The sequence below is a fragment of the Oncorhynchus kisutch genome, linkage group LG7, assembly GCF_002021735.2.
Source record: "Oncorhynchus kisutch isolate 150728-3 linkage group LG7, Okis_V2, whole genome shotgun sequence".
Taxonomy (NCBI): domain Eukaryota; kingdom Metazoa; phylum Chordata; class Actinopteri; order Salmoniformes; family Salmonidae; genus Oncorhynchus; species Oncorhynchus kisutch.
Window position 1 is genome coordinate 699,882 of NC_034180.2, and position 288,358 is coordinate 988,239.

The following is a 288,358-nucleotide window of genomic DNA, read 5'->3' on the forward strand; positions in this document are numbered from 1 at the left end:
CCAATAGACTATGTACAGCTGCAGCGATAGGTTAGCTGCTCAGATAGCTGATGTTTGAAGTTGGTGAGGGAGATAAAAGTCTCCAACTTCAGCGATTTTTGCAATTCGTTCCAGTCACAGGCAGCAGAGTACTGGAACGAAAGGCGGCCAAATGAGGTGTTGGCTTTAGGGATGATCAGTGAGATACACCTGCTGGAGCGCGTGCTACGGATGGGTGTTGCCATCGTGACCAGTGAGCTGAGATAAGGCGGAGCTTTACCTAGCATAGACTTGTAGATGACCTGGAGCCAGTGGGTCTGGCGACGAATATGTAGCGAGGGCCAGCCGACTAGAGCATACAAGTCGCAGTGGTGGGTGGTATAAGGTGCTTTAGTGACAAAACGGATGGCACTGTGATAGACTGCATCCAGTTTGTTGAGTAGAGTGTTGGGAGCCATTTTGTAGATGACATCGCCGAAGTCGAGGATCGGTAGGATAGTCAGTTTTACTAGGGTAAGCTTGGCGGCTTGAGTGAAGGAGGCTTTGTTGCGGAATAGAAAGCCGACTCTTGATTTGATTTTCGATTGGAGATGTTTGATATGAGTCTGGAAGGAGAGTTTGCAGTCTAGCCAGACACCTAGGTACTTATAGACGTCCACATATTCTAGGTCGGAACCATCCAGGGTGGTGATGCTAGTCGGGCATGCAGGTGCAGGCAGCGACCGGTTGAAAAGCATGCATTTGGTTTTACTAGCGTTTAAGAGCAGTTGGAGGCCACGGAAGGAGTGTTGTATGGCATTGAAGCTTGTTTGGAGGTTAGATAGCACAGTGTCCAAAGACGGGCCGAAAGTATATAGAATGGTGTCGTCTGCGTAGAGGTGGATCAGGGAATCGCCCGCAGCAAGAGCAACATCATTGATATACACAGAGAAAAGAGTCGGCCCGAGAATTGAACCCTGTGGCACCCCCATAGAGACTGCCAGAGGACCGGACAGCATCTCCAAACTGATATTTCAGGACTATGAATTACATTTAATTTAAGTGGATTTCAATAGAAAATTAGATAAAATTGAAAGGACTGTATAAAAATGACTATATTTATACTGTTTGTCACACTGTGTATTCACATAGGCCTACTGTATTCTTCACATAGCTCATTGTAATATATCTCGGGCTATTGCTTTACATTGATTGCATTTTGTTACACTGTTTATTATTTATACATTGGATTCTCGACATAGCTCACTGTATCTACTGCTGTCCGAGGTGACACCACAGGTCCCAAAGTAGCGTGGCAAAAATATAATACAATTCTGAGGCCCGTAGTTGTACCTGATCTGGTAACCTAATCAGGTAAAACTCCGGACCTTAAATGGTATGACGTAATTAATCTGTTGTAAAAAGGTTTCATATGGGCTATGATGGGACCAGAGTTTTCCTAATCATGTCAAATGTTTTTTTTTTTTTTTTTTACTTCTGGCCTTGACGAGGATGGAAACCCTGTCAAACTACAGCAACCTTGTATTTGTTCATATGAATTATACATCAATTACGTTTTAAAGGACTAAGGGAGGGGGGGGGGGGGGGGGGGTTCCTAGACACAGACACAGAGAAAGCAACATGATTGGACAATAAAACGCACATGGCTGAGCTTGCTTTGTGCAGGTTTGCATCGTGTTGTACTGCCCAATGGTAGGCCTAATTAAAAATGTATTTACAGTCTATAACAGCTATTGTGTTTATTCATTCCCGTTAATCATTTTGGATCGAAAAAGTATAGCTAGCCTAGTCAGCCCAGGTTTTAACCTGTCTAGGACATACATCCCGCTAGGGGAACGTTTGGCCGGAAATTGCCTGATATGTCATTATTAAAAGTAGGGGGGTAGCCTTAATGTAATCCCATTCACGTTCTCACAAACAAATGGGCTATACATATACAACGTTTAAAACCGCTTCGTTTACCCTGGCCAGAGGGACAGGGCGCATAGTAGGCTAGATATAGTATCGTTTCCATGCAATACGTCATGTCAGATTGCTAATGTTTAGCTATTAAGAATTCTACATTTATGTAACAGTTTTTGCTTGTGTCGGGGGAGTGATGTGTTATCAAGCTTGCTAAATACCAGAGGAAAACATTTGAGAGCGCGCCTTGAGCTATCGCGCGACCTGCGATTTTCGTGAATCAAGACTCGCAGCACTCGGATATGAAGGACATAAAAATGGTGTGCGAGTTGACAAATCTTTTGAATGCTAGGCGTCGATATATTTTATTAAACTAAATCAGTTGCTTCTACACTAGATTAAAAAGTGCTGTGGCAAATACCGCCTCTCCCTCGCCACAAGTTTTCCTGTGCCCCTGACTGCTGTAGGTCTCTACATATCATTCTAAGTAGTCTATATATTTTTGGTGTATATAGGCAAAGATTGCATTTGTATTACTCATACAGTGTTATTTGGGTTGTCAACTGGATTCGTTCTGACGGTCGTGATTTCTTGTTTTTTTATGATTATTTATGTAGACCTACTTGTGAGACATTTTTGCTGCACTGTTTAGGCCCTATAGTAACACAAGCATTTCCCTGCACCCTCTAACATTTGCTGCTGGGAAGCAATCACTTCAAAGCATTTCAGTAATCACACACATACTCAATTATATCTTTCATAAAGACAAAACAACATATTTCTATTCTACACTTCCTAAACAAACACATCCAGAGTATCACATACCAATATATGTCAAATATGTCTGGAACGCAGTTCTTCACAGTCAACACCATAAACTAGTAATGGCAAAGGCCCAACTATGTTGACTCAGGGTAACACCTCATACTTTGCTCAGGAATGACCACAGCTGTCTCTTTAGAGAAGAGGAAAGGTGACGGATGACAATTCATGCTAATACACATTGAGAAAACAAGCAGAGAGAGCTGGAGTCACCAGTTTGTCGGCATTATGAATCAAATCAAATGTATTTATATAGCCCTTCGTACATCAGCTGATATCTCAAAGTGCTGTACAGAAACCCAGCCTAAAACGCCAAACAGCAAGCAATGCAGGTGTAGAAGCACGGTGGCTAGGAAAAACTCCCTAGAAAGGCCAAAACCTAGGAAGAAACCTAGAGAGGAACCAGGCTATGAGGAGTGGCCAGTCCTCTTCTGGCTGTGCCAGGTGGAGATTATAACAGTGCATGGCCAAGATGTTCAAATGTTCATAAATGACCAGCATGGTCAAATAATAATAATCACAGTAGTTGTCAAGGGTGCAGCAAGTCAGCACCTCAGGAGTAAATGTCAGTTGGCTTTTCATCGCCGATCATTAAGAGTATCTCTACCACTCCTGCTGTCTCTAGAGAGTTGAAAACAGCAGGTCTGGGATAGGTAGCACATCCGGTGAACAGGTCAGGATTCCATAGCCGCAGGCAGAACAGTTGAAACTGGAGCAGCAGCACGGCCAGGTGGACTGGGGACAGCAAGGAGTCATCATGCCAGGTAGTCCTGAGGCATGGTCCGAGGGCTCAGGTCCTCCGAGAGAGAGAGAGAGAGAAAGAAAGAGAGGATTAGAGAGAGCATACTTAAATTCACACAGGACACCGGATAAGACAGGAGAAGTACTCCAGATATAACAAACTGACCCTAGCCCCCCGACTCATAAACTACTGCAGCATAAATACTGGAGGCTGAGACAGGAGGGGTCAGGAGACACTGTGGCCCCATCCGATGATATCCCCGGACAGGGCCAAACAGGAAGGATATAACTCCACCCACTTTGCCGAAGCACAGCCCCCACACCACTAGAGGGATATCTTCAATCACCAACTTACCATCCTGAGACAAGGCCGAGTATAGCCCACAAAGATTTCCGCCACGGCACAACCCAAGGGGGGGCGCCAACCCAGACAGGAAGATCACATAAGTGACTCAACCCACTCAAATGACGCACCCCTCCTAGGGACTCAGCCCCTGTAATAGGGTTAGAGGCAGAGAATCCCAGTGGAAAGAGGGGAACCGGCCAGGCAGAGACAGCAAGGGCGGTTGCTCCAGAGCCTTTCCGTTCACCTTCACACTCCTGGGCTAGACTACACTCAATCATATGACCCACTGAAGAGATGAGTCTTCAGTAAAGACTTAAAGGTTGAGACCGAGTCTGCGTCTCTCACATGGGTAGGCAGACCATTCCATAAAAATTGAGCTCTATAGGAGAAAGCTCTGCCTCCAGCTGTTTGCTTAGAAATTCTAGGGACAATTAGGAGGCCTGCGTCTTGTGACCGTAGCGTACGTGTAGGTATGTACGGCAGGACCAAATCAGAGAGATAGGTAGGAGCAAGCCCATGTAATGCTTTGTAGGTTAGCAGTAAAACCTTGAAATCAGCCCTTGCCTTGACAGGAAGCCAGTGTAGGGAGGCTAGCACTGGAGTAATATGATCAAATGTTTTGGTTCTAGTCAGGATTCTAGCAGACGTATTTAGCACTAACGGAAGTCTATTTTGTGCTTTATCCGGGTAGCCGGAAAGTAGAGCATTGCAGGAGTCTAACCTAGAAGTAACAAAAGCATGGATGAATTTTTCTGCATCATTTTTGGACAGAAAGTTTCTGATTTTTGCAATGTTACGTGGATGGAAAAAAGCTGTCCTTGAAAAAGTCTTGATATGTTCGTCAAAAGAGAGATCAGGGTACCAGAGTAACGTCGAGGTCCTTCACAGTTTTATTTGAGACGACTATTCAACCATTAAGATTAAATGTCAGATTCAACAGACAGCTCTCTCACGACATCACGTATCTCAATAGCCAAGACAAGGAGGGACCCAGGGTGCGTATTTGTACCCGTGGTGTGTGTGTTTGTGACTTATTTCTGGTTTGCTTTTTATGTGGTTGTGTAAACATGGGCCTAACTGATAAGAGAAAAGGGAGGGTATAATGTATAAGAAAGTAAATACTTCCCAGTTACAGTCAGAAATCATCAATCAAGTCATAATTAGTTTCATAACGCCAGATTATGAAAATTATGAAACAGTGCATCAGCATTTCATAACATTTTGAAAAAAGACAAATAAAATAAATCTGTTTCCCCATCAAATTGTTGTTGATATTTAAATTCGGAACAAGTAAATATATATATTTTACTAGAGACTATGATGATTGTATCAAAATCAAATCAAATCAAAGTTTATTGGATACAGGTGTAAACAGTAGTGAAACACTTACTCGCTAACTCTCCTCAACAATTAGGTACAATATCAATATCAATCAAGAATCAAAGGCCAAATAAAAAGTGTTTTATATACAGTAGGATTTATAAAATATGCTATGTCAAATTATGATGACTGGTATACAAGAGTAAAGTGAGACATGACTTGGGTTTCTCTGTATACATCAATGATGTTGATCTTGCTGCTGGTGATTCTCTGATCCACCTCTACGCAGACGACACCATTCTGTATACTTCTGGCCCCTCTTTGGACACTGTGTTAACTAACCTGCAGATGAGCTTCAATGCCATACAACACTCCTTCCGTGGCCTCCAACTGCTCTTAAATGCAAGCAAAACTAAATTTATGCCTTTCAACCGATCGCTGCCCGCACCCGCCCGCCCGTCCAGCATCACTACTCTGGACGGTTCTGACTTAGAATATGTGGACAACTACAAATACCTAGGTCTCTGGTTAGACTGTAAACACTCCTTCCAGACTCACATTAAGCATCTACAATCCAAAATGATATCTAGAATCGGCTTCTTATTTCGCAACAAAGCATCCTTCAATCACGCTGCCAAAAATACCCTCGTAAAACTGACTATCCTAGTGATCCTTGACTTCGGCGATGTAATTTACAACACTCACACATTTACAACACTCATAACACTCTACTCAGCAAATTGGATGTAGTCTATCACAGTGCATCCGTTTTGTCACCAAAGCCCCATATACTACCCACCACTGTGACCTGTATGCTCTCGTTGGCTGGCCCTCGCTTCATATTCGTCGCCAAACCCACTGGCTCCAGGTCATCTATAAGTCTGCTAGGTAAAGCCCTGCCTTATCTCAGCTCATCGGTCACCATAGCAGCACCCACCCGTACCACGTGCTCCAGCAGGGGTATATTTCACTGGTCACCCCCAAAGCCAACTCCTACTTTGGCCGCCTTTCCTTCCAGTTCTCTGCTACCAATGACTGGAATGAATTGCAAAAATCACTGAAGCTGGAGACATATCTCCCTCACTAACTCTAAGCATCAGCTGTCAGAGCAGCTTACCGATCACTATACCTGTACATAGCCCATCTGTAAATAGCCCACCCAACTATCTTATCCCCATGTTATTTTTCGTTGTTGTTGCTCCTTTGCACCCCAGTGTCTCTACTTGCACATTTATCTTCTGCACATCTATCACTCCAGTGTTTAATTGCTAAATTGTAATTATTTCACCACTATGACCTATTTTTTGCATTACCTCCCTAATCTTACTACATTTGCACACACTGTATAGACTTTTCTATTGTGTTATTGACTGTACATTTGTTTATCCCATGTGTAACTCTGTGTTGTTTGTGTCACACTGCTTTGCTTTATCTTGGTCAGGTCGCAGATGTAAATGAGAACTTGTTCTCAACTGGCCAACCTGCTTAAATAAAGGTGTTCTCAACTGGCCAACCTGGTTAAATAAAGGTGTTCTCAACTGGCCAACCTGGTTAAATAAAGGTGTTCTCAACTGGCCAACCTGGTTAAATAAAGGTGAAAAAAAGAAAAAGTAGCTTACATAAAGTTATGATAATAATAATAATGCAAGGTAACACAACAAACAGCAAGAGGGGTGATACAATCTATTTAATTGACAAAAGGATACAGCAAGTGTAGAAAACAGTTGTTTAGTGGAGATATTCTATATTTGGTCCAAAGTGCAAGGGATATGCAAGAGGCACTCCCTGACAAAACAAACCAGAATTTCCATGAGCATTCGTGAGACTGACTGATGCATGCGTGCATACATGAGGCGAGCCTGCACGCCAATGTACACCATACCTAGAAGCGTTCCCACCCACATCAACTTTGATACACATCTGAAGACTGCATGAGGGCACAGGTGAATGTGAACTTCCATAACCTACAGATGTAGGATCTTAATGTGAACTATATTGGTCAGAGCAAAAAATTATCTGTAGTTATTAGCTGGCCAAAAGTAGGCTACATGAAAAGTGCAATACTGTTAATATAACAGTGTGTTAGTGATTTACATAAATTCACTGAAAATACACACTAAGTTCATCTGCATTTCCTAAGGTGTAGGAAAATTCTCAGCAACAAAAGTGATCAAATTAAGATACACTTGTAGGATGAGATTACGTAATACAATTTCAGACAACTCCTACTGAGAAACTGATGGTTGAGGTTGTCCGATTCCTTTTTCCAGGTACAGCAGCTGCTCTTGACTATAGATTTCAACCTGCTCGTTTCTACTACCGCCCATAGTCTCGTCAAGAGATTCCTACCTCCAATGGTTCCAATCGACACTCATGTCACTTGCTACAATAGTGCCATCTACTGGACAATAACGTTGGAAAATGTACACAAATGAAGATTTTTTATTTTTGTATTTAATTATTCATTTGGATAAATATTCAACTGTCGACCACATGGACATCAACGGCATGCGAGAATAGGAGTGACAGTCCATTAAGTCAGTGTTGACAGTACAACATGTACTAGAGCTAGACAGTCAGAAGAGTTGATAGGAATAGGCACACAGAGGTTCAGCTGAATATGGTTTCATACACTACAGCAGGGTTATTGTCATTGTTGAACATAGACTGTACAAACACCATGAAAACAGCTCCAAGTGATTTTAATTTAAGAAAGGTTTGCAATCATGTTTTAGTCAAACATATTCTTGCGGTCAATTTGCAGACTACAAATTATTTGTAATTATGTCCCCCCCCCAATACGCTCACGATAACAATCAGCACCCAGCTGAATCTAGTTGATGATCCCTGCACTACAGTATACAACATGAACAATCTGAAGTAAAATACAGACATAATAAAACCAACAAACATGTAGGAAGGCTGGTGAGATACTTAGTATGCAAGATTTTAGTTATGAGAACTCAGAGGAAACTAATACTCATTACAAACGGAGGATAAATAAATGTTCACATCGTGAGAGAACGAACAAACAAACAAACTGTCTACGAGGAAAACCTAAAATGGTGGATAGGTACATTCATGGATTGTAGATGATCACATTAACGGTAATATTTAACAGTATAGCTGTTACATGGACATAAGTATTCCTGACTTGGATAGACAGCAAAAAAATACAACTGTGGCTTTAATGCACATCAACGCAGCGTTACATTATTTATAACAACCTGGAAGCATCATAGGTGAGATATCCATGCGAATTACAGTCAAGTTGTGGTTAGCTTGGATCCCTGTTTGTGCTCTATTTTTACATCAAGTTGTTCTACAAATTCTTGCATTTGAGTCACTGACGGCATTTTAATACAGACATTCACATTTCACATATTTGTTGGTTAGCTGTCTCCTTTGTTAATTGTTGCATATAAAGGTTCCCCATGAAAAAGCATATTTGATTACAAGTGCAATACAAGTGATATTTTAGCCAATTCATTTCAACAACTAGAGGACAAGGGACAAACTATAAAATAGTAAGTGAGCCATTTTAGATTTCTTTCTAAAAAATATAATATATTTGAACTGTAACACCTAACAATAGTACACTGATGGTTTTCCTGCAATCAAAACATATACATAAATATAACTATGTACAAAACTCACAAAATACAAATGACTTCTGTACCCAAGTTGAGAACATCTTAAATGACTGTATGGTTATCAGATATGCACCATTTTACACTTTTTCCCTGTTGTTCCAAGTCCCTATCACCAAAATAAACAAAGGCTCTCCCGGGGTAAGTTGTTCGACCTGTTTGTTGTCAATAAAGATAATCTTTTGGAATGCTATGGGTTGAAGTCGTTTTCGAGCCAAACGACCATGAACTGTGTTTACACTAAACTACTAAGTACCATTAGAACACAGCTCAATAGATATTCTCTATAGCTTTACCTTCAAAGTGATGCTCCAAAGCCTTTGCATAATTTCACCCAGTAGTTTTGAAAGAAGTGATCACGAGCCAAAACGGGTCACTGAAGATTGTACACAATTGTGAACAAAGTCATCGTACAATATGTTACGAATTTCTAAGTGCTTAAGATCTAGGACTGCATCTTTAAGGCTTGTGCAACTGGGGCATCAATGCATTCTGTGGCTCCCGAGGGCCCAATATGATTGTAGAACAGGGAGAACTAACACATTACATTCCATACTGCATGTGCCCATCTATTACAAGACTTTGGGCTTTTGCCATCATTTGGCTGGCTCTCTTTCTCTGTGTATTACAGTATCTACACACAGCTTTTCCTTCTACCATGCTGAAATTATAGAAACGCAGAGATTCAAATAGTGGTCCTTTAACACGTCTTGACTGCAGTGCGTGTGAGTGTTTTCCTATTAGACGGATATGAATTTGTACATATTGGTCAATGATAACCTTGTACTATAAGCAGCGCCTTACTGTACCCAAAATCCCCATTCTGAGAAGTTTGTCCTGAACTCAATACTGACAAGTGCTTCACGCGAAGAGACGACAGACTAAAACTGTTGTTCAGAACTAAACAAAGCAGCACCACAGCACAGTGATATCCACTAACAAGTATAGCGGATGAACTAGACGCATTTGAAACAAATTACTTCAACATCATCTGGAAATTTAAAAAAGTGCGTTGTTGATTTCTCAGAATAACTTCCTACCAAAAACATTCTCCATGACATGCAAGTAAGAAGCACTTTCCCCCAAGTTCACAGACAAAGCTAATTAACATCTGGTTTGCCTTACTTGGCACAATGCAAACTCACTTACACACAATGAAGAATAAGGTAAGTTCTTAGGCTTCAAGCTCCCACCAAGTCGATGGCTTTCTACTGCAACCTTGTTTGAGTCCAAAATGGCACCTAATTCCCTATGTAGGGCACTATGTTTGGCGGTCAAAAGTAGTGCACTACATAGGGAATAGGCAGCGATTTTGGAGGAAGTGAAAAGGACGTGTTCCTTGTTAAGTGCACATAATGAGTCAAAAGCCTTTCTGTAGAACAGGCTCAAAACTACAGGATTATTATCTGTAAAATGGCATGTCATTGTTCCTAAGGCATCGGTTCTTGGTTAGCTGTGCTTTTCCCCTGCATGTCTTGAACTGGCCGCGCTGTGTGGAGACTATTGCACATCGATAAGGTCCACAGGAATCTCCCTCCCCATTCCCCTTCCCTTTAAGTCTGCTTTGATCAAAGTTATCCATAACCACAGAGCTCAGATCAGATTACGCTCCCCCAGCCCTAACCTTCACCAGTAGGGGTGGGAAACATAAACTGACACTAGATTAGTGTCTAGGGGTAACTTCGTACTAATGACTACCCAGGTCCACCTGTTTAGGCCCAGCGGCCGCTGGACACGAAGCTGCGGCTGAAGGAGTAGCTGGTCTCTGAGTTCTTCTGTTTCCCCCAGGCTCCGAAGGGAACCACGATAATGGTGCTGTTGTCCTCTGAGCCATACTGGAGCGCCTAGGAGAGGAGAGACACCGCCACCAATAATGAACATTTGTCTCAATGTTTAACTGATTCTTTAAATAACCAGGAGACATATTTATTTGACAATCCATTGAGGTTATTATACAGTTCCATATAGTTCCTTTGAACTCATTAATTTGCTCAACTTACATTACATATCTCTGCTTCAACAATTTCAAAAATCACTGCTGCTCTTTGGGATAGATGTTACCCCTGCACCCTTAGTCAGTGTTTCCTAAACTCAGTCCTTGGTGACAGCAAAGGGGTGCACGTTTTGGTTTCTGCCCTAGCACTACACAGCTTATTCAAATAACCAACTAATCATCGAGTTTTGATCATTTCAATTAGCTGTGGGAAAGAAAGAAAAAACGTGCACCCCTTGGGGTCCGGAGGACTGAGTTTGGGAAAAGCTGCCCTAGGGGCTGTGGTGGCTCAAAGTGACCACTCTACCTGCTCTGAGATCCTCTGGGCGGCCTCTTTGGGGTCGTGGCACTGGTTGATGACATCACAGATCTCCTGGCTGTTCATGATGAAGTTTATGCCATCTGTGGTCAGCGCCAGGAATGAGTCGTGGACGTGATGCAGCTAGAAACAAATTAAGTTAATACCTTATTGTCAGACGTCTACAGACAGACCATGACACAAGCCGGAGACTAAGCCAGACAGTCTCCAGTGATAAAGAGGAAACACATTTGCCCTTCGGAGCTTAATATGTCACTGTTCTGAGCACCCGCAGGCTAAAGACGTGATCAACCCTGACAAGATGACCCAAACACCTCAGGGGCAAAAATGACCCAAACACCTCGGGGGCAAAAATGACCCAAACTGAGTGACAGACACTGGCTAATTCCAACCTATTCCTCATACAGTGGACTAATTTTGTCCAGCCCTGTGTGGATCTGGTCAAAATGAATGCACTAAATTAGGTTCTGGTAGAGCTGGGCGATATGGACAAAAATCCATATGAATGCACTGAATTTTCACAATAACAATAAATTGAATGATAAGTTTATAACAATGTGCACCAGGTACTTTTTTTTTTTTTTTACATTACCCTTAAAACTACTACTTTCAATGTTGTGGCCATCACTGTCCCGTTAGCAATAGCCCATATTAGCAGAGTTATTTTATTTCAAACGTCATATTCCTCTAGTAACGGCAACTTATCGTTATTATCAATATCAGTAACATGTCAGAAATGGTCGGTATCGATAATTGTCAGTTTTTCTTCCCAGCTCTAGGTCCAGGTCAAAAGTAGTGCACTTCATAGGGAATAGAGTGTAATTTGAGATGTATACACTCTGATATTGCACAGTAGATCATTTCTCCGAGGTGGTAACAGCAGACACTCACTGATATTCTCTTGGTCTCTGGCTCAGCGATCACCCCGGTGCTCTTGAGGTCAAAGTCCCCGATGGCGCGTGTCATGGCTAACCTGCCGTTGACATGGGGCTGCCCCAGACTGTTCCAGGTCACCCAGCCACCGCTCTTCTTTATTCTGGAGGTAGAGACAGACAGACAAGTGGTTTTAAAGCACGGGAGAGGGCTCTTAAATGACTTACATAGAATTGTTCAAACATATAGTAAAATCTTAATCCATAGTAGTTAACACATTTCTATTAGTGTCCAATGTGATGGATAAAACATGCCTCCTGTGACTCCCAACCTCACAGCTACCAACAAATGAATATCAGATCAAGTCTTTCTCGAGCCTGGATATCTGCCGTACCTCTCCTTCTCGTCCTTCCTCTCGGGGGTGTGGTCCGAGGTGAGTTTGAGGGCCTTGGCCTTGCGGCAGAGCATGGCGCGGCTGTCCCCCACGCTGCCCACCACCAGCTCTATACCGTCCCTCAGCAGGGCCACTGTGGCCGTGGAGCCAGCGCTCACCACTACAACACCAGGAAGTAGAGGGAAACAAGTCAAGGGGGTAAACACATCTGAAGACCACACACACACTCTACACAACTGTAAGGCCAGACACACACAGCTAACAAGAAACACACAGAGCTGATTATGGTCAACTTGTTTCTCAAAACACACAATGAATTATTCAGATACATGCTCAAAATGTATTCTCACACATTCACAGCATAGGTGGCACGTGACACACACTCACGAGTCATACTGCACAACATGAGAACAGAATGGAGGGGGAGGTTACTAGTCTAACAAAAGGGATGGCTGAAGAGAGACAGAGTCAGACAGACATGCATGTCACACTGTTTTAGGGTTACAGAAACAGAATGAGAGCAACTACAATACAGTCAGTGGAACTTTGGATCTCTGACCAGTGGTGTCATACAAAAATGTCAGAGTTACAATGAGTGACCTAATATACAGTCCTATATACAGTGTACTGGCCCATGGCAGAATACAGGAAGCAGAAGTGACAGATAGCGCTTATCAGGACTATCATCATGGTGATCAAATCTATAGGTGAGAGCTCTAGCTAATGCCTCTTTCAATAATTAAGTGTATAACACCTCAAATTTCACAACTAAGTTTCTATGTGTCATGTTTTGTACACACGGTGATTTGTGTTTTGTTCCCTCTTGGGTGTCCTTAGCAACCATTTGCATGGTAACATCCTACAGTTTCTGACTTTACAATGACCCTTATACAGCTGTTCAAATCAACTTGTGTGAGAGAAATAGAAAAGAAGAGAGGAGAGAGAAAGATGAGGAACCTTCCAGTAGTCCAGGATAGGACCCGCTGGACTCTCCATTATCTAGCCCCCCTTCTCCTTCCAAAAAGGTGCCTGGTGCCTCCAGCTCTTAGCTGGCTCCGCTGCTGTCGTAAATAACATGCACACACACACACACAGGGCATATTGGGACATTTCACGCCGTCTGTGGCCGACATTTTGGCCACACACTCAAGCTAAACTGATTGACTGTCACCATCTTGGCAATTAAACTAGGCCTTTCTCAGAGAAAACGGTCAACATTCTATGATTGCTAACATCTGGGTCTCCAGGCGACCTTCACAAAAGAAAATGGCTGCCAAAGGAACTGAAGGTAAACTTGATCCAGTATCTTGGAAGGGTGCATGCACTACAAGAGGACAACCCTGATTCTTATCTGCAGGGCATCCAGTGGAGGGGTTTGTTTAGAATGCTTGTCTGCCACATACATGTCCTAACCTGTGCTTTGCAGTCTGAGAATGGTGACCCTGGGTATTAATGTTTAGCTTTCACAGCACTGGAGGCAGCGACTGAAAATACACGTTAGCTCCATTTAGGATCGGTTAAGTCCTCATAGCTCTTGGCAGAGCAGCCACATTGATAAGTTAGGCTATTCGTTAATATTTCAACACAAGCTAATCTAAAGACTTTAGCTTCAAAACTAGGTTAAGTTTAACATAAAAACTCAGTGCGGTCTACATACATTGTCAGTACAGAGACAGTCTATATACATTGTCAGTACAGAGACAGTCTATCTACATTCCCTGACGTGTAACATCACAGACGGAACCTACCATGAGGGAAGAAGTGGAGGTGTCTTGCCAAGGCTTTGTCCAGTTCAAGGAATGCTTTAGTAAGAACAACTTCCAGATTGTCCTCCTCTGCTACAAGATCCCTGAAATAACACCAAAACACATTCAATCAATCAGATTCATTTCCTGCCATCTCAATGGTCTCAGCCTGACCTCTTATGAGATTTTGAAAGTATAAAAAGGATAAAAACTAAATTGAAGTGCATTTTTTTCTCCAGTCCATTCAATACACATTAGGCCATAAACTGATCCTGCAGGCCAATGCCCTGACTAAACACAGATCATATAACCCAGCCACTTACTTAATGTACTTCTCCATGTACTTGTCGCAGAAGTCTGCCGCCTCAGGCCCTCCGTGGCCGTCGAACACGGCAAAGTAGAGGATATTGTCTGTCATCTGGGAGACCTGGAAGCGGTCCTCGTTCTCCCGCCGGTGGCCGATGAGCGAGGCGCAGCCCACCTTGGACAGGCTGACCTTGGGGATGGGCTTGCCGTACTTGATGGAGGGTGACAGGTTGATGGGCTCATCTATGCGGTTGTCCCAGATGCCGAACGAGTCCCAGGTGGTGGGCTTGCCGCTGCTGTCCGGGTCGAAGCGCGTGTTGCTGGCCCGCAGCAGGCCCAGGTGGAGAGGCCGTTGGAGGGGGAGGTCATCCTGCAGGGGTAGGACACTCACTAGGGCTGTCTGGAGGAAACCCCTCTGTCGCATGGCCTGAGTCCCCCCCGACCGGGCCAGGTGGATGAGAGCGGAGGCTGACATGGTCACCAACCCAGCAACAGCAGCAGACTCCTCCTCACGGGGAGAGAGATCCTCTGGCCAACAACACAGGTTACACTAGAGCAGAGTCTTCTGGATAGCAAATAGGCTAACAATTGGGGAAGAATGATAGACAGCTATTAGATTGAATGTCAAGGCTACAGAGTGGCTGAGTTCCAATAGATGTCACAGGAATGGATGGTGGCTGGATTGATATTTCTGTGTTTGTTGATGCAGGATACTCTCTCTCTCTCTGTGTCTCTTGACTCCATACAACAGAAAATGCATGTGAAATAGCCTACTTAATTAAATCAAATGTTCTTCTCTACTCCATATGTAGGCCTAGCCACATCTTAAGATAGGTTATGTGGAACTTTATAGTGCAGTTTTAAGGCCTCGGTCATCATTGGTCTAACATGATGGCCCTTCCCTGGACACTGTGCTATCTAACCTCCAAACGAGCTTCAATGCCATACAACACTCCTTCCGTGGCCTCCAACTGCTCTTAAACGCTAGTAAAACCAAATGCATGCTTTTCAACCGTTTGCTGCCTGCACCCGCACGCCCTGACTAGCATCACCACCCTGGATGGTTCCGACCTAGAATATGTGGACATCTATAAGTACCTAGGTGTCTGGCTAGACTGTAAACTCTCCTTCCAGACTCATATCAAACATCTCCAATCTAAAATCAAATCTAGAGTCGGCTTTCTATTTCGCAACAAAGCCTCCTTCACTCATGCTGCCAAACATACCCTCGTAAAACTGACTATCCTACCGATCCTCAACTTCGGCGATGTCATCTACAAAATAGCTTCCAATACTCTACTCAGCAAACTGGATGCAGTTTATCACAGTGCCATCCGTTTTGTTACTAAAGCACCTTATACCACCCACCATTGCGACCTGTATGCTCTAGTCGGCTGGCCCTCGCTACATATTCGTCACCAGACCCACTGGCTCCAGGTCATCTACAAGTCCATGCTAGGTAAAGCTCCGCCTTATCTCAGTTCACTGGTGACGATGGCAACACCCACCCGTAGCACGCGCTCCAGCAGGTGTATCTCACTGATCATCCCTAAAGCCAACACCTCATTTGGCCGCCTTTCCTTCCAGTTCTCTGCTGCCTGTGACTGGAACGAATTGCAAAATGTTTTGAAGTTGGAGACTTTTATCCTCCCTCACCAACTTTAAACATCTGCTACCTGAGCAGCTAACCGATCGCTGCAGCTGTACATAGTCCATCGGTAAATAGCCCAACCAATTTACCTACCTCATCCCCATACTGTTTTTATTTATTTACTTTTCTGCTCTTTTGCACACCTGTATCTCTACCTGCACATGACCATCTGATCATTCATCACTCCAGTGTTAATCTGCTAAATTGTAATTATTCCCTCCTACGGCCTATTTATTGCCTACCTCCTCGTGCCTTTTGCACACAATGTATATAGACTATTTTTTTCTACTGTGTTATTGACTTGTTTATTGTTTACTCCATGTGTAACTCTGTGTTGTTGTCTGTTCACACTGCTATGCTTTATCTTGGCCAGGTCGCATTGTAAATGGGAACTTGTTCTCAACCTAGCCTACCTGGTTAAATAAAGGTGAAATAAATACAATTAAATACAATTGTAAGTGTCAGGATGCTTCACTTGCTGTGTTGCCTATATTTCTTCTTTGTCACACCTGTCCTGAAGCATTCTGAACATTTGTCAGAATCAGTTGATAAAATAATGCAGTTATCACTTATCGTTAACTGGTGCAGCTAAAGAGCATGAACACTAGACATGAGTCAACAGCACTTGTTATTTTACTACAGCTGAATAAATATCTAATTATTCCAAATATTTCAGAAGGCTCATTAACAGGCATGCACAAAAGTATAAATAGATTGAAAAAATATATAATAATTATTGACAATGTTAACGTTAGTCCATTGCTGAAGTGTATTTTTCTAATGTAAACACAAACTTGACAAACCCGCATGACGCAACACCATATCCCATAATCAACAAGCTAGCTTGCTAACTAGCAACCAAACAAGCTACTGCTCGGCTAGTTAGATAGCTGTAGTGCTGTGCATAATGTTAACTAATTGTTTCGCCAACGAACCTTGTTTATTTAATCACACTAACGTTAAATAGTAAGGATAAACGATAAAGTGTTCCTAATTTGACACTATTTTTAGCTCATTTGCTAGGTAGAGCTATGCTAACAGTAGCTAGCAAAATAATCAATGATTTGTGCAGCCTATCTCCCGCACTTTGACAACAATCACATTTCTTCGGTATCTCTCTGCAGAAAACGTATTTTTACCTTTACAACTCTTTACAACGTCTTCGTATATGTTGCAAAAGCTGCACAGCGTACATTTAAATTAATCAAAAGTGTCCGTGTGTTGAGTGCGGAACGCTATCAAACAAGAAGAGGAACTGCGCCTGTCACCCGCGCAGCACGAATCAGCATGCTGGAAACATTTACGCCTCCCTCCCACCCAGTTGTCACTAGTTACCACAGCCACAAAATCATTGGCTAAAATGAATGAAAACAGAAAATAGCTTTTTGGTCTTAATTTAAGGTTATGGTTAGGTATGAGGTCAGCAGTGAGGTTAAGGTTAGGGTAAGGCTTAAAGTCAGATCTTAAGAAGATAAATTGTAGAAATAGTTGGGGTTTAGACATAATTACGACTTTATGGATGTGGTAACTAGGAGCTCTCTCTCTCACACACACACACACACACACACACACACGTAGAGCCCAATACAGCCAACCTATGTGGACCACACTTTAGTCATCAGTCAATCATCACATCATCATGTTCTGCTGGGGAGACGGTTCGAGTGGACAGTTTGGTCTAAACTTTGAGAATGTGTCTGTTCCTATAGCAGGGAATATATTCTCTGATAAAGTCACAGAAATTGCTTGTGGGGAGCAACACACTTTATTTCTCACCGTAGATGGCAGGATCCTATCATGTGGGCGCAACTCAAAGGGACAACTTGGTAGACAGAAGAAAAGAGATTCAAAACTACCAGGTAATACATCATTTAATTATATCGGACTATTTGGGTGTAAGGATCGCTATGTAGACTATTTCGAATTAAAGCGCTGCTAAAAGGATGCTTGCTTCTGAATTATTTTATTCTTTATCATTATGCTAACATTTCTGTTCACTATATTTTTAATAATTACAGATTATATTAAAATGTGTAGTAGCCGATATTTAGCCTAGTGAACTTTACCACAACTTTCAGAAATTGGAACACTATCCCTCAATAAAACTACAACATCGGCTCAGTTTCAGTTTCGTTTCTCCATCCAAATCAGAAGAACGAAGGTGAACTGTTGCTATGTTCACAGACATCATAAACAAATTATTAAAGTCAATCAAAACAATTGCACACCTCGGTGAACTCATTTATCATCAGGGTGTTAAACTGCCCTAGTGGCACCAGGGAATCCAAATGTAAGGAATTATGTAGGTGATTTTAAAAATGTGAAGCGTTAAAAAAAATACAAGCGAATTTACAGTTGAAGTCGGAAGTTTACATACACCTTAGCCAAATAAATTTAAACTCAGTTTTTCACAATTCCTGACATTTAATCCTAGTAAAAAATCCCTGTTTTAGGTCAGTTAGGATCACTAATTATTTTAAGAATGTGAAATGTCAGAATAATAAGTTGAGATAATTATTTATTTCAGCTTGTATTTATTTCGTCTCATTCCAAGTGGGTCAGAACTTTACATACACTCAATTAGTATTTGGTAGCATTTCCTTTAAATTGTTTAACTTGGGTCAAACGTTTCAGGTAGCCTTCCACAAGCTTCCCGCAATAAGTTGGGTGAATTTTGGCCCATTCCTCCAGACAGAGCTGGTGTAACTGAGTCTGGTTTTTAGGCCTCCTTGCTTTCACATGCTTTTTCAGTTCTGCCCACACATTTTCTATAGGATTGCCACAACGTTGGAAGTATGCTTGGGGTCATTGTCCATTTGGAAGACCCATTTGCAACCAAGCTTTAACTTTCTGACTGATGTCTTGAGATGTTGCTTCAATATATCCACATAATTTTCCTGCCTCATGATGCCATCTATTTTGTTAAGTGCACCAGTCCCTCCTGCAGCAAAGCAACCCCACAACATGATTCTGCCGCCCCCGTGCTTCACGGTTTGGATGTTGTTCTTCGGCTTGCAAGCCTCCCCCTTTTTTCCTCCAAACATAACGATGGTCATTATGGCCAAACAGTTCTATTTTTGTTTCATCAGACCAGAGGACATTTCTCCAAAAGTACGATCTTTATCCCCATGTGCAGTTGCAAACCGTAGTCTGGCTTTTTTTATGTCGGTTTTGGAGCAGTGGCTTCTTCCTTGCTGAGTGGCCTTTCAGGTTATGTCAATATAGGACTCGTTTTACTGTGGATATAGATACTTTTGTACCGGTTTATACCAGCATATTCACAAGGTCCTTTGCTGTTGTTCTGGGACTGATTTGCACTTTTCACACCAAGGTACGTTCATCTCTAGGAGACAGAATGAACATGGTACCTTCAGGCGTTTGGAAATTGCTCCCAAGGATGAACCAGAATTGTGGAGGTCTACAATTTTTTTTCTGAGGTCATTGGCTGATTTCTTTTGATTTTCCTATGATGTCAAACAAAGATGCACTGAGTTTGAAGATAGGCCTTGAAATACATCCACAGTTACACCTCCAATTGACTCAAATTATGTACATTTTCTGGAATTTTCCAAGCTGTTTATAGGCACAGTCAACTTAGTGTATGTACACTTCTGATCCCACTGGAATTGTGAAACAGTGAATTGTAAGTGAAATAATCTGTCTTTAAACAATTGTTGGAAAAATGACTTGTGTCATGCACAAAGTTGATGTCTTAACCGACTTGCATAAACTATAGTTTGTCAACAAGAAATTTGTGGAGTGGTTGAAAAACAAGTTTTAATGACTCCAACCTAAGTGTATGTAAACTTCCGACTTCAACCGTACCTAGTTTGGTGGGGACCCGAGGAAACTCAACCAACCCTGTGAAAGGGTTTGGGATCTCATGTTTTTATACTTTTACAACGAAATTAAGTAAGTCAGAAGCTTGTGTAGTAGGGCTTTATTAACAAAAAGGGAACAATGAAGTGACTGGACTCAGATCAATTGTTGATTAACTCCTTCATGCATTAAATTACATGGCATTTCTGGCATTTAACCCTTTCTAAGACATAGGACTTCCAAATAAAACTGTGTGTTCTACCCGTTTCAGCCCCAGTGGAGGGTCTGGGGGCAGTGGTCTCTGTGGCTTGTGGTCAGGACCACTCTGTTGCTGTGTGCGCATCAGGACAGGTCTACTCCTGGGGGGCAGGGGGTGAGGGACAGCTGGGCATCACCCTTACTACTGTCTCCAAAGTCCCCAGTCCAAGGCAAGGAAACCTCAACTTAAACATGAAATAGATATTGATAGTTAAATATCATCCATGATTTACATTGTCAAGTAATGAGAGCCCTCTTGGATTCCACTGATCACTAACAAAGACAATATGTACTAGATGTCTCCTTTTTTTTCACAGACCAGTTCCAATACCTTCGCCCTTGCCGATAACAGTGATACAGGTTGCTTGTGGAAATTCCCATTCTTTGGCCCTGACTAAAGGTATAACGTACTGTACCTACTGATGTCTCTCACACAGACTACATTCCATCTAAACTATGACAACCACATGCATCAGTTAGACTACACTTAGAAAAAAAGGTGCTGTCTTAAACCTAAAAGGGTTATTCAGCAGTCCCCATACGAGAACCCGTTGGAGAACCCTTTTTGGTTCCAGGTAGAACCCTTTTGTGTTCCATGTAGAACCCTTTTTTCAGAGGGTTCTACATGAAAACCAAAAGGATTCTACCTGGAGCCAAAAAGGGCTCTATCTGGAACCTAAAAGGGTTATTCTATGAGGACAGCCAAATAACTATTTTGGAACAATTTTTTCTAAGAGTGAAAATCAAAAGGACTGTGAGATGATATTTATTAGGAAAGAATGTAACTCTGGAATTGTTGTGATGTAATTGTAATGTAATATGTAATTTCTTTGTCTTCTACAGGAGGACAGGTGTTCTCATGGGGTCTGAACAGCCATGGACAGCTGGGCCTGGGGAAGGGAGTCCCTCTGCAGCCCATACCTGCCCTGGTGTGCTCCCTCACTGGAGTCCCAGTGACCCAGGTAGCAGCCGGAGGGACCCACACTCTGGCCCTCACCCTCCCAGGCCTGGTCTACTGCTGTGGGGCGAACAGGGCTGGGCAGCTGGGACTCAACCGTGTGGATGAGAAAGGTACTACGGCACTCTACCTCTCTTTGTACGCTACTTGTATAAAAAGTTCAATTGAACTTGGATTCCTTTTTTTATAACCACTAAGTCATTTTCCAGATGTATTATAATGAGTGGGAATATTGTATGATGCTTGTATGATGCTTGTTCCCCCTGCCAGGCCGGTTCAACATCTGTTCTGTGCCTGCTCTCAGAGTCTTGGGGGTTTCCTTCATCAGCTGTGGAGAGGCACATTCTGCTGTTCTCACCAAGGTATCATACTATTACTGTGGAAAGGCACATTCTGCTGTTCTCACCAAGGTATCATACTATTACTGTGGAAAGGCACATTCTGCTGTTCTCACCAAGGTATCATACTATTACTGTGGAGAGGGACACTGTTGTTCTCACCAAGGTATCATACTATTACTGTGGAGAGGGACACTGTAGTTCTCACTAAGGTATCATACTATTACTGTGGAGAGGGACACTGTAGTTCTCACTAAGGTATCATACTATTACTGTGGAGAGGCACATTCTGCTGTTCTCACCAAGGTATCAAACTATTACTGTGGAGAGGGACACTGTTGTTCTCACCAAGGTATCAAACTATTACTGTGGAGAGGCACATTCTGCTGTTCTCACCAAGGTATCATACTATTACTGTGGAGAGGGACACTGTTGTTCTCACCAAGGTATCATACTATTACTGTGGAGAGGGACACTGTTGTTCTCACCAAGGTATCATACTATTACTGTGGAGAGGGACACTGTTGTTCTCACCAAGGTATCATACTATTACTGTATTTTTACTGAAGGCCCCAAGGGAGATGTTGGTGTGAAAGGAGACAAATACTACGGCAGTTCATTAGTTCATAAAAATGATTTAATGTCCTAAACAGTGGGCCCACTGGGAGATAGTTCTGCACACAAAGTCAGCAGCCTCTCGAAGATACAATTCATCACATATTGGTAAATAAAGCCAGTTATATAAAATCACCTTGAACAGAGGTGAAAAACAAATGATCAAGTGTCTGGTGGGTGTCTGGAAGAGATTGGCTACACAATGAACCATACAAGTTGTTATCATACTAAAGGAAAAGTTACAGTTTATTACAGAATAGAAAGTCACAGGTTATACAGAATATGTCCTGATTATGGCTGTTATTACAGATCAAGCCTCAGGGCCACCAGAGTAAAGGTTGACCCTTCAATACTATTATACTGTCTCTTTAAGAAGTGATTAGGGCCCTGACTTGACCAGACCAGGAACAATTCTGGGCCTTGACATGTCAACAACTGGTTCTGGTTCTTTGTGGTCTTTAGGGTGGACAGGTGTTCACCTTTGGAGAGGGAAGCCGAGGCCAGCTTGGGCACAACGCATCAGCTAACGAACTCCTACCCAAACTGGTAGAGGGTATGGATGGACTGGCCTCACAGATAGCATGTGGCAGGTAATGACCAATAGCATAATGCTACTTATACACATATAATAAACAGATAGGAAACCAATCTTGAACATTCTCAGTCTGACTGTGTTTTTGTCTTACTGTAACTCTTCCAGCCATCACACCCTGGTGCTGGGGTCCTCAGGTCAACTCTGGGCCTTTGGCAGTGGGGTCAAAGGTCAGCTAGGGACTGGCATTACGGAGGGCTGCTTGCGACCCACCTCAGTGCTGCTGGAAAGGGCTTCTGGTGGGGCAGCAACAGTTATACACAACGGTACCGGATACAATATGTATTCTATTCTCTTCTATTCTATTTTGTATTTGATTCTATTCAATTATATAATGCAGCTACATACTGACTATTACGTTTTTGGGTGACTGAATTAGAACACATACTGTTTAACGAGACTTGATGTCCCTACAACCTCTTTTCTTTTTTTTACCAGACATGAAGATATCAGTGGGCTGGAATTCAAACTTCATTTACACCACTGAGGTAATGTTTCTGACCTTTTATACCTCAATAATAGGGAGACTGGAACATTCTAAATGTCTCAAGCAGCTAATTCATGTTTGAGATATTTGAATTTCTTATATTGCTTTATCTTCCTTTGTAGAGTTCTGAAAGAGAACAGCCAATCGGGAGGTTAGATAAAGCCAAGCTGCAAAAATGGCTGACGATGGAGCAAGGAAATGCAGAGGCGCAAAGGTTAATTTATTATTATATTTATTTACGTTGAATATTAAAACATACAATCCACCATAGACAAAGGTTCTTTGATAGTTAAAAAAAAAAAAAAAGCAAACTCAAACAAACATTTATTTTACAGTATATTTCTTATAGTATAATTGTACTGAAAGATCAAATATGTCCACATTTGTTCCAACAGAGAAATATCCTTGATGTTCTCAACAAGTTCAAGTCTGGTGGCCAGTTTCACCAAAGCCAGGTAAGCTATTTTAAAATGGAAGGTTTGGATAGTTTATAATGAACACTGTGTGTGTACAGTATGTTGTGTCAATGATAATGCTATACCCATGCTACACCCTCTACCAGTGAGTCTCCATCAACTAAAGCTGCAGGAGCTTTGAGAGTGGACCTAGAGGCTGCTAGCCAGGCTTTTGATCAGCTCTTCAACATCCCATGGATCAGGAAATCAGCTAAGACTAACTCACTCTTCAAAGACTTAAACAAATATCAACAATCTATTAAATATCAATATATATTTTGAATGGAGTATCATGATAGCATAATGTAACTCTCTTCATGTCTATATATATTCTCCATATAGGTACATATATTGCCACTGGTGGAAACTCTTTGCAGTTCAGCAGCTGTCATCAAGTCACCAGAGATCTTTATGCTACTACCCACAATCCCTCTTCTCCACGATGACCAGAATGTCATGAACATGGTCATGACTTTAGCAATAGTTATCGCTGAGGATCTGAATGAAACGGCCATGAACATTTTAAGTAAATAACATCTGACCCTTTCAGTTTATCTGCAAATTTGGCATCAGTATCATTTTGAAGAATTGTATTATTATAGAAGCATAGCTGACACTGTGACACATTACCATATATTATAAGCTAATCTTTTTTTTGCACAGGCAATATAATTAACATATTTTGGACTTGTATTCATGTATCATGTTATAGAAGACTGGTGGTCGTCACTGGAGCCTTCCATCATGACTAAGCACATTCTGATGTGGACGAATGCCCTGTCATTCATGCTGAGGAACGGTCTTCTGGCTACCCACAACCCCGGAGTCAAATTCCTGCTGGAAGCCCTCAAGTACCTCCACAGAGTCAGTGTTTGTGTCAATCATTTTTATAATCCTCCTGACCATTTCTGTCGTCTCTGTCATTATTGTTGATCATGCCCTAACATACTTCATATTGTGAACTGTTTACTTCCTCATGTGCAAGGGACATGTGTAAATGTATTTTGATGCTGACATTATGTTATTTCAAAGGCAAACAAGAGGTCCAGAAGAACCCAGGAAGTTCCCACCAGTACCTTTTATGTGGAAGAGATCATTGATAGGGTAATTCCTATGGATGATGTGAAGCTTTGGCGCTTTTGGTCAAGAAGGGAGGTAATAAAATAACCAAATCATCTGTAAATTACTAAAATGTTAGAATGATAATGTGGTGGAATCTGGTTTCACTTGTCCAGTTCTTTCAGTGCAGATTGATGGAATGAGACAGAGATGGAACCCATGTAGACTATTGAGATGCACTTTCATTTTTCTTTTGTGTCACTTCTAGGACACAGAGGTCACACCAGTCATCTTTTGCCGTTACCCATTTGTGTTGAGCCTGATCTACAAGATGGCAATTTTCAACAGTAATGCACTTTTTACTAAGGTATACTGTGTTATTCCACTGGCTGTTTTATATCCTTTTATTGAATCTTTGTTTTCAAGTATACCACAGCCTACCCAGTGGTTTCCAATGACCAGTCTGTATATCACTCTAAATAGACCCTGGAGCTGACCCTGTATATAGCTTACTTACTTTCTCGTGTTCTTATTTCTATTTCTTGTGTTTATGTTCTACTTAACAGTAAAAATATATAGATGTGTATATATAGTACTACTGATATGGAATACTGCATTGTTGGGAAAATGCAAGCAGGAAAGTTATTTCACTGTACTTGTGCAAGTGACATAATAAAAATTTTTACGAGTGTATATTCATATATTGCAGGTGGTTCACCATCTCACCCACCGGCTAACAGTGATGTATCCTTCTGGAACGTTCCGAGACAACCCAGAATCTCCCCCTGCTCCAGTCTTCCAGTTGACCTTAAGGCGCCCGTCACTCATCGAAGACACCTTCAGACAACTGGGTGCTGCAGATCATGACTACTTCCAGAGAGAACTTGTGGTAAAATTATGACAACCTGAATTAAGAAAAGCTTTTCGTAAGACTACAAGACAATGTCAGAACTCAACCTAAACATTCCTCTGATGCTTTATCACTCAGGTGCAGTTTATGGAGGACATGAAGCTGTCGCTCGTCAACATTAGGGACTTTTTCCTCCATGTGTTTGAAGAGCTGTTGGCACCAGAGTCTGAGATGTTCATGTACAATGACACCAAGACACTGATCTGGTTCCCTGCCAAGGTAAGAACTAGAATTAGGGAATTACGATGTCATTACTGTATAATAAATCACTGCACTCTCAAGCAAATTAAAATTGGTGAGTAAAAACAATCTAAATACATTTAGTCAGTTAATAGCAACAAAAAGAGATTCAACCACTACAGCAGTGCCACTATCTACACTGTATCAATCAATACAGAATTGTTTACAAGTATAATCACCATCACTCCCTGCTCTCCTCCTGATGTACCAAGGTTTTATAGTTGTACACATTCACAGCTAAAAGCTGAATTGCAGTATACAGACAACATAATACAACAAAGGAGATACAAGTTATTTGAAGAAGAATGGTGCCTGTTCTTGTTTATTCTTGATCTCTGCCTTGACTCATGTGCCACCTACCCTTACTACCAGCCCAGAGTGGAGGAAAAGAGCTACTTCCTGTTTGGTGTCTTGTGTGGCATGGCCCTGTACAACCACAACATTGTACACCTGCCCTTCCCTCTGGCCCTGTTCAAGAAGATGGTGGGGGTCAAGCCCTCACTGGAGGACCTGAGAGAGTTTGACCCTGTTGTGGGAGGGTACGTTTGTATTTTAGAATGTACATTTTAGCATTGAATTAGTATCCCTTAGAAACGGATGAAAATGTTTCAACAATAATTTATTTTCGCTGTAATTGAAGGAGTTTGCGGTACCTCTTGGAGGACTACACTGATGATGATGTTGAAGAAAACCTGGACATGACCTTCACCGTATGTATAATATTGAAACTGATTGAGCAATGAAATATCCCTAGATACAGTATGTGAATAGTGGTAAAACGGTTTATTTTCATCAGGTGATCTGGGATGACCAGAAGGTGGAGCTGGATCCCAAAGAAACAGGAAAACCAGTCACAAGTTTTAACAAGTAAGGCTTCAGCAGCTTTTACTCCTACAGATGTAAGCTCTTAATTTGATCACTCTGTTGCAGGAGAACTTTCCTGCAATGCAGGACATTTTAAAAGCGTAGAATATATTTGAGGTTTAAAAAGGCTTCAGACTTGATTTTCCCTTACAAAAAAATGTATCAACCCCTACAAAAATGTCCAATAATCAACATAATAATTCACATTTCCTGTTGCTGCAGGGTTATTTTCCTGCTCTAGCAAACTGGCTCACATTACAGTCTATTGTCTGTAATGCATAATACAAGGTTGCAATTTTAGAAGTTAAAATTTCAACAATAAAATACAATTCATTATTTTGACAGGAAGCAGTTTGTTGATGCCTATGTGAAACTCGCCTTCAACCAATCAGCGGAGAAGGTGTTTGAAGAGTTCAGGAGAGGCTTCTTCAAGGTGTGTGACAGGGACGTGGTGGAGTTGTTCCAGCCTGAGGAGCTCAGGGGAGTCATGGTGGGGAAAGAGGACTACGACTGGGACACGCTCAAACAGGTCTATATACAACCATCATTCATTACTCAGTGTGGGGCTGGGTGCTGACTTGAGAAATTAGGGCATAAATCAGTCAGTGTTGATGCATTTATATCAATGGGGATTTCCTTCGATGTCAAGTTATGGATATGTTTCTCAAGATAGGACTGGGACTAGGAGATAATGTGCTATACATGGTGCTTTGTGACATACTGTGTGACTTTGAGTGGTGAATCGTTTAAATGGCGTGCAAGTTTAATATTGTTTAATTATTGCTGCCATTTGTTTGGTTTGTATATCCAGAACACTGTGTATGATGGAGAGTACCATGCCAGACATCCCAACATCATCACATTCTGGGAGGCTTTTGAGGAACTGACAGATGACCAAAAGAAAGCTTTCCTCCGTAAGTATGGCACTAAATTGCTCTCGGTTGAGTAAAACTGGAGGAACCATACAGTCTTTCATAATGCTGGTTCAGGGTTTTGTCTGCATATTTGAACTTTCTGTTCCACAAGAGCTTTTACAAAAAAAATGTGTCTGAACACATTTGACATTTTAGTAATTTAGCAGACGCTCTTATCCAGAGCGACTTACAGGAGCAATTAGGGTTAAGTGGCTTACTCAAAAGCACAACAACATATTTTTCATCTAGTCGTTCAGGGATTCAAACCAGCTACCTTTCGATTACTGGCACAACACTCTTAATGGCTAGGCTACCTGCAACACAAAGAAATTCACATGTTTCTTCCCATTCTGTCTACCTTTCACGATCTCTCCCCTCCTTCTCAGTGTTCCTGACGGGCTGTGATCGCGTTCCCATCCTGGGCATGGACAAGATACAGATGACTGTGGCAGTCCTGCAGAACTCTACTGAACTACATTTCCCAGAATCCCATACATGCTACTTCCTACTCTTTCTGCCCATCTACCCCTCCAAGGAGATGCTGCTGGCCAGGCTCAAAGAGGCATGTGCCCACAACAGAGGCTTCTGGAAGGAGTAATGGACACTATATATAGGCTACTGCTGTGTTAATTATTTAATTCAATGTGTTTCTTACATGTCAATATATCTCTTCAGTTTAGCATAGGATTTTGGTTGTGTTGATATAGCCTTCATCTAGGTTCAGATTTTACACTTTAAAAAAAAAACTTTAAACCTTGGCTTTTTCAAGTGAACATTTTAAATTTGCAAATGTTTAGGCTATGTATAGGCTTACCGTGTTATTGGAAAAAACGATCCTTGACTTAAAGTCCCCTAATTTTGAATGTGAGTTATGAAAAAACATTGATTTATTTTGTAATTCTGCATGGGAACATCCTTTTTTCTGGACTGCATTATATTTTGACATTCGTGTCTGTATCTTGTTCTTTTAACATAATAATTATGTATGTATCTAAATAATACAGATATTAGTTTCACCTTACGTCGACCCGAGACGCAATCGCCCCATCTAGCCATCAGCAAATGCAAATGCGCTACGCCAAATGCTAATAGCACTCGTTAAAACTCAAACGTTCATTAAAACACACATGCAGTGTAGTGAATTAAAGCTACACTCGTTGTGAATCTAGCCAACAAGTCAGATTATTAAAATGCTTTTCGGCAAAAGCATGAGAAGCTATTATCTGATAGCATGCAACACCCCGAAATACCTGAATGCGACGTAAACAAAAGATTTCGCGTAGCCGGCGCTACACAAATAGCACAAATTACCTTTGACGAGCTTCTTTGTTGGCACTCCTATATGTCCCATAAACATCACTATTGGGTCTTTTTTTCGATTAAATCGGTCCATATATACCCAAAATAGCCATCTATGGAAACTGTGTGATTCAGAAAAAAACACCGTTTGAAAACGCTACGTCATTTTTTTAATAAAAAAAATTCGACGATAAACTTTCACAAAACACTTCGAAATACTTTTGTAATCCAACTTTAGGTATTAGTAAACGTTAATAATCTATCAAATTGATCACGGGGCGATGTGTATTCAATAGCTCCACGATTTCAAATCATCTTCCAAAATCTCTCTTCCAAAACTTCCTGTCGGAGACCGGATGGAAAGTGATCTTCCTCCCTCGTTTGACCAAGAAACAACGAAAAGGCAATTGACAAGACTGGCGACATCGTGTGGAAGCTGTAGGACTTGCAATCTCAGCCCCATTTAATTTCGTGCCCCTTAAACAATACATGCAAGTGGCGCATGGATATTTTTTCCAGTTTTCAGTGATCAGTTTTTCTTGTGCTTTTCGATGAAACAGACGCTCTGTTATAGTCACAGCCGTGATTTAACCATTTTAGAAACGTGAGAGTGTTTTCTATCCACACATACTAATCATATGCATATACTATATTCCTGGCATGAGTAGCAGGACGCCGAAATGTTGCGCGATTTTTAACAGAATGTTCGAAAAAGTAGGGGGTAGGAACAAGAGTATTTTCTTTCATAATTGAGTATTCCCTCAAATGCTGAGCAGTGGTGTGGTTTCTCCAACAACCTGCATAACCTTCCCAGCTAGCACATAACGTTCTGAGAACTATATGTTTCTTCTTCGTTTTGCATACAACCTTCCCTTAACATTTCCTACAGGATTCCTTATGGTTCTATTTAAAGTAAATTGTTCAGAGATCGTTAAGAAACAATGTTCTTCTATGGGAATTTCCATACTTCAGCATAATGTTTTCTGCAGCTTTCCTCATTGTTCTATTTAAATAAGGGATGGGCAACTTTGATGGGGTGGGGGCCACAAAAAAACAGAACTCATCATGAGGGGTGGCAATTCTGTACATTTTGCCATTGGGCATACAGAAAATGTTGCCGTTTTAACGCAAGTTTATTGCAATCCTACACAGTTTGACATGGGGCGGAGAGAAGATACATTTTTTGATCAATGGGCCCCATCCCAATCGGTAATTCAACCCTACAGCTGAAGTCAGAAGTTTACATACACCTTAGCAAAATACATTTAAACTCAGTTTTCCACAATTCCTGACATTTAATCCTAGTAACAATTCCCTGTCGTAGGTCAGTTAGGATCACCACTTTATTTTAAGAATGTGAAATGTCAGAATAATAGTAGAGAGAATGATTTATTTCAGCTTTTATTTCTTTCATCACATTCCAAGTGGGTCAGAAGTTTACATACACTCAATTAGTATTTGGTAGAATTGCCTTTAAATTGTTTAACTTGGGTCAAAGTTTGGGGTAGCCTTCCACAAGCTTCCCACAATAAGTTGGGTGAATTTTGGCCCATTCCTCCTGACAGAGCAGGTGTAACTGAGTCAGATTTGTAGGCCTCCTTGCTCTCACATGCTTTTTCACTTCTGCCCACAAATGTTCTATCGGATTGAGGTCAGGGCTTTGTGATGGCCACTCCAATACTTTGACTTTGTTGTCCTTCAGCCATTTTGCCACAACTTTGGAAGTATGCTTGGGGTCATTGTCCATTTGGAAGACCCATTTGCGACCAAGCTTTAACATTCCTGACTGATGTATTGAGATGTTACTTCAATATATCCACATAATTTTCCTGCCTCATGAAGCCATCTATTTTGTGAAGTGCACCAGTCCCTCCTGCAGCAAAGCACCCCCTGCAACATGATGCTGCCACCCCCGTGCTTCACGGTTGGGATGTTGTTCTTCGGCTTGCAAGCCTCCCCCTTTTTCCTCCAAACATAATGATGGTCATTATGGCCAAACAGTTATATTTTTGTTTCATCAGACCAGAGGATATTTCTCCAAAAAGTACGATCTTTGTCCCCATGTGCAGTTGCAGTCTGGCTTTTTAATGGCGGTTTTGGAGCAGTGGCTTCTTCCTTGCTGAGTGGCCTTTCAGGTTATGTCAATATAGGACTCGTTTTACTGTGGATATAGATACTTTTGTACCTGTTTCCTCCAGCATTTTCACAAGGTCCTTTGCTGTTGTTCTGGGATTGATTTGCACTTTTCACACCAAAGTACGTTCATCTCTAAGAGACAGAATGAACGTGGTACCTTCAGGCGTTTGGAAATTGCTCCCAAGGATGACCCAGACTTGTGGAGGTCCACAATTTTTTTTATGGTGGTTTTGGAGCAGTGGCTCTTCCTTGATGAGCGGCCTTTCAGATTATGTCAATATAGGACTCGTTTTACTGTGGATATAGATACTTTTGTACCTTTTTCCTCCAGCATCTTCACAACGTCCTTTGCTGTTGTTCTGGGATTGATTTGCACTTTTCGTACCATAGTACGTTCATCTCTAGGAGATGTTGCTGATATGGGCTAAGTGCATGACTGCTGATGCGAAACCAAATTTTAAAGTTGCGCTTTGTGTATTCTATTATTCTAACTCCCAACAGTAAGTTGAGACTGAGTGAGCTCATGTATTTTTTATATATACACTACCGTTCAAAAGTTTGGGGTCACTTAGAAATGTCCCATTTTTTTGATCAGAAATACAGTGCAGACATCGTTAATGTTGTAAATTACTATTGTAGCTGGAAACGGCAGATTTTTTAATGGAATATCTACATAGGCGTACAGAGGCCCATTATCAGCAACCATTACTCCTGTGTTCAAATGGCACGTTGTGTTAGCTAATCCAAGTTTATCATTTTAAAAGGCTAATTGGTTATTAGAAAACCCTTTTGCAATTGTGTTAGCACAGCTGAAAACTGTTGTCCTAATTAAAGAGGCAATAAAAGTGGCCTTCTTTAGACTAGTTGAGTATCTGGAGCATCAGCATTTGTGATTTCAATTACAGGCTCAAAATGGGTAAGCAAAAATGTACGTTCCCTCAACTGCCAAGGAACCAAATGTGCTATCTGGTGTGTTTGTTTGTTTAAAATACTTTATTTACCTGGCCCGTGTCCCTCTGCATATGTGTCAGCCTGATATTTTTGTTAACTCAGGCTATGCCCATTGTGGCATAAGTTTCTGTTTGGAGGAAATGTCAACTGAAGTTTCGTTTTCATATCATACTGTGTTGCTTTTACAGTTGTGTCCAATGGCATAAAGTACTTAAGTAAAAATACTTTGAAGTACTACTTAAGTATTTTTTGGGGGGGTTATTCTGTACTTTACTTTACTATTTATATTTGGACTTTACTTTACTTCACTACATTCCTAAAGAAAAGAATGTACTTTTTACTCCATACATTTACACTAGCACCCAAAATAGAAAAGATTCACCACTCTACATTTTGAATGCTTAGCAGGACAGGAAAATGGGTCAAATTCTGTATACAACTGTATACACAAAGATTTTCATGTTAATGTGTTTGGTTATCTATGTCATTAATAGTTTATCTTTTAAAGGAAAGTAGTACATTTGATATGTTTGAAGCAGACAGTATGAGTAGATCTAATTATTTAATGTCAAATCATTATTTAGTCAAAGATTTAAAAAATAAAAGAAATCAGTGAAATCTATTTTCTAGAGACAGACCTGCTCCTATTGATTGCCTGAATCTAAAGAAGACCATTGCTGTATCCTGTGGAGTGGAGCATACTGCTGTTCTGACATTTTTTACACAACAATATTTTAAAACCATTTTTTAGGTTTTAAATTGTATCGAAATGCAGTAAATGAGCTTCAGCTTCCGACCTCACTGTGACCCTTAACTACCATAGCAGGCTGTAAGACAAAAAAACACACACTTTAGCTTTGGGGAAGAGGGTTTCAGGTGGGCGGAATGGGGTAGGCTATGGGGGGTGATAAGTGCCAGAATTAAGCCTCGTGAAGCTACTGATACCTCTCACGAAGTCACCTAACGTCTTCCTAGTGCCATAAAATACCAGCATGAATTGACATGGACTGTCAACGGAGACCACAAGGTGTCAAACTGCCAGCACGTACGTACACGTCACGTGACACGTACACGTCATGTATACGTAGTGTTCCTTGTAAGTTTATTATGAACGATCTTACCACGAATGCCTTAAAAATGTCTACATGTGTTAAGCGTCAGTTTAAGTGACTAGTTTATTTTTAAAGATCTCAACATGAACGCCTTACAAACGTCTACATCTACATGATTTTGTAAAAAACATTTTTCATTGCCAGAGTAAGCTAATCAATTGAATTGGTTGATTTAGCTAAAATAGGCATATCACCTCTTCCGACTTCAGTGCATTCAAGACAACTGGGAACTCTGGGAAAAATAGTTTTGAACGGTCATCCAACTCGGAATTCCAATTCAGGCATCTTTCTCTGAACTGAAAATCACTGGTGTCATGATTTGACTTCGATTTTTCAGCAGAGTTCCCAGTTTAACGGTTTAATAGACACAATCACTGACACCATGCAATCCTTAGGCTATACATTTCTGTGGGGATGTCTTATGGTTAAAAGCAGGGCTCGAAATGGGGGGGGTATGTGAGGATATAGGCTTAACCCTTGTTATAGAGACAGGTAAAAAAAGCGTATGCTACCCCTTGTTTAATTAGCCTTAGAAAAACAACCGTCCAGATTATGTAAAGTGATCTAGGGTATAACTCTTAATTGATGATTATTTCCACATAGGCTAGTAGACTATCGACGGTCTTGAACAGCCTCAACATCATTTCTTGGTAGACCTAGAGGCTTATGAAAACATTCACTTTTAAATTAAAGCAAGTGTCACTATCACAGGACAATATGGTTGTTTTATTAAACGCTCCGCAATGTAGAATATTAGTGGTAGGCTATACTTACAGAAAAAGACGAACATCTTAAAATCGGTGTGGGTCTATCCATACACCTAACAGATAAACACAACAATAGATTGACTAGGATCGTTTGACTTTCCCCCGCGTTATATTTGTTCCCAATTAGGCTAAATGTAGTCCTATTAATTTGCTTGGAATGTTTTCCTATGAATATGCATAGACGAACCATTGGGATTAATGATATTTACTATCATCTGCTTTTTTTATGAATAAACCGGCATCGGGGTAAAACAAAAAATATATAATTTCGATGTCCTCCCCACACATGAATGTTACTTACCTTAGATCACAGTCAGCTAATTTCTACTTCACTCATATGCAAATACATTTGATTATTACATTTACACATTTTAGTAATTTAGCAGATTGCCTTATCCAGAGTGACTTACCGGAGCAATTAGTGTTTGCAATGTTAATGTGAGATACACAGATGAACTAAAAACACTATGTGCCCAGTATGATAGAGCAAGACAATTTCTTAGCAGATAATGATAACATGACAATAACAGTAGCTGTAGATGATGTAATGAAAAGTTGGAGGGTGGTTGGTAATGGACGACATCAGGTGGATCCATGCCTGGGTGTTGGGCAGAGCCCCTAGGTCCTGGAGAACAGGTAATGGAGGACATCAGGTGGATCCATGTCTGGGTGTTGGGCAGAGCCCCTAGGTCCTGGAGAACAGGTAATGGAGGACATCAGGTGGATCCATGTCTGGGTGTTGGGCAGAGCCCCTAGGTCCTGGAGAACAGGTAATGGAGGACATCAGGTGGATCCATGTCTGGGTGTTGGGCAGAGCCCCTAGGTCCTGGAGAACAGGTAATGGAGGACATCAGGTGGATCCATGTCTGGGTGTTGGGCAGAGCCCCTAGGTCCTGGAGAACAGGTAATGGAGGACATCAGGTGGATCCATGTCTGGGTGTTGGGCAGAGCCCCTAGGTCCTGGAGGACAGGTAATGGAGGACATCAGGTGGATCCATGTCTGGGTGTTGGGCAGAGCCCCTAGGTCCTGGAGAACAGGTAATGGAGGACATCAGGTGGATCCATGTATGGGTGTTGGGCAGACATGGTCCTGGAGAACAGGGAACAGGGTAGGAGACAGAGACATAAACAAGCAAACACACAGGTTACAGGCTGATCAGGTATTTAAAAATACAGTTAATCAATAGTTTAATTTAAATGTTTGAGTAGACATCCAATATTGTTAACTGCAGACAGAAAGAAAGGATACCCTGTCTGTAATTTGTTATGTCAGTGGGGTTGATGAGGGAGGTAAGGGATGGTCCCTGGAAAAGATGATAGAGGTGAGTTGACAGAGAAACTCTGGGGAGGTGTCATAACCACTGGAGTCATACACCTTAACAGTACCTACCTGGCAGCGGAGGTTACTTACTGTGTCCCAGTGGTTAGCCTTAAGAGTGACTATTTGGAAAAACCTCCGGCCCAGTGTTGGTACTGCAGACAGCATGTCGATGTCGCCCACTATGAGGAGGCAAATGCAAATAGTTATCATCTGAGATTTTTATATTCAGCTTAACGGATGGTGAACCCAGCTAGGAGAGAAAGAGCAGCAAGGTTTTCCAGGTCTCGCCTTCCTTTCGTCCTTCTTCCAAACCAAGTCATTCGCCCGGATGTAGAAGCTCTTGGTCCCATCCTTGATTATCCTCCGGTAGCTCTCCTTCTGTTACTCCTGTGCCTTGTCAATGTTCAATGTCACCTTGATTGATAATATAAATAAATTAAATGTATATTTCATATTATTCCAAATACACTTACATATCTCTTGGAGGGACAGAAAATAAATGAACAGCGGACAATACATTTTTACCTGGTCAAAAACCTCCACATCCTTCTCAGTCCGTGCCTGGAGGGGGTCCTCGAAGGCCTTCTGATCTGGTTCGACAACTTCCACCAGATCAGGTGGAGTTTCAGTGATCTGAAAGTATGTTATACAAAAATAGCAATTGACTTAGTATTGTTTGTCTATCACAAATTTGAAATACTACAGTATTTCCAATAATTGTATATACAATTGCATTGTTTACCACAGTCAATAGCTACAGCTCCAGTCCATATAGCTTCAGCTTCAGTCCATACAGCTCCAGTCCATACAGCTCCAGTCCATACATCTGCAGCTTCAGTCCATACAGCTGCAGCTTCAGTCCATACAGCTGCAGCTTCAGTCCATACAGCAGCAGCTCCAGTCCATACAGCAGCAGCTCCAGTCCGTACAGCAGCAGCTCCAGTCCATACAGCAGCAGCTCCAGTCCATACAGCAGCAGCTCCAGTCCATACAGCAGCAGCTCCAGTCCATACAGCAGCAGCTCCAGTCCATACAGCAGCAGCTCCAGTCCGTACAGCAGCAGCTCCAGTCCATACAGCAGCAGCTCCAGTCCATACAGCAGCAGCTCCAGTCCATACAGCAGCAGCTCCAGTCCATACAGCAGCAGCTCCAGTCCATACAGCAGCAGCTCCAGTCCATACAGCAGCAGCTCCAGTCCATACAGCAGCAGCTCCAGTCCATACAGCAGCAGCTCCAGTCCATACAGCAGCAGCTCCAGTCCATACAGCAGCAGCTCCAGTCCATACAGCAGCAGCTCCAGTCCATACAGCAGCAGCTCCAGTCCATACAGCAGCAGCTCCAGTCCATACAGCAGCAGCTCCAGTCCATACAGCAGCAGCTCCAGTCCGTACAGCAGCAGCTCCAGTCCATACAGCAGCAGCTCCAGTCCGTACAGCAGCAGCTCCAGTCCATACAGCAGCAGCTCCAGTCCATACAGCAGCAGCTCCAGTCCATACAGCAGCAGCTCCAGTCCATACAAGCCAGTCACAGCTGCAGCTCCAGTCCATACAGCAGCAGCTCCAGTCCGTACAGCAGCAGCTCCAGTCCATACAGCAGCAGCTCCAGTCCATACAGAAGCAGCTCCAGTCCATACAGCAGCAGCTCCAGTCCATACAGCAGCAGCTCCAGTCCATACAGCAGCAGCTCCAGTCCATACAGCAGCAGCTCCAGTCCATACAGCAGCAGCTCCAGTCCGTACAGCAGGCTATAGGGTGAGTGCTCTGGAGGCCTGGACACTGTTGTTGTGTGCAAAGAGAATGACCTTCAGGTTGTCCTCCCACCATTCCCGGAACCCGTCAAGGGACTTGCCCATGGCAGTCTTGAGGGTGTGGTTGGTTCGTTCATCCAAACCTGGAGGAGGGGGTAGGAAAGGGATATCTATTGACAATGGAAGATATTAAAATGTTGGATTATGTCAAATCAAATCAAATTGTATTTGTCACATGCTCCAAATCCAACAGGTAGACCTTTCTGTAAAATGCTTACTTACAAAAGCCCTTAACCAACAATGCAGTTCAAGAAACAGTTAAGAAAATATTTACTAAATAAACTAAAGTAAAAATAGTCTAATAAAAAGTAACACAATAAAAATAACAATAACGAGGCTATATACAGGAGGTACCGGTACCGAGTGGAGGTACAGGTTAGTAACCCCATGGAAGGTCACTGATGCCAGGAGAAGTGTGAAGACGGATGAAAACGTAAATCAACAAAATTAATGTTACTGTGTGAATGAAATTGTCATGTTTGGATTGTTCAAGAGTTCGTAAAGAGCTATGAATTTGGATATATTTCATTGTACTGCAGATGCTATTGATTTATAGTTACAGGGAAACTGTGGATAGTTCAGAGGAAGCAACACAAGGGTGTGCTCCTATCATTTAAATATAGTTGATTAGATTAGAATCTGGTTGTGTTTTCCTTTCTTACATTTTCCCCTGAGCCATATGTGTACCCAATTCAGCTAAATGTAATCCTATTGATAAGCTTGAAATGTTTTCCTATTTAATTTGCATAAGTTAACCATTGTGATGAATGATATTTACTATCTTCTGCTTTTTATGAATAAACGGGCATCGGTAAAAACAACCACAACAAAAGGTTTCGATGCTCTGCATAGGCCCTTTGATTTTTCATTTGTTTTCCAGGAACGACGACTGTAGTGGAAGAATGAGAGAAGGTGATGTACTGGTGACTGGCTGGTGTGTGAGGCCCAGCATGATGACTCAATCACCATTTATTGCATTGTCTGGGTGGAAGACCATCTGTGGCCTTTTACAAGGTTCAAACATACCTTTAATTCAATTTAAGGGGCTTTATTGTCATGGGAAACATATGTTTACATTGCCAATGCAAGTGAAATAGATAATTAACACAAGTGAAATAAACGATCAAAAGTTAACAGTAAACATTACACTCACAAAAGTTCCAGAAGAATAAAGACATTTCAAATGTCTATATACAAATCAAATCAAATATCAAATCAAATCAAATTTTATTTGTCACATACACATGGTTAGCAGATGTTAGTGCGAGTGTAGCGAAATCCTTGTGCTTCTAGTTCCGACAATGCAGTAATAACCAACAAGTAATCTAGCTAACAATTCCAAAACTACTACCTTATAGACACAAGTGTAAGGGGATAAAGAATATGTACATAAAGATATATGAATGAGTGATGGTACAGAGCGGCATAGGCAAGATACAGTAGATGGTATTGAGTGCAGCATATACATATGAGATGAGTATGTAAACAAAGTGGCATAGTTAAAGTGGCTAGTGATACATGTATTACATAAGGATGCAGTAGGTGATATAGAGTACAGTATATACGTATACATATGAGATGAATAATGTAGGGTATGTAAACATTATATTAGGTAGCATTGTTTAAAGTGGCTAGTGATATATTTTACATTTCCCATCAATTCCCATTATTAAAGTGGCTGGAGTTGAGTCAGTGTGTTGGCAGCAGCCACTCAATGTTAGTGGTGGCTGTTTAACAGTCTGATGGCCTTGAGATAGAAGCTGTTTTTCAGTCTCTCGGTCCCAGCTTTGATGCACCTGTACTGACCTCGCCTTCTGGATGATAGCGGGGTGAACAGGCAGTGGCTCGGGTGGTTGTTGTCCTTGATGATCTTTATGGCCTTCCTGTGACATCGGGTGGTGTAGGTGTCCTGGAGGGCAGGTAGTTTGCCCCCGGTGATGCGTTGTGCAGACCTCACTACCCTCTGGAGAGCCTTACAGTTGTGGGCGGAGCAGTTGCCGTACCAGGCGGTGATACAGCCTGACAGGATGCGAGGATCTTGTGAGGATCTTAAAACATCTAAGGTTAAAAAGATGCATTCAGTATCAGTTGATAAAGATTGATAACATTCATATAATTGTGTTAAAGTTCAAATCTGTCAAAGGGTACGAATTGTGAGAGTAATGTGTAAATGTTATATTGATTACTTGATTTTGTAGTGCCTAAAAGTGTTAATCTGTGATCTACGAAATGCTCTTAATCTATGAGCCGGAGATCGATTGCTCTGGTCTCCACCCATATTCCTGGGGAAAATCGCAGTCTTTTTCTCATTCAACTAAACGTTAAATTGAGAATACAACACCGTATCACTCTCGTGATTATTTCTCCCCTGTTTTCAGGTACTTTATTGATGATAAAAATAGTAATTTAAATGTTATAACTCACTAACATGTCAAGAGTGTTTAAGGTGTGTCTTAGTAACGTTTTGAGGAAGTTAGAGTTAAGTTTGAAGAGAGTAATATTAGCCCTGCTTGGTTGAAGTGAAGAATAGCATCGTACTGAGAGTAGCTGCCATTTTATGTCGATTGTGAATGAACATGTACGTTGTTAATAAGATATTTTGCTGTGTTATTTGTATAATGGTTTTTCTGTTGTTTTGTGAAATTGATTCAACTAAACGTTAAATTGAGAATACAACACCGTATCACTCTCGTGATTATTTCTCCCCTGTTTTCAGGGGCGTAACATTTTTGGAGGCACCGCTGAGATTTCTGCCCAGTTTCCACACCCTGGTCGCTGAATTCCGAGCCAGCTAAATCTCCACATAACAACTCAGGCAGGCTGCAGTGAGGAAAGTGTTGCTGTTCGAGGGAAGTTGGAAGTTAGTGGTTAAGTACGTGTCAACTGAGGCCATTGATCGACCATCAGAGACAGGAAGGACCATCTAATTCAGAGTCAACTCCTGCACAGTAAAAGTTCCTCCTGTTCTGTCAACATGACAAGCGCCTTGGAAGAACTACAGGAAGAGGTAGTAGGAGAATTGCACACCCTGACTAAAGACAAATTACTAGAGATATGTGATTTCCTTGAAATATCAGGCGAACAGAGAAGAGATGTTAAAGACAAATCCCGCATAGCATTAATGACTCGCATTATGATGTTCCTTGAAAGAGAGGAAGTTGCAGAGTTAGAAGATGGCGGCATGTCGGAATTGTTGCTACTTAGAGACGAAATGACAGAGATGATCAGTGGCATAGATAACAAAACAGGGCAAATTGACCATGATATTGAACCAGCCGGAACACATCACAGAATAGAGGAATTGAGAACTGTAACTCCACAACAAGGGGTGGGAACTGAGCAGATTATTGCAGCCAAAGCCAGTGATTCTCTGCGTCAGCCCCAACAACATGCCAATCTTCAGGGGAGCGTGCCGCTCTCACCCAATGCACAGCCCAGCTCATACTGGCGCAAAGAGTTTAAAATTTCTGGTCAGATAGGTGAACCGGGCCAGAAAGAAAAACTTATTTTTTCCAGCCTTGTCCATCAGATTGAAAATGGACTTAACAGAGGATATCCTGAGGTAGAAATAGTAGACGCAGTAGTCAGGGCTATTTCTCCAGGCTCACAGCTACGCAGCTACTTGGAAGGTAAACCCCAGCTAACTCTTCCCACACTTAGATGTATCCTGCGTTCCCACTTCCAAGAGAAGAGTGCAACAGAGCTTTACAAACAGCTAGCTTCAGAAGCACAGCATAGCAAGGAGACCCCTCAAAGTTTCCTGATGCGCGTTTTAGATTTGAGGCAAAAAGTACTGTTTGCATCCCAGGAGTCAGAATCAGGGCTTAAGTATGACCCTGCTCTAGTCCAGAGCATGTGTTTTCACACAGTCCTTACGGGTCTCCAGAGTGACAGTATCAGGATTGACATGCAGCCTCTCCTGCTAGAGAGCAAAACATCAGATGAGGTTTTGCTAGAGAAGCTTAACATTGCTTGTGCTAATGAGATAGAAAGACGAAACAAAAAGCGGTTTAATGCCCCACAGCCTGCTACAACTGTAAGTGTAGTCCAGTTAGAAGATACGCCATCTGCAAAGTGTCCTGTGAAGGAAGCCAAAACTACGATACCCGCAGGACTGTTAACAGAGTTAGCTGAACTTAAGACAGGTGTAGCTTCTCTAAAAGGTCTCAGTGCAGAGATTGCTCAGATTAAAGAGACATTACAGCAGCCTATGTTTCAGTCACCGCCTTGTGCCTATGCCCCACCCCCAGTTAGGAGGCCAAATAGGGACCCCCAGCCACCTGTTTCCCAGCAGCAGTATTACAGCAACTACAGTCGGTCCCAAGCACCTGACCCTGCGCAGCATCAATATGCACCTAACCGGTATACCAACCACTCTGCTCAAGCTCCAAGGAGGTGTTTTGTCTGCCAGCAGGCCAGAACAGATGCACGCTGCACACACTGCTTCCGATGTGGGAGTGGAGAACATTTTCAAGCTGGATGTAAAATCCGGGGAGCCAGACCATCAAGGGAGGCCCCTTTTAAACGGAAACGGGTTACCGCTGAGGGACGAGTGTTAACCGTAGCTACCAAAAAGTCCCAGGAATGTGCAAATTGTGCCAGAGAAGATTTATTTGGAACCTGAAACAATGTTCATCATGTAAAGAGACACTGTACTGTTCCAAAGTATGTCAAAACCAACATTGGATTAAACATAAGGAAAAATGCACTCACCTGAAAATTGATTCTAATAGTGAAAGGTTTTCCTGTACAGAGGAAAATGCCCACTCCTTACCATCCCTAGCTCAAGGTTGCCACCCCCGTAAGGTCACCTCGCTAGTAGGCAGACAGTGCCTTATTGAGTGTCACCTGAATCGCCACCACCTCCAAGCTCTATGGGACACAGGCTCTCAGGTATCGGTCATTGATGAATGATGGAAAGAGGAATCTCTCCCAAACGCAAGGCTGAGAGATGTTTCAGAAATTCTGGACTCACCTGATGATCTAAGGTTGACTGCAGCAAATGGGACTGAAATGCCGTACCTGGGATGGATTGAAACAACTTTTCGGCTAGCCTCTGAAACTGACCAAACAAAGGAACTGATCATCCCGGTGCTGGTAATGAAAGGCTGTCACCTATCACATCCCATCATAGGTTTCAATGTTATCGAGCACATCCTGACAATGACCGAAAAGACTAAACGATACAGTACAGTAAAAACAGCTTTCCCAAGCCTCAATAGAAACTAGGTGAGAGCTTTTATACAGGCTGTTAGCGCAGAACAGACAGATGAATACGCAGTGAAAACCAAGAAAGAGAAGGTTGCTGTACCAAAACACAGTAGCATTCAGATTGAGTGCCGTGTAGCTTCCCAGCCTTTCAAAGATGACATGACAATGCTTTTCCAGCCAGACCTGAACCCGCAGTGGCCAGACGACCTTGAGTTCTTTGACACACTAGTCAGAGTCAGGAAAGGTGTTTTTCCAGTTATCCTGCTTGATGTCTCTAACCCCACTGACCACGCCATTGCCCTGCTAGGACGCACAATAATCGGTACAGTACAAACCATTATGACTGTGTTACCTGCCCAAGTCTTTGAAAAAACTGTCACCCCAGCCACAGTGAATCACACCAGCGTTCGAACCCCATGTACTGCTACTGAACAGTGGGATCCACCAGTAGATTTAACTCACCTAACCGAAGAACAGAGAGAGGTTGTTAGGCAAATGCTTAGAGAAGAGTGTCACTCCTTCTCCAGATCAGACAATGACATTGGCTGCATTGAACGATTGAAAATGACTATTTCTCTAAAGGACTCTGAACCAGTAAAGCGCACATACATGTCAGTGCCCAGGCCACTGTATCAGGAGATGAAGGGTTACATTTATGACCTCATAGTCCAGGGCTGGGTTAGGAAGTCAAACTCTTCATATTCTTCACCTGTCGTGTGCGTTCGTAAGAAGGACGGGACCCTCCGGTTGTGTATAGATTACAGAGACCTGAACAGAAAGACACATCCCGACCGCCAGCCCATCCCTCGGGTCCAAGACATCATGGACAGTTTAGGTGGTAATTCCTGGTTCTCCCTCTTAGATCAGGGGAAAGCGTATCACCAGGGGTTCATCTCTGAAGAGAGCAGACCACTGACAGCATTTGTGACCCCATGGGGACTCTATGAGTGGATACGTATGCCATTCGGCCTCATGAACGCTCCTGCAGCTTTTCAGCGGTGTATGGAGGAGTGTTTGGAAGGGCTCCGGGATAACATCTGCATTCCTTATCTGGACGACACGCTAGTTTTCAGTAAAACATTCGACAGCCATGTGAATGATGTGCGAAAAGTTTTGCAGCGTCTCAGAGAGTATGGCATTAAACTCAAGCCAAGTAAGTGTGATCTCTTTAAACCCCAGGTCCGTTATTTGGGCAGAATAGTGTCTGCAGAGGGCAGCCGAGTTGACCCAGCCGATTTTGAAGCAGTAAGAGCATTGAAAGAAATCAGACCAGAGACTGTGGGCCAGCTCAGAAAAATGCTTGGTTTACTCACTTACTACAGACAGTACATCAAAGACTTTTCTAGGAGTGCCTGCTGCCTGTATGACCTCCTGAAAGCAGATTCAGAGAAATTACCTGACCACCCACGGAAAACAAAAACAAAGAAAGTAAGTCATGTGGTGCCCTCAAACAAGCCAATCCTGTGGACTGACCAGCATCAACAGGCACTTGAACAGCTGATTGAGTGTTTGCTTCACCCACCAGTTTTAGGTTACCCTGATTTCACTCAGCCATTTGTTGTACACACTGATGCGTCACACCAAGGCTTGGGAGCAGTTCTTTATCAAAAGCAAGAGGGGAAGCTTAGGGTCATTACTTATGGCTCTCGAACCTTAACAGCAGCTGAGAAGAACTATCACTACCACTCGAGCAAGCTAGAATTTCTAGCTCTAAAATGGGCAATCACTGATAAGTTCCATGACTATTTGTACTATGCTCCGACCTTCACTGTATACAGCGATAACAACCCGCTCTGCTACATTCTGTCTACTGCAAAACTGAACGCAACCACTTCCAGGTGGGTTGCAGACTTTGCTGATTTCCACTTTACAATAAAGTACAGGCCAGGCAGAGAGAACGGTGATGCAGATGCTTTGTCAAGGATGCCACTGGATGTAGAGTCACTGATGAGAGAATGTTCTGAGGAGCTTCCACCAGACACCATCGCCGCCACGATACAAGCAGTTGAGGTACAGAAAGAGGCTGTTGTACCTTGGTCATTTTCAGCTGCATCTATGGCAGTATCAGCTGAAGGTGAGACAACCACTGCAACAACCAGCTCGATCCCAAAAGATGGGATAAGAGAAGCACAAGAATCTGATCCGGTCATCCGTCCTGTGCTCAATTTCAAACTGTCTGGTTCCAAACCGCCAGTTAAAGAGCAAAAGAAATTCAGTCCAAAGACAAAATGCCTATTCAGAGAATGGGACAAATTGACAATAGACAGTGATGGCATTCTGTACAGAATCACTACAGCCCGCAAGCAGTTAGTTCTACCAGAGCAGTACAAAGGTAAAGTGATGGAAGAGTTGCACAATAACATGGGACACCAAGGTACTGACCGCACTGTATCACTAGTACGTGACCGCTTCTTCTGGCCATATATGCAATCTGACATCGAGCACTATGTGACTAAAACTTGTAGCTGTGTCAAGCAGAAAAAGCCAGCCCATGCAACAAGAGCTCCTCTGACAAACATTGTGACAACACAGCCATTTGAACTGGTATGTATTGACTTCCTTCATCTCGACAGATGCAAAGGGGGATATGAGTACATCCCCGTGATTGTTGATCATTTTACACGGTTCACTCAAGCCTACGCCACCACATCAAAGTCAGGTAAAACTGCTGCAAATCTCATCTTCAATGACTTTGCCCTGAAGTTTGGGTTCCCGTCCCGCATCCACCATGACCAAGGGGGAGAATTTGAAAATCAGTTGTTCCATCAGTTAAAGAAACTCAGTGGCATGGCGGGGTCCAGGACAACACCCTATCACCCGATGGGAAACGGTCAAGCGGAACGCATGAACAGAACATTGTTGCAAATGTTAAAGACACTAACTGAGACACAAAAGTCAAATTGGAAGGAGTCTCTGAACAAACTGGTTTATGCCTATAACTGCACCCGTTGCGAAGTGACTGGCTATTCACCATTTTATCTTCTGTTTGGGAGATCACCCAGGCTTCCAGTTGATATGCTCTTTGGATTGTGCACAGAGGCAGGTTCCAGTAACCAGCGAGAATACGTGGAGAACTGGAAACGAGGGATGGAAGAAGCATACGCCATTGCAAATGAAAATGCTCAGAAAGCCGCTGAAAGAAGTAAGAAGTACTATGACACTAAAGTTAGGAGTTCAGTGCTACAGCCTGGCGAGCGAGTTCTGATTAAAAACCTGACACCAAGAGGAGGACCAGGAAAACTCCGTAACTATTGGGAAAATACAATTCACACAGTGGTGAGACAAATGGGTTCAGACCTGCCGATTTATGAATTGAGACCAGAAAAGGGTAGGGGACGCTCCAGGGTCCTGCACAGAAATCTGCTCATGTCCTGTGACCACTTACCTTTTGAGACACAACCAGAAATGACCAAAGTGGACAGAAGTCAGAAAACGAGGAGACACCAGCCTGCATCACAGACTCTAGATTCTGATGAAGATAGTGGGGATGAATATGACCTTCATCATGAGCCGCTACAGGTTCCCACATCTCCTACAGTACCTGAGGAGAGGAATGCTGAACCAGCGGGAGAGTGGGAACACAGGCCCCCAACAGTGAAACAGACAGTTGCAGTGCCAGTCCCTGATACGCTACCAGCACAGCTTCTTGTTGAAAAGCGGCGGGAGGAGACAACAACAGTTAAAGACCTGCCTGCTGAGGAGAGTAACTTGCCTGCTGAAAATTTGCCTGATGATCGTCCACCAAGTGCCTTTCCTTCATATACTGATGCTGCTGAACCTGAGGAACCAGCCTACCCACTGCCACAAAGAGAGAGACACCCTCCAAGACGTATCACCTATGATCAGCTTGGTATCCCTTCCTGCTACAGTATACAGCCACAGCCACAGTTGTTCCCTGTCTACTCTGCACCAGGACTGGTTCCATGGCTGCCATCACTACAGCAATGTTACTTTCAGCCACCTTACATGTATGGGCTTCAGCAAACATGAGACTACAGAGTTGACATGTTTGACCATGGACTACTGTCTGATTTCACAGACTGTCAAAAGAGACAATTTGCAGACTATGCATATAGATCATTAAAATTGATGGACTGTTGATCAATAGTATGAGAAAATACTGCTTATGTTATATAGCTGGTCAACAGATATGGACTGTGAATATAACTTGTTAGTTATATTTGAACTGTGACCCTTGACCTTACAGAAGAGGATTTTCTAGGTCCAGTGCATACGGACTGTTGAAGAAGACAATGTTGGTAATGTTGGGACAACATTTATTGTGTCGGGGAGAGTGTGACAGGTTAAAGGAAATAGTCATAGCCTGTTATACATTAAAAAGTATTAGTAAGTTCATAGTATGTGAGGATCTTAAAACATCTAAGGTTAAAAAGATGCATTCAGTATCAGTTGATAAAGATTGATAACATTCATATAATTGTGTTAAAGTTCAAATCTGTCAAAGGGTACGAATTGTGAGAGTAATGTGTAAATGTTATATTGATTACTTGATTTTGTAGTGCCTAAAAGTGTTAATCTGTGATCTACGAAATGCTCTTAATCTATGAGCCGGAGATCGATTGCTCTGGTCTCCACCCATATTCCTGGGGAAAATCGCGGTCTTTTTCTCATTCAACTAAACGTTAAATTGAGAATACAACACCGTATCACTCTCGTGATTATTTCTCCCCTGTTTTCAGGTACTTTATTGATGATAAAAATAGTAATTTAAATGTTATAACTCACTAACATGTCAAGAGTGTTTAAGGTGTGTCTTAGTAACGTTTTGAGGAAGTTAGAGTTAAGTTTGAAGAGAGTAATATTAGCCCTGCTTGGTTGAAGTGAAGAATAGCATCGTACTGAGAGTAGCTGCCATTTTATGTCGATTGTGAATGAACATGTACGTTGTTAATAAGATATTTTGCTGTGTTATTTGTATAATGGTTTTTCTGTTGTTTTGTGAAATTGATTCAACTAAACTTTAAATTGAGAATACAACACCGTATCACTCTCGTGATTATTTCTCCCCTGTTTTCAGGGGCGTAACACATACCCATCCACATTTACAATGTAATTTATCAATTAGATAAATAATACTAACACATCAAATTACATTATTATTGTACACTAGCCTACTCGACACAGTAAATAATATTGCCTATGTGCTTTCAACTCGTTATCAACAAAAATAAATTATTTTCAAATAAACCAAATTTGCCTTATTCACACAGTAGGCCTAAATATTTGCCAACAATATCACAACTTAAATATAGTGTACTTACAATCGGATCAAAGACATCTTGGTAATTATTTTCATCATCTCTAAGGAAACTATCTAGGGTATACACTCTGGAAAATCACTTCTGCCGCTTGTAAAAAAACAAGCAAATGAATGTCTGTGTCGCCACCGAGCTCTCAAATACCGTGCCCGTCTCTCACTTTATGAACAGTCACTGCTATCTGGATTCCTTGGGATGTCCCTACCCTGAACCCTAAACCCTAAACTATAACCCTAACTATAACTATAACACTAAACTGAACCATTTTACTTTTATACTTGATTGAGGGAGGGACATCCCAAGGAATCCGAATAGCACGGACCCTCTGGGAAAGCCTATTAACTCCTCTATTCAATTGAAAGCCATGGACTCAACTCCTATTGGTTGTTTGATGCTGGGATCTGGTAACATCTACAAGTCTCTGCTAGGTAAAGCCCCGCCTTATCTCAGCTCACTGGTCACCATAGCAGCACCCACCAGTAGCACGGGCTCCAGCAGGTATATCTCACTGGTCACCCCCAAAGCCAATTCTTCCTTTGGCTGCCTCTCCTTCCAGTTCTCTGCTGCCAATGACTGGAACGAACTGCAAAAATCTCTGAAGCTGGAGACTCTTACCTCCCTCACTAGCTTTAAGCACAAATCACTGCACCTGTACATAGCTCAACTGTAAATAGCCCATCCAATCTACCTCATCCCCACACTGTATTTATTTATTTATCTTGCTCCTTTGTACCCCAGTATCTCAACTTGCACATTCATCTTCTGCACATCCTACCATTCCAGTGTTTAATTACTATATTGTAATTAATTTGTCACCATAGCCTATTTTTTGCTTTACCTCTCTTATCCTACCTCATTTGCACATGCTGTATATAGATGTTTCTACTGTATTATTGATTGTATGTTTGTTTATTCCATGTGTAACTCTGTGTTGTTGTATGTGTCAAACTGCTTTGCATTATTTTGGCCAGGTCACAGTTGCAAATGAAAATGTGTTCTTAACTAGCCTACCTGGTTAAATAAAGGGGAAATAAAAATAAATAAATAAAAAACACCATCTGTGATTGGCTAACAACATTTAGATCTGTATACAGCGAGATAAGATAACATACCATCGCATGAGGTGTTGAGGCAAAGGCAGATTACCTATAGATTGGACGCAATTTGTTCTAGGCCATTATTGATAACAAGGTGGCTATATCGGAATGTCGGCTTGCACGGGGAAAACTGTACATTTCTAACAGTTATGGTTGAGATTGAATCAATATAAATATAAACTATGCACCTTTTGACATTCATTAACACGCAGATGTCATGCAGAGGTTGGTATCTGGTCATGTCAGTCAGACGTTCAATAGCAGTCAACAGCCAAACAGTGGTACGGATGCCTAGGCTTAATTCTGGCACACATCACCCCCCATATCTGTCAACAGCCAAACAGTGGTACGGTGCCTAGGCTTAATTCTGGCACACATCACCCCCCATATCTGTCAACAGCCAAACAGTGGTACGGGTGCCTAGGCTTAATTCTGGCACACATCACCCCCCATATCTGTCAATGCAGCTTTTGAGTCAACATGTTGAAATGTACCTTACTTAAATCTGGCTTAGTGTGAGGTCAATAACTCTGAACAACATCATCATGGGCTAACAAAATGTGCAATAGCAAGCTAACAAAGTTTTACACCGGGTCTCCTTCTAATCTTTGCACCACAGATAGAACAATGAGACAGATATTTCACTGGATTTTTAAATGTGAAGAATCCGCTTGGCGTTTTTACTCTCAAATATGGTAGTGAGAGGAAGCCCACTGGCGAGCATTGGGAGAAGAAGGAACGAGATGGATTTTGGCCTACATTCTGCACATTATTTCATCGATGAAACATTTGATCTCAATACAGTTTTCTGTTTCCAAAATTAGAGTATGTTATGAACCGAGTGGACTAAGGTTTGTAGACTTTAACCTTTCCAAAGATTTTAAAAATCGCGTTGTTTAGGAGTGCAAAGGCGAATTGAGTTATTGCACACGCGCACTTTAGAGTAGTTGTTCCCTAACGGAAAAATGCAGATGATGCTAGAACGCACTAATAGGATCTCGCTAGCTCGTGCTTGGCCCCCTCATTGCTTGTTCTGGGTCATTTGTTACCATTGGAAACGGCAGGCTGTGGTCTATCTTGGTTTAGATAGACAAATCTTTGTTTGCGCTCTCTCCCTCGGAGAAGGAACAGTCGCCAGCGCGCCGAAATATACTTTTTAGGTACGACTCCAAAATGACTTTGGCTAACCACTTTGACTCCGCCTCCTAAAAGTGCCACCGTACACATAACTGCTGGTTTTAGGCAACACTAAAAAGGCAGGGCTGGCCAGGGCTCATGTTTGGAGTATTCATTGCAGCAGGTCAAAAGACTCTGGGCTGAGATAAAATCACGGGTTTGGTGACGTCATTGGTTTCGACATAATTCTGACTTTATGAATGTGGTTACTAGTGACGACCCTCTGAGGCTCGAACCCCTCGTTCTGTTCTGCTGATTGGCCAAAGAATGATAAACGAAATTAATGAAAGCCAATTATACTTTATCGATCAGATAGCTGAGCGTTCCTCAGATAAGGTAATTGGGGCCAATCAACGCAAACTGTTTACATTTTCATTATGGGGGTCCAATCAATTATGCAGTGCATACAATCTGGAAAATCAGTGATCATTGATAACTACTTGCAAATTGGATTTAATGCCTTCTGATATTTTACTAAAAGTAGCTCACACACAGGCACATGCGCGCGCACATGTACACAGGTAGTGCCCTATACAGTCTTCCTAGGTGGACCACACTTTAGTCATTCATCAGTCAGTCATCATGTTCTGCTGGGGAGACGGTTCGAGTGGACAGTTTGGTGTAAACTTTGAGAATGTGTCTGTTCCGATAGCAGGGACTATATGCTCTGATAAAGTCACATAAATTGTTTGTGGGGAACAACACACTTTATTTCTCACCGTAGATGGCAGGATCCTATCATGCGGGCGCAACTCAAAGGGACAACTTGGCAGACAGAGGAACAGAGATTCAAAACTACCGGGTAATACATAATTGAATGATATCTGAATATTTGGGTGCAAGGTTCGCTATGTAGGCTATGTACAGAATATGTGCAATGATCGCTAGGTAGGTTATTTCAGATTAAAGTGCGGCTAAAATGATGCTTGCGTTATAATCATTTTATTCTTTATCATTATGCTAACATTTTCTTTTCACAATATTGTTCATAATTACAGATTATATTAAAATGTGTAGTAGCCTATATTTAGCCTAGTGAACTTTACCACAACTTTCAGAAATTGGTACACTATCCCTCAATAAAACTACAACATCGGCTCAATTTCAGTTTCGTTTCTCCATCCAAATCAGAAGAACGAAGGTGAACTGTTGCTATGTAATTTACGTCATCCTCAAGAATATGAACTTTCATTTAGTCAATGGTGCCCTGAGGACATAACATCTAAAACTACAAGATACGATAACAAGTACATTACATTAGAACATTTATCATCACAGGCATCATGAACAAATTATTTAAGTCGATCAAAACAATTGCACACCTCGGTGAACTCATTTATCATCAGGGTGTTAAACTGCCCTAGTGGCACCAGGGAATCCAAATGTAATAGTATTTAACCCTTTCCAAGACATAGGACTTCCAAATAAAACTGTGTGTTCTACCCGTTTCAGCCCCAGTGGAGGGTCTGGGGGTAGTGGTCTCTGTGGCTTGTGGTCAGGACCACTCTGTAGCTGTGTGCGCATCAGGACAGGTCTACTCCTGGGGGGCAGGGGGTGAGGGACAGCTGGGCATCGCACCTACTACTGTCTCCAAAGTCCCCAGGCCAAGGCAAGGAAACCTCCACTTCAACTTGAAATAGATCTTGATAGTGAAATATCATCTATGATTTACATTGTCAAGTAATGAGAGCCCTCTTGGATTCCACTGATCGCTAACAAAGACAATATGTACTAGATGTCTCCTTTTTTTTTCACAGACCAGTTCCAATACCTTCGCCCTTGCCGATAACAGTGATACAGGTTGCTTGTGGAAATTCCCATTCTTTGGCCCTGACTAAAGGTATAACGTACTGTACCTACTGATGTCTCTCACACAGACTACATTCCATCTAAACTATGATAACCACATGCCTCAGTTAGACTACACTTAGAAAAAAAGGTGCTGTCTTAAACCTAAAAGGGTTATTCAGCAGTCCCCATATGAGAACCCAGTTCTACATGGAACCCAAAAGTGTTCTACCTGGAGCCAAAAAGGCTTTTATTAGAGGACAGCTGAAGAACTATTTGTTCTAAGAGTGAACATCAAAAGGACAGTGAGATGATATTTATTAGGAAAGAATGTAACTCTGGAATTGTTGTGATGTAATTGTAATGTAATATGTCATTTCTTTGTCTTCCACAGGAGGACAGGTGTTCTCATGGGGTCTGAACAGCCATGGACAGCTGGGCCTGGGGAAGGGAGTCCCTCTGCAGCCCATACCTGCCCTGGTGCGCTCCCTCATAGGGGTCCCAGTGACCCAGGTAGCAGCCGGAGGAACCCACACTCTGGCCCTCACCCTCCCAGGCCTGGTCTACTGCTGTGGGGCGAACAGGGCTGGGCAGCTGGGACTCAACCGTGTGGATGAGAAAGGTACTACGACACTCTCTCTCTTCGTACGCTACTTGTATAAAAAGCTAATCAGGCTTATCCACCAGCATTTTCTCATTTGAACTTGGATTCCTTTGTTATAACCACTAAGTCATTTTCCAGATGTATTATAATGAGTGGGAATATTGTATGATGCTTGTATGATGCTTGTTCCCCCTGCCAGGCCGGTTCAACATCTGTTCTGTGCCTGCTCTCAGAGTCTTGGGGGTTTCCTTCATCAGCTGTGGAGAGGCACATTCTGCTGTTCTCACCAAGGTATCATACTATTACTGTGGAGAGGGACACTGTTGTTCTCACCAAGGTATCATACTATTACTGTGGAGAGGGACACTGCTGTTCTCACCAAGGTATCATACTATTACTGTGGAGAGGGACACTGCTGTTCTCACCAAGGTATCATACTATTACTGTGGAGAGGGACACTGCTGTTCTCACCAAGGTATCATACTATTACTGTGGAGAGGGACACTGCTGTTCTCACCAAGGTATCATACTATTACTGTGGAGAGGGACACTGCTGTTCTCACCAAGGTATCATACTATTACTGTGGAGAGGGACACTGCTGTTCTCACCAAGGTATCATACTATTACTGTGGAGAGGGACACTGTTGTTCTCACCAAGGTATCATACTATTACTGTGGAGAGGGACACTGCTGTTCTCACCAAGGTATCATACTATTACTGTGGAGAGGGACACTGTTGTTCTCACCAAGGTATCATACTATTACTGTGGAGAGGGACACTGCTGTTCTCACCAAGGTATCATATTATTACTGTATTTTTAATGAAGGCCCCAAGGGAGATGTTGGAGACAAATCCGACAGCTGTTCATTATTTCATAAAAAGTATTTAATGTCCTAAACAGTGGGCCCACTGGGAGATAGTTCTGCACACAAAGTCGGAATCCTCTCGAAGATACAATTCATCACATATAAATAAGCCAGTTATATGAAATGACCTTGAACAGAGATGAAAAACAAATGATCAAGTGTCTGGATACACAATGAGCCATACAAGTTGTTATCTGAGTGCATGAATACAGTCTCATACTAAATGAGAAGTTACAGTTTATTACAGAATTGAAAGTCACAGGTTATACAGAATATGTCCTGATAATGGATGTTATTACAGATCAAGCCTACCAGAGTAAAGGTCGACCCTTCAATACTATTATACTGTCTCTTTAAGAAGTGATTAGGGCCCTGACCGGACTAGACCAGGAACAACTCTGGGCCTTGACATGTCAACAACTGGTTCTGGTTCTTTGTGGTCTTTAGGGTGGACAGGTGTTCACCTTTGGAGAGGGAAGCCGAGGCCAGCTTGGGCACAACGCATCAGCTAACGAACTCCTACCCAAACTGGTAGAGGGTATGGATGGACTGGCCTCACAGATAGCATGTGGCAGGTAATGACCAATAGCATAATGCTACTTATACACATATATACACATATAATAAACAGATAGGAAACCAATCTTGAACATTCTCAGTCTGACTGTGTTTTTGTCTTACTGTAACTCTGCCAGCCATCACACCCTGGTGCTGGGGTCCTCAGGTCAACTCTGGGCCTTTGGCAGTGGGGTCAAAGGTCAGCTAGGGACTGACAACACAGGCGGCAGCTTGCGACCCACCTCAGTGCTGCTGAAAAGGGCTTCTGGTGGGGCAGCTACAGTCATACACAACGGTACCAGATACAATGTGTATTCTATTCTCTTCTATTCTATTTTGTATTTGATTCTATTCAATTCTATTATGCAGCTACATACTGACTATGTAGTGTTTGTGTGACTGAGTAAGAACACATTATGAGATTTTATGTCCCTACAACCTCTTCTGTACATTTTGTTTTTTTACCAGACATGAAGATATCAGTGGGCTGGAATTCAAACTTCATTTACACTGCTGAGGTAATGTTTCTGACCTTTTATACCTCAGTAAAAGGGAGACTGCTGAGGTAAGTATTTCTAGTGTTTTATACCTCAGTAAAAGGGAGACTGCTGAGGTAATGTTTCTGACGTTTTATACCTCAGTAAAAGGGAGACTGCTGAGGTAATGTTTCTGACGTTTTATACCTCAGTAAAAGGGAGACTGCTGAGGTAATGTTTCTGACGTTTTATACCTCAGTAAAAGGGAGACTGCTGAGGTAATGTTTCTGGCGTTTTATACCTCAGTAAAAGGGAGACTGAAACGTTCTAAGTGTCTCAAGCAGCTAATTCATGTTTGAGATATTCACATGTATTATATTGCTTTATCTGCCTTTGTAGAGTTCTGAAAGAGAACAGCCAATCGGGAGGTTAGATAAAGCCAAGCTGCAAAAATGGCTGTCGATGGAGCAAGGAAATGCAGAGGCGCATTAATAATAATAATAATAATAATTATTATTTACATTAAATATTAAAACATACAATCTACCGTAGACAAAGGTTCTTTGTTAGTTTTTATTTTTTTTCTAGCTAACTAAAAATGACATAAACAAACATTTATTTTACAGTATATTTCTTATAGTATAATTGTACTGAAACATCAAATATGTCCACATTTGTTCCAACAGAGAAATATCCTTGATGTTCTCAACAAGTTCAAGTCTTGTGGCCAGTTTCACCAAAGCCAGGTAAGTAATTTAAAAATGGAAGGTTTGGATAGTTTGAATTGAAAACGGTATGTGTACAGTTAGGACTATGTTGTGTTCTTGCTAATGCTTTGCCCTCTGTTTCCTATGACCAGTGAGATTCCACAAGCAGCCGGAGCTTTGACAGTGGACCTAGAGGCTGCTAGCCAGGTTTTTGACCAGCTACTGAACATACCTTGGATTAGGAAATCAGTTAAGATCAACTTACTCTTTAAACCCATATGTTAAATGAATATATATTTAGAACAGATCTAAATGTTACACTCATCATTTCTCTGTTATTTTTCTATATAGATAAACATTGTGCCACTGGTGGAAAATCTTTGCATTTCAGCAGCTGTCATCAAGTCACCAGAGATCTTTCTGATACTACCCACAATCTCTCTTCTCCACGAGGACCACAACGTCATCAACATGGTCATGACATTAGCAGTATTTATCAACAACCATCTGAATGAAACGGCTATGAAAACTTTAAGTAAATAACCCCTGACCTTTTCCAATTGTAATTATCCGCCTACCTCCTCATGCCTTTTGCACACAATGTATATAGACTCTCTTTTTTTTCTACTGTGTTATTGACTTGTTAATTGTTTACTCCATGTGTAACTCTGTGTTGTCTGTTCACACTGCTATGCTTTATCTTGGCACGGTCGCAGTTGTAAATGAGAACTTGTTCTCAACTAGCCTACCTGGTTAAATAAAGGTGGAAAAAAAAGAAGAAAAAAAGAATCGGCTAATAATCACATTTGGCATCAGTTAAAAATGACTAGAATATTATTGTAATTGAACCATGGCTGACACTACATAACCAGTGTATACACTGAGAGATAATCCTTTTTTGGCAATATCATGAAATGCAAACATTATTGTAATTTACAATAAGGTCATATAATGCACTTCATTTTCTACTGTATTCTAGAAGACTGGTGGTCGTCACTGGAGCCTTCCATCATGACTAAGCACATTCTGATGTGGAAGAATGCCCTGTCATTCCTGCTGAGGAATGGTCTTCTGGTTACCCACAACCCTGGAGTCAAACTCTTGCTACAACTCCTCAAGCAGCTCCACAAAGTCAGTGTCCATGCACCTTGCTTGTCAATCATTTTTATGCATTTGATCCTTTTCTATATTTCTGTCAATAGTTGATCATCCTCCAACATAACTCATTAACCGTTCAGTCCTTTATCGTAAATAATTCAGAATTATTGCTGACAAGACATTTGTGATGGAATGTAGAAATGTATCATTATGTTATGTCAAAGGCAAACAAAAGGGCTGGAAGAATCCAGAAAGTTCCAGCCAGTACCTTTTATGTGGAAGAGATCATTGGTAACGTCATTCCTATGGAGGACGTGAAGCTTTGGCGTTTTTGGTCAACAAGGGAGGTAATAAAATAACATAATAACTATCTCTAAATTAGAAAAATTATGAATTGTCCCTCTAAGTTTGTTCTTAAAAGATGAGGGGGAAAAGTCATATGGTGGCTCCCCACTGGGCATCAGCGTACACTTCAGAGCATATGAAAGAAATGAGACCCATAATAAATTGTTGAGATATTACTTGTGTTTTTGTGTTTGTCATTTCTAGGATATGGAGGAGATGCCTGTCATCTTTTGCCGTTTCCCATTTGTGTTGAATCTGATATGCAAGATGGCTGTTTTCAACATTCATGCACATTTTTCAAAGGTAAACTATTATTCCACTTAAAATTAATATGGCTTCATTATAAGATTAGATTGACCCATATTTATGTATACCTTACATAGTGTTTCCCCAAGCTGGTATATAGTTCTATATACTTAAAAGTATGTTTATATATTGCAGGAGGTTCACAAACTCGCCCACCGGCTGACGGTGATGTGTCCTTCTGGAACGTTCCGAGACAACCCAGAATCTCCCCCTGCTCCAGTCTTCCAGTTGACCTTAAGGCGCCCGTCACTCATCGAAGACACCTTCAGACAACTGGGTGCTGCAGATCATGACTACTTCCAGAGAGAACTTGTGGTAAAATGATCTCAGTTCAAAAGGGACAATAAAGTAACATTCAAATAATTATCCCTGAGACTGAATGTTACAACTCAACTAATCTTGGCCAAATCAAACCAAATCTCAGCTACTCGATTTAACATTTTAATGTTAGACTGTCACTACCCACTGGACACACACTGGTTGAATCAACGTTGATTCCAGTGAAACAAACGTGGAATAGACATTGAAATGACGTCTGTGCCCAGTGGTAGAGTCTAGAACTCAACCTAAATGTGGCCTATTTTACTGTATCCCTCAGGTGCGGTTTGTGGAGGACATGAAGCTGTCGCTCGTCAACAAAAGGGACTTTTTCCTCCATGTGTTTGAAGAGCTGTTGGCATCAGAGTCTGAGATGTTCATGTACAATGACACCAAGACACTGGTCTGGTTCCCTGCCAAGGTAAGAACTAGAATTAGGGAATTACGATTTCATTACTGTATAATAAATCACTGCACTCTCAAGCAAATTAAAATAGTTGAGTAATGGAATAATATTCTAAAAACAATCAAAAATACATTTAGTCAGTTAATAGCAACAGAAAGAGATTCAACCACTACAGCAGTGCCACTATCTACACTGTATTAATCAATACAGAATTGTGTCCAAGTATAATCACCATTACTCTCTTCCTGATGTACCAAGGTTTTATAGTTGTACACATTCACAGCTAAAAGCTGAATTGCAGTATACAGACAACATAATACAACAAAGGAGATACAAGTTATTTGAAGAACAATGATGCCTGTTCATGCTTATTCTTGATCTCTGCCTTGACTCATGTGCCACCTACCCTTACTACCAGCCCAGAGTGGAGGAGAAGAGCTACTTCCTGTTTGGTGTCTTGTGTGGCATGGCCCTGTACAACCACAACATTGTACACCTGCCCTTCCCTCTGGCCCTGTTCAAGAAGATGGTGGGGGTCAAGCCCTCACTGGAGGACCTGAGAGAGTTTGACCCTGTTGTGGGAGAGTACGTTTGTATTTTAGAATGTACATTTTAGCATTGAATTAGTATCCCTTAGAAACGGATGAAAATGTTTCAACATGAATTTATTTTCGCTGTAATTGAAGGAGTTTGCGGTACCTCTTGGAGGACTACACTGATGATGATGTTGAAGAAAACCTGGACATGACCTTCACCGTATGTATAATATTGAAACTGATTGAGCAATGAAATATCCCTAGATACAGTATGTGAATAGTGGTAAAACGGTTTATTTTCATCAGGTGATCTGGGATGACCAGAAGGTGGAGCTGGATCCCAAAGAAACAGGAAAACCAGTCACAAGTTTTAACAAGTAAGGCTTCAGCAGTTTTTACTCCTACAGATGTAAGATCTTAATTTGATCCACCTGTTGCAGAACATTTTTTTAAAAGTGTGGTATATATTTGAGGTTTAAAAAGGCTTCAGACTTGATTTTCCCTTACAAAAAATGTATCAACCCCTACAAAAATGTCCATGAATTATAATCCACATAATAATTCACATGTTCTGTTGCTGCAGGATTATTTTCCTGCTGTAGCAAACTGGCTCACATTACGGTCTTACATCTGTAATGCATAATACAAGGTTGACATTTTAGAAGTTACAACAAGCATGCTTTCTGAGTTTAAAAAAAATGTTAAAATACCATTAATTATATTTACAGGAAGCAGTTTGTTGATGCCTATGTGAACCTTGCCTTCAACCAATCAGCGGAGAAGGTGTTTGAAGAGTTCAGGAGAGGCTTCTTCAAGGTGTGTGACAGGGACGTGGTGAAGTTGTTCCAGCCTGAGGAGCTCAGGGGAGTCATGGTGGGGAAAGAGGACTACGACTGGGACACGCTCAAACAGGTCTATATACAACCATCATTCATTACTCAGTGTGGGGCTGGGTGCTGACTTTAGAAATTAGGGCAAGGCCTCCCGGGTGGCGCAGTGGTTAAGGGCGCTGTACTGCAGTGCCAGCTGTGCCATCAGAGTCCCTGGGTTCGCGCCCAGGCTCTGTCGTAACCCGCCGCGACCGGGAGGTCTGTGGGGCGACGCACAATTGGCCTAGCGTCGCCCGGGTTAGGGAGGGCTTGGTCGGTAGGGGTGTCCTTGTCTCATCGTGCACCAGTGACTCCTGTGGCGGGCCGGGTGCAGTGCGCGCTGACCAAGGTGGCCAGGTGCACGGTGTTTCCCCCGGCGCATTGGTGCGGCTGGCTTCTGGGTTGGATGCGCGCTGTGTTAAGAAGCAGTGCGTCTTGGTTGGGTTGTGTATCGGAGGACGCATGACTTTCAACCTTCAACGTCCGTACTGGAGTTGTAGCGATGAGACAAGATAGTAGCTACAACAACAATTGGATACCACAAAGTTGGGGAGAAAAAGGAGTCAAAAGAAAAAAAAGAAAAAAGAAAAAAAAGAAATGAGGGCATAAATCAATCAATGTGTTGATGCATTTATATCAATGGGGATTTCCTTTGATGTCAAGTTATGGGTGCGTAACTCAAGTTAGGACTGGGACTAGGAGATAATGTCACGCCTTGGTCTTAGGTTTTTGTGTTTTCGTTATATATTTTGGTCAGGCCAGGGTGTGACATGGGTTTACGTGTTGTATTTCGTATTGGGGTTTGTAGTATTTGGGATCGCGGCTGATTAGGGGTGTTGTATAGGTTTGGCTGCCTGAGGCGGTTCTCAATCAGCAGTCAGGTGATTCTCGTTGCCTCTGATTGGGAACCGTATTTAGGTAGCCTGAGTTTCGCTTTGTCTTTCGTGGGTGATTGTTCCTGTCTCTGTGTCGTGTTCACCAGATAGGCTGTAATAAGTTTCACGTTCCGTTTGTTGTTTTTGTATTTATTCGTTATTTCATGTATCGTCACTTTTCTTCATTAAAGAACATGAGTAACCACCACGCTGCATTTCGGTCCGACTCTCTTTCAACAAACGAAGAACGCCGTTACAGATAATGTGCTATACATGGTGCTTTGTGACATACTGTGTGACTTTGAGTGGTGAATCGTTTAAATGGCGTGCAAGTTTAATATTGTTTAATTATTGCTGCCATTTGAGTACCGTAATTTCCGGACTATAAGCCGCTACTTTATTCCCACACTTTGAACCTCGCGGTTTATACAATGACGCGGCTAATTTATGGATTTTTCCCGCTTTCACAAGATTCATGCCGCCCAAAAACTGAGCACCGTCACATAATGTGACATAAATCGAGCGCGCTCAAACTTCCCATCATTCTGATTACGGTAGTAATTTTGTCACCCTCATCATGGCAAAGACACGGAGAAATGCATATGATGCAGCTTTCAAGTTGAAGGCGATCAATCAGGCTGTTGGAAAAGGAAATAGAGCTGCTGCACGGGAGCTTGGCCTTAATGAGTCGATGATAAGACGTTGGAAACAGCAGCTTGAGGAACTGACTCAGTGCAAAAAGACAACAAAAGCTTTCAGAGGGAAGAAAAGCAGATGGCCCAAAGTATTTGCAGCCACTCGACATCAGTGTAAATCGTGCATTTAAGGTGGCGCTCCTTGTTCAGTGGGAGGCTTGGATGACAAGTGGGGAGAAATCCTTCACTAAAACGGGCCGCAGGCGAAGAGCATCTTATGGTCAAGTCTGCCAGTGGGTCCTGACAGTGGGTCCTGCCAGTGGGTCCTGACAGCGTGGAGCATTGTCAAAAAATCCACTATCATCAACGGGTTTCGAACGGCTGGACTGCTGGGTGTTGAAGGGGCAGCATGAGCTCAGCGGGGTATTTGCCTCCGGATGAAAGTGATGAGAGCGACAATGAAAACGATCCAACATCGGATGAAGCAATTCTGAGGCTATTCAACTCCGACACCGAAGGAGATGACTTCAGTGGTTTCAGTGCACAGGAGGAGGAATAGTGACCAATGACTTTCTTGGTAGTCTACTGTTTTAATTTTTGTTACAAGCCGTGTTTCGTTAAAGCCTATTTATTTTTGTTACAAGCCGTGTTTCGTTAAAGCCTATTTATTTTTGTTACAAGCCGTGTTTCGTTTAAAGGCTGTGTAAAGTTAATTTGTTTCAATGTACCAGTAGGCACCTGCTTATAGACATGTGCGGCTTATTTATGTACAAAATACATATTTTTTAATAATTCAGTGGGTGTGGTTAATATTCAGGTGCGTTTAATAGTCCAGCAATTACGGTAATTAGCAGACACTTACCCAGAGTAACTTACTGGAGCAATTAGGGTTAAGTGCCTTGCTCAAAAGCACAACAACATATTTTCACCTTCTTTGCTCAAGGTTTTTAACCAGGGACCTTTTGGTTGCTGGCCCAATGCTCTTAATCACTAGGCTACCTACCACACAACGACATCCACTATATTTCTTCCTATTCTGTCTACCTTTCACTCTCTCTCCCCTCCTTCTCAGTGTTCCTGACGGGCTGTGATTGCGCTCCCATCCTGGGCATGGACAAGATTCAGATGAAGGTAGCGATCCTGCAGAACTCTACTGAACTACATTTCCCAGAATCCCTTACCTGCCACTTCCTACTGCTGCTGCCTATCTACCCCTCCAAGGAGATGCTGCTGGCCAGGCTCAAAGAGGCAGTGGCCCACAACAGAGGCTTCTGGAAGGAGTAATGGACACTATATATAGGCTACTGCTGTTTTCATCATTTCATTCAATGTGTTTCTTACATGTCAATATATCACTTCAGTTCAGCATAGGATTTTGGTTATAGCCTCTTTCTCGGTTCAGATTTGCCCGTTTTCAGTACTTCAGTACTTCAGCATAACGTTTCTACAGTTTTCCTCATGTTCTATTCAGTCATGTTCTCAGATGTTTAGAGAACATTAAGAAACAATGTTTTTCTGTGGGAATTCCAGGACTTCACATAATGTTTTATGCAGGTTTCTTCATGGTTCTATTTAAAGTAATGTTCTCAGAACATTAAGAAAACTTTCCATACTTTTACATTTAGCCTTTTACCTTGGCTTTTTCTATTGAAAATGTGAAAATTGCAAATCTAGGATATGTAGGCATACCCTATTATAGAAAAAACATTCATTGACTTAATGTCTACTAATTCTGGGTGTGATTTTTAAAAATAACATTCTTTTTCAGTAATATACATTCAGTAATATACATTCAAGAGCCTATTTATTTATGCATGTTTATTGATTGATTGATTTATTGATAGTGTGTGACATTTGATGTAATTCTACATGTGAACATCCTTTTTTTCTGGACACGTCTGCATCCTCTTTCAACATATATGTCTGTATCTTGTGTTTTATTGACGGAATAATTCTGTCTGTATCTAATAAATAGAGATGATTAGTTCACCTCAGTTTTCTTTTATCAATGGGAACTGCTGTCAGCACTTCGATGCAGAGCAGTGGTGTGGTTTCTCCAACAACGTACATAACGTTCTGAGAACCATATGTTTCTTAGAGCTTGGTGAGAGGGTGGTTGTCCTATGGTTATTTTGCATACAACCTTCCCATAACGTTTCCTACAGGTTTCCTCAGGGTTCTATTTAAATTAATGTTCTCAAATTGTTCAGAGAATGTTAAGAAACAACGTTCTTCCATGGGAATTTCAGGACTTCAGCATAACGTTTCTTACAGGTTTTATTTAAAGTAATGTTCTCAGAACATTCAGAGAATGTTAATAAAAAAAAAGGTCTGTGGGAATTTCAGTACTTCAGCATAACGTTTCTACAGTTTTCCTCATGTTCTATTCAGTCATGTTCTCAGATGTTTAGAGAACATTAAGAAACAATGTTTTTCTGTGGGAATTCCAGGACTTCACATAATGTTTTATGCAGGTTTCTTCATGGTTCTATTTAAAGTAATGTTCTCAGAACATTAAGAAAACTTTCCATAAAAACAAGAACCCATAGTAACATTCAAAGAACGTTGGAAGAATGTTATTTGAAAACATATACATTCCATTCCCAGCATCAACAAAATTCTCTATCCTCTATCTTGTTAAGTGTGTTCAGGTGTGTTTGCTGCACCCACTAATTGGCCACACCTGATCTTAATTAGTGCTTGTTTCCTTTGAAATGGGGTCTGTTTGAATATACTAAAATGAACAGCTTTCTATGAGTTAAAAAACATGGCATGCTTGCTACATCCTAGTGGTGCAGTGGACTAATTCCATGGCTAGAGAACAGAGAGATGATGGGTTTGAATCTCACTGACGCCATGCAACATAAAAAAAGAAATGGGTTTGCATGATTAATGCCGAAGCAAATTAATTGTGCTTGGAGTTCAAAACAGTTAACCTAAACTAGCAGTGTCATTCAAATTCTTATTAAAACAGTCTCAGGACATTATTTTATTACCCTATAATTTCTGTTCTCAGAATGGTATTAAAACACCCCAGGAAATTTTTCAGGGAACCATAGAAAAACCTCCCTGCAACCTAAAAATGTAAGTTCCCGGAACAGGCAACATTTTCACTTCCATTCTCAGAATGTTTAAAAAACATTCTGTTTTCACTGTCAGGAAACGTATGGCTTTGTCCCCAGAACCAATGGGAAACCAAAAAAGTACTTTCGAACAACTTCCAAGGAACCAAATGTGCTAGCTGGGTTTGTTTGTTTAAAATACTTTACCTCTACCCTGTCCCACTGCATATGAGCCAACCTGATATTTCCGTTTACTCAGGCCATGCCCATTGTGACATACGTTTCTGTTTGGAGGAAAATGCCAACTTAGGTTTCGTTTTCGTTTCTTGCTGTGTTTCTTTTACAGATATGTCATATGGTCTCGTTCATAGCTTTCAGAACGCACTGACTCCTAGGGCGCAGACTGACCGTCCTGTGTTCCATCAAGATGAGCTGATTATGGATACGTTTAGACGGTGATAATAACACATTTACAATGTTTTCGTGGGGAGAGAACACCCGTGATGGCTTCGGTTTAGTGAAATCGAATGATTTGGTAAAGGCGAACACGGACGGTTGCGTAAATGTCATACACCTGAAATCTCCAGTTACGCATCTTTCTGCAGGTAATAAAGTTGTCGCGTTCATCAGAAATAATGGGAAACAAGTGTCCCTCGCTCGGATGCAAGATGACAAAGATGAGAGAAGGATCACAGGAAAACTGAGTAAGCACCTTTCTATGTGTTTTTCCCCACCACAAGAGCCCACTTCTTTACTGAACTGCTTAAACAAAATGTTTAAATCGGCAATCAGCAGGTGAAACAATAACAAAGCGTCCTCCCCACCCGTTTATGTATAAAGCTGAGGCATGGGGCTTGAGATGTAACCACTCTCAAATTCATAGATAGTGCTATTGGTGCAAGGACGAACCATCCATGATATCAACATTATAGTTTTAACAATGTTTTGAGACTATACCGTGTTTGTTTACATGTACATTGTTTACGGACATTGGAGTAAAACAAGCTTATATTTTGAGTTCTGATGGTTCTGACAGTTGAACTAAGCTCGAGGCATTTCTAAGTTATATTCTTCAAGAATCAATGGGTACATATTATCAAAAATTGGATGAAGTAACTGCTAATTGCCCCTTTAAGCTATTTAATACATTTAATGTATATTTCATGTGTGTAGAGGGTGTGGAGTGCAGGGAGAAGATTCTGTCTCTGAGTTGCTGTGATGCACATATTATTTTACTGTCTGAAGAGGGCAGAGTTTTCTGCCTCACCCAATCATCCAATGTTCCCAGGTGGGTGCTTGACAGAAATGACACATCTCTAGGCTTAGGCCGACTCACATTTTAGTGGCTTCTGTCAATTGTAGTAATTGACCATTTGTAATGATTACTTTTGGTTGTCTGTGTTTTCTCAGCCCAGTGGGTAACTTGAATCAGGTAATTCAGGTTGCATGTGGAGACCACCATTCCATTGCACTAACCCAAGGTAAACAATCACATTCTAAATCACTCAGTTTGAGATATGATAGGAGGCTCTCTGTGCTCTTTGAATGTCCTTTATACCAAATAGTCTCTGTTCCAGGTACATAGATATCAACATGAGAATATTGGAAGAGATGGAGACCCGCACCCTGTCAATTTTTTAACTATAAAATAAACAGAGGCTTTAATGCTAAAATAGAGATGTTTTATTGGGACAGTATCATGCCCAAAAGTTCATAGTGCAGAAATAAAAGGTGAAAAAAAAACAAATGAGTTTGAGAAGGTTCACAATAGACATTTAAAATAAAACTAAATTTATCGCATACCAAGAGAAACTCTAACAATGCAGCACGTGTCCTGTGAGATTTTCCAATGTACAGATATTATTTGACCTTCCATTAGATGGTAAAGTGTTCACGTGGGGCCAGAACTCCAGCGGACAGCTGGGTTTGGGGGAGGGAGAGCCCAGCACCTTGTCTCCCCAGCCTGTCAAGTCTCTGTCAGGGATCCCCCTGGCTCAGATCACCGCTGGGGGAGACCACAGCTTCGCCCTGTCCCTCTCTGGAGCCGTGTTCGGCTGGGGCAAGAACAGCGCCGGGCAGCTGGGACTGGGGGACACAATAGGTACTCTATACACAAATATTATTAAATAATATCTCTTTCATTAATAGTTGGTATGTTTTAAAGAAAAGGAGTACCTTTGATATGTTTGAAGCAGACAGTGTGAGTAGATCTAATCATTTAATGTCAAATCATTATTTAGGCAAAAAAAGAAGAAAAAGACGAGCAAGGGATTTTTTTTTGAAAAGAATACAATTGGTGAAATCTATTTTCTACAGACAGACCTGCTCCAGCTCCTGTTGATTGCCTGAATCTAAAGAAGACTGTTGCTGTTTCCTGTGGAGGGGAGCATACTGCTGTTCTGACAAAGGTTCTGACATTATTTACACAACAATATTTCCAACTGATAGTATGTTTATTCTCCCAGTACCATTAAGAGCTAAAGAATGTTTGGACCAATGATGTCTTGCTGGTTAGCATCACATACAGTAGAAACATTCATATCAACAACAGGAGCCGAACACATCATCATGATAACTGTGTGAATGGGTTTTGTTCTAGGGAGGTTTAGTGTTCACATTTGGCTCGGGTCGATATGGACAGCTTGGACACAACTCTCTCAGAAATGAACTACGACCTCGACTGGTGGCCGAATTCTGGGGGGCAAAGGTGACCCAGATAGCCTGTGGAAGGTATATAGTTACTAGATTGATATAAGTCATGTGAATCTCTGTAAAATCATATATAGTCACACAAAGATCAGTGGATGTAGCTTGGGGTGTCACTGGGTATATTCTTGGATATATCCATTCTTAGGGATCACAGTTGATTTGTGATTTTTCCTTGACCTACAATCTTGTTTGTCAAATTAGAAACCACACATTGGCGTTTGTGGGCTCCTTCAAAAAGATCTACTCATTTGGGCATGGAGAGCAAGGGCAGCTGGGAAATGGAGTCAAGATGGATCAGTCTGTGCCTCTGCCAGTACAGCTACCACAGGGTAGTTAAAACATTCCTTTCCTTTGCATAACGTAACCTAATTAAAATGCAATACAGTACTTAGGCTGAAATGTTGGTCTCTATGAAATGATAAAATAACAGGTTTATAACATCCTAACTGTTTTGGGTAACTTTCAGACCACATTGATGACCAGCAAATTGAACAAACCTTTGCTGGAGGAAACCATTCCTTTGCCTTGTGCAGCACTACTCAAGTAATGTGTTTACAGTTCAAAGTTTACAGTTAGTTTGTTCTGTTTGTCCTTACTACTTAACATTGTTTTAATACAGTGCATAAAATTGTTATAACAGGAATCAGGAAAAGGGTTGAATGACTCCAATCTCGGAAAAGTGACTCAAACATTAGATGATGACATCATTAACAGATGGATCTCGGACTGTGACTCAAAATCATGGAAGACGATACAGAAGTTAGTATAATACAAATAAACCTGATGCCTAGGCTCAATACAAATACGCAATTCATGATGGTTGATAATTCGACAAGGCAACACAAACATACATGAGTCAGTGACACAAAACAACTACTGAAAAGTCGAAGGTTTCAGGAACTTACCTGCACTGAACTATAAGATTCTTCACTTTTATTTTCAGGGAAATCACAAAAACATTCTCTTCTGCATCATGTTTAAATGGGAGCTTCCTGGACAAAAGGTAAAAATGAGCTGCCTATCCATGAATGTTTTATCATCACATTATTGAACAGTTTGTTTTATTGTTGCATATTTAATAGTATTTATTGATCTCATCAATCACTAGCCGTGACAAACATTATCAAACCTCACTGAAGCGCTCTGGCCTGGACTTGTCATTCGCCCGACTGGCTTTTCAAAAGCTGGCTAAAAAGAATAAAGTGCTAGCTGAGGTATCATTTCATATATTATCTTTATGATCAGATACTTATTTTAAATAGTTCTGTTTGTTGTCCTTGATATTCAATTTGACCAGTCATTGATACTGTAAGCCACGATAAGTCATTTAGTTGTGACCCACACAAGCACTCCTGTCATGGTTCTAGGTTGAAGATGTTGTCCAGCGCATTCTCCTTCCCTCCCTGAGTAAGGATCCCATTGGGGTGGAGGGTCTGAGGGTGTACCTCATCATCCCTGAGCTCCTGAGAGTTCTCTTAAAACAACAATGTCGCATAGACATTATTGGAGCCTTTGTTTTTGCCATCCTCAGACTGAACCCAGACAAGTTCCAGGTCCTTGGTAAAGTCACCATTCATCAATATACCTTTTTTTCCATTCTCTTCTCTTGTCTTGACTTCTCTCCTCCCCTCTTCTTCTCTCTTTTTAAGATATAGCAGGTTTTGTGTGCTGTGGTATTAACTAAACTTTTGTCTAATTCCAATAGAGGGCCTATGGTCGACACTTCCCGACACCCCCTTCAGAACTCTGGTGAAAACATTCCACTATGTGTCAGCAGAGTATCTCCGTATGGTGGCAGAGGGCTGTGCTGTTAAAAAAACATTTGAAGGGACTGTAAAGGTTATGCAGAGGCTGTATGAGGTATATATCCATTGCCATAATTGGGTGGCTTTCAGAAAGTATTCATACCTCTTGACTTATTCCACATTTTGCTGTGTTACAGACTGAATTCAAAATCAATTAAATATTCCCCCCCCCCCACCATCTACAAACAATACCCCATTATGATAAAGTGAAAACATGTTTTTAGAAATGTTAGCAAATTTATTGAAAATTAAATACAGAAAATATTTAATTTACCTAAGTATTCACACCTTGATCAATACTGTGTAGAAGCACCTTTGACAGCGATTACAGCTGTGAGTCTTTCTGGATAAGTCTTTACGAGCTTTCCACACCTGGATTGTGCAACATTTGCCCATTATTCTTTTCAAAATTCTTCAAACTCTGTCAAATTTGTTGTTCGTCATTGCTAGGACAGCCATTTTCAGGTCTTGCCATATATTTTCAAGTAGATTTAAGTCAAAACTGTAAGTCGCCTCAGGAACATTCACTGTATTCTTGGTAAGCAATTCCAGTGTAGATTTGGCCTTGTGTTTTAGGTTGTTGTCCCTATGAAAGGGGAATTTATCTCCCAGTGTCTGGTGGAAAGCAGACTGAACCAGATTGCCTGTGCTTAGCTCCATTCCGTTTCTTTTTTTATCCTGAAAAACTCCTCAGTCCTCAATGATTACAAGCATTTCCATAACATAATGCAGCCACCACTGTGCTTGAAAATATGGAGAGTGGTACTCAGTAATGTGTTGTATTGGATTTGCCCCAAACATAATAGTTTGTTTTCAGGACAAAAAAAAAAATCCTTTGCCACATTTTTTTGCAGTATTACTTTAGTGCCTTGTTGCAAACAGGATGTTTTGGTATATTCATATTCTGTACAGGCGTCCATCTTTTCACTCTGTCAATTAGGTTAGTATTGTGGAGTAACTACAATGTTGTTGACCCATCCTCAGTTTTCTCCTATCACAGCCATTAAACTGTAACTGTTTTAGAATCACCATTTGCCTCATGGTGAAATTTCTGAGCGGTTTCCTTCCTCTCCAGCAACTGAGTTAGGAAGGACGCCTGTATCTTTATAGTGACTAGGTGTATTGATACACCATCCAAAGTGTAATTAATAACTTCACCATGCTCAAAGAGATATTCATTGTCTGTTTTTTGTGGGGGTTTTTACCCTTCTTTGCGAGGAATTGGAAAGCCTCCCTGGTCTATGTGCTTGAATCTATGTTTGAAATGTACTGCTCGACTGAGGGACCTTACAGATTGGAACAGAAGCCCTGGCATAAGAAAGAAATGAGTTAATTGACAATGTCAATGAATATGTCAAAGAATCTATTCTGAATTGAATTAATTGGTGTTGACTTGTATGTGTGGGGTACAGAGACGAGGTAGTCATTCAAAAATCATTACTACACACAGAGTGAGTCCAGGCAACTTATTATTTGACTTGTTCAGCAAATGTTTACTCCTGAACATAACAAAGGGGTTGAATAGTTATTGACTCAAGACATTTCAGCTTTAAATGTTTCATTAATTTGTAAAAATTCTCTAAAACACAAGTCTGCGTTTGACATTATGGGGTATTGTATTTTGGCCAGTGACCAAAAAAATCTACATTTTATCCATTTGAAATTCAGGCTGTAACAGAACAAAATGTGAAAAAAGTCAAGGGGTGTGAATACTTTCTGAAGGCACCCAAGGTAAGCAATGTATGTATGGAGAAAAAAAAGTGCACTTTTGTATGCTCCCTTAACCTCTGTTTTGTTCAGGTCAATTGCAACAGACGCATCAAAATTGCAGCAAGCAATTTCCACATCAACAGAGCCAATAGTATGCTTCAGAATGTGAGTAGCCTATCTCATAAAATGAATGCAGGTTGGTATGAAAATGGATAATCATGTTAATGATGTCACTGAAATCTACAAAGAGTAGAAAATGATTTGGTAATTTCTAATCCTCTTTAGATGCTCAACACACTTGTATATTATGACTACCAAAATCTTCCCGAGGTAAGCAATGAAAGTCAACACCAATCAATTGAATTCAGAATAGATTATTTGAAATATTCATTGACATTGTCGATTAACTCATTTCTTTCTTATGCCAGGACTTCTTTTATTCAGTTCACCGGCAATCTTGCATCTTCAACACAGAGGCTAAATGTATAGTTTATAAATTGGAACTCAAATACAGCGTAAGTTGTTTCCAAATGTGGTGTTTATTTAAAAAAGGTACCACATTCATTTACTACACTGTTATCAGATTTGAAAAATGAAGGCTAAATGTTGCCATATCTCAAATGTGTTCCTTTTTTTAGTTTGCCAACCATGGACTTTTAGCCTTTGGCATCCCTACAATACATGTGAGGAGAGAGAGAGCCCTGGAAGATGCTTTCCAGCACCTTCGACAAAGTGGGCACGATTTCAGAATGCCTTTGAAGGTTGGTGTTAGCTAGGTTTTATAGTTTTTTGTGTGTAAAATGTTCATTTTGACTTTGTAGCTATAAATAAGAACTGAACTGAGAAAAGAGTAGTGATTAAACAAGTAATACAAACACCAGGACTTTGTACTTATTTTAACATCTACCTCTGTATTAGGCAAAGTATTTTCATTTCCTAATCCTTATTTAGGAGTAAATAGCGTATTTGTTTGTCTCCAGGTGAAGTTTCAAGCAGAGAATGGTATGGATGAAGGTGGTGTTTCACTGGATTTCTTCAGCCTCCTGGGGAGGGAACTTCTCACAATGGAACCAAAGACACTGGAGGTTTACGAGGACTCTGGACTTGCGTGGTTCACAACATCTGTACGTTCCATATTCATTTACAAATTGTTCCCAGATTTAACTCAATCTTTCCGCCACAATGTTTTTGTTTTATTTACTAACTTAGAAATATAAATGATTAGAAATGTATATTATCAATGAGAATTATATTATACTGTTAAATATTGAAAATTCTGATTAGATTATGGCATTCTGTTTTTTTCAATCCATAGGGCGGCGGTATTACTGATGAATTCTACTTACTTGGGCTGCTCTGTGGGAAGGCACTGTATAATCAGTGTGTTCTGAACCTCTGCTTCCCTCTGGCTCTCTTCAAGAAGCTTCTGGGTCTGACTACAACATTGGATGACCTTAAAGAGCTGTCTCCAACTGAAGCACGGTACAATTATTCTGCTGAAAAAGGTATACAGGTTACTGCCAAAATAAAGGAAACACCAACATAAAGTCTCTTAAAGTTCCAATGCAACCATTAAAAAAAATCTCACTATCAAATCACATCTGGGTAACAATTAAGCACCGTACTGTGATTGTTTTCAATTAAAATGGTCAAAAAGAGAGAGACAAATGCTTCTTAGCAGAGGACAATTTCTCAAGCAAGAATTTTGCAAGGACTGTCTGAGAGTGGTCTGAGTGAAAATGTGCTGTTATTGGCAGAGAGGTTTGGAACACTCTTTCTTATTGGACTATTAACTAATTTACTTCATGGTGATGTCTGATCATCTGATGGAGTTTTGGAAGGCCAAAACTCAGTCCCCACAAAACTTACACTAAACGTGAATTAAGATAATGTGGAAATATATATAAAACAAAGGAAAATCATGTTTTTCCTGCACAGGGCCTTTAATGGGGCTTTGAGTCACCACGAACCACCAAAACAGCTTCAGTGCACCTTGGCATAGATTCTACAAGTATCTGGAACTCTATTGGAGTGATGCGACACCATTCTTCCACGAGACATTCCATAATTTGGTGTTTTGTTGATGGTGGAGGAAAATGCTGTCTCAGTCGCCGCTCCAGAATCTCCCATAAGTCTTCAATTGGGTTGAGATCTGGTTTACTGAGACACACACACACACACACACACATACTTTAACTTAAGAAGGATCCGCCCCTTTATTAACATTTTCGCCTAAAATGACATACCCAAATCTAACTGCCTGTAGCTCAGGACCTGAAGCAAGGATATGCATTTTCTTGATACCATTTGAAGGGAAACACTTTGAAGTGTGTGGAAATGTGAAATTAATGTAGGATAATATAACACATTAGATCTGGTTAAAGATAATAGAAAGAAATAATCTTTGTATTTTTCGTACCATCATCTTTGAAACGCAAGAGAAAGGCTATCATGTATTATTCCAGCCCAAGCCCAATTTAGATTTGGGCCACTAGATGGCAGCAGGATATGTGCAACGTTTTAAACTGATCCAATGAACCATTGCATTTATGTTCAAGATTTTGTATCAAGACTGCCAAATGTGCCTAATTGGTTTATTGATACATTTTCAAGTTCATAACTGTGCACTCTCCTTAAACAATAGCATGGTATTCTTTCTCTGTAATAGCTACTGTGAATTGGACAATGCAGTTAGATTAACAAGAATTTAAACTTTGCCAATATCAGATATTTTTTTATATATATTTTTTATTTCACCTTTATTTAACCAGGTAGGCAAGTTGACAACAAGTTCTCATTTACAATTGCGACCTGGCCAAGATAAACGCAAAGCAGTTCGACACACAACGGCACAGAGTTACACATGGAGTAAAACAAACATACAGTCAATAATACAGTATAAACAAGTCTATATAAATGAGGTGAGATAAGGGAATTAAAGGCAAAAAAAGGCCATGGTGGCAAAGTAAATACAATATAGCAAGTAAAACACTGAAATGGTAGATTTGCAGTGGAAGAATGTGCAAAGTAGAAATAAAAAATAATGGGGTGCAAAGGAGCTAAATAAATATAGTAGGGAAAGAGATAGTTTGTCTATCTATGTCCTGGGAAATGTTCTTGTTACGTACAACCACATGCTAATCACATTAGTGTACATTAGCTCAACCATCCTGAGGTCGGGACACCGATCCTGTAGAGGTTTAAACCCCCTATACTCCTTTGAGACCCCTCTTTCAATGTCACTGAGATCTCTTCTCCTAGCCATGGTAGCCAAAATAATTGGCAACTGGGCATTTTATACATGACCCTCAGCATGATGGGATGTTAATTACTTAGTTAACTCAGGAACCACACATGTGAAAGCACCTGCTTTCAATATACTTTGTATCCCTCATTTACTCAAGTGTTTCCATTATTTTGGCAGTTCCAGTTGCAGTCGGAAGTTTACATACACTTAGATTGGAGTCATTAAAACTTGTTTTTCAACCACTCCACAATTTTTTTGTTAACAAATTATAGTTTTGGCAAGTCGGTTAAGACATCTACTTTGTGCACGACACAAGTCATTTTTCCAACAATTATTTACTGACAGATTATTTCACTTATAATTCACTGTCTCACAATTCCAGTGGGTCAGAAATGTACATACAATAAGTTGACTGTGCCTTTTAAACAGCTTTGAAAATTCCAGAAAATTATGTCATGGCTTTAAAAGCTTCTCATAAGCTAATTCACATCATTTGAGTCAATTGGAGGTGTATCTGTGGATGTATTTCAAGGCCTACCGTCACACTCAGTGCCTCTTTGCTTGACATCATGGGAAAATCTAAAGAAATCAGCCAAGACCTCACAAAAAAATTGTAGACCTCCATAAGTCTGGTTCATCCTTGGGAGGACTGAAGGTACCACGTTCATCTGTACAAACAATAGTATGCAAGTATAAAAAACATGGGACCACGCAGCCATCATACCGCTCAGGAAGGAGACGCGTTCTGTCTCCTAGAGATGAACGTACTTTGGTGTGAAAAGTGCAAATCAATCCCAGAACATCAGCAAAGGACCTTATGAAGATGCTGGAGGAAACGGGTGCAAATTATCTTTTTCCACAGTAAAACAAGTCCTATATTGACATAACCTGAAAGGCTGCTCAGCAAGGAAGAAGCCACTGCTCCAAAACCGCCATAAAAAAACAGACTACAGTTTGCAACCTGCACATGGGGACAAAGATCGAACTTTTTGGAGAAATGTCCTCTGATCTGATGAAACAAAATATAACTGTTTGGTCATAATGACCATCATTATGTTTGGAGGAAAAAGGGGGAGGCTTGCAAGCCGAAGAACACCATCCCAATCGTGAAGTACGGGGGTGGCAGCATCCTGTTGTGGGGGTGCTTTGCTGCAGGAGGGACTGGTGCACTTCACAAAATAGATGACATCATGAGGGAGGGAAATTGTGTGGATATATTGAAGCAACATCTCAAGACATCAGTCAGGAAGTTAAAGCTTGGTCGCAAATGGGTCTTCCAAATGGATAATGACCCTAAGCATACTTCAAAAGATGTGGCAAAATGGCTTAAGGACAACAAAGTCCAGGTATTGGAGTGGCCATCACAAAGCCCTGACCTCAAGCCTATAGAAAATTTGTGGGCAGAACTGAAAAAGCTTGTGCGAGCATGGAGGCCTACAAACCTGACTCAGTTACACTAGCTCTGTCAGGAGGAATGGTCCAAAATTCACCAAACTTATTATGGGAAGCTTGTGGAATTCTACCCGAAACGTTTGACCCAAGTCAAAATAAAATAAAGTGGTGATCCTAACTGACCTAAAACAGGGAATTTTTACTATTTTACAAATTTTTAAATGCTAGGAATTGTGAAACTGAGTTTAAATCTATTTGGCTAAGGTGTATGTAAACTTCCGACTTCAACTGTACCTGTATATGTTCATGTCTTCAACCGCTGGCTGTTGATTTAAAGAATCCATACTACTGTATCTCAACACATTTCAGGATAATGTTTTTCAATACCCCAGCAAAGTTAAGGTTCTGTCTCCTTCAAGTTGGTGGTTCCTCAGTTGCCACTAGTTTGGGTGTTACAAAGCACTTCATTTTAACAGTGTAGTTGTTTTAGATACTATTATATATCTGCTCAAATCACATTTTATCGTTTGTTTGTTTAAAATTAGTGGCTTGCAGTATGTGTTGGATGAAGATGAGGAGTCTGTTGAAGCAATGGATTTGGTTTTCATGGTAAGAGAATTGATACCTATAGCTGTTTTTGGTAGCCTACACAGGTAACCCCAGCTGATGCTGTAATAATCTTTATTGTCTTTCTAAGTACAAAGGGCAAGAACTGATACCAAATGGAGAGGAGGTCCCAGTTACCATGGTCAACAGGTATATTTGATGACAGTAATCTTATCAACATATAAATCTTATGAATCTCTTGAACTAACAAAAGGATTCCACAGGAAGTGTTCTGAACTCATAAATAAACATTGGTCTGCCTGCCATATATCATTCACAGGAAGAAATATGTTGACTTGTACGTTGACATGAAGCTCAACAAGTCAGTGCAGAGCCAGTTTGCAGTCTTTGAGAGCGGCTTCTACAAAGGCTTCCCTATACAGGCATGGAGGATGTTTCTACCTGAGGAGCTGATGACACTTCTACAAGGAGATGACAACTACGAGTGGGACAAGTTGAGAGAGGTAAAGTTCTACCTGCTTAGATATGTCATAAAAGTACATAAGCAATAGAATATGGAAGTTCATACATGTTTGGTAGCCTATATAGCAGCTCTATGCTCCCAGTGGTTAAATCTGGTCCCATCCTGTTTGGGCTATACAGTCTATGGCTATAATACAGTGGCATGGACTACTGTACATGCAGTTGTTTCATTAGGTTTTTCTCTGCACTAACAGAATGCCAAGTATCAAGGATATAGGCCCACAGATGACATCATCCAGAACTTCTGGAGGGTTTTCACAGAGTTCTCAGAGGAGGAAAAGAAGAAGTTCTTAAGTGAGTTAACAGACAGTTAATTAAACTTAAATATGTAAATAATTGTATAGCTCCAGAAATGCTTGGTCAGTGGATAATTATTATCCTCTAATTTCTAACTTCTAGCTTTTCTGACTGGAACGGACAGACTGCCCAGAGGACGAAGTCTCTCCAAACTGCAGATGCAAATCACATCTTTGGGCAGCACTGACCCTGATGAATATTATCCGAAAGCACAAACCTGCTCTGTGACATTATGCCTCCCTAACTACAGCAGTATCGACACACTACAGGAGAAGCTTCTCCATGCTATCACCCACTGTGATGTGTTTGGAGATGTTTGAAATTGTTAAACTGGGAAGCATGTAGCATTTTTTATTTATTTTTATCCTCACCAGTCATTATTATTATTATTATTATATTCATGTTTTAAGTCAATGAAACACATTCAGAGCTAACAACGGAACATCTTCAAACATATTAAGTAGTCTTAAATACAGTTTTCCTATTTAAATGACTTCAGTATTGCACAATGTGGACCAATATAAATATGTATTTCTTGACATGTTCTACTCATGTTTCCTTCATGCACTGGGATAGCTGGATACTTGGAGACCTCTGCTGTTTGAATATCTAAACGACGTGCTGTCTTTGTTAATAAAAATGTTTAACTGCGAATGAGTGCCATAGTAAAAAGAGCCACTGTTAATAAAGATTTGTTGTGGAAGTTCTAGTGCAATACTGTTTTTTAGGAAGTTATGCAAGTACATCGCATGATTCGGCTAGATTTTGCTGACACCAGTCATGCCCGCCACTAGATTAAATAACCACAAAGTCATAAACCCCGCCCTTTTCTGAAATGTCTCTTCATAAAATGTGATGTAACACCTTACCCTACCAGCACTGATAAACGTATGCCTAACGGAGTCTTAAATGAAGAACAAACTGCATTTTTATGGCTGTGGACTCTGACTTTGTGGGTATAGAAGTATAAACCCAAAGTCACATGTTGAGTGACGAAGAGGATCAACCTACATCACAACTTCCTTGTTATTATCGAAACGCCCAGCTAGTGGAATTCAGGAATGCATCTCTACAGGTAAAACACATGCTATTTGTTGCTTTAAATCACGTAGCTACGTTTTGTGCAATTGATTACATTTCTATATTTGAACGTTGAAGAGTCTGTGAAATGCAGATAGATTCACTAGATTGGCTAAATATGGCAAGCTTGCTAGTATTCTGCGAAATGGACGCATTTGTAAATCTCGTTAAGCCCTACCCGTTAGCTGTCGTTTTTATCCGTATAGCCAGTTACCGACCGCTAGCGAATACGATGGAGTTGACACGATTGACTAGCTACTGTAACTATTTTACATAGTTATAGGCTATAGCTAACTATATACAGTAGCTATAGAGCCATTTGGTGGTCACGTCCAGACGATATTGGATGTACGCATAGAGCAATAGTTGGAATCTTACGTCAGCCAAAGTACATCCATCTGCTAGCGCAAGCTCGGAATCATCCCTTGCATATTCATTCATTGTCAATGTAACCCTCTTTCTGTCGTAACCATCACAACAACTATCATCATCCATAAGGCCTCTATCTAGCAATAATCCACATAGGTAACTATGACACATGCAGAATGAATGATGTGTATTGTCTGAGCATGACAGATTGTAAACTGAAAGTGCCACTTGACTTCTAAGGAAAGGAGGGGCCCATGTCTCCATGTTTACTCCCAAGAGGGCACCGAACCTTTAGAGCAGTCTCTCTCTGCCTTCACCTTGGCTAACTCTGTCCATAGCACGCACGTTGGGAGTGGATTGCGTTAAGGCAGGACAGTTTGGTGCTGCTTAAACAGGGATTACAGAGGCACTGGGTTTATTTAAACAAGCTGGTGGTGCTTCCACCTTATCTTTTCACTGCTCACGTCACACAGGCTCCACCCCCAGCAGAGTGTTTACCCAGCCTCACTTCATTTTTAAAACATGATCCAACATATCAGATGATGAGTGCACTGTAAGGGCCAATGATGTGATCTTACTACCATCTGACACCCTACTTCTTCTCCTCCTCTCCCCTGTTTCTCCCTTCCAGACTTGTGATTTACACCAAGGGGAGAAGGCAGGGCCGCCTTCTAGCCTGAAGCTCTCCTCCTTCTTCCCCTCCTGTCTTTCACTCTCTCCTTCCCTCCTTCCCACTCTAAGCCATGATGCTGTGTTGGGGCAGTACTGTGGAGGGCCAGCTGGGTATCGGCGGAGCGGGGGACCCAGTGTACGAACCCCGGAGCTGCCAGGCGTTCAATGGGCGTGGCCTGAAGGAGGTGGCGTGCGGTGGGCGCCATTCGCTATTCCTGTTGCGTGATGGGAGAGTGTACACGTGCGGCTCCAACCGCTGTGGGCAGCTGGGCCACGACAAGCCGGGGGACTCACCAGGTAAGCTGCCAGTACCAGCCAATTAGCAATCTGCAGATGTTAGCTAACACTGTTTGATGTTTATTTGTGGTACAACCTGTGTTTGTTGATATTGTAGGTGGATTAAAAAAATCTGCTATACTGAATGCCCAATCTAGTGGGATATTACATCTTATTGTACTTGGCTGCAACTCTAATGTGTAAGGGAAATCTGCCAATGAGCAGATTTGTTCTCTACTGTTCTCTACTATAATGAAACGTTATACCTGTGTCACAACGTTTGTTTAGACCCCACCTCCTTAATACTACAGTAGCATTTAATCACTTTTGCAATGCAGACTATATGAATTCATGGTGGATTAGGTTCTATTTACTAAACAGAGGGATAATGCCTGGGAGGAAGGAGGTATGACAATCTTAAAGCTCATGTTATTTATGACATTTAGTGTATGTCCCAATTGGCACCCTATTTCCTATAAAGTGCACTACTTCTACAGTGTAAAAGTAGTGCACTATAAAGGAAATAGGGAGCCATTTGGGATGAATCCTTACTGGTAGCTCACTGGCTCCTAGGCTAAGCCAGGAGAGTTGATAGGTTGGAGAAGCACTATTTCTAGGACTCAGGAGTGTGTTGTCACTCACATGGCTGTTTAATGAGATCTCAGGCACCAATGATCTGCTGTGTGTGTGTGTGTGTGTGTGTGTGTGTGTGTGTGTGTGTAAGGGTCATATTTATGTTTAGCCATACAACCATACACTTGACGACTGCTTCTGGAAACTATCACAAAACGTTGATTATTGTTGGAAGCACTCCCTTTGCCACCAGTCATTCTCAGAGCACCTTCTCATTTAATAGGCCTATTTATTATCCAGTTGGGCCGATAACACCAGCTTTACCATACGCAAAGGCAAGGATACAGTTTTTTTCTCTGTACTGAAAGTGATCAGTCTTAACTTTTTTGGAATTATATTAACAGTGGACTGACTAATGGACAAAATACTGAAATAATGTTTTTGAATGAATTAGCCCTTTAAAGCGTCAATCCTTAGTTGAAACAAAAACAAAGGAGACACCCCAAGACACCCCACCTCTATTTTGGTAAAAATCTGAGGAATGGGCCTGGAGATATTTAAATGCTCTCAAAATTATAGGCAGAGCAATGTATGAAAGGACTGACCATCCAACATATTCAACTTATAGTTTTAAGCATGTTTAGAGTCTATACAGTGTTTGTTTACATTTCCAATGTTTGCAAACATTGGAATAAAACAAGCTAATATTTTGGGATCTGATGAGGGTTGACAGTTGCACAAAGCTCATGACTAATTTATAAGTTATATTTTTCAAGAATCAATGGGTAGGTCTATGTATAATTTACAGTCCAAAATGTAAGTCCAAAAATGGATGCAGCAACTGAAGATTGCCCGTTTTTAAGGTTTCAATGTTAAACAGAGCCAATCTGTTATTTTGTAAATAATCCATTATCAAAACAAGAAAAAAAAAAATGTAATCCTTATTTTACCAGGTAAATTGACTGAGAACACATTCTCATTTACAGCAACGACTTGGGGAACAGTTACCGGGAGATGAATGAGCCAATTGGAAGCAGGGGATGATTAGGTGGTCATGAAGGTATGAGGGCCAGATTGGGAATTTAGCCAGGACACCAGGGTTAACACCCCTACTCTTACGATAAATGCCATGGGATCTTTAGTGACCACAGAGAGTCAGGAAACCCGTTTACCATTCCACCCGAAAGACGGCACCCTATACAGGGCAATATCCCCAATCACTGCCCTGGGACATTGGGATATTTTGGGCGGGGACCAGAGGAAAGAATGCCTCTTACTGGCCCTCCAACACCACTTCCAGCAGCATCTGGTCTCCCATCCAGGACCAACCCTGCTTAACTGCTTAGCTTCAGAGGCAAGCCAGCAGTGAGATGCAGGGTGGTGTGCTGCTGGCATATAAGACTTTGAGACTCAATGCCCTATAATAGTATATTTCTGATACACAGGTAGTTTGTATGATGCTGCAGTACAATACTGTATGCTGTGAAATATCTTTCTCCTTTCATCTTATGAGTGGTTTCTACTGTGCTGTGCGTGCCTGCATTCCTATGAAGCTGCTGCTCACAGCTATATCGCATGCAAACCACCACCACCACCACCCAACCACTCTCTAGGCTACATGGTCGGCCACACAGATTTGTGTACAGGAACTGAGGCACGGCAGGAGGAGACTTGTTGGGGTGCATTATTTAGTCATCACACACGTGTTCTTGACTTCCAATTCTCAGGCGATATTTAACTATAATTATATCTGCTAAAGTTCTGAGATAAAATGTATAATGTTAAGGTACATCATTTTTAAGATAGAAATTAAATAATTGAATTTGAAAGCAAAGCAGTCTGATGAAATCTATAGGCCTAATGCTGAAACATATTGTTTTTTAAAATAATAAATAAGTATTTTTCTCCAAGAGTGATTGAAAATATTAAGTAATGACTGACATTAACCCCTGTTTATTTTGCATTAATTTCTTCCTAACATGCCTTCATGATAAGTGAAAATGAAATGTGGAGCTAGATAGTTAGAAAGCACTGGGACATTCCAGAAGTTGGTTGGTCAGATAGTGTATCCACACTAAATACTTGAAGTTGGTTTGGTCTCTAAGGCTTTCTGACAAAGGCCTAGCATAACATTCTAGAATGCTCAGACTAGAAGATACATTGAGAAAAGATACTTCATTTTCTCATCCACAGTATAGTCTAAGATGCACCAGTCCTAAAACTGGTACAGGTGTAAGATCTTAATTTAACCAGTTTCTCACAGCAGGAAAATAATCCTGCAGCAACCGGAAATGTGAATTTTTGTGTGGGTTATAATTAATGGCCGCTTTTTTGTAGTGGTTGATACATTTTTAGGGCAAATAAAGTCAGACATTTTAAAGTGTAAATTATAAACTTTAGAAGCCTTTTTAATCCTTGAATAGACTGCAAGTTTGTGTTTCCTGCCGTGCAGGACTTTTCCTGAAACAACCGGGTGATCAAATTAAGATTGTGCGTTTGTAGATGTGGATCGTTCATTCTAAATACTAGTCTTTCTAGAGAGCCTGGCTAAAGTCTGTCATACCCTCCCCTCCCTCCCCCTTCATCCCTCCTCCTCACCCTCTAGAACTGGTGGTGGCCCTGGACACCCAGAAGATAGGGGTGGTATCGTGCGGCCAGGCCCACTCCATGGCGCTGAATGAGCAGGGCCAGGTGTTTGCCTGGGGGGCCGGTGGAGGGGGCCAGCTGGGACTGGGGACCGCTGAGGAGACCGTCCCAATCCCCAGGTGACCCAGCATGCTAGAACATACATTATTGAAGCTTTGCTGAGGAATAGCCTACTGGAAGAGGTACATGAAAACCAATGGAATTGTGAGAACTGCATATGATGGCTAAATGCTACGGGCATAGACTTTTTTAAAAACCAGACCCGCAACATAGCGAGACTTCCAGGAAGGCTTACGAAACAGACCAGGTTGGGTTTGAGAAGTCAATGAGAGAAGTGAGAAATTCTTGGTGGTTAATTTTCTCGAAATCTAAATGCACAACCTGAGATGCTAGCCAATGTCTTCAGTAGTTAAACATGTTATTACTCAAACCTCGTGAAAATGCCAAACTGACGTTTGATTTTCATCAAAACAACTTTGTCGAAGGAGTGCGTTTGATTTGACGGCCTGCACATGCACAGTTCGGCGCTAGACGACCGTTCGACCCGATGACGGGTTTCTGCACATGGGCTTAGCTAGCCAACGTCTTCATGACATCACCTACAGTGTCATCTGTGATTTCTATTTAAGAAGCAGTTTCTGCCCATCTTCATACTGTACTTTGCTGGGAGGGTTACAAAGGCTACAACACGTACGGTGTTCTAGATGTTGATTATACAGGGATTGTAAAGCTAACTGTACATTGTATGTAGTTGGTTAAAATCTGCCAAATACTGCATAGTTGTTCAGGCATTGGCCTTGCATTCTCAATGCATCTCCTGTATTTCTCAGGCTGATCAAGAAGCTGTGCGAGCATCGCATCTCTCAAATAATGTGTGGCAACAAGCACTGCATCGCACTCTCTAAAGGTGAGAATGAAGCCAACAGCAACACCTCACACTACCACTGATACTGTAGCGCTACACACCAATTTACATGCTTAACAGCTCATGCTAGGCTAATGCCAGGTTAATGCCAGGCTAATGCTAGGCTAACCCCCTCTTTTCTCTCCCAGACGGTCAGCTGTTCACGTGGGGCCAGAACTCGAGCGGTCAGCTGGGTTTGGGGAAGGGAGAGCCCAGCACCTTGTCTCCCCAGCCCCTCAAGTCTCTGTCAGGTATCCCCCTGGCTCAGATCACCGCTGGGGGAGACCACAGCTTCGCCCTGTCCCTCTCCGGAGCTGTGTTCGGCTGGGGCAAGAACGGCGCCGGACAGCTGGGGTTAAATGACAAACAGGGTAGGCTAACTAACTTATACGTCGATGAGACATACGAAGAGAGAAGTAATGCACCCCAATAGACTGATGAAGCCTGTTGGACTACAGACCCATTGCTATATGGGTCCAAATGCCCAATCGTTTCTCCGATTATGTGATTAAATGAATGATGGCTTGTAAGCAGTTTATAAGCAGACCTTCATATAAAGCAATGTGATGTTCTGAAGGTAACACGGAATATGTGCGCGTGTGTTTTATTTCCTTTCTACAGACCGGTCTGTCCCTTGCCACATCAAGTTCCTCAGATCCCAAAAAGTGGTTTATATCAGCTGTGGGGACGAGCATACAGCTGCCCTCACCAAGGTGAGGAACACAACTGTCCTCCTGCGTATCTGTCTGTTATGTGTTCATAGTCTTGTGATGAAGCTCTCATATAGTCTTCAGATGATGGTGGGTTTTGAGAAAGCACAGTACTGAAAAAGGACCTGCTGTCTCGTAAAACCTTTAATCCATGAATGTGTTCATGCCTTTGAAGAATTCTCTTGTTTGTTTTGGAGGGTGAGGAATATGCATGTGGAATTGTATCGAGCTATGACAGACTGTCCTTCAGCATTCCTTCTCACATCCTTTATTGTAATTGAAGCCTCGCTCTGTGTTTGGTTGACAGGATGGGGGTTTGTTTACGTTTGGGGACGGCTCTCGTGGTCAACTGGGTCATGACTCCACCAACAACGAGCCTCTACCCAGACAGGTGCAGGAGCTGATGGGCAGCGAGGTTTCCCAGATTGCCTGTGGCAGGTACTGCACAACGTAGCCTGGTCAGCGTAGCATAACCTAGCAAAGCAAAGCATAGCCTAGCAAACCATAGCTTAGTATAGCATAGCAGTATAATAGAGTACAGTACAGGTTTACATCAGGTAAGTTATGGTATGACTACTTGCCTTCTCTGTCCTAGATTCCTCATACTCTCTTTCTATCCTCTCCGTCTCGGTTTCAGACACCACACCCTGGCGTTTGTGCCTTCCTCCGGTCTGGTGTATGCTTTCGGTTGTAACACCAATGGTCAGCTGGGCACAGGGATACGAGGTGACATCAAAAGCCCACTTCCTGTCAAAAGCAGCCTCACAGGAAGGCTCACAGGAAGTCCTCGTCATATGTCAGGTAACTGGATGACTCCAGTTGGGAAGAAGAGAATGCAGGGAAATGAGGCAAGGCAGAATAAGGGAGCTCTTGCTTGAGGAAAATGTCCGGCCTGTTGTAGGAGCAAGTCAGAATAGACAAGAGAACGCATAGGACGTTAAATGGAACAGGCACACGAGTGCAAGGACTTGTTCAGATACATCCACAGCTTATTCAGTGATTCATATAATGTACTGTATATAAAACTATGACTGTAGGGAGAAAGATCATATTAACCATGCGTATTAAAAGTCTATGAATGGGATAAATTAAATGTTCAAAGAATGAAATAGTATCAAAATATCCCCATGTGGTAAAATGTTTGCCATTATTTCAGCAACACGGATGTTTGTAGAGTGAACTGTATTAGGTTGTGAGTGAGTTAGAGGTCTATGAAACAGGATTCTCAGTGTTTAACACACTGATTGATGGTCTTTGAGGCGGATTGCTTAGCTTGTATTGCTTTCCTGCCATCTAGTGGACTAAATCAAAATCTAGGGAGCTTCTCGGTGTAGGGCAGCGTTTCCCAAACTGGGGAACCCAGGGGGTGCACATTTTTTTGCCTTAGCACTACACAGCTGGTTCAAATAATCAACTCGTCATCAAGCTTTGGTTCTTTGAATCAGCTGTGTACTAGAGCAAAAACCAAAACATGCACCTTTTGGAGTTTGGAAAATGCTTTGTGTAGGGCGAAGATGCCCCTAGACACTGATCTTGGATTAGCATTTTTCCCCCACTAATAGTTAAGATTAGAATTGGGGGAGGAAGGGAAGCTGATCCTTGATCTCTCTCAAGGGGAAACTTCACGCAGGAGCTATTTCCTATAAGCATAAACTGTTCCCGTAAGTCACCACAATGCTGTTGAGCTAGCCGATTTTTAAACCAACAGTCAGTAACTCTACCCTCTCCTTTCATCTTTCTAGGGCCTGATCATTATGCCATTACAAAAATCAACTGTGGAGGGGACCATAACTTCCTATTGTACTCAGATGAAAAGGTAAAGTACTTCACATAATCGTTTCTCAGCTTTTGGTCATTAACTGATGTAATAGTACAATTCATCTCAGAATTGGAGTGATCTAGGATCAGTTTAGCCTTTTAGATCATAATGAATAAGATCACATGCACAGGGGGGCCCTGATCCTAGATCAGCTCTCTTACTCTGAGACGCTTTATGAGTACAGGCTCAGACATTGAATTTGAAAGACATTCAATTTTCTCTTTCAGGGATGGGAAGAATATGCTTTAGACCAGGGTTCTCCACCTTGTTCCTGGAGAGCTACCCTCCTTTAGGTTGTTTATCCAACCCCAGTTGGAACTAACCTGGTTCAGCTTGTCAACCATTTCATTATTAGAATCAGGTGCACTAGATTAGGGTTTTAGTAAAAACCTACAGGACGGTAGCTCTTCAGGAACATGGTTAGAGAGCTCTGCTATAGACCTAGTAGTGAGGAAGGATGCTGATGTGTTTTCATTAAGTGAGCCAGTTCTAGTTTTCTGCCACTAAGTGGAGCTGTTGCTCCAGTTATTGACCAGCTAGAATGTCTGGATGGTCTCTGCTCTGGACAGAGAGATCTAAGACCAAGGCTATGTCCCAATTATTTGTCCTACCTCCCAGAATGTGCACCTGTTCACTTCCCTTCACTGGTTCGAAAGAAAAGACTGGTGTAATAAATATGGTGGAAACTCCCTCTAGCCGATGCCTCCACCAATCCAGTGCTTTTAGATTTGTGGGAAGTAGTGAATGAGATATTACTGTGATGCACCCCAAGTAGGCTACATCTGTCTACAACGGATATCCTCCTGTTGATTGCCAGGAATGTGACTTGATAACACCAACACACAGATAGATACTCTCTCTACAATGTACTTGGACCTCTCAGAGTATTTATTTTATCTGCAAGTAGGAAAGGGAATGAACCCAAAACACATCTCTGGATAGCCTTGTAATGTCTACAGTGGAAGCGCTATCGAGAATATCGTTGCTAAATGTAGCCGACTAGCTGATGTGCTACGTTACCTTGACTCCCCCCTGACCCCCTTCTCTCCTCTACAGAGTTCCACCCCTCCTGAAGACTTCCGCGTCACTAACATCAGTAGAAGCATCTCTTTGATAAATGATGCCAGTTTGAATACGTGGAGGATGAAACTCCTAGACAACACAGATTCCACTATCACCAAGTAAGTCAGCGATATGAGTTATTTGGGGATTCTATTGATTTGTCTTGAAAATATTTTTTTGTGAACAATTGTTTATCGTTTCCTATGCGGAGATTGACATTTCTTTTAGCAGGACGATGATCCTGTGGTGACCCTTTTTGGCTTCAGCAGCTGGAAGCTCTATACCACTCTGAAGACTGGTATCTGTTTGATCTTGTTTCAATTGATTGATATCATTTCCTGCATTTATGTCTTGGTCTCCCTCTGCTTTTAGTGACGTCATTCTCCTGCTGTCTTCCACCGCCTGTTGGAACGCCAGCTTCCTGGATGAGAGGTGAGCATTGATCGACAGCCTATCCTGTTCTTTCACCTGTTTGGAAGGAGACCAGGAAAGGAAGCCTATGAGTATTGAGTCACACCCGGTGTCTCTCTCTTATGTCTTGTGGGAAAAGGCAGAGCGTTCAGAGGACAAAATCATGTCCTTAATGTCCTTGTCCGACCAACACTCATTCCCATCATGTGCCTACAATTCAGAACTGCTGACCTTCGGGGAAGAGACTCCAGGGAAATACTCCTATCTAGACACACTGTACAGACACACAGAGATTCCATTAGAGATCCGTGCGGAGATAAAGCGCAGATGGCGTGTATGAGGGAGGGGTGGCCATTTTGTGCTGATTCTCCGCCAGATGCCTATCACTTCATGGGAACGACCCTAGTTCCGAGCCCATCAGCGTAATGGTGTCCTCTAGACTAGAGAAGACCAATAAGCACCTTACTGTATGTCCTGCCCTCTCTGCTAAAGCAGCCTGTCCTAAAACCTACTGGATTTAACAGTTATATAAAACACTGGCAGGTTTAGCCATTAGCTCAACCGAGAGGGAGAGAAACTGACAATGTGTTGCTGGTAGTATGTTATGTTCCCAATCGCACATCTGTTATTGTTTGTAGAGGTCACTCATTTGTGATGGCATCATGTGGGCCGCCCAAGAACGTCTGCACGGTGTTCCTAAAACTAATTGTCTCAATTTGGACCCTTAGAGTATGAAACACACACACACGGCATACCACAAAGCTGCCTGATTCCGGTGGGTACAGAAGCACTGTTCCCTAGCTAGCATAACGCCTCTCTACTTGTTAGTGCTTATCGTTCCGGTCGGAGTCTCTGTTTACCAAACAGTCACACAAAGCCTAATCTGGTTTATTATGGCTGAATTATTATAATTTTTTATCAATATCTGGAGGTTGTCTGTAAATAGTCGCTGTCCTTCATGCCTTTGAGTTTTCTGGGCTTTGTGGTGTTTCTCTCTCTCTCTCTCTCTCACACACACACACACACACAACACCCCTGGCAGAGTTCACAAGCTTTGTGGTGTTTCTCTCTCTCTCTCTCTCACTCACTCTCACTCACTCACTCACTCACTCACTCACTCACTCACTCACTCACTCACTCACTCACTCACTCACTCACTCACTCACTCACACACACACACACACACACACACACAACACCCCTGGCAGAGTTCACAAGATAAAGCAGTGAATGTGGTTTGGAATGGGCTTAAATACATGGAGGCTCTGACTAGACTTAATATATGGTCCCTGTTCATCCCTAGGTATGTGTGTTTCTGTTTAGGTCTTAGAGCTCTATACCCTGCAGTGAGCTCACACAACTGCCACGTGCCCAGTTAGAACAGAAGCTAGAGACTCTATCTAACCCAGAGGAACGTGTTGTGTATTCTATTCATCAATGGTTCTACACAAATTCATGGATTTAGTCCATCTGTTTATTTATATCTCTGCTGATGAGTTTTTAAAGGGATGTTCTGTATTTTGAGCGGAACTTCCCTTTTAAGCGCCACAGTTAAAAGTGATGAAAAGTCTGGGTAGTTTATCATGGGTTTTTCTGTTTGGTAATTTTTTGGGGGGGGTTTGGTCTTAAAGGATATTTTGTTCTTTGTTTGTTCCCCCAGTGATGACAGCCATTTTAAGACCAACCCTAAAGTCCCTGGCATCGATCTCAACTCAGTCCGCCTGCTGTTTGAGACACTCAGTAAACCGCCCTTCGCCAGACTATTGGAGCAGGTAACGACTCTTGTGTACCATGTCTTATCCCAATACATGAAAGCGGGACCCTCCCTATGCTCAAAAACCAGGGTATGCATAGTTAAAGTGGCCTCCTTCCATCATCTGTACTGATATGAAAACACAGTGAAAAGCAATATGAATGGAGACCACTGAGTTTCAGGATCTTTGGTTCTTTCACATAGGAGCAGGTGAAGGAAAGGAGATGAGGAGAAAACACTTTAGGCACTAAAGGTGCCTATGTATGTATGTAGAAATCGCTCAGCCATTTCCTGGTTTGTAAAATTCAAATAGTTTGCATGATTTTAGTTTACGTGACACAACAAGCAAGTATAGTGTAAACCGCTGTGAAATATATTTTCCATAACCACAAATATTGGTATTTTCAGATTTGAAGCTTGAAATACCGAAAGTAAAAGATGCAAAAACTCAACTTAAAAACGGAAAGCATAGAAATAGTGCACATAGATCTACCGCTTCTTAACTTGCTTACAATGACAGATCTCACATTTATATGTACATTTGGTTGGGTTGCCCAAAAAGTGACATATTGCAGCTTTAAAGATGGAATCTGCAGTAGGGGGAAGGAGCGCCACTGGCCACCCCACCACCGTGAGGAGCGTCGCGCTGCATGAGAAAAAAAGAAGTACATGTGCTCTTCTATTGCTCGTGCAGTGATGTCTGATGGGAAAAAACTGTTGTTTGCAGTAACTTGTAATATAGCAAACGGACGTGGCTGTTTCACCATTAAATATTCTAGATTTAATTGAGATGTACCCCGGATTTTGACTATCAAGCTACTTGGTTCTATCCATCTACTCATAAACGTGTTATGGCTGAGGCCGGTAGATTTGAACTGAGCGAAATAATGGCATTTACAAATCCCCTTTACAGGGTCATTGTCAACCCTATCATACAGAGTCATGGTTTATGTTTTGACTCAAATGCAATATTTTAGTCCAAGGACACAAAGCCTTGTCTGTCTGTCAACATACTGACTCAGATCTCTACTTTAATAATAAAACATTGAATGCAATAAACGTGTCACTTTAAACAATGGCACTTTATATCATGTTTACATACCCTACATTACTCATCTCATATGTATATACTGTACTCTATACCATCTACTGCATCTTGCCTATGCCGTTCGGCCATTACTCATCCATATATTTGTATGTACATATTCTTATTCATTCCTTTACACTTGTGTGTACAAGGTAGTTGTTGTGAAATTGTTAGATTACTTGTTAGATATTACTGCACGGTCGGAACTAGAAGCACAAGCTTCAAAAGGGTTTTTCAGCTGTCCAATAGGATAACCCTTTTTGGTTCCAGGTAGAACCCTTTGGTTCCATGTAGATTCATCTGTGAAAAGGGTTCTACATGGAACTCAAAAGGGTTATACCAGGAACCAAAAAGGGTTCTCCTATGGGGACAGCCGAAGAATCCTTTAAGGTTCTAGATGGCACCTTTTTTTTTTTCTAGGAGTGTACGGCGTCTGTTAGACCTAGCCAGCAGCACTTTGGACTGAGCTATGTAGTAGAGTAAAATAGGGGTGTTCAGGGTACACCGCCCCCTCCGTTTTTGTTTTGATGGCTGGAGAGTATCATAGGCCACAGCATTGAATTCCCATGCCACATATGAACTATCATCTCAGTAAGATCAACACATACTCTGCTGGGTTTTGATGGTTTCACGCAGAATGCCTACTGGACTGAGGTCATGAGGTTCAGAGCTAGCTAGCCCACTAATAATATGTTAGGGATTTTGGGGCTTCTCAATCTAACTTGATTTATTGTGTTCTATAAAGATCAGGCAGCATTAGCAACCAGCCAACCACAGGAGGCCTCTCCCAAAACATTTTCCTGTGATGTTTTTGTCCCTTTGCCGAGTCCAGCTAATCCTTAAGATTTTGTAAAAAGCTATCCTTGTTCCGACATTTAAAAATATATATATATATATTGTATCATTTTGGTACAGTATTGCAATATTGAAAATACATTTCTTAGTCAATATCAAGTATCCCAATTCTTCACCATCGGTCAGTCATAGTTTAAATTGATAAAACTTCAGGTACTCTAATTAACTCATATCATAATATACTCATTTAGTTACATCTGCATTAGCAAATGAAAATAACAAGCATTGTGATGTACAGTGAACCGGTTGTATGGACAGCTGTTAGGTGATATTTTGATGGATGATTTTAAAATGATGTATCCATCTCTCTCTCCCTCCATCCATGTGTCTCTGTCCTGCCAGGCCACTAAGAGTTTTGAGAGCCTGCTGATCCCCCAGCTGCCCTGCTCTCCCCCTGACGTTGAGGCCATGAGGATCTACCTGATCCTGTCGGAGTGTCCCGCCCTACACGACTCCAAGAACTACATCACCCTCACCATCCCCCTAGCCATGGCCATACTCCGCCTGGATGCCAACCCCAGCAAAGTGCTTGGTAGGGGGGCAACATAGTTGCATTTCAAGCACACACACATGCACAATCACATGTTAATGTACTATGTACATTGCATGCACACAGACACCCATACGTGCACACGCACACACACATTGACGGGGCTGTAGTACACCAGGTCGAGAGCTTCAAGTTCCTGTGTGTCTACATCACTAAGGATCTATCGTGGTCCACACAAACCAACACAGTCGTGGCGGGGCACGACAACACCTCTTCCCCCTCAGGAGGCTGAAAAGATTTGGCATGGGATTCTTAAAGTTTTTAGAGCTGCACCATTGAGAGCATCTTGACTGGCTGCATCACCACTTGCTATGGCAACTGCTTGGCATCTAGCCGCAAGGCGCTACAGAGGGTAGTGCGTACAGCCCTGTACATCACTGGGGCCGAGCTCCTTGCCATCCAGGACCTCTATACCAGGCGGTGTCAGAGGAAGGCCCTAAAAATTATCAAAGACTCCAGCCGCCCAAGTCATAGCATGTTCTCTCTGCTACCGCACAGCAAGCGGTACCAATGCACCAAGTCTGGAACCAACAGGAACCTGAACAGCTTCTATCCCCAAGCCATAAGACTGCTAAATAGTTAAATAGTAATCAATAGCTACCTGGACTATCTGCATTGACCCTCCTTTGCACAAACTCTTGACTCATCACATATGCTGCTCTTGCTGTTTATCTATCCTGTGGCCTAGTCACTTTATCCCTACCTACAGTTGAAGTCGGAAGTTTACATACACTTAGGTTGGAGTGATTTTTAAAACTAGTTTTTCAACCACTCCACAAATGTCTTGTTAACAAACTATAGATTTGGCAAGTTGAATAGGACATCTACTTTGTGCATGACACAAGTCATTTTTCCAACAATTGTTTACAGACAGATTATTTCACTTATAATTCACTGTATCACATTTCCAGTGGGTCAGAAGTTTACATACACTAAGTTGATTGTGCCTTTAAACAGCTTGGAAAATTCCAGAAAATTATGTCATGGCTTTAAAAGCTTCTGATAGGCTAATTGACAACATTTGAGTAAATTGGTGGTGTACCTGTGGATGTATTTCAAGGCCTACCTTCACACTCAGTACCTCTTTGCTTGACATTAAAATCAAAAGAAATCAGCCAAGACAAAATTGTAGACTTCCACAAGTCTGGTTCATCCTTGGGAGCAATTTCCAAACGGCTGAAGTTACCACGTTCATCTGTACAAACAATTGAATGCAAGTATAAACACCATGGGACCACGCAGCCGTCATACCGCTCAGGAAGGAGACGCGTTCTGTCTCCTAGAGATGAACGTACTTTGGTGCGGAAAGTGCAAATCAATCCCAGAACAACAGCAAAGGATCTTGTGAAGATGCTGGACGAAACGGGTACAAAGTATATATCCACAGTAAAACGAGTCCTGTATTGACATAACCTGAAAGGCCACTCAGCAAGGAAGAAGCCACTGCTCCAAAACCCCATACAAATGGTTTGCAACTGCACATGGGGACAAAGATCGTACTTTTTGGAGAAATGTCCTCTGTTTGGCCATAATGACCATCGTTATGTTTGGAGGAAAAATGGGGAGGCTTGCAAGCCGAAGAAACCATCCCAATCGTGAAGCACGGGGGTGGCAGCATCATGTTGTGGGGGTGCTTTGCTGCAGGAGGGACTGGTGCACTTCACAAAATAGATGGCATTATGAGGGAGGAAGGAAGGAAAATTTTGTGGATATATTGAAGCAACATCTCAAGACATCACTTGGGAAGTTAAAGCTTGGTCGCAAATGGGTCTTCCAATGGACAATGACCCCAAGCATACTTCCAAAGTTTTGGCAAAATGGCTTAAGGACAATAAAGCCTATAGAAACTTTGTGGGCAGAACTGAAGAAGCATGTGCGATCAAGGAGGCCTACAAACCTGACTCAGTTACACCAGCTTTGTCAGGAGGAATGGGCCAAAATTCACTCAACTTATTTACTCAACTTATTTGACCCAAGTTAAACAATATAAAGGCAATGCTACCAAATGCTAATGGAGTGTATGTAAACTTCTGACCCACTGGGGATGTGTTGAACGAAATAAAAGCTGAAGTAAATCATTCTCTCTACTATTATTCTGACATTTCACATCCTTAAAATAACGTGGTGATCCTAACTGACCTAAGACAGGGAATTTTTAGTAGGATTAAATGTCAGGAATTGTGAAACTGAGTTTAAATGTATTTGGCTAAGGTGTATGTAAACTTCTGACTTCAACTGTATATGTACATATCTACCTCAATTACCCTGTATCCCTGCACATAGACTCGGTACTGGTACCCTGTGTTTATAGCCAAGTTATCGTTACTCATTGTATATTTACTCCTGGGGTTATCTTTCTATTATTTGTTATTTTATTTTTCTCTCTGCGTTGTTGGGAAGGGCCGTAAGTAAGCATTTCACTGTTAGTCCACACTTGTTGTTTACGAAGCATGCAGGTACACCGGCGCACAGACAAATACCCTCATGCACACAAATGTGCTGAACAGTGTTTGATACTGTATACCCTGTACACCTCAGTCTACCACAAATACTCTTTCTCCATACTGCACAGTCAGTCCCAGGAAAATGGCAGTTATACAACTGTCATAATGGTATACACTTCATGTGTACAGTGCATCACATGGCACTTCTGTCATACTTTTAAATATGCAGTGTCACTGCAGGTTCCCTTTAAAAGATGCTGGAATGTGATGTGTTGTCTTGTTTTTTTGTATCCCATAGATAACTGGTGGTGTGTTATATTCTGGATCCCTGTAGATAACTGGTGGTGTGTTATATTCTGGATCCCTGTAGATAACTGGTTGTGTGTTATATTCTGGATCCCCGCAGATAACTGGTGGTGTGTTATATTCTGGATCCCCGCAGATAACTGGTGGTGTGTTATATTCTGGATCCCCGCAGATAACTGGTGGTGTGTTATATTCTGGATCCCCGCAGATAACTGGTGGTGTGTTATATTCTGGATCCCCGCAGATAACTGGTGGTGTGTTATATTCTGGATCCCCGCAGATAACTGGTGGTGCCTGGTGGACGGCGGTGTGTTCTCCAGGCTGGTGGAAATGTATAAGAGCATCGTGGTGTTCCTGTTAACCGGAGGAAAGGCCCTGCTCGTCCCTGTCTTCCTAGAAAACTATACCAGTGCCACGCTAAAGCTTCTAGAGAAACTTCATAAGGTAACATTTCCTGCTAATGATCATAGGGAAACTTCATTAGCTCATTCTTTACATAAAAGTTTCTCTAGATACTTCACAAGTTAAAGTTTTATACTAAGCTTGTGAAGAAACTTCAAGAGGTGTTATGATTCCCGTCCTTAAACATAGGTCTACTGTGCGACTAGGATCCTTAGGTTAGGAACACATGAGTTGTCCTTTTTTTAAAGAATGTCGGTAATGCAAAAAATAAGTTTACTGAATTGTGGGAAAATATCAAGTATGCATGATATCCTTTTATATATAAATGTATCAAACCGCAAGAGACTTCCTGGTATAAAAGAAAGGTAAACAATCATAATGATGAGTGTGTGTGTTCTGAGCAGGGCTGTTGTGCTGCTGTGTGTGTCCAGGTTAACCTGAAGGCCGGGCATGTGGAGTACAACCGCTTCTATATCCCTGACATCACCACCCTGGTGGACATCCAGGAAGACTACCTCAAGTGGTTTCTGAGTAAAGCAGAGATTGTGAGTACTGGAGATCTCTACGTCTTTCTCTCTTGTGACGATGTCGTCCTGTGGAATTTGGTGTGTGTGTGTGTCCAATTATCTAATTCTCATCCTAATCCAATGGGATGCTAATCTCACAGACGAGCCCCCTAGCCCCTACCCCTCTTCCCTCCCTCTTTCTCCCTGCATAGTAGAATCTGTCGAACTGTGTAGGCCCTTTCTAGGAAGAGCACAGAGACTTTGTTGTCCCCACCCTCATATTTTCACCTTTGTGCCTTGTAGCTCTGGCCAATGTCTCAGTAAACTGGTATAGCTAGACAGCTATGCCCCTGCCACCAGCTGTCAATCTGAATACACTGTTATGATCCTCTACAATATAGTTTTCATGGGTAATTTGGACAAAACTGAGTTGATGATTATAATTTTGTTTTTCAGAAAATGAGAACACCAGCAGTACAGGTATACAGGCTATTTTCTAATCAAATGAGTGTAAATGCCACGTTCTCTATATACTCTTCAAACGATAACGTTTCTCTTTTCATCCATTCAGAGCTCAGTGACTTTATGTGCCTACCCGTTCATACTGAACGCCCAAGCCAAGACCACCATGCTGCAAACTGACGCTGAGCTACAGATGCAGGTAACAGCCAGGATTGGAAAATATATATGTACATTTTTACAGATGCTCTGGCACAGAGTGACTTATAGTAGTGAGTGCATACATTTTCATTAGTAATAGTCCCTTGTGGGAATCGAACCCACAACCCTGGCATTGCAAGTGCCATGCTCTACCAACTGAGCCACACGGGACCGTTATATAAAAGTTTCCACTGTTAACTCAAAGTTTGAAACTGATTTATGTTGACATTTGTGATAAAATAACTGGTTTTTATAGACAATGTAAGAATGAATCATGTCCCTTGAGACCATTTAATTGCACTTGTCTTTTTTTTAAACACTTGATGTAAAAAAATAAAAATAATAATAATAATTTCCATCTCTCCTACACATATTATTTCCTCTGTCTGTGACCTTTTCCAAGATGGCGGTGAGCGGGGCCAACATGCATAACGTTTTCATGCTGCTGACGCTGGAACCCCTCCTGGCACGGAACCCCTTCCTGGTGCTCCACGTACGCAGGGACCACTTAGTGAGCGACGCGCTGAGAGAGCTCACCATCTACTCTGACGTCGACCTCAAGAAGCCCCTCAAGGTCTGAGTTCAGCACCTCTCAGGGCGACAAAGGTCATGTAGTGTGTCGTAAATAGACATGGAAAGATTTTTTTTAGGAGAGATCTTTGTAATCAAAGAGAAATAAGATAACGCCACCAATCATCAATTGTTTGTCAATGGCTGCACACTGTTGTTAGTGCCACTTGAATTACAGGAACTAAGGCCATATCACTTGAAGATGAGAAAGTGATTGACAGAGTATTTGGGCTCAGTTAGTGCCACTTTAATTACAGGAACTAAGGCCCTCTCTCCCCCTCTAGGTGATCTTTGATGGGGAGGAGGCGGTGGATGCAGGGGGGGTAACCAAGGAGTTCTTCCTACTGCTGTTGAAGGAGCTGATGGACCCTGTGTACGGCATGTTCACCCAGTACACCCAGTCCAACCTGCTCTGGTTCTCTGATAAAGTGAGTCATGTACCACTCAGTGGAGGCTGCTGAGGGAAGGACGGCTCATAACAATGGCTGGAACAGAGCAAATGGAATCGCATCAAACACAAGGAAACCATGTGTTTAATGTATTTCATACCATTCCACCTATTCCTCACAAGCCATTACCACGAGCCCGTCCTCCCCAATTAAGGTGCCACCAACCTCCTGTGTGACCGCTTCTACTTCACAACACTGTACAACTAACCACGATCTTACTGTACATATAGGGCTGATGGCATTCATAACATGGTATAATAAAACCGTGAACCATTCACACTGCACAACACTAACACTAACAAATGTTGATAACTGAACATATCTAACTGTAATTATAAACTGGGTGGTTCGAGCCCTGAATGCTGATTGGCTGACAGCCGTGATATATCAGACCGTATACCACGGGTATGACCGAACATGTATTTTTACTGTTCTGATTACATTAGTAACCAGTTTATAATAGCAATAAGGCACCTCCGCATTGCATTGTGCAAAGAACAGCCCTTAGCTGTGGTATATTGGCCATATACCACAACCCGCCGAGGTGCCTTATTGCTTAAATATAGTGCTGATGTTACTCATAATTCTGTGTAAAAAAATAAAATGCTAAATAAATAACACTCTACTCGAAAAGGGACGTAGTATTAAATATTTCTTGCAAGTGCGTTGGAGTATAGTACATGATTCAAGAGAAGTGTATTAAATGCCTTCACTGACCTTGGCAACGGTTGCTAGAGGAACAAAATAAAAAGGGAAGTGTTGCAAGCGAACAGTGTAGTAGTCTATTGAATAACTGTTTTATGTCTCCAGGTAAGAACACATTCTCTTTTACAGTAATGACAATAAAACATGTCTAACTGTTAATGGGGTACTGTGACATCATAGAATTGGCTCTTTGTAGAAAACCAATGTTAGTCTGTCTGACATGCATCCTAATTGGCCCACTATTCCCTATATAGGGCTCTATGCCATTTGGGACACAGACCCTATCTATTGTATGAAGCAACACCAAGGTCATATTAGTTGTCAAATCCCTTCTACTCATGTTCTGGAAGCCAGCCAACCGCCTCAACATGTCAGAAGGGTCAATTTCATTATCTTCTAAATCTAAACAACATTATGCATTTTCAAAGCCGAACAAGGTCACAAACAACGTTTCAAAATATTTCCAAATGCTCTGAATAGACACGGTTGGTCTTAGTTACCTGAGTGTTTACCGGTGTCTCGTAACGTCTTTTGTCTGTATTTCAATGACCTTTGTTAACCCCCGACCCAGGCCTGGCTGTGTGGCCTGGCCATTGTGCTGTAAGTTGGATACATTCTATTGTTTGATGGGACATGCCACTAGGCCAGAAAGGTCATATTTGTTGTGGTTTGTTGAGGGTAGAAATAATTATTGTATTGAAATATGAACCGCTTATGTAATGAGAGCCTTCCTCTTGGAGTGAGTTGGCGTAGGTCAGCGTTTTTCCAGGAAAAGGGACACCCATGCGAGGCAAGGCGACATCGGGAACGTTCACTCACGTATACAAAATAGCACCCTGGGTCGTGGGAATATTAATGAATGTCAAAACCCTTTGACACTCGCAATTGACAGTAGTGATTTGAAGGAGGAACTCAAACAGGTCTATAACAACAAAATGAAGCTGAATGGCCTCAATAGGTTTGTAGGGTTCATCAACAATATTTTGTTAGGAAGGCATAATAGGTAATTATTCATATGTAACTGTAGTTTTAATCAGAAACACATGCGTAATGAATCAACAACAATTCTGAGTAGCCCAGTAATACATTTCCCAGTTGGTGAACATTATTGAATGAAGTGGTTGAATAAAAACAAATTAAATCTTGGTTTGGATTTAAAAACAGACCTTTGGTGGTATGCCAGCCTACATTTCCATCAAAAACAAGATGTACATCTCAATAGTTTCAAGTCCTTTTGTTTTTTACTCTCTTAATACTGATGAACCATTTCAGTAGGCTTCTCTTGTTTCTTCCACCTCCTGTATTTTCTGATCAGTGAGGAAAGAGCAACAAGAAGAGGACGCCTTTTAAGACTTGCTATGCACCCAACAAAGCATTGCCTCTCTACTTAACTTCCTTGTTGTGTCGTCTCTCTCTGTTTCTGCCCAGTGTTTTGTGGAGTACAACTGGTTCAATCTGATAGGGATCATTTGTGGGCTGGCCATCTATAACAGCACCGTGGTGGACCTCCACTTCCCCCTGGTCCTTTACAAGAAGCTACTGGGCGTAGCACCCACTCTGGAGGACCTCAAGGAGCTGTCGCCCACAGAGGGCAGGTAATGTGAATTCATAGCCCAGCCACGAGACCTCTAGGCTGGGATGGACTTGCATGCTAACTCCCCCTAGCCACATCTTGTTAAAAGTTCTACATGGAAAGTGAGTGTTCTTCATTAATTAAAAACGACTTAGTGTTGAACACAATCTTTCTACTGCCATTAGGTATATTGATTGTCCATGCTGTTTGTATAAATGTATTTTCGTCTTGGGTGCGGAGAGATTTCATTCTGGGTTTATTTTTTAAATTCCCCCTTCCCTCCGTATTTGAACACGTTGTGTGAACTCAACATCTCTTCAGAAGGCAATAATTGAGTGTTGGGCTTAGGGTTGGGCAGCATCCAGATCTTCATACCATTCCTGTACCATACTAGGGTATATGGTATTACTGGCAGTGCACACTTTCTTTCCAAATACACAAAACAAATTTAGGCAGCAGGGATCTTGATCCAGGAGGAGATTGTTTGTCTCTGCTGTAATCGCTGTGTCAGCGATTTACAGCTGTGAGTCTTTCTGGGTAAGTCTAAGAGCTTTGCACACATGGATTGCACAATATTTGCACATTATTCTTTAAAAAATTCAAGCTCTGTCAAGTTGGTTGTTGATCATCACTAGACATCCATTTTCAAGTCTTGGCATAGACTTTCAAACCGATTTATGAGTAAAAACTGTGACTAGGCCACTCAGGAACATTCAATATCATCTTGGTAAGCAACTCTAGTGTATATTTGTTCTTGTATTTTAGGTTATTGTCCTGCTGAAAGGTGAATTAGTCTCCCAGTGTCTGTTGGAAAGCAGACTGAATCAGGTTTTCCTCTAGGATTTTTCCTGTGCTTAGCTTTATTCCGTTTCTTTATATCCTAAACTCTCTAGTCCTTGCAGATGACAAGCATACCCATAACATGGTGCAGCCACCACCATGCTTAAAAATGTGGTACTCAGTGATGTGTTGTTAGATTTGCCACAAACATAGCACTTTGTATACAAGACATAAGGTTAATTTCTTTGCCACATTTTTTGCAGTATTACTTTAGTGCCTTTTTACAAACAGGATGCATGTATTCTGCCCTGGCTTCCTTTTCACTCTGTCATTTAGGTTAGTATTGTGGAATAACTACAATGTGGTTGGTCCATCCTCAGGAGATAACTATCACAGCCATTAAACTCTAACTCTTTTAGTCACCATTAGCCTCATGGTGAAATCCCTGTGCCGTTTCTTTCCTCTCCTGCAACTGAGTTAGGAAGGACGCCTGTATCTTTGTTGTGAATGGGTGTATTAATACACCATCCAAAGTGCAATTAATAACTTCACCATGCTCAAACATCTGTTTATTTTTTCAATCTGGAAAACCTCTGGTGTTTGTGGTTGAATCTGTGTTTGAAATTCACTGCTTGACTGAGCAACCTTACAAACAATTGTATGTGTGGGGTACAGAGATGAGGTAGTCATTCAAAAATCACATTAAACACTAAGTGTGCAATAATAGTAAGTTGCATGGACACGAGTCCATGCAACTTATTATGTGACTTGTCAAGCACATTTAGGCTTGCCATAACAAATGGGTTGGATACTTGTTGACTCAAGATATTTCAGCTTTTAATTTTGTATTAATTTGTAAACATTTTTTAAAAATCTACTTTGGCGTTATTGTGTATAGGGCAGTGACACAAAATCTCAATATAATACATTTTTATTCAGGCTGTAACACACAAAAATGTGGAAAGAGTCTATGGGTGTGAATACTTTCTGAAGGCACTGTACATAACCCAGCGGTTGGACTAGGGTCTAATTGTCTGCAGATGGCCCGGAGGTTGGTGCTGAAGCTTTTTATCCTTATATTACCAGTCCGAGGGCTACAATTAGGGTAGTGCATCGGCCCTTGAGCGTGTCACAGTAAAAGACAGCTTTCTTTAAGGAGTTGGCTCCCCCGGGAGTGTTGGGCCACAAAACAACCCAGACGATGAATAGTGTCTTGTTGTTTTGTCATGGGTTGTGTTGCTTTCTTGGCTTGACTTTTGGGTACACTTAAGACCGAGGCAGTAGAGAGTCGACTCAGCAGTGGGTTTTGAACTAAGTTGTGATGAAGAAATGAAGAAGGAAGAGAAATGAATGACAGTTGGTTAGTCATTTGGGGTGTTTATTTACTCTAGTATTTCTATGTACTCCTAGTACTCTGAGTTGAAATAAGATTTTTTAAATGTATTTAACTAGGCAAGTCAGTTAAGAACAAATTCTTATTTACAATGACGGCCTACCCGGGCCAATTGTGCACCGCTTTATGGGACTCCCAATCACGGCTGGTTGTGATACAGCCCGGATTCGAAACAGGGTGTTTGTATTGAAGCCTCTAGCACTGAGATGCAGTGCCTTAGACCACTGCGCCACTCGGGAGCCCAAAGATAACTGGATATCAAATACAGTTGAAGTCGGAAGTTTACATACACTTAGGTTGGAGTCATTAAAACTTGTTTTTCAACAACTCCACATATTTCTTGTTAACAAACTATAGTTTTAGCAAGTCGGTTAGGACAGCTACTTTGTGCACGACGCAAGTAATTTTTCCAACAATTGTTTACTGACAGATTATTTCAATTCACTGTATCACAATTCCAGTGGGTCAGAAGTTTAAATACACGAAGTTGACTGTGCCTTTAAACAGCTTGGAAAATTCCAGAAAATATGTCATGGCATTAGAAGCTTCTAATTGGCTAATGAGTCAATTGGAGGTGTATCTGTGGATGTATTTCAAGGCCTACCTTAAAACTCAGTGCCTGTTTGCTTGATATCATGGGAAAATCAAAAGCCAAGACATCAGAAAAAAAATTGTAGACCACAACAAGGCTGGTTCATCCTTGGGAGCAATTTCCAAACGCCTGAAGGTACCACGTTCACCCTGTACAAACAATAGTACGCAAGTATAAACACCACGGGACCATGCAGCCGTCATACCGCTCAGGAAGGAGACTCGTTCTGTCTCCAAGAGATGAATGTACTTTGGTGTGAAAAGTGCAAATCAATCCCAGAACAACAGCAAAGGATCTTATGAAGATGCTGGAGGAAACAGGTACAAATGTATTTATATCCACAGTAAAACGAGTCCTATATCGACATAACCTGAAATGCCGCTCAGCAATAAAGAAGCCACTGCTCCAAAACTGCCATAAAGACAGACTACGGTTTGCAACTGCACATGGGGACAAAGATCGTACTTTTTGGAGAAATGTCCTCTGGTCTGATAAAACAAAAATATAACTGTTTGGCCATAATGACCATTGTTATGTTTGGAGGAAAAAGGGGGACGGTTGCAAGCCGAAGAACACCATCCCAACCTTGAAGCACGGGGGTTGCAGAATTTCACAAAATAGATGACATCATGAGGCAGGAAAATTATGTGGATATAGTGAAGCAACATCTCAAGACATCAGTCAGGAAGTTTAAGCTTGGTCGCAAATGGGTCTTCCAAATGGACAATGACCCCCAAGCATACTTCCAAATATGTGGCAAAATGGCTTAAGGACAACAAAGTCAAGGTATTGGAGTGGCCATCACAAAGCCCTGACCTCAATCCTATAGAATAATTGTGGGCAGAACTGAGAAAGTGTATGTGAGCAAGGAGGCCTACAAACCTGACTCGATTACACCAGCTCTGTCAGGAGGAATGTGCCAACATTCACCCAACTTATTGTGGGAAGCTTGTGGAAGGCTACCCAAAATGTTTGACCCAAGTTAAACAATTTAAAGGCAATGCTACCAAATGCTAATTGAGTGCATGTAAACTTCTGACCCACTGGGAATGTGATGAAAGAAATAAAGGCTGAAGTAAATCTATTCTGACATTTCACATTCTTAAAATAAAGTGGTGATCCTAACTGACCTAAAACAGGGAATTTTTACTAGGATTAAATGTCAGGAATTGTGAAAAACTGAGTTTAAATGTATTTGGCTAAGGTGTATGTAAACTTCTGACTTCAACTGTACCTACTTCAAAGACTACTGTAGTTCAGAGTACTTTGTGCAGAAAAACTCAACTCCACAACCCGTAAGAACAACACTCCAATACACAGCCCATACAAAGCAAGGCAGCATACTCCCATCCTTGCTCCAACTTCAACAGAATGTGAGACATCCCACTTGGCTGCCCTTTGGGTCTGGAGAGAACGAGGAGTTTCTTTTCCCCTTGGCACCCTATCCCTGGCTCTGTTACTCCATGCATACTTCCTGTGTTGTGTTAGGGTTGGCTAGCTTCTCCCTAGCAAGCATAGCTTAGCGTAGTCCTCCTCCCACACTCTCCATCACTCACGGTCTGTTATTGTCTCCCAGCGTTAACATAGCATAGCCCCCATTCTCCATCACTGTCTATTAGCTGTTAGAATTAGCATAGCCGGCATTCTCCATTACTGCCTATTATTAGCCGCTAGCGTTAGCGCTCAAACAGGCTAGCGCTACAGGAAGCCTTGTTGTTCCCTCTTCTGTTCTATCCTAGATAATCCAGGTGCTTTGGGGACAGAACACAGCTGGCCACCAGGGTAAGCGCTAAAATGTGACGTTAGCGATGTCACTAAATGCTACTGAGGGCAGAGGCCTTTAAAATGGAGAGTGTGTTATCCCCAGCTAGGTTAGGGAGAAAGTCTTTAGCGATGGCTGAGGCTGCCAGGGAGGGATGCTGTCCGTGTCAGTGATGAAAAGTGTGCTGGCTGAGTCTTTACCTCAAGACGCAGCTATGTGGGAGGAATTTTGATGAGGATGACATTGGTCTTCTATTTCTCTGTCTTGCGTTCCCACTCTCTCTCTCTCGCTAGCGCTCCTCTCTTTGTTTTCCCACCATAGTGAGAGAGAACTTACATTCTCTACGGTCATGTGTTAGTGAATACGTCTCTCTTTTTCTCTCTAGGAGTTTACAACAGCTCCTGGACCATGAGGAAGATGACATTGAGGAGACATTTTGTCTAAACTTTGCTGTAAGTCCTCACAGGGGCCCCCCTGTTGTGAATTGTGCCAACTCTTGGAGATGTCTGAACCCCAAACAAAACATAAACCCACTCCCTCCTGAAACACTACGTCATTACCCATTTAAAAGATAACTGTAAAGAAAGATCTTCACAACATTCAGATGCCAAATCAGATTCTGCAGTAGAAATGGATGATATTTTGTTGCCTGACTGGATGATATCTAACCTCCCACTGTGTCCATCCCAGATCACCAGAGAGTACTATGGTCTGACGGAGGTTAAGGAGCTTATCCCTGGAGGAGACCGCATCACTGTGGACAAGAACAACAGGTGGGGTCCCTTTTTATTTATATATATATACACTGCTCAAAAAACACTAAAATAACACATCCTAGATCTGACTGAATGAAATATTCTTATTAAATACTTTTTTCTTTACATAGTTGAATGTGCTGACAACAAAATCACACAAAAATTATAAATGGAAATCAAATGTATCAACCCATGGAGGTCTGGATTTGGAGTCGCACTCAAAATTAAAGTGGAAAACCACACTACAGGCTGATCCAACTTTGATGTAAAACAAGTCTAGGAAGGCTTTCCACTAGATGTTGGAACATTGCTGCAGGGACTTGCTTCCATTCAGCCACAAGAGCATTCGTGAGGTCGAGGTGAGGCAATTAAGCCTGGCTCGCAGTCAGTGTCCCAATTCGAGAGGGTTGAGGTCAGGGTGAAAGGCCAAACGTATTGGGACAAGTTCACTTATCTGTATTAAAGTAGCTAAAAGTTAAGTATTTGGCCCCATATTCCTAGCACTATATCAAGATTGCGACTCTAGTACCTTGTTGGATGCATTTGCAGTTTGTTTTGGTTGTGTATCAGATTGTTTTGCCCAATAGAAATGAATGGTAAATAATACATTATGCCATTGCAGTCAGTTTTATTGTAAATACGAATAGAATATGTTTCTCTACATTAATGTGGATGCTAACATGATTACGGATAATCCTGAATGAATTGTGAAGAAGTTAGACGTACAAATATTAAGATATGCTAACCTCTCACCATTACAATAACATGGGAGGTTAGCATTGTTTTCGGGGGGTAGCAGAGTGCAGAGCCAAAACAACCAAAAATGTTTCGCTGTCCCAATACTTTTGGAGCTCACTGTATTTTGAGGCGGCCCTTCTGTCACTGACACAGAGTTAGAGCAGCTTATGGAGGAGTCCATTGAGGTAACAGTACGGGGGTGTGCTGGAAGCTTGTGTTGAACAGATGGGGATGTCCCCAGCCGGGATTGGGTTCAGAACAACAGCAGCCCACATCTCTCCACAAATCCTCATTATACTTTGACTAGCCATTTGGCCGTGGGGCCAAATCCTCAGGGCCTCCACCCAGAGAGAGAGAGCAAGCGAAAAACTAACCCATTCATCCTGCCAAAACAGAGTCAGACTACGAAGGCCGTTTTGAAGGCTGTCTGTTATGACTTGAAGTGCAGGCATATCTAGAATTTTCAAGTGGCAGATAGCCTAGTGGTTAGGAACACAGGACCAGTAACTGAAAGGTGACTAGGTGAAAAATCTTTCAATGTACTCTTGAGCAAGGCACCTAACCCTAATTGTTGCTGTGGATAGGACCGTCTACTAAAATGTAAATAAGTGAAAGCATAATTCCAGGAGTTTTTCCTACTTATAGACTATAACTGCAGCCCAGAGTTTTCCTGGACAGGTCACATGGTCAGGAAAAACTGTGAAACAATGAGTTGAGTCACCTTTCCTCTTCATTACACAGAGGGAGGTTTGTTTATTGTGAGTGGAGGTTAGCTTGGCCCACAGATGCTATGGCAAGTTTCCTGCTCCCATTCCTCGTTGCCGTTTGTCAGATTGAGTGTTTTTATTTCTGGCTGTGGGGCTCGTCAGTTAAATCTCTGGAGGGAGAGGCTGGGGAGTGTGTGTGTGTCTGTTTGAGTGTGACTGTGTCAGTGTGTGTGAGTGTATAGTAGCCACGTGTGTGTGTGTTAGTAAGAAAGGGAGAGTAGGCCGAAGAGCAACGTTCCTATTCCCCTGTAGCTCTCCTTACGTCTCTGTAGCTGGCTGCTACAGTATCTGTCAGGAAATCAGGTGGGTGGCCAACCATGTTGCTACACAGAGTTCACACATCCTCCCTGGGCCATGCTGTGCTGAACTCCAGGCCTGACACACACTGCCATCATCATCTTATCCTCCTCACAGGAACCTCACACAGGGACAGAGTGTGTATGTGTGTGTGTGTGTGTGTGTGTGTGTGTGTGTGTGTGTGTGTGTGTGTGTGTGTGTTAAACATCCTATGTGCAAGGGCACAGTTGACTCTCTATCCAGTCATGTGCTGTTTTAAAGATAAAGTTCTTTACCAGTTAAGTTCCTGACTAAATGAGAGAAATTAATCAGGATAGTCCCATCCTTTAACTGTCATGGTTGTTTATTACTAGGATGAAAGTATTAATGAGTAGAGCTCCAATCCACATTGCATAATGCACAGTACCCAGCCCCTTAATAGTGACTAAATTCAAGATGGGTGTCTCAGTCCCATGGATCTCAATTATAGATGGTTATTGTGGTGGGTTATGTATGGTCTATTTTAATCTGTTTTGATTGGCCGGTGCAGTGGCCAAGGGTCTCCGGGTCTCCAATCTGCCCAGTAGAGCGTGTCTCCAGAACACAGAACACCTCCCCTGTGACACCTCCTCCAGGGAGAGACCGCTAGTCTGTGTCACAAATGGCAACCTATTTCCTTTGAAGTAGTGCACTATATAGGGAATTGGGTGCCATTTGAGACACAGGCTTAGTGCTGCTCTCACTGATATTCTCTATCCTCACAAATCCCTATTCCCTTCCTGAGGGGATAGGCCTGCCATGAGAATGAAGCTATACTGACAGTCACAGGAACAACATGTTCAGTCGCAGCCTCAAAGGAAAATTTCACCCAAAAAATATATTTTGGCATTTGTTCATTGTTGACATAGTCCCAAAATGTTTTGCTTGTCAGCAATCACATTTTCAAGATATGTAATGTTCAAAATACAGAAATCATCCCTGTATGATGAATTTTAATAACAAACTTGTTAATCAAATAATAGAGTAATGACCAACTAAATCAAAAGGCCTAGCTGTGTCAGAGTATAACTTATTCAATCATCAAGCTGAAGGAAAGTCCTTTGTTTAAACAGTTTTATGGCGCTTGGATAGTCTTCAGCAGCTCCTGCTGCTCTCCATGTGGGGAAACCATTCATTTAAACCATAAGGAGGCCACTCAGGCCAGCTGACCTGTAGAGCAGTGGGTTCTGGGCCATGTAGTTTTTCACCATGATGGCCATCTTAGGGCTGACAACCCCTCTGTGTGGCATGGCCGTAGGTGGAGGGGCTTGTCACATCACGTGTGTGTGTGTGTGTGTAGTATTAGTGCAGCAACATGAGACAGGCAGGGGTTTAAGCATTAACAAATGAAAATGGTTACAGGGAATTTCTCTCACTCAAAAATCATATGAAGATGGCATAAGTCATGGCAAAATGTGCAGAATATCACTGAATTCGCTTTGAAACTGCAAACGTTTCTAACCACCCCGTCGCAAAATGTGTATACGTGCCAGAAATTGGCTTTAAAACTACAACATTTTCTCTCCGTCCCATGTTAAATAGTAGAATTGCATGAAATTAGTTTCACAACTGCAAAACTTTCTCTCCACCCCATGGCAATATGTGTAGAATTGCAGGAAATTATTAAAATGTCAAATGTTTCTATTTGCTGCCAAGAGTGTTTGCATACAGGCCACAAAGTTTAGGGCTGGCTCTGGCTATTCACTACAACCAGACTACTGATTGGATCTCCAAAATTGGGATGGTTAACTGTATGGCCACTCAATATTCTTTGTGTTATGTCTGTCGGTCTATGTCTCTCTCTGTGTCAGGGAGGAGTTTGTGGAGGCCTACCTGAAGTACATGTTCAGGGACTCGGTGAGCGAGCTGTACCAGGCCTTCTCCTCTGGGTTCCTGAAGGTGTGTGGTGGCAAGATCCTGTCGCTGTTCCAGCCCTCCGAGCTTATGGCCATGGTGGTGGGAAACAACAACTATAACTGGGAGGAAATGGAGAAGGTGAGCTTTAAAGCTAACGCTCATGCTAATGGTAGGTGATACGAAGCTAACCCTAATGGTAGGTCATACGAAGCTAACCCTAATGGTAGGTGATGGAAAATGTGAGTGCTAATGCTAAGCTATTCCTAATGGTGGGTGATGGAGAATGTGAGAATGCTAAGCTAACCCTACATGGTAGATGATGGAGATTGTAAGAGTGAATACAGGGCAGTCGATCACTGAGTCAAACATCCACGGAAAACACTGGTGTTGACACTACATACTGTTACCGGAGAACATCAAAATGGGTGTGAAATATAATAAAACAGTTGATGCCATACTGCAAAGCACAGTGTCAAAACTAATCAAAATAATTGTTTTAATTGTTGACCCATCACTAAAACGAACCTTGACCAGGCAGTTCCTGAGGGCATAGCCAATTAGACAAAACCCTTCAGTCAGAAACCAGGAAGTTCGAAAGTCTGTCTGGTCAAGTTCGAGTGTCGGGACATGTTTGGCTCGCTGAGCCGGGGAGGGCATGGGGATTAGCCATTGGCTAATGGAGGAAGTTAAAAAGGTCACCGTAAGTAATGTACACTGGGCTTCTCCTGGATTCGTTTTGTTTTTAGCGTGTTGATGTCTTCAGATGATTGTCAGGGGTCTGTGATCTGTGTTTACTGGGAGTGTCGTGTGCAGGATATTGACAACATCATGGGGACTCTGGCATAAGCAGGGTGTTTTCACAGCACTGCTCAGAATGTGGGAAATGTGTATGAAGTTTGAACGCTGGGGTTAGATTAGGCTAGGTAAAGGGTCTGCACCACACACACACACACACACACACACAGCTCTGAGGAATTCCACAGGCTGTCACATATGAAGGAATCATGTTCTAACTCTGAATAACACTTAATGATAGTGACCAAGTAGAATGCTTTATACAAATCATAGCAGTTGGCCAACTTCAGTTACATAACTGTCCCTAATATAATAGAACCATATTATGTTGTTTTGGCTTTTCTACTACAGAATGCGGTTTACAAAGGAGAGTATTCAGCCACTCATCCGACTGTGAGGATGTTTTGGGAGGTATTCCATGAGTTCCCTCTGGAAAAGAAGAAGCGGTTCTTATGTAAGTAGTAGGTAGAGCCCTCGGTTCATTTGTAAGTATTAATGCGAGAGCCCTCGGTTCTTATGTAAGTATTAATACGAGAGCCCTCGGTTCTTATGTAAATATTGAGTAGAGCCCTCAGCCAACACCTCGTTAAACTATCACAATGACAATCTGTAGTTTTACTCAAGGTCTAAATAGGCACTTACTAGTGTTGGGACTTAGCCAGTGACTCAAGCTCAATGTTATCTATTTCTAACGCTACAAGGAAACAAAGCTGCTTGAGTATTAGTACTCTCAGCCTCTCATACTGTACATCTAATGCTATCTCTCCCTCTCTCAACTATAATACTATACCTAATGCTAACACTAGCCCTCCCCTTTACTGTCCCCTCTTTCCCAGTATTCCTGACGGGCAGCGACCGCATCCCCATCCATGGCATGGAGAGCCTCCGCATCTCCATCCAGTCCACGTCGGCCGAGGAGCACTATCTGCCCGTGGCCCACACCTGCTACAACCTGCTGGACATGCCCCGCTACCAGACCAAAGAGACCCTACACCGCCGTCTGACCCAGGCCGTGGAGCAGTATGAGGGCTTCAGCCTGGTGTGAGATCCAGTGGCTCCCCCTAGAGGCCTGGAGGACCAGGGGGAGAATTAGCATGGCTGCTAATGCTAATGTACTTTAATAACAACGCCCTGTGAATGGGGGTGGCTGGATGGACGGATGGGTGGTGGGAAGGGGGCTGCTTTTCCATAGCACTTTCCCTATACAGTTTACCGTAAGAGATGATATATTTTGAGTTATAATTGTCTTCTATGCAGATTGATGTACATAACTTGAACAGTTTTAATTAAACCAGCTTTTTTGTTGCTTTAAGATAATTTATTGAATTGAATAGTTTTTGTGGGATTTGAAAAATTATACATGTCAGAGGTGAACATTGAAGCCCTTTACCTGGGATCTGGTCTTTTACCGCTGTTCTTGGGTCAGTTTGAGGACAGATGATACCAGATTAATACATGAGTGAACAGCAGGCAGACAGTTCCATACTCAAGCCCAATAAATACATGGCATTCTAATGTCATACCCACAATACCAGTCTATTTCTACATTAAAAAGACTAACTGAACGACTGGAGTTACTTACATGTCCTCAATCTTACATTTATCAATATTTCTTTGATTGCGATGCCGTTGGAGTGATTTTATTACAGTAGTATTGGTGAAGTGTCTTTTTTTAAAATGGATGTTAAAATGTCTGTGTGCATGTTGTCGAGAGGAAACGCTAAAAAGACTCATTGTTACATTAAACAAAATACAGCTAATCCACATTTCTTTGATCCCTGTAACCCCAGATCAGGAATAAATCATCTCAATGTCAGAATGAGTTCACATTTGTGGCCTGGCGGATAATAGGTTGATTTACAGATGATCTGTTCATGGTTCCCACCGGTTCCTTCTGTGATGACACAGCATTCGGACCAAAGACATTAGGATTGGTTGATTTGACCTGCAGAATTAGTCTTGGGTCATTGATTAGGTTTAAGGAACAGATTATATTGGGTCATGTTATTAGCAATAACGAACAGCTCAGTAATGTAATGACGTTTGTATGAGGGTCAGGGGACGCTGCACTCTGAACATCTCTGCATCGTTTCAATGACTATTCTCTCAAGTGTATTTGGATCGTGTGTTGATATGCAACTGATAAAAATAACTTTCTGTGCATTCTGCCTATTCAGTCCTATTACCGAACGTCTCAGCCAATGGAGGTATTGTATTGTCTACCATTTCTCTTAAGCCACATCCTTCTCCACTCTAACTGGGGTTAAGACAAACGTTATCTATAGGGACGACTGGTCTCCTTGTTTGTCTTTTGTTTTAATACATCAATAGCCACAAATTTGCCCAAGGGGAATAATTCTTATTTTGATTTATAACTAGTCACCCTCAGTGTAGACAATGACATAATAAACACGTCATAGTGACCTTTCGTTTATTCAAAGCTGAGCTAGGGCAATACCTGAGGGAGGCTCCGTGTGTTCTATTATAGCCTGGTCCTTAATCCATTTGTGCTGTTTTGCTGACTAAAGCTGTTGGCAAGACAACAAACCGATCAGCAACCAGGCTAGGGGAAAAGCCTATTCATTCCTTATTATTCTTATTTCACCACGGTAATGGTGACAATTCCAAATCATGGGGTCAATGTTTGCAAATAAGGGCTTATTAGTGGATCTATAACTGGATTGTTAAGTTTATCATATTTAATTTTGTACCTTCTAAATGGATGACATTTTTTCCCTGAACAAATAAAACGTAATTCCAGCTTGTCCTGTAGTTGTGTTTTAAATCAAGAAGCTATTTGATAGGTTGGTCTGGGAATAAGGATTTGCTTGTGGATAAATGAGCGGTGCATATAGGGGGACTTTGTGTAAAGAAATTCATTTTGTTGTAGAGTTCAACCAATATGAATGAAATTGCCATGTTCTTTACATGTATGACATTGTGTTCTTGTAGTGTTGACATTCACCACACCAATTCAGTACCACACAAACACACCAATGAAAACCCAACGCCAACAAACTCAGTAAAAATATGTTTGGTTTTATATTATATATACAATTTATGTACTAAAATGTACACACCCATAATTCATTATGTCCACCAGTGTTTTACATTCAATAAAAACGAAAGTCACACTATTAAAATGATCCATTTTGGAGAAAAAGGAAAGATGTACCTCCTCACTTAGCAATGTAAACATAGATCTGGATCCATATTTACAAGGAACAAATAGGCTATGAAAATACCGACATAAAAAAAGAAAGCAGCATGCCTTGATTGAGTATTGAAGGCTCTGCGTTGGGGATTGGCAGCTATTTTGATAGTTATTGGGACTTTTCTTTAAGGATGGATGTTCCACACAAAATGGCCCTTGTCGGTGTTGAAAAGTTTGAGCAAAAATATACCACTGATTTCAAGACAGGATAGCTTATTTTCACACAAAGTGAATAGGAAAAGAAAACAGACAAATGCAAAATAATATACAAGCAGTCAAATTCATAAGTGACTGATGACCATGATCACAATAATTAAATGAAATTGTATACATTGATCCACTACACTATTTTGGTATGCAATCTGAGTCATTTTCTTTGGATCATAATAACACATCATAGACTATTTGTTTTGCATTCTAGTTCTCAGTTTAAACAAATTAACGCTCCTCATAGTATGCTAAAAATACACACAATTTCTGGAAACAAACAAATATAAGCATTGATGATGACAAGTGTGTTTGTCCTAGGTTAACATCGAGATTATTGCCACGTTCACGTGCTAGTCGGAACTAGGAAAGTCGGAAATGTTTGACTTGCTAACTGGTTGTATTTATACATGTGCAGCGTTCAACTAGTTTGCAAGTCGAAAATGTCAGAGTTTCCTAGTTCCGATTTACACGCGAATGTGGCATATGGCACCAATCATGAGTTACATTTAAAAAATCCATCCATTGGCTGAACTCTGCTAGACTGGCTGTCTGATTGGTTGTTTGCATGCAGATTGTAACTGTCTGTCTCCCTTACAAAAATACACAATCCCCTCATTAAATTTTTCTGATTACAAAATCTTGTTTCTCAAAATGGCAATACCTTAAAGTACATAATCCCAAATCTAATGTTACACTCCACATTAAGACTTTTTTTGAATCCAATATAAAAGTCTATATGAGTCTATATAAACATTCAAAGGAAGAAAAATAAATTAAATCAATACAACACTCTTTGTAAATGTATCCTTTAAATTAGTGATGACTATTTGATGTAGGGTAGTTCTTGGTATCAATCAATATCAAGATGCACCAAAAATAAAAAATAAAAAATCTTCCTTTGAAAAAAGGTTGGTTTTGGTCCACTCTCTGCGGGGTCAGGAAAATTAGGATGTTTCTGGTTCAGGGATACAGTATTTTCCTCCACTTCCCCTGAAAAACCGATGTGGGGACTCTACTCAGGCGTCTTTTAAGGCCTGCTACGTTAGGTTAGTAGTCATTCAAAGATGCCCGACATTTTGAGTTCCGGGGTTCTTCTTCTATACGAGGGAAACAACAGGCAAGCTGGAGTAGCCTCCGGGGCAGCACCTACATGTCAGTTCCAACACCTCTCAGGTCAGTAACTAAGCCATACCGTTTCCCTTCTACAGTTGGGATTAATCAGGGGGCAACATGTTGGCATCTCCTGAAGCCAAATGAGTCTATGGCACAAGAAAAAAATAAACATATTGTGAGGGATGATGAGGTGTATGTTTTCCTTTCCATGGGCTGGTGTGGTTCATCTCTTATTGAGACTGAGCCTCATTCATTCCTCTGTCAGTCTTTGATGTTTTCTTTTCTTTAGGTGAACTTCGAGGCATCTCCTTTGCTGATGAGAACCTCTATCAGCCTAAGCTTGGCTTTGATGTGCTTGTATTCGTTATACTCTACCGCCAAAGGGGAGCGGTCTTCCTTCTGCACGTTTCTATGGCAACAGCCAGTGGGAGGAAGCAAAATACAAACATTAGCTGAATGGACGACGGTCAAAATGGCTGTGCAACCAAAGATGAAGGACAGAACATCACCTCGCATCATCTAATTGTTTACATTTAGTCCGACTATGACACGAAACAAAACCGGAAACGTCATCTTACCTGCCGTTTTGCCTGAAGAATTGATCTTCAAACTCTCTTAGGTTCTTGCGGATTCTCTTTTTCTCCTCCCGGGCCTCTTGTAGCTGCTCCACTAGTTCCGGCCTGTGTGTGGGGGAGAGACAAACACCGCTTTAGGCATCTGAACCTCAAAGGTTGTCTTGACTCTAAGAGGCTTTTAAAGTCCTTCAGGTTGTTTCAATCTTAGTTGTTTAAGAAGTGAACGTTCTTCTAAACACATGAAATACCACAGCTAACTTGAATAGATAAGACATCAACAATAACACGAGACTACTAATGATTGCAGTACTTTAATTCTACAATCTAAACTACAATGCCCGGGGTTATTCACCCATCCAGATGCTTTAGATATAGGTCAATTATATTTAAGAAGAGGTCAGGGCCGGCTTGGGTGCTTACATGGTGGCCGAATGCAGGTTGGACAGACGCATGTCGGTGGTGTTCTTGGAGGGCGAGAGCTCGTCGACGGGCGAGATGAAGCCGTCCGTCTCCTCCTCCAGCTGGTCCAGGAAGCCCAGCATACTGAAGTCTGGACGCACTGTCCCTGTGATCTGGGGCTTGTTGTTGGACTCAGAGTCATCCTCAGAGCCATCCTCCTCCTCCTATGGGCACAAAACCAGCGATGGGGGAGGTCAGTGGAGGGTTAAGGGGGAAATGGTGAGTGATGCTGGGGTGAACTGATCGTAGTGCCATGGGGCTGTCAAGGGACCCCCAGGGTCAAGAGCTATGTTAATGCAAGAGAATCAAGTATTGTTAATTTAATGTTACTGGAATCAGAGCACAAAGAAATATTTATTCAGTCATTTCAGGCACAGGCCAGTTTGATGAGGTTAATACATGTCTATTGTTAATTTTTCCACTTTGAATTTATTTTAGATTGTCTCAATCAGAACTATTCTAACACATCCACAAATTGCAGCACAGACGTGATGAGCATCTCAAGACCCGAGTTGATTTGACGATCTCCCTATTTTTGCTTGATTGGATTATTTGATCATCTGATTTATTTTTGGTGTACACACACATTGACACACACCATGCACAGGTAAGTCGCCTTGTTAGTCCTTCTCACACACTATCAAGTTGATCCCAAAGCAATCAATCTAACAAGTCATGAAGCAGCAATCTAAGCATCAAAAACCAAGTTGATATTGAATCAAAACCGCCCCCCCACGAGTGCTATGGGTGGCCACCCAATCCACAGGCTGCAATCAGGTTTGGTTGAGAGGTGAGGGAGTAGGGGATTGGAGGGTGTGAGGGGGAGGGAGTTGTGTTCTGATCACTGATTAGTCGAGCACGAGCAGCAGTGTGTCTTCACCTTGATGTCGTCAAAGAAGAGTGCGGCTTCGCCCTCGATAATGGGCTGAAGTACAGGACCTCTGCGTTTGCTGGAGGGGGAGGCCTAAGAGTTAACAAGGAGGGGTTACCACTCGAGAACTGACCCCAGTTCAGCTCTGACTACAGAGCACATAAAGAAACTGAATAGCATCCACTACAAACTGATCCCGGATCAGGTTTGTCACTGTAGGATTTTCTGCTGAACACTACCATGCTTCTTTTGGAACCTGCACCAAGTACTAGGATCAGAATGACCTGCTCTTGTTTGTGGGACCTTGTCACGACCATAATAGGCTTCTTCAGTGAAAACATAGCACTAGGCTCTCGTGTGATTTTAAACCTCTGAAAGGCAGGCTGTGTAACAGGTTCTTAGATCAAACAGACAAGAGTATCACGAGTCAGCTCTTTACCACAATGAATTCAGCAGTTGACATAACCCTATATGCCACCATGTACAGTACATAAACGTTTGCTAGGTCTCCAATTTATATAATGAGGATTAAATCTATTATATAAAGTGTGTTCTGTACAGTACATTAGGTTCATAACACAGATTAGATATTGCGTAATCAACGTGTTTACACAAGAAATTAAAAGGGAAAACTGGGACAAAACAGTCAAATGTTCTCTTGTATACCCGTTACATAAACCATATGGAGACTAAATGTATTACAATGGAAAAATATATTCTAATAATCTTTAATGTATTGGTGGTTAGAGGTTATTGTGAGATTATATATATATATATATATTTTTTTTTATCCCCTTCTGGTTTGAATCCAGCCTCAGCGAATCCCTATATCTGATGAGAATCTGAACTCTTGAACAGTGTTTTCTGCCCCTCCGTACCCATCTTTCTAGTCTAGAGGGAGAGTCTGCACAGCTGTGGTGTGCGTGCGTATGTGTTCGTAGTTCCCTGTGGCCAACTGAGTTGCTGTGGCCCCAACTCGTCACCTTTGAGCTCTGTTAAGAACCTGTGGATCCACTGAGCCACTTAAACCGAGTTTAGGTTTAGGGCATTGGCCTTGAGGCTAACCTAGCGCTACGGCTAGCCACTACATACAGTCCCGCCTATGGACACTGACGCTAATGCTAGCCTAATGCTAACATTAGCGTTGTTAGGATTTAGTTCCCACGTAAAGGAGCTTGATCTTCAGCCAAAGCTACGTGGTGACCTTTACCACCAGCTCCTCAAAGAGAAACCCAGGAACAACTCTGCTGTGGAGAAAATGAAGGGAGAGAGCAAAGAGAGCTAGCTATACTTACAATGACGGGGATGGTGGAAGCTCTGCAGAGGATCTGTTTGACCAGGCGGTATCTGTCGTACAGGGGCTTCATGATCTGTCTCTCAGTCTTGGTAACCTAGAGAAGAGGCAGAGAGAAAAGGGAAAGGCACATTGTTAGCAATAGCACACCGCTAGTTAGCTAGCATTAGCACTCCCCTGTGGTGCTACAATAGCACTCTGCTAGCTAGGGCTGACACACAACAACATGCAAGGTAACATAGATTCCATCCCCATCAATTCAAATCCAATGTTTTTTTTAGTACCTCAGAGGACAACTGGCCATAAACTAGGATAGAAAGTCACACAGGGAAGGCTATTGGTGTCAGAAAGGACACCTTTCCACTTTCTGATAAACAACCTTAACAAGGATTAGCCCTTGCAATTAGTCCAATCAAAAAGGGATTCCATGTCGATTCCTTTACAGGTAAATTAAGACGTTTGCTGGCTTCTCGTCCTTCAGCCATTGTCGTCGCTGAGACAACAATACTCGTCACATCTGTCTAAAGACGTTTGGTCTGCCAATAACGATATATTGCAGTGCAGAAGGTCATGTTTTCATTGGTATTTCATCCTTTTAATAATGTATTGTTGTATCTGGGTCTCTATGGCTGCATTTATACCAGCAGACATATTCTAATATTTGTTTCATGAATCGATCTTTTGACCAACCAGATCAGCTCTGAAAAAGGTCTGCAGTGAAAAGATCTTATGTAAATTGGTCAGAAGACCAATTAGTGGAAAGAATATCAGAAAATGGCTGCCTGTGTAAATGCAGCCAACTTTGTATCTAGGTTGCATGAAAAGATTGCATAGTTCAAAGTACACATCTGTGTGCACACATTCTGCACTCTACACACACACACACAAACAGCTTGGTTCAAGACATTATTCACTCTTCAGTTGTGATCTAGGTCAGGTTTTCCACTGGACAGAGACTGATTTAATGCATTTGTTAGATTTTTTTTAGCTATCAGTTACTGTTCAGGCAGATGGGTGGGCTATCTAGGCTCTATGAAATAGTTTTTTTTGGGGGGGGGGGGGCAGAAAAGGGACAGTGGACAAGACACTCACTGGTCTACCGTGGATGCCTTCGTAGTACAGGAGAGCCTTCTGCAAGGCCACCTTCTCAGCGCCAATCTGCTCCCGGGTCATATCCTATCAGAGGAGGAAGACACTGTTAGTTAGCCTTTAGCCGTTAACCATTAGCATTTAGCTATTAACAGTGGTTCAGCGGATAGGCGGCTCCTATCTCACCTTGACGTCCTCGGGCCGCCCCACCTCGTCCCTCTTCTCCTGCAGCTTGTTCTGGACGCCCTCCAGGGTGTTCTCTACCGGGGGCTTGGGTGCCTTCTCCTGTTGGGGCTTCTTCTCCAGCTGGGAGCCAAAGCTCTTGGGCAGGGTGTTGCTGCGCTGGCGGGTCAGCGGAGGGAGGTCCTCCTCAGACTTGTGGAGCTTGTGCTCTTTCAGGTCTTTGCGGAGCTTGGCCAGTTCATTCATCCACTTCAGGACCTCTGGGTTGTCAGCCTTGTCACTGTGTGAGGGCTGTAAACAACAACATGATTTCTATTCATCCACAAACAGCAGCAGTGGGTATTTTGACGTCTTCCCACAACATCTTGACTTTATCAGTTGACCCCATTCCTGACACCCCTCCCATCAGCTGAGTCTCATTATGAACTCTCTAATAGTGTTTACTTTGAAGGAAGCCAGTCGTGTCTTATTTTATAATAATTTTATATTTCTGTGCATTTCTTTGGATGCCTTGCTAGATCTCCTAATAAGCTTGTTGTGCTGCCCTGCTTTCTCTGATATACTGTAGCTACTTTAGAAATCAATCAGAAAGTGGCTCACTCATTTTTCCTTGCTGTCCAATGTTTCAGCTACAGAGGGGCCACTATTTACCCTGTATTTGCGCTCCTCCTCAAACTTCTCCTCGTACTTGTGGATCTTCCTCTTGAGACCGTGGATCTTCTTGGAGAGCTGGGCTGAGGTCAGCTCTTGCTGGTCGTCGTCACCGCAGGAGCCCAGAGAGGAACTCCTCCTCCGACTGCAGGATAGAGACACAGCCATAGAAATAGAAGGACTGCCTGTTGCTATGGACACAGAGTCACGTTGGACGTATGCACACGCCTTCCCTCTAAAACCACACAATCTGATGGCCACCCATTGTAAAAAATAAATAAAAAAACACATGCATGAACACACATCTAATCACACATGTGACTCCCATATCTTGCAAATAAAACCGCTGTCTACTATAATTCTCTTCGTCTTAGATGTTGAGTTTACAATTGCAACTTTTGATTGCGAATTGTCCAGACGAGTGTTTGCACTGCAAGTGATAAAGCAGATAAAGGCGCTATACATATACCGCAGTATAGTTGTGACTAAATTATAATTACATTTTACTGCTGTAACGTTCATAGCTAACTCGACTTGTAAAATGCCATTTTTTATACTAGTAAGTACTAGGTTTTCCTTAGATATTGTAACTACATACCAGTAGCTGTCTAATACTGACCAACGACCTGAGTTTGTTTACAAAAACTGTCACCCCGATAATAATTCATAAACACACAAAAACAGTCACACAAACAAACCTACACACACACACACACACTACTCGTCCCCAAAGTCAACAGTACTGTAAATCCATGTTGGTTCCTCACCTGGCAAAGGAGTGTGTATTGGGCGGCGAGGGTGGCACCTCGGTGTCATCTATGTACTGCTGACAATGACCATAGGCGTGGAAACGGGGGGACAGCATGGGGTCGCTGTCCTCTTCAATCAGCTGGCGAATCAGGCGGCCCCCCACTTGGGGTGAAATGCACGCCTCCTCGCTGTCCATGCTCTCCCGTTGCCACGACGAGTAGGCCGGGACTGGCTCTGTGGAACAGACAGAAAATAACACAGGTTAGGGGCGGCAAGATCAAATCCCAGAGCTGACGAGGTAAAAATCTGTCGTTCTGCCCCTGAACAATGCAGTTAACCCACTGTTCTTACTTAGGCTGTCGTTGAAAATAAGAATTTGTTCTTAACTGAATTGCCTAGTTAAATAAAGGTTAAAAATTGAATGAAAATGAAAACACACACACACTAAAAGTGGGTTAGACTACCATGGACCGCTCCAAAACACACTGCACATATTGATATCCCAAGGCTTTGTAATCCAAAAGATGATGCATTTTTTTTTAAAGGAAAGGGACAAAAAACTGCACTGCACACACATCACCATGGGCAGGGATGAGGGAGTGACCTGTGGAACTTGGCAGGCTCTACCAGCAGTCGACAAACACTGGCTTATCTCTCGCTCAAACACAGCTAGAGCTCAACATGGGCCCTGCTTGGCTGCAACATCTGAACTGCAAACACCACTAAACATAGACAAAGTGTAGTCTAAGTAGAACACAGCAAAATAACGGCTTGCCTATCTGATTGTCGTCTCAAGGGATGAGGCAAGCAGTAAGCAGTGGGAATCCAACTGATTGGATCCAAATGAATCAACCCCCACTTTAAGTCTAAACATGGGGGTCGCTCGTCACCTCGGCAACACCTTCTTGGCACCCGCATCTGAACGCCCTAAAGGTCACTGCGGCATTGCATGATGAAGCTGTTCACTAAAACTCTCACCACTAACTAATGGCTTACAGACCCATTCGTCTGTTTTTCAGGCTGGTTTCCCCTGGCCTCAGTTCAGCCCCAGCCAGAGTCCACTCCGACTCGCCAATAATTACACTGTGGTGAAAATAACCATGCAGATGTCTCTGACAATCCCAATCACAAGCTATAAATAAATTGGACTGCTCTTTGATGCCTCTGGTTGGGATAATGCAGGAGCCATGGCCTCTCTGGTAGAGGAATGGAATTGCTGTGACTCCAGAGTTAGCCTTGTACCATATCGGTTTGTGATGTCTTCACATTTCCTATGGCCGTTGTCATCAATTTGCAAGACAGCGCAAGCAGATATGGGACCAGAATACGGAGAGTGACTGGCATAGGAAGAATATTGTTGGGCTGTGTATGTGAGAGAGAGAGAAAGAAAGACCACGGCATTGTACCCACAGCGGGAGTTGTACTGTATCACAGATCAGTGAAACACACAGGCTGTTGTTGCTAGGAGAGGAGGGAAGGTTTCATTTCAGATAGCCTAAGCCACCACCACACAACAGCATTGTAAATACAAAACTCAGCCAAGGATCGTTCTACTGCACGTGTGTTTGTGTGGACATGAGAGAAACCACGGTATTGTACCACAGGAAAAAGGAGACCATGTAGGCTACACTGCACACTGGAGAGGTAACATAGCCAGAGGGGAAGGTGAGAGCAATAACAACGTCAGGTTTCCATATCACCAGTGTAAACATTTAGAAACATCAGAATTCAGTAATCACTCTTTGAACACATGAACACCCACGTGCACACACACACCCTGTAGCTGCACATGCATGTTTTTCTAGGGGGGTTGGATAGGGACTCATATGGGAAGTGATTTGTGTTCGAATTTCCAAATAAAAATTTTTTTTTTTTGTTGGTTTAACATATCTCGAAATTGATAGATAAACGCTTAATTTTCCATTTGTGTCACTTCAAAATGACATTTTTACCGATAGTAGTCCTACAACAGTTTGTTTAGAAATTGCAGGTCGAATTTTGATGCATATTGTTGATATTCTCTCGCGCACATAGGCCTATCTGCTGGTCGTCACTAGTTACCACTGAAGCCGATTTTGACTTTGTGGTTGTGATAACTAGTGGAAACCCTATCCGTTCCTCTGATCCATCCGACTACAGCAACAATACAAATATCTACTGTATGTCCCGATATTATAAACGAGTTGAGTTATACAGAATAAAAATAGTGGCATCTTTAGCTGACAAATGCATGTAACGGTAAATATTGGCTCCTGGTTGTCGGTCCGTCTTATCCGTTTGTGCTACAGCTGATGACGCGCAGCAGCACATATTTGTAAACACTGTAACAAGGTTGCTTTCATGTTGCCTTCTTGAGTTTCTGAATTAAAGGAATTGTGTGCGATTTTCATTCACTAAGAGATTGAGAATATGTTCCTATAGTGTGTGACCTAACACTTGGTATCTGGACCGTGTTACAGGGTATACAGGGTGCGTTCGTAAATTAACTTTAGAGTGCCAGAATGCACTCGTAGTGTGCTCTGGACGTTCGTTCATTCAGAGCGTTTCGCTTTCGTAGCGTTCAGATCGCACACTGGACGCTGTGGCCGAGGAGTGGGGTTGATCTGAGCGTTCTGACCTCACAACGGCAGTCAAGCACCCACGCTAACTGGCTAAAGTTAGCTAGCTTGCTAGTTACTTCCAGACATAAATGAGAGAACACCTCATTCTGACATTTTTTTCGTCCTAGCAGAGCTGGTTAAGACTGAATTCATGTTATCCGGAGCGTTGGTGACTAACTGTACTGCTGGCAACAATTTAATTACGATTTTAGTTTGACAACGTTTACTGACACCAGCCATATTCAACGAGTGTTGAGCGTTCTGCGCTCTGGCAAACTCAGACGAGAGTGCTCTGAAATCAAGAGTAGATTGCCAGAGGGAATTTACGAAGGCACCCATAGACTCCTCACTCAGCACGACTAGTAGTGCATGCTGGACTGTAGATAATAATCACGAAAGCCAGCTAACGTTAGCTGTCTGCTGCTATAAGGATAGTTGTTTAGCTGGCAAGGCAACGCGCATTGCTAGCAAATATGGAGAGTTTGCCGGAGTTAGCTGTCTACTATCATTTTTTTTCCGTCTTAGATGTTAGATGTTGAGTTTTCCAGACGAGTGTTTGCACTGCAAGTGATAAAGCAGATAAAGGCGCTATACATATACCGCAGTATAGTTGTGACTAAATTATAATTACATTTTACTGCTGTAACGTTCATAGCTAACTCGACTTGTAAAATGCAATTGTTTATAATAGTACGTACTAGGTTTTCCTTAGATATTGTAACTACATACCAGTAGCTGTCTAATACTGACAAACGATCTGAGTTTGTTTACAAAAAAAAGGACAACTGTCACCCCGATAATAATTCATAAACACAAATTACATAACTGAGACTTAGGCTATGAAGTATGGCTCGGGTCATGGAGGTGCTGGCTTGGAAGGTACTTAGTGTGTGCGCGGTATGCTACTATAGGACTACGTGCGGTTTTACACGGTCTTTCAAGGCATGTCGGGACTGCCTGGGGCGCGGGAGGCGCGGGAGCAGTAGCCTAGTCTCCCTAGGCAGAAGGTTGCCTCACACAATGTATCCAATCAACACTGCTATGTATGGGTTTACTAGATGACAGTGAGCAGCAGGTCAACCTCAAACAATTCAATGTGTTTTAACCTATTATGTCAGCTTACACAGCCAAGCAGCCAATAGGGTATTCACCATGGCATTTCAAATTAGGTCTTTAAATCAACCAGCACAGCATCCAGCCCATTGTAGTTGAGGTATGCCATGTTGTCATGCCCCTAAAGGTTGGGATGTGATTGGTTGGGAGCAGAATATGCCCAATCACTGTAGTGATGTTGCCATGCAGTAGTAAAAGGTCATGCAACAGGCATTTGGCCTTTTTCCTCTCTGTTCTGTCTCTAATGGGTTATTTGTATCAAGGCAAGACAAGTCCCGGTTCCATTGCCAGCCAGAATGCCACTTACCCTCATAATAACTCGACTGGAAAACACTTTTGAAATCAAGGAAAGGGGCGCTAAAGAATGGGGAATCTGGAGGACAGAGAAGAGATGGGATAGGGGCAGGTGGGGAGAGAGGAAGAGAGAAAAATAAGGTGATAAGAACAGACGAGATGGAGGGAGGAAAAGAAGATCCAGCCCGGTCACTCTGTTGCAAGCGAAAGGTGAAATGAGAATCATAGTGCATCATTCCCAATGACAGAGACATTACACAGTAGTAGACAAGTCCTCTACTCTAACTAGCTCTATGTACGTGGAGCTGGCACACAGCAAATATCTGCTCACCATGACTGCAGTTGGCACATGCTGCACTGGGTAAAAAGTCTCATGCCACTGTACCATCCACTGTCCCAACCATCACTACCTCATCCATTCCTATTGCAACAACCTCATCTGTTTTCCTGCTTATCCCCTCTACAGGACACAGGTACTTACAAATACCTTACGCATAACAAAAACGCTCTTAGTCTCATGGCTCTATATTTAAAGGGGAGAGAAAGGACCTACTGCCAGACAAAATGACTCCGAACATCACTCAAGTTCACTGCCGTTTAATCCAACACTCAAAACCCAAGCTCTGACTAGCCCTGCTCTTCCTCTGGCTTCAAAAGATCCAAGCGTTCCGATTGCCTTGCCTGCGTCTAGGAGAAATGCTTCTTGTGATATGGGAACGCCATGTCACGGTCAATCATAAGCACTCCCCTGGGAGTTGTAACTCTCAGTAGCTCAGAGGAGTCTAAAGCATTATGCTTTAGGTACATCCTGTGGCATGGGATTCTGTTGTGCCAGGTAACACGCGGACTGTGACATCAAAACTGAACAAAGTCTGTTTTTGTCCTCCCTCACCTCTCCTCATCCTTCCATTCCTGGCTGTGAGAGAACAACACCTGGTGATACCTCTCACTCTTTCTCCAGAAAACACACACTGTGTGCATGTGTAAACACACACACACACACACGCGCGCTGCCTGCGCTGCCAAAACCCCTAACACCAAACCCACATTGGCTGCAGCCCTGACTGACTGCATAAGTTAGCATTTCTATGCAGACAGACACTACCTGAATATTTATCTGTCTATCACACTCACTTTGGAGCAAACAAGGACTAAGCACCAGGCTTACACAGTGCTCCTTAGCCGAATAGGACAAACATGTCTCAAGCCCTACCACTAGAGGGCGTCAGTGCTTTTTGCTCAGTTGGTACTGTACTGTACTAGAGACCACAATTCAAGACAAACAGTGCTGTTTGAGTTGGAAGAAATACTGAATCCAAAGGAAATGTTTGAACAATATTTTCCTTAAGGTGTGACCTATTTCCATTGGGGTTAGGCAGTTTGCGTTTGGCATGACTGCAGCCTGCACCGAGCAACCACGCAGGAAATGATTTAGTATCCAATGCTGATGTTACTATAATACATGGTGCCCATGCATGTCTCTTCAAGTCTGAAACTGCAAGTGGACTTCTTTAAGGTAACTTGCCCTGTGCAATCAAACAGAAGCAATCTAACAACTCTGCATTCAGTCTCACTAGTGTACAAAAACACACTTTTTCAAACTCCACCCACCTCCGACCTTTCTTTCGCAATCTCTCACAAAAACAATCAGACAAGTTGTGCAGCATCTAACAGCCTTTCCTTCCTGATACTCCAATCCCACTCAACAACATACTGCCAATAATTGTTGCACCATGGATTAAAAGCTTACAGAGAAAATACAATTAAATATTTCTTTTCTAATATCAAACTCTTTTCTGACATGGTTTAATCCCCCCAAATCCACTGTATTGCAGTTATTTAACAAAGACATTGAACATTTTGAATGGCTGCGAAAATCTCTCCAAGGTCCTTTTTGACTTACATTTCTTTCTCTCTAAAAAATAATAAGCAGACTTGCCCATGATAGACTAATGAATAATAGAATACCTCTGTCTATTTCTGTATAAACTATGCATGACCAATGAGATTCGATACCTTGGTATGAATAAACAAATAGACACACTTCATTGCTTACATCCAATGCCATGTGCAGAGTTGAAATCCAACCTTAATGAACACACACACACACACACTTATTGTTCCTAGGGTTAATCTAATCATGCAGACACACACACACACCATACGCACTTAAAAAAACTAAACGACAGGAGCGTTTGCAATATCAATGGGAAGACAATACATCCAGACCATATCAAACAAGATCAATGTCAATCCCTATAAGAAAAGATAAAACCTCAACGCCCCCTTAAACAGTACAGTATTTTTCACCTGTAATCTTGCCCTTTAATGAATGTCGATAGCAATCTGGAAGCTATTCACAACCCACAAACTGCCCAATAACTGCCAACCAAACGGCAAAACATGCCAGCAGCATGTGCAAACCGTAAATACTCACTCTTTCACTCTTCGAATAACTCATGGTAGCAGCACGGCAACACAATATTCTATGCTGTTCCCATCACTTGTAAACAAAAAAACTCCATTGTGGTCTGATGAAACAGGAGCTACATTTGTCAAAAAGGTTAAAAAAAGATCTGCTATCTAAATGCAATATGCTGCGCCAAGCTGTGTACACACCCACAACACCTTCAGTAATGGTGCAGCTTCTCCAGATATAGAAGCCGAGAGACTTCAAGAGCATCTGAGTCCATAACTCTTCTTGAAGACACAGAAGGAGCCACCACAACAAGAGGAGGAGGAGAGGGAGCAGGAGGGTTGCAGCTGCCACCCAGACACCCATGTGCTGCCTAGAAGGAAGGGGAGGACTGAGGGAGTGTGTGGAAGAGGGGAAGAAAGGCTGGGGGGGGATTGAAGATTTACCTCCCCAGTTGTTATCGTCAGTCAGTGCCGACAGGTCCAAGCGGGGTACGTCCTCGCCACATTCCTGGTCCGAACTCCGGCCGATGACCCCCCTCCTGTCAGCCGTTTCACAGCTACTAGGCAGCTCCTGGATCTTCATACTACTGAGTCGTGTCTGCACAACCACGGAGAGACACAAAACAACAAGGGCTGGGAGTGAGCATGCTCCTTAAGTTCAGCCATACGCTGCCTCTGCCTGGCCCAGCCTACCACAGCCCTTGTAGGGGGGGTGACAACACTCCTGATTGGTCCACCGGGCGTGTCTGTCTGTGTGTGTGTGTGTGTGTGTGTGTGTGTGTGTATATATGAGGTTTTGCCCCTCCTCTTTTCCCTCTGGGTTCCCACCCCTTCCTCTCTCTTTCTCTGTGCATATGCACTGATCCTTTGGAGTGGTTTGTCTCACAGTAGCCAGAGCAGAAGGGAGGGGGAGAAAAGGAGGAGGAAAATAAGGAGGAGGGAGAGAAGGAGGTATGGCAAAGAAAAGCAAGCAGATTATTCGCCAGACGCCAGCACACAGGCAGAGATTTTTTTCCCTCTCTTCTGCTGCAGAAAGACATCCTTGCCTTGGAGCATGGAGGAGTTCTCTCTTCCTCTTTGGGCTCTCGCCTTTCCTCCTCTCCTGTGCTCTCTTTCTCTATTGTTTTTCTTTCCCTCTTCCGAATCCCCCCCCTCTCTCCCAATAATATTCTACCCTCTTCACCTTCCCTCCCCCTTATCTGCAAATACCATTATCTCTGTCGTTGTACGTTGTATCTCTGTCGTTGTTAATCAAATACTCTTTCAACATCTCCCCCCGTTCTTAGCCCTTTTCAATGCACAATCAAATGGAAGCTTTTTGACCATAGCACTCAAACATCCTATCAGATGCCAGCCTAGCAAAACGTTAACAATCCCTCACCATTACCGAAAGTGAATTCAGATGGTGGGTCATGCAGGCAGGGCGTGCGTCCAAAACAGACAGGACTTTGTGCTAAACTGGGGGGGGAGGGGGGAAGCTAGCTTCCCCTCACTTCCCCTCTAGCCTCTGCCTAGGCGTGGGACAGAGTTATTTTAGGAACAGATCAGGGATTAAAACTGCCCCAGCCTCATAAATGCCACCTATAAAAGGAACTGCCATTGAGGGTGTTGTGTAACTGGGGGGGGGGGGGGGGGGGGGTGAAAGGTGAATGTTACTGTAATGCCAATGATAGGGAGTTATCAAGTGCTCTCAGCTGTTGACTGGCAAATAGCTTTGATGTGACTGATAGTTGGAATTTGTCCCAGTCACCAGCTACACAACGCTGGGGACCATAGACCATGTAACAACGCACATTTAAACACACCGAATCTGAATCTCAAAATGTCCTTCCTTTTCACTCTTAATCTCACCTTTCCTACCCTTCAGTCAAGGAGCACACTATCATTGTTTACTAGGAAAGTGAATTGTGGCCACACAGTGTGTGTGTGTGTGTGTTTTGCAAACATGCGTGTAGCTGGAACACACACACACTGTGTGTAACAGGACACCGTCAAAAGTAATCTAACCCTAGTTCTAAAAAAGCGAGTGACTCTCAGATTCAAAAGCACCTCATGTTACAGAACGCAAGCAAACAAACACTTCAGAAGGAAAACAACTACTACTCAACCCCATAATCAATGACAACTCATTTAGGTTCATATGATTGATATGGGGCCATTACCAGGCTGTGAGGTCAAACAACAGAAATCTCTTGACACATCTGAAGTTGTGAAGAAAGAGCTGATTACCTTGAGATGGACTGGGGTCAAAGACGTCCAAAGAAGGACAACACTGCTACAAAACGTATGATCTTTGCCCTCTCTTCCTTCAACTGTTTCAAAGCACACTACTTCTTACACAACAATTCACCCGATGTCATTTCTGCAATGCAGATCTCTTTCGGGTACTGAAACTAGTCCCCCTTGATACCGCCAAAGGGGTAATTGACATGCAAATTAGGACAATTTAATCAAATACTTTCAAAGCATCGCCCCCCCCCCCCCCCCCCGCCATTAGAGGTTATGCAGAGAAAGGACTAGAAATGTAATGTGATCAAATCACGTTTCACACATGGACGGGCTAATGATCGGTTTGACTCAATCTTTTTCAGTCACATTAATCATCATCCGTATTGCGGTTAATGATCACATTGCTGTAAGAATGACAATAAAAACGATATCAAAACGATATGATATATAGTAGCAGTTAAAAGTTTGGACACCTATTAATTCGAGGTTTGGTTCTTTATTTTTACTATTTTCTACATTGTAGAATAATAGTGAAGACATCAAAACTAGGAAATAACACATATGGAATCCTGTAGTAACCAAAAAAGTGTAATATTTTATATTTGAGATTCTTCAAAGTAGCCACCCTTGAGTGTGCAAAGTTGTCTTCAAGGCAAAGGGTGGCTACTTTGAAGAATTTCAAATATAAAATACATTTTTATTTGTTTAACCTTTTTTGGGGGTTACTGCATGATTCCAATTGTGTTATTTCATAGTTTTGATGTCTTCACTATTATTCTACAATGTAGAAAATAGTAAAAATAAAGAAAAACCCTTGAATGAGTAGGTGTGTCCAAACGTTTGACTGGACTGTATATATACACTATTACTTTTTTAAAAAGTATTAATGTACCATCACAGTAGTCATTTTCAGCAAATGTTTCTATCAACAAGTCTCCGGAAAATACTTCACACAACAGAAATATAAACATCTGTATACAGTCCCAATCATTTCAGGATTAACCCAGACTCACTAGAAGACAGAACAGCTTAACCATGGTGACCACTACCCTGGCTGTAAATATCACTGCCACACTGACTGTACATAACCTACTGCACTATAATCCTTTGTCCTAGCACAACTCAACTACTGATCACATTACATCATCACTAGTCGCCCTGGGTAGTGATGCAGAGGGAGACCAGGGTACTAGCATTCAGCATTGCAGATAGAAATTGTATGAATAAATATAGCTAGTATGATTCCTTTACTCTAATGTCAGTGAAAGACATATCTGTTCTACTAAATATATTTCTATCTGAACGTTCCACAATGTTGTGCTCAGGGTTTGGATTTGTCCCACAGTGGGTGTTCTTTCCATTGTTAATCTGTGTGTTAGGGGTTTTATAGACAGGCGACACACAAACACATGGTGGATTTAGGAGGATGAGGCTGGGGTGGTAATGACAGACACAGACAGGGTGCAGAGAAGGGGCTCGTCTGGGAGGGTAGCATCACATTGGATGAGGAGGCTTGATACACAGCCACAAGTGACACGTACGCTAGAACCCGCACACACACACGAGCAATAACCCACTTCACCCACATTTTTGTGATCCATTATTACTACAGTACAATCCTGAGATCTTCACAATACTATACAGATGCAAGAAATCAGAATCTCCACCAAGTAAGCGTCATGTTTGGGTTTGTTTGGAGGGGGTTGCTCAAATTGACACGCTGTCCAAGCATTCATCCAAACAAATAAGATCCCTTTGACAGTTGAAATGTCTTTTTGCAGCAGGGTACTAAGCAGTACAGTCCTGTAGGCATGACAGATAAAGACAAAAGAAAGACTTGTTTGTACAGTTACATTCCAGGTCCCATTGATCTGTACTGGTTTCAGTGGTCCATAACTGATGTGTGGAAGTCTTTAATCTCTTAAACCTGTCCTTACTCCCTGTACCTCCACTGGCCTTGGACTGTGTGTGAAGTATTGGGGACAGGGCTGAGAATGTGGACACACACACACACACACACACACGATGGAACAGTGAGCTCTAGAAGCCATTGTAGGTGTCATCAGGTTAAAGAGGCTCAGGCATGCCACACACTGATCCCCTTCAGAGTGTGTGGTGACCGAGGCCACCGCTCACTAAAGCCAAGGCTGTAAAAGACTCTGTCCAAAAAACATTTTAAGACGGTGTGAAAGTCAAACAGGTCAAATGAACATGTTTCTCACATCTTTCACGTGGACTTGAGTTGCTTCTAGGATAACAAGCAACATACGGACAAAGAAGCTTCCATCGTGCAAACGACTGAAACACCAGAAGGCTGTCTTTGTTTTGAAGAACAGTAAACTTTAGTTACAGTTTAAACAGACAACAGAAAACTGAGCTTCAACAATACCGTTAAAAATATGCTTTGAAACAACACATCTAGTCAAGACATCCATCTGCCTTTGGCTGCATCCCAAATTCCCTTCATAGTTCACTACTGTTGACCAGCGCCCCTAGGGAACACAGCCTCGGTCTTAGTAGACCGATCAAGAGCACTAATCTACTTAGTACACTAATTGGACCTGCTGTCAGTAGTACGCTCTGATGTCACTAGGTGCTGGGATCCCTCATGCCACCACCTCTGATCTGACACCAACAACCAGCAGAGAGGTTGGCACGAGGACGCCGTGCCACCATGCCAGGCACAGACTGCATCTCAGTGGGTGCAGCTTGTTCTGAGGTGGTGAATGTGGAGGAGGTGGAGACAGAGAATTGTGTCACTAAGACCCATCTGGACTGTGTGTGTGTGTGTGTGTGTGTGTACAGTTCTGTTGTAGAGTCACATTAAGTGTAACAGATTAGCCTACTGTACTAGAAAGCAGATGGACCAGTAGATTACATAGGACTGTTTCCATCTGTATACCACCTTATCACTATGCTAAATAGCTTCAGCTGCTGCTGATGTTTTGAATAGCTACCCAGTGCTTCACATTCTGAAGTGATACAGAGCTGCAGTGGAAAACGTTCACAGCATTTCCCATCAAGATGTGTGGATAAGTCGTTTTTTTGTGTGGTCGATTTTCATTCAAGGAAAAGCTCAAACTTTGTTTTGGTTTCTTTTCTACTTCTTTCCATATTGTGTCAATGGTAGTGATTCATTGTTGCTTAGCTGTCAATCTCTCCAAGGGATGTTTGCTTTTCCCCTAAAGAGAAGATGTTTGGCTGCAACATTTTGACTAGCAGAGATGTGGTAGTTCCACATTGCAGTGAGTGGACCAAAATAGTATCTCATTTATCTGCTCCAGTTGTTTATTGGTCAGGAACAAACTCTAGATGTTCCCTCAGACCCCTCCTATTCCCTCAGACCCCTACACTCCCAAATAATCACCTAGTCTACTGAGAGACTCTGGCCCTATCTTCCGCAAGCAGTGTGAACACAGGAAGCCTAGGAGATCTAGCATGTACAGTGCCTTGCGAAAGTATTCGGCCCTCTTGAACTTTGCGACCTTTTGCCACATTTCAGGCTTCAAACATAAAGATATAAAACTGTATTTTTTTGTGAAGAATCAACAACAAGTGGGACACAATCATGAAGTGGAACGACATTTATTGGATATTTCAAACTTTTTTAACAAATCAAAAACTGAAAAATTGGGGGTGCAAAATTATTCAGCCCCCTTAAGTTAATACTTTGTAGCGCCACCTTTTGCTGCGATTACAGCTGTAAGTCGCTTGGGGGATGTCTCTATCAGTTTTGCACATCGAGAGACCGACATTTTTTCCCATTCCTCCTTGCAAAACAGCTCGAGCTCAGTGAGGTTGGATGGAGAGCATTTGTGAACAGCAGTTTTCAGTTCTTTCCACAGATTCTCGATTGGATTCAGGTCTGGACTTTGACTTGGCCATTCTAACACCTGGATATGTTTATTTTTGAACCATTCCATTGTAGATTTTGCTTTATGTTTTGGATCATTGTCTTGTTGGAAGACAAATCTCCGTCCCAGTCTCAGGTCTTTTGCAGACTCCATCAGGTTTTCTTCCAGAATGGTCCTGTATTTGGCTCCATCCATCTTCCCATCAATTTTAACCATCTTCCCTGTCCCTGCTGAAGAAAAGCAGGCCCAAACCATGATGCTGCCACCACCATGTTTGACAGTGGGGATGGTGTGTTCATGGTGATGAGCTGTGTTGCTTTTACGCCAAACATAACGTTTTGCATTGTTGCCAAAAAGTTCAATTTTGGTTTCATCTGACCACAGCACCTTCTTCCACATGTTTGGTGTGTCTCCCAGGTGGCTTGTGGCAAACTTTAAACAACACTTTTTATGGATATCTTTAAGAAATGGCTTTCTTCTTGCCACTCTTCCATAAAGGCCAGATTTGTGCAATATACGACTGATTGTTGTCCTATGGACAGAGTCTCCCACCTCAGCTGTAGATCTCTGCAGTTCATCCAGAGTGATCATGGGCCTCTTGGCTGCATCTCTGATCAGTCTTCTCCTTGTATGAGCTGAAAGTTTAGAGGGACGGCCAGGTCTTGGTAGATTTGCAGTGTTCTGATACTCCTTCCATTTCAATATTATCGCTTGCACAGTGCTCCTTGGGATGTTTAAAGCTTGGGAAATCTTTTTGTATCCAAATCCAGCTTTAAACTTCTTCACAACAGTATCTCGGACCTGCCTGGTGTGTTCCTTGTTCTTCATGATGCTCTCTGCGCTTTTAACAGACCTCTGAGACTATCACAGTGCAGGTGCATTTATACGGAGACTTGATTACACACAGGTGGATTGTATTTATCATCATTAGTCATTTAGGTCAACATTGGATCATTCAGAGATCCTCACTGAACTTCTGGAGAGAGTTTGCTGCACTGAAAGTAAAGGGGCTGAATAATTTTGCACGCCCAATTTTTCAGTTTTTGATTTGTTAAAAAAGTTTGAAATATCCAATAAATGTCGTTCCACTTCATGATTGTGTCCCACTTGTTGTTGATTCTTCACAAAAAAATACAGTTTTATATCTTTATGTTTGAAGCCTGAAATGTGGCAAAAGGTCGCAAAGTTCAAGGGGGCCGAATACTTTCGCAAGGCACTGTACATGCAGGGAATTTCAGTGAAAGAGGAAGAGAGAGAGAGGAGATAGGAGAGGGAGAAGAGAGAGGAGTGTAAGAGAGAATAAAGAGAGACAGAAAGACAGGAGAGAGAGAGAGAGAGCGAGAGAAGAGAGAGAGAGTGTGAGAGAATAGAGAGAGAGACACTCAACTCACCCATGAAGGAGTCAGAAGACTGGGGTCCTTTCTTTGACTGTCATTTCTGATAAAGGGGTGAAAACATAGACATGTTGCGTCACCTTTCCTCATGTGAGAATCACACCCTAGCAAGGACACGGGTGCTTTCCACCCAGCCAGGAGCCCGTAGAACAGCGTGCCGAGTTGAGTTTAGGAAGGCTCTCTCGCCCCCTAACTCCCCAATGTCAGCGGCATTCTCTCAAGTCTATCAGATTAAAAACTTTGTTAAATAAATGTTGCCCGATAAAGACAGGTGCTGTGACACAATGGGACCAGGCCTCAGGGAGTCCGTCAGAGCCTTAGCAACACAACAATCCTTCTTTAAATAACGGTGTCACATTACCTTAGTACAGTGTTTCCCAAACTCGGTCCTCGGGACCCCAAGAGGTGCACGTTTAGTTTTTTTAACCCGAGCACTACACAGCCGACGGTCAGTTGATTATCTCAATCAGCTGTGTAGTGCAAATCTAAAATGTGCCCCTCTTGGGGTCCCGAGGACCGAGTTTGAGAAACACTGCCTTAGTATCTAGATTAAGTAGTGAAAATGGTCAGTATTAGCTACTTCTGTTGGAGAACTTTGCTATCTAAATTAACAGGTGAAAAATGGTCAGTAGTAGTTACAAGCATTTTAAAAGGGGGTTCAAATGTCACAATGCTTACCGGTTGTCTGATGACTCCATGTTGTTTGTCCCGGCTTCGTCATGTACTCTTGATATGCATTCTTTTAGCTGTATAAAATAGAATACATAACATTTTATTACTCTCCCCCTAATGGAGATTACGGTATGCATCAATGTGCAACGCTGATCCCGACATGCTTCCATCAGACATCTATGTCTGGAGCAAAAAATATAATTCAGGGAAATGATGTTTGGAGAACATTTGACATAAACAGTGTGCCGAGACCCGGTTTACACAATTACACAGGATTTGTTACTCTGTTTGCCTTGGCCATTAGATAAATAAAACACATACCAAATCTAGCAAAACATTTATATCACATTATTCATAAGTATCTATTTAAAAACATATTTCTCCAACCTGCGAGACCTCTCTTAACTATTGTCACAACAACAACCACAGAGAAAGAAAAGCTGAACGAGTCAAATCACCAGTTGGTTATAGAAACAGGTTCCAGAACAGGTGGTGGAGTGGGGTGGGTCACACCAACTAACGAGGGGATGTAGTGTACAGCGTGTACTGTTCTATGGGGCTGTGGTGTTCTGTACACTATGACACCTCCGGGACTAACCCTCTGGGAGGCTTTGTAGGGCCTTAATGACTCCCCATGGGCTTTGGGCACGCTCTGCTAGAGTGCCTACCAGATGTGGGTTCCAATGTTATTTGTTTTTGTTAAAGTAGATTCGGTGGACTTGATTGAGCTTGCTTGGAGCAACAGAAGTAATAGAACCGTCCTAAAAGTGCAAACCCCGACCGTCTAGCAGTATTCGAGAGAAAACAAATACTATTTGAGCCCAGGTCTTTTACAGTAGCTACCCTGCTGTTACATCAGCCAACCCCCTCTATCAGTCACTCACTTTCCTGCCAGCCAAGGTCAAGACATCGCCACTACAGTATGTATGCCAGGATTTCAGGTGTCTTCTCATCTCTTACATAACACAGGTGAGTAATCTTAACCCGGCACAGTCAGAAGAGGACTGGCCACCCCTCCGAGCCTGGTTCCTCTCTAGGTTTCTTACTAGGTTCATGCCTTTCTAGGGAGTTTTTCCTAGCTACCGTGCTTCTACATCTGCATTGCTCAATCTTTGGGTCTTTAGACTGAGTTTCTGTATGAGCACTTTGTGACATCTGCTGATGTAAAAATAAAACACACTGATTGGTTGAGATGGCATGGAAAAGCTCCTAAAGGTCTAGCTATACCCTGTCTGTCCCTCTAAGTGTTTTTTTAAAAACGTGAAGCCGTGGAATCTATTTTCGTCCCTGGGATAAGACACACGCTTCAGCCGAGCTAGGCTATACATTAGCCTGGGATATTGATGAGACGAGTCTGTCTGTCGACGTAAATAATCGATCAACTTATATTCCTAGATGAGGAAGTGCCGCGACTACTTAAGAGTTAATGCAGTGAAGACAGCAGATCGGCCCTGTAGCCAATATTACTGGGGCCTGAGCCTATTCCAGCAGCGCCCTGTAGCCCATATTACTGGGGCCTGAGCCTATTCCAGCACCGCCCTGTAGCCAATATTACTGGGGCCTGAGCCTATTCCAGCACCGCACTGTAGCCCATATTACTGGGGCCTGAGCCTATTCCAGCATCGCCCAAAGTCTCTGTGACTTTGAACTAAGATACGCTCTCTGTATTAAGGGCCGTATCATTGGTGATGAGCCACGGGGCATGACTTACTACCCTTTAAGCTGTTGGCAGGCAACTGTTTGCTGACAAAGGATTCTCTGCTGCATTTGATACATACCGAGGCTGCATCTCAATTAGCAATATTAAAATACTGTGGAACCTGGTTTAGTCCGCCAGCAGTTTGGAAGCATATTTCTGAGACAATGATGTAATGACTTGAGGTAGACAATCCCATACCCTCCAGCATAATGAGACAATTAAATAGGAAACATACTTAAATATGCCGTGAGGGCCTACATTTTGAATATCAAATTCAGCCTTCCAAGAGTCCAATATCATATTGCGACACACCTGAAATGGTATGTTTTCTTATTTTGCTATGCATTTATTTTGCACACATAGACAACGTCACTGAGGTAAGCAGTTATTACCTTAACTCCGAAAACAAAACACTGTTCTGAACATGACGGTCTCGAACCCTGAACGACAACAAGCCCTGGCTACACAACAACACAGTACATGTGTTCCTTCCTCTTCTTCAAAAGCAAATGCTAATTGAACCTCAGTGAACCTCGTTAACGCGCTTCCCTGCAATTTAGAGTGTTCCAGGGAGGGAGGTTGCCTCGCATTTAGCGAAGCGCTAGAGCACGCTGCCTGGCCTATCACGCGCCTCTTAAGCCTATGTAAGATTGATTAGGAATCCAGCCATTGGCGGCTATGCTGATGTTTATGCCAATGTTCTCTATCTACCTCCATCTCTCTGCTGTCCCCGATTTAGTAGTTCTTGTGAAACATCACCAATTACTCAGCAGTGACTCATAGCAGCCATTAAGAGTAGACGGGGTTGGTGGTAAGCCAGACGTCACACCAGCGAAGTGAAAAACACCACAGTGAGTGGAGTAGACCTTGTCTGCATCACAATGTTTTGTGGGAGAAGAAGAGGGAGGATTATGAGAACCAGGCCAGGCCAGGGAACTTAAAGGGTCAGGTTGCTCTTTGGGAGTATTAAACATGACACTATGAAAATAAATGATGAGCGTGCACCGCAAAATAAGCAAACAAGTTTGCTTCAGAGATTTGGTAAACAGGAAGTAATTGTCTTAGATGTGCTGTTTTGAATGTTTGACCTCCACCTGAATTCAACAAGGGACCTGCATGACATGGCAACAATAGACACACATCTGCAATGAGAAGGAGCAAGAGAGACAGAGAAAGAAAGAGAGGAGAGAGAGTGACTTACCGCGTGGGGGTCCTGGTTGTCACTAAGCTGGCCAAGCGTGGGGCTCTGATGGCAGTGTTTAGGCTTCCTGGGTCTGGGGCCCTCGTGGTGGAGCCCTCCCTGGCTAGTCTGGTAGTCCCTCCAGACTCCTTCCTCACCCACGCTGACGCCACAGCTGATAGTTCTGCTAACGCTGCCGGCCGCTGGGATGTTCTCCTTGTTGATGTCTCCTTCCCCCAGAGACGAGGATCTGTTTTCAAATGGAGAGAAAGGAAAGAAGAGGAGGAATCAAACTGACTCTCTCCCTTTCTCTCTCTGTAACAAAGCGGCCTGGGTTACAAATGACAAGGTCATCGTACTTATACCTTGTACCCAGGCTAACGCCATGTTTAGAATGTGCGCTAATTCTATTTACAGAGTACAGTGGACTTGTCTTATTGACGTTGTATGGTGGGTGGCTGCACTAATGTAGCCCGCTAATCCATGTTTTCACTGCTTCTACCGGCTCCATCAGGTCTCTATCAACAAAGATTAGCTTGGTAGCACAAGGACCCCAGACTCCATGATAACCCCAATGGACATGACCACTAGAGGCGAGGCCATTGGAAGCATAGAGTCTGAATTACTAGAATTGACATCGGATCATAATAAGTCTCCCAGTGCACTGATATTTGTCAATCCAATGGTGGAAACTGCCATTGTTGATGCCTAGAACTCTGAGAATGTCACTCTGTTCGCAACAACTCACACACTCACAAAGGATGCCATTGACCAAATATACCAATCAACAACAGTAAAGGCAGATCCTACACCAACTGGGTGAGACAAATGTCCTATGTAAGGATTCATTCTATGGTCCATACCTGCTCCTGTCCCGGTGTCTCTGAGCCTCTTCCTGCTCCCTCTGGTGCCGACGTCTCTGCCGTGCCGTCGGGGTTACCACGGGCGATGAGGAGCACCCGGTCCACTCGGAATCCTCCGTCGTACTTTGACCTCCTCCGCACATGTGCACATCGAAGAGATGCTGCTCCACTGCCGACCTGATGGTCCTCTCCAGAACACTAGAGAGAGAGATGGAGAGAGAGAGCAGAGGGAGAAAGGATGTTATTGAGAAATACGATATGCACCAGACAAAGCTTCTTCCGCAGCTGTCATTGAAACGACTGAAATAACTATGCTGCATGGTCACCACTATGTCCTCCTGGAACTGTTCATCGTAGTGAGTATATAACTATGCTGCATGGTCACCACTATGTCCTCCTGGAACTGTTCATCGTAGTGAGTATATAATATAACGATGCTGCATGGTCACCACTATGTCCTCCTGGAACTGTTCATCGTAGTGAGTATATAATATAACTATGCTGCATGGTCACCACTATGTCCTCCTGGAACTGTTCATCATAGTGAGTATATAATATAACTATGCTGCATGGTCACCACTATGTCCTCCTGGAACTGTTCATCATAGTGAGTATATAATATAACTATGCTGCATGGTCACCCCTATGTCCTCCTGGAACTGTTCACTGTAGTGAGTATATAATATAACTATGCTGCATGGTCACCACTATGTCCTCCTGGAACTGTTCATCATAGTGAGTATATAATATAACTATGCTGCATGGTCACCACTATGTCCTCCTGGAACTGTTCACTGTAGTGAGTATATAATATAACTATGCTGCATGGTCACCACTATGTCCTCCTGGAACTGTTCATCATAGTGAGTATATAATACAACTATGTTGCATGGTCACCACTATGTCCTCCTGGAACTGTTCATCGTAGTGAGTATATAATATAACTATGCTGCATGGTCACCACTATGTCCTCCTGGAACTGTTCATCATAGTGAGTATATAATATAACTATGCTGCATGGTCACCCCTATGTCCTCCTGGAACTGTTCACTGTAGTGAGTATATAATATAACTATGCTGCATGGTCACCACTATGTCCTCCTGGAACTGTTCATCGTAGTGAGTATATAATATAACTATGCTGCATGGTCACCACTATGTCCTCCTGGAACTGTTCATCGTAGTGAGTATATAATATAACTATGTTGCATGGTCACCACTATGTCCTCCTGGAACTGTTCATCGTAGTGAGTATATAATATAACTATGTCCTCCTGGAACTGTTCATCGTAGTGAGTATATAATATAACGATGCTGCATGGTCACCCCTATGTCCTCCTGGAACTGTTCACTGTAGTGAGTATATAATATAACTATGCTGCATGGCCACCACTATGTCCTCCTGGAACTGTTCATCGTAGTGAGTATATAATATAACTATGCTGCATGGTCACCACTATGTCCTCCTGGAACTGTTCATCGTAGTGAGTATATAATATAACTATGTCCTCCTGGAACTGTTCATCGTAGTGAGTATATAATATAACGATGCTGCATGCTCACCACTATGTCCTCCTGGAACTGTTCATCGTAGTGAGTATATAATATAACTATGCTGCATGGTCACCCCTATGTCCTCCTGGAACTGTTCATCGTAGTGAGTATATAATATAACTATGTCCTCCTGGAACTGTTCATCGTAGTGAGTATATAATATAGAATGGCAGTGTACTCACTTAGTCAGGTCAGATCTACACCGGACAGATGAGAGGTGGTTGCTGTGGAGAGAGAGAAAGAAAATAGTGAAAGAGAGAGGAGAGAGAAAAAGAGTTAGAGAAAGGGCAGCCCTCACAGGCCCCAAGGCTCTGTAGCTGACCACAGGCAGCCAGGGTGTGTGTGTTATGTATGTACATGTGTCTGTGTGTGTGTGCACGAGTGTGTCAAAACGTCAGCCTTATTCAGCTCCTAAGGAGGCCCTCTGGGAGCAAAGTGGCTGGCTGCCATGGTGACCGGTAAGCTGTGATCGCACGTCTCCCCCTTAATATTAGTCTATTGTTACACACGCACGTGCACACAAACACAAGCACGCACACACAGCTAATGAAGAGGACATGACAGGCCTTACATACAGTGAGTGACAGCAGATTGCCAGCTCCTCTCTCGTCTGACGTGTCTGTGTGTGTCAGTTTGTGTGGTGTGTGTGTGTTTGTGTGGGTGCGTCTGCTAGACCAGGTGATAGTGATATGGCCTACTACCACCTTCCCTTAAGAGATAGCATGCAGTGTCAGCACAGCTATTGAGGCCAGGCGTACAAGGTGATTTTTCAGTTCAACAAAAACATGAATATAGGTCGTTACGAATGGCTTTTGGCACCATACTCTAGATACAGTATCTTACTAAATATGAATATTACATCTTATTAATACAAATCTAGAATACACTCCTCAACCATTTCAATGTCAATAGGAGGCTATTTGAGCTCCAACAGTACCAGGAAAGACCAGAGGAATTCACAGAAATACACACAAGCATGACTTCCTTCCTTCAGCTTGTGTGTGGGGGTACTGAGCACCCAACAATACACAATATTCTCCTTACATCTCATCCATCAGCATCAGTGTTGACAGTGATAGCGTGTGTGTGGGGCCAAGGTGAGGATGGACAAATGAGAGCTGATGGAGGAGAGATCAGAGTAATTATATGGGATTAATACAGTGATTCTAGAACATAGATGAAAAGTGTGTGTGTACGGTGTTCGTGTGTAAACAGAGCATGAAACAATGAACAGTCACATCAAACAAGAGATTAATTGAAGCCAAGTTTATCTGATTATCGCGAGGTAATTCTGATGACTTTTCAAAATGTGTACAATCAACACATTTTTTAGTCCGGCATGTTCTATTCTTGTTCAGTTCTAGCCAAAGGTTTTATTTTAAAACTGGGTTAACGGTAAATGTCGCAATGTCCCGAAAATAATTGACTAAAATGGATGACACTGTCAGTGTTGAAAAGCCAAATATACATCTGGTACCAAATGCTAGGGGTTAAAATAACTAACATTAATAACTAACATTAGTATTAATGTGTCACCAAGATGTTATGGCCCATAATGTGTCACCAAGATGTTGGACACCGTAATATTTTGAAAGGTTAAAATGAATCAATCAATTAAATGTATTTATAAAGCCCTTTTTACATGAGCAGATGTCACAAAGTGCTTGTACAAACAAAAATAACTTCATATGTCACGAGGTACTATGGGTCATTTTAACCAAAATATAAAACGCAAAGTGTTATGTTAAGTCCAATGTTTCACAAGCCGAAATAAAAGATCCCAGAAATCTCCCATACGCACAACATGTTTATTTCTCAAATTTTGTGCACAAATTTCCTTACATCCCTGTTAGTGAGCACTTATCCTTTGCCAAGATAATCCATCCACCTGACAGGTGTAGCATACCAAGAAGCTGATTAAACAGCATGATCATTACACAGGTGCACCTTGTGCTGGGGACAATAAAAGGCCACTCTAAAAAGTATTGTCACACAACACTGCAGATGTTTAAAGTTTTGAGGGAGTGTGTCCAGCAGAGCTGTTGCCAGAGAATTTAATGTTAATTTCTCTACCATAAGCCGCGTCCTACGTTGTTTTAGCGTTTTAGAGAATTTGGCAATACGTCCAACCGGCCTCAAACGCAGACCACGCGTAACCATGCCAGTCCAGGACCTCCACATCTGGCTTCTTCACCTGCGGGATCGTCTGAGATCAGCCACCCGGACAGCTGATGAAACTGTGGGTTTGCACAACCAAAGAATTTCTGCACAAACTATCAGAAACCGTCTCAGGGAAGCTCATGCGAGTGTTCGTCGTCCTAACCAGGGTCTTGACCTGACTGCAGTTCAGCATCTTAACTGACTTTAGTGGGCAAATGCTCACCTTCAATGGCTTAAACATGTTTAAGACAAGGGAAGGAACCTTAATGAATAAAGTCAAGGTCACCATTAGAGGGAGACATCATTTGGATATTCTAGTTACCTTGTGATGGGGTGAATCGTTAGGACTTAGTATTTATCAAACATATGGTAATAAGTACATAATAAGCATGTTATGACAGGTCTTTAATATTTAACCCTATTCATAATGCAAACGCTTCCAAGATGGACAATAAAGTTCTATTCTATTCTGTCTCCTGTTGTGTCTTTTGGACAGTGCCATATTTATCCTGCAACAAGGGCAGCAGTCGTTAGCCTGTTTACATGCAACCTAAACCTCCCAATGTGAAGTCTCTAGTCTAGTGTAACAACCAGGAGACTGGGAATGCCAACCCCATGCCAAGTAGCCTCTGTCCGGGCACAGCAGCGGGCAAAAGGGGGGCAAGTACCGGTAGGCTACCAATCCATTCCAGGATATGACATCACTGTCTGGAAAGGGATTATATGTACCACTCAGTTTAGCTATTAAAACCTTCCGCCCACTCTAGACACGCACATGTAACAAGTCTGGAATGAGGTGAGGCTTGGGTAGCGTCTCAAATGGCACCCTATTCCCTATTTAGTGCACTACTTTTGACCAGGACCCATAGGGCTCTGGTCAAAAGTAGTGCACTAGGTAGGGAATAGGGTGCCATTTCGGATGCAGGCTTGGTGTGCAATGAATATGCCCTGTGGGTCGTGAACTGTCAAACAGTCGGCCCCTGGCCATGACCTTCCCTTACCGCAAGAGGAGCATACACGGCTCTCTTGACTGTCAACAGAATACGAGACTGTGACTCAGGATCCAGAACCTCCATCTTAAAACAGAGACAAGAGAGAGATCCAAATCCAGGACTGAGAGCATTGTGATATCAAACACTTATTTCATGTTAGATAAGTAATGATTCATTTAGGTTCATTTAATGTTTTTCCATCAGCTGGCAAGCCAACAACAAGAAGAAATAGAAATAGTAGCTATCATTATAACTAGGCCTTGGGTAGGTATCATTATAACTCAAAGCAAACCACAGGGTGGAATTGGAGTCAGATAATCAACATGGTTACAATCATTGGAGACCTATTTGTGCTCCAATACTGTAGTCATGGTGACAGACCAAAGCACCACAACAAATGTCCTACTGGGGATCTACTTCCATGGCAGAGCGCTCCATCGTGTCTTTATGGAGATGAACTGGTTAGACGGTGAGGCTATAAGGTTGCATCCCAAACTACACCCAATTCCCTTTATAGTGCCCTTGTCAAAAGTAGTGCACTATATAGGGAGTAGGGTGCCATTTGGGACGCCCCAGGTTACTTTTACTCTAGCTAACAAGTGAGTGAGTGAGTGAGTGAGTGAGTGAGTGAGTGAGTGAGTGAGTGAGTGAGTGAGAACGCTATGCTAAAAATGTTATAGGAGTGGGTCAGAGGCACTAGAAGTGCTAACAGTCCATTAAAAGCTGTAATATATAATTATCATTGAAAGCAAGTCTAAGAAGCGGTAGATGTTCTATGTGCGCTATTTCTATGCTTCCCATGCTTAAGTTTAGTTTTTGCGTGTTTTACTTTTGGTTTTGTACATCAGCTGAAAGTACAATATTTTTGGTGATGGAAAATATATTTCACAGTGGAGTGGCAGGTAGCCTAGTGGTTAGAGCATTGGACTAGTAACCAAAAGGTTGCAAGATCGAATCCCTGAGCTGACAAGGTAAAAATCGGTCGTTCTGACCCTGAACAAGGCAGTTAACCCACTGTTCCTAGGCAGGCATTGAAAATAAGAATTTGCTCTTAACTGATTTGCCTAGTTAAATAAATGAAAAAATATATATATATATTTCACAGTGGTTTAGATGGTACAAAGATTGTACTTGCTTGTTTTGTCACAAACTGAAATTAAGCGAACTATTCGAATTTTAGCAACCAGGAAATGGCGGAGCGATTTCTGCATAGGGCACCTAAAGGAGTATTTGCAGTGTTATTTTTATAGTCTATGGGTCAGAGGGTGAATGTGATCTAGAAGGAATGAGTGACCCATGTTAAGCTAACAGTCCAAGTGGTGGGCTACCAGGCAACAGGCATCTCCATGGAGCCACACATACAAACATTGATGCACACACACGTACACACTGACGTACACACTGACACTGACACTGACACTGACACACACAGGCAGTAAACGTAGAGGAAAAACTCCCAGAGTCACTCTACAGGGGGCTTGAAACAGACCAAACATTAAATGAGACACATCCAACCCAGTGTGTGCGTGCCCAACATACAGGGATTCAAAAGGAAATGAACGTCCATTCAACTAATCCAGTATTACACCACAGTCACTTATTAGCCAGGATTTGATCACCATAGAAAGGATACATGGTTGAAGGGTGAGCTCTGTTTCTGACTGGGAAAGGATGAAGCTACCCTGTGGTACCCACGGTGTGTATGTGACGGAGAACAAGTAGACACTGGACTTATTAGAAAGCATGACTCACTTAAGAAGGTTGCGTGAGGAAGAGAGAGAAGTACTGTGCAGGGTATCACAGGCTATGTAGTGTGCTATGTAGTGTGCCTATCACAGGCTATGTAGTGGTAAACATCAGTCACTGTGGTAATGTTTCTCCTCTGTAGTGTCAAGCTCTTTGGCATCAGGGGTGGACTGGGACCAGAAATCGTCCCTAGCATTTCTAACACACCGGGCCATATTTTTACTTGATACCCCCATACCGGCCCATTTTTATCCTCGAGGCCGCCACACTAGGCTTGGGCGATATACCGTTTATACCGTATACTGGAGTATTTGGAAATACTGGCTGTGCTATACCACTGGAAGAAACCTAAGATGTGTCAAATAAATTATATCCAGCTCAGGGCTCCAGCTATGCATTTGGTTTGCTAACTTACTAGATGTCAAGATCAAGCTTCTTGGTTACAGCAGAGCCATTCTATCCCCTCCTGGGTCAAGATCCCTGTTGCCTAAATTGTTTTGTGCGTACCCAGTATGGTACAGAAACGGTATGAAAATCTGGATACTGCCCAACCCTACCCCACACCAGCCCATTTGTCCCTTGAGGGCCCCGACAGGCCCACTGGGCTAAAAATGGCCAGTCCACCCCTGTTTGGCATCCTTCATTATCATATACATTATGGCCTCTGAGCCATCACCATCGATGAGCGAAATCATTGTGAAAATATCAGATGTATGCTACTGGTCACAGTCTTGAACACATAACTAGGTATATGTGAAGGATGAAACCTGTTGAGGGTACATTTCAAAGGAGAAAAGGCCGAATGAGGGTCTGTGCCAAGGCTTATGAACCTACTATAGAGTTCAGCAGGTACACTTGCATTCAATTTGCCTCAAAGTACCTGGTGAAGGCGGTAAAGTTGACATGACTAGAGTTTACAGTATCAGCCAAACAGGAAGTTAACAGGAAGTGATGCCATAAAATGTCATGGGGGGTGCCTGACTGGAGGGTGACTCATAGATCAGGTGTCAGAGCAGAATGATCCGGTTCAACCAGAAACTCCACTAAGAACCTTGTTCGTCTGATCTCACTGTATGGCAAGGTGTCAAAACCAGAACGATCCGGTTCCATTAAGAACCATGTTGGTCTGATGTCACTGTATGACAGGGTGTCAAAGCAGTTCATGATCGGTATATGTTTTGGTGAATATTTCCATCAAGTGGAGGTGTGACAATTGAGTGGATTGTCAAACTATGTTGGGAATCTGGTTCCGCACTATAGATGTAGTAACATGAAATGTTCTGTTATATGATAGATTTGTGAAGCTATGTACCTATTTCTTCAGATACTTTGTCAATACAGTGATGGATCAATATCCAGATGTATGAAACAATGGGATGTACTGTATGACAATTGATCTCATTTGAGATATTAAATTGTACAATTTCAGGAGTACAGTGTGTAGGCCCGTTGGAGAAGTCAATATCCAGAATGACCTGCATGATAACAATAAACAAAAAGGTGTCAGTCTCAACCAAAATCAGGGAAATGTTTTGGTTTTTACAGCTTTACGGGAAGTCTTGCTGGACCACGTGCTCACACTGCCACCATCATAACAACGACAGCTTGCATGTGCACAGCATACCACCTCCCTCCCCTCCTCTTTCTGGTGGGCCTATTGTTTCCTATGTTAATGCATTGAGATGGCATGAAATGCAGCGGATAGGCCCCATGACCCCACATCTCCATAATAACATGCCTGTCGACCTCTTTTCTCAGGACAAAAACAAGACCAGGACCTACCTTATGTAGAAAGGAGATATGGGTCTGCTGTCTTCCTCTTGGGAGCTGAAATACAAAAACAAAAAAACAGTTAGGTTAGCCACTGTGGGGTGAGAGTGATGCAATATTACATATGAAGCACACTTTTTTCCCCCCTCCCTTTCTCTGCACCTCATTGGTTTTTTTAGGGGACAGAATGTCCTTTTGTCTCTGGAACAATAGCCACCTAATGCTCCAGTCAGTTCAGTCCGTTTTGTTAAAGCTTGTCTCTGGGAATTATTAAAGCGACAGTTGAAGGGCCGTGTGTGCCCTCCTCTGGTATAGCTCTGGCGGGGCCTGGGCCAATAGTTACACATGACAGAAATGATGCAACAAGAACGGGAACTTCTTCATGTGGAGATTGCTTAACATGTACATATCCTGAAAAATACTTTAACCTGCCGAGGGCCTTACTACCCTAAACATCCCGTAGCCTACAGAAGCATGTGTGTGATTAACATAGTGTATCAAATTGCTGCAAAAAGGCCTAAATATTGCCAAGGAAAGGGTTACATAGCCTTCATAAGGAAGCCAAACCTCAATCACCAGTGCCATTTTCTCATAACCATGGGGTACAGTACATCAAAGTTGGCAATTGTGCCAATAAACAACAGCTAATACTGTCTAATCATGGGTTGTAAATAGGGTTAGACACTTTTGAAATTAAACAATAGACTCACTAATACACACAAGACTGAATTGTGGTTAAATGGGCCATGGAGAAAATATTTGGACTCTGTGTTTTTGGGTACGTGCAGTAGCTCCAGTAGTCTAACGGTAAGGAGGGTGTGAGTATGTCACCGTCTAGGGCTGAGAGGGGAGAACATACCACTGGTTTAGCTGCCCGGGGTGTAAAGGCCGAACACCGTACCAAGTTCAAAACAGAGGATTTAGGTTTCAGTTTGTCGGGAACCCGAAATGGGCCGAAGTTCATTCAACTTCAAAAGCTTACCATATCACATGATCTGGCCTCTATCTTGAAGAATTCTGAATGAGTGTGTGTATGTGAGTTTTTTTTCTTCACTTACCTCCTCTAATACAACCTACGTACATAGTCTATGAAATCCCCCTTCCGGATCAAGGTACCAAGAGCACCTCACAACAGCATTTCACAATTTGTACGTATTGCTAGTGGAAGCCAGCCGAGAAATGTTTCCCTATACTTAGGCCGTGTTAACCAGTCTGGCAAGCGTATTAAAATAATGTGTGCCGTCACGAATTGTTGCAAACGGAAATCCTGCTTACCCACTAACTTACTTAAGGAATAACAAGTGGCTCTGTTGAGGAGACTTAATCCTCGCAGAGGTGACAGAAAACTAGCAAACAACTTGGCCAGGCTGGCAACCCTCCACCATTTTGTAGACAAATAAATCATCTTTATTTCATTCAACACATTTTTACCATAGTGCCCTATTGACCAGGTTGTTTAAATAATGGTTTCTCAATACCGTATACCAGTATAAGGACAATTTGTTTGACACTACCATTTTCACATATGACCCATTGGTCATATTCAAGCTCACAGAATTAATTTCAGGTTCATAGCCTTGCATTATTATATGGATGTGACTACTAGCCTGGAATCTAAACCTTGGTTGAAACTGAGCCATATTCCGTTTGAGTTCCAGTCCAGGTGACTCCATGTCCAAAAGGAGGATCTTACAGGAGTATACGTTCTCCTGATTGGAGGTCAGTGTTCCAGCCCTCCTCCCCTGCGCCCGCCAGGCCTCTTCCACACTACTTTAATAAGGACGATAAACCATAGCCTGCTTCATGGTCCAATCTTAGAATGTTTGGAGAATAGAACCTGCAGTGTACCAAACCTAAAAAGCTTGGGCCGGTTACCTACTTGAGCCCCTATTGGTGTACACTCTCATAACCCAAGTTACAGACGGTACATTCCACCATAGACCAAGGTGTTAAGGGAATGCTACCATAAACCCATCACGCTTCAGAGATTACCACATTTTTGCCAAAGGGGCAATGGGGGAACATGCTGGAACTCTGGAGAGAAAAGTAGCCAATTGTGAATGAGCAATATGGTTTGTGGGCAGCTTTCCTTCTCAACCAGTAAATCAGTTTTCAATGCATTTCTAGCATAATTCTAGAGTAATGAAAGGGAACAGCTGGCGAGAGCACAGTGATATGCTCATATGATCATCCAGATTCATTATGTTGAGAGGTACCAATGACCTTGACCTGTAGTTGTACTGTGGTTGACCAGTGTCAGCTCTTCACGTTGACATTATGGCCATACACCAGGTCAATGGGGTTAAATCACCATGGCAGCAGGAACATGGCGACTTCCTCTTACTAAGCTACACTGAACAAAAATATAAAACGCAACATGCAACAATTTCAACAATTTTACTGAGTTACAGTTCATATAAGGAAATCAGTTCATTGAAATAAATTAGGCCATTACTATGTTGGTCACAGATACCTTTAAAAAAAGGTAGGGGTGTGGATCAGAAAACCAGTCAGTATCTGGTGTGACCACCATTTGCCTCATGCAGCGCGACACATCTCCTTCGGATAGAGTTGATCAGGCTGTTGATTGTGGCCTGTGGAATGTTGTCCCACTCCTCTTCAATGGCTGTGCAAAGTTGTTGGATATTGGCGGGAATTGGAATACGCCGTCATACCCATCGATCCAGAGCATCCCAAACATGCTCAATGAGTGACATGTCTTGTGTGTATGCAATTCAGCTTTCATGAACTGTGTACAGATCTTTGATAAATGGGTCTGTGCATTATCATGCTGAAACATGAGGTGATGGTGGCAGATGAATGGCATGACAATGGGCCACAGGTTCTCGTCACCGTATCTCTGTGTATTCAAATTCCCATTGATAAAATGCAATCGTGTTTGTTGTCCGTAGCTTGTCTGCCCATACTATAACCCCACCGCCACCATGGGGCACTCTGTTCACAGTGTTGACATCAGCAAACCGCTCACCAACATGATGCCATACACGCTGATGTGATGGGGCGTGGATAGACGTGGTCTGCGATTGTGAGGCCGGTTGGACGTACTGCCAAAATTCTCTAAAATGACGTTGGAGATGGCGTATGGTAGAGAAATTAACATTGAATACTCTGGCAACAGCTCTGGTGGACATTACTGCAGTCAGCATGCCAACATGCATGTGTGAGACATCTGTGGCATTGTGCATGTCTATAATGATCATGCTGTTTAATCAGCTTCTCGATATGCCACACCTGTCAGGCGGATGGATTATCCTGGCAAAGGAGAAATGCTCACTAAAAGGGATGTAAACAAATTGGTGCACAAAATCTGAGAGAAATAAGCTTTTTGTGCATATGACAAATTTCAAGGATATTTTATTTCAGCTCATGAAACCAAAACTTTCCATGTTGCGTTTATATTTTTGTTCAGAGTAAATAGTAAATAATCAAGACCAAAACACCAGCTGATAGCCTACTTGTAATAGCAGAAAATGGCCATCACATCGAGCGAAGGGTCAATGACAGACTTGGAAGTCAAACATGGCAGAAACCATGGCAACTAGCGTCTTCTTGACTAGTGCCATTGTAGTCTCATCTCTTCCTATACATTTCCAAACCCCCCTCCTAACCTATAGGCCGGTTCAGCAGCCAATAACATTTGAGCCAAGTCTCTGACCCTCTTCTCCTATTGGCTGCTCAGGAGCCAATGACACCTGTTTGAATCAGAATTGATATCCTCTCTCTCTTTTCCTGCAGATGGGGACCATTGTAGGAGTATCCTATAGGTTAGAGTGGTTGAGGACAGAACAGGTGCCAGCTACTAGGGTTTTCCCTCCTTAAATCCAAGCAGACTTGTTGGATGAGGTTCCCTGTTGGCCAACAGTAACCTCCCCAGAGTGTCTGACACTCACACCAGACCGTTACATTCCTCACCCAACCCCTCACACACACACACACACACACACACACACACACACACACACACACACACACACACACACACACACACACACACACACACACAAACCCGCTTTCAATGGATTTCTTTCTAAGAAAGATAAATGGGTCACAAGTCAGTGAACCATGGCAACTACATAAAACAACCAGCATGTGCATGTAGCCTGTATCTAGAAGAGACCCTATGAGTGCCTACGTGATGTGACAGGTAGCCTAGCAGTTAAGAGCATTGGGCCAGTAACTGAAAGGTGGCTTTTTTTCAATCCCAGAGACAACTAGGGGTGGGGAGTTCACATGCCTTTACTATGCTGGCTTGTGCTTCTGATTTGAGACATGAGGATGAATTGATAGGAGCCTTTGTAATGATGAAGCATCCATCCCGGTTGCTAGACAGGATCAATGTCTAAACCGTGCACAGACAGTGGGCAAACATTTCTTCACAGTCTCCTAGTGTTACCACGAGTTGATCTCTGATGATGCAATACCTCTATGTAGTATCCTAGTGATCTCTGATGATGATGATGCAATACCTCTATGTAGTATCCTAGTGTTCTCTGATGATGATGATGCAATACCTCTATGTCATATCCTAGGAAACCCACTGTAGTCTACTCTCAATGAGATGTGTGGCCGGTTTGTAGAAACGCAGGCAGGTACAATGTTAAACATACACATGTGGAGTTTGCATAGCAGTGCCACCGGCAAACTGGTATTTTCCAAACCTGTGAGAGGCCGACATGTAAAGCGAAGCCCTTATTCATGGCTCAAAACCTGCTTATATGCCGGTCATCTAAGCTGACAGGTGGAAAACGTAGCACAGTGAAGTGCAGACTAATCATCTGAATCAATTGATGGAAAATATGTAATTGTAGTTGTTTTTTAAAGGGGAGATCTGATAAAGACTAGTATAGAAGGATGAAGAACATAAGTAAAGGGGCCAATAGGAGATATTCTAGCCCAGGGGTTACAATTTGACCCCAGAGAAATCTCAACTGATAACCTAAGTACGTATCTTCCAATGGCCTAGATCTCACAGCTCAAGATTGAACAAAATGCAGTTCAACACCACCTAGCATTCTACCCATCTCTCAGTTGAAATCCAGTTTGATCCAGTTTGTTCCTGCTTAGTGCTGGATGCTGTACTGACACAGATACTAGCCTGACACATACCTATGGAAAGTAAGGGCAGCTTAATTGCACATGTATTTATATACAGTATTTATATACAGTTGTACATCCTATACTCCACTGAAAACATGAGGCAACTAGTAGGCTTTGGGTTCCTAGGCAGTAACGTATGAGTTTCCAAATAGGTCTGGCAATACTTCGCTAGCTATACCGGTCTGCTGAACTTTAGCTAAAAGGTCCGTCACATCATGTGACAGCAGCGATAGCAACACTGTACCAGTCAGCTATTAGCATAGCTACTAGCCTATTAGCATCCCAACAAGAGACAGGGTTGCTTATAAAGGCTACGAGGGTCTCCCTGTCACCCGATCCCCAAATCGGCCATCTGATACCCCAGACTAGGGTATTTTTAAGGTATAATCCTTTAAGCCTCCGATAGATGTACTGTCCCTATGAAGTGCATGAGGAGGAAAGCTGTTGCCACTCAATGGGAAAGCACCTGTTGCTATTGCTAGGGATAATTAGGTCATGATATTTATTTGACATTTATTTAGATGAAAATCTCTTTAGATGCACAATGTCATCTTCAAGAGTGTCCAAATGAAAATGAACTAAAACAAACAATACTTAGTAAGAATAATAATATGGCAACTACTGTCCTTTAACAATAACATTGGAATAATAATAATAATAATAATAATAATAATAATAATAGTAAAAAAGCCCTGTAGAAAGTCCCATTTTACAACCTAAAAAGGAATAGTGTTGATTTGTCATAGATTATCTGTCAAACATTTTACTAAGGTTGTGTCTTGTTGATACAAAAAAATACACTGTACAGTTGAAGTCGGAAGTTGACATACACTTACAATGGGGAGAACAAGTATTTGATACACTGCCGATTTTCCAGGTTTTCCTACTTACAAAGCATGTAGAGGTCTGTAATTTTTATCATAGGTACACTTCAACTGTGAGAGACGGAATCTAAAACAAAAATCCAGAAAATCACATTGTATGATTTTTAAGTAATTAATTAGCATTTTATTGCATGACATAAGTATTTGATCACCTACCAACCAGTAAGAATTCCAGCTCTCACAGACCTGTTCGTTTTACACTGCTGTGCTACCTGTCCCAGACCTGCTGTTTTTCCTCTCTAAAGACAGCAGAAGAGGTAGAGATACTCTTAATGATCGGCTATGAAAAGCCAACTGACATTTACTCCCAAGGTGCTGCACCCTCGACAACTACTGTGATTATTATTATTTGACCATGCTGGTCATTTATGAACATTTGAACATCTTGGCCATGTTCTGTTATAATCTCCACCCGGCACAGCCACAAGAGGACTGGCCACCCCTCAGACCCTGGTTCCTCTCTAGGTTTCATCCTAGGTTTTGGTCTTTCTAGAGAGTTTTTCCTAGCCACCGTGCTTCTACACCTGCATTGCTTGCTGTTTGGGGTTTTAGGCTGGGTTTCTGTACAGCACTTTGAGATATCAGCTGATGTACAAAGGGCTATATAAATAAATTTGATTTGACTGCATCACAATTCAAGTGGGTCAGAGGTTTACATACACTAAGTTGACTGTGCCTTTAAACAGCTTTGAAAAATTCCAGAAAATGATGTCATGGCTTTAGAAGCTTCTGATAGGCTAATTGACATCATTTGAGTCAATTGGAGGTGTACCTGTGAATGTATTTCAAGGCCTACCTTCAAACTCAGTGCCTCTTTGCTTGACATCATGGGAAAATCAAAAGAAATCAGCCAAGACCTCAGAAAAAAAACTGTAGACCTCCACAAGTCTGGTTCATCCTTGGGAGCAATTTCCAAATGCCTGAAGGTACCACGTTCATCTGCACAAACAATAGCAAGCAAGTATAAACACCATGGGACCACGCAGCCGTCATACCGCTCAGGAAGGAGACGCGCTCTGTCTCCTAGAGATGATCATACTTTGGTGTGAAAAGTGCAAATCAATCCCAGAACAACGGCAAAGGACCTTGTGAAGATGCTGGAGGAAACAGGTGCAAAAGTATCTATAGCCACAAACTGAAAGGCCGCTCAGCAAGAAAGAAGCCACTGCTCCAAAACCGCCATAAAAATGCCAGACTACGGTTTGCAACTGCACATGGGGACAAAGATCGTACTTTTTGGAGAAATGTCCTCTGGTCTGATGAAACAAAAATAAAACTAATTTGGCCATAATGACCATCGTAATGTTTGGAGGAAAAAGGGGGAGGCTTGCAAGCTGAAGAACACCATCCCAACCGTGAAGCGCAGGGGTGGCAGCATCATGTTGTGGAGGTGCTTTGCTGCAGGAGGGACTGGTGCACTTCACAAAATAGATGGCATCATGAGGCAGGAAAAATATGTGGATATATTGAAGCAACATCTCAAGACATCAGTCAGGAAGTTAAAGCTTGGCCGCAAATAGGTCTTCCAAATGGGCAATGACCCCAAGCATACTTCCAAAGTTGTGGCAAAATGGCTTAAGTACAACAAAGTCAAGGTATGGGAGAGGCCATCACAAAGCCCTGACCTCAATCCTATAGAAAATTTGTGGGCAGAACTGAAAAAGCGTGTGTAAGCAAGGAGGCCTACAAACCTGACTCAGTTACACCAGGTCTGTCAGGAGGAATGAGCTAAAATTCACCCAACTTATTGTGGGAAGCTTGTGCAAGGCTACTCGAAACGTTTGACCCAAGATGAACAATTTAAAGGCAATGCTACCAAATACTAATTGAGTATGTAAACTTCTGACCCACTGGGAATGTGATGAAAGAAATAAAATCTGAAATAAATCATTCGCGCTACTACTATTCTGACATTTCACATTTTTAAAATAAAGTGGTGATCCTAACTGACCTAAGACAGGGAATAAAAGTCAGGAATTGTGAAAAATGTAGTTTAAATGTATTTGGCTGAGGTCTATGTAAACTTCTGACTTCAACTGTATATACACTTCCTCTATTAATGAAGGAGTATTGGGGGCATGGCCAGGCACTCCTAATGCATGTTTTCAAAGACAGTTTCAGGCTTTACCTGAAGGTATTTTTAGACGGTGTTATCTTATCTATTTAAAAGGCAGTAAAAGATACAAAAAACACTGCAAAGTCCACCACTTCCACATATGCATTTATACTGTATGTGTGTGTGTTTGCTGCATGCTGTCACGTTCTGACCTTTATTTCCTTTGTTTTGTCATTATTTAGTATGGTCAGGGCGTGAGTTGGGGTGGGCAGTCTATGTTTGTTTTTCTATGATTTGGGGATTTCTATGTTTCGGCCTAGTATGGTTCTCAATCAGAGGCAGTTGTCATTAGTTGTCTCTGATTGAGAATCATACTTAGGTAGCCTGGGTTGCAATGTTTGTGGGTGATTGTCTATGTTGATTGCTTGTTTCAGTGCAGTTCGCATTAGCTTCACAGTTGTTATTTCGTTTATTGTTTTTGTATAGGGTTTCAGTGTTCAGTGTTTTCTTTATTAAAATTAATGATGAACACATATCACGCCGCATTTTGGTCCTCCGATCCTTCTCGCCTCTCCTCTTCAGATGAAGAGGAGGACGACCGTGACACATGCACACATGTGCTCGTCTCCAGATCAACTACTAGAGAGCTGTACTACACAAGCTGTAACATACCACAGCCTCGTATCGGTTCAGTTTAGCATCCGTTAGCTTCTACCTACTATTTTGTTTGCTTAGCATACATGTTCTATTTGCTCCTGCGAGATGAGCTCTGCTTTCATTTCCTAGCTGATACTTAGTATTGAATATCTAGTGAGAACATGCATTTCTTACAAGCCCTGTGTCAGAGGTCCTCTTCCAAGTAACACCACACAACATGAAGCCTGTATTCAGCAGTTACCAGTTTCCACTGAGACATTTATTAATTGTGAATAAACATTAAATAAATATATATTTGGGCTCCTGAGTGGCGCAGCGGTCTAAGGCACTGCATCTCAGTGTTAAAGGCATCACTACAGACCCTGGGTGGATTCCAGGCTGTATCACAAACGGCCGTGATTGGGAGTCCCATAGGGCGCCAAACAATTGTCCCAGCGTAGTCCGGGTTAGGGTGTGGCCGTCATTGTAAATAAGAATTTGTTCTTAACTGACTTGCCTAGTTAAATAAAAGGATAAATAAGCAATTCCTATTAAAACAAACATGATTTTATGCATGCCCAATATGACCAGGCCAATATTTTGTATTTTCCATGAACAACTACCTACAGGAAGCTTATTGTTTGATTGATTGATTGATTGATTGACTAAGCCCTCCACAGACAAAAGCTCCATCTTAAATCTTACATCATAGTGACTGCATGCCATGCACTGAGGACAAGGCTATCTTGTTTAAGAGCAACTGAACACTGGGTGTGCTAGCTAGCACTAGGCTAATGCTAACATCAACCCTAAGGAGGCCTCAACAACCAACCAACACAGCTGTACATGTTATTTTGCAGACATGCTATTCCCAGACTGGGGACACTTGATCCAGACAGGGTCCAGTTTCAGCCAACTTATAATAAATATGTTTAGATGCCATTGGGATGCCACAGGAGCCTTGCGACCAAGATCGGCTCCCGGCTTTTTAGATCCCAAATGGCAGCTGGCTGTTCTGAGCTCCGCACAATCACCCTACAATGATGGGAACGTCTCACCAACGCAAACAGTGGTCATAAGATATTTACAACTAGTCTCTCGTACTGTGTTATTACACAGGGTTACTAGGATGTACCTCGAAACTCATACTGTACTATTACATACTGAAAATAATAAATAACTATTTCTATAGCACTTTTCAATACAAGTAACAAAGTGTTTCTCGTCATAAAATAAAGGTACTAGAAAATAAACAAAGACAGGAGGAAGGTGAACGAAACAAGACAGCTCATTTCAATCACACGTTCAAAATCATACATTAAAAGAATCTTTATAAAACTGTGTCTTCAGCAGGGATTTAAAAAGAGGCACTGAATCCGCAAGCTTGATCTCGTCTGGCAGACCCTCCCAAAGTCTAGGGGCCCTAATGGAAAATGTTTGGTCTCCTTTAGTTTTCAACCGAGAGTTTGGAATGGTCAACAGGTCCCTGCCAGAGGATCTCAGGCTGGGTCCTGGCTCGTAGGGAGATAAAGGATCAGAGATATAGGACGGGACTAAACCGAGCCTTAAACATGATTGCTAGAATCTGGGTTCTAGCAAGGCGGGGGCCAAATAAAATAACATTGGATTTCTTCTCATTGAGCTGGAGAAAATTGTCAGACATCCAACATTTGATGTAATAGTGCATGTATGTATTGTAATAATGTGTAACTCAATGTTTACTAAAATGTGTGCAGATAGATTGATACACTTTTAAGTGACTCCCATAAAATCATAAAACCTGTGTTAGCAAGCTAGGCTATACTTCAGAAGTCTTGGCTGACATCCAGGACCTGCAAGCTGTGTTAGCAAACTAGGCTATACTTCAGAAGTCTTGGCTGACATCCAGGACCTGCAAGCTGTGTTAGCAAACTAGGCTATACTTCAGAAGTCTTGGCTGACATCCAGGACCTGCAAGCTGTGTTAGCAAACTAGGCTATACTTCAGAAGTCTTGGCTGACATCCAGGACCTGCAAGCTGTGTTAGCAAACTAGGCTATACTTCAGAAGTCTTGGCTGACATCCAGGACCTGCAAGCTGTGTTTCTTCTCTGCTATGAGGCAAGCTCTAATTATTCATGGAAGAGGACTACTGAACCACCAATACCATATGCATTGGAACACAGAGGTAAAAATACTAAAGAGTTTGTTTTATTATAAAAAATAAGCGTTTTACATAAATTTGTCGGCATTCGTAGCATCTTATTATGCATTATGCAATAAAAAGAATCAGCTACCTAATATAACCTCTTTCCAAATTCGTGGAATTTTTAAAGTCCCAGACATGCTATTGTGCTCCTGAATGAATACAAACATCATGAACTACTAACCTGTTAAAGACTACCTATTTGTAACTTTCCACCATACGGCCCCAAAATAACTGTCTGTTACTACACTACACACTGACCTGTTCAGGACCTCCGTGGTCTTGACCGCGCTGACGTCCCAGGCGTCCATGGCTGGTCCCTGAGGTTCCTTTGGGGCCCCCGGTGGGGTCAGATCCATTCTCTCAGGTCTGGGGCTCCTCACCTCCGGAGCCAGGGGAACGGGTAGGACCAGGGGCCTCACATAGGGCAGGCCAGGAGAAAGACTGGGAAGGGGCACGGCTCGGAGCACTGTCGCCGTCTCGTGCTTTACTTTCCTCACCTGTGGAAAGAGACAAGGAGAATGAGGGATGGGTGAGGCGGGTGGATTCCCTGTAATACCAGAGCCCCATGTGTAAAGCCAGAGATGTAAACGATACCTGCCTCAGCATTCTGTCACAGGGGCAATCAGATCAGCTGTGCTGACCTTTAGTCAGGTTACTACAGAATAAAACATGCATTGGAGGATAGGCTATGTACAGTAGAGACATGGAGGTTGGCTAATAAAATAACAAATGAAGGGGGAAGGTTAGCCTTAAACTGGGTTGTATTCATTTGGGCACACCATAACAAAACAAAACATTTGGTGTTCAATGCAAATCGCTTAATGGAAAAGTTTAGATAGTAAGTACACATTTTGGCCTGTTTGCTTCTGTTTCATGCCTACTGAATACGACCCTGTGGAAATGAAAAGGGTTAAACTCCTCTTTCTCTTACCGTGCTGACTCCTAGGGGGTATAGCTGGCGGTAGCCTTTCGTATCTATGGTGTACCTAAAGCACCTCATCCGTACCACTGGTATGTCACACCGACCTTTCTTCATGTCGATGGTGTGTGCAACCACTAGGCTATACCGTTTCAGTTCTACAGAGGTGCGCTAGCTACATCTAATGCATATAACTGAGAGGTGAGCATTTGGGGGTAAGAGAAAAGTGTGAGAAAAGAGAAAAGTTCAAATGTTAGCAGTCCACTGTGTTGTATGCCTAATGGGTCTGAAGCCTACAGCTCAACTATTGATCAAAGTCACAATAACCAATCCCGGGCAGGGTTTGGCTCTGGACAAAAGCCAATGCTAAACCATTTAATGATGAGGAATGGAAGTACTTTATCAGTGAGCCATGTGAGCCACATTTATCAATGGAACATCCAGTCAGGGCTGGAATCGCCATGGAAAATGTCTAGTAGTTCATGTTTTTCCGTTACAGAACAGTTTGAAAAGCTTCTAAGCCTAAGGGACTAGATTTTGCACTTCAACAACAGATGTCAGGAGTTAAGTGACGTATTTGGCTTAATGTGGGGGGGCGGTGCTTCCAGAACGCCAGAGGGTGGCGAGGGGGGGGTGTTGACCCCTCCACTGCTAGAAACACGACTTCCAATCTCTTAAAGCACCTGTAAAGGCAACATGACCAACACACAACTCATAGCGAAAGACCCCCAGAGACCTGACCACTGCTGCTGAAGATGACTGTAGGCCAACCTCAACCAAGGCTTGATTTTTATGTATAATTGTGTAGGTGTATAGGCCAACGTAGCGTTGACATTGTTTACACTGAGTGAGGATGCGCAACGTTTTGGGGTGTAATGCAAAAGCAATATACCAAGTATTATAAACTGAGTGGTTCGAGCACTGAATGCTGATTGGCTGACAGCATTTATTTCTACTGCTCTAATTACGTTGGTAACCAGTTTATAATAGCAATAAGGCACCTCAATGATTTGATGTATATGGCCAATATACCAATGCTAAGGGCTGTATCCAGGCACTCCGCGTTGCATCATGCTTAAGAACAGCCCTTAGCCATGTTATATTGGCCATATACCACACCTCCTCGTGTAACTAATGACTTTTTCCAGGGAGTAATAAGTCATTTGCTATTGTAGAAAGAAGTAACGAGTAACAGCGAATATATTAGTTATTTTTTTTGTAATGACCCCACCCAACACTGGTGATGTCAGGAAGTGGCCGATCAGGAGAACTATGGGTAAATAAACGCCATTCTGTCACCAAGAAAGACAAACTGGCAGTATGACAATGTGTTAATGACAGACTTTTTAGGGTAAACAGTTTATTATTGTCCAATTGACCAAAGAGGAGGTGACCTCATTTGAAAACAACGGCTTAACAATTACAAGTTGCTGCCTAAAGAAATACCAACAATCTGTGATTTGACGAGGTACACACCGTTCTGGAGTCATTCACAACCACCTGTGAAAACATGCCTTTTAATTCACCAAAACTACCTTTAGTTGTAGAGGTGTTGACAGACCAGTTGTCTAACCTCTTGTTGGAATGAGAGACATACCTGTTAATGTGTTGTAGGCCTTGAGAAGAACAACACCCACTCGGCTGAGCCTCTCATCACAACACAATGATCCAAAAACACAAGCTATTGTTTACAGCAGCAAAAACACTTTCACATAAATACCGGAGAAGGAGTGACATTACAATTCCAATGCCGCTGTTACCATAACAACAGAATGTTTGTTTACGTTTTGAAATGTAAATATAAATAAGAGCACAAGCAAAATAGACTACAGCAGTTGAATGGTAATGTCACCATGGACTTTTTTTTTAGCTGAGAAAGTCCCAGCTAAAATGGGGAAAGTCATTTGCCCTCACGACAGGAGTGTTCACTGTGTTGGGTAACGTGGTACATACAACAACAGGTGAACAGGGTCAGATATACTGCATCATAAACATTTTTTAGGGCCCTCTGACCGATGGTGGCAATTACTCATCTCACGTTTCCCAACACTAGACCAGAGCCTCGACAGATAAGCTGAATTTACAGCCAGGCTCTACAGAGATATAAATATATCTAAACTGAGCCTAATTTATGCTAAATGGAAACACTAAGATTCGATTAATCGATTCCGGATGTCACAGCCCCTCTCAGTTGCACACAACAGATTTATATAGACATGCCAAACTAGTGTCCACACTAAGGCCCCAAATGTGTGTGTGTGTGTGTATGTGTGCTTACTGCACAATACATACATCTGAATGACTCTCAGCAGAAGAACCGTACCACTGGCTTTTCAACTATAGTCCCCCCTTCCACCATTAAGTCAAACTCCAGTAGCAAGCCAGCTAGCTAAGTTATCTACACGCCATATTGTTAGGTTATATATTTAAACAACACCGTCATCCAAGGCCATCGTGGGTAAATATCCCTGATAAGCATGCATCGATTTTATTAGGCTGCAGATTACTGATTGATTATATAGAAAGCCATTTAGAAAGGAACCCCATGGTGAATTACAGGATGTGACTGTATTTATTATGTAGTGGGAAGTCATGTGCTTTATGTGACTGTATTTATTATGTAGTGGGAAGTCATGTGCTTTATGTGACTGTATTTATTATGTAGTGGGAAGTCATGTGCTTTATGTGACTGTATTTATTATGTAGTGGGAAGTCATGTGCTTTATGTGACTGTATTTATTATGTCGTGGGAAGTCATGTGCTTTATGTGACTGCATCAACATTAAATGAAAAGGTAAATTCCCTTCATTTCCCATCAACATGAAACTAAAGGGGAGTTCCCGCCATTCTAAATGCCCTTGAATTGTTATATTTACGGTTATCATTTCAATTACAATTGATATTAACACGTTTGTTTTATCCAGGGCCATATTATTTCAAAGGTCAACTGGCGTTCTAACATTTCCTGGAACGCTATCAAAGCTAACTTCCCTGAAATGGCTCAAAATCTAATGAACAGACAAACAAAACCAACGTGTGTGTCAACAACAATATTACCAAGGAGCAACAACAATGTAGTACGCTACATTAGATCCTGCTAGCGATGCTAAATATGAGCCTAATGCACAGGCTCAGTGATTTTACAGACTCATTTAACATGACATTTTAGTCATTTAGCAGATGCTCTTATCCAGAGCAACTTACAGTAGTGCGTGCATACATTTATCCTTTTTTCATACTGGTCCCCCGTGGGAATCGAACCCACTACCCTGGCGTTGCAAGTGCCATGCTCTACCAACTGAGCAACATGGGTCCTGGGGACTCTGCCAGGGATTCGACAACAAAAAACGTCCCTCATCAGCAATAACTTGTCTTATTTTTAATCACACCATGCTACGCTAAACCCATTGTTAGCTCAATCAGCATTTCTCAATCTCTCCTCTGGCTTCTGTCTGGATATTAAAGAATATCCTATGGGCTAACTCTGCTCATTCTTTTATAGCCTTGGACAAACAATACATTCAGCTAGTGTATGTAGGTCTATGAGTCACAACAATAGAATTTAATTCCATTCTAAGTCCAGGGTTACAACTTTATGAAATATCTAAGAACGGAAATCGGTTGGTGAAGGCTATTCGGCTGTCTACATCACAATGCCACAGGGAGGGCAGGAAGGGCATATAGTCTGCATAGCTGCTGTGTGTCATTGTGAATTAGCTTGATTGTTGCTGTGTTGTGGCTCGTCTGGCTTCCTCTCACTGATTTCCCTTATCAAATCAAGTCATGTGAGTGAGTGGCTTGATCAGAGCCATCACTATCAGAAGCCCAAGACCAGGGCCGGCTCCAGGCATAAGCGTTCGCTTAGGGGCCCGACCTTTATAAAAATGAATCGGGGTCTCAACTTACTGTTGAGAGTTAGAATACACAAGAATGCAAGTTTTAAATTTGGTTGTGGATCAGCAGTTTCTCTCTTGTTTTGTCAGTCACTGACAGTCACTCAATCAGCTAACCATTTTTAGATTGTTAAGTTAGTCTAGTCAGTTATCTAAACTTGTATTAATCATGGCCGAATACCGACCGGGCACGCAGAGCCCCCATTGATTTTGTTAGTCACTCTCACATCACAAGTCATGGCAAAATGATTACAACTGCAGATCACTTGCTTTACAACTGCAACATTTTCTCTACACCCCTGTGGATGGCCCTGTGGGCAAGATGAGTAGGAAATGTACTTTGAAATGCAGTTCTTCCCTCCGCCAGGAGGGGGCCACTAAAATGCCTTGCCCACAACTGACCCGTGGTGGGTATAATACAAAGCAGGAACAAGGAGTTAACTTGCCTAAATATTCTGAAATACCCAAAACACATATTTAAGTTCAACTTTCTAAATGCACCAGAAAATCTATTGTTATTTCTGATTGATTATTAAAGTGTGCATGTGCATAACGCGCGTACAGACGTGTGTGTGTGTGTGTGTGTGTGTGTGTGTGTGTGTGTGTGTGTGTGTGTGTGTGTGAGTGTGTGTTTAGGGGAGATGCAAATACAGCCACAACATTGACAACATTAGGTAGTTTGTGGCATCAGAGCCCGTATCCACAAAGCCTCTTAGAGTAAGAGTGCTGATCTAGGATCAGTTTGGCCTTTTAGCTCATAATGAATAAGACTATATGGACAGATGGGACTGACCCTTGATCAGCAATCCTACTCTGAACCAGAGCTAACCCACCATATATCAGATATAGTCGATAACACATGTCTGTATTGCCATGGTTACGGTGCAATTATAAGGATTGGATGTCTATTTTAGGATAGTGCAATCTTAAGGCAATCAAATAACCATTGTTAATGTTTTTCAGAGAGAACAAGTCAATATTTGAATGTATTCACTGTACCTTCTGTTTCCTTGGAGTTATGATTGGATTGTCCTTGGATAGTTCTTTTGATGACTTCGTGTCATCTGGTGGACTGCTGGATGCAGCCTGGAAACAGAGGAATGACAAAGTACATATCATAGAATTCATTTAACATGATGTATTTTTCTGCCAATAACTTACGATCGTTTATGCATCAAGTCACATCCCAGTGCATGTGACTGACGGGGCATTTTCATACATGGGCTACTAACAATATAACTATGGGTTGGGATTAGCCCAGTCAAATGCAATGGGACTTTGTGAATATAGGATGATTGCTGCAATAAACAGCTATGAGTGATCACTGTGTATCAGTCATTTCAACACATTGGATACCATATCTGTAGTATCCTCACGCGTTGACCTTGGAGTAGCATGTATCACAGCTGATATCACTATAAAAATATGATGCAGGGACTTGCACATGCATATATAGGTGTGACGAAATCTGTTTATTTTCAAAACCATGTCTAATTGACTGTCATGTGACCACATTGTTGGTATTCAAAGTACCATGTTGGGGATTTCTTAGTTAAAAGTACTCTAAGGGGAATTCTACACTGTTGGGGAATTCTAAGAGTCGTAGTTCATGCAGGTTAACACTGAGAATCCTACATGTGTACATTGGGCATAGGGAGACAGCCTGCATTCTCATCTTGACACAAACACATACCTAAACCAGTGGAGGCTGCTGAGGGGAGGACGGCTCATAATAACGACTGGAACGGAGCCAATGGAATGGCATCAAACCATTCCACTTATTTCGCTCCAGCCATTACCACCAGCCCGTCCTCCCCAATTAAGGTGCCACCAACATCCTGTGACCTAAACATTGTGTTCCATGGCAGGTGCACACACACAAACTAAAACAAGTAGGCACTAGGCAGGCAGCACGTACTCCTCGTACAGATACCTAAAACTTTGTGTTCCATGGCAGGGACACGCACACAAACGAAAACAAGTATGCACTAGGCAGGCAGCACGTACTCCTCGTACAGATACCTAAACATTGTATTCCATGGCAGGGACACAAAACACACACACACCTTTTTCTTTCTGGGAACTGGAATAGGTGTCTTTTGAGTGTGCGTGGGAGTGACTGGTGTGGTTCCGAGTGTTTTCGGTGACTCAGTATCTGTCCTAATCACCGGGGTCTCCTTGGCCTCCTGGGAAAAAGACAACAACAACAAAAGTTTCACACACAATCCACCAATTGACCACTATAGAGCGGCAGGTCCAGAGGAGCAGCACGAGTTACTGTAGACTTTTATTCCTTTTGTTATTGAAGGTACACCATTGCCTCATCTAATGGTGTGAAATATCATGCCAACTATACATTCCAGAACAGATTTTAGAATAACATCTCTGTTGGGGTCAAGGGTAGGAATTGGAGACTGAAAATCATATGACAATGTAAAAATGTATTTGACTTAAATTCCTAATGATTTTGCAGTGGTGAGTTCCCAGAGTGATTCTCATAGCAGTGTGTGTTCTACCTCCCTCACAAGTGTGTTTTACCTCCCTCACAACAGTGTGTTCTACCTCCCTCACAACAGTGTCCAGAACAATTGAGACAGGTAAATTGTGCTATGCTGTCTGACCCTAACCCCTAACCCAAACCCCTCCACTCAAACAACCCCATGGTCAACTCACGCCCCCCTCTTTCTTACAGTAAGAGGACAGGAGCACCTGTTTCCATGGCTATGTGCGGAGAAAAGCAATGAGGGGCATGTGGGAGGTCAATGGTCAAAAAGCAGCCTCAGGAGGTGTAGCCCTGCGTGTAAGGAGATTCCAATAGAAGCTAGTCAGGCGGAGGGATATCCCATAGGTCAGCAGCCAACTGGGGTCTCGGGTGTTGTGAGGCCCCTAAGGCCCCTGGCTGCTACAGACATTTACAGCACTGGACAGAACTAGAGATATCTTCACGTGAGGTCACCACACGCAACATGCAAAGATAAATACACTCAGCACTTCCTTTGAGGGCTGACTGACCAAATAACCACTTTGTCCTTTATGTAGAAAGTGATTGAGAATCTCAAAATGGAACTCATGATAAAGTGCTATTCCATGGAAGTGGGTATGTTTGACACATACTCTAAAAATAAAGCATTTATGAAGTCATGTACAGTATGTCTGGGGTAACAGTGTTAGTCGAGTAACCAGACCCTTGTACAGTACCAGTCAAAAGTTTGGACATCTAGTCATTGAAGGGTTTTTCTTTATTTTTACTATTTTCTACATTGTAGAATAATAGTGAAGACATCACAACTATTAAATAACACATATGGAATCACATAGTAACTAAAAAAGTGTTATAAAAATATATTATATTTGAGAATCTTCAAAGTAGCCACCCTTTGCCTTGATAACAGCGTTGCATTCTCTCAACCAGCTTCATAAGTAGTCACCTGGAATGCATTTCAATTAACAGGTGTGCCTGGTTAAAAGTTATTTTGTGGAATTTCTTTCCTTTTTTTGTGTGTGAACTTTACCCCTTTTTTTCTCCCCAATTTCGTGATAGCTACTATCTTGTCTCATCGCTACAACTCCCGTACGGGCTCGGGAGAGACGAAGGTTGAAAGTCCTCCGATACACAACCCAACCAAGCCGCACTGCTTCTTAACACAGCGTGCATCCAACCCAGAAGCCAGCCGCACCAATGTGTCGGAGGAAACACCGTGCACCTGGCAACCTTGGTTAGCGCGCACTGCGCCCGGCCCGCCACAGGAGTCGCTGGTGCGTGATGAGACAAGGATATCCCTACCGGCCAAGCCCTCCCTAACCCGGACAACGCTAGGCCAATTGTGCGTCGCCCCACGGACCTCCCGGTCGCGACAGAGCCTGGGCGCGAACCCAGAGTCTCTGGTGGCACAGCTGGCGCTGCAGTACAGCGCCCTTAACCACTGCACCACCCGGGAGAGAATTTATTTCCTTCTTAATGCGTTTGAGCCAGTCAGTTGTGTTCTGACAAGGTAGGGGTGGTATGCAGAAGATAGCCCTATTTGGTAAAAGACCAAGTCCATATTATGGCAAGAACAGCTCAAATAAGCAAAGAGAAACAAGTGGCGCAGTGGTCATCATTACTTTAAGACATGAAGGTCAGTCAATCAGGAAAATTTCTTCAAGTGCAGTCGCAAAACCATCAAGCGCTATGATGAAACTGGCTCTCATGAGGACCGCCACAGGAAAGGAAAACCGAGTTACCTCTGCTGCAGAAGAACAGTTCATTAAAGTTAACAGCACCTCAGATTGCAGCCCAAATAAATGCTTCACAGAGTTCAAGTAACAGACACATCTCAACATCAACTGTTCAGCGGAGTCTGCGTGAATCAGGCCTTCATGGTCAAATTGCTGCAAAGAAACCACTACTAAAGGACACCAATAAGAAGAAGAGACTTGCTTGGGCCAAGAAACACGAGCAATGGACATTAGACCGCTGGAAATCTGTCCTTTGGTCTGACGAGTCCAAATTGGAGATTTTTGGTTCCAACCGCCGTGATTTGGTGAGACACAGAGTAGGTGAACGGTTGATCTCCACATGTGTGGTTCCCACCGTGAAGAATGGAGGAGGTGTGATGGTGTGGGGGTGCTCTGCTGGTGACACTGTCTGAAATGTATTTAGAATTCACAGCATTCTGCAGTGATACGCCATCACATCTGGTTTGACCTGGCCTCCACAATCAACCGACCTCAACCCAATTGAGATGGTTTGGGATGAGTTGGACTGCAGAGTGAAGGAAATCAAATGCTCAGCACATGCGAAGCCAAAAAGTGCTCAGCATATGTGGGAACTCCTTCAACACTGTTGGAAAAGCATTCCAGATGAAACTGGTTGAGAGAATGCCAAGAGTGTGCAAAGCTGTCATCAAGGCAAAGGATGGCTACTTTGAAGAATCTAAAATATATTTTGATTTGTTTAACACTTTTTTGGTTACTACATGATTCATATGTGTTATTTCATAGTTTTCATGTCTTCACTATTATTCTACAATGTAGAAAATAGTAAAAATAAAGAAAAACCCTTGAATGAGTAGGTGTGTCCAAACCTTTGACTGGTACTGTAGTTAAAACGGCATTAGGGGTATACTGTAACAGGTCAAACTCGCCAGCGACCTTTTCTACACTGACCAATATTGGCCCTTTCTGACACTAAGGGCACAGGCCCAAGTCAGGATGACAATAGGGAAATAGTTTTGTGAAAATTCAACCAAAAATAATGGATTCTTAAAGCAGGTAAATAAATATATTTTACAGCTTGATGCATCTTCTTGTGCCTGTATGTGTATTCCCATTATATATGATTTTCTTCTCCTCAACTATCTCTTCTCCTCAACTATCTCTTCTCCTCAAGCGCTTGAGACACATCAAAGCGTAGTCTAGACTCATTAAATATGGACCGATAGCAAGAACAGAACATCAAAACAAAGATGTTCCCTTGGAAGAGTCGTGACTGAGATTGCGTCAAGCCAAATCAATTCAAAGACGGGTATAACATCACTCGCAGGCAAACAAAATGTAGCCCCAAAATAAATTCAGAAACGGCACCCTATGCCCTACATAGTGCACTACTTTTGACCAGAACCCACATAGGGAATAGACAGGGAAGACCAAACCAGCCCAGATCAGTATGAACATTTGTATAAAATACATGTAAAATACCAGTAACTCACTTTAACAATGATGATGTTTCCATCTCTATTGAAGACACAGTGCTCTTCTTTATGGTCGTCATCTTGGTGGATGTTGTTGAATATGCTGCTGTAGTTCTGGATCAGCTTTGCCATGATCTTATTACAGATGTTCTGCTCCTGGATCCCATCGAACCCAGAGGACACACTGGTGACAGAGACAAACAGAGAAGATTAGAGATGGCATTTAATGATACAAATTGTCACTATCATAAGTACAATATTGTAGCAACATTGACAAAAGGATTGGAACTCTTGGGGTGGTAGTTTAGCCAGAGACAGAAGAGGAAGCGAGACACCCCACTCACTGCTTTTTTCTGGTTCAATGAAAGTCAATGAACTAAGTAGACTAGACCCAGATATTATTGCATTGGTTTCTAGGGGAGAGACGCCCAGTTAAGTAGACCGGAACTGACCGTTATTTTCCAATGGTAAACGACCTGAATACATTTTCTTCATTTATCCACCATCTTTAGTTTAGCTACAGTGCCTTGCAAAAGTATTCATCCCCTTTGGCATTTTTCCTATTTTTTTTGCATTACAATCTGTAATTTAAATATATTTTTATTTGGATTTCATGTAATGGACATACACAAAATAGTTCAAATTTGTGAAGAGAAATGAAAAAAATAACTTGTTTAAAAAAAATACGAAAAATGTAAAACAGAAAAGTGGTGCCTGCATATGTATTCACCACCTTTGCTATGAAGCCCCTAAATAAGATCTGGTGCAACCAATTACAAGTAACATAATTAATGAAATAAAGTCCACCTGTGTGCAATCTAAGTGTCACACGATCTGTCACATGATCTCAGTATATATACACCCCTGTTCTGAAAGGCCCCAGAGTCTTTCAGACCAAGGGGCTCTCCAAACAGGTCAGGGACAAAGTTGTGGAGAAGTACAGATCAGGGTTGTGTTATAAAAAAATATCAGAAACTTTGAACATCCCACGGAGCACCATTAAATCCATTATTAAAAAAGGAAAGAATATGACTCCACAACAAACCTGCCAAGAGAGGGCCGTCCACCTAAACTCACGGACCAGGCAAGCAGGGTATTAATCAGAGAGGCAACAACGAGACCAAAGATAACCCTGAAGGAGCTCCAAAGCTCCACAGCGGAGATTAGAGTATCTGTCCATAGGACCACTTTAAGCCGTACACTCCACAGAGCTGGGCTTTACGGAAGAGTGGCCAGAGAATTGCTTAAAGAAAAAATAAGCAAACACGTTTGGTGTTCGCAAAAAAGGCATGTAGGAGACTCCCCAAACATATGGAAGATGGTACTCTGGTCAGATGAGACTAAAATTGAGATTTTTGGCCATCAAGGAAAACGCTATGTCTGGCGCAAACCCAATACCTCCCATCACCCTGAGGGGATGTTTTTCATTGGCAGGGACTGGGAAACTGGTCAGAATTGAAGGAATGATGGGTGGTGCTAAATACAGGGAAATTTTTGAGGGAAACCTGTTTCAGTCTTCCAGAGATTTGAGACTGGGACGGAGGTTCACCTTCCAGCAGGACAATGACCCTAAGCATAGTGCTTAAGCAACACTCGAGTGGTTTAAGGGGAAACATTTAAATGTCTTGGAATGGCCTAGTCAAAGCTCAGACCTCAATCTAATTGAGAATATGTGGTATGACTTAAAGATTGCTGTACACCAGCGGAACCCATCCAACTTGAAGGAGCTGGAGCAGTTTTGCCTTGAAGAATGGGCAAAAATCCCAGTGGCTAGATGTGCCAAGTGTATAGAGACATACCCCAAGACACTTGCAGCTGTAATTGCTGCAAAAGTTGGCTCTACAAAGTATTGATTTGGGGGGGGTGAATAGTTATGCACGCTCAAGTTCTGTTTTTTTTGTCTTAGTTCTTGTTGGTTTCACAATAACAAATATTTTGCATCTTCAAAGTGGTAGGCATGTTGTGTAAATCAAATGATACAAACCCCCCAAAAATCTATTTTAATTCCAGGTTGTAAGGCAACAAAATAGAAAAATGCCAAGGGGAGTGAATACTTTCACAAGCCACTGTAGGTGTTTGACTGACAGACATAGGGTCACAGCTCCACCCCTATTTGACTGACAGACATAGGGTCACAGGGTACTTATCATTCAAGCCCCACCCCTATTTGACTGACAGACATAGGGTCACAGGGTACTTATCATTCAAGCCCCACCCCTGTTTGACTGACAGACATAGGGTCACAGGGTACTTATCATTCAAGCTCCACCCCTATTTGACTGACAGACATAGGGTCACAGGGTACTTATCATTCAAGCTCCACCCCTATTTGCTGCAATACAACACCTTCCCTGCCATGACAAAGGGCATCAAAAGCTACAATACATCATTTCTGCAGGTGCCGTTTGACACAAAACAAGGTCAACAAGGACAACATGGTTCAAGGAAAACACAAGCACCACAACAGCTTTCACATCATAGCACAATAACACAACAGTCCATCGACAAAGTGCTTATCTACAGCCCTTATCTACAGCTCTTACGGCGGATAACATGATGCCACATCATTAAATAGAAGACAGTAATATTATAGTGGATCTCGATGAGTAGGGCACAGGAGGTTGGTGCCACCTTAATTGGGGAGGAAGTGCTCGTAGTAATGGCTGGAGCTGAATCGGGCGGAATGGTTTCACATCAAACATATGGAAACCACGTTTTACTCCGTACCATTAATTCCATTCCAGCCATTAAAATGAGCCCGTCCTGCTATAGCTCGTCCCACCAGTCTCCTCTGGAGTAGGGGACATTCCAGTACCATGTCAGGCCAAGTCAGGACAATCCAGTAGCACTTGATACCAGATCATGTCACTGAGTTCTTCCTGAACAGCTGTTTGACATGCCTACATGGCCTGGGCTCTGGGCCTAATTATACCCCTCTCTGATTGGTTGATGGAGGGAACAAACTGAGGACATGGTGTTCAGTCTAAGGCCCCAGCTGAGGTATGTCACTTCCACAGGAGGCTGGTGGGAGGAGCTATAGGAGGACTGGTTCATTGTAATACCTGGAATACAATCAATTGAATAGAATCAAACACATCAAACATATGGAAACCTCTGTTCCATTGATTCCATTCCAGCCATTACAATGAGCCCGTCATCCTATAGCTCCTCCCACCAGCCTCCTCTGTTCACTTCCTGGTCCTGTTACTGTACCATAGAGTTCGATAGAGGGCACAGTTGCCACAAAACCTATTTTAGTGGACAGCACCATTGTGGACGTAATAATGGCAAAGATAGGGTGCGTGCCCTCTTTCCAACTCTATGTCCTGTACAGTCCCTCCAGTGATAGTGAGACGATGTGCCATCAGAGACGGATTCCCTGGCACAGACACCAGGGGTTATTATAAGATATGGTTGCCAATCAGGTGGGCAAGAAAGCGGGCAGGGGTGGAACATAGTGCCCTCGATCACGGCGCAAGCCAAATGGGATGGGACTGTGAGAACAGGAGACAGAACACTTTGGCCTGTGTGTCTTCAGACACCGTTTATAAGCAATGCGGGCAGGAAGGCATGGGCCAAGGAAATGGATGACTGGGAACGCCCACTAATAACGATGCATGACAGATTGGATAGAGAGGGCAGTAGAGTCTTTAAGGTGTGTGATACGTATCAGACCACTTAAAGTCTTGCCACCGACTCACGGAAATCGGATTGATCCAACAATATTGTTACTATTGACTTTTTTTGGTTAACTTTTGTGTTAGAAAGTCTGACTTCAAATAATATTCAACAAGCACCTCTGAAACCCTGTCAGTGGAATTTACAGGCAGGGATGAGTTTCCTTTTAGTTCCTCTCAAGTAGTGCCAGTACCACTCAAAGGGATGGTAGAAGTGGAAGAGAATGTGAACAGTAAAGGAGAAATGTATGAGCCCTCTCTGAGTGCACGTGGTGAGGTTTCTATCACCACAACATTAATGGCATGTTAAGCCTACAGCCCTCCATGTTGGTTAGAGGTGGAGTGTGTATGTGTGTGTGTGGACGTGTTTAACTATTCTTGTGGGGCCCAGAAGACCCCACAAGAATAGTAAACAAACAAAAATTTGACCAAATGGAGACATTTTGTTGGTCCAAACAAGGTCAATGCAATTTTTAGGGGGTTTCGGGTTAAGGTTAGAATTTGTGTTAGGGTTAGAATTAGTTTCAGGGTTAGGAGCTAGGGTTAGGTTTAGGGTTAAGGTTTTCGAGTTAGGTTAAGGGTAAGGTTTAGGGAAAATTGGATTATGAATGGGACTGAATAATGTGTCCCCACAAGGTTAGTTGTACAAGACTGTGTGTGTGTGTGTTTGTGAGCTCACACGCATAGGCTTGTGTGAGATAGACAGAGAAGGTGGAGGAGGAGGGAGATAGAGAGATGATTGAGAGACAGAGGATGAGCCAGGAAAGTGTGCAACAGCGTGTGCCTAAGCTCTCTCCCTTTCTCCCACCTACTCTTTCACATGGCAACACATATGAACACAGGTTTAGAATAGGACAATGTTGATGGAAACACAAAACATCAATCAATCAACCTGATTCCAACTATTTAGGCAAGTCAGCCAAGATGTCCCGGTACATAGAGATAGCTACTGTATGTGTGTGTTATTCAAAGACTGTTATAGACAGGCAGGCAGGCCACAAGAGCCTAATCTCTCTCACTCACTCGCTCGCTCGCTCACACACACACACCTCTCAGGCGGGATAACGATATGCTCCAAGAATAAATCAACATCCAAGCAGGTTTTAATACGCTTGTTAAGGAACGTTCTACCCTTTAAAACAGCAGGTGGTAAATAGCAAGGGATCAAACAATGTTGTTGTGGAGACGTGAGGAAGTCAGGACAACTCATTGGAGGTTGCTGGGGTTTTCAGGACCCGTTCTGTTATATCTTCTTATTTTATACAGGCGTGTTTTGTCTTATAGAACAAATCAAATCAAATTTATTTATATAGCCCTTCATACATCAGCTGATATCTCAAAGTGCTGTACAGAAACCCAGCCTAAAACCCCAAACAGCAAGCAATGCAGGTGTAGAAGCACGGTGGCTAGGAAAAACTCCCTAGAAAGGCCAAAACCTAGGAAGAAACCTAGAGAGGAACCAGGCTATGTGGGGTGGCCAGTCCTCTTCTGGCTGTGCCGGGTGGAGATTAGAGACTATTTGCACGGACTCGCCACACAGCCAACCCTTACACACAAGCACAACACTGCTGTTCTATAATATACTATTTAGTCAACTGCGCAACCAGCACATTATCCACTTTATATGGTAAATAGTCATACTTGACATAGCACATACATGATCTATTCTGTATATCCTATTGAGTACATACCAGGATATTACTATGTGGACCCCAGGAAGAGTAGCTGCTGATTGGCAGGAACTAATGGGGATCCAAATAAAAATACAAAAACGACTATTCTATAAAAAAATATTATTCATTATAAACTGGGTGGTTCGAGCCCTGAATGCTGATTGGCTGACAACCGTGGTATATTTAAGCAATAAGGCACGAGGGGGTGTGTTATATGGCCAATGTACCACAGCTAAGGGTTGTTCTTAGGCACAACGTATTGCGGAGTGTCTGGACACAGGCCTTAGCCGTGGTATATCGGCCATTTAGCACAAACTGTTGAGGTGCCTTATTGCTATAATAAACTGGTTACCAACGTAATTAGAGTAGTAAATATACGATTCGATATCCCACGGCTGTCAGCCAATCAGCATTCAGGGCTCGACCACCCAGTTTATAACAGACCGTACACCACGGGTATGACGAAACATTTATTTTTACTGCTCTAATTACGTTGGTAACTAAGGGCTGTATCCAGGCACTCTGCATTGCATCGCGCTTAAGAACAGTGGTTATCCGTGGTATATTGGCCATATACCACACCCCCTCGGGCCTTATTGCTTAATTATAGTACTGCAATGTTTTGGTAGCTAGCACACAACCATTTCACTGCACCTTTTATACCTGCTGTACAAACTGTGTACGTGACAAATAACACTTGATTTTGAACCGTTTCTGTGTATGTTTTTAAAACGACATAGCACTAACGCTCTGTCAAACCATTTTCCTCCATAACATCATGCATGACTCGTAACACATATACCATAAACTGGCTTTAACAAGGCCTTAGACATAATGACAGTCACCTGCCATTTAGACCCACCTTGCAACCCCTCTGTCTTATTAAACCCATGCCCAACTAACACCCATCCCCAAATCCCATGAACATGTAATAAAACACACTGGAAGACATTGGACCAACATGGCAACCTAAGTGTGTTATGCCACTAACTCACTGACCCACTAACATCAATCCCAGAGACGGGCTGCAAAACTTACTGGAAGACATTGGACCAACATGGCAACCTAAGTGTGTTATGCCACTAACTCACTGACCCACTAACATCAATCCCAGAGACGGGCTGCAAAACTTACTGGAAGACATTGGGGCCGAAGACAGTTGCCAGATTGAGAGCGGTCATGAGGTTCTCCCTGTGGCGCTGGTCCACCTGGGTGAGGAAGAGACAGAGGTACTGTAGGAGGCTGTAGTGGACATCTGGCAACTGGCGGAGTAAGACCCTCAGGTCTGAGCAGAAACCCTCCTCACTGGACTCTGGAGGGAAATACACAGGAAGACCCATTTAAAAACTAGTTCACTCTGGGGAAAATAAAGCTGTTCTGTTCAATTCATGGCGGCAGGTAATTTAGCATTGTAACCGAAAGGTCGCTGGTTTGAATCGCAGAGCCAACTAGGGGGAAAATCTGCCAATGTGCCATTAAACAAGGCACTTAACCCCAATTGCCCCTGTTAATTGCTCTGTATAAGAGCGACTGCTAACTCAGGTAATTGTATTCTATTCTAGACATTATTAGAGAGGGGAGAGACTGTGTTGTGTTTTGGTTGAACAGCTGCACACCTAGAAGGAAACCACAAACATGTAGAAACAACATGATCAACAATTAAAAGATTGGAAGGCATTTTGAGAGTACTGGACTTTGAAGCGATGCTCCACTTTGTTGATGAGAAGGAGAAAACACGATTATTAACCCAGAAACCAATGCATTGGCACGATCATGTTTTTTAATAATACCTTAGCTCACATGACCTACTTTATAATCTGTAAATAATAATTAGTCTATCATGACTGACAAAACAAGTACACACACAAGCTTTGGTTTTGGGTTCTGAGAGTCGTGGCCTTTCGGCTTAAGGTCAAGTGTGTCCAATTGAAAATAACACCCTAGACGCACATTGATATTTGAAAGAGAATGACGCACACACCTGCTCTAAATGTATAATCTATGACCACGATGCTGGTAATACCTTAGCATCAATACCTTAGCCGAGTGATGCAGCGGACTAAGGCACTGCATCTCAGTGCTAGAGGCGTCACTACAGACCCTGGTTCGATTACAGGATGTATCACAAACCGGCCGTGATTGGAGTCCCATAGAGTGGCGCACAATTGGCTCAGCACGGCCCGGACTAGGGTTTGGCCAGGGTAGGCTGTCATTGTAAATAAGAATGTGTTCTTAACTGACTTGCCTAGTTAAATAAAGGTTCAATAAAACATTACAATGAAAAAAGCAGTGAAAACATAATGATGCCAGTCAGGATTCATATTGGGGTCAGGGGTGGATACAGGGACATGCCTACTGGTCTTGAGTAAGGCGTGTGTGTGTGTGTGTGTGTGTGTGTGTGTGTGTGTGTGTGTGTGTGTGTACACAGCAGGAGGGAATCAGGAGCTCTGAGAGCACTCACAGCTGTTGCATGTCTGGTGAGGTGAAGTTCAGAGATGATGGTGTGTGTGTGTGTGTGTGTGTGTGTGTGTGTGTGTGTGTGTGTGTGTGTGTGTGTGTATGTGTATGTGTATGTGTGTGTGTGTGTGTGTGTGTGTGTGTGTGTGTGTGTGTGTGTACTCTCCCTTGTGTGCATGTGAGTGTGTGTGTGTGTGTGGGGAGAGGTGAAGTGGGATCAGATGGAGACGTCAGCCCTTCACTATGCCAAGACCACCCAGACACAGGCTTGTTCCTGGGTATTATATGACCATAGAGTTACTCAGTTGATCCACTGTCATTTTCTACCACACAACAAAATAGACTGACCCTAATCTCAGACTAGTGACCGCTATCACTAACATGTCTCTATTGGTGTCTATGATAGTGACCACTTCGCATATTTCCCTTCATTTCTCCAAGGTAAGACATATCATCAGTAACCAGATAAACAATATCAAAGAATTTCGGCCTGACAAAGAGAGGAAGCTTGAGATTGAGGCTAAATAGTTCATATTGACCAACCATAAACTGAATATTCACAATAAAATTCATCACAATCCAGAATATTGTAATTGCTTTATCATTGCCCTGGCAGTCACGTAGCAGAAAAGTCCCTCAAGTGGCAAAGCTGTCACATGCGGTCGCGTCGAACATTGCAATCTGCTAATGGGTGACATTACCTGCCAGGGCAGTAAAATGTCAGCCAACCCACACTGGGTTTTTAGATGGGTTTCCTGGCACCCATGATGCATCATCTGTGGCCATTCCAACAACACACATGACACACACACAGAGCAGGAACATTCAGATCACCCTCCACCTCTCTGGGGGGCATAAAATAGATCCGTGTGTCCTGTCCAAATGTTTTCCATCTTTCTGTCGTATCTATCGTTCTGTCATTCCGATGAGGATGCATCTATTGGCCAATGCATCTACCCCATCTTTTTGTCATTCATTGTTTTGTCATTAAATACCAAGATGGCATAGCAGTCAGGCGTCCTTTGTCCTCGTCTTGTCGTGTCCCGTGTATATACATATATATATTTACATCTTTCTTCGCATATCTTTTATATATTTTCTTTTCCAAAAACTCAACTTCAAAACAATCTCCTGCAACCCGCCTCACCAATTTAAAAAAAGTAGTATTATTTACCTCAAATCTGAAGTCCACAATAGAAGCTAGCCAGAAGCTAGCCAGTTTACTGGCTAACGTTAGTATTCAGCTAACCACGGTTTGTGGTCATCAGCTATCCTTTAGCTCGAAAAGCTATAGCCAGTTTTGTACAACGCGACTCAGACCAGAACATACCTGACCTATTTTTCTCTCCATATCCCCAGATTTCAACCGCAAGCTCTGGACATTTACACCTGGAACTCGCAGCTAGATAGCTGCTATCCGTGTGACTATTGGCTTACGTCGATCCCGGAGCAAACATCAATTATTCCAGAGCTAGCCAGCTGAAGAGTTCCATCAGCCACTCCTGGCTACAATCACCTATCCGGACCCGTTTTACTGCCGATGCGGAGCCCCACCGAGCCTTCACGACTGGACTACCGACGTTATCTGCCCGATGGAGTTATCCAACTGGCCCCTCTGTCACGACGTTACCTGAACGCCCATCTGCGGCCCACTAATCGTTAGCTGTCTTATCGGCTGCTATCTGCCATCGATAAGAAACAATACTGTGCAGCCGTATTCATTGACCTGGCCAAGGCTTTCGACTCTGTCAATCACCACATCCTCATCGGCAGACTCGATAGCCTTGGTTTCTCAAATGATTGCCTCGCCTGGTTCACAAACTACTTCTCTAATAGAGTTCAGTGTGTCAAATTGGAGGGCCTGTTGTCCGGGCCTCTGGCAGTCTATGGGGTGCCACAGGGTTCAATTCTTGGACCGACTCTCTTCTCTGTATACATCAATGATGTCGCTCTTGCTGCTGGTGAGTCTCTGATCCAGCTCTATGCAGACGACACCATTCTGTATACTTCTGGCCCTTCTTTGGACACTGTGTTAACAACCCTCCAGTCGAGCTTCAATGCCATACAACTCTCCTTCCGTGGCCTCCAATTTCTCTTAAATACAAGTAAAACTAAATGCATGCTCTTCAACCGATCACTGCCTGCACCTGCCCGCCCGTCCAACATCACTACTCTGGACGGTTCTGACTTAGAATATGTCTACAAATACCTAGGTGTCTGGTTAGACTGTAAACTCTCCTTCCAGACTCACATCAAACATCTCCAATCAAAAGTTAAATCTAGAATTGGCTTCCTATTTCGCAACAAAGCCTCCTTCACTCACGCTGCCAAACATACCCTTGTAAAACTGACTGTCCTACCGATCCTCGACTTTGGCGATGTCATATACAAAATAGCCTCCAATAGCCTACTCAATAAATTGGATGCAGTCCATCACAGTGCCATCCGTTTTGTCACCAAAGCCCCATATACTACCCACCACTGCGACCTGTACGCTCTCGTTGGCTGGCCCTCGATTCATACTCGTCGCCAAACCCACTGGCTCCAGGTCATCAACAAGACCCTGCTAGGTAAAGTCCCACCTTATCTCAGCTCGCTGGTCACCATAGCAGCACCCACCTGTAGCACGCGCTCCAGCAGGTATATCTCCCTGGTCACCCACAAAACCAATTCTTCCTTTGGCCACCTCTCCTTCCAGTTCTCTGCTGCCAATGACTGGAACGAACTACATAAATCTCTGAAACTGGAAACACTTATCTCCCTCACTAACTTTAAGCACCAGCTTTCAGAGCAGCTCACAGATTACTGCACCTGTACATAACCCATCTATAATTCAGACCAAACAACTACCTCTCCCCCCTACTGTATTTATTTATTTATTCAGCACCCCATTATTTCTCTCTCTACTTTGCACATTCTTCCACTGCAAATCTACCATTCCAGTGTTTTACTTGCTATATTGTATTTACTTCACATCTATGGCCTTTTTTTGTTGTTGCCTTATCTCACCTAATTTGCTCACATTGTATATATGCTTATTTTTCTACTGTATTATTGACTGTATGTTTGTTTTACTCCATGTGTAACTCTGTGTTGTTGTGTGTCGAACCGCTTTACTTTATCTTGGCCAAGTCGCAATTGTAAATGAGAACTTGTTCTCAACTTGGTTATATAAAGGTGAAATCAAATAAAAAATAAAATTGTCACGCCCTGTCCTTAGAGATCCTTTTTATTCTCTATTTGGTTAGGTCAGGGTGTGACTAGGGTGGGCAATCTATGTTTTCTATTTCTTTGTTGGCCGGGTATGGTTCCCAATCAGAGGCAGCTGTCTATCATTGTCTCTGATTGGGGATCATACTTAGGCAGCGTTTTTCCACCTGTAGTTTGTGGGATCTTGTTTTTGGTACTGTGCTGTTTAGCCCTACTCGACATTTCGTTTTTGTTGTTTTTTCGGTGTTCATTTAATAAATGAAAATGTACGCCTACCACGCTACACCTTGATTTGATCCTTCCATCGACGATCGTAACAGTCATGCTCTCCTGCTGTCTGCTCATCCATCCATCCCTCACTTCTTTATTCCCTCCCTCAGTTTAATACTTTCCTGTACATTGGCACCAGGACTTGAACCAATCACATAGTTATTTTTCTCGCCAATCCAAGTCCTGCTTCTTCATTGACTTGTACCCAGCCAGGCCCACACTCTCTTAATGCATCCTCTGGCACCAAGCCATGACAAATATTCCTATTCATCCAAAACGTTTATAATATACACTCTCTGTCATCTCTGACAACCACAAGTCACTTAGAACCAAAACACAGTCTATGCCCCAAATGGCACCCTATTCCCTATATAGTGCACTACTTTTGACCAGAGCAATTTGACCAAAACAGAGATTATGTCAAAATGAGTGCACTACATATGGAATATGGAACTGTTTGGAACCATTTGGAACAGGGACGAGATTCCCTTCCCTTTCCATCATCCAGCTTGAACTAGATCATCATGGAGGTGAGTTAAGACCAGAGTAAGGCCAGTACAGTCTGTGACGGGCATGGGACTGGCTTGACCTTATATGGACTTATAATATACACTGTAAGGACTGAGGAGTCTGAAGAAGGACTCTGAGCTGAATCAATGCAGCCCCTGTCTCTCTGCCTTTCCACTGCCTGAGTCAGTGAATGTCTGTCTGTCTGTCTCTCTGCCTTTCCACTGCCTGAGTCAGTGAATGTCTGTCTGTCTCTCTGCCTTTCCACTGCCTGAGTCAGTGAATGTCTGTCTGACTGTCTCTCTGCCTTTAAACTGCCTGAGTCAGTGAATGTCTGTCTGTCTGTCTGTCTGTGACATACAGTCCCGTGGCCCAGACACTTCCTCTGTGTTAAAGGTAAACTCCTGTCTCCTGCACAGTGTAAGGGCCAGCCAGTGACCCATGCAGACATGTAAACATAGCCTGTTTTCAGCGAATCAGAAGTCAGAACCGTGATTTAGATACGTAGAACACTGGCGAAGAGCTGCAGGATTTATAGGTGGGATTGGGAAATGGTTTAGGGCGAGTGCCAACTGGTATTCTTAGCTGTAGATTGTTCTGATAGTATCTCTGTAGAAGAACGATAACACTGATTACACTGGTGTGGTATGTAGTATCTGGTAACGATGGAAGCACCGCTTGAAAATGATTATGCTGCTTAATGATAATGACTATGTATCATTACCGTTCATTTGTGACCTCGACACCGTGGTTAAGGGAATGATCACTGATGTGAGAATGGGAATACAGTACATGGTATGATAGTCATATGACTAGAGAAGAGGGCTATCACAATTCTAATGTTGTGAATGGAGACAGTCATGGTCAAAGACCCTAGAGTAGAGCCCTGTTGACAGACTATGATCAAATCTGTCATCATTATCTGACAATTATGCCCCAAAGGACAAGTTCCTTCACAGTTTATAGACACACGCACATTGTATTATTCCAAACAGTAACATTTCTCACCCTGGTGCTGCTTTATAAGGGCAGGCTGTACGGTGGAGTCTACCAGGCCTTCTGGCAGGTCCCTGAGGTACTGTTTGAACAAGCTGGCCACTGTACACACATCCGCCTCAACCAGGAAGTCCACGTCCTCACCGTTCTCCAGCCGCTGTTTCAGCCCCTCCACCGCCCGTACATTACCGTTGACCCTGAACAGACCCTCATGATGAAGAGCTGGGGATGGAGAGAGAAGAGAGAGGGGCGAGATGATGGAGGGATGTGGAGGATGGAAAATGATGGCAGGTGGAGAGAGGGGTAGAGAAGCACAGTGAAAGGGGGATGACGAGGGACAGGGATGGCGAGGGACAGGGATGGCGAGAGTAAGGTAAAAGAGGGGGAACGTGGAAGGAATAGATAAGAAGATGCAAACAGATAGGAGAGGTTGGGGGAGTAACCAGACAAAGGAGAGGTTAGGGGAGTAACCAGACAAAGGAGAGGTTGGGGGAGTAACCAGACAAAGGAGAGGTTAGGGGAGTAACCAGGCAAAGGAGAGGTTGGGGGAGTAACCAGACAAAGGATACGTTGGGGGAGTAACCAGACAAAGGAGAGGTTGGGGGAGTAACCAGACAAAGGAGAGGTTGGGGGAGTAACCAGACAAAGGAGAGGTTAGGGGAGTAACCAGACAAAGGAGAGGTTGGGTGAGTAACCAGACAAAGGAGAGGTTGGGGGAGTAACCAGACAAAGGAGAGGTTGGGGGAGTAACCAGACAAAGGAGAGGTTTGGGGAGTAACCAGACAAAGGAGAGGTTGGGGGAGTAACCAGACAAAGTTGACGTTGGGGGAGTAACCAGACAAAGGAGAGGTTGGGGGAGTAACCAGACAAAGGAGAGGTTGGGGGAGTAACCAGACAAAGGAGAGGTTGGGGGAGTAACCAGACAAAGGAGAGGTTGGGGGAGTAACCAGACAAAGGAGACGTTGGGGGAGTAACCAGACAAAGGAGAGGTTGGGGGAGTAACCAGACAAAGGAGAGGTTGGGGGAGTAACCAGACAAAGGAGAGGTTGTGGGAGTAACCAGACAAAGGAGAGGTTGGGGGAGTAACCAGACAAAGGAGAGGTTGGGGGAGTAACCAGACAAAGGAGAGGTTGGGGGATTAACCAGACAAAGGAGAGGTTGGGGGATTAACCAGACAAAGGAGAGGTTGGGGGAGTAACCAGACAAAGGAGAGGTTGAGGGAGTAACCAGACAAAGGAGAGGTTGGGGGAGTAACCAGACAAAGGAGAGGTTGTGGGAGTAACCAGACAAAGGAGAGGTTGGGGGAGTAACCAGACAAAGGAGAGGTTGGGGGAGTAACCAGACAAAGGAGACGTTGGGGGAGTAACCAGACAAAGGAGAGGTTGGGGGAGTAACCAGACAAAGGAGAGGTTGGGGGAGTAACAAGACAAAGGAGAGGTTGTGGGAGTAACCAGACAAAGGAGAGGTTGGGGGAGTAACCAGACAAAGGAGAGGTTGGGGGAGTAACCAGACAAAGGAGACGTTGGGGGAGTAACCAGACAAAGGAGAGGTTGGGGGAGTAACCAGACAAAGGAGACGTTGGGGGAGTAACCAGACAAAGGAGACGTTGGGGGAGTAACCAGACAAAGGAGAGGTTGGGGGAGTAACCAGACAAAGGAGAGGTTGGGGGAGTAACCAGACAAAGGAGACGTTGGGGGAGTAACCAGACAAAGGAGAGGTTGGGGGAGTAACCAGACAAAGGAGAGGTTGGGGGAGTAACCAGACAAAGGAGAGGTTGGGGGAGTAACCAGACAAAGGAGAGGTTGGGGGAGTAACCAGACAAAGGAGAGGTTGGGGGAGTAACCAGACAAAGGAGAGGTTGGGGGAGTAACCAGACAAAGGAGAGGTTGGGGGAGTAAACAGACAAAGGAGAGGTTGGGGGAGTAACCAGACAAAGGAGAGGTTGTGGGAGTAACCAGACAAAGGAGAGGTTGGGGAGTAACCAGACAAAGGAGAGGTTGGGGGAGTAACCAGACAAAGGAGAGGTTGGGGGAGTAACCAGACAAAGGAGAGGTTGGGGGAGTAACCAGACAAAGGAGAGGTTGGGGGAGTAACCAGACAAAGGAGAGGTTGGGGGAGTAACCAGACAAAGGAGAGGTTGGGGGAGTAACCAGACAAAGGAGAGGTTGTGGGAGTAACCAGACAAAGGAGAGGTTGGGGGAGTAACCAGACAAAGGAGAGGTTGGGGGAGTGTAACCAGACAAAGGAGAGGTTGGGGGAGTAACCAGACAAAGGAGAGGTTGGGGGAGTAACCAGACAAAGGAGAGGTTGGGGAGGAGAACAAGAAGAGAGGGACAGTCAATCTCTTCTACTGATGGTAGAATGGTTGTTTTATGTTTATTGGACACCTACTTAATAAGATATTACTCTACCCCAGGGCTCTCCAACCCTGTTCCTGGAGAGATAACCTACAGGAGGGTAACTCCAACCCTGTTCCTGGAGAGATACCCTACAGGAGGGTAACTCCAACCCTGTTCCTGGAGAGATACCCTCCTGTAGGTTTTCACTCCAACCCCAGTTGTAACTCACCTGATTCTGTTTATCAACCAGATATTTATTAGAATCAGGTGCTCTAGATTAGGGTTGGAGTGAAAACCTACAGGATGCAGTATCTCTTCAGGAACAGGGTTGCAGATCCCTGCTCTCCCCCATGGTAAACAGTGTGCACACTATATCCAGTAACATAACACAACCATACTACTCCCAGACATTGACAGGGAGTGGAACCTTTCATGGTCAACTTGGAGAGTCTCTCTGGATCACTGAACATTGCTGCACACACACGGGGGACAAAGGGTCAAGTTGATGCATTCATTTGGTGGGTGCTTATATTTGTCATATTTCACAAATGTACAAGTGTGTTTTATATGCATGTGTGAATTAGAAATGACTTTTTTTTTTTTTTTTTACATATCCCAGCTCTCGCTGGGGGGGCGGGGGGGGGGGGGTGTGTGTCACAGCTAGGGTCAACCATTATCAACAGTGACCCTGGAGCAAGTAGGGTTAAGTGCCTTGCTCCTCACATCAACAGATGTTTCACCTTGTCGGCGCTAGGATTTGAACTAGTGACCTTTCGGTTACTGGGCCAACGCGCTAACCGCGAGGCTACCTGCCGCTGCAGCCACATGAGTTATACTTTATTAAATTGGACAGCAGTTTCTGGAATTACACGGCATTAAGCGTTGCTCTGCTGTTGTTGTGAACAGTCTACAGGGCCACATCCATTTGTCTAACGTTGCAGACAGAAATGCCATGACGTGATTCCTTATTCTACCTGTCAGAAAGGCATTTTTGCTGTACATGCTGTAGCATATTTTTCTGAACGTTCCAAAACGTTGCACATCCTACCGAATGCTACCAGACCAGTGGGCTGCAATGGCAACACTGAAGAGAACAAATAATTTAAACCAAAGATTGAAATGTAATTAAGAAACGCTCGTTACAGGCACATTTACTATTACCTAACTAAAACTGTAAAATGTAAAAAATAAATAAGCAAAAACAGTTACCAAAAAACAATACCCTCCTTCTTTATTCACATGACATGCGCTCCTGTCTCCCTCCTATTTCCTAATCACAACGATGCGTAACCTGATTATTCAACCACACCCACAAATAAAGAACTATGTGCAAGGCCCAATGTATGATGTGGGTGTGCTGAGTTTGTGAGAGGGCGTCATGTGGTCATGAAGAGGACATCCTACTGCTGTATCATAGAACTACGCTGACCTCTAGTGGGGAAACAAGGGAATTACTACTAGAAGGGCTAAATAGACTATTTGATAGCAAGATACAGCAAGATACAGAACAAACCAAGGATAAGTCTATCATGGTATGGAGCTTGTATTTGTATTTATACCAATCAAATGACACGTTTACAAATCATAACAGTAATACGTGATGTCAAAGTGGAAAATGTGGAAAAAAAGCCTACAGTTGGCAGTCTAATAAGTAATGACATGGTCTTTTCATAATAGGAAGATAAATAAAAAATGAGGTGTCATAAAATGATTATATGAGTCTTGAGGCAAAGGTACAGTGGATGTTAAAATGTAACACATGATTTTGCATTGAGATGACTTATACAAAGCGGAACTAGCCAGTGAACACAGTGACTTTGGACTGAGGGCTAACACTGTCATTGTTAACCTTGTGTTGTCTTGACAGCAGTCAGGTGGGTTATTGACTCAATGCCAGAGAAAGATAGCTGTGGTCATAGATACAGTATAAAGCAGAGTTCTATATCTACGGATGTGGCTATCACAGTAGCAGCTATCACTCCCGTCTATTTACAGTGGATTTCAAGTTGATCAAATCTAGGAAATCAAGCAAGTCAGAAAAAAACTGATCGCATTAACTTGTTTGTTAATAATAACAAGTTAGTCTCGCTAACAAAGTCGAGCCATCCCTACAACTACTTCAGAATCAAAATGGGTGCAGAATGACCATTAGAAAATGACTGTGTATAGAAACATTAAAGACCGTCCTATCCCCGCATCTGCTCACATCCCCCCCCCCCCCCCCCCCCCTTGACCCCCAACCTCCTCAGCTCACCATGTTCTCGTAGGAACTTTACCATGCTCCGCACCACCAGGGGCACGCCATCCTTCACGAGGCCCAGCTCCCTGAGCTCCAGCAGGGACACGCCGAACAGCCTACCGCCCCTGGCCTCCACTCCTCGAGGTCCCCTGGAGGTCCCCCTCAGCATGGGCAACTGGACCATCTTCTTCATGTCTTGCTTGATCTGTACCGCAGCCTTGTTGTGCTGGAGATAGAAACACAGCAGAGAGCAGCAGTCAGCAACGGGTACTACTGGTACTGTGGGCACTGCCATGTCCGGCACCTCCATAGGGGCTGGGGATGCCCTCTTCTGCCTTGGCACGGGCACAGAGTCAGTTAGTGTGTGGAAGGGATGGAGGGACCCTTTGGAAAGGGCCACACACACACAAGCCGACACACAGAGAAGTTGGGAGAGGGGAGAGAGTTAGTGTTGGGAGAAGAGAAGGGAAAGGGGAGGGGTTTGGGCTGTGTACCGGTTGCTACGACAAGGCTTTGGTTACCATGCACACCTGTGGCTGAGGGGAGGGGTGAAGACCGAGGCAAGCAGTGAGTGAGAAGAGAGCTGACATGCACACACAAACACACGCACACAAATACACACAAGTTCAATATAAATGGAACTGAAACTCAAGCATGCAAGAGATAGTAATAACAGGTACATGTTGTTATCAGTGGCTATACAGTGGTTATACAGTGGCAATACAGTGGCAATACAGTGGCTATACAGTGGTTATACAATGGCTATACAGTGGCTATACAGTGGTTATGGAGTGGTTATACAGTGGCTATACAGTGGTTATGGAGTGGTTATACAGTGGCTATACAGTGGTTACGGAGTGGTTATACAGTGGCTATACAGTGGTTATGGAGTGGTTATACAGTGGCTATACAGTGGTTATGGAGTGGTTATACAGTGGCTATACAGTGGTTATACAGTGGTTATACAATGGTTAGACAGTGGTTATACAATAACTATACAGTGGCTATACAGTGGTTATACAATAGCTATACAGTGGTTATACAGTGGCTATACAATGGTTATACAATAACTATACAGTGGTTATACAATGGCTATACAGTGACTATACAGTGGCTATACAATGGCTATACAATGGTTATGCAGTGGCTATACAGTGGTTATGGAGTGGTTATACCGTGGTTATACAGTGGCTATACAGTGGTTATGGAGTGGTTATACAGTGGCTATACAGTGGTTATACAATGGTTATACATTGGTTATACAATGGCTATACAGTGGTTAGAGTGGTTATACAGTGGTTATACAATGGTTATACAGTGGCTATACAGTGGCTATACAGTGGTTATACAATAACTATACAGTGGTTATACAATGGCTATACAGTGACTATACAATGGCTATACAATGGTTATACAGTGGCTATACAGTGGTTATACAATGGCTATACAGTGGCTATACAATGGCTATACAGTGGTTATACAGTGGCTATACAGTGGCTATACAATGGTTATACAATGGCTATACAGTGACTATACAGTGGATATACAGTGGTTATACAGTGGCTATACAGTGGTTATACAGTGGATATACAGTGGTTATACAGTGGATATACAGTGGTTATACAGTGGCTATACAGTGGTTATACAATGGCTATACAGTGACTATACAGTGGATATACAGTGGCTATACAGTGGCTATACAGTGAGACAAAATCATTTTCTAAATACCCATGTTAACCCATCACCCTCTGACTGCAAACGATGTAAGCTTCTCATATAGAGTTGACCTGGCACACACGCACACACACACGTTACTGTGAGATAGATTAGGCCTTGTGTATACAGAGTTTGTTTACATGTGTGTGTGTGTGTGTGTGTGTGTATTTGCATCAGCTGTTGGCTATCTACTATGACCCACTAAACTTGCCACCTGTTCTAACTCACACTCGCCACACACTCCTTTCATAGGATCAGATTACTGATAGTACCGTGTAAACTCTTAGTCTTACTAACTCTTAAACTAACTAAGTGTGACATTAGCACACGTGTGTAACACATTTGTTGAGTGACATCAAGGTCCAACAGCATCACAACAGAGGAGCTACTACTTCTTTGTTCTACACAGGATCAGAGTAGGGCTTTGTTTCACACACTGGCTGGTCACAGCATCAAACTGAGCATGTGACATCCAGTCACCCTGGAGTGCACCACTTCAAAAGAGACAGAACACAGAGCGAGAGAGAGACCGAGACGGAGAGAGAGAGAGAGAGAGAAAGAGGAGAGCAAGAGAGAGAAATAAAGAGCGAGAGAGGGGGGCCTCACTATATCACACGGGAGGCCCTGTATGACACAATGGGATCATTGTATTATGTAGTTATTAAGTAGTAGTCAAGTGCCTCCACAAGAAGCATAACTCATTTAAAACATTCTTTATGAACCTGTTCATCTTGATAAGAAAGAATATTTATTACCCGTTCTATCTGGACACTTCATTTCTACGTAATGTGACTAAATGAGTCTATGCATATGCACACAACAGAGCAGCAAACACGGCCGAACAAAATGACAATACTATCACACACTCCAGGCAAAAGCCATCACTACTCTGTCGTAAAGGGAAGCACTATTACACTGATCTCTGCATATCCCAAATCCATTCAACACTAGCCTGGTCCCAGATCTGTTTGTGTTATCTTGTCAACTCATATGGTCAATGTCTGGGACCGGGCTAATTCGACACAACCATCCAAGGCCTGATGTCACTTTTGGATTTAACCATTCGTCTTCCACTGATTCAAACATACGTCTATAATCTCAGCCGGGCTATTTAGGACCCATCTCCCAGATGGTGCTCAGAGGGTTACGGAGAGGGGAGCTGTACCATGACAGATGCCTTAGCATTAGGACCCCATGTACACACACAAACAGGTGCACACACACACCTTTGGGGTCCGGAGATGGCTCTCTCCTCTCTCTCTCTCTCACACACACACACACACACCGTGGCATTGACATTGGCACGCACAGCTCTAAGGGTTCGCAGTTTGATTAGAGCAAGGTGATAGCAGATAGGAGGACTGTATAATAACTAGGTCTCCCAGTTTGACATTGTAATAACGAAGTTACCCTTTCATCTTGACGGTGTGGTTACACCTCAGCCAGTGATGCCTTCCGAGGGAGTAGGAATCTATTACGGGAGTATTCTGTAATTGGTTACATATTTGACGTTCTTGTCACTTACAAGGGAGGGTGAACATTTTTGGGAATGAATTTAATTAATTCGAAATGAACACATATTTTCTATGAGCTGTTTTATAAAGTGAATAATGTAATAGTAATGCATTAGGAACAATACAAGATTAAAGGAATTTCATTCAACATTAACATTAAACTGCTAGACTGTGTACATATCATTGCCAATTTCATCAATGTTTACAGGGAAACATTAGCAAAGCTAAGATTTGTTCTATAGAGCAGCGGTTCCCAAACTGTGTGGTGAGGGCAGGGGTGACGCCCCCCCCCCCCCCCCCCCACAAAAAAACAACAACATGTCAATGTAATTTATTATTATTTTTTTAATTTTTAAAGGAACTCGGCTTTAAATTTACTCTTGAAAGTTGTAATAGTAGAACGCACAAAGTGCAATTTCTAAATTGGGTCGTACATCATCAGTTCCTCTTATCATGTCAGTCACTGCAGACCTTAGAGTCCTATGTATACATGTCCAGATCAACTAGCCCATGTCAGCTAACGTTTATTTATTTAGGTTTTTTAACCTATAGATTTTATTATTAATTATTAAAACCTACAGAAATAGACGTGATGCGGGGGGGGGGGGGGGGGGTGGAAAAGTGTGAGTGGAAAAGTGTGGGAACCCCTGGTATAGAGGATTAAGTAGTCAGACTTGGAATATCTCCAGTACGTCTCCAGTAGATCGCCAGTGCGTCTCCAGTAGATCGCCAGTACGTCTCCAGTAGATCTCCAGTACATCTCCAGTACATCTCCAGTACGTCTCCAGTACATCTTGAGTAGATCTCAAGTAGACCTCCAGAATGTCTCAAGAATGTCTCCAGTAGATCTCCAGTACGTCTCCAGTCGATCCCCAGTATGTCTCCAGTACGTCTCCAGTAGATCCCCAGTATGTCTCCAGTACATCTCCAGTATGTCTCCAGTACATCTCCAGTACATCTCCAGTACGTCTCAACTCATGTCGGTAGCCATGAAATGCTTTGAAAGGCTGGTCAGGCCTCACATGAACACCATCATCCCAGAAACCCTAGACCCCTCCAATTTGCCTACCACTCAACAGATCCACAGGTAACGCAATCTCAATCACACTCCACACTGCCCTTTCCCACCTGGACAAAAGGAACACCTATGTGGGAATGCTGTTCATTGACTACAGCTCAGCGTTCAACACCATAGTGCCCACAAAGCTCATGACTAAGCTAAGGACACTGGGACTAAACACCTCCCTTTGCAACTGGATCCTGGACTTCCTGATGGGCCGCCCCAGGTGGTGTGGGTAGGCAACAAAACATCTACCACGTTGATCCTCAACACAGGGGCCCCTCAGGGGTACGTGCTCAGTCCCCTCCTATACTCCCTGTTCACCTACGACTGTGTGGCCAAGCACGACTCCAACACCATCCTTAAGTTTGCTGACGACACAACGGTGGTAGGCCTGATCACCAACAATGATGAGACAGCCTATAGGGAGGAGATCAGAGACCTGGATGTGTGGTGCCATGACAACAACCTTTCCCTTAACATGAGCAAGACAAAGGAGATTGTTGTGGGCTACAGGAAAAGGCAGGCCGAACACGCCCCCATTCACATCAACAGGGCTGTAGTGGAGCGCGCCAAGAGACTATCATAGAAATAGACGTGGTGCGTGCACAGGGGGGTGTGGGATGTTACCCAATGCTGGAAATGGGGCCTGAGTGAAAAAGTGTGGGAACCCCTGGTATAGAGGATTAAATAGCCAGACTTGGAACGTCTCCGGTACGTCTCCGATACGTCTCCGGTTACGTCTCCAGTACGTCTCCAGTACGTCTCCGGTTACGTCTCCGGTTACGTCTCCAGTACGTCTCCAGTACGTCTCCAATACGTCTCCAGTACGTCTCTGGTTACGTCTCCAGTACGTCTCCAGTACGCTCCTGCGCAGGTATTTAAGAGCTAAGCCCTGTCTGAGCTAATCTGCCTGTCAGTGACACAAGCCGTTGCAAGCAGATGTCCCCTAAATCTGCACACACAGACGCACGCCATGCACACATGCACACATATAAACACACACTGGTGACTCACTGAGACAGTGACCTAGAGTAAGGGATAAGTGTACTACTCACTCAGCTTATAAAGTGGCACAATCAAATACAACTCTTTAACCTTTCTCTCTCTCCCCCCTTCTCTGTCTCTGTCCCCCCTTCTCTGTCTCTGTCCATCTCTCCCTCCCTCTCTCCCCCTCCTCTATATCTCTCTCAACCTCCCTCTCTATCCCCATTCTCTCTCTCTGTCACGCCCTGGTCTAAGTATTTTGTGTTTATCTTCATGTATTGGGTCAGGCCAGGGTGTGGCATGTGGTTTTTGTATTGTGGTGTGTTTTGTCTTGGGGTTTTGGTGTGTATGTTGGGATTGTAGCTAGTGGGGTTATCTAGCAAAGTCTATGGCTGTCTGGAGTGGTTCTCAATCAGAGGCAGGTGTTTATCGTTGTCTCTGATTGGGAACCATATTTAGGCAGCCATATTCTTTGAGTTTGTCGTAGGTGATTGTCCTTAGTGTCCTCTATGTTAGTTAGCACCAGTATTAGGCTGTTTCGGTTTTCGTTACGTTCTTTGTTTTGTAGTGTTTGTGTTTATTCGTGTTGTACGTTGCTCATTAAACATGGATCGCAATCTACACGCTGCAGTTTGGTCCGACTCTCCTTCACACCTAGAAAACCGTAACACTCTCTCTGTCAATTCAAGGGGCTTTATTGGCACGGGAAACATATGTTTACATTACCAAAGCAAGTGAACTGGATAAATAAAAGTGAAATAAACAATAAAAAAATGAACAGTAAATATTACACACATGTTCCAAAATAATAAAGAAATTTCAAATGTCATATTATGTCCATATACAGTGTTGTAACAATATGCAAATATTTAAAATGTCACGACTTGCCTCTCCTTGCCTCTCCTTGTTTGGGTGGTGCTCGGCGGTCGACGTCACCGGCCTTCTAGCCAACATTGATCTATGTTTCATTTTCTATTGGTTTTGTCTGGTCTTCTTACACACCTGGTTCCAATCCCATTCATTATATGTTGTGTATTTAACCTTCTGTTTCCCCTCATGTCCTTGTCAGAGATTGTTTGTTGTTATGTTCATGTTTTATGGATTGGTGTGCGACGGGTTCTTGTACCCACATTTATTTCATTATGGACTTTGGTTTTGGAGTTTGTGTTTTAAGTTATAAAAATAATCCATTGATACTGAATTTGATTCTCCTGCGCCTGACTTCCCTGCCACCTACATACACGATGTGACAAAGTACAAAAGGGAAAATAAATAAACATAAATATGGGTTGTATTTACAATGGTGTTTGTTCTTCACTGATTGCCCTTTTCTTGTGGCAACAGGTCACAAATATTGCTGCTGTGATTGTACACTGTGGTATTTCACCCAATAGATATGAGAGTTTATCAAAATTGTTTTCTAAATTTTTGTGGGTCTGTGTAATCTGGGGGAAATAAACTCAACAAAAAAATAAATGTCCTCTCACTGTCAACTGCTTTCATTTTCAGCAAACTTAACATGTGTAAATATTTGTCTGAACACAACAAGATTCAACAACTGAGACATAAACTGAACAAGTTCCACAGACATGTGACTAACAGAAATTAATAATGTGTCCCTGAACAGGGGGGGGGGGGGGGGGGGTCAAAATCAAAAGTAACAGTCAGTATCTGGTGTGGCCACCAGCTGCACTAATTACTCCAGTGCATCTCCTCCTCATGGACTGCACCAGATTTGCCAGTTCTTGCTGTGAGATGTTACCCCACTCTTCCACAAAGGCACCTGCAAGTTCCCGGACATTTCTGCTGGGAATGGCCCTAGCTCTCACCCTCCGATCCAACAGGTCCCAGACGTGCACAATGGGATTGAGATCCGGGCTCTTCGCTGGCCATGGCAGAACACTGACATTCCTGTCTTGCAGGAAATCACACACAGAACGAGCAGTATGGCTGGTGGCATTGTTATACTGGAGGGACATATCAGGATGAGCCTGCAGGAAGGGTACCACACAGCATTAAGATTGCCTGAATGACAACAAGCTCAGTCCGATGATGTTGTGACACACACCGCACCAGACCATGACAGAACCTCCATCTCCAAATCGATCCCGCTCCAGAGTACAGGCCTCGGTGTAACACTCATTCCTTCGACGATAAATGCGAATACAACCATGCGAATCACCCCTGGTGAGACAAAACCGTGACTCGTCAGGGAAGAGCACTTTTTGCCAGTCCTGTCTGGTCCAGCAATGGTGGGTTTGTGCCCATAGGCGACGCTGTTGCTGGTGATGTCTGGTGAGGACCTGCCTTACAACAGGCCTACAAACCCTCAGTCCAGCCCCTCTTAGCCTATTGCAGACAGTCTAAGCAAGGGTGCATTCCTGGTGTAACTCAGGCAGTTATTGTTGCCATCCTGTACCTGTCCCGCATGTGTGATGTTCGGAAGTACCGATCCTGTGCAGGTGTTGTTATACGTGGTCTGCCACTGCGAGGACGATCAGCTGTCCGTCCTGTCTCCCTGTAGCGCTGTCTTAGGCGTCTCACAGTACGGACATTGCAATTTATTGCCCTGTCCACATCCGCAGTCCTCATGCCTCCTTGCAGCATGCCTAAAACATGTTCACGCAGATGAGCAGGGACCCTGGGCATCTTTCTTTTTGTGTTTTTCAGAGTCAGTAGAAAGGCCTCTTTAGTGTCCTACGTTTTCATAGCTGTGACCTTAATTGCCTACCGTCTGTAAGCTGTTAGTGTCTTAACGAACGTTCCACAGGTGCATGTTCATTAATTGATTATGGTTCATTGAACAAGCATGGAAAACTGTGTTTAAACCCTTTACAATGAAGATCTGTGAAGTTATTTGGATTTTTACGAATTATCTTTGAAAGACAGGGTCCTGAAAAAGGGATATTTCTTTTTTTGCTGAGTTTGTGTCTCTAATATGGTCATACGTTTGGCAGCTCAGTTTCCAACACGTTTTGTGGGCAGTGTGCACATAGCCTGTCTTCTCTTGAGAGCCATGTCTGCCTACGGCGGCTTCTCTCAATAGCAAGGCTATGCTCACTGAGTCTGTACATAGTCAAAGCTTTCCTTCATTTTGTGTCAGTCTCAGTGGTCAAGTATATTCTGCCACTGTGTACTCTCTGTTTAGGGCCAAATAGCATTCTAGTTTGCTCTGGTTTTTGTTAATTCTTTCCAATGTGTCAAGTAATTCTCTTTTTGTTTTCTCCTGATATGGTTGGGTCTAATTGTGTTGCTGTCCTGGGGCTCTGTGGGGTCTGTTTGTGAACAGAGCCCCAGGACCAGCTTGCTTAGGGGACTCTTCTCCAGCTTCATCTCTCTGTAGGCGATGGCTTTGTTATGGAAGGTTTGGGAATCGCTTCCTTTTAGGTGGGTGTAGAATTTAACGCCTCTCTCTCTCTCTCTCTCTCTCTCTCTCTCTCTCTCTCACACACACCAACTTTACTTACTTATCAGTGTAATGCTTTTAATGATTCTTGTTAACTACTATAATCTTTCAACTACATAGTACATACACATGAAAGGAAATGCAAGCTAATACCTAATGGCCTCTAGCTTGCTACTCTATTGTTGACTCGACCATTATATTGTGTTTAGCCCTTTTAACCCCTTATCCCCTCTCCTGTCATCATCCCTCTCTCCTCCCCCAGAGGACCAGAGGGACATTATCGCACTACTGCTACAACCTCTTGACGCTGTAAAAGAATGGCTTCCTATAAACACCTGGAGGGTCGTGACAGTACAGATGAAGGATGATAATTTGATCACCTGCAGGAAATTTAAAACTTGTCGTGCATTTGATGTTTTAAAAGGTTTCTGAAGTTTGTCATTTGCACCCCGAAATTTCAGACTTGACCTTCCCTTACAAAAAAAGGCATCAACCCCTGGAATGTTCATGAATTATAATCCACATAATAATTCACATTTCCTGATGCTGGATAATTATTTTCCAGCTGTAGCAAACTGGCTCAAATTAAGATCCTACATTTGTAGCAACTGTTGAGTGTTGAAGAGAGTAGTCCATACACTCTTCAACTACTTGTGAACACTTCTTTTAAAGTCCACCATTACTCCTAAGTGTACCTAGATGGGATGCGAGAGCCTATTCTCATTTACACAGCTTTTTGCGAATAAATCAATTGTATGGTGATTTTAGACCACACAGAAGTTTGGCTGCCTCCTTAACTGACTCACAGAGGGGGATAGCATGCCCTAGCATGCTTCCTCTTGTTCCCTCCCCCTCTTTGTCTCTCCCAATGTGGGTGACTGTAAGAGCAACTGGTATGGCAGCACCACAGGAAAAACAGTCCTAGCAGTAACAACTGCTGCTCAACTAGAAGTCTGAAGTAGTGTCTAGCTCGTATCACAGACTTCATACTATGGGGTAGTTGTTGTCCTTATAAGGCAAGTAATCCAGAGACTATTGAAGGAATGGACTAGGGTTTACTCATAATATTCCTCAAATGTTCCTTGTGCGAGATGGATATTTTTTAAAGAGTTCGTCATAACGACTTTCATTACAGACTCCCTTTTAAAAACTGAGTCACTGGATCATTGCTAAGGAACATGGACTCAGATAGAGTTAGTTAGCATAAAGGTAGCACTGTTCTAGTCATGCTGCCATGATGCCATCTCTACTGGGTTTATGTGTTGTAGCCCATTAGGGAAGTCTGACTCAGAATTACGTGATGTCGAGTAAGAGTTACCAGGGAGAGAAAAGCTTGGTCTACCTACTGAACACACAGTGCTGGAGAACGTTCTTCACTTTCAGTAAACACGTCTTGTCCCTGTTACTCTGATGCATGTTTGTGTTCAGTAACCTAAATAAAGTTATTTTGAAAGTGGAGGGAGATGTAGAGAGAGAGGACAGTGTTTCAGTGCCAGGAAGAAACAGACTGCAGAACTGTGACAGCTAGAAGACATTTTAAAAAGACTCTCTCTGTGCCCAGACCGATGTAAAAGCCAACTCTCGCTGTCACACACACACACACACACACAGAGTGTGCTGCCTATGGCTGAGTGAACTGTAAAAGTGTCCCGTTATATATCCATAAAGCGCCTTGCCACCGAGATAGAAGCCCCTGTGCCTGCCAGCCGGGTCGGCTGAGGAAAAAGGCTTTGTAGCTACTTACACAGATGGTGAGCGCTCCAGCCCCCATTCTCTCAGGGAAATGCCTGCAGTCTGCAGAAAAGAAGGATGAAGAAAAATGACTATCCACCCTCCTTCTTCTCCCTGTCTTCACAACTGTCCCGGATACACACCGCCTAAACCTTGCCCAAAGCTGGCAAACCCTTTCACCCAGACTAGTGCCATCCAAAAGTCCCCAATCAACAGCAAAAATAATCCATGGTAGAGTGTGGAACAATGGGTAAAGACTCCAGTCTACACAGGAGATTCCTTGTTTTACAACCCCCTGTTCTGAAACACAGATTAGTGGCTGGCTGTCTCCTCCTGGGCTGAAATCTGAGCCTCGCGCTCTCATTGGCTGAGCGGATGGGTCATGTGACTAAAGGAATATCATTTTGAAGAGTCTGCCTGTAGGATTTGGCTGAGTCAGGAGGGAGAATGGATGACTGTATACTAAGGCTGGGGAGGAAAGGGGGATTTTATCATCCTTGTAAATGAATATGTAGAATCACATTACTGTTCCAGAAGTGGGAAAATATGCAAAATAAGGATTTTATTCAAAGATCCAGAATGGAAGCAATTCCAACATGAATCATGATCACATTACTTACAATATTTCTACATGGTGAGAATAGGAGTTTGATATGCAGACATTATGCTAAAAGTATTCCCTCAATCATCTGTACTGGTATACACAGTATAATCCTAATGTCCATAAGGTACTGTGGTGCAGCAGTGTATTAGACCTCCCTACTGGAGTGGCAGGTAGCCTGGCGGCTAAGAGCGTTGGGCCAGGTTTGAAACCCCGAGCCGACTAGGTGAAATACTGTATCAGCCGATGTGCCCATGAGCAAGGCACTTAACCCTCATTTCTCATTTAAGTCACACTGGTTAGCATCTGCTAAGAGCATCTGCTAAATGACTGAAATATATGATGAAACATCTTGGGGCCTGCAGTGTATAAATACTGTAGTGTTAAACCTTAATGAGTGTAGACGGAAGGATCAATCTGCCCTGACAGGATCGGATCATTTCCCACCTACCTAATAGATCATGTTATGCATCAGGTTAAACTAATCTGATCATAACTCTGTGGTTAGGTTCCAACTCCAACTCACACTATCCAACCTGATGAAACAGTTTTGAGATGAGTAATTATAATCTGATCCTAGATCTGTGGTTAGGTAGCAACTAAATCAACATCCCCCAACAGTTCTGAGATCAGTGATTTTCGCTTTAGTTTAGTGACTTCTCATAGATGAACCTCTTTATGTTATCATCGATCCAGTCGTTGAAGGAGGACACTCTGGTGAACACAGAGGGTTTCTTGTCCTTGATACAGCCGAAGGCGCCAAAGCTGACGATGCCGTGGACCTCCCAAGGGTCTGAGGCTGAGGGTTGGCAGGCGAAGGGTCCACCTGAGTCACCCTGCAGAGGAGGAGAGGAGAGCGGATGAGGAGAGGAGCGAGGGATGAGGAGAAAGGAGAGTGAACATTTTAATGTAATTATAGATGACAACTAAAATATTAACAGCAACTGTCCCAAAAGAGTTGGATTACTTTTATCGACAGTCTCGCAAAGAACATAATCGCTAGTGAATTATTTTCAGACATTAATTCACATCATAGGATAGGAAGCACACGTACTCAACGTACTCAGGCTACTAAGGCTATACGGTAACAAAACACACTACAGAGGGAAAGAACACCACTGAGAGTAGCACAAGAGCTGCTGGGTAAAATACACTGCTCCAAAAAATAAAGGGAACACTTAAACAACACAATGTAACTCCAAGTCAATCACACTTCTGTGAAATCAAACTGTCCACTTAGGAAGCAACACTGATTGACAATAAATTTCACATGCTGTTGTGCAAATAGAATAGACAACAGGTGGAAATTATAGGCAATTAGCAAGACACCCCCAATAAAGGAGTGGTTCTGCAGGTGGGGACAACAGACCACTTCTCAGTTCCTATGCTTCCTGGCTGTTTTGGTCACTTTTGAATGCTGGCGGTGCTTTCACTCTAGTGGTAGCATGAGACGGAGTCTACAACCCACACAAGTGGCTCAGGTAGTTCAGCTCATCCAGGATGGCACATCAATGCGAGCTGTGGCAAGAAGGTTTGCTGTGTCTGTCAGCGTAGTGTCCAGAGCATGGAGGCGCTACCAGGAGACAGGCCAGTACATCAGGAGACGTGGAGGAGGCCGTAGGAGGGCAACAACCCAGCAGCAGGACCGCTACCTCCGCCTTTGTGCAAGGAGGAGCAGGAGGAGCACTGCCAGAGCCCTGCAAAATGACCTCCAGCAGGCCACAAATGTGCATGTGTCTACTCAAACGGTCAGAAACAGACTCCATGAGGGTGGTATGAGGGCCTGACGTCCACAGGTGGGGGTTGTGCTTACAGCCCAACACCGTGCAGGACGTTTGGCATTTGCCAGAGAACACCAAGATTGGCAAATTTGCCACTGGCGCCCTGTGCTCTTCATAGATGAAAGCAGGTTCACACTGAGCACGTGACAGAGTCTGGAGACGCGGTGGAGAACGTTCTGCTGCCTGCAATATCCTCCAGCATGACCGGTTTGGCGGTGGGTCAGTCATGGTGTTGGGTGGCATTTCTTTGGGGGGCCGCACAGCCCTCCATGTGCTCGCCAGAGGTAGCCTGACTACCATTAGGTACCGAGATGAGATCCTCAGACCCCTTGTGAGACCATATGCTGGTGCGGTTGGGTTCCTCCTAATGCAAGACAATGCTAGACCTCATGTGGCTGGAGTGTGTCAGCAGTTCCTGCAAGAGGAAGGCATTGATGCTATGGACTGGCCCGCCCGTTCCCCAGACCTGAATCCAATTGAGCACATCTGGGACATCATGACTCGCTCCATCCACCAACGCCACGTTGCACCACAGACTGTCCAGGAGTTGGCGCATGCTTTAGTCCAGGTCCGGGAGGAGATCCCTCAGGAGACCATCCACCACCTCATCAGGAGCATGCCCAGGCGTTGTAGGGAGGTCATACAGGCACGTGGAGGCCACACACACTACTGAGCCTCATTTTGACTTGTTTTAAGGACATTACATCAAAGTTGGATCAGCCTGTAGTGAAGTTTTCCACTTTAATTTTGAGTGTGACTCCAATTCCAGACCTCCATGGGTTGATAAATTTGATTTCCATTGATAGTTTTTGTGTGATTTTGTTGTCAGTGTAACAGTATAACTTTAGACCGTCCCCTCGCCCATACCCGGGCGCGAACCAGGGACCCTCTGCACACATCAACAACAGTCACCAACGAAGCATCGTTACCCATCGCTCCACAAAAGCCGCAGCCCTTGCAGAGCAAGGGGAACTACTACTTCAAGGTCTCAGAGCAAGTGACGTCACTGATTGAAACGCTATTTAGCGCGCACCACCGCTAACTAAGCTAGCCGTTTCACATCCGTTACATCAGCACATTCAACTATGTAAAGAAAAAAGTATTTAATAAGAATATTTCATTTATTCAGATCTAGGATGTGTTATTTTACTGTTCCCTTTATTTTTTTTGAGCAGTGTACATGGCAGCACGTGGAGGTCAAAGACTCACACTGCTGTCATTCATATGGACCTCATTATGACAGACAACTATGTAGTTCCTATGCTCTTTGTCCTCTGTCCCAACACAACAACAAACTAATTAAACCATTATCAAGGCTGCCTGATCACAAACAAATGCTATGTGCTGTGTTACATAATGCATTCCAATCAGGAGAAACCCCCGGACTGTATTATCATTGTGTAATATAATAACAAGCCACTTGGTCTCTTCGAAGCCAAGGTGATACAACCAGCCAACCCCCATAACCTACCCCAAAACTAAGCACTAAAGCTGGTTAGTTGGGTTGAACAACCAGGCCTTCTCCCAACCTCTCCTAGCGTAAAACGAGCCACTCTCTGGGTAATAGGTTGTACCACCAGGCTCTCTCCGTTCCTCCCCTTGCCCAAAACGAGGCACTGTAGCTGGGTAGGGGTCCGTAGTCTACCTGGCAGGCTGACTTGAGCTCGTCTGGAGACTCGTATCCGGCACAGATCATAGAGGGTCTCAGGGTGTCCCACCAGTAGGCTGGCTTACTGCAGGTGGCAAAGGGGACGATGGGCAGGGCTGCCTGGTTCAACTTCTTAGATACAACAGGGAAGAGGCTACCTGGAGAGAGAGAGATGGGAGGAAGGGGGAGGGCCGGCAAGTTAGGGGAGTGGCTAGACAGGCATGCCCATGTAATGTTCCCCATGCAAATGTCTATAATGACCATTACAACTGCTGTCTAATTCAACATGGACATGATCACATGGTCGCCATGCTAGCTAGCTTCTTAGCTTGCAAGCCTCGCTATCCTCATTGAACCCGTTATGAATAGCCTTAACATATCACTCTTCCTTGTATCTCAATACATGACTGATGTATGGATATCCAGTATGTCAACTAGCTATGTTATAGTCCTATACTAGAGTAATCACTGAGAGTCAATGGGAGCTCAGACAGATACAGAAGATGTTAGAGTCAGATATAGCATTGTGTGTGTCACTGCCTTGTCACTGTGTGAGGGGTTGAGTGCTTTCTTTGTCTCTCTCTGGGGTCATCTGCTGCAGTGCTGAGTTGATTCAGACTCTATACGTGGTGTCAATAGTGTGCGGAGTTGATTCAGACTCTATACGTGGTGTCAATGCTGTGCTGAGTTGATTCAGACTCTATACGTGGTGTCAATGCTGTGCTGAGTTGATTCAGACTCTATACGTGGTGTCAATGATGTGCTGAGTTTATTCAGACTCTATATGTGGTGTCAGTGCTGTGGAGTGCCACCTGGCCTCATGAAAACTTTATCAGCCCTGAAAAGAACATGACACACCCAGTCAGCCAACACCAGGCTTTGCATTAATATTGTAGCCTGCTATAATCCCTCCTATGTGAGGAAATCTATTAATTGACTACAGCTCAGCGTTCAACACCATAGTACCGTCAAAGCTCATCACTAAGCTAAGGTTCCTGGGACTAAACACCTCCCTCTGCAACTGGATCCTGGACTTCCTGACGCCCCCCCCCCCCTCCCCTCCCCCCCCCCAGGTGGTGAGGGTAGGTAGCAACACATCTGCCACGCTGATCCTCAACATTGGAGCTCCCCAGGTGTACGTGCTCAGTCCCCTCCTGTACTCCCTGTTCACCCACGACTGCATGGCCAGGCATGACTCCAACACCATCATTAAGTTTGCAGATGACACAACAGTGGTAGGCCTGATCACCGACAACGACGAGACAGCCTATAGGGAGGAAGTCAGAGACCTGGCCAGGTGGTGCCAGAATAACAACCTATCCCTCAACCTAACCAAGACTAAGGAGATTATTGTGGACTACAGGAAAAGGAGGACCGAGCACGCCCCCATTCTCATCAACGGGGCTGTAGTGGAGCAGGTTGTAAAATAATAAAATGGCTACCCGGACAATTTGCATTGTGTGCCCCCCCCCACCCCTCTTTTTACGCTGCTGCTACTTTCTGTTTATCATATATGCACAGTCACTTTAACTATACATTCATGTACTTACTACTTCAATTGGGCTGACCAACCAGTGCTCCCGCATATTGGCTAACCGGGCTATCTGCATTGTGTCCCACCCACCACCTGTCAACCCCTTTTACGCTACTGCTACTCTCTGTTCATCATATATGCATAGTCACTTTAACAATATCTACATGAACATACTACCTCAATCAGCCTGACTAACCGGTGTCTGTATGTAGCCTCGCTACTTTTATAGCCTAGCTACTGTATACAGCCTGTCTTTTTACTGTTGTTTTATTTCTTTACCTACCGATTGTTCACCTATTACCTTTTTTGCACTATTGGTTAGAGCCTGTAAGTAAGCATTTCACCTGTTATATTCAGCCCATGTGACAAATAAACTTTTGATTTTGATTTGATTTGATTTGAATGCCCTGAGCTGTGTGAGATGGGTGGAGCTATCAATGTCAGTTTGAGGAGAGGTTCTTTGGGGCTGCTGATGTTATGGCATCATAAAATAGTTAAATGTTTAGTCTCAGCAGAGGTAGGTATTGCTATGCAATATGTGCCGTGTATTTAAATGGTGTATTTTCAAATGTGTATTTGAAGTGTTGTGTCATGTATCTGAATTGCAAGGGTGTGTGTCTGTATGTGCACCTACCAGTGTGCCTATTGATGAACTACTATTCCTTAAAACCATTAAAAAAACATACCTTTCTCGTCGCCCCACCCCGTGACGTAGCAGGGTTTCCCAGCAGGCATCAGGGCGCCGGGCGCCGGCAGACACACGGGACTAATCTCCCTGGTCAGGTTGACTTCAGAGCTCAAATGCACCAGGGCGATGTCGTTAGTGATGTCCGTCTTGTCCTGCTCGTACACGAAGCCCTTGTGCCTGATGATGCCGTCCACCTGGAGTCAAAGAAATCAAATCAAATCAAACTTTATTTAGAAGAAAAAATCGCAAACTAGTTTACAGTCAATCAATAAAAATGAAGGAGATAAAAAACAATCAATAACAATACAGAAAGAGAGACATCATATTACAGTTTATACTTACATATTACAAGCTTTTATATCTCAATAAATAAACATTCAAATGCTGTCCACCTTGTAGCAGGCCTCATGGGAAGGGAGGTCCCGGGATGAGTTCATGTGGTGTTTACCCAGACACATGCGCCAATAGGTGGGGTTACCCAGAGGCCTGGATGGGGTCGGTGGAGAAGGGATTTTTGGTTAAGGTTAGAAAGTTAAAGGGAGTTTCTATTATTACTTGTTACTCACATTTTGGGATTGGATAGAATAATGTGTTAATGTGAGGTGTGTGTGTGTGTGTATGTGCTTACGCCATGAAGCAGTGAGCGGCCGTCAGGACCCATTGCTTGTGGATCAGGGAGCCTCCACAGCCATACATGTAGGGGATGGGATTAAACGGACTGGCCTGAAGAGAGAGAGATTCATCAACATACATGATTACACGCACACACATGCATGTAGGCACTAGTTGCAAATAAGTCCTGCACATACGCGGTAGTGTACACACACACATACACGCTAACCCAGGCCTCACCTGCATGGAGACTTGCCAGGGCCAGGAGTGGGGCACAGCCTCTACCCCGCAGGGCTGCCACACATCTCAGGCCAGCCTATAGGAAGAAGAGAGACAGGTCAATATACAGTTAATAAAAAGGTACTCATGAAAGTATTTTCAAAGTGTCAGTCAGTGGGAAATGTCACCTTGCTGTTGGAAAGGGATAGCCACTTATAACTGAAGTCTGGTTGAGCTGGCAAGGCTCCAATTGATGTACCTAGAGACAATGTCTCTGTAGTAAACATAGCAGTTGTCCAGATGAACTTCCCATGAGAAGGTAGAAGTTGGCCATTTTTATTTAGTTTTGACAGAGAGTCATGCTGAGACCAAGGTCACTTTTACAGATGAGCCCTGTATACACATCAATACACACATCAATATTCACATCAATACACGAAAAGCAAAACACAATCATAGAAAAACACATTCTCAGTAAAATGGTATTCAATCTGCATTTGCCACAGATCTAAGGTCAGATATTTTTATTCCCCCTAATGGTTCATGTTAGGATTTGCGTCAGGGTAATCTGATCCTCGATCAGTGGTTGTACTTACTGATAGTGATGTTGTCCCATGGGTTACCCGGAGGGGGAGGCAGAGTGGGGAACAAGTTGGGATCAGTGGTCCAGTAACCACGGAAACCCTTCTCCACATTGGCTTTGTTGCTGAGGAAACGGACCACAGCCGTGTTGCCGACGACAGTAACCTCAGCGGGGGGCGCAAAGCCACAGAAGCGATCTGCACAGGTAACAAATCACAAATAAGAAAAGTATTATTGAAGTAATGTAGATTTATCACATGTACTGTACTTAGTTACATTGATCAAAGTAATGCATCCTTGAAAAAATTACAATTTGTAACTTGAATCCACAGCAGTTCGCAGAAATCCAACAAAATATCCTCTATGAAATCTATTTTAATGGCATCTCTATTGTGTTATCGCTATGGTACCAACCTTGTGAGGTCAATCCTGCTCCACCGTAGATCTCTACGTAGTCCACACACTGTCCCAGCTGGTTCACTGCCTGCACCTCAAAATGGGTGAAGACAATGTGGATGTTCAAAGCTGAGGGGATGGAGATACGCCAGGTACACACAGCCTGGTCTAGGTAGTTGTTAGGCCAGTTGGGAGAGGTGAGTTCTCCCTGCTCACTGCTGAAGACACCTCCACATGAAGCTGTAGGGGGAAGTAGGAGAGAGGAGGGTAGGGAGAGTCTGTGTGTAAAGACTTTGTGTAAATCCATAAGAATGTTAGGCTGGCCTCCCAGGTGGCGCAGTGGTCTAGGGCACTGCATTGCAGCGCTAGCTGTGCCACCAGAGACTCTGGGTTCGCGCCCAGGCTCTGTCACAGCCAGCCGCGACTGGGAGGTCCGTGGGGCGACGTACAATTGGCCTAGCGTCGTCCGGGTTAGGGAGGGTTTGGCCGGTAGGGATATCCTTGTCTCATCGCGCACCAGCGACTCCTGTGGTGGGCCGGGTGCAGTGCGCACTAACCAGGGTCGCCAGGTGCACGGTGTTTCCTCCGACACATTGGTGCGGCTGGCTTCCGGGTTGGATGTGCGCTGTGTTAAGAAGCAGTGCGGCTTGGTTGGGTTGTGTTTCGGCGGACGCATGACTTTCGACCTTCGTCTCTCCCGAGCCCGTACAGGAGTTGTAGCGATGAGACAAGATAGTAACTACTAATAATTTGATACTGCGAAATTGGGGAGAAAAAGCGGGTAAAATTCAACAACAAAAAATGTTGTTGTTAGGCTTAGTGGTGAAGCTGAAGTTGCGCCTAAGCAGTGATCTGAAGTCAGATATGTATTCCGCCATGGCCCATATGGTGAATGTTCACATTAGGAGGGTTGCTAAAGGTGCTGATCCTAGAACTGTGCTTAGAGGCTTCTTCCACAAGGAACGTCTGTCCATTCACCCAGCTCCACTCCCCCTGGCTGGGGTTCACAGCCTTCCAGGAGGCCCTGAAGCCCAGCTCCACTCACCCTGGCTGGGGTCCAGAGCCTTCCAGGAGGCCCTGAAGCCCAGCTCCACTCACCCTGGCTGGGGTCCACAGCCTTCCAGGAGGCCCTGAAGCCCAGCTCCACTCACCCTGGCTGGGGTCCAGAGCCTTCCAGGAGGCCCTGAAGCCCAGCTCCACTCACCCTGGCTGGGGTCCAGAGCCTTCCAGGAGGCCCTGAAGCCCAGCTCCACTCACCCTGGCTGGGGTCCACAGCCTTCCAGGAGGCCCTGAAGCCCAGCTCCACTCACCCTGGCTGGGGTCCACAGCCTTCCAGGAGGCCCTGAAGCCCAGCTCCACTCACCCTGGCTGGGGTCCACAGCCTTCCAGGAGGCCCTGAAGCCCAGCTCCACTCACCCTGGCTGGGGTCCACAGCCTTCCAGGAGGCCCTGAAGCCCAGCTCCACTCACCCTGGCTGGGGTCCACAGCCTTCCAGGAGGCCCTGAAGCCGGTGTCCACCACCTTGTTGTTGGAGGTGAAATAGAGGCTCAGTCTGTCACCGATACTCACTAGGTCCTGAGGGGGAATGTGACTGCAGTAGGTACCTACAAAGGAGACATAAGGCGGTTATAAGGTGACGTGGTGAGGTTATAAAGATACATTAAGGGGTCATAAGGAGGCATGCAGTGCATCACTTAATTGGTCTCCTCTCCTTCTTAGGTACTGACAGGATAGAGAGAAGCAAGATCTTTCTTCTGATATGAGACAAATCAAGGGTTTCAAAGGCTAATCAAACGTTGTTGGCTGAATCTTTTTGTGCAAACATAGTCTCCTGGGCCTTAATCTACAACGGTCATTATGATAACGACAGTCATCTGTCTACTGTGATTAATGATATTCAACTACCCTATTATCAAGTCCATCAATACGTGTCCTGGCTGACAAAGCATATCAGTTGTTGAAGAGACAAGAGCATTCTCTGTTACAGCTTCTTGTCACAGTGTTTCATCTTGCCTTCCAGTCAGTTGTACGGCTGCCAGAGCAAACAACTTGACTCTGAAATGTCATTTACTCTTAATCATATTGGAAAGTAATGTCATTGACGTGTTTGAGGTGAGACACAATAAAGCACACAGTAATCTCATTTATCAGCCCCATTGACCCCGCAAATTAATCGTCAGACAGGGTGTGTGTGCTTACGCAAGACACATACATACACACACACCCCATATCACCCACGCCCCCTCCTCCCACACACACCAAAGACCCTTACATATGGCTGTATTACCTAGGCTGGCTAAGCTGTCGTTGATGGTGACCTTGTCGTTGAGACACAGCTGGGTGTCCTCCAGGGAGAAGTTGTGGAAGTGCAGGTGGACCAGTTTACCGTCGGGCACCTTGATGTGCCACTGGCAGTGGGCACCGTTACTGTAGCTGCCCGGGTGCCCCATGCTGGATAACACGCCGCTCTCGCCAGCCATGTCCTTTGGCCCGCCGCAGCCAGATGCTACAAAGAGAGGAGGAAAGGGGATGGGAAGTAAGTTGAAGGGAGGACAGGAAGGGACAAAGAGAGAAAGAGGGGAGTCGGAAAGAGAGAGAAAGGAGCAGAAAAAAAGATGTCACTCTACTCCAAATCATCCCAAAAGCTTGATATTAGAAACCGATTCAGACTGGTTGGAACCAGTTCTCTAATGGCAGAGCGGTCTAAGGCACTGCATCTCAGTGCTAGAGGTGTCACTACAGAGCCTGGTTCGATTCCAGGCTGTATCACAACTGGCCGTGATTGGGAGTCCCATAGGGCGGCGCACAATTGGCCAATCGTCGTTAGGGTTTGCCTGGGGTAGGATGTCATTGTAAATAAGAATTTGTTCCTAACTGACTTGCCTAGTTAAATAAAGGTTAAATAAATAACCTACTGTGCTATTTGTACATGTCTCTGCGGATGACATTCTCCATCCAGGGGATGTAGGGCGAGGCACGGGTGAACACAGAGGGTTTCTTGTCCATGATGCAGCCATTGGGACCAAAGCTGGTGATGCCGTGCACCTCCCAGGGAGCGTTGGCAGAGTCCTGGCACACCAGGGGGCCGCCCGAATCCCCCTGTGTCACATGACGATGGTCAACAGCACTTCATATTGATGACATCATCAACACAACCATGACAAAATTAATCAAATAGTTTTTGTTGTATCATGTAATCACTGCATAAGTCAATGGATAAGTTTTTGCATTATACAGTATAATACTATGCAGGTATATATCCCACTTGAGTACCTGACAGACAGACTTGAGCTCGTCAGGCAAGGTGTAGCCCATGCAGATCATGGAGGTCTTGACCTGGAACCACCAGTAGTTCATCTACTTACAGGTGTTGAAGGGTACCACCGGCAGGGCCACCTGGTTCAGGGTCTCAGCCACTTTGGTATTCATGGAATCACCTGATTAAAAAAGATATAACCGGTTAATTTATTGTTTGGTCCTCAGCCACTTTGGCATTCATGGAATCACCTGATTAAAAAAGATAGAACCGGTTAATTTATTGTTTGGTCCTCAGCTACTTTGGCATTCATGGAATCGCCTGATAAAAAATAAATGAGTTGCTCCAGTTAATTTACTGTTATCAACTGATAGTGCTTGACATTTATTTTAGACTAATCCTTTTTAGATGCTTTTTCATAGAAAACAAAGGCTGTGTTTACACAGGCAGCCCAATTGCGATCTTTTTTTCACTAGTTGGTATCAGATCAGCTCTGAAAAAGATCTGATTTGAAAAGATCTGATGTGATTGGTCAAAAGACCAATTAGTGAACCAAAAAAAGAACAGAATTGGGCTGCCTGTGTGAACGCAGCCAAAGACGTGTACAGCGAGATCAACGTTGAAATTCAGTGGCTGTATTTTCAATTGTTAACCAACAGAGGGGGTGAAAGCACCGGAAGAACTGGAACGAGGATTGGCAGTATGGAAATAGGAAAACTGGTCAAGGAATGAATTATGGTGGTTGGATGGATTGTTGTATTTTGTTGTAACTTGTACGTGCTTGTATATATTTGTGGAAGGGAAGAGTCATATGTTTTTTTCTGACAGCAAAATTAGGTCACAATCCTAATATCTTGCTCTGACTGTATCCCACTTATCTACATAATGCATATTGTAGCACCCTTAACCCAACCCCTAGCAACCTCGTCAAGAGATTTGGATCACTGCATAAGGTGTTGGGTTGATAGGCGCTGGTCTGGGCTACCCCTCCAATATCATGGTGTCCTCCAATAGGAGTCACAATAAATGGCAGACATCACAAACCATCTCAAGCCCTCAAGCCGATGGCATAACATTGATTGTATGTTCACCACACAACGCCTGTGTCCCAAATGGCACCCTATTCCCTATGCAGTGTGCTACTTTTGACCAGGGCCCATGGGCTCTATATAGGGAATAGGGTGGAATCTGGGACGCATCCAAATCCTCATATGAGACAAAAGAGGTCACAGCAAATCGTGGACGTCCCAAACCCCTCACCAGTCTCATCTCCCCAGCCGGTGGCGTAACACTTCTTGCCCTCCTCCAGGACCTCCTCCAGGGAGGGCAGGCAGGAGTAGGAGATCTGATCGGTGGGGGTCACTTCCCCACCCAGCCTGACGAGGGCGATGTCGAACTCCACCGTGGGCAACGTGGGGTACTTGAAGCCCTCGTGGCGGTAGATGCCCGTCACGCCGAAGCACCGCTCCGTGTCTTCTGTGAACGTCAGGTTGTGTTTGCCCAGGCACATTTTCCAGCGCTGGAGCTCGTCAGCGTACCTGGAGAGAGTGAGAGTCACATAGATCCTAATGTTTAGTGCACTCATTGTATAAACACACACACTGATGCAGACATCCTCCTTAACATAACCACCCATAACTACATCATAGAAATTGAATGATTTGACTTGGGAATATACACTTTAAAGGATCTATTTCTATGTACAAAACCAACCACCAACCGACAGAAAAACCTACAGTGTACAGAGTTCGCTGGCAGTAGCAGCATACCATCAATTCCTATCTATCAGCATGGTTCTCTGTGACAGGGCAGAATTAACTCTGTGGGTCATTATACACAGTTGGAGACATTCATTGGAGTAACAAGACCCAGCACCAGCCCTGTAACAAGTCTTAGATAAGGACCTAGGTAATGGTTGTGACAGACAGAGGCATAGGCGTCCCAAAGAACTGCCTGTCTGCATTAAGATAATAGGCTCCAGACACAGGGAGGGACATTTTCTCAACTTTCATGGTCTAAAAATACTTTTCTGTTTTGTTTACTTCACACGACACAGAACAATATTACGTAATGTCAGCTCAGTGGTGTAAAGTACCTCAGTAAAAATACTTTAAAGTCCCAAGTACTACTTAAGTAGTTTTTTGGGGTAGCTGTACCTTTAGTATAGATTTTTTTGACAACTTTTAGTTTTACTCCACTGCATTCCTAAAGAAAATAATGTACTTTTTAAACCATACATTTTTCTTGACACCCAAAAGTACTTGTTACATTCCGAATGCTTAGCAGCAGGGTAGGAACATTTTCCAATTCAAGCACATCAAGAAAACATCCCTGGTCATCATTACTGCCTCTTATCTGGCAGACTCACTAAACACAAATGCTCCAATTGTAAATTATGTCTGAGTTTTGTAGTGTGCCCTGGCACTCTGCAATAAGAAAATCGTGCTGTCTGGTTCGCTTAATATTAGGAATGTAAAATTATTTAATAGTTTTACTTTTTCTTTTGATACTTAAATATATTTTAGCAATTACATTTACTTTTGATACTTAAGTACATTTAAAACCAAATACTTTTAGACTTTTACTCAAGAAATATTTTACTGGGTGACTTTCACTTTTACTTGAGTCATTTTCTATTAAGTTGTCTTTACATTTACTTAAGTATGACCATTGGGTACATTTCACACCACTGTGTCAGCTCAATCAAATGTAAAAGGTACATTTTAAAATCTCAAAAGGTAAACAAGTATGCCAAAATCGTCTTGTTTTGTGCACACCATAGGGACATGCTGGCCTACATGTACGGTGATATGTACCTGTGACACAGTTGAGGGGAGTGCACATTTATAGGAATAGAATTACCGCCCAACACGGACCATTGACTTGAATGAGAATGTCTGTTCTAGTAATTCTGGCTCTGTGTCTACGTCCCAAATGGCACCCTTTTCCCTATATATTTCACTACTTTTGACCAGGGCCTATGCGTCTCAAATGGCACCCTATTCCCTATAGGTCCTGGTCAAAAGTAGTGCCCTAAACAGGGTGCCATTTGGGACTGAACCTATAGTTCATTCACCGTATGAAGCAATGGGCAGCTGTCATAACCCAGTTCTTATAGATGAGAGTTCCTCCGCAGGTGTGGAAGAACTTGGGCGTCTCCTGACTGCTAGGCCAAACCTGGGTAAAATAAAACATCAGCTTTTAAAGTGATAGATCACCCAAATTATTCAATGACATGTTGGTTTCCTTAGCCTGTAAGCAGTCTATGGACAAGGTAAGATAGCAATCCATGCTATGGGCCGTGTCCCTAGACTGCTCACAGGGCAAGGAAACCAATATGTCATTTGTTTGAACTATTCCTTCAATTGTGAGCCAGTCGTGCCTATTTGTCTTCTAAAGGCCAAATCTGTGGGACAGACAGTACGCAAACACACAACCACACACACGCACAAACAAACATAGTGTACGACGATGCCTCTGATATAATCAAAGTTGTTTTAAATAATGATGGGGTTGAGTTGAAGGGACCCTTCTCATTAAGTTTTATTAGCAGTGTGTGTGTGTGTGTGTGTGGGCGCGTGTGCAGTCTCAGGGTGTGTGTGTAATCCGACCCATGTAATGATGATGTCAATTAACAAACATGTCCCAACTGAAAGAAGTCTTGTCCCTGTGACTAGTGTAGCTGCATCATGATAACAGAGAATCTCATTCAAAACCTATTGGTGATATTGCCCTTGAGAGATGAAATGTTGAGTAAATTAATTCACTTGTTGTTGTGAAAAAGTTGACACATTTGTGATGTTCCCTGATGCATAATCACGTGACTTGGTTCTGGGTATATGGCTAAGACATGTTGGCAACCAGGCAGCCATTTTGGATTTGATTCTAGAATAACAGTGTTTGATGGATCTAAATTACCCTAAATAGAGTTTAGACAGACAGTGTCTCACCTGCATGGACACCTGCCAGGGCCAGGAGTGAGGGTTGGCTGGCTCTCCATTGACTATGCGGGTGTGGATGGTGGAGGGAATGGTGGGTTTGCCACATGTGGTTGGCCATGCTAGAGTAAAGGACAGAACAGTTGTTATCTTATCTGACATCAGCTATAAGACTATAGGGTTATTGTTTTGATAGCAGTAAGAATTTTTCCCACAGTCATCTCCTCCCCTCTCTTTTTCCTTTCCTCTCCTCTCGGCTGTGCCCGACCAGAACCCCCCCCCCCCCCCCCCCCCACCCGAGGCAGCACGATGCACAGTCCATCTGTAAAACTCGATTTCAGCAATTGGCTTGGCAGGGGCCCGGCCACCTGGGGCCCATCAAAGGGTAAAGAATGGGGCAAAGGGTAAGAGACAACCAGAGGGCAACTGCTGCACTACGGTCACTTCATACTACACTGTCTGCATCCTAAAATGGCACCCTATTCCCTATACAGATAGTAGTATACTAATTTTGACTGGAACCCTACTGGGCTCTGGTCAAAAGCAATGCACTATAGAGAATATGGTGCCATTTGGAATGTACCACGTTGTTTACAGCCCCACCAAATAATCTAGTTTTACTACACATCTGGGCACTACACATCTGGGCACGGAGAATTGAACCAAATGGATCAGCAGAAAAAAAGACAGCATTCAACTGTGATCACAGACAGATCAGCTGAAATAAAGCCAGGATTCTACTGTACTCTACAGACTGGCCACCTGAAGGGCTTTTGGGGGGCGTTACATGGTCTTAGGGTCGTTGTCCTGTTGGAGGGTGAACGTTCACCCCAGTCTGAGGTCCTGAGCGCTCTCGCGCAGGTTTTCATCAAGGATCTCTCTGTACTTTGATCCATTCATCTTTCCCTCAATCCTGACTAGTCTCCCAGTCCCTGCCGCTAAAAAACATCCCCACAGCATGATGCTGCCACCACCATGCTTCACCGTAAGGATGGTGCCAGATTTCCTCTAGATGTGACATTTGGCATTCAGGCCAAAGAGTTCAATCTTGGTTTCATCAGACCAGAGAATCTTGTTTCTCATGGTCTGAGACTCTTTAGGTGACTTTTGGCAAACTCCAAGCGGGCTGTCATGTGCCTTTTACTGAGGAGTGGCTGCCTTCTGGCCACTCCACCGTGAAAGCCTGATTGGCGGAGTGCTGCAGAGATGGTTGCACTTCTGGAAGGTTCTCTCATCTCCACAGAGGAACTCTGTAGCTCTGTCAGAGTGACCGTCGGCTTCTCGGTCACCTCCCTGACCAAGGCCCTTCTCCCCCGATTGCTCAGTTTGCCCGGGCGGCCAGTTCTAGGAAGAGTCTTCTTAGAGGACAAAAGCAAGCTTCCAGAAAATTGGAACGGAAATGGAAGTCTTCCGTCTAGCTTGGAAAGACAGTACCGTGCAATATCGGAGATCCCTTACTGCTGCTCAATCATCCTATTTTTCCAACTTAATTGAGGAAAATAAGAACAATCCAAAATAAATGTTTGATACTGTCGCAAAGCTAACTAAAAAAAAGCATTCCCCAAGTGAGGATGGCTTTCACTTCAGCAGTAATTAGTTCATGAACTTCTTTGAGGAAAAGATCATGATTCTTAGAAAGCTAATTACGGACTCCTCTTTAAATCTGCCTATTCCTTCAATGCTCACTTGCCCTGAGTCTGCACAACTCTGCCAGGACCTAGGATCAAGAGAGACACTCAAGTGTTTTAGTACATTTAATGGCATCAGACCAAGGCTCTGCATCTGTCCTCGTGCTCCTAGACCTTAGTGCTGCTTTTGATACCATCGATCACCGCATTCTTTTGGAGAGATTGGAAACCCAAATTGGTCTACACGGACAAGTTCTGGCCTGGTTTAGATCTTATCTGTCGGAAAGATATCAGTTTGTTTCTGTGAATGGTTTGGCCTCTGACAAATCAACTCTAAATTTCAGTGTTCCTCAAGGTTCCGTTTTAGGACCACTATTGTTTTCACTATATATTTTACCTCTTGGGGATGTCATTCGAAAACATAATGTTAACTTTCACTGCTATGCGAATGACACACAGCTGTGTCATCCGCTAGAAGCTTGTGTTTCAGACATAAGGAAGTGGATGGCTGCAAACTTTCTACTTTTAAACTCGGACAAAACAGAGATACTTGTTCTAGGTCCCAAGAAACAAAGAGATCTTCTGTTGAATCTGACAATTAATCGTAATGGTTGTACAGTCGTCTCAAATAAAACTGTGAAGGACCTCGTCGTCCCTCCCTGATCTCGCTTTTGACGAACATATCAAAACCATTTCAAGGACAGCTTTTTTCCATCTACGTAACATTGCAAAAATCAGAAACCTTCTGTCCAAAAATTATGCAGAAAAAATAATCCATGATTTTGTTACTTCTAGGTTAGACTACTGCAATGCTCTACTTTCCGGCTACCCGGATAAAGCACTAAATAAACTTCAGTTAGTGCTAAATTCGGCTGCTAGAATCCTGACTAGAACCCAAAAATGTGATCATATTACTCCCGTGCTAGCCTCCCTACACTGGCTTCCTGTCAAGGCAAGGGCTGATTTCAAGGTTTTACTGCTAACCTACAAAGCATTACATGGTCTTGCTCCTACCTATCTCTCTGATTTGGTCCTGCCGTACATACCTACACGTACGCTCACAAGACGCAGGCCTCCTAATTGTCTCTAGAATTTCTAAGCAAACAGCTGGAGGCAGAGCTTTCTCCTATAGAGCTCCATTTTTATGGAATGGTCTGCCTACCCATGTGAGAGACACAACCTTTAAGTCTTTACTGAAGACTCATCTCTTCAGTGGGTCATATGATTGAGTGTAGTCTGTCCCAGGAGTGTGAAGGTGAACAGAAAGGCTCTGGAGCAACGAACCGCCCTTGCTGTCTCTGCCTGGCCTGTTCCCCTCTTTCCACTGGGATTCTCTGCCTCTAACCCTATTACAGGGGCTGAGTCACTGGCTTACTGGTACTCTTTTGTGCCATCCCTACGAGGGGTGCGTCACTTGAGTGGGTTGAGTCACTGATGTGATCTTCCTGTCTGGGTTGGCACCCCCCCTTGGGTTGTGCCGTGGCGGAGATCTTTGTGGGCTATACTCAAACTTGTCTCAGGATGGAAAGTTGGTGGTTGAAGATATCCCTCTAGTGGTGTGGGGGCTGTGCTTTGGCAAAGTGGGTGGGGTTATATCCTTCCTGTTTGGCCCGGTCTGGGGGTATCATCGGATGGGGCAACAGTGTCTCCTGACCCCTCCTGTCTCAACCAGTATTTATGCTGCAGTAGTTTATGTGTCGGGGGGCTAGGGTCAGTTTGTTATATCTGGAGTAATTCTCCTGTCTTATCCGGTGTCCTGTATGAATTTAAGTATGCTCTCTCTAATTCTCTCTTTCTCTCTTTCTTTCTCTCTCGGAGTTCCTGAGCCCTAGGACCATGCCTCAGGACTACCTGGGAAGATGACTCCTTGCTGTCCCCAGTCCACCTGGCCGTGCTGCTGCTCCAGTTTCAACTGTTCTGCCTGCGGCTATGGAATCCTGACCTGTTCACTGGACGTGCTACCTGTCCCAGACCTATTATTTGACCATGCTAGTCATTTATGAACATTTGAACATGTTCTGTTATAATCTCCACCCGGCACAGCCAGAAGAGGACTGGCCACCCCTCATAGCCTGGTTTCTCTCTAGGTTTCTTCCTAGGTTTTGGCCTTTCTAGAGAGTTTTTCCTAGCCACCGTGCTTCTACACCTGCATTGCTTGCTGTTTGGGGTTTTAGGTTGGGTTTCTGTACAGCACTTTGAGATATCAGCTGATGTACGAAGGGCTATATGAATACATTTGATTTGATTTGATTTAAGAATGATGAGGCCACTGTGTTCTTAGGGAACTTCAACTTCAACTTTTTAGTACCCTTCCCCAGAGCTGAGCCTCGACACAAACCTGTATCGGCGCTCTACGGACAATTCCTTTGACCTCATGGCTTAGTTCTGTGGAATATAGACAGGTGTGTGCCTTTCCAAATCATGTCCAATCAATTGATTTTACCACAGGTGAACTCCAAATCAAGGATGATCAATGGATGATGATCAAAGGAAACATGATGCACCTGAGCTCAATTTCTTGTCTCATAGCAAAGGGTTTATTTCTATATTTTATACATTTGCAAAAATTCTCAAAACCTGTTTTCACTTTGTTATTATGGGGTATTGTATGTAGATTGGTGAGGATTTTTTAAAATACATTTAATCAATCAATTTTAGAATAGGGCTGTAAACGTAGCAACATGCTGAAAACGTAAAGGGATCTGAATACTTTCCGAAGGCACTGTACATACTTACAGTGATGTTGTCCTAAGGTTTGGGCTGTATAGGGGCCTCAGTGGGAACAGGCTGGGTAAGGGTTAGGTACCTACCTACAGTGATGTTGTCCTAAGGTTTGGGCTGTATAGGGGCCTCAGTGGGAACAGGCTGGGTAAGGGTTAGGTACCTACCTACAGTGATGTTGTCCTAAGGTTTGGGCTGTTTAGGGGCCTCAGTGGGAACAGGCTGGGTAAGGGTTAGGTACCTACTTACAGTGATGTTGTCCTAAGGTTTGGGCTGTATAGGGGCCTCTGTGGGAACAGGCTGGGTAAGGGTTAGGTACCTACCTACAGTGATGTTGTCCTAAGGTTTGGGCTGTATAGGGGCCTCTGTGGGAACAGGCTGGGTAAGGGTTAGGTACCTACCTACAGTGATGTTGTCCTAAGGTTTGGGCTGTATAGGGGCCTCAGTGGGAACAGGCTGGGTAAGGGTTAGGTACATACTTACAGTGATGTTGTCCTAAGGTTTGGGCTGTATAGGGGCCTCAGTGGGAACAGGCTGGGTAAGGGTTAGGTACCTACAGTGATGTTGTCCTAAGGTTTGGGCTGTATAGGGGCCTCAGTGGGAACAGGCTGGGTAAGGGTTAGGTACCTACCTACAGTGATGTTGTCCTAAGGTTTGGGCTGTATAGGGGGCTCAGTTGGAACAGGCTGGGTAAAGGTTAGGTACCTACCTACAGTGATGTTGTCCTAAGGTTTGGGCTGTATAGGGGGCTCAGTGGGAACAGGCTGGGTAAGGGTTATGTACCTACAGTGATGTTGTCCTAAGGTTTGGGCTGTATAGGGGCCTCAGTGGGAACAGGCTGGGTAAGGGTTAGGTACCTACCTACAGTGATGTTGTCCCAGGGGTTGGGCTGTATAGGGGCCTCTGTGGGAACAGGCTGGGTAAAGGTTAGGTACCTACCTACAGTGATGTTGTCCTAAGGTTTGGGCTGTATAGGGGGCTCAGTTGGAACAGGCTGGGTAAGGGTTAGGTACATACTTACAGTGATGTTGTCCTAAGGTTTGGGCTGTATAGGGGCCTCAGTGGGAACAGGCTGAGTAAGGGTTATGTACCTACTTACAGTGATGTTGTCCTAAGGTTTGGGCTGTATAGGGGGCTCAGTGGGAACAGGCTGGGTAAGGGTTATGTACCTACAGTGATGTTGTCCTAAGGTTTGGGCTGTATAGGGGCCTCAGTGGGAACAGGCTGGGTAAGGGTTAGGTACCTACCTACAGTGATGTTGTCCCAGGGGTTGTGCTGTATAGGGGCCTCTGTGGGAACAGGCTGGGTAAGGGTTAGGTACCTACCTACAGTGATGTTGTCCTAAGGTTTGGGCTGTATAGGGGCCTCAGTGGGAACAGGCTGGGTAAGGGTTAGGTATCTACCTACAGTGATGTTGTCCTAAGGTTTGAGCTGTATAGGGGCCTCAGTGGGGAAAGGCTGGGTGGTGTCTGTAGTCCAGTAGGCTCTGAAACCTTTAGCCTCCACGAAGAAGTCAGTATGGAAACGCATCACCAACTTGTTGCCCTTAGTTGTGATGGTGGCTAGGAGTTGGTCACCACACCATGGACCTGGTAAGTAAAAACAACAACACCAGATGCTTCTACTACTACTGCTACTTCTACTACTACTAATAGTACTACTACTACTTCTACTACAACTACTACTACTACTGCTACTACTAATGCTGCTGCTACTACTGCTACTTCTACTTCTACTACTACTAATAGTACTACTACTACTGCTACTTCTACTACTGCTGCTACTACTACTACTTCAGCTACTACTACTAGTGCTGCTACTACTGCTACTACTGCTACTACTACTAGTGCTGCTATTGCTACTACTACTGCTGCTACTAGTGCTGCTACTAGTGCTACTACTAGTGCTACTAGTGCTGCTTCTACTAGTGCTACTAGTACTGCTACTACTACTAGTGCTACTACTACTGCTGCTACTAGTGCTACTACTAGTGCTACTAGTGCTGCTACTACTACTGCTGCCACTGCTGCTACAACTACTACTGCTACAGATGTAGGATCTTAATTTGATCTGCCTTTTCCAGGAAAACTTTATTTAAGCCGTATTTGGAGGTTTAAAAAGGCTTCTGAAGTTTGTTATTTCCACTTTGAAATATCAGACTTCATTTTCCCATACGGAAAATACATCAACCCCTACAAAAAATACATTCATTATAATCCACATAATTATTCTCATTTCCTGTTGCTGCAGGATTATTTTCCTGCTATAGCAATCTGGCTCAAATTAAGATTCTACATCTGTACTACTACTACTACTGCTTCTACTACTACTGCTACTACTACAACTACCACTACTACTACTACTAGTGCTACTACTACTACTGCTTCTACTACTACTGCTGCTAGTGCTGCTACTACTACTACTACCACTACTACTACTACTAGTGCTACTACTCTGTAACTTATCATTTTATTTATAAAGAACCTTTCATAAAATTGGGTAACAATGTGCTGATGGTACACTAGCTGCAGCACTATTCAATCAAATGTTTAAAATCACCATATTTGTACTCACTGTGTTTTGTACTCTCAGCTCCGTCATTATAGATGTCGTACGCCACCATGTTATCCAAGCATTTGGAAGTGAAAATGTCCTTGGCTTCCACGTCGAAGTGGGTGAACGTCAGAGTTATGGTCTTCCCTTTGGGCACCTCCACACTCCACATGCACTCGCTGGCCGCCTTGTAGTTCATAGGCCAGTTCTGAGACTTAATAACCCCTTTTAACTCATGGGAGGCCCCTCCGCATCCCTGGATCGCTGTGGAATGAAGGTGGGGGTTAGTGTGTGTACATACTGTATGCATGTGTGTGTGTGCGTTTGCCCATTCATGGGTCAGTGTGTGTGTGTGTGTGTGTGTGTGTGTGTAAGTGCATGCATGCGTCCTTGTGTGGGTGTGTGTCTGAATGATGATAGTGGGCAGACGGGATATAAACAGATTAGAGTAGATGAGCTGCAGCCTCCTCAACATTAGCCAGAGAGCAGAGTAGAATTTACTCAGCAGTAAGCACAGTGTGTCACAGTGATAAACAGCCAGTGCAAGCCTCTGCAATACACCCTAATGTAGCTGGTCGATCAGCCCTGGTATCTGGCTCTCCCTGTTTATTTAAAGATGGAGTGTATGTGTGTTTACTCAGCGGGTCCGTGGAGTTTGGAACAGAGATAAACGTTTAATACATCCACTTTACATACATATTGATATCTCTTTAAATGTGGGTGTTGACGCCCAAAACCTTGGGTGTTGACATCCATAAACTGAAATGTCTGAACTACTCAAAAAAAAACTGTAGTATAATGCCAGAAAACGCCAAGCTAAAACAGCAGTTGAAAACATTAAAGCTACCACATCAGAATGGATGACTTAACAAAAAACAACTCCTCCTTCAGACCTCCTCACCCCTTTCCCAACTGAAATGTCAAGCCCTCTGATAGATCAATTATAATCATGATCAAAGCGCACGTGAATGTGAATGTGTGTGTGTGTGTGTGTGTGTAAGCGGAGAACGCTGGGATTATTACCGGCAATGTCCTCAGGATACACGGCCTCCCACTTGGTGGAGAAGCCTCGGTCAGAGAGACGTGAGTCGGACAGGGAGCTCAGGGACATCTTGTTATTGGCACTGACCACCACAGGGGGAAGGACGTAGCCACAGTGTGTGCCTGGGATGGAGAAGGAACGGAAATTAGGAGTATTGGATTGTAGGAGAGGGAGAGGGAGAGGGAGAGGGAGAGGGAGAGGGAGAGGGAGAGATACCTATTACTAATATAGAAACATAAGAGTAGTAACCAGAATTTCAAATACACAAATGTTAATTTCCATGCATACCAATGTTGGTCTAGCAAAGATATGGGATCATTAGCCATTCAGTAGACATTACAGAGAACAGACAGATTTCTGATGAGGCACGGTCTTCTCATCGATAAAGAACATGTTAGTCATAATGTAAATAGAACCTTGAAAAATAAGACACATCAATCAAATGGTTTCACGTCACCTAAAGGTACAACATCTCAGAAAACATACTCCTCTGCTTTCAACATTTACTACTCCCTACGCTACCTCAGTAACTATAGATTTTTTAAATGAAGGAGATCAGAGTTTTGAAATGACACAGCACCAACTGAAGCGCGTACAATGGAGGAGTCTGTATTTCTATTGCCCTTTGTCTGTGTGGCAGCCTGGTGTTTTGCTCCTGTACTTGTTAGGTTTAATGTGTGCAGTCAGGGGCCAACCATGCCCTCCTGCTGAGCCCTGCTCCCCCTGGCAGGGGGTCGCGCCTGTTCTGACAGTCAGAGCTCCGACAGAGATCTCTGGTGAGGAAGGAACTGACCGTTACACACACACACACACACACACACACACACACACACACACGCGCACGCACGCACATGCACACAAGCGCACGCACACACGCACATGCACACACACGGAAGGAGAGCAAAATATCTGTCATCCTAAATGTTTTGACATCAGCTTGAATACCACACTGAATAGGGTGTAGGGAGAAGTTGCACCTAGACGTGAATCGTGGGTCAGTTAAAACATTTCCTCACTAATGCTTAAGGTTAGGATTGGGTGAGGGAAAGCTGATCCTAGATCTGTACCTAGGGGAAACTTCACCCCAGAGCACTAAATAGTGTTCTTTGGATGGTGTTATGACTTCAGCGTCTTCCAGGGGACATGTCTTCTTTAACGCAGAAACAAAGCTGTTTCCTTTCTTTCTGCCCCCCATTTTCTCTCAACTTATCACACACACACACACACACACACACACACACACACACACACACACACACACACACACACACACACACACACACACACACACACACACACACACACACACACACACACACACACACACCGCAGGTGCAATTGTCTCCACTCTACCTCTGCTACAGAGTGTTGTGTTAGAGATAAAACTATCAGACTCCAGCTTTCTGATGTGAATAACAAGGAGGTCACATTTACAGTTCCCTAGCCTCGCTCCTTCTCTGGGGAGAGATCCTAATCAACAGCTTTACTGCCCTGAGGACAGGAGACAGGCACTGGCACACTCAGCATACTAGCCTAGCTTGGTGCTTGGCGCTCTGTCCAGGAGTCAAAGTCCCCCCCCCCCTTTTCATTTCAAGCAACGGGTCACATTCTGCTCAGCATATGCTTATCTGCTGTCTCTTGCTACTTGATTTGTTTGTTGTGTGTATGTGTGTGTGTGTGTCCCTCATTTGACAAACAGCTTGTTTGGGAAATACGAGGGGGAGTGGGTCCATAGGTTATCGCCTGGCCCCCACTGCTGCCATTTGGGGGTTTGGCATAGTTTGGATGGGCAGGCACATCTTATTAACAAGAAACTAGGGGCTGGTAGCCATTTTGGCGTTTGGCTACAGATACTGTAGGTGGGTATTGTGGGTGGCTTGTCTTATCAATGGACTAATGGCTGTCAGAGAATACATTGGGTGCCATTTTGGGGCTTTCATAGAGACCGACGAGCAATTTGGACGGTCCATCTGAGTTTACCAAACAACAACAACAAACAACTAGAAGTGTCTGTCATCTATGACACCATTTGGAGCCGTTTTGGATCTCCATAATAACACATTAACAGGGGATCCAGGTTGGGTGGACAGGCTGTAACTTACCAAGCGCCTGGAGGCTGTCAGAAACTACAAGCTTTTCTTCACCACACTGGCCCGCCTCTCCCGTGACGGACATGTCTGTGACGTGCAGTTTGACCAGGAAGCCTTCCGGAGCTGTGATGTTCCAGGAGCAGTGAAGATTCCCGGGATACGCATCTGGGAATCCCATAGAATGGATCTCCCCTTTACGGCCAAACAGCGTTCTGACACCACCGCAGCCTGAGTCTGTAGCAGAGAACATGAAGCTTGGGTTAGTGATGAATGGACAAAGCTTAGGGCTATGGGAGACTCCCTCGAGCACGCACACACACAAAAACGACACACCCACCCTATTGTTTTGGCTGCATTCATTTTTATTTAAAGGACAACTCCACCCAAAAATATATTTTTGGTGTTTGTTTAATTAGTCCATTGTTGACATAGTCCCAAAATGTTTTGCTTGTCAGCAATCAAGTTTTCAAGATATGTAACTTTCAAAATACAGAAATCATCCCCGTATAATGCATTTTGCACCATATGATGCTGCGTTTTGCTTCATATGATGGGATGGTTTCTGTACTTTGTCCTTTAAGCTGCCTGTCAGCCTCTTATCATTGTGTCTATGTTAGGAGAAAGGCAGCGATAACCATTATGCCAGCATATCACACTGGTGATTATTTACCAACAAACACTGCTCATCAATCAGCTGGTTTAAACTGATCTTCACAACATAGCCAACAATTTACATCTGTTCAACTGCGTCCCAAATGGCACCCTATTCACTATATACAGTAGTGCACTACTTTTGATAGGGCTCTGGTCAAAAGTAGTGCACTATATAGGGAATAGGTTGTCATTTGGGATGCACAGTTAGAGTATGGAAGTTGCTAGAGGCAAAATTATGCCTGCTATGTATGCCTGCTGTGTGTAATGTGGACATAGTTTAGCAATTTATCTCGCTGAGGAAATCGATCCTTCCATATCATTTAAATGAATGAAAAACTAGAAAAAGAGGCGAGTTTTGACAAAAATGTTCTGGTGAGGAAGGTTTAACAACATCGATAGTGTTGCTGCTGCAAGCCACTGAATTCCAATCAATTATACCACGGAGAGAGCTCACATATTTCAACTGGAGTCAAGAGGAGGAGGAAGGAGGGCTACCTGCAGAAAGTCAATACGGCTGTAACCGGGGCATACCAAGTACTCGGTCTATATGAAAATCACAATTAGAAATACAGGCTAATTCCTAGAAGGGGCATATAACCTCTGAACGCGGCAATCTGACTGGTCCACTCATAGATATAGAACTGATATATTGTCTATGGGTACACTCATAGACATAGAACTGATATATTATCTAGATATATTGTCTATGGGTACACTCATAGATATAGAACTGATATATTATCTATGGGTACACTCATAGATATAGAACTGATATATTATCTATGGGTACACTCATAGATATAGAACTGATATATTATCTAGATATATTGTCTATGGGTACACTCATAGATATAGAAGTGATATATTGTCTATGGGTACACTCATAGATATAGAAGTGATATATTATCTATGGGTACACTCATAGAAATAGAACTGATATATTGTCTATGGGTACACTCATAGATATAGAACTGATATATTATCTATGGGTACACTCATAGATATAGAACTGATATATTGTCTATGGGTACACTCATAGATATAGAACTGATATATTATCTATGGGTACACTCATAGATATAGAACTGATATATTGTCTATGGGTACACTCATAGATATAGAACTGATATATTGTCTATGGGTACACTCATAGATATAGAACTGATATATTATCTATGGGTACACTCATAGATATAGAACTGATATATTATCTATGGGTACACTCATAGATATAGAAGTGATATATTGTCTATGGGTACACTCATAGATATAGAAGTGATATATTGTCTATGGGTACACTCATAGATATAGAAGTGATATATTATCTATGGGTACACTCATAGATATAGAACTGATATATTGTCTATGGGTACACTCATAGATATAGAACTGATATATTGTCTATGGGTACACTCATAGATATAGAACTGATATATTATCTATGGGTACACTCATAGATATAGAACTGATATATTATCTATGGGTACACTCATAGATATAGAAGTGATATATTGTCTATGGGTACACTCATAGATATAGAAGTGATATATTGTCTATGGGTACACTCATAGATATAGAAGTGATATATTGTCTATGGGTACACTCATAGATATAGAAGTGAGTGTACCCATAGACAATATATCAGTTCTATATCTATGAGTGTTATTCTATGGTTTTCCCCGTAGTGTACTCACCGGTTATAGCTAGTGTTGTGGGCATCATGGTGTTAGGTTTGACCGTGGTCGGGATGAGGCCGGTCTTGGTGAATGTGGCACTGAAACCCTTGGAGGTGAGAGTGGCATCGCTTTTGAAACGCACCACCATCGTGTTGCCACTGGAATCCACGCGGCCTGGATTCTTACTACCACAGAATCGACCTGTGAGAAAACAACATTTCACTGTTCAGAAACCCCTGAAGAGTTCGATTAGGCCACTAATCAAACTACACAGTTAGTTATAATAACCCAAACTCCAATTTGTGGTACACTGATGTAAAAACCTGGGCAGGCCTTATGCACCACTTGAATTGACCAAACAGTGACACCAATTATTATTTGATTAATTCACACAAGTATAATACAGGTCTCCGCATACATAGTAAGCTCAATAATAACTATAAATACAGCTATTTTTCATAATTTCTGTTTGTAGAGATTACATTTACATGCCAGTCTAATTTGGGAACCTCTCTCTATTTTTCTATCTTCCTACCCAAAACCTTTAATGGACATCATATCTTATTCATGCAGCCTGAAGTGAATTTGAGTGTTGCCGTGTGCATAGTTGATTTCACTCCCCACAGCCTGTTTCAACTGCCAAGTGCTCCTGTTGCATGTCGATTACGATACAATACCTCCTAAAACTAGTTCATTAGTAAAGTTGCTCAAATTGTGAGACTTAAGAATATATTGATTGTGGGTTTGGAGGACTGAGGAGGTTGCACTCGTTGTCACAGTCTCTCTGTTCTCATAATTTAAAATCCATGAACAAAAGTAGCCTATTTTAGAAAATGAATATTTGAGTGTACCCATATTATGAGGGTAGGGTATAATTAGGGTATTTTGACATATTATGAGACTAGTGAATAAGTACATTTTGAGTGTTGGCCTACACATATTGTGCAACAGGTGTGTAGGCCTAAGTATGTCTGTACTATACGTATCTATACTAGTCCAACTGCTGTATACCAGAGTTAGCATCACACAGAGTGATGTCTTACCCAACATGGCAGAGCCGGTTTTGTGGCCATCGTAGACATCTACGTAATCTCTACAGGCCTCAGGGACCAGGTCGAAGGAGGAGAACGTCAGTCTGATCTTCTCTCCCTCTGGTACAGTGATCCTCCACTGTGGACCACATGCACATACTATTTCATTTCACCACACATTTCATACACAAACATATCCATTTAGTTTGAACACAAACATCCATTATATTTCCATTACTTCATCAAACATTCAATCAATTACAAAGTTGAAATCAATGATCAAAGATCAACGATTCAATCAATGTCAAGATAAATCCATTATATAACCACATGCACCAACATGAGTCTGATATTCCTTCTAGTAGATTCTGGTGGGGGCAGGGTTTTTGGCACACAATTGAACGTATTCATATTCCAAGGCAGGGACTTTCTAAGTAAGGCACAACCTTAAGAAAAACATTACTGATAGAAGTTACATCTCTAGAATAAACACAGTCACTCGTCAGCAGGAAACGGGCAAGGGTGTCCTTTCTCTACATTTCATTTCTATCTACATTGCTTTATGCATAATTTCTCCTCAATGTTCCCATCCATCTCTTTCTCTCTCTTTCTGCCTGGAGGGTGCCCAGGTTGCAGACGGCTGCATGCGCTGCATATTGACACGAGTCATGAATAAAAATCATCCAATATCTCCTGGGCTGTGACGGTTTGGACAGGAGCCCATCCGCCTCAACATCCAAGCCAAGAAGGAGACAGAAAGCAACATGAGCAAGCCAGATAATACACAGCCAAACAACAGGACCAAGCATGAGTCCCAATTGGCAACCTTTCCCCTACATAGTGCACTACTTTTAACCAGAACCCTATGGGACCTGTAGTGCACTATAAAGGGCTATAGGGTGCCATTTGTGACGCAAGCCCAATGATCTAATGATCCAAACCAAGCAAAAGCTGACGTCAAAGCGCTCAGCCGTGCTCCGAGCCAAACACGACGCGAGTTTCTCCCCAATCTCGATCCACTATCTAGAACATCAAGCATGGTCAACATCCCCCTGTGTTCAGATGGTGCCTAGTGACCATGGATTTACTAAAGGGGCACCTCATTTGTAAACACCCCAAAATATAGGAGTCCAGTTCCCCATTGATTGTTATTGATGTAGCTTAGCTCCATACAGCACACAACATGACGGACCATGTTATTATTATTCACTTCCTCAGACAGAGAGAAAGGCGCTATTGATTGTAAAGTACCTCACAGAAAGACTGGGGCCATATAAACAACGTGTTGTGGATAATACTTGGTAGAAATGTGCTGCCGTGTGTATGGCAGAGTGTGGTACCATGGATGGCATGTCCTTGTGTAGGCCGCTAGTGTGTGTGTGTGTGTGTGTGTGTGTGGGTGTGTATGTGTGTGTGTGTGTGTGTGTGTGTGTGTGTGTGTGTGTATATGTGTGTGTGTGTGTGTGTGTGTGTGTGTGTGTGTGTGTGTGTGTGTGTGTGTGTGTGTACCTGGTAGAGAGCCCCGTTCTCATAGTTCTGTGCTGGGAACCCAGGGGTCAGTAGTTCCCCGCGGTCACCTTGGAGAGCGCCACCAGCCCCGGCTATTTCTGGAATCAGGGAGTGTGGAGATGGTGAGGACTTCAGCTGAACAGATACCTCAAGGATACCCACCATCCATCCATCGCTTTCTCTCTGTGTCTCTCTGTCTCTGTCTGTGTCTGTGTCTATGTCTGTGTCTGTGTCTCTCTCTCTCTCTCTCTCTCTCTCTCTCTCTCTCTCTCTCTCTCTCTCCCTCTCTCTCTCTCTCCCCCTCTCCCTCTCTCTTTCCTCCCTGAAAAGATCTGAATGTTCATAACTATGATCACTGTTGATTGATAATGGTGTTATTGTACCTAAAGTACTCTCTAGTGTCACAGCTTGGTACTTTGCTTTGAATCCCTTGTCTGTATTTCTGTCATTGGTGTCAAAGAACAACAACATAGAGTTTCCTAATGACACTATCGGCCCGGGTTTGGAGCGCCCACACAACCTCCCTGCAGAGCCAAACAGAACAGAAGAGAAAGAAGAAAACAATATGTGGATTACTGTACATATAGAACCTTTTATGTCAAATCAATAGCTACTGGCCATACGTCTAGACCTACATGTACAGTCCAGTATATCTATATAGCATTGATATTTTCAATACATTCCAATAAATGCATGTATGCATTTTTGTTGCTATGTTACAGAAACAGTTGAGTAATGTCAAACATCAATGTGACATTCCGCAGCGCAGAGTTGACATCCCTCTGAAAGTCTGTAATCTTGTTAGGGGCTGTAACTTAAAGTGGAGTAGTGAAGAGGCAGGCCAGCCAGGCTTATAGGCTGTGTCCGCCGTGGACGCTCTAATTTGGGTTTGACATCAAAGCTCAATCCCTTTATAGCCGTGGAGTGTGGATGGTCCTGTGGGGCTGTGTGTTGAGGGTCTGGGGAATAGGGGACACTGTGTGTGTGAGAGGGAAAGAGAGAGAGAGAGAGAGCGTGAGTGTGTGAGTGTGTGAGGTGTGTAGTGCTGCAGCCAAGGGGCAGAGGAAGTGAAGAGCCAGAGGAGGTGTTGCAACAACGCTGCAGGGTTAGTTATGTGTGTATGCGCGTGTGTGTGTCTGCATCTATTTGTGAAAGCAGAGGTTTGGCTATGTGTTAATATGTGGCACGGTGGAAAGTGTAACACAGCTGAGAATGATGGCGTGGCCTCACATTTACATCCACCAATCTCTAACTATACAAGTACAGAAAGTATAGAAAAGTACAGGAAAAAAAGCGAGTCCTAACCACAAGGTTTAAACATCAACGCTTTTGCACAGTCACCTTAATAGTTCCACCTCACACTTCACATAGCTTCCCTTTGCTGTGCCAGACATCCCAGCGTGTCAGCTAAGAGGTGAGAATGGACAGTTGGAGAGAGAGAGAGAGAGAGAGAGAGAGAGAGAGAGAGAGAGAGAGAGAGAGCCTCTGGCTGGGTGTCTAATTCTCCCATCCTGTCAGAAACAGTCTGAAGAGCACACACCATCACCTACAGGCGTAATAGAATATGATATGGGGAGTAAATTAAATATTTAAATGTAATATGTTTGCTCAAGTAAATGAGCTTGTAATAAAATGGGTAAAGCTAGTGATAGTGGGGAGAACCTGGTGGTTTGAGTTGTATAAAGTCAAGGAGAAAAGATCTGAGGATAGATCAAACAACTGAATATGAATGTACGATGTGCTGGAGATACTGATACTTCTTTTCAACAGGCTCAAAGGACAGAAATGGAATTACATTCCTTTGAATTAAATTCCTTTGTGCCCCACCATACCTTAAGACATGCCAAGGATGGATCCCCTACTCTACACCTGTACCCCACCTCTCAAAACCCTGTGTGGATCTATATCTGATCTGTATAGCGAGCTATTTGAGAACACACTACCCCCCACTCCAACACACAAACCTTCCCATATGTCTCCCCCTCAGGTTTCAGTAATAAATGTTGGCCTACCAAACCCTTTGCCTGGATGTATTGGCCTTAATCCACTTAATTAGTCTGGCTCCAGTGTCTCCAGTGTCTTACCGATGACTCCCAGGTTGTCCTGTATTGTAAAGTAGTCTGCTGTGCACAGGTCTGTTGCCTCCAGGGAGAAGTGTTCAAACCACAAATGGATCACCTGGAGTAGAGGAAAACAAACAGGCAGGTTTGACATACTGCTACTTAGTAGGAGGCTTGACTGTGTGTGTGTGTGGGGGGGTGTGTGTGCATATGCGTGTGTGTGCGAGTGAGAGAGAGAGAGAGAGAGAGAGAGAGAGAGATTAAAATCGAGATGACGGGGAAAAAGAGAGGAACAGATAGAGAGAGAGAGAGAGAGAGAGAAAAAGAGAGAGAGAGAAAGAGAGAGAAAGAGAGAGAAAGAGAGAGAGAGAGAGAGAGAGAGAGAGAGAGAGAGAGAGAGAGAGCGAGAGAGAGAAAGAGAGAGAGAGAGAGAGTAAGAGAGAGAGTAAGAGAGAGAGAGAGAGTAAGAGAGAGAGAGAGAGAGAGAGAGAGGGGAGGGAGGGAGGGAGGGAAAGAGAGAGAGAGAGAGAGAGAGAGAGAGAGAGAGAGAGAGAGAGAGAGAGAGAGAGGAGAGAGATTCAAATCGAGATGACAGAGAGTGAGAAAGAGAGAGGGAGAGATAGATAGAGGAGAGAGAGGGGGAGGAGAGAGAGAAAGGGAGAGGGGAAGGGGGAGAGAGACAGACAGAGACAGAGAGAGAGAGGAAGGAGAGGGAGGGGGAGAGAGAGAGAGAGAGAGAGAGAGAGAGAGAGAGAGAGAGAGAGAGAGAGAGAGAGAGAGAGAGAGAGAGAGAGAGAGAGAGAGAGAGAAAGAAAGGGGGAGAGAGAGGCAGTCTCAGTCTGGCTTGCTTGGCAAAGAGAAAATGTTTTTTGTTTTCCTGTCTCTTCTCCTTCTCCGGATGTCGTAGCTTGAGAGAATGGAAGAGACGTCAGAGCAGCCATCTGTCACGGTGTGGAGCTGTGTTTACATCTGATCTAAGGGCTTTCTGTCTCATATCTCATATCAAAAGCACTATTCCAATGAAAGATCATTGACATGATGATCTGTTCTGTTGGTGACGGTGATCTCAGGCGTCTTTTAAAGCATTGTTCCTCTGCAGGTTTTGTTCTATATAAGTCAACCAAGCATTCTGGTTTAGAGTTGGTTTTTAAAGTGCAATATTTTTCAAAGTTAGTGATGTGGTTAATTTGATGTTTTTAGTCGTTATCTTAATGGTTTCTGCACCTGCCAAACATTCTCTCTAGCCGCTGTGCATTAATAAAAGATAAGGGGATCCCTTTGATGAATATTTATCAGGCAGACACAGAATCTCCTTTAAGGACAAGAGACCCTGTTCCTTACAATATGACTGGGTTCCCATTTTCCAATTTCCAAAATGGCCGCCTGTCTTTGTGTTCTCTTCTACTCTGTATGTGTACTGATGGGTGAAAGGACAGGGCATGGAAAGGTGTCTGGCGTGTTACTTCCACCCATCAGCTCCTGTCAGATCAGTGGTCGTCATGGAAATGACATGAGGCTTTTTTAGATTATCTCTTGAAAGTTTAGAATTCTTAAAAATGCATCCATTCTTCCTTTATCTCTTCCATGAGGTAGTCAATGATCCAACCAGTGACTACTTCAATTAAGGAAGAAAGAAAGAAAGAATGAAAGAAAGAAAGAAAGAAAGAAAGAAAGAAAGAAAGAAAGAAAGAAAGAAAGGAAGGAAGGAAGGGAGGGAGGCTAGTCAATGACATTTGAACAGAGCCTATGAGACTTAGTTGAGTTTTGACATGTATACTGAACAAAAACATGTTAGTTGTTGGACCCATGTTTCATGAGCTGAAATAAAAGATCCCAGAAATGTTCCATACTCACAAAAAGCTTATTTCTCTCAAATTTGGTGAACAACTTTGTTATTATCCCTGTTACTGAGCATTTCTTATTTGCCAAGATAATCCATCCACCTGATCAGTGTGGAATATAAAGAAGTTGATTAATCAGCATGATCATTACACAGGTGCACCTTGTGCTGGGGACAAGAAAAAGCCACTCTAAAATGTGCAGTTTTGTCACACAACACAATGCAATTGGCATGCTGACTGCAGGAATGTTCACCAGAGCTGTTGCCAGAGAATGTAATGTTCATTTCTCTGCTTTAGAAAATTTGGCAGTACATCCAACCTGACTCACAACTGCAGACCACATGTAACCACGTACCTCTACAAATCAGCCGGGCTAGACAATCTGGACCCTCTCTTTCTAAAATGATCTGCCAAAATTGTTGCAACCCCTATCACTAGCCTGTTCAACCTGTCTTTTGTATCGTCTGAGATTCCCATAGATTAGAAATCTGCCGCGGTCATCCCCCTCTTCAAAGGGGGAGACACTCTTGACCCAAACTGCTACAGACCTATATCTATTCTACCCTGCCTTTCTGAGGCAGCCAAGTTAACAAACAGATCACCGACCATTTCGAATCTCACCGTACCTTCTCCTCTATGCAATCTGGTTTCAGAGCTGGTCATGGGTGCACCTCAGCCACGCTCAAGGTCCTAAACGATATCATAACCGCCATCGATAAGAGACATTACTGTGCAGCCGTATTCATCGACTTGGCCAAGGCTTTCGACTCTGTCAATCACAACATTCTTATTGGCAGACTCAACAGCCTTGGTTTCTCAAATGATTGCCTCGCTTGGTTCACCAACTACTTCTCCGATAGAGTTCAGTATGTCAAATCGGAGGGCCTGTTGTCCGGACCTCTGGCAGTCTCTATGGGGGTGCCACAGGGTTCAATTCTCGGGCCGACTCTCTTCTCTGTATACATCAATGATGTCGCTCTCTCTGCTGGTGATTCTTTGATAAACCTCTACGCAGACGACACCATTCTGTATACCTCTGGCCCTTCGTTAGACACTGTGTTAACAAACTCCAGATGAGCTTCAATGCCATACAACTCTCCTTCCGTGGCCTCCAACTGCCCTTAAACGCAAGTAAAACTAAATGCGTGCTCTTCAACAGATTGCTGCCCGCACCTGCCCACCCGTCCAGCATCACTACTCTGGACGGTTCTGACTTAGAATATGTGGACAACTACAAATACCTAGGTGTCTGGTTAGACTGTAAACTCTCCTTTCAGACTCACATCAAACATCTCCAATCCAAAATTAAATCTAGAATCGGCTTCCTATTTCGCAGCAAAGCATCCTTCACTCATGCTGCCAAACATACCCTCGTAAAACTGACCACCCTACCGATCCTCGACTTCGGCAATGTAATTTACAAAATAGCCTCCAACACTCTACTCAACAAATTGGATGCAGTCTATCACAGTGCCATCCATTTTGTGACCAGAGCCCCATATACTACCCGCCACTGTGACCTGTATGCTCTCGTGGGCTGGCCCTCGCTTCATACTCGTCGCCAAACCCACTGGCTCCAGGTCATCTATGAGTCTCTGCTAGGTAAAGCCCCACCTTATCTCAGCTCACTGATCACCATGGCAGCACCCACCCGTAGCACGCACTCCAGCAGGTATATCTCACTGGTCACCCCCAAAGCCAATTCTTCCTTTGGCTGCCTCTCCTTCCAGTTCTCTGCTGCCAATGAGTGGAACGAACTGCACAAATCTCTGAAGCTGGAGACTATTACCTCCCTCACTAGCTTTAAGCACCAGCTGTCAGAGCACCTCACAGATCACTGCACCTGTACATAGCTTATCTGTAAATAGCCCATCCAATCTACCTCATCCCCATACTGTATTTATTTATTTATCTTGCTCCTTTGCACCCCAGTATCTCAACTTGCACATTCATCCCCTGCACATCCTACCATTCCAGTGTTTAATTGCTATATTGTAATTACTTTGCCACCATGGCTTATTTACATGCTGTATATAGATTTTCCTACTGTATTATTGATTGTATGTTTGTTTATTCCATGTGTAACTCTGCTTGTTGTATGTGTCGAACTGCTTTGCTTTATCTTGGCCAGGTCGCAGTTGCAAATGAGAACTTGTTCTCAACTAGCCTACCTGGTTAAATAAAGGTGAAGAAAATAAATTATATAAACCTTCACATCCGGCTTCTTCACCTGCGGGATAGTCTTAGACCAGCCACCCGGACAGCTGATGAAACTGTGGGTTTGCACAACCGAATCATTTCTGCAATAACTGTCAGATAGCGTCTCAGGGAAGCTCATCTGAGTGTTCGTCATCCTCACCAGGGTCTTGACCTTACTGCAGTTTGGTGTCGTACCCAACTTCAGTGGGCAAATGCTCACCTTCAATGGCCACTGGCACGCTGGAGTAGTGTGCTCTAAACAGACGAATCCCGGGTTTCAACTGTACCGGGCAGATGGAAGACAACATATATAGCGTTGTGTGGATGAGCATGGTGGTGGTGGAGTTATGGTATGGGCAGGCATGAGCTTCAGACAACGAACACAATTTAATTTTATCAATGGAAATTTGAATGCACACAGATACCGTGATGAGATCCTGAGGCCCAATATCATGCCATTCATCTGCCGACATTACCTCACGTTTCAGCATGATAATGCATAGCTACATGTCGCAAAAATCTGTACACAATTCCTGGAAGCTGGGTATGTATTCGAATTAAAGATTGCTTCACCAGTCCCATTAAACAAAAGCAATTGGTAATTGGTAATTAAAGCATTAACATACAGCAATAACATTGGCCAATGACAACATGGTCAGCAGCTACCCTATACAACCAATGCAGTACAAGTTTTTAAAATATAATTTGCACACATATACACTGAGTGTATAAAATATTAAGAACACCTTGCTAATATTGAGTTGTACCCCTTCTTTTTGTCCTCCGAACAGCCTCAATTCTTCTGGGCATGGACTCTACAAGGTGTCAAAATCATTCCACAGGGATGCTGGTCCATGTTGACTGGATGTTGGCTGGATGTCCTTTGGGTGGTGGACCATTCTTGATACACACGGGAAAATCCCAGCAGCGTTGCAGTTCTTGACACACTCAAACCAGTGCGCCTGGCACCTACTACCATAACCTGTTCAAAGGCACTTAAATATTTTGTCTTGTCCATTCACCCTCTGAATGGCACACATACAAAATTCATGTCTCAAATGTCACAAGGCATAAAAATGCTTCTCTTCATCTACACTGATTGAAGTGGATTTAACAAGTGACTATGATGGATCATAGCTTAATAAGGGATCATAGCTTTCACCTGGATTCACCTGGTCAGTCTATGTCATGGAAAGAGCAGGTGTTCCTAATTTTTTGTACACACATATATCTATCCGTATGTTGACTAGTGGTGTATATACAGTGCATTCGGAAAGTATTCAGACCCCTCAACTTTTTCCACATTTTATTATGTTACAGCCTTATTTAAAAATTTATAAAATTGTTATTTTTCGTAATCAATCTACACACAATTCCCCATAATGACAAAGCAAAAACTGGTTTTTAGATTTAAAAAACATTCACATTCACATAAGGATTCAGCACTTTGTAAAGGCACCTTTGTTGAAGCAGTTTGGAACCACCAAGACTCTTCCTAGATCTGGCCGCCCGGAGAAGGGCTTTGGTCAGGGAGGTGACCAAGAACCCCCTGGTCACTCTGACAGAGCTACAGAGTTCCTCTGTGGAGATGGGAGAAACTTCCTGAAGGACAACCATCTCTGCAGCACTCTGCCAATCAGACTTTCATGGTGGAGTGGCCAGACGGAAGCCACTCATCAGTAAAAGGCACATGACAGCCCGCTTGGAGTTTGCCAAAAGGCACCTAAAGACTCTCAGACCATGAGAAACAAGATTCTCTGGTCTGATGAAACCATGATTTAACTCTTTGGCCTGAATGCCAAGCGTCACGTCTGGAAGAAACTGGGCACCATCCCTACAGTGAAGCATGGTGGTGGCAGCATCATGCTGTGGGGATGTTTTTTAGCAGCAGGGACTGGGAGACTAGTTAGGATTGAGGGAAGGATGAACGGAGCAAAGTGCAGAGAGATAGATCCTTGATGAAAACCTGCTCCAGAGCACTCAGGACCTCAGACTGGAGTGAAGATTCACCTTCCAACAGGACAACGACCTGTATAACGACCTAAGTATACAGCCAAGACAACACAGGAGTGGTTTCAGGACATGTCTCTGAATGTCCTTGAGTGGCCCTGCCAGAGCCCGGACTTGAACCTGATCTAAAACCTGATCTAAAATGGAGAGACCTTAAAATAGCTGTGCAGCGACACTCCCCATCCAAGCTAACAGAGCTTGCAGAGAAGAATGGGAGAAACTCCCCAAATACAGGTATGCCAAGTTGTAGCATCATACCCAATAAGACTCAAGGCCGTAATCGCTGCCAAACGTGCTTCAAAAAAGTACTGAGGAAGGGTCTGAATACTTATGTAAATGTGATATTTTCAGTTGTATATTTTTTTTACAAATTTGCAAACATTTCTAAAAACCTGTTTTTGCTTTGTCATTATGGGGTATTGTGTTTAGATTGATGATAAATGTTTTTTAATACATTTTAGAATAAGGCTGTAAGGTAACAAAATGTGGAAAAAGGTCAAGGGGTCTGAATACTTTTCCCGAATGCTCTGTATAATGTAGACAGAAGCTAGACAGTTTTTGGCCTTTCAATATGACCATCACTTCAAAGTGCAGACATTATTCCTGGGCAAGGTTTATTGAATAAGGGATTTAAAGGACGAATAAAGGAGAAAGGATATAAAAGGGAGAGAGAGAGAGATAAAGAGAGAGAGAGAGAGTGAGAGAAATAGAGAGAAAGGGAGTGAGAGTATTTGCATTATACTAGACCAGTGTACTGTGTGAGTGCTGTCTCTGGAGTCAGCCGTGTCTCCTAAGACAGTCTCACTCATAGAAATGGATGACAGCCATTATTCTTAGGTACGATATGACTGATTTGGCTAACCGAGCCAAGATAGCGTGGGACAGTGTTGATAACATCATAGATTTTTATATGATTTAAATGCATTTTTAGGGGGTGGGGGAGGCTGTATTTTTTGGGAACCAGCACAGAACTGTAAAAAGGCACCAAGATATATTGCAGATAGGTGGACTCTATTATATGATAAATAGATCATCATTGACACCTTGTCAGAAGCCAAAACAACACGCATGTTATATCACATTTTAACTAATGATTTGATGGGCTGTTTTCTAACTATAGATGAAATAGAATGACTCATGAAAAAAAATGCAGACGTGACAAATTGAGGACGTATTTGTCATGCTTTCTATGGTGACAGAGTGACACTATATGAAAAATACGTCCAGCCATCCATAACAGTGCTTGGAACCGCGTCAGTGCATCAGTATCCAGTGGTGAGACCAATGAGATGCCAATGTCCAAGGGGACCAATTAGACTTTCAGATATCCCTAAAGGTTTGCAGGAGGTTTGTCTATAGACGTTCCCTCAACGTTAGAGGGAACCTTTGCCTTTTGTTGTCGTTCTGTTCCTCCACAGCTGGGTCTCAGCTCGGACTGTCTGTCTGCCACACTGTGAGGCCAGTGGCAGGGGACGTCACTGTGACTCACATCACAAAGGTACCACAAAGACACAGAACCCCCTTAGAATATAACTCTCTGTCTCGCCCTGTACCCAGAATGGAGGCACATTCAATGCCAGAAGTATTCAATGCCATTATTACTGTAACGATGAATGCTGTTGGTTTGTTATTGCGGTATAGAATGACTCAGATCATTCTTCTATACTTATAATTTATTGCTGATATGAAAGTGTGGCTTAATTTAATCCTAAATAATAAAACATCTGTCAGAGACAAAGATACATTAAGAACACAATGTACAGTGATGGAAATTTAAATCAAAATAGACAACAAAACATCACTTTTCATCTGCTTGTCAGCAAACTCACCACCAACCGACAGCCATTACCCACCCACTCCCCAGACGCTTAGCTAAGCCTGGTATTATGGTAAATGTATAATGGTCCATAAATCACACGGGTCCATAAATCACTGTTTCATAGTCCTGCTGAGAGGCATTGAACTTTCTGGTGTGAGTAGAGCTATAAACCTTCATTTGATTGAAGTGTTTCAAGTTTTGTACTCACACACCTCCTTGACAGTGATGAAGTTTAGAGGGATAGTACAACTCCTAAGTGTTTACCGTATATACAGTAGTACTAATCATCTGGCCTACATGAATGTGTTTAAAGTATATAGCAGCCCACCACCAGGTAGCCTAGCAGTTAAGAGAATTGGGTCAGTAACCGAAAGGTTGCTGGTTCCAATCCCTGAGCCGAAAAGGTGGAAAAATCTTGTGTAAGACAGTTAACCTCCAACAACAACTTCTCCCCGGGCACCGATGACGTGCATATCGATTAAGGCAGCCCCCCGCTCCTCTCTGATTCAGAAGGGTTGGGTTTAATGCATTTAGTTGTGCAACTAACTAGTTATCCCCCTTTCCCTTCCCCCCATTTAAACATACAGGTAGTACACTACTCACCTTCATCAGTGGAGACGCTGTTCTTGTCAGTGAAGTAGATGACCACCAGTCCGATGCAGGCGCCAGTCAGAGCCACAAACAGTAGTATCAGGCTCTTCTCCAGGGTACTCAGACCCCTGGACGTGGGCCTCTTCTTTAGGTCTTCCTCCATGCTCTCTGTTCACAGTGGTGGAGATGTGCAGGTGTGGAGCAAATGTGCTTTGCCTCTGGTGCACCAGCGTCTCACGGTCTGGTTCGACCTCTGCTAGACTGGCTGTACCTTGGACTCTCCTGAACCTGGACAAGGGACACGGAGCGTGTCTGTGCGGAGACTTTTTGACTGTTTAGGATATTTGAACATGTTGTAAAACGTGTTTTTGTGTGCATAGGGTAAATTAGTTGATGTCATTTTGAGTCTCAAATAAAACCATTATGATACTGTACATAGCTTCAGTAGGGGCAATGGTACATTTTTTACCTCTCACCTACAACTTAGCCTGTTGTAGGCTACTACAGAACCGTTATTGTACAACCGTTGTTGTACAGTATAGCCTATAGCAGGGGTGTTCAACTCTGACCCTATGAGGTACAGAGCCTGCTGCTTTTCTGTTCTACCTGATCATTAATTGTACCCACCTGGTGTCTCAGGTCTAAATCAGTCCCTGATTAGAGCACAACATTGAAAAAAAACACAGTGGAACTGGCTTCGAGTTCCAGAGTTGAGTTTGGGGGGGACAATGGTATATGACCTGTGTTTACGCGAGGCTTGTTTATATTATTAATTTTGCCCCTACACTCGACCCCGAATCTCATTTCAAAACATTTACTGTCTCAACCTCAGCTTTTATAAGAGGAGCGGCCCGTCACACAGTGCACTGCAATTATCGCCAAGCTTACTAATTGATTAATGTAGTACAGAGCACTTCTGGGCTATGGTTAAACTCTTTAATGTGGCTTAAGTGCCAAAGCACTTAGAATTAGCGATGGATTTGATTAAAGTAAAAGGCATGATGGGGACTAGGCTCACGGGAAGCTACTGTGTAGTCATCTATGCCCCATAGGAGTCCCACAGACGCTACCTGGCAATCAATTACAATTTGTTAAGCTAATGGATAATGTGCTAGAAACAGGCTTGTAATCCTGCCTGTTGGAATCAGTGGTCCCTTCCCATGATGCATCTAAAATAGCACGTTATTCCCCAAATAGTGCAGTACGTTTGACTAGTGCTCTATGTGCCCTGGTCAAAAGTTGGGCACTTTGTAGGGAATTATGAGCCGTGGTCAAAAGTAGAGCACTATGTAGGATGCAATTTCGGACACTTCGTTGCAAATTTCTAATGGCTCTCTGTACAGACAGACTGGCTCATGCTGGCTCATGCTGCCAGTGTGTTTGTAGCAGGGGAGAACGACTGCCCCCTCGGATTGATGCCATGGAAGTTCGAGGCCAACCGAGGTACTAAAGGCTTTGTTAGCAGAAAAACAGGATCCCCCATTATAGTGAATGGAAAAATGACAATCTTCATGGTAAATCTTTGAGTAAATAAAACAATTTAGAAGACAATCATGGTACCAACAATTGCTTCTAACACACCATATGTATGTCCTTGAACCGATTATTTAAAAATCGCACACAGAAGAAGTTATAAGGATAATTAAGTTGCTAATGGCAGCCTGCAGTACTCCGGTCGGCCTTCGGCTTCAGTTACTCAATGAGAGGGAGCAGCACTTCCTGGAATAGCTCAAACTGCGCATGTGATGTCTCCATCAGACACCATTTAAACAGACTTCACTTGGCTTCAATGCGCTATTGAGTCGTCACATAGGAATGAATGGTGTCACGTGATCAGTGGCTTTGTCCATTCATATATACAGTCATTGGTTTGTAGAGAGGAGTTTCAAAGCGCTGAGATATGCACTTCACTATGTACAGACTGATAATAGCACAAGCCAGAGAGATATTAGAGCAAGCAGAAGAGGGCCATTTATACAACCAGTCATAAACACTAACAGAGATCAGCACAGATCAGAATGATTGTCAAGAAAATTGCGAAAATGGTCTCTGTGGAGAGATTCATTTCACCACACAAGCCATATTGTTAAATATTTATACAGCACAGAACAGTACAATGTATTATCAGATAATGTTTTATTATCTAGGTGAAGTGTGAGTTACACTGTAGCGGTTATCTATCTGGCTCCCCAAGGTCTACTTTAGAGGGTTAGATGTTGTGAACCTGTGGTGCGGTGGTTCGTGTTACCATAGAAACCCTGGGCCTAGGATATGGGAAGTAGCACACTCACATACAACAGCACTGGGTTTGAAATGGCACCCTGTCCCTTATATGATACACTACTTTTGACCAGGGCCCTACTATGACTGTAACTTGGGACTCAACCTGTGTTACAGTACTATGGCAACTTAATTGTTGAGGACAGGCACGCGGTAATGCCTGGAGCGGAATAGGTGGAAAGGTATCAACAACATCAAACCATGGTTTCCATGGGTTTGATGCATTTCCATTCGCTCCGTTCCAGCCATTATTATGAGCCGTCCTCCCCTCAGCAGCCTCCACTGCTGTACAGGTGTGAGTTGCAGTTTTTTACTGTGTCAAAGCGAGGCCATCTTGTTTGAATTGAATTACCAAGAAGGATGATGAAGGCTGAAGGATGATGAAGTATGAAGAAGGATGAAGGCTGAATCACTATTTCTCAACACGTGATTGTGTGAGAACTACCCCTCAGCCACGGGCAACGTCCGGCGAGACAGAACGCTCCCCCTCCTCCTCTGACCGACAGGTTTTTAATTGGACTTTTAATCAGAGTCGACTGCAGGAGAGTTGAGGAATCTTGATATCATCTGAGGGGGCGATAATGATAAGGGACAGTTTGGCAACTGCAATATTCACGCTCGCCATTCGTCATTACAAATTAGGCCGCTCAATAACGACCTACGTCTTCATTCACACGCTCCTAATTGCGGATTGGAGATTAAAAATAACTTTAGGAGAGATTTGCATACAATGTGGAAGCGATACCAGAGGTTTCTTCACAATAACTTTGGAGTCAGGGTTAATGAGTTTCATAGAGGAAGTGGTTAATCTCCATGGAGATTGAATGGTTGGAATTACCTCATCATATAAAGGCCTCTTGGATTCAGCCACAGTCTGATTAGACAGAGACACATTCACTATGGTAACCAGTCACTTTAAATACCTAATCTATCTCTAGGAGATAAGCACCTAGGCCTATACATTCCCTCCAATTCTTCCCTTTGGGAAAGACAGAAACAAGTGGTGATATACTGTACTCCCACTGGGCACACACTGGTTGAATCAAACGTGTCATTTCAATGAAATTACGTTGAACCTACGTGGAAGACGTTGAATTGACGTCTGGGCTGAAACGGAAGCTTTTTATCTCTCCTTGGCAACACATTTAGGATCATATCATTATTTAACAGAACTAAATTAAATGATTTAAGATATTATACAGTCGATAATGATTTTATATAATGTCTTGCATTTTTTTGTTGGTTGTGGGTCAATTCTAGTAGGTGGTTGAGATATTTTCTCAGTTGCTTTACATTTCAACTCAAGGGGGAGAAAGCCCCTTCACTTGGGGCTCCCGAGTGGCGCAGCGGTCTAAGGAACTGCACCTCAGTGCTAGAGGCATCACTACAGACCCTGGTTCGATTCCAGGCTGTATCACAAAAGGCTGTGATTGGGAGTCCCATAGGGCGGTGCACAATTGGCCCAACGTCGTCCGGGTTAGGGTTTGGTTGGGGTAGGCCGTCATTGTAAATAAGAATTTGTTCACAAATAAAATAAATACAACTGGACACCTGCCATGAAGGATGCTTCCAAACTAAGATGTCTGTGAAGTGACATTAACAACTCTCATTGCAACTCTACCCTCCAAACTTGCTTACAACTAACTGCACACCACTCACATCAATGACATCCGTTCACAACAATACTAGTAAAAGTCCTACAACTACAGGTCAGTATATAAACCCTGCTGCTGCTGCAGGTCTTCAATACATCAGCTACAAAACATTTTAGTGCATCAAGAATGGATTGGATTTATATAGCAGTTTTCCCAGTCGCTCAAATCGCTTTATTAGATGTGGTGTGTCAATGTGGGGGATACTTTCTCAACCATGAGTGTCTCTGGGAGGGGGAGGGAGAGGGAGAAAAAGGGAGAGAGATAGAGTGTTGCTGCAGTGTGTGTGTGTGTGTGTGTGTGTGTGTGTGTGTGTGTGTGTGTGTGTGGAACCTCTGTCCACTGGGGGACCAATGATTTATAGAAACATCTGTCAGCCATTATAAAGCAGTCTCTAGTGAAGACAGCCAAGGTGACCTTAGTGTGTGTGTGTGTGTGTGTGTGTGTGTGTGTGTGTGTGTGTGTGTGTGTGTGTGTGTGTGTGTGTGTGTGTGTGTGTGTGTGTGTGTGTGTCTGTGTGAAAATATATGTGCACCTGTGCTTGACTTTCAGCATGTGAAAGGTTACGTACGTGTGTTTGTGTGTGGAACGGCGGGGTGGTTAATAACAAGCCACTATAAAATGCTCAGGTCTGCAGTGTGTAGTGTTACACAGTGATGGAGTATGCTGGAGTGGAGGAGGGAGAGGAAGATAGAAACAAGTATGTGTTCCCCTATGAACAAGAGCACATAGGGGAACACAGACACACGCATAAACGCGTGCACACACACACACACACACACACACACACACAGAAGCGCACACGCACGCCTCAATCCTTCCAAACACCTTTTCCCACAACGCTTCCCAACAATGCGAAGTAATGTAGGCCATATAGTCCACAGGGGCCTGAGCAGCAGACGACATCGGAGGAAGTTCCTTACTGTAGTGCTGCCGGTGATTCAAGACAACAGTGAGTAAACAAAACACCTGGAGCAGTACTGGGGAGGCGCTATAAGAGCTGTTCTGGGGTCAGGGAGAGAAACAAAAGGACTGAAGCAGTACTGGGAAGGCACTATAAGAGCTGTTCAGAGGTCAGGGATAAAGAGACGCTTCAGAGGGGAGGCAGGGGCTTTAGCCGCCCTGCTGTTGCTGACTGATATGGCGGTTTTATGATAGAGAGAAAGTGAGAGAGAGATAAAAAGAGGGGGAGAAAAATAAAGAGAGAGAGAAAGAGGGAGAGAAAGAGAGTGAGAGATATAGTGCTTTTATTTGACATCATCATAGAGGGAGAACATAAAGCTTGACATGATTCATTACATCACCCAGTGCTCCAGAATCAACCCCAGTGGTTCATCTATGGAGAAGAGCTAAGCATCGCTAAGATCACCACACCCTTACTCATAATCACATACTTACCAATCTCTAAATACAATCAGTAAACAGCAATTAACACAGATACTGATCCCCATGATAAGATGGAGTCTGAGTGTGTCTGATGTGCGTCTAAAGATCAGACAGGGAATTATTTGTGATTTGTATTGGTAATTGTAATGGCTTGTGCTCAAGCTGCGTCTAGGCTACACGAGTCCTCTACGGATTTTCTGTGTAGCTGAGATGAGTCTCTCTGTGTGTGTGTGTGTGTGTGTGTGTGTGTGTGTGTGTGTGTGTGTAGCTAACTGGGTCATAGCAGGAGGTTTAACACAGTTTAACTATGTTTCTGAGGTGGACATTTTATCTGGAGGGCTAGAGGCAGTCTTGATATAGACTCTAACTAACATGCAGTCGAAGCACCACGCCGAAACCTGATATTCAGTGAAGCTCAAAGAACGGTTATGTAGTGGTGACTGTAATTTCCATAGAGAGGGGGAAAATGCCCCGTGAGAATATAACAGAATCGTATGAGACGACACAACAGTGACATGCAGAGAAATTCCCTCACCAAGATAGAATGTAGACTCCACTAATCTTTTCCAACGCTAGAGCATAATTTGATTTCTTAAAGCGCACTGACACATTAATGTTAGATGATGATAGACTGGCCAACTGTTGATGAACACGGGCTCTCAGTTTAATTAAGTTTCTGGGCCCCGCACAATTTATTTTCATCTAAATCAATGATCATCTGCAAGTCAAATAGCCTATATCTATTTTTAAGGCAGGGATTTCATTTTCCAAACCCTATGATTTATAACTCTAAAATAAAACTCTGTTTCAATTCCACTCCCTAGATTTCTTATCCTGCCAGAGAGGAGAACAGCAGCACTCATTGTACAACATTACAAAACAACCTTTCTATTTCAAACAGGTGCATTCAAAACAGCCCCACCCCCAACCGTCTGAGGGGGAGTTCTACCTGGAACCAAAAGACTGCGGTCATGACCAGATTGGATTCTGGGTAGTGATATTAGACAGGACATACAGTGCAGAGTGTGATTTTAATATTGAATAATACAGGCTGCAAGTTACTATGGCAGAGTGAGAGGTATTTTTTCTCACTTTTTTGAGATCCCCTACCTCCCATGTCTGTTTCTCTCTGTCTCAGTCTCTCTCATCTCTCTATCTTACAGTCTTTTCATCTCAATGAATCTCCTCTTGTGTTTAACATCCACCGCCTATGGCCACTTTCAAATGGGAACCAGTCGCAGGGACACGGGGGGCGAAGGGGACATTAAATATTGAAACACCAGCTAATTAAGGCCGGGGTGAGGGAGTCAGCATTAAGGCTGGTGAGCCGACTGCTGCTGGTCGTGATCTATGGACAGAGAGACGGAGAGAGAGAGCGCGAAGAGACAGAGAGAGAGAGATTGGGGAACATTGAAGGAAGATGGGAGGGAGAGGATCAGGGGATGCTTGTAGCTCTACACATGTAGAAAAGGTGTCAGTACAAATCCAATACATCTCCCAAAGGTAGCAGCACAACAAAATAGGTTGGTGATGCACTTCACTGTGGCAGCCCCTTTAATCAGCAACTGAGATGACTGTCTGGTTGTGAGTGTGTGGGGTGTGTGATTCTCGTCTTAACACCTTGAATACCAGGGGGATGGACTTTTGTGTGTGTGTGTGTGTTCTTTTGACAGGGAACAGAATAGCCCAGGACACCTAACCTAACAGCCCACTGTGACGAGTGCAGTGATGAGTGGTGACACACACATACACCCAGACACACAGGAAGTGACAGCACAGTCATGTGAAATCAGTGTATCACACTGAGACAGAGGGTGTATTCAAACAGACAGTTAGTTGTAATTCCAAAACAAAGTAGATTGGCTGTGAATATTCCCCATTCCACAGTAGGATGTGATGGTAAGCCTATAAGTTGAGACTACGTTTTCAATGTTTTATAATTTAATAACTTCATTACTCTTAAAAATAATGTGGAGGAAACAAGGTTTATGTAATATTTTTAAGCGGATATTTTCAAGTATGTTTCAGGTGATTCTAAAAGAGACTAGATAAATTGAAAGTTTTAATTAACTTTATGTAAGCAGACTCATAGTTTAATTTGCTCTGCTTAACCCATACATTTCACATCACTGGATTTGGAATGTAGACCTACCTACCTCTCACAATGACTGGCTTTGGAATGTAGACCTACCTACCTCTCACAATGACTGGCTTTGGAATGTAGACCTACCTACCTCTTACAATGACTGGATTTGGAATGTAGACCTACCTACCTCTCACAATGACTGGCTTTGGAATGTAGACCTACCTACCTCTCACAATGACTGGCTTTGGAATGTAGACCTACCTACCTCTTACAATGACTGGCTTTGGAATGTAGACCTACCTACCTCTCACAATGACTGGCTTTGGAATGTAGACCTACCTACCTCTTACAATGACTGGCTTTGGAATGTAGACCTACCTACCTCTTACAATGACTGGCTTTGGAATGTAGACCTACCTACCTCTTACAATGACTGGCTTTGGAATGTAGCCCTACCTACCTCTTACAATGACTGGCTTTGGAATGTAGACCTACCTACCTCTTCCAATTACTGGATTTGGAATGTAGACCTACCTACCTCTTACAATGACTGGATTTGGAATGTAGACCTACCTACCTCTTACAATGACTGGATTTGGAATGTAGACCTACCTACCTCTTACAATGATTGGATTTGGAATGTAGACCTACCTACCTCTTACAATGATTGGATTTGGAATGTAGACCTACCTACCTCTTACAATGACTGGCTTTGGAATGTAGACCTACCTACCTCTTACAATGACTGGCTTTGGAGTATAAAAAACAAATGGTGACTCACATTTTGAACATCTGTCTCATGTACTATGTACTTATGTACTTATGTACTCTTGGAGGACCTGAGCCCTAGGACCATGCCTCAGGACTACCTGGCCTGATGACTCCTTGCTGTCCCCAGTCCACCTGGCCGTGCTGCTGCTCCAGTTTCAACTGTTCTGCCTGCGGATATGGAACCCTGACCTGTTCACCGGATGTGCTACCTGTCCCAGACCTGCTGTTTTCAACTCTCTAGAGACAGCAGGAGTGGTAGAGATACTCTTAATGATCGGCTATGAAAAGTCAACTGACATATACTCCTGAGGTGCTGACCTGTTGCACCCTCGACAACCACTGTGATTATTATTATTTGACCCTGCTGGTTATCTATGAACATTTGAACATCTCGGCCATATTCTGTTATAATCTCCACCAGGTACAGCCAGAAGAGGACTGGCCACCCCTCATAGCCTGGTTCCTCTCTAGGTTTCTTCCTAGGTTCTGGCCTTTCTAGGGAGTTTTTCCTAGCCACCGTGCTTCTACACCTGCATTGCTTGCTGTTTGGGGTTTTAGGCTGGGTTTCTGTACAGCACTTTGAGATATCAGCTGATGTAAGAAGGGCTTTATAAATACATTTGATTTGATTGGATACTAATGGATTTACACATAAAAATGTGCATTTTGGAGAAAAAAATCTTACTACTAATTTGTGTTCTCTAATAGAAGCCCACAGTAATTCACAGATTTAGTCATTTTTACTTTCACTGTGCCTGATCCAATCAAAGATGTAAAACCCAGAATTAAACTAACCCAGCAAGTGAACGATTCTACATTTAAATGATTTGGAAAATAAACTGTTTTTAAGTCTTTGAAGAGACTATATTTCTCCTTCTCCGCAAATATTCAACCATCTCATTTCAAAAGTGGTTATTTTGTCCTAGCTTTGATAAGTATTTTAATTTACATTTATTCTCATTTTAATGAGAGATTATAGCGAGAGGAAAAGGGCTTGAATAGTGTCGAGTACTGTATACACACACTTTGGGTCAATTTCACCACTGTCTCAAGGACATTCTTTTGGGAAAGGGCTGTATAAAGCCCATCGACAACTAATCCACAAGGAGTACACATCTCCACTTCTCTACTACTGCCTGCTGATACATCCTGAACAACGTCCCCTGTGGTTTCAAACAGCCTTCTACAGCAGTTTTCAGATGCACTTATTGAAACAGAACAGTATACTTGATGATACAGTGTGTACAACTAAGCATATACAACATCAGTATATTTATGTTTTGAATCAGAGCAAATCAAAAAGCTGACATTTCATATTATATACGAACAGAGTCTAACCAATAGTTAAAAAAAATAAGAGTATTATGATTCCATAAAGGACATGACAAGCTGGGTGTTTCATGAGGATGGTTCACAGACCAATTGGAAGAGGAATTTAAAAATAGAGACCTCAGAGCTCCTCGGATTAGCAATGTCTCTACTACTAGACATTACTCACACTCTCAATCGTTTCCGGTCCCCATAGATCAGCTATCAGCTGCTATATTGCTTCAAACAGACCCTTTACCCATCCTCAAGCAATATCTGATAACACATTGTAACTGAGGAACTCACACTGTGGGGATACATGCTGCTAACGCTCTCTTGAAACACCTGTCAATGAATCCAGACAAAAACTGCTCGGCTGTAGATCAGTTTTCGACCTTGAGTTTTTTAAAATCCAAAACGGAGAGAACAGAGACTAAATATAAAGCACCTAAATGCACACAAGCCCAGTGTTATATTGTATATAAGACATACGGAAATTAGCACAGCAGAGGTTTTATTCTTCTTCTTTATCAAGACAAAATAAGTAGTTACCCATTCAAAATCAAATCTAAAAAAACCAATAATAATATATTGATGTTATAAATGGAGGTTGTCCAATACACCCGGAACGTAATCGGACTGTATCTATACCACAATGCACCCACTGCACTGAGAAGTAGTGATATTTAGTTGCACATCTGTAAAAGGTATGATACTGACAGTAATATGTATGTACGCCCAAAGATCAGAGGCATGTACTGTATACATCAGGACTTCATAGTGGTAAAATGAGTTATGACTGCCATAAGTACTAACACACATGCGTTTCACTAAGATATTATTATTGCCATTTTTCATTAAATACTGTTAGAATCTCTCATCTAAAAAATAAGTTGTCCATAACAAGAACCTATTTTAGCTTTTTGTTTTGCCCTCTTCTGTTGATAATCATCAACCCTATCTAAGGTAACATTGTATACCACAACATCTGACCAGTAGGGTTAGGGAGAGATCCCAATATCCACACATGGCTTGGCATCGGAGGAACCATAACAAGGGGTGAACCAGCCTGCTTTATAGGGGACTCAGCTGATGGTGTGGGCTGCATACAGCCCGCTGCTTCTCCTTCTCACTCCAGCACGGCGGTAGGGGGAGGGTGTGCGCAGCACTTGGGCCGTCTGACATTTTTCAGCATGGACCTGAAAACGTTCTGCTGCCTCCTCTTGTTTTTCCTGCTGTTGGCATCGTCCACGGCAACGGTGGCGGGCGAGTCAGGCACCACCGGCGGCACTGAGATGGACTTCCTGAGTGATGACTGGGTCACGACCTTCTTCTCTTGTTCTTTGATCTTACACTGCAGGTGGCTCTGGATGGCAAAGCCAAGAGACTCGGGGTCAACGGATGCTCCGTACACCTCCCAGGTCATCCCCTGCTCGTCCCACAGCACATCGTGCACGCTCTTCTCTCCTTTCTGTTTCCCCTCCTCGTCTTCATCCTCCTTTTCCTTCCTCTCCGGCTCCAGCTGCTCCTGCTTCTTCTTGCCCAACAAAGCCTTAACGCCCCCAACCCCCTTAACAATGCTCTGCTTCGCTGCTTTCACTGCCGTCTTGGGTTTAGTGTCCTCTGTTTTTTTGGAGGTTGTCGTTGAGGCCTGGCTGGGCTTGGTAACGGAAGGAGTTGACTGCGAAGGAGGAGGAGCAGCCTTATTGTCGGAGGATTTGGTCTTGCTTGCGGGAGTTGGCGACAAGGGGGATGGAGCTTTAGCAGAGGGAGGCTTGGCAGGCTGTGTTGGCACGGTCTGCGCTTCATTAGACACCTTTGGTTTCTCTGCTGCATTGGGTTTGGATTGGGAGTCTGCCACTGCCTTCTCGCCTCGATGCTGGTGATGATTCGCTTTAGCTACCGGCTCGTTTTGGCCGCCGCACGACTCGATGTTGATCTGGTAGACGGGCTGCAGAGGCGGGAGTGCTCCTCTCTGCTGTATGTTGCATAGCGCTGCTGCCCCCCCGACTGCCAGATCTTTAGGCTTGGCCCCCAGCCTGGCGACCTCTGCATGGAGGGCCGCCACCGCCTCCTCTGCATGGAGCACCACCCCGGCACTCTGACTGGAGCATAACCCCGCCTCCAGGGTCAATCGCTCTGACCCGGACCTGAGACCTGCGGTGTAGTTAGGTGGCGGGGGGCAGGATGGACTGCTGCCCATGTGAATCTGGTGGAGGGGTACCTGGTAGACCACAGACAGGCTCTCAGCTGCTGCTTCCTCCCTCAGGGCAGCACCTCTGTCAGTGGACCTGTAGGGCGGGGGCAGAGGAAACAGGCTGGGGCTGGTGGAGACCGCCCGGCTGCACACGTCAGCCACTGCTTGGACCTCCACGTCTTGGCCCTGCTTGCTATGGGTGGGGGTGGCGGTGGGGGTGGCAATGGGGGTGCGGGTCATGGTGGAGGCCTCCCGGTATAATTTGCAGTGGGCTTTCTGTTGCATCTCCTCCGAGACCGAGGCAGTCTGGACGGCTTCGTCTGTCACCTGTGCTGCATGGTGGGCAGGCTGCTGGTTCTGGCCCTGTTGGGCCTCAGGCAGTTGGTTCTGGCTCTGTTGGGCCTCCGGCTGTTGGTTCTGTTGGGCCTCGTTGGGTGACGAGGGAGAATCCTTCTGTGATGAAGACTCTGACGATGCCGCCTGCAGGTGTTTATCTAAGCAGATCTCTGTCTTTGCTACTGGAGTAGGTTTTAAATCCTTCTTCTCGGGAGGTGCCGGACTTGAGGCCTTATTCCTAAGCCCTACGTTTTCCTTGCTGTCTGATGATGGAGGTGTGATGGTGATGGCAGCATTGACAGGAGCTACTGTAGTCTCCTTGGTCTGTTCCGGCTGCGATGTAGCTGCCGTTTTATTATATTCCATTTGGGAAGGAGGGTTCTGAGAGTTTGTCTTGGGCGTATTTTCTTTAGAGGCCTGTAGAGGATGTTCTGATGGAGTAGGGTTGGTGGCGGTGGCGGGGCTAGGTAAAGGTGAGAGACTCTGTGTTGTAGTACTATTATCAGCCTCTTTTGATTTGTAAGGAGGCGGAGCAACCTTGTTTGTAGTCACTGCAGCTCCCTCTGCCTTACCTTGTTTGGGAGTCGTCAGAGACGTCAGCACTTCAGAGGCCGAGGTATGCTTTGGATCACAGGTCTGAGGGGGATGTTGATTTGGTGTGGTTGCGTTTTTGTTGTCCCCTTCTAGTAGTGACTCCTCTTTAGCTACTGCAGAAACTCTGACTGTAGCACTCTGTACTGCTGTGGGCTCTGGCGATGGCTTGGCTGCACACCCCTCCCCCGCCCCTGCTCCACCAGGCTCTTTCTCTCTGCAGTAATTTGTATGCACGTCAACCTTTGATGATGTAATGGCGGACGACAGGCTTGCCTTACAGATATGCTTCTCCTTCTCCTCGGCCGCGGCTGTGGGGGTTAACGCTGTCAAATTGGCGTTGCCGTCCCTACGGCCCTCTGCCGTCGCCTCGGTTACACTCACACCTCCTCGGCATGTCAATACCATCTGCTGCTCTATTCCAATCACATGCTCCGATGGCGATTTCCCTCCGTCGCCATTGGTCGAGAAAGTTGTGTTGGTGTTGGACCCCACCCCGCCGCCAACCGGTTGTCCATGGCCAGTTGATTGGATCCTGGAGGTTGTGTTGGGGGTTGTCAGACACAGGTTAACCTGTGTGTGTTCTGTAAGGACAGGGGTAGTGGTAGTGGTGGGGGCAGTGCAACCCTGGGTGAGGTTCAGGTTAGGTTCTTTAGCCCAGTTGGCGTTAGACTCCTGGTTTCCCAGAGCTTCCACTCCAGCCAGCTGAGGGACCATTTGGACTGTCACTGTCCTTTTTGGGTTGGTTCCCATCCTGTATTGAGACAGTCCTCTGAGCCACTTCTACTGTAGGGATCCAAAGTCGAACCAGGTGTCCACAATCCTGTCCCTGTCTATTTGTGTAATTCCCTATAAAGTAGGAAAAATAGAATAGTTTTAGATTCAGAGAAGAAGTATGAACAACACATTAGATCCTTCCATGTAGATAACGATACTATATAATACGCCTTATATAGTATAATATCCTTTAATATAATAGAGAATGATGATCTTGGTCATGTCTTTCTCACTCTTGCATTTTAAATCCTGACCTCAAAGGTGATATCGAAACACCAAAAAAGACGTGAGACTTTATTAAAAATAAAATTTAAACAGAAAGACATTTTAACTTGAAATTAGAAAACTAACAGGATGAGTGATGAGGAACAGTTGTACCACAGTGTAGTGCACTCCAAAAAACATTTATGGATATTTTTCAAACTAGACTTTCATCCTCGAGACCAGACATCTGATGGAGAAGTGACCAATGAGGCAATATATTAAAACAATGGGAGTTGACACCTTCGCTTATTTCTGACTCCAATATTCGTCACAATAAAGACTGTGTGCCAACTACCGCATCAGAACTGAATGAATTAACTGAATCTGTAAACAAAGCAACAGATAATAGCAATAACTCCAAATTACTAAGAATAAGCCCAAGACAATGATGCTTCAAAACTGACCTAAACTGTTTTGCTGCTCAGAGATGGTTGGCCTTTCCTCTTCTCATTCCAGTAAGTACATTTCATTTTAATGTGTCTCTGATGACTGCAAACTGATTTGAAATGATGGACCATGAGCACTCCGAGTCCCTTTGGAGCAGAGAAGATAAAGCAATGCCAAAACTAAGATTAACTATGCCACAAATGATTTTTGCTCAAAAACTGATGGAATTTGAAAGACTACAGCAATCACAAACACTTACCACACACTTCAACAAGCTTGAGTGAATTAAATAATTCCTCTTAACCCAGGAGGAAATCTATTGAATTATCCTTAAGTGGGGACAGAGGCATTGACTTTGCAATCGCAACAAGTGAAAGCAATAGTGTAGCCTTAGTTCCATGTATGACTTTATCATTAGAAAAATATATATATCCCAATGCCCCAGGGCAGTGATTGGGGACATTGCCCTGTGTAGGGTGCCGTCTTTTGGATGGTACGTTAAATGGGTGTCCTGACTCTGTGGTCACTAAAGATCCCATGGCACTTATCGTAAGAGTAGGGGTTTTAACCCTGGTGTCCTGGCTAAATTCCCAATCTGGCCCTCATACCTTCATGGCCACCTAATCATCACGTGTACAATGGTCTCATTCATCCCCCCTCCCCTGTAACTATTCCCCAGGTTGTTGCTGTAAATGAGAACTGACCTGGTAAAATAAGGGTTAAATTAAGAGCTATCAGACACTGCAGCCTACAGATGTAGGATCATCATTTGAGGCAGTTTCCTACAGTAGGAATATAATCCTGCAGCAACAGGAAATGTGAATTATTATGTGGACTATAATACATGAACAGTTTTGTAGGAGTTGATCAATTTTCTCAGCAACAAAAGAGTGATCAAATTATGATCCTATGACATAAGTCCTTTTAAAAAGGTCTGAAATTAGCCATCTGCTGGCCTAAAACGCAGACCTCTGTGTGTTTTGTTGGTCTCATCTGTTGCAACATCTCCCCTGAAGCTACAGCAACAGACCTGTTTATTGTGTATTGTCGACATAGATAAGACATTGAACCATTTTGGGGAGATTTCAAATGCACTTCAATTAGCCCATTGGATTTTTCCAACAGGCTTCATTCAGCATAGAGTCTGTTCATTTTCGACTCTGTGATCTTATGTTCCTCGTCATCATTCAACAGTTTATGGCAATTAAAAAGCAGGCCTGTTGTCATTAATAACAAAGTAAATGTCTCGACGGGTTATCCTTATCCTTCTAAATCAGACACTTCTAGTTACTGAATGTCCTAGCCAGGCTACTAAATATTCCATTTGGAATCAGAGTGTATTGGCTTATATGTAGGCCAAACGCACACACCCATCCGAAAATAAATCTCAAGCAGTGTCTAAGCCTGCAGCTGCAGACTCCAGACAGAGAGAAATAGAAAGAGTGAGTGAGCAGGGGCCCACTCAAAAAGAAATACGATTTCTGAAAGGTACGAACTAAATGGCTTTGCCATGGTATTTTTAGTACAAAAGGAAAATAGGATGTCTTGTATAGTCCTGAGTGCTTGAGTTGTGATTTGTCAGATTGGATTTTCCATGCCACACAGTTGGCAAACGTCCACAGTATATTCACACTATACGAAAGTGACCTATTACTACGGCACCACTCTCTGGCTACCTTGACAACAGTCTCTGGCTGCCTTGACAAGAGGCTCTGGCTACCTTGACAAGAGGCTCTGGCTGCCTTGACAAGAGGCTCTGGCTGCCTTGACAAGAGGCTCTGGCTGCCTTGACATGAGGCTCTGGCTGCCTTGACATGAGGCTCTGGCTGCCTTGACAAGAGGCTCTGGCTGCCTTGACAAGAGGCTCTGGCTGCCTTGACAAGAGGCTCTGGATGCCTTGACAAGAGGCTCTGGCTGCCTTGACAAGAGGCTCTGGCTGCCTTGACAAGAGGCTCTGGCTGCCTTGACAAGAGGCTCTGGCTGCCTTGACAAGAAGCTCTGGCTGCCTTGACAAGAGGCTCTGGCTGCCTTGACATGAGGCTCTGGCTGCCTTGACATGAGGCTCTGGCTGCCTTGACAAGAGACTCTGGCTGCCTTGACAAGAGGCTCTGGCTGCCTTGACAAGAGGCTCTGGTTGCCTTGACAAGAGGCTCTGGCTGCCTTGACAAGAGGCTCTGGCTGCCTTGACATGAGGCTCTGGCTGCCTTGACATGAGGCTCTGGCTGCCTTGACATGAGGCTCTGGCTGCCTTGACATGAGGCTTGGCTGCCTTGACAAGAGGCTCTGGCTGCCTTGACAAGAGGCTCTGGCTGCCTTGACAAGAGGCTCTGGCTGCCTTGACAAGAGGCTCTGGCTGCCTTGACATGAGGCTCTGGCTGCCTTGACATGAGGCTCTGGCTGCCTTGACAAGAGGCTCTGGCTGCCTTGACATGAGGCTCTGGCTGCCTTGACATGAGGCTCTGGCTGCCTTGACAAGAGGCTCTGGCTGCCTTGACAAGTGGCTCTGGCTGCCTTGACATGAGGCTCTGGCTGCCTTGACAAGAGGCTCTGGCTGCCTTGACAAGAGGCTCTGGCTGCCTTGACATGAGGCTCTGGCTGCCTTGACAAGAGGCTCTGGCTGCCTTGACAAGAAGCTCTGGCTGCCCTGACATGAGGCTCTGGCTGTCTTGACATGAGGTTTTGGCTGCCTTGACATGAGGCTCTGGCTGCCTTGACATGAGGCTCTGGCTGCCTTGACAAGTGGCTCTGGCTGCCTTGACAAGAGGCTCTGACTGACTTGACAAGAGGCTCTGGCTGCCTTGACATGAGGCTCTGGCTGCATTGACATGAGGCTCTGGCTGCCTTGGCATGAGGCTCTGGCTGCCTTGACAAGTGGCTCTGGCTGCCTTGACAAGAAGCTCTGGCTGCCTTGACATGAGGCTCTGGCTGCCTTGACAAGAGGCTCTGGCTGCCTTGACATGAGGCTCTGGCTGCCTTGACAAGTGGCTCTGGCTGCCTTGACAAGTGGCTCTGGCTGCCTTGACAAGAGGCTCTGGCTGCCTTGACAAGAGGCTCTGGCTGCCTTGACAAGAGGCTCTGGCTGCCTTGACAAGAGGCTCTGGCTGCCTTGACAAGAGGCTCTGGCTGCCTTGACAAGAGGCTCTGGCTGCCTTGACATGAGGCTCTGGCTGCCTTGACAAGAGGCTCTGGCTGCCTTGACAAGAGGCTCTGGCTGCCTTGACATGAGGCTCTGGCTGCCTTGACATGAGGCCCTGGCTGCCTTGACATGAGGCTCTGGCTGCCTTGACATGAGGCTCTGGCTGCCTTGACAAGAGGCTCTGGCTGCCTTGACAAGTGGCTCTGGCTGCCTTGACATGAGGCTCTGGCTGCCTTGACAAGAGGCTCTGGCTGCCTTGACAAGAGGCTCTGGCTGCCTTGACATGAGGCTCTGGCTGCCTTGACAAGAGGCTCTGGCTGCCTTGACAAGAAGCTCTGGCTGCCCTGACATGAGGCTCTGGCTGTCTTGACATGAGGTTTTGGCTGCCTTGACATGAGGCTCTGGCTGCCTTGACATGAGGCTCTGGCTGCCTTGACAAGTGGCTCTGGCTGCCTTGACAAGAGGCTCTGACTGACTTGACAAGAGGCTCTGGCTGCCTTGACATGAGGCTCTGGCTGCATTGACATGAGGCTCTGGCTGCCTTGGCATGAGGCTCTGGCTGCCTTGACAAGTGGCTCTGGCTGCCTTGACAAGAGGCTCTGGCTGCCTTGACAAGAGGCTCTGGCTGCCTTGACAAGAGGCTCTGGCTGCCTTGACAAGTGGCTCTGGCTGCCTTGACATGAGGCTCTGGCTGCCTTGACAAGAGGCTCTGGCTGCCTTGACAAGAGGCTCTGGCTGCCTTGACATGAGGCTCTGGCTGCCTTGACAAGAGGCTCTGGCTGCCTTGACAAGAAGCTCTGGCTGCCCTGACATGAGGCTCTGGCTGTCTTGACATGAGGTTTTGGCTGCCTTGACATGAGGCTCTGGCTGCCTTGACATGAGGCTCTGGCTGCCTTGACAAGTGGCTCTGGCTGCCTTGACAAGAGGCTCTGACTGACTTGACAAGAGGCTCTGGCTGCCTTGACATGAGGCTCTGGCTGCATTGACATGAGGCTCTGGCTGCCTTGGCATGAGGCTCTGGCTGCCTTGACAAGTGGCTCTGGCTGCCTTGACAAGAAGCTCTGGCTGCCTTGACATGAGGCTCTGGCTGCCTTGACAAGAGGCTCTGGCTGCCTTGACATGAGGCTCTGGCTGCCTTGACAAGTGGCTCTGGCTGCCTTGACAAGTGGCTCTGGCTGCCTTGACAAGAGGCTCTGGCTGCCTTGACAAGAGGCTCTGGCTGCCTTGACAAGAGGCTCTGGCTGCCTTGACAAGAGGCTCTGGCTGCCTTGACAAGAGGCTCTGGCTGCCTTGACAAGAGGCTCTGGCTGCCTTGACAAGAGGCTCTGGCTGCCTTGACATGAGGCTCTGGCTGCCTTGACAAGAGGCTCTGGCTGCCTTGACAAGAGGCTCTGGCTGCCTTGACATGAGGCTCTGGCTGCCTTGACATGAGGCCCTGGCTGCCTTGACATGAGGCTCTGGCTGCCTTGACATGAGGCTCTGGCTGCCTTGACATGAGGCTCTGGCTGCCTTGACATGAGGCTCTGGCTGCCTTGACAAGAGACTCTGGCTGCCTTGACAAGAGGCTCTGGCTGCCTTGACAAGAGGCTCTGGCTGCCTTGACATGAGGCTCTGGCTGCCTTGACATGAGGCTCTGGCTGCCTTGACAAGAGGCTCTGGCTGCCTTGACAAGAGGCTCTGGCTGCCTTGACAAGAGGCTCTGGATGCCTTGACAAGAGGCTCTGGCTGCCTTGACAAGAGGCTCTGGCTGCCTTGACAAGAGGCTCTGGCTGCCTTGACAAGAGGCTCTGGCTGCCTTGACAAGAGGCTCTGGCTGCCTTGACAAGAGGCTCTGGATGCCTTGACAAGAGGCTCTGGCTGCCTTGACAAGAGGCTCTGGCTGCCTTGACAAGAGGCTCTGGCTGCCTTGACAAGAGGCTCTGGCTGCCTTGACAAGAAGCTCTGGCTGCCTTGACAAGAGGCTCTGGCTGCCTTGACATGAGGCTCTGGCTGCCTTGACATGAGGCTCTGGCTGCCTTGACAAGAGACTCTGGCTGCCTTGACAAGAGACTCTGGCTGCCTTGACAAGAGGCTCTGGCTGCCTTGACATGAGGCTCTGGCTGCCTTGACAAGTGGCTCTGGCTGCCTTGACAAGAGGCTCTGACTGACTTGACAAGAGGCTCTGGCTGCCTTGACATGAGGCTCTGGCTGCATTGACATGAGGCTCTGGCTGCCTTGGCATGAGGCTCTGGCTGCCTTGACAAGTGGCTCTGGCTGCCTTGACAAGAAGCTCTGGCTGCCTTGACATGAGGCTCTGGCTGCCTTGACAAGTGGCTCTGGCTGCCTTGACATGAGGCTCTGGCTGCCTTGACAAGTGGCTCTGGCTGCCTTGACAAGTGGCTCTGGCTGCCTTGACAAGAGGCTCTGGCTGCCTTGACAAGAGGCTCTGGCTGCCTTGACAAGAGGCTCTGGCTGCCTTGACAAGAGGCTCTGGCTGCCTTGACAAGAGGCTCTGGCTGCCTTGACAAGAGGCTCTGGCTGCCTTGACATGAGGCTCTGGCTGCCTTGACAAGAGGCTCTGGCTGCCTTGACAAGAGGCTCTGGCTGCCTTGACATGAGGCTCTGGCTGCCTTGACATGAGGCCCTGGCTGCCTTGACATGAGGCTCTGGCTGCCTTGACATGAGGCTCTGGCTGCCTTGACATGAGGCTCTGGCTGCCTTGACATGAGGCTCTGGCTGCCTTGACAAGAGACTCTGGCTGCCTTGACAAGAGGCTCTGGCTGCCTTGACAAGAGGCTCTGGCTGCCTTGACATGAGGCTCTGGCTGCCTTGACAAGAGGCTCTGGCTGCCTTGACATGAGGCTCTGGCTGCCTTGACATGAGGCTCTGGCTGCCTTGACATGAGGCTCTGGCTGCCTTGACATGAGGCTCTGGCTGCCTTGACAAGAGGCTCTGGCTGCCTTGACAAGAGGCTCTGGCTGCCTTGACAAGAGGCTCTGGCTGCCTTGACAAGAGGCTCTGGCTGCCTTGACATGAGGCTCTGGCTGCCTTGACATGAGGCTCTGGCTGCCTTGACAAGTGGCTCTGGCTGCCTTGACAAGAAGCTCTGGCTGCCTTGACAAGAGGCTCTGGCTGCCTTGACAAGTGGCTCTGGCTGCCTTGACATGAGGCTCTGGCTGCCTTGACAAGTGGCTCTGGCTGCCTTGACAAGTGGCTCTGGCTGCCTTGACAAGAGGCCCTGGCTGCCTTGACAATTGGCTCTGGCTGTCTTGACAAGTGGCTCTGGCTGCCTTGACAAGTGGCTCTGGCTTCTTTGACAAGAGGCTCTGGCTGCCTTGACAAGTGGCTCTGGCTGCCTTGACAAGTGTCTCTGGCTGCCCTGACATGAGGCTCTGGCTGCCTTGACAAGAGGCTCTGGCTGCCTTGACAAGAGGCTCTGGCTGCCTTGACATGAGGCTCTGGCTGCCTTGACAAGAGGCTCTGGCTGCCTTGACAAGAGGCTCTGGCTGCCTTGACAAGAGGCTCTGGCTGCCTTGACAAGAGGCTCTGGCTGCCTTGACAAGAGGCTCTGGCTGCCTTGACATGAGGCTCTGGCTGCCTTGACATGAGGCTCTGGCTGCCTTGACAAGAGGCTCTGGCTGCCTTGACAAGAGGCTCTGGCTGCCTTGACAAGAGGCTCTGGCTGCCTTGACAAGAGGCTCTGGCTGCCCTGACATGAGGCTCTGGCTGCCCTGACATGAGGCTCTGGCTGTCTTGACATGAGGTTTTGGCTGCCTTGACATGAGGCTCTGGCTGCCTTGACATGAGGCTCTGGCTGCCTTAACAAGTGGCTCTGGCTGCCTTGACAAGAGGCTCTGACTGCCTTGACAAGAGGCTCTGGCTGCCTTGACATGAGGCTCTGGCTGCATTGACATGAGGCTCTGGCTGCCTTGACATGAGGCTCTGGCTGCCTTGACAAGTGGCTCTGGCTGCCTTGACAAGAAGCTCTGGCTGCCTTGACAAGAGGCTCTGGCTGCCTTGACAAGTGGCTCTGGCTGCCCTGACATGAGGCTCTGGCTGCCTTGACAAGAGGCTCTGGCTGCCTTGACATGAGGCTCTGGCTGCCTTGACATGAGGCTCTGGCTGCCTTGACATGAGGCTCTGGCTGCCTTGACAAGAGGCTCTGGCTGCCTTGACATGAGGCTCTGGCTGCCTTGACATGAGGCTCTGGCTGCCTTGACATGAGGCTCTGGCTGCCTTGACATGAGGCTCTGGCTGCCTTGACATGAGCTCTGGCTGCCTTGGCCCTGTCCGGGGGTGTCCTCGGATGGGTCCACAGTGTCTCCTGACCCCTCCTGTCTCAGCTTCCAGTATTTATGCTGCGGGGGGCTAGGGTCAGTTTGTTATATCTGGAGTACTTCTCCTGTCCTATTCGGTGTCCTGTGCGAATCTAAGTGTGCGTTCTCTAATTCTCTCCTTCTCTCTTTTCTTTCTCTCTCTCGGAGGACCTGAGCCCTAGGACCATGCCCCAGGATTACCTGACATGATGACTCCTTGCTGTCCCCAGTCCACCTGGCCGTGCTGCTGCTCCAGTTTCAACTGTTCTGCCTTCTTATTATTCGACCATGCTGGTCATTTATGAACATTTGAACATCTTGGCCAGGTTCTGTTATAATCTCCACCCGGCACAGCCAGAAGAGGACTGGCCACCCCACATAGCCTGGTTCCTCTCTAGGTTTCTTCCTAGGTTTTGACCTTTCTAGGGAGTTTTTCCTAGCCACCGTGCTTCTACACCTGCATTGCTTGCTGTTTGGGGTTTTAGGCTGGGTTTCTGTACAGCACTTTGAGATATCAGCTGATGTACGAAGGGCTATATAAATCAATTTGATTTGATTTGATTGGATTGGATTTGACATGAGGCTCTGGCTGCCTTGACATGAGGCTCTGGCTGCCTTGACATGAGGCTCTGGCTGCCTTGACATGAGGCTCTGGCTGCCTTGACAAGAGGCTCTGGCTGTCGGACAAGATCACATCCAACCCCTTGGAGGTGTGAAGTGAAATGATGGTTCCCTATGAAATTGTTCTTCAATGGCCGACCGCGCTTTCAGCAATCAACTCTCCCGCAATAATTGAACCAGGTGTACAGGGGTGAAATGAAGATAGGGAATCAGAACAACTCAGCACTCACACAGACACACTGTGTGTGACTCCTTGTACTGTTATCCGAGGACATTCACATCCTATAAAATTATGTGTTTCCTATGTAGTTTATCTCAATCAAAATTAGATGCTGACTTCAAGCACCTGTTGTTCTGGAATTTCGTGTCCTAGGGTGTTGTTTCTGGGCCTCACTATTAATCATCCTCATCATTAAGTTTGTTCTCAGCCAAGGAAAGGTTAGTCTTCTTTTTGGGCATATCCAAATAGCCAGAATCTGTGACATTTTATTTTCTGCACAAAACAATGAATTCATAAAGAGTAAGTGGGAGAGTAAGAATGCTAGGATCAGTTTAGGATCAATATTCCATATAATAGAACTGTGGGTTTAAGTTACTCTGTCAGAGTACATTTTGAGGGGAGAGGCAGAGGGATAGACTAGTCACTCCTTTATTCAGGGCCCGTAATGATTCATAACGCCCCTCAGAATAGGAGTGCTGATCTAGGATCAGGTCCCCTCTGTCCATGTAACCTTATTCATTATGATCTAAAAGACTAAACTGATCCTAGATCAGTTTACTCTCACGCTGACTCTTTATGAATAAGGGCCTTGGTTACTTGAAGCAGGAGGTGACTGTATCCTACAGGAAGGGGTCAGTGTGTCCTCTGCCTCATGTAGAGTAGCTATGGGGTCTCCCATCAGGAGTTCCATCACCCCATGCTAATATCGAAGATGAGCGAGAGGCCCCCAAGCTGTTCATTTGACACACGGCAGCACATAATTACGACGTTGTAATTAGATTTGTCTTGTTTCTTACTTCGATGGGAATTCAGTGGAATAAACCAAGCAGATGAATCAACAAGGTGGTAAATAAGATCCAGCGAGGTACACTATATGAGGACACCTGCTCGTCAAACATCTCATTCCAAAATCATAGGTATTAATATGGAATTGGTCCCCCCCTTTGCTGCTATAACAGCCTCCACTCTTCCAGGAAGGATTTCCACTAGATGTTGGAACATTACTGCGGGGTCTTGCTTTCATTTAGCCACTAGAGCATTAGTGAGGTCGAGAACTGATGTTTGGCGATTAGGCCTGGCTCCAATTCATCCCAAAGGTGTTCGATGGGGTTGAGGTCAGGGCTCTGTGCAGGCCAGTCAAGTTCTTCCACACTGATCTCGACAAACCATTTCTGTATTGGCCTCGTTTTGTCGTGCTGAAACAGGAAAGGGCCTTCCCTAAACTGTTGACACAAAATTGGAAGCACAGAATCGTCTGGAATGCTATTGTATGCTGTAGCATTAAGATTTCCGTTCACTGGAACTAAGGAGCCTAGCACAAACCATGAAAAACAGCCCCAGACCATTATTCCTCCTCCACCAAACTTTACAGTTGGCGCTATGCATTAGGGCAGGTAGCGTTCTCCTGGCATCTGCCAAACCGAGATGGTGACCCGTGATTCATCACTCCAGCGTTTCCACTGCTCCAGAGTCCAATAGCGGTGAGCTTTACACCACTCCAGCCAATGCGCATGGTGATCTTAGGCTTGTGTGCGGCATCTCGGCCAAGGAAACCCATTTCATGAAGCTCCTGACTAACAATTCTTGTGCTGACGTTGCTTCCAGAGGCAGTTTGGAATTCTGTAGTGAGTGTTGCAAACGAGGACAGACATTTTTTATGCACTTCGCACTTCAGCACTCAGTGGTCCCGTTCTGTGAGCTTGTGTGGCCAATCACTTCGCGGCTGAGCCATTGTTGCTCCTAGACGTTTCCACTTCATAATAACTGCACTTTCAGTTGGGCAGCTCTAGCAGGGCAGAAATGTGTTGGAAAGGTGGCATCCTGTGACGGTGCCTTGTTGAAAATCACTGAGCTCTTGAGTAAGGCCATTCTACTGCCAATGTTTGTGTATGGAGATTGCATGGCTGTATGTTCAATTTTATACACCTGTCAGCAGTATTTTATTACACCAATGCAGTAAAGAAAAGTGACGTCCCTGTGTTTTATGTATATTTCCACACTATGAGGTTGGAATAATACTGTGAAATTGCGAAAATTATGATAATGCCCTTTCAATGTAAGAGCTGTTTGAAAAGACCGCCTGAAATTTCTGCCTGCCTGGCGACATCACCATGGGTAAATTAGTTAATAGACCAATAAGAAAGAGATTTCCAAACCTCTCTGCCAATAATAGCTAGATTTAAATGTTCCCCTCCCAACTCAGACCACTCCCAGATAGTCCTAACAAAATTATTGCTTTAGAAATGTATCTTTGCTAAGAAGCAATATATATGTATATATATTTACAATTAGAATTGAAAACAATCACAGTAAGGTACTTAAATTGTTACCCAGAAATGATTTGATAAGTTAAATAAAAACTGCATTGGTCTCAGGATGGTAAGTTGGTGGTTGAAGATATCCCTCTAGTGGTGTGGGGGCTGTGCTTTGGCAAAGTGGGTGGGGTTATATCCTTCCTGTTTGGCCCTGTCCGGGGGTGTCCTCAGATGGGGCCACAGTGTCTCCTGACCCCTCCTGTCTCAGCCTCCAGTATTTATGCTGCAGTAGTTTATGTGTCGGGGGCTGGGGTCAGTTTGTTATATCTGGAGTACTTCTCCTGTCCTATTCGGTGTCCTGTGTGAATCTAAGTGTGCGTTCTCTAATTCTCTCCTTCTCTCTTTCTTTCTCTCTCTCGGAGGACCTGAGCCCTAGGACCATGCCCCAGGACTACCTGACATGATGACTCCTTGCTGTCCCCAGTCCACCTGGCCATGCTGCTGCTCCAGTTTCAACTTCCACCTGACTGTGCTGCTGCTCCAGTTTCAACTGTTCTGCCTTATTATTATTCGACCATGCTGGTCATTTATGAACATTTGAACATCTTGGCCATGTTCTGTTATAATCTCCACCCGGCACAGCCAGAAGAGGACTGGCCACCCCACATAGCCTGGTTCCTCTCTAGGTTTCTTCCTAGGTATTGGCCTTTCTAGGGAGTTTTTCCTAGCCACCGTGCTTCTACACCTGCATTGCTTGCTGTTTGGGGTTTTAGGCTGGGTTTCTGTACAGCACTTTGAGATATCAGCTGATGTACGAAGGGCTATATAAATACATTTGATTTGATTTGATTTGATTTGACCTTAATCACAAAATAATTGCACATTCTACATTTGCAAAATAAATATGTTAAATATTTTGAAAACCATTTTCAAAAAGCTTATCGTAGGATCAAATATATCTAGGACTCCTGAGGTTTCCCCCCTTTTGAATTGACTGACATATTACATACATATCACAACGAATCACGTGATACAATAGGTGAGTTGGGGGAATAGACCCTGACAATTGAATGGTCATATCAGATCTCATTCTGAAATAGTAATTCGTAGGTCTGTGTGTTTCCCTGGAGATACCATATATTTAAAATAAAATGTTATACAGTCAGTGACCGCTGACTAGAATGCATGGACTTAGCGATGGAGATAATGTAGCCTAGACATACATCAACTTTACCATTATGACATGAATTCCTTTAGAAGCATCACATCATCTATTTCACGTTTCACTTCTACTACACATTTAGTAGGCCTAAGGCTACCCAATCCGTCTGTAGCTGTGAACGTGTCAATGAATTCGTCATATTAGGGTCTCCTCTCTCGAAAAAAATATCACCACCGCAACTACCGTTTCAACCCCAGACAATTATCTTATGATGTAGCCTACAAGTGAATTGATATAGAGACTACAACAATAACGTAGCCATGACAAAACAAAGGGGTGTGCGGATGAATGCGATGAAAAGATACAGTTAGGTGAGAGAAGCAACATCACAACCATGTCAATTGACGATGCACATCCGAACCCCACTCCTAATAACCAACACATCAACACATAGGAATTTCAGGATCCCCCCTGCGGCTTTACAGTCATATTTGACCTTGCGGAGGAATTCATTATCCGTACACTTATTATCTTAACCACACTTTATTCAGACAAAGAGGAGACAGCTTACCTGGTGCGGTGTAGTCCCCGTATCATATCATATTCGGGGGTTGATTACTGCGCTATTTAGTCACGGTTTGTTTCCACCGTGCGGCTGAAGCACCCGGCTGAATATCAATGAAATAATTTCAAGCAGGTCTCCTTGACATAAAGCCGCGCCTTCGATCGGAGCGGTTCGGAATACAGGTCTGATCAGAGGAGGTAGGCTAAATGATAATTGGGCCAAGCATGTAATATCGATTTTCTTCTGAGGGTCTAGCGAAGATGTGGCTGTGCGCTATGACTCATGCTTGTTCGGTTGGGTCCTCCTCCTATACAAACAGTTATCATATCAAACTTGCTTTACTCTTCACCGAGCAATACCGGCTACATTGTCATTGGACCTAACAAATCGTGGTGTCACCTCTCTCTTTCTGCGAGATCGTACTGTCCCAGGGGAAGTCCACACTGCATTGTTTTCGGGATGCTCAATGACTGTAAAAGAGAAAAGGAAAAAAAGAATGTGGAATTTTTTTTTATGAAAGAGAGGAGGACACAGGATGGTATGAAAGACAGGAGGACACAGGATGGTATGAAAGACAGGAGGACACAGGATGGTATGAAAGACAGGAGGACACAGGATGGTATGAAAGACAGGAGGACACAGAATTGCAGGGACATCAGACATCAAACATAGAGAAAGCAGCATGTAATTACATATGATAGGCTAGTTGTTTCCTGCTGTGGTATCACCCATATCGCATTGCTTGCTGAATGGGAACAACAATCTATAGGCCACAGACAGTGTCACTGCAACACTGTCTGTAGTGTTGTGTTGAGGCCGTGGCTATACACTATCCATTTCCATCACAGGATATGGATGTGACTATGCATGCACTTGCACTGAAGGGGAAAAGCACCATAATTATGCCCTGTACTCAGTGGCGGTTCTAGCTTGTATGGCTCCCTGGGCGAACCCCCCCACAACAACAAAAAAGCACCATTCTGCGCTAACTGTAATTTTTATTCAGACATTTGGAACACAAATAAATAATCAAAACATTTAAAACTATATAAAAATAAATATATATACAAAAAAAAGACTCGTAAATATCAAAAAGAAGTAACAAAGACAAATAGAAACAAATTGTAATATATAAATACAAATAAAAAAAGAGAATCGAATTACACTATTACCCTGTTCCTAACAAACACACACACAACAAATAGAATAACACACTTATAAAGAAGAGAACCTGATTATTACACTATTACCCTGTTCCTAACAAACACACACACAACTAATAGAATAACACACTTATAAAGAAGAGAACCTGATTATTACACTATTACCCTGTTGCTAACAAACACACACAAACAACTAATAGAATAACACACTTATAAAGAAGAGAACCTGATTATTACACTATTACCCTGTTCCTAACAAACACACACAAATACACAAATACACAAATACACAAATACACAAATAGAATAACACACTTATAAAGAAGAGAACCTGATTATTACACTATTACCCTGTTCCTAACAAACACACACAAATACACAAATACACAAATACACAAATACACAAATACACAAATAGAATAACACACTTATAAAGAAGAGAACCTGATTATTACACTATTACCCTGTTCCTAACAAACACACACAAATACACAAATACACAAATACACAAATAGAATAACACACTTATAAAGAAGAGAACCTGATTATTACACTATTACCCTGTTCCTAACAAACACACACAAATACACAAATACACAAATACACAAATAGAATAACACACTTATAAAGAAGAGAACCTGATTATTACACTATTACCCTGTTCCTAACAAACACACACAAATACACAAATACACAAATACACAAATAGAATAACACACTTATAAAGAAGAGAACCTGATTATTACACTATTACCCTGTTCCTAACAAACACACACAAATACACAAATACACAAATACACAAATAGAATAACACACTTATAAAGAAGAGAACCTGATTATTACACTATTACCCTGTTCCTAACAAACACACACAAATACACAAATACACAAATACACAAATACACAAATACACAAATACACAAATAGAATAACACACTTATAAAGAAGAGAACCTGATTATTACACTATTACCCTGTTGCTAACAAAAACACACAAATACACAAATACACAAATAGAATAACACACTTATAAAGAAGAGAACCTGATTATTACACTATTACCCTGTTGCTAACAAAAACACACAAATACACAAATACACAAATAGAATAACACACTTATAAAGAAGAGAACCTGATTATTACACTATTACCCTGTTGCTAACAAAAACACACATACAACTAATAGAATAACACACTTATAAAGAAGAGAACCTGATTATTACACTATTACCCTGTTGCTAACAAACACACACAAATACACAAATAGAATAACACACTTATAAAGAAGAGAACCTGATTATTACACTATTACCCTATTGCTAACAAACACACACAAATACACAAATAGAATAACACACTTATAAAGAAGAGAACCTGATTATTACACCATTACCCTGTTGCTAACAAACACACACAAATACACAAATAGAATAACACACTTATAAAGAAGAGAACCTGATTATTACACTATTACCCTGTTCCTAACAAAAACACACAAATACACAAATACACAAATACACAAATACACAAATAGAATAACACACTTATAAAGAAGAGAACCTGATTATTACACTATTACCCTGTTGCTAACAAAAACACACAAATACACAAATAGAATAACACACTTATAAAGAAGAGAACCTGATTATTACACTATTACCCTGTTCCTAACAAAAACACACAAATACACAAATACACAAATACACAAATACACAAATAGAATAACACACTTATAAAGAAGAGAACCTGATTATTACACTATTACCCTGTTCCTAACAAAAACACACAAATACACAAATACACAAATACACAAATAGAATAACACACTTATAAAGGAGAGAACCTGATTATTACACTATTACCCTGTTGCTAACAAAAACACACAAATACACAAATACACAAATAGAATAACACACTTATAAAGAAGAGAACCTGATTATTACACTATTACCCTGTTGCTAACAAAAACACACATACAACTAATAGAATAACACACTTATAAAGAAGAGAACCTGATTATTACACTATTACCCTGTTGCTAACAAACACACACAAATACACAAATAGAATAACACACTTATAAAGAAGAGAACCTGATTATTACACTATTACCCTATTGCTAACAAACACACACAAATACACAAATAGAATAACACACTTATAAAGAAGAGAACCTGATTATTACACCATTACCCTGTTGCTAACAAACACACACAAATACACAAATAGAATAACACACTTATAAAGAAGAGAACCTGATTATTACACTATTACCCTGTTGCTAACAAACACACACAAATACACAAATAGAATAACACACTTATAAAGAAGAGAACCTGATTATTACACCATTACCCTGTTGCTAACAAACACACACATACAACTAATAGAATAACACACTTATAAAGAAGAGAACCTGATTATTACACTATTACCCTGTTGCTAACAAACACACACAAATACACAAATAGAATAAAACACTTATAAAGAAGAGAACCTGATTATTACACCATTACCCTGTTGCTAACAAACACACACATACAACTAATAGAATAACACACTTATAAAGAAGAGAACCTGATTATTACACTATTACCCTGTTGCTAACAAACACACACAAATACACAAATAGAATAACACACTTATAAAGAAGAGAACCTGATTATTACACCATTACCCTGTTGCTAACAAACACACACAAATACACAAATAGAATAACACACTTATAAAGAAGAGAACCTGATTATTACACTATTACCCTGTTCCTAACAAAAACACACAAATACACAAATACACAAATACACAAATAGAATAACACACTTATAAAGAAGAGAACCTGATTATTACACTATTACCCTGTTGCTAACAAAAACACACAAATACACAAATAGAATAACACACTTATAAAGAAGAGAACCTGATTATTACACTATTACCCTGTTCCTAACAAAAACACACAAATACACAAATACACAAATACACAAATAGAATAACACACTTATAAAGAAGAGAACCTGATTATTACACTATTACCCTGTTCCTAACAAAAACACACAAATACACAAATAGAATAACACACTTATAAAGAAGAGAACCTGATTATTACACTATTACCCTGTTGCTAACAAACACACACAAATACACAAATAGAATAACACACTTATAAAGAAGAGAACCTGATTATTACACCATTACCCTGTTGCTAACAAACACACACAAATACACAAATAGAATAACACACTTATAAAGAAGAGAACCTGATTATTACACTATTACCCTGTTCCTAACAAAAACACACAAACACACAAATACACAAATACACAAATAGAATAACACACTTATAAAGAAGAGAACCTGATTATTACACTATTACCCTGTTGCTAACAAAAACACACAAATACACAAATAGAATAACACACTTATAAAGAAGAGAACCTGATTATTACACTATTACCCTGTTCCTAACAAAAACACACAAATACACAAATACACAAATACACAAATAGAATAACACACTTATAAAGAAGAGAACCTGATTATTACACTATTACCCTGTTCCTAACAAAAACACACAAATACACAAATAAACAAATACACAAATAGAATAACACACTTATAAAGAAGAGAACCTGATTATTACACTATTACCCTGTTGCTAACAAAAACACACAAATACACAAATACACAAATAGAATAACACACTTATAAAGAAGAGAACCTGATTATTACACTATTACCCTGTTGCTAACAAAAACACACAAATACACAAATACACAAATAGAATAACACACTTATAAAGAAGAGAACCTGATTATTACACTATTACCCTGTTGCTAACAAAAACACACATACAACTAATAGAATAACACACTTATAAAGAAGAGAACCTGATTATTACACTATTACCCTGTTGCTAACAAACACACACAAATACACAAATAGAATAACACACTTATAAAGAAGAGAACCTGATTATTACACTATTACCCTATTGCTAACAAACACACACAAATAGACAAATAGAATAACACACTTATAAAGAAGAGAACCTGATTATTACACCATTACCCTGTTGCTAACAAACACACACAAATACACAAATAGAATAACACACTTATAAAGAAGAGAACCTGATTATTACACTATTACCCTGTTGCTAACAAACACACACAAATACACAAATAGAATAACACACTTATAAAGAAGAGAACCTGATTATTACACCATTACCCTGTTGCTAACAAACACACACAAATACACAAATAGAATAACACACTTATAAAGAAGAGAACCTGATTATTACACTATTACCCTGTTCCTAACAAAAACACACAAATACACAAATACACAAATACACAAATAGAATAACACACTTATAAAGAAGAGAACCTGATTATTACACTATTACCCTGTTGCTAACAAAAACACACAAATACACAAATAGAATAACACACTTATAAAGAAGAGAACCTGATTATTACACTATTACCCTGTTCCTAACAAAAACACACAAATACACAAATACACAAATACACAAATAGAATAACACAGTTATAAAGAAGAGAACCTGATTATTACACTATTACCCTGTTCCTAACAAAAACACACAAATACACAAATACACAAATACACAAATAGAATAACACACTTATAAAGAAGAGAACCTGATTATTACACTATTACCCTGTTCCTAACAAAAACACACAAATACACAAATACACAAATAGAATAACACACTTATAAAGAAGAGAACCTGATTATTACACTATTACCCTGTTCCTAACAAAAACACACAAATACACAAATACACAAATAGAATAACACACTTATAAAGAAGAGAACCTGATTATTACACTATTACCCTGTTGCTAACAAAAACACACAAATACACAAATAGAATAACACACTTATAAAGAAGAGAACCTGATTATTACACTATTACCCTGTTGCTAACAAAAACACACAAATACACAAATAGAATAACACACTTATAAAGAAGAGAACCTGATTATTACACTATTACCCTGTTCCTAACAAAAACACACAAATACACAAATACACAAACACACAAATACACAAATAGAATAACACACTTATAAAGAAGAGAACCTGATTATTACACTATTACCCTGTTCCTAACAACAACACACAAATACACAAATAGACAAATAGAATAACACACTTATAAAGAAGAGAACCTGATTATTACACTATTACCCTGTTCCTAACAACAACACACAAATACACAAATACACAAATACACAAATACACAAATAGAATAACACACTTATAAAGAAGAGAACCTGATTATTACACTATTACCCTGTTCCTAACAACAACACACAAATACACAAATAGAATAACACACTTATAAAGAAGAGAACCTGATTATTACACTATTACCCTGTTCCTAACAACAACACACAAATACACAAATAGAATAACACACTTATAAAGAAGAGAACCTGATTATTACACTATTACCCTGTTCCTAACAACAACACACAAATACACAAATACACAAATAGAATAACACACTTATAAAGAAGAGAACCTGATTATTACACTATTACCCTGTTCCTAACAACAACACACAAATACACAAATAGAATAACACACTTATAAAGAAGAGAACCTGATTATTACACTATTACCCTGTTCCTAACAACAACACACAAATACACAAATAGAATAACACACTTATAAAGAAGAGAACCTGATTATTACACTATTACCCTGTTCCTAACAACAACACACAAACACACAAATACACAAATACACAAATAGAATAACACACTTATAAAGAAGAGAACCTGATTATTACACTATTACCCTGTTCCTAACAACAACACACAAACACACAAATACACAAATACACAAATAGAATAACACACTTATAAAGAAGAGAACCTGATTATTACACTATTACCCTGTTCCTAACAAAAACACACAAATACACAAATAGAATAACACACTTATAAAGAAGAGAACCTGATTATTACACTATTACCCTGTTCCTAACAAAAACACACAAATACACAAATAGAATAACACACTTATAAAGAAGAGAACCTGATTATTACACTATTACCCTGTTCCTAACAAAAACACACAAATACACAAATAGAATAACACACTTATAAAGAAGAGAACCTGATTATTACACTATTACCCTGTTCCTAACAAAAACACACAAATACACAAATAGAATAACACACTTATAAAGAAGAGAACCTGATTATTACACTATTACCCTGTTCCTAACAAAAACACACAAATACACAAATAGAATAACACACTTATAAAGAAGAGAACCTGATTATTACACTATTACCCTATTCCTAACAAAAACACACAAATACACAAATAGAATAACACACTTATAAAGAAGAGAACCTGATTATTACACTATTACCCTATTGCTAACAAAAACACACAAATACACAAATAGAATAACACACTTATAAAGAAGAGAACCTGATTATTACACTATTACCCTATTGCTAACAAAAACACACAAATACACAAATAGAATAACACACTTATAAAGAAGAGAACCTGATTATTACACTATTACCCTATTGCTAACAAAAACACACAAATACACAAATAGAATAACACACTTATAAAGAAGAGAACCTGATTATTACACTATTACCCTATTGCTAACAAAAACACACAAATTAAATTACATCACACAAATACACAAATAGAATAACACACTTATAAAGAAGAGAACCTGATTATTACACTATTGCACTTCAAACACTGTTAGAGGTGCGCTATTTGATAGATTCCCCCGCTCCCCCGCTCCCGGGCTTCCAGTGTGGAGACTTGAGGTCAACCTACCCCCGCTCCCCCTACCCGGGGCTTCCAGTGGGGAGACTTGAGGTCAACCTACCCCCGCTCCCCCTACCCCGGGCTTCCAGTGGGGAGACTTGAGGTCAACCTACCCCCGCTCCCCCTACCCCGGGCTTCCAGTGGGGAGACTTGAGGTCAACCTACCCCCGCTTCCTCCCCATCTTGTACCTCTGAGTGGAAGACCTTCCCAGGCAGTAGCCTGCCTAGCTCACAAACTAGAATCAGGACTCCCACTCCGACAAGGTTAATTGACCCACAGTCCCACACGGTTACATGATATCATTGACGTCAAGGTAACGTGATGTGCATAGAAAACCAATCACGCAAATGTCACCATTTGGAATATTATTATATATATTTTATTGTGCGGGCACCCCATGCTGCCCCCGGCAAGATGTCACTCCGGTCGGCTTCCCATGTCACCTATGCCTAAATCCGCCACTGCCTGTACTGTATGCAGTGGAGATGTGATGTTTCACTGTGACAGTACAGTACATGTGGTGCTGTTCGACAGCAGTGCACACAGGGGGACAATGGCTTTAGTCTAGATTTCCAGGTCAAATTAATCTGATTCAGTATCTCCTCCATGTGTTGTCCCCCCTGTCATGTCCCCAATCCTCACCGCCAAGACACTGTGTTATGGATCATTGCTCCCTGGGATCCTTGGGAAGTCCAACTATGACATCACCCCGTTGAAGTTGAAATGTAAAATGGTTAAGGTAAGGGTTATTGTAATGAACACGAGGGGAGAAAGAGAGCTGGTTTCAAGCGCAGGGCGCAGCAGGTGTTTATTGCAAAGGACCACAGGAGGAGGCAGGTAGCTGGGTCCAGGGGCAGGCAGAAGGTCATACACAGGGGGTCCAAAAGGGAAACAGTACAGGCAGGGAAAAGGCAAGTAACGTAGTCCGGGAGATCGGGCAATAGGTAGGTAACAGGAAATCCGATAGGCTAAAGTACAGGCAGGGAATAGGCAAAAGGCGTCGTTAGTGAGGCAGGCAAAAACTATCCAACACAGGAGGAGTAAATCACAGGGAATCCCAGTGCTCCGAAAGACGTGTGTCACAAAACAAACAATACCTCACAGTGATGGGGTGCAAAGAACTGAACTAAATAGTGTGTGATAATGACATACAGGTGTGTGAACAAGTGAATAGAATTCAGGTGATTAGGATCTGGAGAGTGAGCTGTGTTCAGGGGACCTAGGTGTTTGAGGGTGCGGGCTGGAAAGTGAGCTGCGTTCAGGGGATCTAGGTGTTTGAGGGTGTGGGCTGGAAATTGAGCTGCATTCAGGGGATCTAGGTGTTTGAGGGTGTGGGCTGGAAAGTGAGCTGCGTTCAGGGGATCTAGGTGTTTGAGGGTGTGAGTTGGGAGCAGACGTCACAGTTATGGTGATGGTTAAGGTTATGGTCTGCGTAGGGACATCCCAAGAATACCAGATAGCACCAACACTGTGTTATCATTGTATTATGACACGTTTTGTAAATCATGGTAGGAATTACTGGTATAGTATTGTAGTATTGAATGTCAATGTTTTCTTCATTTCTGTCAATCAACTAAATAGTTGGAATACTTACCATTTCAAATCAAATCAAATTGTATTCGTCACATGCGCTGAATACAACCTTACCTGTGAAATGCTTACTTACAAGCCCTTAACCAACAATGCAGTTCAAGAAATAGAGTTAAGAAAATATTGACAAAATAAACTAAAGTAAACCATTTAAAGTAACACAATAAGATAACAATAATGAGGCTATATACAGGGGGTACTGGGTCAATGTGAGGCACGTAGTGAGTGTAGCATTGTAACCAACCGTCTGAAGGGATTATAACATAAAGACATGGTTGGTAATGTCATCCTACTGTATTTCAGTGTGTCTCTGATCACACACACACACACACACACACACACACACACACACACACACACACACACACACACACACACACACACACACACACACACACACACACACACACACACACACACACACACACACACACACACACAGAGAGAATAGCTCACCTTTCCTATTGGACTCAGTAATAGTGTAGGGTTGACCTCTGGCCCTAAGAAGCCCAGGGAAGATGATTAGATGAGACAGCAGCCACTGAGGCCTGTGATACAAACCTTAAAGGCAGAGCGCAGTCTTATATAGAGTACTGGTCAAACGTTTGGACACACCTACACATTGCAGGGTTTTTCTTTATTTTTTAAACTATTTTCTACATTGTAGAATAATAGTGAAGACATCAAAACTATGAAATAATCCATATGGCATCATGTAGTAACAAAAAACTGTTGAACAAATTCTTAAAAAGTAGCCACCCTTTGCCTTAATGACAGATTTGCACACTTTTGGCAAGCTTCATGAGGAAGTATTTTCCAACAGTCTTGAAGGAGTTCCTACATATGCTGAGCACTTGTTGGCTGCTTTTCCTTCACTCTGCAGTCCAACTCATCCCAAACCATCTCAATTGGATTGAGGTCGGGTGATTGTGGAGGCCAGGTCATCTGATGCAGCACTCCATCACTCTCCTCATTGGTAAAATAGCCCTTACACAGCCTGGAAGTGTGTTGGGTTATTGTCCTGTTGGAAAACAAATGATAGTCCCAGATGGGAAAAACGCAAACCAGATGGGATGGCGTATCGCTGCAGAATGCTGTGGTAGCCAAGCTGGTTAAGTGTGCCTGGAATTCTAAATAAATCACAGACAGTGTCACCATCAAAGCACCCCCACACCATCACAACTCCTCCTCCATACCTCTCAGTGGGAAATACACATGCGGAGATCAACCTTTCACCTACTCCGCGTCTCACAAAGACACAGCGTCAGACCAAAGGACAGATTTCCACTGGTCTAATGTTTCTTGGCCCAAGCAAGTCTCTTCTTCTTATTGGTGACTTTAGTAGTGGTTTCTATATAGCAATTCGACCATGAAGACCTGATTCAAACAGTCTCCTCTGAACAGTTGATATTGAGATGTGTCTGTTACTTGAACTCTGTGAAGCATTTCTTTGGGCTGCAATCTGAGGTGCCATTAACTCGAATAAACTTATCCTCTGCAGCAGAAGTAACTCTGGGTCTTGCTTTCCTGTGGCAGTCCTCACGAGAGCCAGTTTCATCATAGCGCTTGATGGTGTTTGCAACTTCACTCGAAGAAACTTAAAAATGTACTGAAATTGTCCGTATTTACTGACCTTCATTTCTTAAAGTAATGATGGACCGTCGTTTCTCTTTGCTTATCTGAGCTGTTCTTGCCATAATATGGACTTGGTGTTTTATCCAATGGGGCTGTCTTCTGTAAACCACCACTACCTTGTCACAACACAACTGATTGGCTCAAACACATTAAGAAGGAAAGAAATTCCACAAATTAACTTTTAACAAGGCACACCTTAAATGCTTTCCTTATGAAGCTGGGTGAGAGAATGCCAAGAGTGTGGAAAGCTGTCATCAAGGCAAAGGGTGTCTATTTGAAGAATCTCAAATATAAAATATATTTTGATTTGTTTAATACTTTCTTGGTTTCTACATGATTCCATATGTTATTTCATAGTTGTGATGTCTTCACTATTATTCTATAATGTATAAAATAGTCAAAAGAAAGAAAAACCTTGGAATAAGTAGGTGTGTCCAAACTTTTGACTGGTACTGTATATATATATGTCTATATATTTCCACAGTAGTAATACTGTGAAACGGACAATACCCTTTGAGTGTAAATGCTGTTAAAAAAGGTCAACTGAAATTTCAGCCTGTTTTGGTGGGATGGAGTTTTGGCCTTCTGTTGTGACATTACCAAGTGGTAAATGAGTTAATAGACCAATATGAAAGAGAGTTCCAGACCTCTCTGCCAATAACAGCTAGTTTTAAGATTTCCCCTCCCCATGCAAACCACTCCCAGACTGTCCTACCAAAATTTTTCCTTGAGAAATTCCTCTTCACTAAGAAGAAGTAAGGTACCTAATTGTTTTCCAGAATTGTTTTGAAATTGAGATAAAAATGGCTTCATTGGACGTTTTAATTACAATTTAAACACACCACAACATATATGTCACATCAACAGCATCCTCCCGGACACCCTAGACCCACTCCAATTCACATACCGCCCCAACAGATCTACAGATGATGCAATCTCAATCGTACTCCACACTGCCCTTTCCCACCTGGACAAAAGGAACACCTACAGTGGGGAGAACAAGTATTTGATACACTGCCAATTTTGCAGGTTTTCTTACTTACAAAGCATGTAGAGGTCTGTAATTTTTATCATAGGTACACTTCAACTGTGAGAGACGGAGTCTAAAACAAAAATCCAGAAAATCACATTGTATTTTTTTTAAGTAATCAATTAGCATTTTATTGCATGACATAAGTATTTGATCATCTACCAACCCGTAAGAATTCCGGCTCTCACAGACCTATTAGTTTTTCTTTAAGAAGCCCTCCTGTTCTCCACTCATTACCTGTATTAACTGTTTGAACTCTGTTTGAACTCGTTACCTGTATAAAAGACACCTGTCCACACACTCAATCAAACAGACTCCAACCTCTCCACAATGGCCAAGACCAGTCAGCTGTGTAAGGACATCAGGGATAAAATTGTAGAGCTACACAAGGCTGGGATGGGCTACAGGACAATAGGCAAGCAGCTTGGTGAGAAGGCAACAACTGTTGGCACAATTATTAGAAAATGGAAGAAATTCAAGATGACGCTCAATCACCCTCGGTCTGGGGCTCCATGCAAGATCTCACCTCGTGGGGCTTCAATGATCATGAGGAAGATGAGGGATCAGCCCAGAACTACACGGCAGGACCTGGTAAATGACCTGAAGAGAGCTAGGACCACAGTCTCAAAGAAAACCATTAGCAACACACTACACCATCATGGATTAAAATCCTGCAGCGCACGCAAGTTCCCCCTGCTCAAGCCAGCGCATGTCCAGGCTTGTCTGAAGTTTGTCAATGACCATCTGGATGATCCAGAGGAGGAATGGGAGAAGGTCATGTGGTCTGATGAGACAAAAATAGAGCTTTTTGGTCTAAACTCCACTCGCCGTGTTTGGAGGAAGAAGAAGGATGAGTACAACCACAAGAACACCATCCCAACCATGAAGCATAGAGGTGGAAACATTCTTTGGGGATGCTTTTCTGCAAAGGGGACAGGACGACTCCACCATGTTGAGGGGAGGATGGATGGGGCCATGTATCGCGAGATCTTGGCCAACAACCTCCTTCCCTCTGTAAGAGCATTGAAGATGGGTCGTGGCTGGGTCTTCCAGCATGACAACGACCCGAAACACACAGCCAAGGCAACTAAGGAGTGGCTCCGTAAGAAGCATCTCAAGGTCCTGGAGTGGCCTAGCCAGTCTCCAGACCTGAACCCAATAGAACATCTTTGGAGGGAGCTGAAAGTCTGTATTGCCCAGCGACAGCCCCGAAACCTGAAGGATCTGGAGATGGTCTGTATGGAGGAGTGGGCCAAAATCCCTGCTGCAGTGTGTGCAAACCTGGTCAAGAACTACAGGAAACATATGATCTCTGTAAATGCAAACAAAGGTTTCTGTACCAAATATTAAGTTCTGCTTTTCTGATGTATCAAATACTTATGTCATGCAATAAAATGCAAATGAATTACTTAAAAATCATACAATGTGATTTTCTGGATTTTTGTTTTAGATTCCGCCTCTCACAGTTGAAGTGTACCTATGATAAAAATGACAGACCTCAACATGCTTTGTAAGTAGGAAATCCTGCAAAATCAGCAGTGTATCAAATACCTGTTCTCCCCACTGTATGTGAGAAGGCTGTTCATTGACTACAGCTCAGCGTTCAACACCGTAGTGCCCATGAAGCTCATCACTAAGCTAAGGACTCTGGGACTAAGCACCTCCCTCTGTAACTGGATCCTGGACTTCCTGACGGGCCGCCCCCAGGTGGTAAGAGTAGGCAACAACACGTCTGCCATGCTGATCCTTAACACTGGGGCCCCTCAGGGGTGTGTACTTAGTCCCCTCCTGTACTCCCTGTTCACCAACGACTGTGTGGCCAAACACGACTCCAACAACATCATTAAGTTTGCTAACAACACAACAGTGGTAGGCCTGATCCCCGACAACGATGAGACGGCCTATAGGGAGGAGGTCAGAGAACTGGCAGTGTGGTGCCAGGACAACAACCTCTCAGTCAATGTGAGCAAGACAAAGGAGCTGATCGTGGACTACAGGAAAAGGCGGGCCGAACAGGCCCCTTAACATTGACGGAGCTGTAGTGGAGCATGTCGAGAGTTTTAATTAAGTCCCTTGGTGTCCACATCACCAATCAATCAATCAAATGTATTTATTTATAAAGCCCTTCTTACATCAGATGATGTCACAAAGTGCTGTACAGACGAACTATCATGGTCCAAACATACCAAGACAGTCGTGAAGAGGGCAAGATTTGGCATGGGTCCCCAGATTGTCAAAAGGTTCTACAGCTGCACCATCAAGAGCATCCTGACTGGTTGCATCACCGCCTGGTATGGTAACTGCTCAGCATCTGACCGTAAGGCGCTACAGAGGGTAGTGCGTACGGCCCAGTACATCACTGGGGCCAAGCTTTCTGCCATCCAGGACCTATATAATAGGCGGTGTCAGAGGAAAGCCCATAACATTCTACCTCTGGCAGTCTCTATGGGGGTGCCACAGGGTTCAATTCTCGGGCCGACTCTTTTCTCTGTGTATATCAATGATGTTGCTCTTGCTGCGGGCGATTCCCTGATCCACCTCTACGCAGACGACACCATTCTATATACCTTCGGCCCGTCTTTGGACACTGTGCTATCTAACCTCCAAACAAGCTTCAATGCCATACAACACTCCTTCCGTGGCCTCCAACTGCTCTTAAACGCTAGTAAAACCAAATGCATGCTTTTCAACCGGTCGCTGCCTGCACCCGCATGCCCGACTAGCATCACCACCCTGGATGGTTCCGACCTAGAATATGTGGACGTTTATAAGTACCTAGGTGTCTGGCTAGACTGCAAACTCTCCTTCCAGACTCATATCAAACATCTCCAATCGAAAATCAAATCAAGAGTCGGCTTTCTATTCCGCAACAAAGCCTCCTTCACTCACGCCGCCAAGCTTACCCTAGTAAAACAGACTATCCTACCGATCCTCGACTTCGGCGATGTCATCTACAAAATGGCTTCCAACACTCTACTCAGCAAACTGGATGCAGTCTATCACAGTGCCATCCGTTTCGTCACTAAAGCACCTTATACCACCCACCACTGCGACTTGTATGCTCTAGTCGGCTGGCCCTCGCTACATATTCGTCGCCAGACCCACTGGCTCCAGGTCATCTACAAGTCCATGCTAGGTAAAGCTCCGCCTTATCTCAGCTCACTGGTCACGATGGCAACACCCATCCGTAGCACGCGCTCCAGCAGGTGTATCTCACTGATCATCCCTAAAGCCAACACCTCATTTGGCCGCCTTTCGTTCCAGTACTCTGCTGCCTGTGACTGGAACGAATTGCAAAAATCACTGAAGTTGGAGACTTTTATCTCCCTCACCAACTTCAAACATCAGCTATCTGAGCAGCTAACCGATCGCTGCAGCTGTACATAGTCTATTGGTAAATAGCCCACCCTTTTTCACCTACCTCATCCCCATACTGTTTTTATTTATTTACTTTTCTGCTCTTTTGCACACCAATATCTCTACCTGTGCATGACCATCTGATCATTCATCACTCCAGTGTTAATCTGCAAAATTGTAATTATTTGCCTACCTCCTCATGCCTTTTGCACACATTGTATATAGACTCCCCCTTTGGTTTCTACTGTGTTATTGACTTGTTAATTGTTTACTCCATGTGTAACTCTTTGTTGTCTGCTCACACTGCTATGCTTTATCTTGGCCAGGTCGCAGTTGTAAATGAGAACTTGTTCTCAACTAGCCTACCTGGTTAAATAAAGGTGTTCTCAACTAGCCTACCTGGTTAAATAAAGGTGAAATAAAAAAATAATAATAATAAAAAATTTTTTTAAAAACTCTAGTCACCCAAGTCATACACTGTTTTCTCTAGTACCGCACGGCAAGTGGTACCGGAGCGTCAAGTCTAGGACCAAAAGGCTCCTCAACAGCTTCTACCCCCAAGCCATAAGACTGCTGAACAATTAATAAATTTGCCACCGGACTATCTACATTGACCCCCCACCCCTTTTGTGCACTGCTACTACTCATTGTTTGTTATCTATGCATAGTCACATCACCCCTACCTACATGTACAAATGATCTCAATTACCCCCGCACACTGACTCGGTACCAGTGCCCCCTGTATATAGCCTCGTTATTGTTATTCTTATTGTGTTACTTTTTAATGATTGTTTTTTACTTTAGTCTATTTGGTAAATATTTTCTTAACTCTTCTTGAACTGCACTGTTGGTTAAGGGCTTGTAAGTAAGTAAGCATTTCATAGGAAGGTCTACACTTGTTGTATTCGGTGCAAGTGACAAATAAAGTTTGATTTGATTGATGTGGTCAAATGTGCTATCGGAATCTATTGACATATATAGATACCATATAGATATAGATAAATATATGAAAATCTATAATATATAGATACATTATTGATCAAAATATATAGATAAATAGTTGAAGATACCTAGATTGATAAAGCTATTTCATAGATAAAGTATCCATACTTGCAATGTTTTTTTTGTTGCCAAAACATTAGTGTTTAAAAATGGGAGATTGACATGTCTGATTCCATAATTCAATCAAATATGAACACACTACTAATTCAAGGAATTTGTCGAGCTGTTAAACTTAATCCCTATGACCAGTGACCATGGTTTCTTTAGGGAAGTATTTTCACCATACATCCTATGCAACATCCGCACCTTCGTGTGGCAAGTATAGGAAATGCAGCTATTATAATAGGTTAGTGCCCTCAAATTCAACTCTGGACCTCGAAGCCTGTTCCACTGTTTTTTTTTCATTGTTCCCGTCTAATCGGGGACTGATTTAGACCTGGGACACCAGATGAGTGCAATTAATTAGCAGGTAAAAAAGTTTACTCCAAATGTTGTTGAGTCCCGTTTTGTTCTTAAATAGAAGTTGCAGTTCAGTCGTGTCTCTCTTAAATATAAAAATAAGCGGCTAGAAGAAGTTGGAAGGAGCCCCACAAACTTCAGTTCACTTTAGAGCAGAATCTATCATTTATAGCAGCTTGTGCCAAACCCTTAGCAGACTATTCAGATTGGAGTGGCAACACGTGGAAACCATACAATTAAAAAGAACTACAACGTCCGTTTAAGAACCCAACAACTTGTCGTTGAAGAGCGTTTGGAGTACAAGGTTTCTGTTCTGTTGCAAAACGTTTTGAAACAGACTCTGTGTATTGAATACACCCCAGGATTCCATCAACTCACCATACCCCAACCCAACAGGTGGCGCTAAAGGTAAAGTGGTACACTTGTGGGTCGAGATTCTATTAATCAAAGAAGAGGTTAGCCAAAAGACTTGTCAACATCACTACCTCAGTGGACACATCTCTTTTAGTTTAATCTGAGGAATTTGTCATTGCTAAAGTAAATAACGCTCACCACTAGGTCTATTTGTTGCTATATTCACTCAAATCAAGGCGTAATTGCTGACATAATCCACCTGATTACTCAAGGTAAATATTGACAACCTGTTGTGAATGTGTGGCTAAGCTAGCTAACGTTAGGGAGCTAGCTAACGCTTAAAAGCCAGGTATAGCTAACTGTGTTTATTAACATGTTGACTTTCTTTCTGGGGTTAATTATCTAGGTCTCTAACTGCAAGTATTTCACAGTCACTGATTTGCTAGCAAGCTATCAGTTGAAGACTTGTTCCAGAACAGTCAGTTTGTTATAGCTAGGCTAGTTAGTGTTGTACCGGTCAATGAAATTACTGTACATTTTCAGTACCCCAACAACTTAGAAACCTCAAGCTACTGTGCTGAAGCTTTACGGTGGAGGCACAATGGCTGAAATGAGACGATCTACTGCGAGCTGACTAGCTAGCTGTTAGTTAGGAGATAACTAACGTTAGCTGCTAAACAAAAGACAAGCTGCCAGTCGGCTAACAAAAGCAGTAATTTTGCCAAGCAAAAGCCATTTGTGTAAAGACACCTGCTAAAGTAGGAGCTCAAATTACAATAGAGCCTTTCTGTTCATGTTGCAACGTGTTCTCTCATTTCACTTCTACTCACTGGCAAGCCTGGTTCAGCAGTGCCACAGCCTGCACCTGGTTTCTGGGCTGTACGACTCACTAATTGGCAAAATGAATCACGCCTGGTCTCCTAGCTAAGTAAATGACTGTCCTGGAACAGCATTCAACAGATGGCTTGCTAGCAAATCAATGATTGTGAAATACTTGCAGTTAGATTTAGATCGTTTGGGAGGGGGACACCGTGGAAAGTTACTGCTACGGTAACTTTCCAGTGATTGACCTGACATGACCACCTAGGCCTATCTGATGACATGCCATTTTAAGATTAGCTACGTATCAACCGTTCCCATTGAATATGGGGTTTTGTACATAGTAGCGAATGATTGTTTTTGGGGAGGTCCTGCAGTACTTTAGACTGATAGCTTGAAGGTATCAATAGCTAGCTCCTACTACAGAGACATTACCATTGCTGGATGTTTTTTCTTCTCCGGCCATTAATTCCATTGCACGGCGTACAACTAAAGGATAAATCTATTGGCTTGTCTGGAGTACACGGGGAATCTTTCTGGGTGCTCATTTGTCAATGTCTCGAAGAAGAGGCACGGCTCGCCATTGCTGTCTTACCAGTATATGTTTTGGATGACTCGTATGATTATGGTGTTGTTCACTTGCCTTGTTGTATTTGGAACTCTTGCTGACATGTTTATGTTGTAGACCATGTTCGGCAGCATCTGGGGATACTTCTACACGTCCTTCCTTAGATACTGGCTGAAGTGGTTCATCAGACAGGTGACAGGGAAATGCGAGCTGCAAAGGATTTGTGCCGGCTACAAGCCTGGGGCGCCCAGGACAACGAAAGCAGGTGAGGTTACATTCTAGAGCTAAATAGTGTTCATTAGGGTAACAGAACATGTTTAAAGCATTTTGTTACGGAAAAACAACAATTGGCATCTCTAATTGGGCAAGTCCTCCGCATTTTTCCTCCATTCGACGCCCAATGACCACTACCCAAACCTTACGAAAAACAAGTTGTCAGTTGTGCTATTCATTATCATTTTGAACTGTTTTTAACCTGTCATTTGATTTTTCTTCATTCAGAATACTCACTCAAGAACTCCAAATCTAAGGTAAATGTTGGAAATCATTCCTTTCACTTGATTTTTACTGAAGCAGGAATGCATGGTTGACTAGTTATCATACAGACAACCACAATCAACTGTTACATTTAACCCATTCAACAAATCCATTGATCAGTACCGCGATGGTTGTTATTCTTGTTATGTTAAGCACATTCTTATCAACAGTTTGTGGGCATTTCCATGGTAACACATTTAGTTGAACAGTGCAGATGCAAAGTTTGGTAATAAAATGACGGTTTGTGCTGTTGGTGTCGTCATTCACTTACCAAACCTTTGCATCTGCACTGTTGGAAGGCGTCGTGCATAGTTGTATGGTTTGCTTAACTTTGCAAATATTCGTTTTTGTTTGGCATACATTTTAAAGGGAACAATTCTGAGTCTCAGCATCACTCTGTTACTATGGCATTTCCCCCATACAAAGTTAAGGCAGTAGATAATATATAGTTGGTTGTTCCATCAGCTGACTTCAGTGATCATCGTGCGTGTTACATCATAGTCTGTAGGAGAAGTACTAACACAAACTCTGAGCTATTACCATGGATGAGAGAACTAATCACACCATCTCTCTCCTCTGTCCCTCCATCCTTTTCCCCTCCCTCTCTCTCCCTCTCTCCTTCCCTCTCTCCAGCTATTAAGAGCTGCTGTGGATGTGGAGGAGGATGGTTTGGAGAAGCATCTGGATCTTATCATGAGGGAAAAGAATGTCAAAACGCAGAGGGATCCCACGTCAGTCTTGTTATCCTTTACAGTTTTATTAATATTTTATATAGATGATTTTATATGGTATATGTTGATGACTAATGTGTGTCTCTTTGGTCCTAGGTTTAAGGTGAATCTGAAGCTGTGTCTCTTACAAATAACGGGATACAGGAACTTATTCACCTCCGTGGAAGAGTTGAGGAAAGAGAATTTTGACTCGGATAAAGTCCAACACGAGGAAATGCTTTTGAAGGTACTGTGGCCGGTCATTTTTTTGATGTCAATGACTAGCATGGAGCAGTGGAATGTTTCTGGATGAGATGATTCAACATGACTGTTTCAAACTTTTTAATATCATCTCTATTTAAAGGTAAGTGTAAAGTATTAACAGGAATGGACTTGTCTGACTCTACAGTTATGGGACCTGTTGATGCCTGAGGTCAAACTGGAGTCCAGAGTTACCAAACAGTGGGGCGACATTGGTTTCCAAGGCGATGACCCCAAGACTGACTTCCGAGGAATGGGCATGTTGGGCCTAACCAACCTTGTGTGAGTTATGTTGTCTGAATGACTGTCCAGTCCTTAACAATCTAACCTTGCTCATCAGTATTCTGAAAAGTTTTTTTTTTTTTCTTCTCAAGTTTAAGCTAGATTTCTTAACTTTTTAAATTTGGTATCTTGTTTATTACAGGTTCTTTAGTGAGAACTACACTGAAGAGGCTCGGCAAGTGCTGTCCCACGCAAACCATCCCAAACTGGGGTAAGGATTACGTAATTACCTAATTTTAGGAGTTGACTGGCCTGTTGAACTCTGTTCTTTATATGTCAGCTGTTCTGTTGCACATTTCAGTATATTCACTCATCTATCAATAGTTGTGTTTGTTTTAGCTTGCCCAATGTACTGGGTGGGTAGAGTTTCCACATTTGAGACTTTTCCATTAGTCCTAAAGTGAAACCTCTGCCCACCTGGGCCCCAAACAAGCTACAACAAGCACACCCAAAGTAAACCTACTTTGACAACATTTATAGCCTTTTAATGATTATCATATGTGTGTCATGTTTCAGGTACTCCTATGCCATAGTGGGTATCAACCTGACGGAGATGGCGTACAGTTTACTGAAGAGTGGTGCTCTCAAACCCCACTTCTACAACACTGTGTCTGGGAGACCCCAACTGCAGCACCTCCATCAGCTGTTCTGTAAGTGTATGCTAATCTCTCTCAACTCTGTTTGTCAGTAGCATAGGGGATAACTCCCTGCTTCAGGTTACCTAAACCCCTAAGTCTGTCTTGGCCTCCCTGCTTCAGGTTACCTAAACCCCGAAGTCTGTCTTGGCCTCCCTGCTTCAGGTTACCTAAACCCCTAAATCTGTCTTGGCCTCCCTGCTTCAGGTTACCTAAACCCCTAAATCTGTCTTGGCCTCCCTGCTTCAGGTTACCTAAACCCCTAAATCTGTCTTGGCCTCCCTGCTTCAGGTTACCTAAACCCCTAAATCTGTCTTGGCCTCCCTGCTTCAGGTTACCTAAACCCCTAAATCTGTCTTGGCCTCCCTGCTTCAGGTTACCTGGTGTACAAGTTTGATAAGTTCTGGGTGGAGGAGGAGCCCGAGAGCATCATGGAGTTCAACCACTACAGGGAAAAGTTCCACGACAATATCAAGATTCAACTGCTGGACCCTGCCGTCGCCCTCACCATGACGGATAGTCCAAGAAGTAACTGACCGACTGAACGGGTCTCGCTTGGACCTAATTGGGACCACCAGAACCTCTCACTACAGCGTACTTCCAAACTAATAAGGGACATTTTGAGCTAGCTTTCCCTTCGATCTTAGTTTAGACCCAATCTACACACTTTTTTAAAATTTGTATAAATTAGTGACTCGTTTTTAGAAATAAGTAAGACCAGGTGACTGGAATTCAACCCTCTGCCTCAAATAATGACCATTCCAATGCTTCAAATATTACAAAAGGGGAAATAAAATAGTAGGGCACTAGTTCTATGTAGTTGATTGGCTGTGTACTTTTCAGTGGACATGGAAAGGAATTACACAATAGTTTTAGAGGAAATGGAGATTGGTAATAATATTAACTAGGTTTGAATTTATTTAACAAAGTCAACAAGTGCCGTCTCGCATGTATTCATAATAACTTTGCCTACTCATTCTCGTATTTGTCCTTCTTGCTCAGGAATCAAATATGTGTCCAGAGAGGGAATTTATATCGTATTTATATCGTAGTAGATAATATAATAATAATAATAATAATAATAATAATTTGTTTACCTAATGCTCAATGGTTGTACTACTTACTCAGACACTGAGAGCTCTGTGCATGTTTTAATGCGTTTGAATTGATACCGTCATTGTTGTCAATACATTTCAATAGGTGGTGCTGAGATTACTGGTTATTACGCCGCTGCCTATTCCACACATTCGTACAATATTGTCTTTGCTGAAAGCTGACTTTGTATGGTATTTTGTCTGTTATTTATAGGCCGTGGGCCCTGATTTTTTTTGAAGATGATTTGACATTTTGTAGACCCAGTATGGAACTTTGTAACGACTGACACATGCCCAGTGTTAATAAATTAAACTTCTGATGTGATGTTTTCGGATGAGTGTGTGATGACTGTCAGCTGTCAGGCCGAGTTTGAGATTAAATGGAGCGTGTAATGAACAATACAATGAACACAGACAAACAAAATAAGTATATTTATAAAGTTCAATATATTGCAAATTACCAACATCTAAATACTAATTATTAAACTATAACTTATTACATTTGTTGGGGGGGAATTAAGGGAAGGGAAAGTGGGATAAATAGTCAGCTGCACAACTGAATGCATTCAACTGAAATGTGTCTTCTGAATTTAACCCAACCCCTCTGAATCAGAGCGTTGCGGAGGGGGCTGCCTTAACCGGCGACCGGGAGTTGTTGGGGATTCAATTTAAGCACACAATACAAGGGAAGCCTTTTTCTACCCAGTCCTGGTAGCCCAGCAGTCGTTCCTAGAGTACTGTATCCTAACCCTAGTACACCTGATTTAAAGTAACGGCAGCTTGCTGATTAGTTCACATTTGGCAGGTGTGCTAAATACACTGTCGAGAATAGCTAGAGGTCCACAAGGACTGGTTTGAGACCGTAGGAGAAGTATAGGTCAAAATAAATAACAATAGAGAAAATAAAACTGTTCTCCAAGGTAGATGCACTTCAAATGTACTTTCATAACTCCTTTTTTAACAAAGGATTCCTCATTATTCATACAACATGCTGATGAACACATAGGAATCTTAACGTTATGGATCGTGGTCCATAGTGTTCCTGTAGTCTACACTACATTTGTGGGTCCAACTCAATATGGCTAGGGTTTGTGCGCTTGTCATCATTGCAAAGGGGTCTTTGCACGTAGGAATGAAGTTAACTTTTGTCCTCCATCTTCTGCTTTCCTACCATCATGACTCTCTTGAGCTGCTCAAACGACACAAACATCACAACGTTCCATGAGCCCAGCCTTAGAAATGAGGGCACAAATCTATAGGGAACAAGAGAGGACAAATTAAACATTAGTTTGGGAGAGACTTTCAACTAAAGATCCCTGCGAATGCTCCAAAGTTTTGCTTAGTAGAGTTCAGAGGCTGCTGGGAGGAGCTATAGGAGGATGGGCTCATTGTAACTGCTAGAATGTTATAAATGGAACGTAGTCAAACGTGGTTTAAATATGTTTGATTCCATTCCAGCCATTACAATGAGCCAGTCCTTCTATATCTCCTCCCACCAGCCTCCTCTGGAAGAGTTACTGTGTCAAGGTAACCACCCAAAACAGCAAAATCAATTATATATCATTGAGGACTCTAAAATGTACAACTACATCCGACTGCCTTGTTCTATCAACAGACTGAAGGACACCGGTCTGTTTGTACAGTGTGTGTGACTGTCTGTGAGCTCACCCTTTGTAGAAGGCCGTGGGTCCCTCTTTGGTGGCCATGGTCCAGGCACAGTTGATGGCACTCTTATACTGGCCCGGCGGAGAGTTCATGTATCGTGTCTTCACCACGTCCACCGGAGAGGCAATGCAGGTGGTAACGAAGCCGGCGCCAAACGCAGAAGCAAAATGGCACGGGAGGTTATCTGTGGGAAAACGGTCATCATAAGCCCTTTTGAAACACTGTCACAAAGATATCAATGGGCACCTATTTTCAGTATGATTAACAATTTTAGATTTTGTGGATACCATGTTTGTAAAAGTCAACTAGCCAGCTAACTAATTCGATCAAAAAGTGCAATTCGTTTTTAATGGCCTGTATTTCAAACTCAATTTGCTAGCTAGCTAGCAAGCTAGCAATGACCAGTGCTAATTTGTTTCCATCGAAATAGAATGAGAACATATTGCTATGGTGAATCCATTATGACACGTGTAACTAATCATAGTTTAAAGATTGAACCTTAGATGAACTAGTGGATTAACACAGATGTATAACAGAAATGCTGACACTAAAGTTAATGTTCAAGTAGTGCCATGCAGATACATTGTACTGTATAAGGCCTCTGTCTCGAGGCCTACAGGAAATCATTATCTCTGTTTTATACCGCTTTGTTGTGAAAGGGGCAATAAAAATCCTTTAGATAAATGTTAGCTCCGTGTTATTCCATAGCTGGACAGAATATTATGTACCTCTATGTATACTGTTATCAGGCTTTCAAGACACATGAAGGACAAAAGAGCGAGAGGGCATGTGGACTTCTGCCCAGTCAGCTGTCTCGCTGTGACTGTATGCACCAATAGCACCCACTCACCTGACAACAGGTTGTGCCTAAGAATGGCCTCCTTGATGAGGTCATAGGTCACAAGCTCTGTGCAGTTGACCAGAGCGTTCCTAGTGATGTTGGGTAGACAGCCTGGAGTGAACAAGAAGCAGGTCGGTTGGTTAATAACCCCAATAGTTATACCAGAATTAAACCACTAGTCTGTCATTAGTATAAGGCCCAAGAAAACTCAACAACAACCTGCAAAGCCAAGTTTTATTTTCAGGTGCACTCAAGTTCTGTCCTATGGGATCATCAACTTTGCAGCATCTGCTCCAATCAATATCTGTACATCCCTGACATTGAATGACAGTGACATAGACAACAATCTTTGGTCTTTTCTATGCAAACAGTTCCACTACGGACAAACACAATCAATGGGGCTCAAGGTTAGCAGCAACACAATCAATGGGGCTCAAGGTTAGCAGCAACACAATCAATGGGGCTCAAGGTTAGCAGCAACACAACCAATGGGGCTCAAGGTTAGCAGCAACACAATCAATGGGGCTCAAGGTTAGCAGCAACACAATCAATGGGGCTCAAGGTTAGCAGCAACACAACCAATGGGGCTCAAGGTTAGCAGCAACACAACCAATGGGGCTCAAGGTTAGCAGCAACACAATCAATGGGGCTCAAGGTTAGCAGCAACACAATCAATGGGGCTCAAGGTTAGCAGCAACACAACCAATGGGGCTCAAGGTTAGCAGCAACACAATCAATGGGGCTCAAGGTTAGCAGCAACACAACCAATGGGGCTCAAGGTTAGCAGCAACACAATCAATGGGGCTCAAGGTTAGCAGCAACACAATCAATGGGGCTCAAGGTTAGCAGCAACACAACCAATGGAGATTGGTGTTGCAAATCAACCGATTGGGCCCAGGGTTGTACTGACTAACCTTTCCAGAGCCCGCGGATGCCCTCGTGGTTGAAAATGTGTTTGTAGGCCTGCATGGTGCCCGTGTAGCGACGAGCCACCCCGGTCAGGTTGACCTGGGCCTGGAAGCGGACCTTCACCACGTCAGTGGGCTGGGCGAAAGACACAGCCATGGCCCCTGTGGTGCAGCCGGCCAAGATACGGATACCAATATTTGCAGCTGGGATAGGACAGGGGCAGACGGGGTACGAGGGTGTGTTAAGTACTGAAAGGATGATGATTGAGGTACTATATGATGCTTCTTCTCTTGGTACAAAATATGTAACATCACAGATTATTATCTCCGATGAATTATCCTAATTTACTGTCTGCTCCGCCAGAGTAGAAGTTTTTGACGTTGTCATAGAAGCCGATCCTGATGGAGGCAAAGCACATCTGTCTCTGTAAGCCCGCCACCAGACCGTTATACAGCGACCTGGGCCCCTCCGTCCGGATCATGGTACTGATTGTCCCAAACACCCCCCTGTAGCGGATGCCCTTGGTAGCTTCCGACACCACCTTCTCTCCCTGAATCTGGGGTTCACAAGTGTCAGTGTTAACGGAGGTCCCCACAAGAATCAGTGTTAGAGGAGGTGCCAGTAAAATTCAGAGTTACAGGAGGTCAGACTCAAGTCTTCAGGGCTGGAGGTGGACAGTGAACCATTACCTGGAGTCTGACTTTGGCTGTATCCAGGGGAAAGGTGACCAGGTCAGCGATGCAGGCGGCTGAGCCAGCACTCAGCAGCTTCACCCCCAGGGTAGGGGGTGTATCGGAGGGCTTCATTCCCACCATGGTCCCTGGTACTGCAGACAGTGAAGGAGGAAGAGGGAAGGATGTCAACACTGCCGCATCTATTCTCTCTTACCATCCTTGGAACAAAATGCTGTGGATACTTAGGATATTGTTGAGTAAATATGCCGGTCAATTTGTTGATTCGGTTTCAAAAGTACTGTGCAGTGTGTAGCCTATTGTTGTGGCAGGAGGGATTTTGTGATATTTGAAAACACATTACATCATAATAACAACTGAACAGCATTGATTACAATAATCTATACAATCAACCAGATGAAATAAACCTCAGTTATATATAGGGGTGGGTTGCACCAACATGGATTAACTCAAACTGGGTTAAATCAAGGTCAATAACTGGGTTTAATCAAGGTTTAAACTGGGTTAAATCAAGGTTCAAGTATTAATCTTGTTGCACCACATTTTAAACCTAGTTTTAAATTCATATTTGTTAAATGTAAACCTTCTTCTAAACTAAGTTTAATTTTGTTCTTAGTTTAAATCTTCTTGCTCTATTGTTTTAAAATGAAATGAAAATGTAGATAAGGGATTATTCTGAACTGCTCCTGCAGGAGGTTTAAATTGATAAAATGTCAGTGTATGTGCTTCATTTTCAGTGTGATTAACACTCTTGTGGATACCATGATTGTAAAAGTCAACTAGCCAGCTAACTAATTTGACCAAAAAGTATAGTTTTAATAGCCTGTATAAAGGACACAAGCTAGCAATGACCAGTGCTAATTTGTTTCCAACGAAATAGAATGAGAACATGTTGCTTTGGTGAATCCATTATGACACATGTAACTACTCATAGTTTAAAGATCGAACCTTAGATGAACTAATCCAGGTTTAAAATTAAATGGTGCAACACATCTCAAAAAGAAACCAAGATTTACAAAAACCTATATTAGGTCTAACCAACAACAAAAAATTCAACCATGTTGGTCAAATCAAATCAAATTGTTTTGCGAGTGTAGCGAAATCTAACAGGTAATATCTGAGAGTACTTACATTGTTATTAATCCTGTGGTTTAAAATCCGTTTGACTAGCTATTGGTTTACTGCAGGACGTGAGAGCCCAAACTACAGTCCCAGGGAGCCAGCCCTAACCCTGAAACAAGGAGTTGTGCATCCTCATATTTATTCAATTTTTTACTGACTTGCCACAGAGAGAGGTGTTACTGTGTCCAGG

General features: G+C 43.1%; 9 protein-coding genes, 1 non-coding gene and 1 pseudogene across 25 annotated transcripts; 4 read left to right on the plus strand and 7 right to left on the minus strand.

Annotated features, from left to right (window-relative positions):
* Positions 1-7,532: 7,532 nt before the first annotated feature.
* On the minus strand, positions 7,533-17,320 carry LOC109876595 (protein phosphatase 1K, mitochondrial). The gene is made up of 7 exons (XM_020468999.2): positions 17,181-17,320; positions 14,408-14,971; positions 14,088-14,188; positions 12,340-12,499; positions 11,964-12,108; positions 11,061-11,195; positions 7,533-10,604 (listed from the first exon to the last, which is right to left on the minus strand). Exons 2-7 carry the CDS (start codon positions 14,863-14,865, stop codon positions 10,473-10,475), a joined length of 1,131 nt encoding a protein of 376 aa, XP_020324588.2. The 5' UTR covers positions 14,866-14,971; positions 17,181-17,320; the 3' UTR covers positions 7,533-10,472.
* Positions 17,321-17,592: 272 nt separating this feature from the next.
* On the plus strand, positions 17,593-62,084 carry LOC109877635 (probable E3 ubiquitin-protein ligase HERC6). 4 transcript variants are annotated; one of them, XM_031828310.1, is made up of 23 exons: positions 17,593-17,900; positions 20,132-20,288; positions 20,436-20,518; positions 20,962-21,189; positions 21,347-21,438; positions 22,492-22,619; positions 22,730-22,887; positions 23,060-23,109; positions 23,231-23,322; positions 23,504-23,563; positions 23,671-23,773; positions 23,906-24,089; positions 24,276-24,427; positions 24,596-24,718; positions 24,891-24,989; positions 25,332-25,511; positions 25,611-25,751; positions 26,145-26,311; positions 26,413-26,482; positions 26,569-26,639; positions 26,982-27,165; positions 27,448-27,550; positions 27,937-28,501. In XM_031828310.1, the coding sequence occupies exons 1-23, from the start codon at positions 17,681-17,683 to the stop codon at positions 28,146-28,148; spliced, it is 3,057 nt and encodes a 1,018-aa protein (XP_031684170.1). In that variant the 5' UTR covers positions 17,593-17,680; the 3' UTR covers positions 28,149-28,501. The 4 variants fall into 4 exon arrangements, with proteins under 4 accessions (XP_031684170.1, XP_031684173.1, XP_031684172.1 ...); XM_031828311.1 differs by lacking the exon at positions 27,937-28,501 and adding an exon at positions 61,168-62,084 and having other exon boundaries at positions 17,614-17,900; XM_031828313.1 differs by lacking the exons at positions 24,276-24,427; positions 24,596-24,718; positions 24,891-24,989; ... (6 more) ...; positions 27,448-27,550; positions 27,937-28,501 and adding exons at positions 55,687-55,838; positions 56,030-56,152; positions 56,355-56,453; ... (5 more) ...; positions 58,445-58,628; positions 61,168-61,285 and having other exon boundaries at positions 17,601-17,900.
* Positions 62,085-63,415: 1,331 nt separating this feature from the next.
* On the plus strand, positions 63,416-76,112 carry LOC109876663 (probable E3 ubiquitin-protein ligase HERC3). Of its 3 annotated transcripts, none has more exons than XM_031828314.1 (24): positions 63,416-63,861; positions 64,331-64,445; positions 64,568-64,638; positions 65,037-65,258; positions 65,474-65,565; positions 65,757-65,887; positions 66,068-66,195; positions 66,333-66,409; positions 66,507-66,625; positions 66,810-66,869; positions 66,975-67,080; positions 67,234-67,426; positions 67,572-67,726; positions 69,472-69,546; positions 69,667-69,711; positions 69,810-69,896; positions 70,020-70,142; positions 70,362-70,505; positions 70,697-70,863; positions 74,566-74,629; positions 74,718-74,776; positions 74,907-75,090; positions 75,304-75,403; positions 75,509-76,112. In XM_031828314.1, exons 1-24 carry the CDS (start codon positions 63,633-63,635, stop codon positions 75,724-75,726), a joined length of 2,964 nt encoding a protein of 987 aa, XP_031684174.1. In that variant the 5' UTR covers positions 63,416-63,632; the 3' UTR covers positions 75,727-76,112. The 3 variants fall into 3 exon arrangements, 2 of the variants coding, with proteins under 2 accessions (XP_031684174.1, XP_020324643.2); XR_002253042.2 differs by having other exon boundaries at positions 63,439-63,861; positions 70,697-70,886; positions 75,509-76,109; XM_020469054.2 differs by lacking the exons at positions 74,907-75,090; positions 75,304-75,403; positions 75,509-76,112 and having other exon boundaries at positions 63,438-63,861; positions 70,697-70,886; positions 74,718-74,777.
* A 127-nt stretch (positions 76,113-76,239) lies between these two features.
* Positions 76,240-110,307, plus strand: herc3 (HECT and RLD domain containing E3 ubiquitin protein ligase 3). 3 transcript variants are annotated; one of them, XM_031828306.1, is made up of 25 exons: positions 76,240-76,481; positions 77,487-77,824; positions 80,982-81,141; positions 81,853-81,929; positions 82,076-82,297; positions 82,548-82,639; positions 82,944-83,074; positions 83,274-83,437; positions 84,379-84,452; positions 85,512-85,636; positions 85,890-85,949; positions 87,589-87,700; positions 89,966-90,155; positions 93,204-93,367; positions 93,757-93,870; positions 94,288-94,311; positions 94,403-94,492; positions 94,895-95,065; positions 95,346-95,489; positions 97,644-97,810; positions 102,701-102,767; positions 103,006-103,088; positions 106,702-106,885; positions 107,894-107,996; positions 108,379-110,307. In XM_031828306.1, the coding sequence occupies exons 2-25, from the start codon at positions 77,599-77,601 to the stop codon at positions 108,585-108,587; spliced, it is 3,153 nt and encodes a 1,050-aa protein (XP_031684166.1). In that variant the 5' UTR covers positions 76,240-76,481; positions 77,487-77,598; the 3' UTR covers positions 108,588-110,307. The 3 variants fall into 3 exon arrangements, with proteins under 3 accessions (XP_031684166.1, XP_031684168.1, XP_031684169.1); XM_031828308.1 differs by lacking the exon at positions 76,240-76,481 and adding an exon at positions 79,363-79,436 and having other exon boundaries at positions 77,597-77,824; XM_031828309.1 differs by lacking the exons at positions 76,240-76,481; positions 77,487-77,824 and having other exon boundaries at positions 80,982-81,204.
* Positions 94,590-94,663, minus strand: trnaa-ugc (transfer RNA alanine (anticodon UGC)). The gene has a single exon. It is a non-coding gene; the product is annotated as a tRNA-Ala (tRNA).
* A 253-nt stretch (positions 110,308-110,560) lies between the features above and the next one.
* Positions 110,561-193,937, minus strand: LOC109876823 (protein FAM13A). Of its 6 annotated transcripts, XM_031828300.1 has the most exons (25): positions 193,649-193,937; positions 183,237-183,447; positions 178,656-178,865; positions 172,338-172,515; positions 165,872-166,037; positions 162,248-162,367; positions 161,181-161,267; positions 155,628-155,866; positions 144,502-144,546; positions 138,004-138,045; positions 136,268-136,465; positions 135,426-135,654; positions 132,532-132,599; positions 131,851-131,896; positions 124,821-124,974; positions 121,972-122,037; positions 117,969-118,185; positions 117,202-117,346; positions 116,554-116,841; positions 116,371-116,454; positions 115,280-115,375; positions 113,994-114,077; positions 113,075-113,277; positions 112,658-112,759; positions 110,561-112,488 (listed from the first exon to the last, which is right to left on the minus strand). In XM_031828300.1, the coding sequence occupies exons 1-25, from the start codon at positions 193,673-193,675 to the stop codon at positions 112,365-112,367; spliced, it is 3,429 nt and encodes a 1,142-aa protein (XP_031684160.1). In that variant the 5' UTR covers positions 193,676-193,937; the 3' UTR covers positions 110,561-112,364. The 6 variants fall into 6 exon arrangements, with proteins under 6 accessions (XP_031684160.1, XP_031684161.1, XP_031684162.1 ...); XM_031828301.1 differs by lacking the exon at positions 121,972-122,037; XM_031828302.1 differs by lacking the exon at positions 113,994-114,077.
* Positions 193,938-194,880: 943 nt separating this feature from the next.
* LOC116374646 (chymotrypsin-like elastase family member 2A) lies at positions 194,881-200,745 on the minus strand. The gene is made up of 6 exons (XM_031828223.1): positions 200,740-200,745; positions 200,516-200,610; positions 200,280-200,373; positions 199,886-200,081; positions 197,663-197,823; positions 194,881-195,072 (listed from the first exon to the last, which is right to left on the minus strand). The coding sequence occupies exons 1-6, from the start codon at positions 200,743-200,745 to the stop codon at positions 194,881-194,883; spliced, it is 744 nt and encodes a 247-aa protein (XP_031684083.1).
* Positions 200,739-221,444, minus strand: LOC116374654 (ovochymase-2-like; annotated as a pseudogene).
* A 22,852-nt stretch (positions 221,445-244,296) lies between these two features.
* Positions 244,297-261,130, minus strand: LOC116374655 (G protein-regulated inducer of neurite outgrowth 3). The gene is made up of 2 exons (XM_031828316.1): positions 260,610-261,130; positions 244,297-247,770 (listed from the first exon to the last, which is right to left on the minus strand). Exon 2 carries the CDS (start codon positions 247,672-247,674, stop codon positions 244,927-244,929), a length of 2,748 nt encoding a protein of 915 aa, XP_031684176.1. The 5' UTR covers positions 247,675-247,770; positions 260,610-261,130; the 3' UTR covers positions 244,297-244,926.
* A 16,936-nt stretch (positions 261,131-278,066) lies between these two features.
* Positions 278,067-283,264, plus strand: LOC116374656 (ELMO domain-containing protein 2-like). Of its 4 annotated transcripts, none has more exons than XM_031828320.1 (9): positions 278,067-278,087; positions 279,538-279,685; positions 279,922-279,950; positions 280,591-280,688; positions 280,785-280,914; positions 281,077-281,210; positions 281,353-281,421; positions 281,727-281,860; positions 282,221-283,264. In XM_031828320.1, the coding sequence occupies exons 2-9, from the start codon at positions 279,541-279,543 to the stop codon at positions 282,379-282,381; spliced, it is 900 nt and encodes a 299-aa protein (XP_031684180.1). In that variant the 5' UTR covers positions 278,067-278,087; positions 279,538-279,540; the 3' UTR covers positions 282,382-283,264. The 4 variants fall into 4 exon arrangements, with proteins under 4 accessions (XP_031684180.1, XP_031684179.1, XP_031684181.1 ...); XM_031828319.1 differs by having other exon boundaries at positions 278,075-278,305; XM_031828321.1 differs by lacking the exon at positions 278,067-278,087 and adding an exon at positions 279,018-279,083.
* Positions 283,265-283,356: 92 nt separating this feature from the next.
* LOC109881897 (mitochondrial uncoupling protein 2-like) lies at positions 283,357-288,309 on the minus strand. Its single transcript, XM_031828322.1, has 7 exons — positions 288,178-288,309; positions 287,044-287,180; positions 286,703-286,910; positions 286,360-286,557; positions 285,455-285,556; positions 284,608-284,788; positions 283,357-284,192 (listed from the first exon to the last, which is right to left on the minus strand). Exons 2-7 carry the CDS (start codon positions 287,167-287,169, stop codon positions 284,078-284,080), a joined length of 930 nt encoding a protein of 309 aa, XP_031684182.1. The 5' UTR covers positions 287,170-287,180; positions 288,178-288,309; the 3' UTR covers positions 283,357-284,077.
* Positions 288,310-288,358: the final 49 nt, after the last annotated feature.

Coding starts and splice junctions, on each gene's coding strand:
- LOC109876595 (XM_020468999.2), bottom strand. CDS start 14,865: ATGTCAGCCTCCGCTCTCATCCACCTGGCCCGGTCGGGGGGGACTCAG. Junction 14,189..14,407: donor TACATGGAGAAGTACATTAA/GTAAGTGGCTGG, acceptor GTGTTATTTCAG/GGATCTTGTAGCAGAGGAGG. Junction 11,196..11,963: donor CAGAGACCAAGAGAATATCA/GTGAGTGTCTGC, acceptor ATTTGTTTCTAG/CTGCATCACGTCCACGACTC.
- LOC109877635 (XM_031828310.1), top strand. CDS start 17,681: ATGTTCTGCTGGGGAGACGGTTCGAGTGGACAGTTTGGTCTAAACTTT. Junction 23,323..23,503: donor GGAAATGCAGAGGCGCAAAG/GTTAATTTATTA, acceptor TTGTTCCAACAG/AGAAATATCCTTGATGTTCT. Junction 24,428..24,595: donor CCCTCAAGTACCTCCACAGA/GTCAGTGTTTGT, acceptor GTTATTTCAAAG/GCAAACAAGAGGTCCAGAAG.
- LOC109876663 (XM_031828314.1), top strand. CDS start 63,633: ATGTTTTCGTGGGGAGAGAACACCCGTGATGGCTTCGGTTTAGTGAAA. Junction 70,506..70,696: donor TTGCGTGGTTCACAACATCT/GTACGTTCCATA, acceptor TTCAATCCATAG/GGCGGCGGTATTACTGATGA. Junction 74,630..74,717: donor CAATGGATTTGGTTTTCATG/GTAAGAGAATTG, acceptor TGTCTTTCTAAG/TACAAAGGGCAAGAACTGAT.
- herc3 (XM_031828306.1), top strand. CDS start 77,599: ATGATGCTGTGTTGGGGCAGTACTGTGGAGGGCCAGCTGGGTATCGGC. Junction 85,950..87,588: donor GCCAGCTTCCTGGATGAGAG/GTGAGCATTGAT, acceptor TTGTTCCCCCAG/TGATGACAGCCATTTTAAGA. Junction 90,156..93,203: donor CAACCCCAGCAAAGTGCTTG/GTAGGGGGGCAA, acceptor GGATCCCCGCAG/ATAACTGGTGGTGCCTGGTG.
- LOC109876823 (XM_031828304.1), bottom strand. CDS start 183,531: ATGGAGGTGCCGGACATGGCAGTGCCCACAGTACCAGTAGTACCCGTT. Junction 116,842..117,201: donor AGGAGGAGCGCAAATACAGG/GTAAATAGTGGC, acceptor TGTTGTTTACAG/CCCTCACACAGTGACAAGGC. Junction 115,376..116,370: donor AAGGCATCCACGGTAGACCA/GTGAGTGTCTTG, acceptor CCTCTTCTCTAG/GTTACCAAGACTGAGAGACA.
- LOC116374646 (XM_031828223.1), bottom strand. Junction 200,374..200,515: donor GCCGCTCACTGCTTCATGGC/GTAAGCACATAC, acceptor GACCCCATCCAG/GCCTCTGGGTAACCCCACCT. Junction 200,082..200,279: donor CCCATGAGGCCTGCTACAAG/GTGGACAGCATT, acceptor CTTTGACTCCAG/GTGGACGGCATCATCAGGCA.
- LOC116374655 (XM_031828316.1), bottom strand. CDS start 247,674: ATGGGAACCAACCCAAAAAGGACAGTGACAGTCCAAATGGTCCCTCAG.
- LOC116374656 (XM_031828317.1), top strand. CDS start 279,297: ATGTTTTTTCTTCTCCGGCCATTAATTCCATTGCACGGCGTACAACTA. Junction 281,211..281,352: donor TTGGGCCTAACCAACCTTGT/GTGAGTTATGTT, acceptor TGTTTATTACAG/GTTCTTTAGTGAGAACTACA. Junction 281,861..282,220: donor GCACCTCCATCAGCTGTTCT/GTAAGTGTATGC, acceptor TCCCTGCTTCAG/GTTACCTGGTGTACAAGTTT.
- LOC109881897 (XM_031828322.1), bottom strand. CDS start 287,169: ATGGTGGGAATGAAGCCCTCCGATACACCCCCTACCCTGGGGGTGAAG. Junction 286,911..287,043: donor CAGCCAAAGTCAGACTCCAG/GTAATGGTTCAC, acceptor TGTGAACCCCAG/ATTCAGGGAGAGAAGGTGGT. Junction 286,558..286,702: donor CTACTCTGGCGGAGCAGACA/GTAAATTAGGAT, acceptor GTCCTATCCCAG/CTGCAAATATTGGTATCCGT.